This window comes from Lichenostomus cassidix, chromosome Z (assembly GCF_008360975.1).
Source record: "Lichenostomus cassidix isolate B80296 chromosome Z, HeHo_3.0, whole genome shotgun sequence".
Taxonomy (NCBI): domain Eukaryota; kingdom Metazoa; phylum Chordata; class Aves; order Passeriformes; family Meliphagidae; genus Lichenostomus; species Lichenostomus cassidix.
In genome coordinates, this window is record NC_139511.1 from 65,151,939 (window position 1) to 65,359,711 (window position 207,773).

A 207,773-nucleotide genomic window follows, 5' to 3' on the forward strand; every position below is an offset into this window, starting at 1 on the left:
AATAAATAAAGTATTTCAACTTTCACAATTTCCCACTTTTTCAAGTTACAAAAGGATGGCTGGAACAAAGAGGTAAGAAGCATAACATCCTTTCCCCAGTTTTTAGTCCTTCTTCACCTTGTCCCCTGCTCTTTGCCACCCAAACATAACTTGGTGCTGCTGTGACTATGCCACTGTTTTCTTAGCACCCCCTTTCCCTGCACTAAAACATGCTTTGCTGGGTGCTCTACCATCCTCTTTCAGGATGTAATACCTATTTATCTTATGGCTGATCTTATGGTTCCCTGGCATTTCTTTAACTCTTTTTTTCCCCTGGTTTTCCTCTGCTTCTTCCTCTCTTTTTTTTTTTTTTTTTTTTTGCACTTTCTCTGTCTTCCTTCCTGTCCCAGACCTGCTGTCAGTGAATCACTTCTGGGAGCTTTTGCATTCACTCCCAACCTTTGCTCTGCCTGTTTATTCCTTGCTTCACGCAGCCTTTTATGGACCAGATCTGTTGGTCATGTAGATGTTAGGAAGAAATTCCACCTCTGTGTAGAGAGAGATATATAATTATTGAGGATTTTTTTTCTCTCTCTATTATCTGATTCTGGCTTTTTTTCCGTGAGAGGGGACACTGCTCTAGGTGTCTGCTGGAGTTGCTATGCCATGGGAAATCTTTACACTGCCCAAGCCTGGGTGAGTGTTTGCAGCTGAGCTTGGACTGGGCAATATTCTTTGAAAGTGGAGGTCTGGATCTGGACTTCCAGGTTCAGTTTGGGCATTCACCTGGAAGGGAGCCTCATCCATGAATGACCAACATGAGGCCTTTTAAATTATCTGCCCAAGATGTTCTTGAAAATCTCTGTTTTCTGTTTGTTTACAGCATCCGAGCATGTCAAAGCTGACAGCTGGAGACCTGGCACTCGATGCAAACACAATGCTATAGTGGTATTAAGAGTATTTACAATAACTGGTTACTTGCTTTATGTTTGAAGCAGATGGAAAATACACCAGTGAAAATGTAATTTGTAAATGGATTAAGAATAATCACAGTGCATACTTCTGAAGACTGAAGTGAAATATCTAAAAAACCAATCAACCAACTAACCAAAAAATCCCAGAACCCACCTCCTCCCACCCTTCCTCCCCAAACATCATGGTCATAGCTCTTTTAAAGGTGGAAATAGGAAGGAGGAAAAATAATCTTCTATGTTTAGGATCAATATTAAACTTCCAAATCCCCTGTATGCATTTTTAGTGAGCCTAATACAACTGCTCTGGTGGAGGTCAGTGGGTAATAGATATTTAATAGCTGCTCAAGATCTTCATGCATGCAAACAACTTCAGTGTATTTCTAAAGAGTCAGGGGTGCTCTGAACAGCTTTCTCCTTGTGTTCTGAGGCTGTGCCTTTCCACTACAGAAAGAGCCTCTTTGGAGGCAGTGATCAAGGCTTACTTCTAGGCTATTCCAGTTACTACCAATATCCAGAAAAGAAACTTGAATTTGTATTGCTAATTCAACCACATCATTATGAATGAACTGCAGGAAACAATGCATCTTCTTCCTATGTAAACAGTATAAATAAAACTTCTGATAAGCACTTTACTATATTGAATTCCTCATTCTTTTCTTTGAGAGCGTTCCAAAGTTTAGTGTGCAGCTTAATCAACTTCATACGTGCTTGAGTTGGGCAAGTCAAAACTAACATGACCCCGCACAAGGAAAAGCATCCCTCGCACGAGAAATCCCATTCTGCTTATTTACTATATATGAAAACAGCCCCAGCCATTCTTTCCCTGAGGCAACAGGAACTTTTCCATGTTTCCTTAACCACCGTCACCCTTCAACACTTTTCAGGACGAAAGCCTTGTTCTCAGGATGACCCTGGCTGCATGGTCATTAAAGCTGAGATGGAGCTGATGAAGCAAAATGACCAAACCTACAACTTTAATGTATTCAGCTGCAACATACTTACCAACTGCAAAATATATTTAACCTGTTTAGCCTCTCTTTTCCATCAACTATTGTTCACACTGAAATTGTTTTGCTTATTAAACTTTGGGCCCTGCTTTGGGAAAGAGCTGAGTACAGGATTAGCTTCACCTGCAGGTTACAATTTTTAAATTAGCAAGTCTGTTAGCATGGGTTAAATAAATACATATGTAAGTTAATATAATATTTTTTAATTACAAAGATAGCAGTATGTTGATACAGTGCTATGTGGGTGGCAAGCATTAAAGAAAAAGCAGGAAGATGAGTTAAGTAATTCAGGTAGTGAATCAGATCTGCACTGAGTGGCAAATACTATGGGAAATAAACACCCTTTTGGAAGCATACTTATGCCAGGCCTATATACAGGCCTTTTAAAATCAAAGTCCTTCTACATTCATGACACTTGGGTCTGGGCTGAAAATCGTGCAAAGGATTTTGGCTCTGTGTTCTGGTATGATTCAATCTCTTTTTAAAAAAAGGCGCTTTTGGGGAGGGACTGTGACCACTTCTGGAATGTGTTAAATTAAATCCTTTGTTATCTATAGACAGACATCACAGGGGTTACAGCAGCGCAAACCTCTCTTCATTTCAGACCTTGTCACTGGATACGTTCTGCTTGGAGCGGGAGGGTAAGGAACGATGTGGAGACAGGTGTCTCCTGAGCCCTTGGGTCCCAGCACCCAGGTCCTGCTTTTGTTCCCATTATCTCCAGATCAGGAGAGGTTGTCTGGGAGAGGCTTAGCCCTGTGAGAAAGACTCACAGCTTTCTCTGGCATCAAGACAGCAAGTCCTGCCTTTGCTTACTTATTATTTGTATAAAGGAAAAAGAGGTAATTATGACAGAATAAACATCTGAACATCCTCTTGAGAGCAAAAGCCAAAACAAGTGGGGAAAAAAATCTGCCTTGCAGCACTCCTTTGCTTAACTGAGCACGAGAATAGAGATAATGTGCAGTGTTGCCCGGACGAGAGAAATATCTTGAAGTTGGCAGTTCACAGCACGAGCAGCAGAAAATGGTGACACGGGATGCTGTGTAAGTCAGGGAAAACTTCTGAAAAATCCCAGAGTCTCCCAGTTCATGTATCATTAGCCTTTTTGAGGGTACTGGACAACATACCAAAGGGATTAACAGCTTAATCATAGTTGATTCATATATGGGGATCTGCATTGTTTATTTATTTATTTTGCTATCAGTAACTTCCTCTTAGAGACGTGGGAAACTGAGGCACAGAATGGTGAAATTACTTGTTTAAATATTGCCTGTGGGAAGGGTAAAAATAGAAGTGTGTTGCTCAAATCTTACACCCCTTTATTACTCCCGTACTGGTCTAACAGAGGAGTTACAGTTTGTTACCTGCATATCCCTGGCTTTTCTGGCTGCAATGATATACAAGTACAATCTGTTGCTCACATTTCCTTGATATTCCTGACTGCCAAAACAAGGTCATTTATACTGCAGGTGAAAGTGCTAGAAAGGGTGATTTGCACACCCTCACATCCCTGGAGCTTTTAGTACTTGTAGGAAGCTATGTGGTGATCAAAGCCAATGCATCTGCTGAACACTTTGCAAAGGCACGGTCGCTTTGCAGGTTTGCTCCCCTGGTCCCAAGCAGTTTAACCGTGAAAACAGGATATGGTACAACGGCCAGACCTGATGCGCTGCTTTATCAGAGTCTGCTGTCATCAATCTCGGTCTTTATGAATGGTGGGGAAGTGGCAGCTGTACACAAGGATAAACAGCCGTCGCAGCAGAGATGCTTTGAACTGCTCTGTTCCTCTGGGGAAGAGATTTGAGATAAAGCCGAATCTGGAAAGCATCAGTGATGGTGCACCGAGAGCCGCTGATCACCTCGGCCGCTTAGGACTTTTCCACCACTTTCCGGCCCCTTCACTCTGGGTCGGGCACCCTCCTCCCCCTCTTTCCCGTGCTGTCCGCAGCCGGGGGGCTCGGGAGTGGAGCGTGGCTTGGGGGGGCTGTGTGTTGATGCCCACTTGCTCCCACCGCACATGTGCCGCGACCCTGCCACATCTGGACGCCGCCCCGCCGCGGGGCAGCATCTGCCGGCACATCTGGGCTCGCGCGGCCCCTCCCCGCGGGCACATCTGTCGGCGGCGGGGGGCGGCCCCGCGGCGGGGCGGGAGGAGCGCGGGTCGGCGCAGCCCCGCCGCCGGCCGGGGCGGGCAGAGCCGGCGCGGCGCGGAGGGGAGCGGCGGCCCGATGGGGCGGCCGGCCGGCAGCCTGGCCCCGCTCCTGCTGCTGCTGCTCCTGGCGCTGGGACATGCCTGGACCTACCGGGAGGAGCCGCAGGACGGCGACAGGTGGGTGTTGCGATAGCGAGGCTGCTTCTGTGCGTTTCCTCCCCATCCACTACCTTCTTTCTCTTTTTCCTACCTTATGGTTTTTTCCCTAATACTCCGACTCCCCTCCTTGCAGGGAGGTTTGCTCCGAGAACAAAATCGCCACCACCCGCTACCCCTGCCTGAAACCCACGGGCGAGCTCACCACCTGCTTCAGGTGAGCGCCGCGGCCGCGGAGGACAGGGGAAGAGGGGGCGCGGGGCACACGCGTGTCCGCGGCTGGGGGCTCGCTGCCCGCGGGGAAGGCAGCGGCGGACACACGCGTGTTGGTGTCAGGCGCAGGGACGACAGCTGTGGCAGCTGTTTGTCTCCCCCCGCTCTGTGCAAGCCCACCCCGGCATGCCGACTGCAGGTAACTTGGTCACATCCCTCCCGCGTTCGGCATCTCCCCTGGCAAGTCCTGCAGTTGTCCCAGGGAAGGGTTTCAGCAACTCGCTGCAAACGTCATCTCCGAGACATCGCTGGAGAGGGTGCGTGTGGTTCTCGTTGCGATATCCTAGCCACCGACAGTTTTTGACACGGCGAGAAAGGCTTCCTCTGACCTGGGTGTCCAGGAGTACATTGGAGCTACAGCTGCATCAGTTGCAGGATAATCAGTGAGATGGACCGGATTTATGCCACACAAAAGACATCTTAACTTAGGTAGATGAATCATACCCTCAGAGTGACTAACTTCTTCAGCAACCAGCTCTGGGGGACAAATTTGGCAGAGGCCTCTCAAATTAAGTAAGATGAATCTAATAATGAGTTTTCATTTCTCAGCTGTGTGTTTGAGAAACATCATCTGTTTCAATGATGACAGCTGTCCAGAACAGTTGACAGTGGATGTGCTTTTTTGAAGAGCTGTACACAAAGTGCGAGCACACACGTATCCCTGTCCTGATGCCCTTGGGTTAGCCCCATCCCCACAAACAAGATGTTTCATGGATGAAAGCTGTTTCTTGTGAGAGGTTGCATTGTGGAGGCAACTGTGCTCTGCCTGTGTGTGTATGCTTGCATGTGGCAGGGAGCCACTTATGTATACCAAAAATACGATAACGCATGTAGAAAGTGTTACAGAGATTGTCCGTTTCTTCTCTTCTATTTGGCATGAGTTCCAAAGAGCTGCAGACACACGGTGCAGCAGTGTTGTCCCTCTCCCATGCTGTCAGGGCTGCCCTCCAGCAGCCACAGGCACCTGGGACAGTGTCCTGCCCAGTTCTTGGCAGCATTAACTTCGTCGCCGTCTCTGGGAAGTGCTCTGCAGGGAATGGAGACCACCCTTTCCTACTTCCCTTATCTTCTCTCTGTCCCTGTCCCTGTGAAGTTGAGGCAAAGCCCTCCTACAAGCAGCTCTGTATCACCCAGTGGCAACACCTTTTGGAGAGGGACAGTTTTGCAGGGGAGGTGTTGCAGGTACTTGGTTGAACCTGCAGCATTTCTGTGGTTTGAGAGCAGAGCACTGGGGTGGACAAGGTTGTGTTGAGTGGAGAGCTACTGAATGAAGAAGCTGGAGTGGGAGCACATAAAGTAGCACACACATGGCCATCCTGCTCCATAGTGCATGTCCCAAAATCCATCTGAGGAAAGTGGTTCTGCTTTGTGTGTGATGGAAGAGGACTACATAAGCTCCACTGTCTGCTGTGGACTGCTGTGCAAAGAAAGGGGGACTCTGTCCAGCTGCCAAGTCCCACTTGTGTTTTCTTTCATCCTCCCTGAGGTATTTCTGACCTTTGGGCTCTGGCTGTGATGAACCTCCCTCCCTCCCCAGCTTTCCCTCTGCACAGCCCCAAGTGATATTTACTGTCCCAAACCACCACAGTCTGTGTGAATGAGCATTTCCAAATTACTCCATTGCACTCTTGGCTATTTTACTTCAAACCTTTTCTGTATCTATGACTGCTAGGTATGCCTTGCTTTAGAAAAGAAAATATTCCATTTCTTTGTAATCACATATTTTCAAGGTTGAACCTTTAAGGTCGAGCAAGGGTTCCATTCCCCACCCCGTGAGGTCTGTTTTGTGATGTCCACGTGCCCAAGAGCGCGGTAGCATCTCTGAGGGGGAGATGTGTGGCTCAGCAGGGCAGCACTGCACAGAGCACAAACGTGTGCTGCAGTTGCTGGCAGTCCTGCCCCTCTGAGCTGTGCCACACTCTGGCACAGACCAGCAGCATCAGCCACCTGAGGTGCTGAACCCCAGGAGCAGAGCAGCATCCCCACTGCTCCTGGTGGCAAGGTGTGCTCCCAGCAGGCAGGTGGGATTACCCTTGGCAGAACACATTTTAATGTAAGATTCATTAATATTTTGAGGTTGAGGTTGTTAACAAGACGACAGGAAACTTGCAAGTGTTGACTAATCCCGTGGTGCCTCAAGGCAGATTTTGCTTCATAGGACATTCATGAGCTTAAGGATTCAGTTTTCATCTCTGGAATGACAACCAGCACTTAAAGAACTTCAGCTTTCTGGAAACTCAGCTGTGGCTTTAAGGAGCTTTCACTCCAGGTTTCAGATGACCTTGATTGTGATGTTCTAGAATTTATTCTTACCACACTTCATTTTTTATCTTCTTAGACATCTTTTTTCACAGCATTTCTTAATGACAATAATTATGTAATTTATATGCATTGTTAGAGGTAGATAAAGGGATAGTTAATGTCAGCTTCTATTTACTCTTAGCAGGCACACCTAACTTCTTTTCTAGGTTAAAGTACCTTTTGTGTAGAAATTATACAAACTGACACAAAATTTATCTTATGTCATAACACATCAGGCGTAAGGCAGCATGCACCACTACTGATGATCTGTTGTGCAATCAGTTGAATAAAAAAAGGAATACATATGAAGTTAGACATCAAAATTCCTGACAAAATTCTTGATGAAAAGGATTTAATCCTTTTATTCCTCCTGCTGGAATTTGTAATGAAAATCAGCATGTTTTCAAGCGCTTCAATAAAAATAGCATCTTTTCATCACAAAAAACATTTCTTGATTTTCTGTTTTTTTAACCAGATTTACTCATGATTAAAGATGATCCAAGTGAAGGGCCAAGCCAGAAGTGGGGCCAAGCACAGAGAATATACTGGCATTTTTCCCCGTGGTCATAGCAACCACATACACAATCAGATGTATTTTCTTCTTTTGAATGTGTGCAGTCTGGCCCTTGGTTTAGTTTGATTTGTATTTTTTTTTCTACATATCCTCTGTATTTGTTTTCATAAGAGTACAGAGGAACAGATGCAAAAAGCAGAGGGAGCTTATACAAAACCTTTTCTGTGGAAATCTCACTTAAACTCTTGTATATAAATGCACAAAGTACCCAGTACTAATGTCCCCATCAGGTAGGTATGGAGAAGAATTTCTGCAGATATGTTGATGTGGCATGGTCCAGTAAGACTTTGAATTCCTACTGTATGCAAAACTTCATCAAATTTTAAGAAATTTGGGCAGCATGAGAATATGAAGCCCCAGTCTCTTTTTACTGTCGTCTGCTATTTGGATATGATGTTAACTTGTTTCACTCTCAGACAGACTTCTAAGCACTCTGTTGACATGAAAAATTACACGAATGTTGCAGTTTTCTCCAGTGCCTGTGACAATTCATTTTTGTGCATCCTTGCAGCAGTCCTTTTTATTATAGTCCTCCCTTCATTTTCTTTTCAAACAGTGCTACTGTACATTGTTGCTCTGGTCCAGGAGGAAAAGCAGCATCTGGAACAGGCATCCCCTTGCTTCATCCTGATTGTGTAGCTGCATTCCCGTAAGGGAGTAGTAGTGATGTCACTTCCAAATTCAGGAGGATCAGTGTCTAATCTGGTACAGTTTATTAATTGAAGCTGCTCCCTTTTTTTTTAAACCAGCAAACTTGATCATCTCAGTAACTGTTGTATGTATTTAGGAGAGCTAAATATTTTATTCAATTAGAATGCAGAGAGTGTAGTGAAAATTATTTAGAAAGGCAACATACAGACTCGACATTAGAAACATTTGCTAGTGGGAACTGTTACAAGTTGTAGGAACATTCAAGCATGAAACATAGGAAAATGAGAATATTTTTATCCCCAGACTGTGCCCATCTCTTTGCCTATTAGACACTTAAATATTGCTGTAAGTTGATGTGAAAGAAATTTTGCTACTACTCAGAAAATTTTTATAAGTTAAATTAAGTTAAATTAAGGAAACCAGAATTAATAAATCAGGCAGATTAAAATTTGGACCTGGATCTGCATAGTCTGGAAGAACATTTTAATATTTGCCTTAATGGGCTAAGGGAAGGTTTGGGTTTGTTCTTTTTTTATTCAGATGAAACTGTTAGTCTAAATTCATCAACAAAACAGATTTTTTTAAACTAATAGACTATTGACATGATAAGAGAAATTATCCATCTTTCTCTGACATCACCGTAAGTATTGTCCTGCAATTTTTTGCTGAAAATTAAGCATGCAAGGGCATGTTATACCCTAATCTTTTGTGTATAAGGATGGAGACTGCTCCTGGTCCTTCCTACTGAGGGACCAGTGAAGAGTAAGAAGTTTAGAATTAGGGTGCTGAGCAGAGCAATCCTAGCTAATGGTGGTCAAATCTTGGTAAAGATAAACCAATCTTTAGGTATATCTCCAAATAAGCCCCATGTTGTGGCCCTTAAGTCTTGGCTTAGAATTTAATCTGTAACTTTTTCTTTTAGTATTTTGCAAGCAAAAGGTCTATTAAATAGGGTGAACACATTTCAGTGTAGGTTGCCAGCTTCTTCATATGATAACTAGCAGCTACAGGTATTTTGTATTTTGCATAGGCCCTCCCAGCATTCCAGATTTCTATAATTCTACTGTAAAAAGTTGTTCTACACTTCATAACAAAAAGACAATTCAAATGCATTGTGAAAGAGAATGCCTGTATATTTATACCCCACTTAGTTCTGATGCTAAACAGAGATCACATGCCTGAAAAAGCATTTCTTTTTACCCTCTTGAATGCTGATACTGCTGGTGAAGCCTACTATTTTTATAGATTGTATCATTTTGCACATCCTTAAAAGATAAAAGTAATTGCAAATAAGTTGGATTGTGGCTGTTTCACAAAGAGCAGCACTTTCACTAATATGCCCTTGGGGACCATATGCAATTCCTGGTTCCCAGATACTCTGCAAGCTTGTAGCAGAGCTTTCCAACATGAGAAAAAAATTGCTGTATGTTGTTTTGGAGCTTTCAGCTGAAGTAAGTAGGGATAACATTCAGTCGTCTTATCTTCTAACTTTACTTTTCATAAATTTCTTTTTTATAGTTGCTATTGCATTTCCTCTCTGAAGTTTTGCTGACTCTTCCATATCATTGAAAGAGCCCCAGCTGATATATTATAATATAATAGCTAAACAAGAAACTATTCTGATTAGAGCAAAGTACTGCCTAATCTCCAGTTATCTTGCAGGGAAATGCACTCCATGGTGGAATTTTGCTGAAAATTTAAAAGAGAACGTGATTTCAAATTTTGTTTCAGTTTTCGAAAACTAAGCCTAGAGAATATACATATATATATACATTTTTTAAAAAAATCTTCCAGTGAATTGCCATCATGGGTAGAATTTTGTACATATTTGTAAATACAATTTTCTTCAATACACTACACTTTTACAAAGCAGTGTATGCTACAATGGTGTCAAGACATTTTCTTAGCTTTTGTAGGGTTTTTTTGTCACTATGGCTTTGGAAGCAGCACCTTCAAGTTCTTGTGATTCTGACTGCGTTCAGTCCTGAGTTTCATTCACTTTCCTTTGCTGTTATTGCCAAAGGAACGGATTGCTCACAGCTACTGAGACACATTGTGAAATATCTGCTGGTTAAGGGTAGCACCAACACCACACAATTGTCTGTAGGCTTCCATAGCACATTTGGGTGGCCATGACTTTCTGTGTCACTTTTCTGTCTCAGGTGCTAAGGACAAGAAACTTAATTTTGGATTTTGGTGATGTTAGGGATACCTAAGATCCCAGCAGATGTGGATGCCCCTGGCTGCAGCAGAGACTCCTGCAGCAAAACTTGGTGTTCCCGTGGGTTTCCTCTGCAGTGTCTCCTCTGAACAGCGAGTTCCCTCCAAAATGAAACAATTTAATTAATGGTCTTTAAGAATGTTGCATAATTACTGTGAGTGGTGCTCTCAGGTAGGATGTGCTAATTAAAGGATGAGGTCAGGCAAGTGGTCGTTCACGTAGTCCAGGAGTTTTTGATGTTCACATCAAAGCAGTTTGGAGAATTTTAGAACTAGCAAGCTGAGAGCTTTATGATAAGTGCCCTGCTTGGTGGTTTGATTGATAATGAAACCCAGGTGCTTTGCATTATGGTTTTCATCTACAGAATATAGGGTTAAATATGAACTGACTTTCCTGGCCGTGTCGTCTAGCTCAGAGACTCCAGACTAACAAAATAGTAGCCCCAGGGCCTCCCATGGCTGATACGAAATAGGTAATAAAAATAGGCCGCCAAAGGGAACATGACGTTTGTAATTATCCTAAGTATTGTATATGCTCCCTAAGGTCAGGCTGTTTTGTCCTTAAAAAAGTGATTGTAGTCTCTCCTGCTAACAGCAGGATGTTATTAATACTTGTATTACTGCTCCCATTGTGGTAGACACCCATTGAGCTGAGTTGTGCTGTACTGATTGCAGACAAAATAGGCAAGAGAGAAAAGGCAGGAATGGAAGGATAAAGATATGGAGCAGCAATGAGGAGAAAGGACAGAATCACCCGGGGCATGGAGCAAGCAGAAAAAAGAATTGATAGAGCCATAAAAAGAGAAAAATTCCATCTTGGTGGTGGTTTGTGTGACAGATACATGTGTGACAGATACATGTGTGACAGAACGGAGGTAATCGCTCCCCAAAGAAGTATAATTTAAATGCTTCCAGGCTTCTATTTAAGTTGAAACCATGAAAACAAAGCATCAGCCAAAATCAGAGAAAAACCCACACACATGCACCCCAGGGAGGATTCCTGTTCTCCCAACTACACTTGGAGCTAAACTACAAGTGCTGATGCATCTTCCCTTGACAGCCTCTCCCCTTCCTTCCTTCCTCAGTCTGGAAAATCTCTCTCCCTCTCTGTCCCTCTCTGTAAAGTGTGTCTCTGTGCAAGGGCAGGAGGGACAACTTACAGGCAGATATTTCAATTTCCCTTACAGTCTAGCTCAGTTCAGATTGCCTGTGCTCCTTGTCACAACAAAGAGTTGTTGGGAAGTAGCTGAGCATGAAATAGTTAAACTATTATTGGGAAAGTAGATCAGGCTTGCTAAAGATCCCAGGTAATATGGGATTGCCTGTATTCTGCTGTGAAAACCATTGCCCTGAATGAAGAACATATGAGCAACAGGTTTTTGAGACCTCTGCTGTGCTGGTATGTTCTTCTGTCGCTGTGTGTTTGGAAGGGAACTTACTGTGTGTGAGGAACCAGGTCACACAAAAGAGGTATGTGGGAGATGCCTCATGCTGATTTACAGATAAGCAGTTGCCCTGTACCTGGGATATATCTCATTTCAGATTGCACTTACTCTTGTGCCATGCTGGTCATTTGGGGCATGTGGGTCATTTGGGTTTTATTGAGATTGTGCTGAATGCTCACCATCTTGAGTTTAATCTTTTCATTTTGCCTCTACTGCAGTGCCCTGAGTCCTGAGATGGTTTTTGGTTTTTTGAGTGTTCAGTACCCCCATGTTACTCCAGCTGTAGCTGCTGGGGATGGCACAGGGCTTTGTCATGAGTCAGTGACAGAGACATCTTCTCTGGAGACCTTGTTTTGCTTACATCTCATACAGACCCACATGGGTCACTCCAGGGTTCCTCTTTTTAATTGTGCCTACCATCCCAAACAAGTTGAGCTGACTTTGATTTGCAGTAAAATAAAGCTTTCCCCAAAGCCTGCTCAGATTTTTTTTTCTCTGTGTTGTCTATTTTGTTGTTGTAAACTAACAGTAGCAAATGTCACTCTGCTGCTCAACTTTGCCATTTCTTCTATGTGGTTCCAATTGTAAGAAACAATGGAAAGCAGAATCCATACAGTGCTGACTTAATTTCTTCTTGGCCTAGTAAAAGAAAGCAATTTGTTTGCATCTCCTCAAGAGTAGCTCTATTTAACAGCTGAGGAGAAAAACAATTTCAGTTTTAGACAGTAATCTCAGAGCTTAGTATTGGAAAATCCTTCTCCCTTAAAGAGTGTTTTCTATTGTGTTGTGTTGATTTCATTGTTGATCCTGGTTCAAAAAATTTAGGGCAAGACCATCAAGCATTTAGCATACATCCAGCTATTAAAAATAAGTTCTTCTGAGTTTCTCTGTTAGTTTCAAGTTCTAACCACATTCTTTTTCATTGTTGATCTATTCAGTAATTGAAATTAGGTGAAATACACAGGGTTTGTATTAACTGTATTAATTTTAGCGGCCACTCTGTAGTAAGCACGCATTAAACAGAATTTTTCTCCATCCTTTTTGAATGGGCTGGGAGACAAAGTGGTGCATACACAGTGTTTTAAGTGGGAAAGAGAGGCAAAATCTAAGCTATAATACGAGCTTTTAAATGGATTGTTCTTGGAAAATGAATAAGCTTGTTATAGGTCAGAGGCAAGTTATTGTAGAGTGTGAGTTTGGAGAAATACAAGACAGTATTCATAGGGCTAGCAAGTGTATTATTTCTCTTTCTATGGAGAAATTACTGGTGCACAGCTTCCAGTGTAAAACTGCAGTGTTCATGATGGCTTCATCGTCTTATTATCAGCCCTTGAGGACGGAGGTTGACCACCCAATTCTCTGTAACAAGGTGTGCAAGTCAAAGAAGTTACATTGTTCAATCTTCAAAATGGGTGAAGAAACACATTAAGTATTATCATAATATTTCATGAGAAATAGATAAATGCTCAAAAAGTGAAAGTACCCCCAGAAAAAAGTGGGCTCAGAATCTTTTTATTAAGAGAGAGCAAATAACTTTATTGGATACATGTTTTCATTGTAAATAACTTCTTGCCCAGAGCTCCAATGTCTCTGTGGAATGTGAATATTTCTGTGATCACATTGAATACATTTAATGTATGTTGTAAATTGGACATCTTGCCTATTCAATCAATTGTTATTATCATACTCAATTTTCACTAAAGAGTTTATTATCATAGCTGCACCAAAATAGTGGTGTTGTTTCCTAAACATTGCTCCCTGGAATTGTGACAAAACCCCTTAGTTTAGAGATTATTGCCTTGGAGAGTTGAAACAAAAATAGCCAAAGGGAAAATTATTTAATCTTTAAAACAGCATCTGTGGGAAGAGGAAAAAAAACAGGTGAAAACAGGGTTGAGGGTCTTTGGTAGTTCTAAGTGGTTGAGAAGTGGAGAGTGAGAAAGAGCCTTGAGGGACCAGGACTAAAGCTACTGTCTGGTAAATGCTTAATCTTACTGGGAATATGTGCTTTTAAATGCAGCTTCCAAAGGCAGGAGTAAGGAGAAGTCGCTGACAGACAATCCTGGCAGTCTGGGTTGATCTCTGGCTGCTGCTTGCAGCTCTGTAGCATGACCAACCCAGGTTTTGATCTGCACAGTGGCCTGGATAGTCTACAGACAGGTAGTGCCTCAGACTGACTCTTGTGGTGTCTCAGATGTTGACTTCTTGATATGTTACTGTCAGGGTTTGACCCTGACTAAATGCCAGGCACCCCTACCACAGACATGCAGGAGAAGGGAAAGAAAAAAACTGTTAAACACACACTGGATTCATGAGATGAGATAGGACACTGATGGCAGGATGCACAGAAAAAGGGAAAACAGGCTCCAAACTTAAAATTGCAAAGTGATTTAATTACCTAACAGAGTCGGAGGATAAATGAGAAGTAAAAGTAAGCTTTTCAGGCACCATTTGTTCACTCACCCCTCTCCATCTTAAGATACCATTTTTCTACTCACCCCCCTCCCTCCTTCCAACCAACAGCTCAGGTAGGGGGCAGGATGTGGGGTATTTTCTTAGTCTATAAATCAATTCATCACTACAATTCTTCTACTACAAACACTGTTCCTCTGCTCATCCCCTCCCTCTTTCCAAATCAACAACACAGGCAAGAGGCAAGGTAAGGGGTTTGTTCTCTGGTCAGTCCATCAGGGAGAGAGGTCCTTTATTTAGCCACGGAGTCCCTCCCACGAGAGACAGTCCTCTGGGAACTTCTGTGTTGTGGGTCCAATCTCATGAGCAACATCCTGCCCGAATTCTGCTGCAACATGAGTTTTTGTCCATAAGGTGCTGTGCAGACTCTCCTGAGCCGAGGCCAGGCTGCTTCCATCCCAGGAGCAAGGAAAAGGCCTTTCTCTCCCTTGCAAGGCCTTTGCAGCTTTAACTCTTTCAATGAGACTCCAACTGGTTTACAGCTTCCTCCAGGCATTCACCTGCTCCTCTAGTGTGGGCTGTGGGTGAATTTCTGCACTCCTGTGGACTCCATGGGCTGCAGGGGGACCTCCTGCTCCCCTTATGGTCTTTACCACAGCTAGCAGAGGGTTTTCAGCTCCGAGGCCTGGAGCACCTCCTTCCCTATCTTCTTCACTGACCTTGGTGTCTCCATGTTGTTTTCCCTTCACATATTTTTACCACCTCTTCCTCCTCCAGCTAAAAAGAAGTGCGTGACTACTTTGTTTTTTCTTAAATATGTTTTCACAGAGGCATAACTAACATCTCTAATTGGCCCAGGTTTGGCCAGCAGCATGTCCATTACCTTCAGAGCCATCAGAGATTGGCTCTGCTGGACTTGATGTAAAAACTTCCAGAACTTTCACTCAGGACACACAGGAGCCATCTTTGTGCCACTCCCCACCCCTCAGACACTTCCTCAGGCCTACTGAAACGGCTTCTGAGGGGTTTAAATTTCTCTTAGATGTTAAAGATACCTTGCTGATGTTCTGAGCTAAGCAAAACCACCACAGTTATTTAATGGGCTGCTTGTGTGCAAAATAATATGTTTACTTAGACAGATGTATAAAGGTTGTTTGGATGCATATTTGGATTTTAAAAGCTTATCAGGTTTTTTTGTTTGTTTTGTTTTCCCTGAGGAAAGTATATGTCTACTCCACTAGGCTTCCTTGGAGGCCTGGAGAGATAAGGAGCCTATAGCAAATAGATTTTTGTTTGTTTTGTTTGTTCTTTTTTGTTTATTTGGGGTTGGGGTTTTTTGTTTTGGTTTTTTTCTTGCTTTTTTTTTTGCGTTTTCATGGGAAAATTTTCATTTCAAACTATTCTGATTTTAAAATTAAGAAACATAACATGGCATGTGGAATGTGTTTAGAAATAGAGAACATGGGATTCATTTTTATTCTGCGTTATCCTGCTCTGCTTCTAGCTTGTCTAATAGCAAAGCAGAAGATACTGAACATGCTACTTCTAAGAGTGTTGCCCTGCTCAGTGTCACACTTCAGTTCCTTACATTTCTAACTTCCCTCAGTGCGCAGTAAATTAGGGATGACAGAGGGAAATGGGACAATCTGACATTTCCCAGTTTTCAGACATTTCTATTTGGAGTCTGCTTTAGGAGTCCAGGCTCTGATTCTTTTCTCTACATATGGTCAATGAGGAGAAAGGGAAAGAGTTACCCTTCATAGCAAGCCAATATATTTCCTCTTAGTTTTAAAACTTCTTAAAGAGAAATGGAAATTTTGCTGTCATATAACCTCATCAAAGAGCTTTACCCACGATGTTTTTTAAGGACGGATCTGCATTCCTGGATCTCCCCTGGGTTTGAAGTAAGATCAAAGTGCAGTCAAACCTTCTCCTTGTATTTGATCTTACATTAGGTCCTTTTCCTGCAGAAATTTCTCTCTGTGGCGCAGGAACTTAAGAGCACCTCCTGAATGTGTTTGCAGGACTGGTCTCTTTTTGACTTTTCTTAGAAGCTCACCTCTGTTAAAGGATGTCTCTCTTGGTCCCTGCATGTGCACTAAAGAGGCCGTATGAAAAGATTTGCAGAGGTTTGCATTTCCATAGCTCTACTAACTTCCCTGGACCTACACCAAAGTGCGTCAGTTGGGGAATTCTTCATAATTATTCTTAGCATTCCACGAAAAGAAAAAGAATGCAGAAAGATGTTAAAGCAGATTGAATGCATCTTACCAACAAAGCGAGTTCTCTGCCCCGTTTTCCAAACTGAGATTCTTGGCCAGAGTCTTGTTTGTGCTGTTTGTTGTCCTCGCACTGACCCATACTTGAATTTGCTGTTTTATTGACCGTGCCTGGAAGGGTCCTTGACGGTGCCCCTCTGGATTTACATCAGCGGGAGCACTGTGATCCAGGGAGGCAGTGGGTTTTAACCTTAGGAGTGACTTGCCAGGAGTCCAGTTCTAGGTTCTGGGCTTAATTTCTCCGCTCATCAAGGAGATGTATCATGCCAAATTCTGTTTTCAGTTACCCACTAAGGTTTTCTAGAACATGTCAGTATTATCTAATTCTCCAGATATAAAATGGAGGGAAAAGCCTAATTCATGCCTTGGAACTTGAAATCTAATGCTGAAGATGTAGCGTTCCTACTACAGCAAAAAAGATTGCTGTTAATCAAATGTTCAAATAGCTTGGTAGACTTTGTTTACTTTGGTGATTTGCTGTCATTCCACTTCAACAAAATACTACTGTTTGAGATAAGAAGAAAAAACGCTTGTTTTCAAAAGTATATTTTTTCATATTCACCCAGAGACAAATTAGATTTTTGAGTTGTTTTCTTATGTTTCAAAAGTATCCAGAGTATTTCCACAGTGGGAGTAAGCTAATGGTACATCACTGGAAATACTCCAGTGAAAATAACTGTGGCAGAGTGAGAAGCACAGTAGAAAACAAGCAGTTGGGAACAACAATGGCAAACATACACGTATATTTATTTATACATCCTTGTTTGCAATATAGACCTCTGGATATTTTTAAGTACCAATAGAAGTAGACTTCAAACATTTTCGTTGACCTTGCAGCCATTACAGTTACAAGTAGTTCCAATGAAAAGAAAACTCTTCCAAGGAATTTTCGTCAAGGACTTGACGAAGATTTAATACAGGACAAATATATCTTCAGGATGGAATTAGAGGGGAAAATTTCCTGAGTTCAGATTCCTCTTAATTGTGTACTAGGTCTGAAGATGCTGGCTGTATTCCATATTGTTCCATTTGTTACTTGCCTCTGTAAGGCTTCTCTTTTGGAAGAAAGAACTAAACAAATCTAGCAACCCTTTTATTAAATGCCATCTTGACCTTGCTTCTTGGAAATACAATGGCCCAAAGGTTGAAAAATTACAGCAAGTGTTTATTACTGAAATCTAGTCTCAGTTGTGAGAAGATTAAGTGTTTCAAAAGATTTAATATCCTGTCTGCTTCGATGGGATGCATGTGGAAAAGAGCTGCAAAGCAGCAGAGAACTGGAAATGGCTGTGTGATGTCTTGCTCTGTAGGCATGTGGTTGATATTCGTGGAAAATGCTTGAGAATACAAGTTTTAGAAGTGATCCTAATCAAATCCCTGATTTTCCTGTTAGGCTGCTGGACCATGTACCTTTACATCACCCCAACCTATCTGATGATAATAGCAGAGAGAAGCAGAGACTCCCAAAACACAGGTTTAGAAGTCAAGTGTCAAATTGTGTTCTCACCTGGGTATCAACATCTGAATGAAAAGCTACTTTAACCTTGATTCTTTGTAGGAAAGCTGTAGTTCCTAAGCCCATTTGTATGCATGAAAAACATTTGTTTATGATGAAGATTTATTTGGAGAAGCAGGTTCTTGAAAAATACAGAAGTTGATGCTCGCTACTATTAGAAGTAAGTTTTCTTTTTGAAATGGCTAAACTGTAGACTTTAAATAAGTCCAAGTTTTCCCTCATTCCTGGAGACAAAATGAAGTTGTTTGTCTCTGGAGATGCTTTTTCATCTTTTACTGCATAGCAGGAAAACATTCCCCATTTGAAAGATTCCCTGAAACTTTTCATTATACCTTTATGAAATGTAACTTAGTTTCTTGGGCAGAACATTTTTTTGCAGGCTTTCTTACTGAAATACAAGTTTTACAAGTAGATGCAAGATATTTTTCATTATTTGGTACCAGAAACATAGAGCACAGCAGATTATCTGCCTGCTAAAGGCAGATCATCTCAGACTAAATGCATTTCTTTGAAGGACTTGGACAGGCACAAACACCTGCTGCTTTTTGTTTGCATTTTTTCATACTGATTTTCATACAACTTTTGTTTTAAAAATTTCCTTCTTAAGGAGTAAATTTTCCACAATGTATTTTCCTGTTGACTGCTCTGAGGTAATTCACTGGCTACATTTGGAGGGTCCATCGTTCCCTTTGTAAAGTCAATGTTTAGATGGAGGATTAGCCATCCTGAGGTTTTCCTTTTACAGCATATAGCTGAAAATCATAACAAAATGAAATTGTTTATAAACTTGCCATCTCAGCTGTTGAAGTTAGAAAGGTTCTGACAATTTCTTAGCTGTCTGTAATGGCAAAACATGGATTCTCTTAGAAGAAATTTAGGCTGAGATATGACAACATATGCACATAAAAATGCCACGTAAATAATTGTCTCATCCAAGACAAGAAGAATATCTTGTGTTTGGTTTTAGTGCCTGTGAACAAAAAAACTAGCTGGAGTCAAAACCTGTTTTGCACCACCAGTGCAAATTGGATATACCTCTATCGGCTTTGATTGAACTTCTCTAGGTTTATGCTGCTTTAATTGATGGTGAAAATAAGATTTAGTCTGTGAAATTCAACTTTTGTGAGGTCTCCCAGTTCCCATCAGGATGAAGTAATTTGATTGTATTTTACAGTGAATCATCTAACTCAGCAATTTTTGTGTATGAGCAATTAGGTTCTGTTTTTTCAGGACTCTTCTGTCTCACCATAGATTTTTAAATTTATTTTTGATTGTCGGTTATGCAAGATTAAAGGAAAAAAAACAGAAAAAAAACCCCCAAAACAATAAAAACCCAACAAAACCCAGCTTTCTTGCATAATTTGTTCCGCTAGTCAGCACTTCTGGGCTGCTTCTAAATAAATAAATAAATAAAACATGCAATTTTAAAAAACTTGGAAATTTCAATGAACTGGTGTATCTTTACTAAAGACTATGAGACTTTGTGTTTTTAGCTCTGTCATGTCAAGATCAGCATAAGTTTATTCTCAGCCCTGTGATGCCCTAGCAGATGGATAATCAAGCCATTTGGATGCTTCAAGCCATTGAGTTTGGTAGGAGTCCAATGCCTATGTATTATTTGAGGACCTGTGCTCTGGTAGAGGGCATATGGAATAAAAAGATTAGGAAGTATTGGTTAATTCTGGTATATGGTAGAACTTTGTAACTCACTGATGTGAAAAACAAAACAAAACAGGTCTCAAATATAATTTCAGAATATCATCAAGTCTGTGTTCAATATCTTTGTCAAGTCGCCTAGGGTGATGCTCTGTATTCCCACACCTTCACTTCACTTTCTCAGTTCTCTGAATTCTCCTGTATTTATCAGCATCCCTGAACTTCAGAGAGCAGAAAAGATGCTTAATTTTAAGGCTGTGTCTGTTCCTTCCATGTGTCAAGGCAGAACATACTCTCTCTTTTCCCTTGTTAATTATCCAGGAGTCTCATCAGTGGTTTTTATGAGAGGTCTGCATTCTTCCCCTCCTCAATGTGTCACTTTAACTCATGAAGTTTGTGCATAGCCGTGCAAAGTTGCCTCAATATTTTCTTTTTTATTTGCTTGCAAGTATCTTAACTTGGCTAAAACAGTGCTGCAAGTAAGTGGAGAGATGGAAAACACTTCAGCCTTATCAGGAGTTTGTGGGGAGTGTGTAAGTCTGCCAAAGCAGGAATTGGATATGCCCCGGAGGGGAAGCCCCGCCAGCATCGGGACATGGCAGGATTCCACTGTCCTTGTTCCATGCTGTGTGACATGGTACCATGGAGTGAGTCTTAGAGGAAATTAAAGACATGGATCTGATCACAAATGTAAAAATGCATTTGTGATTTTGATTTTGAACAGAAAACTAATCGTGGATCATTTTTATTGGACACGTAGAGTTGGAAATGTAGAGATGCAGGACAATCATCCCTGAAACCACTAGTCTGTCGTGGTAATGAAGAGGAAAAAGCCCATTAACTTGATTAAATAAAGGGAGAATTATGTCTTTGCAAACTCTGGACTTCTTGTTAGAATTCAGAGAAAAACAGAGGCAGTGTTTCCCCTGGGGTGCCCAGAACTGTGAGGAGGTGGTGTGAAGTGCTCCTTGTTCTGTCATCTGAGAAGAGCCTGTGCATCTCACGGGACAAAACTGCATGCTCTGTCTACTTTAGAGATGTCACTCCAGTCAGACTTTCTCCAGTGTTTTCCTAGAGGAATATATGCAAACGCTGGAATGTTTGTGCTTTTCTAACACTCTTGCTTGGTGGATCATCACCTCTGGTACTTAAATGTCTGGAAATGAGAGAAAATAAATAGTGGTCTCAACTTGGCAGGAATTTATCCCCAACAGGCATTACCTAAACCATTTGCTCTTCCATGTATCCTTTAAATAGGCAATTTGTTGTAGGTAAAATAAATTTATCTGGCCTAGTCAGAGTGTTGGCGCAATTGTCTCTTTCAGGAGATAACACTTCAAGTGAGAAGTTTATCAGCTGTGCAAGGCACAGGAGGAAAGGTTTGGTTACTGGGCAACCAGAACTGGAAATGAGAAAGTCAAGTGTGGTGCCACAGTCTAAGTGGGGAAGTATTTTCAGTAGTGGTGAGAAATTTTTAATATTACTGTGCAAACCCTTGACGAGACCTCAGCTGGCAGAGCCTGAGTGGTCCTGGTTGTTAACTTTCAATGATGAGAAGGCACATCTGGGACAAGGTTCTCAGAAACAGGTACAGCCCATGGGATGGGAAGAGGGAAGTGGTTTAGAGATGGAAAGATGCAATATGCCTCTTGGAACCGTAGAAGGCAGTCCTAGTTAACACATTATGTAGCTATTTGAATGATGATGAGTAGCAAGTTTTAAGACATCGGTCTTAGATATGGTCCCAAATTCATGTGAAAATCATCATCCGGGTTTGGAATTGGTTTGCACTGGGAATTCTGGACATGGTGTTGGCACCTTGCAGGCATCTTGATGCAAGTACCCAGCTTGGAGGGTGTTCAGGACACGAGCTCAACCTCTCACACTTGCACCACTGCCTGTGGTTCTACCACTGATTACTTCAGCAGGATGGAAATCCTCAGGCTCACACAGTCGTGATCTGGTCCCTTAAAATCATGGGCTCCTTCCTTTTCACTGGGCTTTTAGCCTTGTTATTGAATGTGGTGAATGTGGGAAATCTTATCTCTTGTCTGAGTGACTTCCATGGCTGTGCTCAACATCCTGTGATGGTGCTGTCTCTTTATGAATGTCTCCCTTGTCATTGTTAGCAGGGAACAAATATCCTGGAAATAAACAAAGCAAGGAAATATAGAAAATATTTGCTATAAACCAGAGTTCTGTTTAAATTTAAGGTTTTCCCAAGGAGCTTACTAATACACATTTAGAGGAGAGCATTCTTTGTCTAGTTCTGAATGCTGATTTTTCCATTTGAATCTCAGTAGGATAACATGGGGTGTTTGAAATGTCAGGATTTCTTTCTTGCATCTAAATCATGACAAGTCTTTTGTACAGAATGATTTAAAACCTGAAATGAAGTTAGAGCTTTAATGTCATGATTGTGCACAAACTCTTGAAAAATTACATCTTAATTAGTTTACAGTATGGTATTGTACTGATTTTTGAGGGTGGGGAGAAGTGTTTGAGTCTGCTTTTCTCAGTACCTGATCCACAGATTTTAACATCAATCACAGTGTCTACAGGGACACAGTTTTGGGTAACAGCCATGGTGTTGTTTGAAGAACAGAACTTTTGCTCTTTATGTGGTCGTTCCAAGTGGCAGTTTTGGGATTAAATGTCTCAAGACACATGTGAAAAGAGAATTTTTTGTATGCATGCTGCCTGCTCAAATCCAGCCTGGAGGCTGCTGGTACACAAGCTGGGAGAATTTGGCTTTGCTGTCTTCTATTCGGAAACTGAAGAAGTGGGTTGTCTTGTTTAGGTGGTTTTCAGAGGTGCTCTTTACCAGATAGTAAGAAAGCAAAAACTTAATCTGGAGGTTGACTCTCCAGTGACCCATAAAGCTGGAATAACCGAGAAAGCAGCAGTTGCACCAGTAAAAGCTGAGAATTAGCTGAGGGCTAAGAAAAGGGAGATTGTTGCTGTAAGAAGAACTGAACCGATGCCAGCGGAAAGCTGATACAGCAGCGACATGAGCGATATTATCTCCCCAACAGTTGTGACTGTGTTCCAGAGGCTGCAGGGTCACACCCTGGGTTTGCTTAAGGCCACATGAAGACAAAATACATCCATTCTATTCTACTGTAAACAGGGATCTGAAACAGGATAATTAGCATTATTAGAATGAGCTCTCTGCTTTTTTGAACTTCTCAGTGTGTTTCTCATCCAAGGAGGACAGAAGAGTCTCTGAAAAAATAATTTCCACCAAGTTTAAATGACTCAGTGGCCAGAAAGAGAGACGCTATGGCTCTGTTTTCTGCCATTTGAAGAAATTGCTCCATCTAGTTGATTTTTACCATGAGTATGATTTTACTGTGGAATGAGGATTTACAGGATGAAGTCAAGGCAAACAAATCCCAGCCATCCACTCAACTTCCAACCCAGCATTTGGAGCTCTGTTCTCCCAGCCTTCTGTATTTAAGGGTCATTATCACAAATATTGGGGCAGATTCTGCTCTTTTTATTATTTTTCAGGTCCTCGGGGTGTGAATGAAAGACAGCTCAATCATGAGTCATGGCAGCAGACCACCACCAAAGGCATTATGATCACTTAACAAAAAGAAGCCCAAGCTTGCCAAATAATTGCAAGTTATGGCACATTTAGTCCTAGGCAGAGACATGGCTAAGTCTTTAGAAATAGCCACCACATGATGTGGTAACTAATTGCCAGGAGGACTCAGGGTACTGGAAGATACTGGAAAAGTAAGGCAGCCTCACAGGTGCTTGGTTTTGTCACATGCCAGGTGGTGACAGTCCTGTAACTTCATATATAAAACAAACAGAATGGAAGAAATGCAAGTAAACAAACAACACTAAAGGGGTTTTTTTTCAGATCCTGATGAAATTGTTAAGTGAAATGTAATATTCTATGTCAATTTAACAACCTGACAGGTCTGAGACCAGGAGGTAAAATGAGCTAAATAAAAAATTTCACAGAAATTAAAGCCATGGACTTCAGCTCGTGGGGTGTTTTTTGTTGTTGTTCTTTTTGTGTTTACTTTTCAAGAAAATAAGGATGCTCACACGATGAAGTTACTTGTTGCGGGTCAGTGTGTTCCCAAATGCAGTGTTGAACTAAAACAAATTCCATGCCTAAAATCCCTGAGTCTGGACAGACACTGCCCCTGGAACTTGTGGGAATATCAGCAAGCAGCAGCTGACACCTCAGTGCCACTGAGGAACCAAGTCACCTTTTCAGATGGATCAGGTGGCTGGAAATGCTTCCCACAATTGTATCCTGTTTCATTCTCCAATTTTACTTTTGCTGTTTGATTTTTTTGTTGTTTCCCAGTACAGAGTTGTTAGGTCTTTTGGTTTTGGAGGTTTTTTTGTGGCACCTAGCAAAGGGTGTCAGAAATAAGGCAAATATTTTTTCTGCAATTAGTTGTTAAAAGTTAACAACAGTTACTGTGTCTAGTTCAGGATCTGAAAATATGGTTCCAGTTCTAAAGCCAATAGCTGTATCTCATGCTGTTATTTTGGCAGGGATTTCCAGAGGGGGTACAGTTTAGCAAAAATGGGTGGAGATCTCAAGAAGTATTAATGTTCTTGGAAAAGTCTAAAATGACCAAATATTATGGGAGAGATTGGAAGAAAATACCTCTCTGGAGAGGTATCAGTAATAAGGTTTTCTCAGACAATATATGATCTCTTGTATTTATCAATTGAAATGAAAATCCAAAGGTAAAATCAGGGCTGGAAAGCACTTTGTAGGCTCTGACACCCTCTGTTATCAGTAATTTATACCTGGGTTACAGGCAAATGTGAAACAGTATTTCAAGCTGTGACAGCTGTAAGCTTGCTATAATTTTTAAGAAAAGGCAAAGCTAGCAAAGAGCCATAATTTAATAGGTTTTAGGATCTCTGTTCACTTGTCTTGAATATTATCTCAATTCATGCTGCAGAGTGAAATGAGCACAGAAAACTCTGTTTTTTAAGTAGAAACTAGGTACATTTCCTTATATCTTCAAGCCATGCAAGATTTTGGGGGGCAAAGAGACGACTGTTGCTAACGGGTATAAAAATTGCTTTTTTCTCCTATATAGATTACTATTTACCACCTCCCATACAGAAGATTTTTAGACACTCAGATGGCATTTCATTTATTGGGTCGGTTTGTGGTTTGGGGTTTTTCTCCCACACTAGGCTGGTGTTTTTAATTTCTGTTACATAGCACTGATGAGATAAATGAAGCACCACAGGGGCCCTGAGGATACAACTGGTGTTTCATATGCGGGGGAAACTGGGGGAGCTGTAAATCCTCTGAGAAGGATGCTGCGAACACAGTAACTTGTGAGGAAAATAGTCCTGAGCCTTCATCACCCCCACATCCCAGCATCCTTCTGGATGGGGAGGGAAAGGGAAGGAGCTGTGGGCTGTTCATGTGGGTGCACAGTGGGGATGGGACACATCCCGCTGAGGACACTCTCAAGAAACAAGTCCAAACCGTATCTGTGCCTAATAAAAGGAGCAAGCTCCTGCCAATATCAGCATCTCCCATCTGCTGGCACCAAAACTCACTGGGAGGGGAAGGGGTAGGAGGTTCCACGAAGTGCCCATGAAGCTCCAACTGTGATCTGTTTTTGGGAACAATGTGATACTGACTGTGGGATAGAAACTTAAATTGCTTGCATTTTCACTGATATTTTGCCAGTGATGTCTAAGAGCTCAAGACCACACAAGGAAAATGGTGTTCCAGGATATATTGCCTTCTTAAGGAGAGGCTGTGAGACTATGACCTAATGTTTATAATTGTAAGAGTTATTGAGAGTCAATTGAACACACAAAATACCCAAGTGACTGCATTTATCACTTGTGTGATTAGCACGCTTGTGGAGTATAAACAGACTAACAGATCCAAATGGTTGATGAAGTTCATCAAGAGAAAGAAAATTTAATAAATGTCAGATATTGCTGAAAATGTAGGTAAGGCAGGATTTTAACCCCTGCTAAGAAAGAGGATGATCAAAGGGCTTTTTAGTAGGCTTTTCATTATTGCTGATCCTCATAAATGTTCAGTTGGAAACTGATAGGAATATTGATAGCATCAGTGTACTTGGCGGGACTTTACACATTCAGATGTGAAAGCTTGCATTATTAATTACTCCCAAGGAGGTTTGGTTTTCACAAAATGCTCCTAAGACAAGCTTTACTTTTAGTATAAATATATCAAAATATGCTAAAATATATAGCATCATCTTTCTTATGTTCATAATAAACTTTATATAATACATATATAATCTTAAATATTTATGGGTTTGTATATATATTATTTATATATATATAACACTAAAATCTCTCTATCATTCCCTAAGGCATCATTTCATGCATTGTATTTGTATAAGTGTAGCAAAGGTTTCTTTCAGTGAGATTGCAGTTGGAAGTCTGCAGCTCTTTAAAAATTACTTTTTAATTGGGATTTCAGTGTAGGTAGTTGAAATCATCATGTCTTAGATGACAGAAGGTCAGATATTTAGTACTAGTCTGTAAAACCCAGAAGTCCTGTTTTGTTGAAGATGAAACACATCGATCTTTTAATTCTAGTTGTATCTCATTTTTACTTTTTTGTTGGCTCAAGAAAGAACATGAAATTATTTTTATTTTTGTTGAGCTTCCTCTCAAGAAGATTTATTATTTTGCTTTGGCTTAGGTTGAAGTTAGGGATTTTTCTCAGCTTACTCCATTTCAATATGCCTGCATCCTGTAGAGGGAATCTGGGAAAAGGGGAGAAACTAAAAGAACAATTACTGAAAGTACAAAAGTGCAGTTACTGAAAGTACAAAACCTGAAAATTGAAGATAACTTTCATTGACTTTGAAACAACTTTTATTTTGCGTTCTTTTACCCCTTCTGTTTATAGGGCTTTTTTAAGGCATGCCAGTGATCGTTTAAAAACAAAAGTCTTTTTTCTCTCTTTTTTTTAAATCACAAGGTAAACAGAGACATTCTTTTTTTAAAGTGTTCATCTGAAGAATACTTTGAAAATTGTATTATTGGCGGTAACTATGGCCAAAGTTATTTTCCATGCTGCTATGACAATGTATTCACAAGCAATACCTTCTATATCTTTGTTCATCTGTTAAGGTAAATTCTGCTGATCAAAAATCTGCAGAGACCTCCACAAGAAAATCCAGTCTGGAAGGTGTTTGTTGAGGGGACAGCTTCAAAACAGATTTATGTAGCTTTCAGTTTGCGTGCAGATGGAGTTTGCTGAGAGGTTGGAAACACTGTTTTTATTGGTTTTGTTCTGCTTTTTCTTTTGGCCGACTTTGCCCGTCTTTTTTCAGTCAGCCCCAGGAGCGTGCTGTGGTTGGGACCTTGCACTTAATTCACATCAGCAGTTACAGTAAACACTTAATTAAAAAAAAAAAAAAAAAGTCCTGGGATGCATTTCTTAAACAGATTTTACACCTGTATTATTGACATTTTTAACAAACACCGTATGCCCCCGACCATAATCCAAGAATAGACATGGGTTGATTTTGGAGAAATAAACACTTGCAGACCGAAGGGACCTTTTCCATCTGCTCTCTTCTGCTGAGCATCAGATCTGGCCATTGGCATTGCTTATGTTTTGGATGACTTAGCCATAAAACCTGGGGTGACAGGGAGTCAAATGCCGCGTCTGTGCATGCAATGTCAAATTTCTGTGGTGGTGGTGGCTTGAGGTGTGGGGGCTGCCTCTAAAATGACTGTCTTCTAGCAGCCAGGTGTCTCAGCTGGGCTCTACAAATGTGGTGGTTTTCTCAGTAAGGCCCATGACTCACATTTTCTCTGCTTAGTTTATGATTTGTTTGTTAAAATGGCCGTAACGCACATTTCTTGTAAATGGCCCGTAGCCTCGTGAGAGAGGCTTGGCTCATCTGCTGTGGCTTTTGAAATCCTAATGACCATTTAATCGAGTAAATGTGAGATAAGCTGTGAGCTAGGGTTGGTTTCATGGCTCTGCTTGCATTTAACAGTGTCATGGTCTTCAAACAATACATGTCCTAAGCCATGAAACCATGCCAGGCGTTGATGGCATTAAGCTATTTTCCATACCCACAGCCTAGCTGTGTGTCTGCGACTCAGTGTGGATTGCCCCACAGCTGGGGAAGTCACAAATACCCATGTACACTGTCTTTCATTACACAGCTTAATGAGATTTCCACATCCCCGGGGAAACCAGCATGTCCCGCCGATGGGTGGTATCCACATTAGCTTTTTCTACAGCCAACACATCCCTGGACTCCTGAGATCCTCTCCAAAGGAAAGGCATGCTTAAGCATAACAGATTGTAAAAAAGGAAGTTAAAACAAATGCCAGTATTTCAACTTCATATTGTTAGAATGTATTTTAAACAACGGAGGGAAGGAATATATTACAATTTTGGGTTTTTTAATTTGTTTCTCTATGAATCTCCAGGTAATGTTGAGAGGCTGGTTTGTAGCTTTTGTGTTCCTGGCAGATACCCAGCAGGAGATAATTATCTTTCAAGAGTCCCTGGCTTCTTTTTTAGTAATTTAAAATTACTGGCCAGCAGAGAATAAATTGTTCCAAAGTTTCATGCTTGGAAAGAGATTTCCCAAACTACGAAGTTTTATCAAGAACAAATGAGATAGTAAACGGATGTGCAGGCAACCGTTTAAGATCTGACTAAAGGAAAATTCTGCTCCAAACAACACAAAACTACAGGAATGTGTTTTGTCAAAGTCACAATTCATTGAATTAAAATTTGTCAGAGCTTACTGCTCTCCCCGTCTCTTCGAGCACAAACACAGAACATATTTTTCCATTTTCAAACCCTCTGGGTCTGGAGTTGACACAGCCATCAGAGAGACAGGAGCTTGGTGAAGTAGCTGTGTTGGGGAATATAAAAGGTCAATGAAACTTGCATGTGCATTATGAAATATGTATGTTAATTTACATGTGCATTATGAAAAATGTTGGAATATCAAATTAGATAGAAATGAACATCAACCACGTCACAGAAATTACAAGTGACTTTTGTATTGATATTTGCGAGGAGGTGTGAATAGATCCTTCTACAGTCATCAGGCTGCAGTCTGTATTTTATCAGTCTTAACAGAGCTCTTTCTACTTGATTGCTTGTAATGCTGATATAATATTTTATACTTTGTATTTTATATAATCTCTCTTCAGTAGTGTTCCAAAAACGCTACTGAAAAAACCCTCAAATAAACCTTTGTTAAAGTTACTAAAAAACCTCAAGTAAACCATAGAAATGTAAATGTCATTAAACTCACTAAAGATTAAAAAATTGTACTCTTAAATACACTTTTCCATGTTTGATTGATAAGAAAACACAGCCTACTTAACACTAAAATCATCATCTGAAGTTACGTAATTTCCAAGTATTTTAAAATGAAGAAACATTTAGAGTAATTTCCTGTTTCCACAAGATGCCATGCCCAGAAGCAGAGGAGAAAATCTGTTTCTCTGCTTGCATCATGCATGTCCAAAGGACGTCCCCAGCCAGCCAAGCACTGTTCTGGGCTGTAACTGAAAGAAGACTGAGATCCAACATGGGTCTAATGTATTGATTGTGTTTCAAGTGTCAGTAATGAAACCAGATTTTCTTCAGATTGGGAATGTGCCTTGCTATATGTGAGATTTTCTATGGAATTGGGTTTTTTTGAAGGTGAGAGCCCAATGTTTTTACAGTCTGCATGATGCTTTGAATATGGCTGAATAAAGGGTATGTGATTAGATTATTCATCTCTGCCTAAGCGCAGCTGGTGTTTTGAAACACCTGGTTTTGGGTTTGTGGTGATAAATGAATGCCTGACAGACACATGCTACTGGAAATGCAGTCATGCCCCAGACAAGACAGGACATCCTCTCCTTGGGCTTAACCAAGGGTCTGATCTTTTCCCAGTAATGCTGAATTAATACAGGGAAAGTTCTTGTCTAAATTTCTGTATGTGCAAGAACTTTGTGGTTTTAAGTATAGCCACAGGAAATGGAGTAATCGTTAATGAATTTAGAGTAGATGAGCTGGCAAACTGAAAATGAAGAGAACTCTCTGCATTGAAATGTTAGCCAACACCGGGTAAAAAACCCTTTTTTGTGAGATCTTCAGCCATAGTGAGTGTTGCAACATTGATTTTTGGTGGTTGTTTTGTTACCAAAGGATTTGCTAGTACCACACAATTAACTGAGGCTGCAAACAGATCCATAATCCTCCGAACAGAAGTGCTGCTTTTTAAAATTTTGCCTCCTGTGAATACTGTTAGCCTTTCCAGTTTTGGACAAGACTATGTCCGTGACACAGTCTATAAATATTTTTCCTATGGCAGGCGAATCCTCAAAAACCAGTGATCTCTTGGGTGTTAATTCTTGTGCAAATTCAGATTGCAAATTTAAAGAGATTTTTAGTCTTTGATTCTGATGGTGCTTGGTAAAATGACACTGCAGCAAGGAATACAACCCATTCAGTGCCTCCTCTAAAACTGCAGAGATACCTATAAGTAATTTTCTTACATACTTTTCTTGCCTATGGCCTGTCTTTGGTCTATGAGTTAATTGATCCAGGATCTTCTGACATAATTGTCTTAAGCTCTTGACAATTCCCTTAAGAAAGCAGTTGAGCATGTAGCTAAAAAATAAACTCCATATGCTTTCATCACACTTGCAATTAGGCTGCAGTACTGATGGTTGGCTTATCAGGAACAACAGTGGGGTTTTTTCCTTCTGTAATTGAGGATGAGGCTGTGCCTTGATGACTGACCACCTGGGACTTCAAAGCTCTAGGAAAGGGACCTCAACTATTATCCATGCTGTGATCATTTGGTGTTTCTTAGTGATGGCAAAAGAAAACAATGGCATCCCCAAATTTAACTAGTTCCTCTAGGTTTTATGTGATGCTGAGAGAAAGGCTTATAATGAAGTTTGAACGAGAACTTTAACTTGCTTGGTGGGACAGAACTGAGTCTTTGACCTCAGCAAGTTTTAGTGTCTTTTTCTTGTTGATTTACCATAGGGCTGCATATTTGGCATTGTCAAAGTGCATGTTGAAGTCTGCTTTCAGAAGAGAATTGCAAGTGCATCATCCTCCCTGGTGTGGGGTTTTTTTTGCACATTCAATGTAAATAAAATGCATGAAAAAAACCAGTAAATCAATAATTGCTATAAAGTAGAAACTTCACTTTGGTTATGTATTAGTAGTGGTATTTGCACCAAAGGCTTTTCTTAGCCTTTAGTGGCAGTGGGGATAGCCATCAGAGTATAATTTAACTCCATTTAGAGGGTTTAATTTGTCCTTTGGTGCTGAGGGAGTCATTCCAAAGCTTAGAGTTATAAAGGGGATTTAATCACAAAAGATTAAATAAATCCCAGTTACATTTGACAACCATTTCACTCTTCTTTAAATCATATGATCCATAATTATTCCACTAAAGCCTAATTAGCTCTGTTCCTTATTTAAATCATATCTCTTCCACAAGACACTTCTGGAGTGGCTCGATCTTGCCTTTTTGATGCATGTTTTACTAATCGGGCTTTTCATCCATCCAGTTAATCAGCCCTTCCCTGCCGTGAAGCCCGGCTGCTGTACTCCCTCCCAGCTCACCAAGATGCTTTAGATGTCTCATAACCCAGCCTCAGAAAGCTTGTGTGGCCAAGTGCCCCGGGGCAGATGATAGCAGGAGTCAAAGGCCAGAGTGATAGAGAGCAGTGTGATTTAAACCTGTCTCAAGAAACCTCTGAAGAGATTTTTTGCTGGAGGCTTTCATTCCACCTATGACCTCCTCTGCCAGGACAGACACCCACTTTATCCTCTTCATGGAAATTTTTATTTTCTTCATTTTAAACAATACTGTTTCTCTCTATCTTTCATGTTCTTTTTCCATGGGCAGGAAAAACTTGCAGCATTTTGCCACCAAGTGAATAGACTTTTGATATCATATTAAGCATGTGTCATTCTGCCAGTGTACATACTTGCCTCAGAAAAAAAAATAAAATAAAATCTTCTACCTAATCAAAAATTCCTCAGACAGAGTGCATGAACTTTTCCAAATACTTGGAATCATTAATAGAGATGGCCTCTGAAGTGTAATAGCAAACCTGTATGTTTCTGCAAGCAAATATGTAATCTGTTCCCATCTGTATAGTGCCGGGGAGCATTTGTCAAGGTTCATTTGGCTACAGTTATCCCTTTTTTTTCCCCTTTAAAACTCAGTTGCAGAATTTCCAAAGTGCTTTCTGTTGAACAATAACAAAGAAATGAATGAGCTCCCATGCATACTAATAGCTTGCTTGTTTCCCCTGCAATCTTTAGTGGGCAGCTGCTCTGTGCACGCACTGTTTCCTCTGCACCAAGACCTGGTTAGGATCTGGACACCAGATCTCTCGAGAGTGGTGTAACACTGCCATATTTTCTATGGCTAAATTCCTTAAAAGGAGGGTCAAACTTTCCCATCTGTGAGTGTTTATCACTGAGCTAAGTGACCAGATTGCTTGGGAGCTCAAGTGTGTAAACCCTGACACAAGGCTTTACACAGCTCTGCAAGGTGTCAGAGCAATGCCTTGCAAATACATCTTGAGTCTACAAAGCAATCATGTGCCCTGATGAGTATTATTATTGAGTTTAATTTTAGTTTATGGTGCTTCAACTGGATAGCCAAATATGTAGATGGCTACAAAATCAACCCAAACACTGCTGTTGGGAGGAGGAGAGCTAAATACAGAAGGAATTGATTTGTTGGTACTGGACAACTTTTTTTCCATGTTGTTTGATAAGATCACCCATCAAGGCCCAGCAAAAGCCCAGGTGAGATGTACAGTCCTGTCCATGCTCACACAGTGGTGCAGCCTGTCCCTCTCTGCTGATGTGTGAGCTCAGAAGGGAATTAAGGAGCTGTGCTTAAGGGAGGCAGCAGGGTTTTGGTTCAGATTCCACCATCTCCACACTAGAGATCATGAGATATCCGCCACCAGCAGCCACTTTGGGGTTTATTACACCACCAGAGCTGGTGCTGATGCAGACACAGGGTCTCTGGCCTGGCTGGAGCTCTGTGCAAATCTCCAAGGGTAAGAGCAGCCCCGTGAGATGGTGTCACGGTCCACTCATGAGCAGACGCGTGATGGTTCATACCAGCTACGATCTCAGAGTGCAAAAAGGAAAAGAAAACACAAAATGCAACAAGTCAAGGGAGTTAAATTTGAATCCAAGGGGGAACTTTATTAATTTGGCCTGTAAAGCGGCCTGCGATAGAGAGAGAAAGAGAGAAAATTGGGAAAAGATGGGGAGGAAAGGGAAGGAAAGGGGCTATAGCTACCACCACGGGTCCACAGACGTCCGGCGTCCCTGGAGTCCCGTCCAGTCGGCGTTCCTTGGCCTCTGCAAAGATCGATGTGATCTTTCGGTGGGGAAGATCTTCGGAGTTCAGCCACTCCAAAGCTGTCTTTTATGATAGTCCATACACCTGGTCCCTCCTTGCCAGCCGCCTTTGCCCCCCCTTAATTCTCGTGGAGATTTGCCAATCTCCACTTGGCAGGGTCAGGGGAGGAGTGTCCGAGGCATGGTCGGCAGGTTTTTCACAATGGGTGTCAGGGCAACGGGTGCAAAGCCTTCGTCACATACCCGCATTGGCAGGCACAAGGCCTTTGTTCTGTATCAGCTCAGGCAGGTGCAAAGTCTTCGTTCTGTACCACCTTAGGCAGGCACGAAGCATTCGCTCCGCACCAGCCTTAGGCAAGTACACAGCATTCTCTGCATAAGTCCTGCACCTGTAATTTCTGATGAGAAATGTTGAGACAGAACTCGATTCTTGGATCGACCCTTACAGTTGGCAATCACCATGGTTAGGAACAAGGAAGATAAAGGTTATTAGCAAAGCCCAGGGCAGAAGGACACCCTGGCAGCAGTGATTTGGCAATTCATAGCTGCCCTGTGCGTGGCCAGCAGATCAACTCCTGATGTTTCTGTCCCAGCTTCTTCCAAGTGACATAAACTCTGCCAGCAAAAATCTCAGTGTGCACCAAATCATTCAACACTTGAAAAATTCCTTAAAGTCAGCTTGTGCTCTCAGACTTTTACACAGAGAGATTTCCCTAGTGGTCAAAGCAGATGTCAGATGTTCTGCTTCTAGCATCTTCCCAGCTTCGCCCTTCCTTAAAACAGAGGGACACACTGAGATACTTCTTAAGTTACAGTCCATACAAGAGGGGAATTACTTTGCTGTGTTTCTGCAGCCAGAATGTTTTCCTGTAAATGTATGATATGAAATCAGTTTTAGATTTAAGGAAAGGTAAAAATTTAGAAATGAGAGGGTCTGATTTCTGAGCCTGAAACAGTCAGTCATGTGGACTTTTTTATTCTCCTTACTCAGGCTTTCCTTGTTATCTTGGGGACATCCTGTGGAGTTGGGTCTGAAAACAAGTTGTGTGGCCAGAGCTGAAAATGAGCTGTGTCACTGAAGAAAAAAGAACCTAGGCTAATTTACATGAGCATGACTTACTATAGGCTTTTCTAACATCAGCTTTAAGCACCTGAATTAAAATTTAGAACACAATTGGAATTTTCAAAGGGGTTAAAAAAAAAAAAAAAGGAAAAGGAAAACAGTGCCCAAGGAAACATTCTGTGTTTATAAAAACCCACACTACTGCAGAGTGCACCTCTTGTTGTGCCAGGTCCACTTCCCTTGGCACAGGTGAGGAGAAATGCCATTGGCATTGACTTCTCAACTGTCCTGCAGGCTGGGACATTCTGTGTCACTGCTATCAGGCCCTCTCCCTCTGGCTCATGGATTCCATCCCTCCTTCTCCTGCATCCTGAGCTGTCAGCAGTACCCAGCAATGAGAAATCTCTTATCCAGCCTAAATTAATGCAGTCTGAGTCAACTTCTTTCCCACTCAGCCCACAATCCCACTATTGACTTGTGTCAATAGCACTGACACTATTGTATGTGTGCCAGGATCATGCAATTCAGGTACAGCCTTACAAAGGAGGATGGAGAAGAAGAGGGACAGAGTGTAAGGAATGAGGACAGCAAGGAGCTTGAGAGACAGAGAACTGGTAGAAAAATGTACAAATTCACAGCTTTGTAGAGGCATCCCCTTGAGAGGCACTTTGCTCCCTCACACAGTGTACCTTTGCAGCTGCAGTTTAGTCCCAAATGGTGGATGAAACTGTTAAGAAACTTGAGGCCATTCCAAGATTTCAGAGTGGCTTTATAAATGCACCAAAGCCTTTGTTTGACCTTTCCCTGTAATCCCATGAGTGCAGCATTGTTTAATCAAAAATAATCATATCATTATTTTGTGAATAGTTATAATAATAATAATAATTGGTATGTGATTTCTTTTTCACAATTTTTAAACCAGCAGTCATTTACCAAAAATAGCTGAGGTGTTTATTTAATTGAGAGCTTTTAAAAAGGCATTGTCTACATTGTCCTGGTCCATTCAAATATTGAATAAATCCTGCACCAGAGAAAGTTACAGGATGTTTGAAGTTGTTTATGAGGGTAAAAGGAGATGAATCTTACTGGCTTTAGAGAAGCCAACATTTTCAAAGGCAAATTAAGTCTGTTTACTTATTTTTTGGGTTAGGAGCCTGGCTCTTCTGGGATGGACTGGGGAATATTTTGAAACCCAAACCAATGGAGCCAGGACACAAAGATGTCTCAGTTCCTCAGCCAAATTCTTTACCCAAGAGGTGAAGAGCTGGCCAGGTTCTGGACACTCTGAGGGTCAGTTTTCCTGCTCCATCAGGCACAGATGATGGGTTTATTGGTGACCATGTGGGTTGGCTTTCCACTCACCATCAGGGCAGTTTAGGGTGCTTTAGGCAGACAGGCATGCATCTCCCTGGGGAGCAATGCTGGTCCTGAGCACTGCATGCAGATGCTGCACCTCAGACTGGAGCAGATTCTGCTGCAACTCTATGAGTTTTGCCACCTTAAAACACCCACATGGCAAAAACTCAGCTCTGTTGGTTCTGGCTGTCAAACTCCACGTTGTGTGTGCCACCTCCTTGGGATGCCACCTCTTTATTGCTGGGGCAGGGATGCAGGAGGAAAACCACATCATGCTTGGTTTTTAATACTCTTTCCCTAAGCTATTGCTTAAGACAGTGCTGGGATAGATGGACTTTTGTTCTGACCTACCTATAGCAGTTTTGTGGTCTTATCATCACTGGTTATTTATGCTGCTCTTTTATGTAATAATTTCCAAAATAATCTTGGTTTACAGTGTTTCATCTTCCAGAGTACTTAGAGAACACATGCATGTACTTAGTGAGGTGATGGGCTGATTTAGTTTCTCAGTAACTTGAAAATAAAATATGTCTCTTAAAAAGCTATGAAAGATTTGAAGAGCCAAAATGCTACATTCAAAAATGACAAAACACACTGAAATTTGTTTTAACAATTTGGACGCACTAATACATTCCTTTTATCTCTCCTAAACTTCTTGGCTTACTAAAGAGATTCCTATCCAGATTGTCTCTAACAAATTCATCCTACACATGGGTTTCACAACTAAAACCAATCTTAATTGTTCATTCTTAGGCTTTCAGTGGTATTATCAAATTCTGGATTGATTGTTGTTTTCTGATCTTAATTATAGTGTCATTTCAAGTGCACAGAGGAGCTTTAAAAATAATTTGAGCTGGGAAAATGCCAAAAGCTGCATCTGGATTCCTGGAGGATGAGGGAAGCTTTGAATCAAACATCTGGCAACTTTGCTGGATAGAGAAAGGCCAGCACAGTACTCTCAACCTGTGCAGTTATCAATGGGAACTCTTGGCTGCTGTGGCAGAGTTGCTCAGTCTTTCAGTTTCATTGGGAATCTTGTGTCCAAGGTCTTGCTTAACACCTGAGCTCGTGATTCCTGGCTGTCCTGAGAGAAAGCTATGCTTAGGGGATGAAGGGATGGATTTCTTGTTGCCAGTGGTTATATTTAAGCTGTTTTCTGTAGAGGGATTCCAGAACATAAACTCCCCTAAAAAAGTGAAAAACATCAAGTGAAGTGCCCCCAAGCTGTGCAGTATCCCTGTGCCTGCTGCAAACTGCCTTCCTTGACACTTTACACTGGTGGGATCCCACTCTTGTGGTCACCATCCCTATGAGCCCAGGTCAATCCTTGCAGCTTTAGGGTCCAAGGAACAGTTGTGGTTGAAGATCACTTCCCTCTCTGTAGCTCTTGTTGGACCTCCTTGATGTGACATACAGAATGGCCTGACTTTGGTGCTGGAAAAAACAGAGATAGCATCTGCCTGAGTGTCCCACTGGAAATGCTGTTTGCTGTTCTGGTGTTTTTCAAGCAGAGCTCCATCTGGAGTTCCATGGTGCAGAGTCCCTGCTGGCACTGCAGGTTTCTGCTGTCTCCCCATCCCCTGGTGTTTGTCCCTTCATTGCTCTGCCTGCACAGCAGTGTCAGGCTGACACCAAGAGTGTTCACAGGAAAACCTGTGCTTCCAAACCCACCTGCAAATGCTGTTTTTTGTTTGTGAATAGCCAGACTGTTTGCCGGCTGCAACAGCAAAAAGTCACTGCTTACAACCAAGTCCTGAAGCTTTGTGAATTTTCCCCTAAATGGTGCATGTTCAATTCTGAAGTGAACACCGTGAGACAACTGAATTAATTTCAATTATTAGCATGGGGGTTAATATTATCTTGCAAGAGCATCAAGGTTACTTGTGTTTTGTGTTTGTACATTTAGAACATTTTATGCTAATGCCAGAAGGTATTCTGGAAGCTGAGTAATATTGGTGCTATTCATGTCACCAAACTTAATACAAAGGAGTATCGTCTCTTAACTCCAAATAGCAGAAGTGTCTATTTAACTATTTTGTTTTTATCATCAGAAGCAAAATTAAATTCAAATTTCTGATTTGTGAAGTTGGATTTGAAATGCTTTCTAAGATTAAGAAATCATTTTGATGTCTAGAAATAGGAAGAAAAATAGCTTGTGTCCAACGATGCTTATTTATAAAGACTCTAAAAGGGGGGAAAAGAAGAAACAATGTAGTTTTTGTGACCTGAGCCTTTGGCACCCACCCAAACCCGTTTGCATGCTGAGTTTGTCCATTACACACTTTGTCAAATCTTTCATATAATCCCACTGTCTCTGCTCTTAATCTTAAAAAAATATCCCTTTGTTTTGTATATGACTCTGGAGGATAAAGTATAGGAGACTGTCTGCAGTGTTGTCAAACCTGGGTGGGCATTTTAATGTGTCTTATGCATTTTTCTATTGTGTGAGGGCATTTTGCCCCGTGTGCGCAAGTCCGCTGGGTGTCCATTGTTTATATCCTCTGCTGGTGTTATCTCCAAATTCCTCCCCTTCTCCAAGGGAGTAGATTTCTCCACAACAACTTCTTTTCCAGGCTCAGAAAAGCTGTCTTTGTGGGGCCACTGGCAAGGCACACAGCTCTGTTCATGGGCTGCTGGAGGGGTGAGTGCTCCTGCAGGGAGAAAGCCTATATTAAGATTTTTTTTTTTTTTTTTGAGAAATAATAGGAAAATTGCAATACCTCAGGAGGCAGGGGAATGCCTCGCTGCTCTGCCAAGGGCAGACCATGCATGCCAGGATGTGCAATTGGGAACCAAATCTCTGAACAGACTGAAATCTGCAGCTTCCGTTTCCACTATGATTTCAACCTATGCTTCATGATTTTCCATGTTTTCTGTGAAGGAGCACTTTGGTTGCAGACACTGTGTGCAGCTGTTTATTGCTTAGTGTTGATGCAATTGGTGATGTCAAGTCCCAGTCTGTATCTTTGCATCTCTCAGGAGAGCCAGACACATTCAGCTGTCAAAATACAACATTCTGGTGAGAAGGGAAAGGAAGGCAACTTTAAGTTTTGGATTTATTGAAACTGTCACCTATCCCCTCCATTTTAGCTCATGGTCTCAACAGCTTCCCCATGCTCCCCTTGCTGCTGAAAAAGTGCAAGATCTTAGACGCTCTGTTACTTTAAGATTAAAACAATATTAAACTCATCCACATTAGGTAATGAAGAGTTGCATTTAGTAGCTTAGTGAGTTTTTATACCATTAACATTTTTTCAGCTAACTATGTTCTTCTTGCTTTTGCCAAATGTCCATAGCTCCAGGGTTAATATCTGCTGATACCCTATAACATGTCTAAGGGAAATATTTGGCATTGTGGTTGGATTGATATGGGAGTGATAAAAGGATGGGTTCCTCTGTGGGAGCATCTGTCTGGAAAAGCAAAAGATATCAGTTGGTTGCTTGCAAGTCTCTTTTCAACTCATTTTACATTTATTTTTTACATAATGTATTTTCTGTTTTTTTCCCCAATAATGCTATTTTCATTGTGCCAGTTGAACTTCTTTTATACCTGCCGGTGCAACTGGTCTCTGGGATCATTGGAGGGCCTTTGTTTAACAACCTCCCTGTACTTTGGTCATGCAATGCTGACATTTTGGTCCCATGCCCATGTTTTTTCCAGGGATGCATGTTAGAGGATGGTTTCCCTTTTGTGAGCCAGCTGATGAAACAAAACAGAACTGCAGCACAAACCATTGCCAAAAAGTATGTGAATATTGAGACTTAAGCCACAAGAAAGCCAGTCCTTTTCAAGCTGCAGCAGTGGAGGCTCTTTGTCTTCCACCCCACGAGGGCAGCTGAGGTGACACCAACAAGAGTGGACAAAATCACCTGGTGTGGACATTGACTTCAGCTGTGGGATCTGTGCTAACATGGTGTTGGGGTAAAGGTGTTCTCACTTGTGTAACTGGAGCAGGTTCTTTGGTTCCTGTGCACAAAAATGGCCTGAGCCTGGTTTTTGGTGGATCCTCCCCACTCCTGTGTGATGTGATTGATCAGGGCACTGGGGTGAGCAGGCTGCAGATGCTCCCCACAGCCCTGTGCAATGGCAATACTTTAAAACTCAATATTTCTGGCACCTGCTGTCCACCAAGCTGCAATGTCACAGCCTAAAGTGCTGCCTAAAAACACCACTATCATTGAGCTAGGTGATGCTGATAGTCCACCAGTCCCAATACATCACTTTCTTCAGCATCCAGAGCCATTTTCCTCAATACTGTGCTTTCATTTTCTGTAATTTTCCCCTAGTTTTCAACCATTTTCAATTCAGGGACTCACAGAGCGGGAGACATTTTCTATAAATTCAGTTATATTTAGTCAAAATAATGGATTACTCTTGTGTGACTTAATTCAATTTCCCCTTTGACTGAAGAAAGGTTTATCATCCCTTGCAAATAGCTCCACTGTTCAAAGAGCCACTGTGTGTGTAAAACTTATGTTTATTTCATTTGTACCTGATTCTTACTAGTTTCATCTGATGCCCCCTGTTTCCTGGAGTGTGGCAGTGATTTAGCATCAGATGGGACAATTCAATCACACATTTTGAGACTTTTCAGCGTGGCAGGCTCCAGAATACTTTACAGGCATTTATTTGGTAAAAGTTATTCAAGCACAAAAGTTCCTCCTATAAAGTCTTTGTTTCTAATCCCTCATATTTCTTAAATCTGATTTCTGGGACAAACATCTCTTAAAATATATTTTCCATTAAGTAAAATGTTTCTCATTTGTAGTCAATTAGGAAAGAAATTATTGAGGGATGCACTTCCATTGAGATTTTCTGCAGAAGCATGGAGGAATTGTGGCCAGATTTAGCACAGGCAGGTTGGCACCTACAAAGCTTGGGGCTGTTTCTGCTGGCACAGGTTTGGTTGACCACTCATTTAGTTCCCCGAAACTTCCTTAGCTGACTGCTATGGCATTGTTACGGATTTCTGGCAGATTTCTAGGCTTACCCTGGCTACCTTGAACCACTGAGGTGATGCTTTTCTTTCCTACATCTGGTCCTCCAGCCCTGTAACTGGTTTCTGTGCAAGGGCTGTAACCCGTTCTTGATCTCAGTGCCTCACCTGCTTTGGGCTGGTGTGTGAAGGGCCAACAGTGCCAACAGCCCAGCTCCAGGGATTGATCTCCAACACTGCCATGTGGTCATGACTAGGGCCAGTTCCCTGCATGGGTTTAACCCTGAATGTCCTGACCAGGCCCTTACCAAAGACAAATTCATCATCATTTTTGCCCAAAACGTGTCCGACAGGTAACCTGCAGGTTGTTTGGTTCTCATCTCCACTGGTGGGTCTGATATTGCTGACACTGAGCAGCAGCTCTTCAGTCACCCATGCTTAGGCTGGTGTATCACCATGCTGAGGCCAGTAGGGAACGTGGGGAATTCTTCTTTGTCAGCTTCCCATGGAGATAGGAACCTACCAAAGCAGCAGCTGGTCCAGCATCCATCTGGGCTGGGTGTGCAATGACCATCCCTGGGACAGATGCATGTGGAGGTTAGGAAAGAGGAGGTGAGCCTGCCCTTAACTCTCCAGAGATGTGTGCTTTGCCACAGGCATTTTCCATAGGTGACTTATTTACACAGAACAGGGATCATGGGATTTACTGATAAACTGTAGAAAAAGGGAGAGCTGGTGAATTGAAGGCTTCTTATCTCTGCATGATGTGGCATGCAACCCAGGATATAAATTACAGTTTTCACCAAGTACTACTGGAAAGGCCATTCCTGAAAAGCAGAGGTAAAGCCCGTGAAGCGTGCTAAGCAGCTGTGAGCTTTTTAACTAAATTCAGGATAAGTGGCTCCTCAGATAACTGTTTAGCTTGAGTATCTGACAGCTGTGGGTGTCATTTGGGTGGGAGACATTGGAGGCTGAGAAAAGGGCTTATTTCTGTACTTTCTGGGATGTCCTCAGGGTGGCTGTGAGAGGCTGGATGCTAATGAGTTCAGCAGCTGCTGGGAGTGACATTATTTTCCCACTGTCAGCACGGACGCTGTGTTACCAGACTGGGTGTCTTTAAAATAAAAGATGGCTGTGATGGATACCAAAACTCCTCCAGTCTTTGTGGGCTTTTTTTCTTTGTCTCTTGTAAGATTTAAACCAGCTATGCTCTTACCATCCCTTTTAATTTTGTATGGGTATTTGACATCACAAGCTGCATATTTTTTAAGCTCTTGGAAGCATTTCTTGAGTTCTGCTAATGTTCACTATTTATTTTGCCAGTTGGTTGTTATCCCGAGTGCCATATACACAGGCTGGTTCCAACAGGCTTCTGCAGAGCGATTCTCCCTGCTCAAAGGTCTCTCTCTCACGTGGTCATCCTCTCTTGTGATTACAAAGCATAAATAACCATAATAGATCAGGTTTTCTGAGAGGTTCAGAGTCAGGTTGAATTATGTTTTCCCTTAAACAAGAGTTAGCTTTTATTATTTCTAGAGATTCAAGCCTATTGCTAGAATATTAATGCTACTAGTTTATCTTTCTTGAGGCAATGTAATATTTTCTTGGCTATGTAACTTGTCTTCCTGTGCAGCGAACAGATGTTCTCACTGGATTCCTCACATCTCTGAGGTCTCTTTCCTGGATGTTTCACATTCAGTTAAAATTTATGAATGTGTAGAAGTTCCTTCTGGGATGTGCTGTGTTTCTTTCCAGTGAGTTTCCCAGGGCTCTGGGATGTCTGTTGGCTTTCTGGTGTCTCTTGGATTTGTATGAATGCAGCTTTCCAGATTGCTTTGTCTGCCAAGGATCTTCCTACCTTATGCAGCTGATAATTAACTGCCATTAATTATTTTTAATAGCAAGGGCAGGTTATTATCCTACTATTTCACTTAGTGTTGGAAACTGCCAGCATTTTCATTCTGAATGTTTCTTTCTATTTTTTAACTTCTTGGCCCATAGCAGTATCAGTAGTATCAATAATGACAATGAATCATTAGTTTGCACATCTTCTACATAATGAGGAGTGGTGGTTTAAAGCTACTCTTTAATCTTCCAGCTTCGATATGCCAAGCTTTTTTCCAGGTGTAAATATATGGCTGTAGCTCTGGGTCAGTTTTGGGTTTCTACACTTTATTTGAAGGTGCAGCATTTTGAAGATGAGCATCTGCCATCTGTACTACAACAGGCCTGACATGCCTGCACTGCTCCATGAGTAACAGTAAGTACAGCTAATCCATGCCATTCCTCATACAGTTTTCCAGTTGGACATACGCAAACAATTTGAGCAGAAACTTCAGCTTGGCAGTGTTTGGGTAACAGTTCTGTGCAGGGGACAAAGCAGTCTTCTGCTATGGGATTACCTCATGGGAGAAGTCCTTCATTTCATTCCAGTTTGGCCCTCGAAATACGTTTTGGTTTAGTTGGTGAATTTCTAAAAATGAAGTTCAGACTAGTAGGGCAATGGTTTAGACAAATGAGCTAAAACAGTTATAGCTGTTGTGTGCAACTTCTTCATTATTGTAGCTATGGAATAAAAAAAATCCAACCATTTTACGTTTGTTTTGGGGTTTTTTTACAGCATATGCCCAGAACTAATTCTCAAACTTACTGATTTAAAATAAATGTTAAATGTGTTTACAATCAAATTAATCTTTTTAAAGTGTGTGTGGGTTGACTATCTTTCCTGTCATTTTTTTCTTTTAATTTATTTTCTTTTTCTTTTTGCCTACCCTCAAGCTATCTGGAGAAGAGTGTGATATGGTTGAGAGTGTAATGGAGATCATTTATCTGCTCTAAGATATTAAGGAAACTTGGCAAAGGGAGTAATGAGTTGCCTGCACTGACTGCACACAGAGGATGTGCATTGGGCTGTGCTCTATCTCCCATATTTTATCTCCCCTGGTTGTGCTGTGCTAGCCCCCATCTATCAGATCATGAGTTTTAAAGCCATCAGCTTGGTGCTTTTTCAGGCTCAGACTTTGCATTTCAGTTTTCAAAACTTCTTAGCACTCCTAAATCCCTGTTTGGAATCAGAGAGAGATGTGTGTGCTCAGTGCTGAGAAGATAGGATGCATCTGCGTCTTGTTCAGGAAAATGCTGCATACATCTTTAGAAAGGAGACTGATTGGTTCAGGAGTGGGTCTTCCAATAATGTTTGACCATCTTGAATCCTTCTAGACTTAACTACAGCTGCTGGGTGTCATTAGGCATGTTGCTTTGGGCTAATCCCAAAGGGATTTTGGTATTGCAGTGGCTGACTTCTAGGCGCTTGGTTACCTAATGAATTCCAGATCCCAAGTCAGACATCCAGACACATCCAGGGAAAACAAAGGACCTGAATGAAGGAGCACCATGAAAGCCCATGAGATTGTGATGCTGCCTGAGCAAGCCAGTGGAGAATTTTATGTTAAGATGTTTCTCAATTCTGCACTGCCTGCCTGGAGTCCTTTCCTGCAGCTTCAGCATTCTTCAGGATTGCAGGCACCTTTTTTAATGGGGAAAGTGGAAAGATGCTTGTGATGAGCCCTGTGTGACAGTGGGAGCTTTAATTCTGGTGTTGGGTGCATGGGGGCTTGGTGATGGCAGGAACATAATGCTGGTGCCCTTCTGCTGCATGGCCCTGGGGGCAAACAGCAGGGCTGCCAACATCACAATTGGCACAGGACTTGCACCCTTAATCCTTAAATGTATCTCAGCTTCAGTGGGAAGATTTGTCCAAATGTTTTTCAAAGGACTGCGCTGGATGGAAAAAAAAGTCTCATGGAAGCTGGATGTCAGTAAGTCAACATTTGGGTACTTGGCCTGTGAAGCTGTTTTAACGTAGCCATCCCTAGCGCGTAACACAGTCCATCAGTTCGCAAGGCTGAAATACCTCTGCAAATAAAAAGCAGTCATGCTGGCAAACAGTCTTCAAAGGTAGCGAAATAATCCCTAAGGGGAGATCTGCTTTTGTGTGGAATTCCCCAGCAGACGGCTGGGAGATCTTAACAAACAAGTCCTTTTAAAATGCCATGTACTTTGAAGCCTGAGTGAGCATTCATTCATTCAGCACAAAAAGCAACAGTAAAGAGGGGGGACAAGAGGTGGAAGGGCTTAGTCAAGGTGAAAATGAAGTTGGGTCTTTCCCCAAAGCCACTGTGGGTACAAATGGATTGCTTCACTGGACGTAATAAAAGATATGTTATCCCACATTTAATAAAAAGCAACAGTGAAAATACAAAGGGCTCATTTCAGGCTTCAGTTATCTGATGTTTATTGCACAGAGGCCTTTCTCCAGGACAGAGACCCAAGAAGTGTATTGCCCTTTGAAGTGTGGGCTGTGTGGCCACTTGCCCATTCTCTGGTTTATGGCTAAATCCCCTTGATATGATCCACTTTCATCTTTCCAGGGGTGGCAGGGGGCTCAGCAGAGGAGAGGAGGCAAGCAGAGTTCTGGATGTGCCCTGGGGATGGGGCAAACTGGGGAGTGCTTCACCCTGGAGTGCAGGTAGGAAGGAGGATGCAGCATGAAACAGGCTTGGCTTGGGGAGAGGCAGAGCACACACAGCTTTGAGCAGAAGTGGGCTGCTTGGCAGAACTGTGGGGACCACAGGCTTTGCAGTGAAAGGTGCTGAGCAGTACTATGATGGAGTGAGTCTCTGTTCCATTTGACTAGGAATAGCACAAATTGGTCCCGGTTTTTGCTTACCCTGCTAGTATTTTCAAGTCTCATTTGAAAACATTGAGTTATTTCTAGTGGTTAGATCACAGTATTTGGAAAAACAAGTTTCCTGATGGTGCATTTCCTGCTAACTAAGATACTAAACTCTGTGTAAGAATCCCCAGTAACATCAACAAGCTTTGGACTGGGGCCATAGTCCACTTCCAGGCAGTAATAAGCCCTGCACATTTTTTGTATTGAAAGGAATTGTTCTACAGATGAGCTGCAATAAACTGTCTGAGAAGTTTACCGTTGTAGTAACATATAGGAAAAAAACATCAGTGGACTTGAATCACTGTCATTTTTAAGTTTTCTTCTATGAAAACATTACTTACTTTTAAGCCTTATCTTACTTTTCCTTATGCTATAACTTTTTGCACCAGTCTCATGTTTGCAAGCAAGCCCAAAAATTTCCAGCAAATGGAGTGGATTAAGATAGTCTTTTTCCAAGGAATTGTGTTATGAACATTCCTAAAATAACATCTTTCTTTCCTCGCAAAATAGATTGGTGTGCTGTGATATCATTGTGTAGTCATGACTTTAAGAAACAAACTTATTTATATTAATGAAAAATATTTCAGTTGAAAGCGCTGTCAAAACAATCTCCAGGAAAGTCATTGTTGTGGACTGGAAAGAATGCTACTTCACATGTGTTTAATTATTGGGGGAAAAAAATGAATCTTGCCTTGCATCACAAAAATCAATCTGCAATAACAGGAAATCCTGAGCCATTTATGTAGAGGTTCCTCTTTCATTGTAACTGGCAATTGGTTCCAGCTTCTAAAACCTGTTTAATTCTCAACTGCTACAAAAGTACTGCTTCAGCTGGATTATACACAGCAAAGCTTTGACTGTGAGTCTGTTTTAATGCTGAAAATTAAAAACCCCAGCCAACAATGGAAACGACTCACTGGTATGCAGGGATGCTCTGCTGCTTTTTGCTTATGGACACATAGGTCAGTGGAAATAGTAAAGTGACCAAATCCATGAGCAATTCCCTTCCTCAGCCTGTGCACGCCCATGTTTACACAAGCTAAGGAAGTGAAAATGAGGTCTGGATTGCTGTTATTTGTGCCATCCCAGAGCTCTTCGTTCCCAGCTCCGGCAGAGGATACCTGCATAACACAGAGCAGGAGGAACAGCCCCTTTGCCAAATGTTGTGCCTTTTGGGGCAGAAAGACACAAGATGAGGATAAAGAACACTGGGATAAAGGAGCCAGGCAAGATTGTTGGTGGCATGTCACCAGGGAGACCTTCCAAAGTTTTTGGTACACACAACAGCAAAGGGATCAGCCAAGGGGCTACACAGCAGCTGCTGCTTCCCAAATGCAAGACACAGGCATTTAAGCCAAGACTGTGCAGGTCTCCCTGCTACTGAGTATCATCAACCCCCTCATCTGTGAGAGCCACTGATGTCTCTAAGACACCCTATTTGTTATTAATTTATGAAATGCCTGTATGACACTTTATTGTCATCTCTGTAAGTCACTTAAGTAGGAGTTACTTTCACCAGCTCCTGTGTGGTGCTCAGTGGTTCTTCTGCATACCATGGAAATCTAACATTGATGCATGTGTCTTGGCATCAATACTTTCAATATTGTCAGTGGACTTATGGTATTCTTCTTGCATTCTTCTGTATGTTCCTTGGTTTTCACTTTCTGATCTCTATAAAATGTGGGGGTTTCTTGTCATTGATTTTTCCACCTGTCACACACACACACACACACACATATACAATGCTTGCTTTAAAAAGTTCCCAAAACTGAATTACTGGGATGTTGGCATAGCGTAAAGCTTGCTCAGGTAATCAAACCTCTCAAATAGAACATTTGAGTCTTGCCCAAAAGCTGGCAGGAGGCACGATTGCAGAGTCCCTGCAGTAGGATGAGGTGAGAATCACCAATCTGCTGTGCTGCTCAGTTCACTCAGTCCTTCTGGCCCTGCTCCAGTGCATGTCCATTGCCACCAATTACCTTAAAACTACTCCTCGCTACCATAAAAATAGAAAAAAGACCCTTCTTCGTGACCATTTCCACATCTTCAAGTGCAATTCCTACTGTCTATTTGTCCGTGTTTTTCCTGAATTCAGCTTTGGCTGCATTGGGGAGCCTTTGGGACAACCAGATTCTCCACCCTGATGTTAATCAGCACACTGAACCATGCAGATAGGGGCTGTCAGCTGGTCTATGCAGAGTAGGTACAGCCTGGGGAAATGTCTGAATTGTCCGAAATCTCCTCCTGGAGACCCTTAGCAGCAGCAAAATGCTGTGCTGTGAAGCCAGCTAGCATGTGGGTCAGGCCCCAGGTCTCCTTCTGGGCTTTTGCCCCACCATGCAGAAATATCCTGGGGAGAACCTGGACAACCCTGGAAAGTAATGGCTAAGCAAGGTGGGTGTGCAGACAGGCACAGCCCCAATGCTCATCTGTACCACAGCAGCAGCTAAAGGACAATCTTGAATTTTATCCTTGTATCAGAACGATAACCTAATTTCCTTAGATCTTAACCACCTGCTTTCTGCAGCCTCTTGAAAGGCAAGCACTGGCTGCTGTCTTCCAGAGCTAAGGCAGATGTCTACTTTATCACTGTTTGATTGCCAGCTGAAAATTAGAAGAGAAAGTAAAATCATTCCCATAGGTACTTGAAGAAGCTACAGGAGAAGATGATCTTGGACTGTTTTCCGATTCCTTTTGAAAGGCTTGCACACTGCAAGCCAAAGACACACTGCTGTGTGCTCTTCCACACTCCGTAAAATTCATGCTCTGTGTCAGCTGTCATTCCAATCACGAAGGATAATTTTCCAGGCTGTTCCATGACTCACGTGTGCTTTGTCCTTCCTTTGCTTGACCCAATTCCTCAAACTCAGTGTTTACTATTCATTTCCTCTGATGATACTTGTCCTGTGTATTTAGAGAAGGATATAACTGTCTCTTCTCTGTCTACATGTGAAGGCATGCTCCTCCTGCAAGGATTTCATGAGGAGCAATCTTCTTCTTACAGGGACATCTTCTCTTCCTACACTTTGCCAAGGAGTTGATAGACTGATGTGCAAATGCTGTCATGCAGCTCCAGCATCAGAAACCACCACATCTCCAGGCAGATCAAACCACTGACTGGCATGACTTGGAAAGTTGGACTGAAGCTATAACGAGATCACGGCAGGACTTGCCTGATGTCTTTACTCATTATTAAACTACAGATCCCCCTTTCTAATATTTGCATTCTGAGCCTGTTTACCCAGGGATTTATTGGTTTATCTGCACTGTGAGTCACTGCCCTCTGTTTGGAAAGCAGATGTGTGATGCTGCCCTGTGGTGTGCTCAGAGCTGGACAATGGGGTGGCTCCACACTGAGCTGCACTGGTGGCACTCAGCTGTTTAATGCTTTTTTAATGCAAATATTCACACAACTGCTTCACCTCAGGTCTCAAATTGCACACGTGATATCTGTCTATATTTACATATTATGTACAAAGGCATGGGGTGGCCTGGACTGTTGCCATACAAACTTACAAGATGAAATTGTCCTTTCATAAGCTAGATTGAAAGCTGACAGAATTTCAGTGTCAGCAGTTGTCTAGTTGATGTCCTTAATGAGTGGCATTTTGGGGGTTTTAGAGCAGGGCAGAACAGCAACAGTTCTGCCACGTTTGAAAACCAAACCAGGAGAAAAATTACTGGCTGCAGTGTGTAAATGAAGCATTGCTAGATCAAAAATAACCCATGGAAACACGACACTGTTATTTGCAGTGCATGAAAAAGTAAATCACAGCAAACAAACTGGCCCAAATCAGTGCAGGGTGGTTTCTCTGCTGAAATCAGTGAGCAAGCTCACGGGTAAATTACAGGCACTGTGAGTAGCAGGAAAACAGGCTTTTAAGCAGGAAAACAGGCTTTTGTTTGTAGGGGAAAAAAAAAATCTCACCTTATTCAGATACTTCTTGCAAAGATACCCATTTTCAAAAGTAAAGATTTGACATTCAAGCATAAATTAATCTCTTAGCCATTGCCACCAAAGCTACCTGAGTTATTTGGCAGCACCACGAGCGTGGCTGTGGTTGGTAGCACTTGCCCATTCTCAGTCCTTTGGAGAGCAAGACTTGTCTTTTGTCCTGCTGGGAGCTGTCAGCTGGTCTATGCAGAGTAGGTACAGCCTGGGGAAATGTCTGAATTGTCCGAAATCTCCTCCTGGAGACCCTTAGCAGCAGCAAAATTCTGTGCTGTGAAGCCAGCTAGCATGTGGGTCAGGCCCCAGGTCTCCTTCTGGGCTTTTGCCCATTTTTGCCCATTGACTTTTGCCCAAAAGCTGGCAGGAGGCACGATTGCAGAGTCCCTGCAGTAGGATGAGGTGAGAATCACCAATCACCAAGGGATCTGGGATTGGTTGAGCACCACAAGTTGGGAAGAGAGGCTAATTGTATTAGAGAGTTTACAAACAAATGTGTCAGAAAAAGCAAGTAACAATATTTGGGGCATGCTATCTCTTGATTTAAGGGCTAAAATAAGAAGTTTGAGGTATTTTGTTGCCTAACCTATTTCTGTGTAAGAAAACTTGTAATGCCCTTTGAATTATCTGTTTCCTGTTGAAAATGTTATCAAAATTGACACAGTCATAGGAAGCCCTTGAATTGTGATTAATCAGCATTTTCCTGTACTGGATGGGTCTGCCTGGAGTTTTTGACCAGGTCTGTTCAAGTCAGAGACAAGCCACTTAGGAGGGAGCTCCTGAGAAATAGCTGAAAAAATAGGATTTTATTTTCAAATAATGTAGTTTACATGTGACGCTGCAAAAGCAAAATTCATCGGATAAGTTGTTCACAGTTAATAATTTATCAATTTCAATAGATCTACATGTATATAGATTTATTTATACAACACTGGGATCAGATTAGTTTGAAAATTGGTAGAGCTGAATTAATTTGCTTTATGTTATAGCACAGAATAAAATCTCACTTCCTTGTGGAGCACAATTACAGCAAATATTTCAAGCAACCCCATTCCTTTCAGTTATGGTCTGTGAGCCCTCTCATGACATGAGAGCACAGGCGCTGTTTGTTTAGTGGGAAATAACCATGTTGGGATCGAGTAAGAGAGAACATGATGGTGAGGGGAGGCTCTGGAAGATGGCAGGAAGGGATAGTTTGGAATAAACAAGTTGCACAGCACCGCTGCAAAGCTGTTAGGCAGGAGCCTGTGAATGCACCCTGCCTGCCCTGCAGAGCAAAATCCACCATCTCAGCGTCAACAAAATGCTATTAATAATTTTCCTGGGAGCCTGGAACACACCATTGTTGTACATAAAGAAAGGAAAAGTAAGTAAAATAACTCCTATTGTAGCTATTTTAAAATGCTCAATCTGGAATGCTGATCTTTAAAAATACTCTGGTTTGGAATTCTGCCTGCATGTGAACTGATTCCAGCACTTTTCTAGTCGGTGCTGTTCAATCAAAAATATGGGAAGGTAACAGGGGTAATTACCTTCCCCACTGTAACTCCACTGGTAATAATATACTTATGTCAAGGATATGTTTTAATTATTGCATAGTAAATGAGGCATTAATAAGACCTGAACATCTTGCTGGATTGTGCACTTCCACAGTGCAGGTAAGGGTTTTCTTTTTCACTCTTTTTTAGTGGTAATACATGTTTGGAAGCAGTAGTGATTCTGACACCTGTGTCAAGAATTCTTCAGATGAGATAGGGAGGTATATTAAAAATGCACCCTACAGTCTTTGAAAACAAAAATTGTCCACAGCATCACTGACCTGTATCACATTTCTTTGAGGCGTATCTGAAACTCTGGATGGGTGGCAGCTACAGAGGCACAATAAAGAAGCACTTTTGGCAACCTCCAACGTGATTGAAACAGCCTGTGTGTTCACGAGAAGTCCAATCCTTTTTTATTTACTATTTTTCCTCTGTTATTTATAAACATTGCAGCAACATAAATATCCTACATGAAAAGCTTATTGCATCCTGTTTAAAATAGTTATTTTGTTGTGTACAAGCTGTATTTCCTGGATACTTAAAACCAAATTTGCCGGCCAGATTTGCCCTAGTGCTTACAGGAAGATTTACACTGACAAATGCAGATAAATGCATGTCTCTGGAGTGCCTGCAGTGCTTGACCCTGGGCTGTAAAGCACCTTTGCTGGGGGTTCCTGCAGGGATGCTGCTGTATGGGGCTTCTGATTGATGCTGCTGAGTTGTACAAAATTGAAGCATCTCCATCACAAGTGGTGCAGTAAAGCTGCCACAGAACACGAGATATTAAATGGATTACCAAAAAGCCTTTATGCTGGCCACGGTGCTCGCCTGCCTACCTCCTGGAAACAAGCACAAGAACATGTTTTTGCGAAGGGAACAGAGTGTTTCCAGTGAAGTATCATAATTTGTCCCCTAAGGGTTCATTGAAGAATTTTCTTTAGAATAATTATTTTTCATTTGGATAAGAAAGGCTGTAGAATTTTAGATGTTGTGTGGGTTCTGGAAAAACCCCAGCTAGCGAACAAACTTTCTTTTCTCTTTGTGGTAAAAGCTTATTATTCACACCAAAGAATTCAGCCTGACAAGAAGCTCAGCTCTGACTTCCATTTTAATAGCCCTCCTCCTCCTCCTGCCCTCTGCTCTAATCTGGCAGACTTTTGTGTTTCTTGCAAAGGTTTTCATTTTACCACAAGGGTAATTTCAAGATGCAATGACATTGTTCTCTTTATTGGGTTGGTTTTGGTTGTTGCTTAGCTAGTAACCCAGGCTGGCACTCCTGCTCCGTGATGTGACTCACCTCGGAGGAATGCCCCGGCCGAGGATTTGCCCCAGGCCAGCAGTGGCTTTCCAGCCTTTCCGGGTCAATGCAAGGTGTGTTTTTGTCCTTTGCATCCCCTCTGCTGCCGCCCTGGTTTGGCTTTCACTGAAAAAGGGACAACAGGAGAAAAATACCGCCAGTGCTAGAGGGACACCTAACCCTTTGAACCAGCAAGTGAGGTAGAAATGAAGGTGAAAAATATCCTTTTGTCCTGGATTTCCACGGGCACGGTGTAAGCCAAGGTGAAGCGGGCAACCTGACAGCGCCGGAATGCTGAGTATCCAAAGGACGGGCGAGTGCCCTTGCCTTCCCTCCAGCTCCCATCACTCCTCTCCCACCGGAGCAGCTCTGGCTGTCTCCATCCCTGCACAAACAAGCCTTGCTGCCGTGTCACCCTCAATTCTGGCCACACAGCCGATGGTCTGCGCTCATTAATCATCGCGGGGAGGAATGCTGGGGAGGCAGCTGTGCAGTTCGCTCTCTCGTGTCCTTGCTGATACAAGGTCTTCTCACATTCTGGTATTAAAAACATGACTCCCTCTTTATCACTGTCTGCAGACAGGGCACAGCTGTGGCCAGCAGCACCAGCCATCCTGAGGTTCAGACAGGCACAGCCTTTCACTACCCCTGTTCCATGTCTATGGGTGCAGAGGACAACCCAGGTGGAGATGTGTTTCCTACACCAGAGCAGTCACAGGCATCCCAGCCAGTGGGACAGGCACAGAGAAAGCCAAGGTGAAAGCTTCGAAGAAGATGCAGCTTTCTGCGACTTAATAAAAACAAGCAGAAGTGAGCTCTGTGCAGGTCCCCAAAGATGGGTGAACACCAGTGTGTCCCCTCCACCCCACCAAGGCTTGAGACACTCAGCTCCCTGCAAGATTAGTCCCTGCAGTTAGTAAACACAGACAATAAGTCTTGGGTTTTCCCCCTCCTTCCTCTAGTGTTTTCACTGCCAAGCCCGAACTTTATGTGTAACAGATGGAGCCAGTCTGCAAACTCATAGTGCCTGCTCATCTCCCAGGCTTGACCTTTGCATGTAGAAAATGGCAGGGAATTCATATGAGCTATTTTAGCAATCTCTGGCAGCTTGATTGATTTTTAAGTGCTGAAAAACATGTTTTGCATTTAAAACAGAGTTCATTAGAATAGCTGGGGTTGCTAAGGATTGCAGTGATGTGTTTGAAAAGAAAACTAAAGAGAAACCTAATAGTATAGCTGGCTTTCTGGCTTTGCCAGAGAGTTGAGAAACATGAAATTAAATAATATTTCAGCATAGAGTCAACTACGGGAACTTATTTAAATTCATTTTGCAGTAGTGGCTGTGTTATTGAGCTTTTAAAGTAAAAAAACCCCACAGGTAGCTGTTACCTTGCAATATTATCAATGTGAGAAGTTTCTGTCCTATGGTTTATGTTTCTCCTATTGTCCAACAGCATGAAGGCAAAGGACGTGGAGAGCAATACCTGACAATATTGTGTGTGCAAGTGTGTGAAGAACGGAGGGAGAAAAGACACCCCCAAATCCTCTGCAATATTCCAGGGGTAGCCAGTGCTGCAGACCCCACACATGATGGTTGCACAGGAAAGTTCTTTGTGGAGGTTGTCCAGGGATGAGGCCATGCATCCCTCCCCATCCCTCCTCTCAAAGACAAGACCAAGACGTTTTTTCTTTACAATCCTTTGCTTCTTGGAATGCTGGAGGAGAATGTGTTAAAAAAGAAAAAAGCAAGGGCTACAGAAGGCAAAGCCTTGGGACATCTGGAGCTCGCCTTCCAGTCCTTTCTGGTGCAAAAAAAGTTTTAACCCGTTTTCTCAGGCGACACCTAGCTTGGGACTTTGGTTTGCATTTACAGTAGAGGAGAGCACTCACAGCTAGACCCAGAGTCAGTGGGAACCCAGAGTCAGGCTTCAGACAGAGAATGGTGCAAAAACTGGAGAAGCAGCCTCTTGCGAGCACAAATTGCTCCAGTAAGTGGAGATTTTTTGGTGTGTGTCTGTGTCAATTTCCATGTGTTTCAGCTCTCTACCAGTCAGAGAAAGTAGGAAATTGTCCATCAGCTTCACAGAACCTGCTTATTTCTGCACGCATATAGAAGAGTGTGTGCCTAGCTCACTACATAAAATTTGCTATATGAAATGAAATGTTAGAAAACAGCTCTTGGGCAACACATTCATCTTTTCAAACTGATAGAATCCTGATTCTGACTGAGCAGTCATGTTTTGACTTTTGCGCTCAATACAGGGTTTTTAATCCTGTAATCTTTCCTCTTGGCTGCAGCTGCTGATCTCCAATCTGAATCCTATAAAATGTTTTTTGGAAATGTATATACACTAGTAAATTTTCTTTATCTCTCATAACAATAATAGTTTCAAAAAATGCCATAGCACAGATAAGCACGTGCTGCACATGAATCTGTCCTCAGCTGACATGTGGGTTTGAAGTGTTTTCTTAGCCCCTTGGTAAGATTACTTCCAGTGTTTCCTTTGCATCTCTTTGTGCTTGCCTCAGTCAAGAATTTATTGCGAAAGGTGAAATGTCCTTCCAAAAATACAAAACCACAGGTCTCCAGTCACATGCTGCAGAGAAATCTGCAAGTACCAGCAGATCATATAACTGAAGAAGTGAGTGAATCATTTGAGCTCAGTGAATGCATTTTCTGGTCACTCCTGGGGTCCTTCTCATCTGGATAGGGTTATTTCTTATGAGTTCTTCCCATCTCCTTTCTGATTCTGTTGTTGTCACAAATGTCCAGCAGTGAGGCAGCTGCCTGGCTGAGCACCCAGCATCGACTTGCAGCACTCTTACCTCCCTCTTTCCTCCTGCAGATCAGTCCTGTGTTGTTTGTCCTCATCCTGTCTGAGCTTTACTTTCATCTTGCAGAGCACACAGAACAATCTTGCAAGATATTTTCGACTTCAAGCAAAATCCAGCAGTGCTTCTGTCCCTGTCCTGTGCAGCACTTTCAGTGTGCATTGCGTTATGGATGTCTCCTGCAAACTGCTAGGATCTCTGAAGATTCTCTAACCCCTTGGAAAAAGAGAAATAACAAACACCACCTGGAACTAGAAACACGCTAGTTGCGACACGGCTGCTACCTGTGGGGTTAAGGTTTTTTATCTGTTGTTTCATCTGCATGAAGGACAGCCTCAGAGCAGCACTGTTTTCTTTGGCTGCCATGCTATTGCAGAGCTGTGCTTCTCACCAGTGTTCCCCCCCAGCCTGTTCCTCTTCTGGGTCTAATGCTTTTGTCAAATTGTTTTTCACTGCTGATATTTATGTGGGGCAGAATGTGCTTAGGAGAGGCCCACCGAGATTTATATCCTATCATCTAAAGCATATTTTTGGAAATAATGGCATAATTGACAAAGAAAACAACTCCCTTCTGCAAAAAGCCAGCCAGTCATAATGGTTAGCACAGTGACCAGTGGCCACTGGTGAAATTTCAGCTCTTGAAAAATGACTGCTGTATTTTTGATGTATTTTGAAAGCTTGAGATGTGCCTCCACTCAATCAGGAGAAATATTTTGGGGCATAACCAGTGCTTAGTTAGAAAAGGGTGTCAGTACAGCCATTAGTTCCTTGAATTATTTGCTTTTGGGTGATGCTTTAAGGATTATTTCTTGATTTTGGTTTCTGAGTGTGATAATGCTAAAAATATCAGCAGTTTTCTTCGAATTTGCAGCATGTTGAGTTCTCAAGTGAAAGCTGAAAGTTGCAAATTACTTGGGTAAAACAGCAGTAGCTTGGGGATCTGAGCTGACTGGGGCCTGGGGTTGGGCAAGCACGGGTTGCAGTGGTTTTTCAGGCACTTTAATGTGAGCATTTGCCACACGAAGTGCTGGTCAGGGAGAATGCTGTGAATTGCAGGCACTGCTGCCTCTGTCTCCACCGCAGTGCTCAGCAGTGGTTAGTGACTTGCTGGGCTGTGCTGTTTCCCCATGCACCAAGAACAGTGGCTGTGGGTGTCAGGAGGGGATGGCTGTGCTTGAGGGCAAAGACTTTGTGCAAGCGCCTGCTTTTTTTGCGTGCGGTGATCTGGAGTAGGGGAGGTCCCTGCTGATGTGAGGGCTTTGCACTGAGCCCTTTCATCGTGCCCACCATGTGAAAACCCGTGAGAGTCGTGTTGCAGGGCTGTGCAACAGGATGCTTAATTCTGTGGCTACAAGAGTGTTTGTCTCCTGAGTTTTCCCAAGGAGAACAAGGGCTTGCCTGTTTTCTAACACATTTAACTATTCCTCTGACAGAATGTCCTGTGTCATGCACACTGCTGTCTTCTTTTCAGAGCTGATGATAAGGGCCTTCTAACCCAGACCTTGGTTTTGGTCTTTAGAGGCTGTCTCTCATTCCCTCTTGGCATTACTCAGTGTGGCAAAGCCAGTACCCCATAATATTTTTTCAGCTGCGTTGCCACTCCTGGCTGGTTTTTAGACTTTCTGCCAGCCCTACATTTCTATGGGTGCCATGTCAGAGGCAGATGGGGGTTTGGAGGCGCTCAGCCCTGGAGTTGTTCTGCATTCCAATGGCCAGAATGGAGGTTCAGAACCCCCTGGATGAAATCTCTGTAGTTCTAAGGCATTAAGAGCCGTGGTGTAAAAACTTTTTGCTTTAAACTCCTTCTTGCACAGTCCTTCAGAGCAAATCCAAGCCTAACCTAACGTTCAGCTGGGATGAAGTACAAACTGAAGTGCAGGGTGTGCATGGAACATCTGCTGGTAGAATAAATACTGCAACAGCCCCCTAAATCCACACTTACTTAGCACCTATAGGTTGAATTATGAAACACAGTGAATCCCATCACATACTTCACACATTTCCTGTTGACAGTGAAATGGTGGAAGCAGGCTGGTATCCATCCCCGCTGGAAATGCTCATGTCAGGGTTTCATTCCAGGAAAATCATTTGGGTTGTTCTGTAAACTTCACTGAGCTGATCTGTAACCTTTTGTCCAGCTGTGCCAGGGACATGTAACGCAGCTGGGGGGGAGGCCTGATCCCCTCCCCACACTTCAGAGCACTCTCCAGGTCAGGTATGATCCAGGAATGCGGTTGTAATCCTCATTTGGTCAGAGAAGACCATTTAGCTTGCTGTGTGACACTGTAATTACTGCTCCTTTCACAAGAGAGAGATTATGGCCATGTGGTTTTCCTTTCAGATTTGGGTCTTGGTTTCCATTTACAAGGGGGTCTTATAAACAGAGTCTCTCTGCTTCATTTTTGCTGAAAAGCTTCTTGTCATAACACTCAGGGGGCTGCTTTATCTTGCTTTCAAACTAGCCCAGGTAGCTGGGTAGGCTAAGAGTGAGCTGCTCTTCCTCAGCATTCCCATTTCCAGCAAGAGCTTCAAAGGTTAGCACCAAAGGAAATGGCCTCAAGCTGCACAAGGGAGGATTAGTTTGGATATTAGGAAAAATTTCTTCAACAAAAGGGTTTTCAAGCCCTGGAACACACTGCCCAGGGAAGTGGTGGAGTCATCATCCCTGAAGGTGTTTAAAAGACATGTAGATGTGGCACTCAGAGACATGGTTTTGTGGTGGGTTTGGCAGTACTGGGTTAATGGTTGGACTTGATGATCTTAGAGGGTGATTTAGTGTGAGCTTAGATAAAATGGTGGCAGGTGACAGCACAAAAGCAGCACAAGGCAGGATTGATGCTGTGCCTACCAACCCTCTGCAGCTGGCAGTATCTCTGTGCCTGTCTGTGGCATTGGGGATAGGCAGGCTTGTGCCTGTGGTGCTTACCTAGAGCCCTTCCTCATGGATTTGTCTGAGTCCTGTGTGAACCTCCTTAATCCTCTAGCCTCCAACTCACCCCAAATATTGCAGCTTAGTGTTGCATGCAAAAGTACTTGTTATCTGGTTTATTTAATTCTGCTGTCTCATAATTTCCTTGGGTTATCTTTGGACTTTATGAAGTGAGACGCAGCACAGCAGTACTCCTTATCTGCCTGCTCTCTCCATTCTGTAGTTCCAGCCCATTGTTCCACCTCCCTTTCACCGTCTTTTTCTTTTTTTTTAAACACTGAAAACTTCTTTCCTTTTTTACAAAGTTTTCTTTGCAGTACTGTTCCATGTTTTTGAACATCCCTGTCCATTTTCTCCAGGCATTTGAAGATCTGTCCTCCGCTCTAGGATCTGCCTGTATGATTGTCCTCTGGTGATCTCTTTGGGAGTTGGGGATCCAATTCACTACATTTGTGCAGTCACTTTCAGGTGTTTTGTCCCAGACCTGTAGATCCTGGGAGCACCTTTCACCAGCTGGCAAGCTGGTGGGCTAGAGACTGACAACCCCATAGTCTGTTTAGGGGCTGCAGTGGAGAGAGGGCTGCTGGAGCCTTGGTTTCCTGGGTGATGCTGTGTACAGGACAAGAGGTGAGGAAGGAGAACCCAGGATTAGCCCATCTCTTTTAGTATCCCCATGCAATGGCTCTCTGTGTTGGCTGGGAGAAAACTGCTGGCTCCAAATGCCTTGGTGGCAGGGGAAGCATGTCCCTGCAAGGAGGGAGCAGCTCTGTGGTGTCACCCCAGCCACAGGACTGCCTCATTGCTGTCCTGCTTTCATAAGACAGTGCCATGCCTTTCTAGGTACTTTGGAAACACTGAAGTGAAGGAAGTAGGTTATTGCCTTTCAGGGCTCCTTTGCGGTCTTGCAGCAGGGAGATGCTGAATTTCCCTACAAATTAAAACCTGCCTTTGCAGTTCATCCTGCATATGTTATCTGGCTTTCAGTGCACCAGGAAACTTAAATGTTGCCTTTTTTTAATATTATTTCCCCCTTGCCAGACCTCATTTCTCCGCTTTCCTTTCTTCCTGCTGGCCTGCAGGGACAAATCCAGGTGGGCTGAGGTGGGGAAGGAAGACAGGACCATGCAGCATGTCCTCATCTTGGTGCAGTTGCAAAGCTCTCCCTGCATGTCCAGAGCACATTGGCTAACCCAGGCTCTGTGGATGCAGTGGAATTCTGGCCATGATTCCTCATCTATGTAAATAGCCCAGATTTTTGTACGCCCTGCTGCGTCCAGGACAGGCAGGTCTCCAGGGCACCGTGGATACAGAGCAGTCCAGCACCACAGTGATGGTTTTGTTTATAACCACACTGACGATCCCATTGTGTTATATAAGTGTTTTGGCCATCTCTATGTGCTTGCATGTGAAATGGTGCCATTCTCTTGGCTCCCTTCTCTGAACTAGACATGCCTACATCAAAATCTGATTGCTGAGTGAGAAGTCATTAGCCTTTCCAGAGATGATCCTCAGTGCATTGCTGGCTGATGCATTTGTTCTCTTCTCCTGTGTTTCTAAGTAGCAAAGAATGTATAAGTAAATAATGATTTGGGGGAGAGAAATTGGTAATGGAAAAAGTAACTTGAGCAAGATTTGATAAAAATGCACTGTTTTGGTTCAAACTCATTGGTTACAAGCATTTCCTGCAGGGCAGTGGGAATTGGAAGACTGTCTTTGTGGGTCTTTGAAATCTTAGACATTTCAAAAGTGAGATAATCTTTGTGCCTGTTAGAAAAACATCAGACAGCAATTAAGTTATGCTTTATCAAACAGCTCTTCTAGGTAGCACAAGCAGCAGAACAAAATCCACCCCCCAGCTTACAGACAGGCCACAGCATGAGTATAATTTCTTTTAACCTGCCATGGCATTGAGTAGGTTAATACATTTTTAACTTGTTGACTTTGAACCCATACAGGGATTACTGTGATCTCTTAATAAGCCATGTTGACTAGAGGAGATTAACCCCAATTATTGGAAGTTGAGCTAAATCTCTGGTGAAGGCAACAAGATGAACCAAAAATCTGTGCCACTGGCAAAGTATATGGCTAACTCCCTAACTGGCAAAATGCTTCATCTTGCTGTATTTAAAACAGACCTGCTCTGAGAAGGGGAACCCTATCAATCCTGTTTTGCTCTCACTGGTTGAATGATGGACTACATCTTCCAGGTCCAGGAGCCACAGTGTGATGGGATGAGGGGGATGAGCTGGGCAACACTAGGTGTAAGCCCCCAGCCCCAGCATCTGAGCAAGCTTGGTCCATGCAGATGAGGATGATGTGAGCATCACTGGGTGCTCCTGCCTGAACTCTGAGCTTGCTTAGCCCAGCTGGGCCTGCCATCATCACAGGGATGAGATTGAATTAGCAACAAACAGGTTCAAAGGCTGAACTGAACTGCAAAGAAACTCCAAACAATGCAAATTTGGCGTCCCCCAAAACACTTGTACTTGGCGGTTTGGAGTTTCCTTTTTGTCTTTGTGAAGCAGGCGATCAAGTCAGATCTGCAAATACAACTTCTTGGTGAAGAACTGGAACACTTTGGCCCTTGGGTCCATCTTATATTTTTCTTAGAATCAATCAGTCGTTTCCTGAAACAGCACTGTAATTTGGTTTCCCCCCTGCCCTCCAGTGCACTGTTTGTCATCCCAATATAAAGAAGAAATTCACCAGCTCAAAGCCCCAGTGTCCTTGAGGCCAGATGAGGAGTCATGAGGCTTGCTGTAGCTCTTCAGCCTGGAGGATGCACTCACAGATCCACTGGGTCCAGCCTGGCACTTCCAGTCATGCTTAGTTGCTAATTAGCTCCTCCAGCCCTTTCTCTGGGAATCACGATAATGAACATAAAGAACTGTTTATTCTAAATGAGACTTCCCAAGGGTAACAGCCTCCTCAGTGGCTGTAGAAATGGAAGGCAAGCTTGAGGAAACACCAGGGTGCTGTAGCTTTTGGCAGCAGTTGATAAACATTTCTTTGTGGATTGAGCAGAGCATGTAATTTACTGCCCAGCTCTAATAGGAGCAGATTTGGCCATTTTGCTGTTCTTTTCCATTGCTGTCAAAACCCAACAGCTAAATCCCAGTGAGAAACTTTTCAGTTGACGTTTTTGTAGGTAGCAGCATAAAACTTACTGGATTCTCAGTGGGGAGTGAATTCATCATTTTTATAAGATCTTGTATGTTCTCTTAACTGCTTTATCACTCGTGGAGGGACAGACCAGTCCTGCTCCTCCTTCTTTAGTGGACAGTTTTGGTGGAATCAGGCAGCATCTAAACAGTTGTGCAGCTTTTCAGGGGCAGGAGGCTTCTACTGAACTCTGTGCTGGTTTTGCATTGCACAGGTAAAAAAAAGGGGATGATCTAAAACCACTGATCTTGCTCCTCAAGCAAAACCATTAGCAATTTTTTTCAATCCCCAGCAGCCTTTACTCCAACTCCTACCTTGGCAGGAACTGATCAGAGTGGCTACTTTGCTGTGATTGTGGTGATGTCAGTAGAAGTGCAATAAAAGTCCTGTTGTCTCTGTTTTGTCCCCAGAGCCATAGAACAAGGAAATATATCAACACAGAGCAATGCCTGGGCAGAGCAATGGATTCATGCAGCTGTCCAACTTCCAGGCCCACACTGGCATGTTCAAAACTGCCTTGGACACCTTTGAGCACTGCTGCACTACACTGCCGGTGAACAGTGAAATAATGCATGAAAATTCAGAGATTTGAGCTGTGTGCCAGGGAGGCCAGTGCCTATGTTATCAGGTAGTGAACGTGGGCAGTGCTTGAGGCTTCCTGGCACAAGCTGTTGGAGAAGAGTCAGGCTAGTCTGTGTCTGTGCTCAGTCATGGGGCACCTCAGCTGGTTCCTCAAGGAGGTTCCTCATGGACCCTGACATAGGTATAAGCACTCCACACTGGGATAGAAAACATCCAGACATAAAGCCTGGAGTGCCCATTCCCATGATTTTTCACCCCAGCCTGTGATTTATGGTTGTCCCCTCTTAGACATGCACCAGCACTCGTGGATGGTGCAGAGTCCCTGGGCTGGCACTGAGCTGCTGTGGCAGACCATGGTGTCTCTCTGTGGTGCTCTGGCCCCATCTGTGCAGGACTGCATCATTAAAACATTCTGGCAGATGAAGTATTAAAGTTGGATATTAGCTGAAAAAGTGCAGGGTGACAAGCATGGTCTGTGATGGCTTCAAGGAGCACTGAAAGGGAAATTGGTATGCTGGGAACAGTTATCAAATAAAGTCCCCAGTGCCCACAACAGTGACCTTGTGAACATGCAAAGGTCTTTGGCACTCACAAATTAGGGAAAGCCAGCGTTAACCACATGGCAGCACAATTTTCGCTGGACTTCTGTGGTTCTCTGTTGTGATTCAGCATGTAATTACATGATTGCAGTCTGGAGTTTTTTTCAAGTTCCATTTTTGGAAGGGTTTCCTCAGAGGTCCAAATGCAATCATGTTTTAGTATTGCACTCTCCCTGGCTTATGAAACAGCTCTGATCCACTGGGAGAGTCAGAGAAGCTGTGCAACTGAGGGGGTGGCTACCCTTGTCTCCAGCTCTGCAAACAGAGTTCCCCTCAGAGCTACCTCAAGGCTGAGCCCTCTCTGGAGGAGCTCTGGGTTCACAATGCTTGGCTGTCAAAGCACAGCCACACATCCAGCCTCCCACACTGGGTGATGCATTTGTGCATGGGGTGCTCCTCCTCCTCCTCTTGGTTTTGGTGCAAATCTCATCATTTCATGGCTTTTGACCACCTCCCTTAGGATTGAAGCTCTGAAAGAGTTTAAAAAAATTGGATAGCTCTGCTGAAAATTTGGGCATTCAAGCCCAGGTTTTCTCTTTACGTGTCCCAAGGCACTGGGTTTAGGAGTTTTGCCATGCTACTGCCAGGCTGAGATGCTCTCCAGAATCATCTCCCCCTCCCTGTGAAAGACAGAGGCACCTGTACTTTGCCACATCCGTGTGCACACTGACATGGTAATTTTGATATGAAATTCAGCTACTTCACAGAAAATTGTGTACAGTTCTAATAAGGAATGCAATGGCATTGATTTTCCTGCGCCCACCATGTGCTAACATGGAGAACTCCATCCAGGTTCTTGCATTCTGTCACAGCTGAAAATATATTCAGTCAGGAATTGTTCTGGTCAGGGTGTGCCTAAGATTTGGGACTCTGGTCCATGACAGGCACATTTTGATGTCAATCTAGCATAAGCACCAAGACTTTTGTTCTGTGAAAGATAAAGAGTGGTGTGTGTATGGCAGCAAAACTAAGGAATTAGAATCACAGAATTATTCAAGTGGGAAGAAAAAGAAATCTAAGTAAGGAACTATCAATTTTCTTTATGTTGAACTTAGTTTCTATTTGCAGCATTCATACCCTAGTGGTTAACATCATGGCAGTAAAACATATTATTACTACTACCAGTTCTAATTAAGAGTGTGGAAAGGTCCAGAAATCCAAGTCAGAGCAAAATATGTAACCCAACACGTTTCTAAATGAACATGTACTTTTTATTTCAAGTGGGGTATTTTGTGCCAGCAAACACCACACAAGTTCTCAGTAGAAGCTTCAAGCTCTGTGTGCAAACAGGAGAGTGTGATGCTGTTTTCAGTTTATGAACCCCTCTGCACATGATGACCATCATTACTGCTGAGCACCAGTATAGTGAATTTTGCTGGATCCTTAAAAGACTTGACAGAGCTATGATCTTCGGGTTGCCTAATGTACTGGCATTGAATTGTTTCTCAGTGTCGTGGACTGCTTCAGGATCTGTATGTTACTAAAGGCTGCACATTTTTCTCCTGCTTGCAATGGAATCCAAAACTTCATCCATAATGATGCACTCTGCTTAATATCCTGCCTTACCTTTCATTTGATTTTTATTGTTGCACTTTAGGAGATTCATCTATGGAAGTGTCTATGTGGGCAACAATAAAAAGCTCAAGTTAAATTTATTCTGAGTTATTATCTGCAATTGTGACAGATAATAGATACTGGATTTCTGTTAGTATTGTGATTCATTTAAATAAAAACCATATGTCTGAAGTCAGCGCCTTGGAGATAAGTCAGACATCTGGCTGAGATTCCACATTTGGGAATGTAAATGATGCAGATGGTGAGATTGTAATACGCACTGTGCCCGTCGGGTTGTAACACTGATGAACAAGCACTTCATTAGTAGAAAAGGTGGGAAAAAAATCCAAACTGAGATGAAATTTCTTGAGGAATGCACATACTATTGATTTCAGTTTGCTGCTTGCACTCATGAGTTTGGGGGAGTCTGCTTTCAACCACATGCCAAACCTTTATTCCAGATATATTAAGAGTTGGCCAGTTATATTATAGTATAGACTATACTATATTATATGAAATATACGATATAATACAGTTATATTTCAAACAACTTTGCAGAATCAGATTGATATCTCAGCCTGTAAAAATGTTGCGTTTTCTTCCTTGGAGTGTCCCGGAAATGAAAACCAACTTGTGAACAGAGTAGGAAAGAAAACAACTAGTTTATTTTATTCTGCATAAAATATTACCCCTACAAAAGTATTTTGGTGTGACCAGTGCACTCAAGGACAATGCACAAGCATTAAATGTAAGTAATTTGGTGGCCATGTTGAAGTAGTACAAAGTGACACAAAATGCACATTCTGAGAGGAATAGAAACACAAAATGCATGTTCTGAGGCATGAATCTTACAATTATAATCTTGTTTTTATTAATACTGATTTAGCCTCAGGTCTAAATTTACCATTGTCTCTACAGGCTAGCACAGATACCTTGGGTATACAGTTTGTTTATCTGCAAGATCACTTTTTGGACACAACACGCACTTTCCAGAAAGAGCTAAAATTAGCTCGTGGAGAGCCAAAGTGACTGTCACCCACAGTCACACCAGTCATGATAAGCCAGTCAGAAAAAAATACACTGCTCCTTTATCTTCTACACTTCCTTAGTAGTGATTCTGTATTTACTAATTTAAGTGCAACACCAGCTTGAAAATTTCTGAAAGTTTAGTAATGACACAGCATGAAACATATTAGAAGAGGGTAAGTTAATAGCAAGAAATCACCCAAAGTTTCCCCAGTGGTTGCTTTAGATGAAGGTGGTGACTCTTGCCTGTGGCCATCATCATGGCTTTTGCTGGGCCTCCTCTGAGCCATGACTGCTGTGACATGGAAAAGATGTTTAAATACAGTACAAAGGATAAAGCTTTAGCAGAGATGAAGACACATATTTTAGCAGTTGTTTAACCTTTGTGTGAACAACGCCAAATTTGTCAGGTTTATGGTGCCATTCCAGTGAGGGCTGTGCAAATAGGTTCAGGTAGGTCCTTCCACAAGGACCATCCTTTCACATATTTCCTAGGTATGAAGAGTCAGTATGGTAGCAATATATTTATGCTGTAATACCTTAAATATGCTAATGGCAAAGGGAGAACCAAAAACATGGAGCTAAGCATTGTCAAGAAACAGCAGCCTGACCCAAAATTAGCCAACAAAGAAGTGATATTGTGAGAGAAATACCAAAAGCCCATGGCAGAGTGATGGGGAGAGACAGGTTCCCACAGGCAAACAAGAATATGACCAGCAGTAAGCACATCTTAAAACTGACACCCAGCAGGATGTTTACTCTCATTGTGGGTCACGGAAATGAGGCAGACAAAGCAAAGTCCCATCACTAGAAGAAAACAAACATTTGCAAGTGAGTTGAAAAGACCCTGCAGTCACAGACAAAACCACTGAATGTCACAACTAGGCTGGTGCACAAGGCAGTTGTCCAGGATGATCTGCATGGAGGAGAAACCTAATGAAATGAGCCCAAATGTTGAGCCCAATTTGATGCTTCAAACACCAGAGTCACTCCGGTGCTTGCAGCTCTGAATTCCTGCCTGGATCTGGAACTGCTACACCAGCTCCAGCAGAGTCATCTGCTGTGTGCATTGGTTTTAGGAAAGGGTGCAGTAATACGAATTTGGTGTATGCCTGCAGACACTAGTAACTGAAAACACAGCCCCATTTCAATGTGAGGTGTAATTAACACAAGGGTAATTGCACAATACTGCAGGCCAACAGCTTTCTTTCAGAAGTCATCATGCTTGAGGATCTCCATACCTTCATCACAGGTCACCCTCACCAGCTCAGGACCACATCTTCACTGGCCACCTGAGGATGGGAGGGTCCAGGTTTGGGTTTGTGACCTTTCCTCTCAGCTCCCACATGCATCCCAGAAGTTTTTGCCTTAAGGGCTCTGACCTGGCAGCAAGGGTTTTCCCCACAGCAGATCCACTTCACTTTTGGCTCGTTTCTACCTTTTTGCTCTCAGTGTTTCATAGCTGTCCAAAGCAAAGTGCTTCTTTGTCCTGCCTCAGGCTGCCCAGGTGCCATGCCTGGTAGCAGACCTCATCCCTATTTTTGGAGCAGTGGGTTAGAGGGGTCTGGGGGCAAGGATAGTCTTTCTCTCAACTAGAACATGGCTGTAAATATCAAGTATACAGAGTAAAATGGGTGTGAGTTGTCTCGATAGCATTTCGGCATCTCATAAAAGTATTGTGCTCAACCTCAGTAGGTTATTCAGAGCTAAAACCATATTCCAGCAGCAGGGTGAGAAAGAAGAGCAGCAGCCAATGCCAGTTCCATTAAATTAGGCAATAAAAACTGGGAGTGGGGCTGAGGTTTGATCAGTTAGGGCATGGTGTGGTCGCTCCTGCAATTAGTGCTTGGCTAGCAGGCAACTGACTCCAATTTCTGGCTCTGGCTGGATTGAAAGCTGAGCCCTGTGTTGGACACATTGTGATGGGGAAATGGGGGTAAGTTTCTGAAAACAGCTTTGGTTTTTATTTTTAAAACTGTCATCGTGCCACCCACTTGCTTATAAAGAGCAGGATGCCCTGGCTTTGAGAGGGCACCACACTCCGTGCCAAAATCCCTGCAGCCCATGCTTTGGCTGCATGGCATTCGTGCTGCTGACACTTTGAACAGAGGAGCTGAGTGCCATATCAAAAAGCTGCCTAGTGAGCTTCCCTCATGTCTGCTGACTGCAGCATAAGCTACCCAAGTAGGTTCCAAGTGCCACATCCCAGATCCCAGGCCTTTCAGTGACACTGTATAAACAACTGCTCATTCCAGCAGTGCTTCCCTACTTAGCAAATCGTTTAAGGATTCACTCCATCCACTCCATCCTGCAACAAATAACCTGCAGATGTGTGGCTCTGAAAATAAACCTTGGCAGTGGGTCCGTGGTACAGCATCACTACATAATTCAACAAACTTCCATACTGCGTTGTCTTAGAAATTAATCTTTTCTGTATGCTGGAAGTGGTTCACGGAGACAGACTCTGTCCTAACAGAGACTACTCTGTGCATAGAGAGTATTTTGCTATCATCTCTCTTGACAATAAACATGGGTCTGACTTGTGAACATGTTATGTTAAGAATTATTTCTTTCCTTGCCCAATTCATTAAGTCTGTGTACTTAATAAGCAGTTTCAGCATTTATAAGGTCTTCTCTGGGAACAATAAAACAGAGGGGAAAAAGAGAGAAACATCTGGATCAGTGGAACACTCTTGAAATATTATCTTTTTAGTGTCTTTATAGATATTTCCAAGGGCTTACACTAAGAACTTAATTCCATTGCTGCTATTGATGTTGAAATTATATTACAAAAACAATTTTAAGTTCTTGTTGCTTAGATAGTGGTCATAACTGGCCAACCCTTCTGTTTGAAAATACTTTAATGAAAAAATTGCATTTTTTGTATTTCATTCAAGTTTCACTACTTTTTTGTTTTAACGTTTTTCTCATTTTAAACTTCTATTGTGGAAATAAAGTGGAAAGACGAAATAGGGGACCAAAGCTGCCATTCCACTGCAATTTAGCAGGTCACCTTTTTTGGTTTTTTAAGTTTTTTGTCTGTTTGTATCTATTTTCTTTGGTGTTTTAAAAGAATTTCTGCTAGTGTTACTTTCTTATTTGGTTACATACAGTTTCATACACTCACCAATAAACTGGAGTGAAGTTGCTCAGGGGCTGGAGCACACTGTATTGAAGGGCAGCCCAAGGGATCTGTGTTTGTCCAGTCTGGAGAGGAGGGAGCTGAGGGGCAGATTTAATTGGTGTCTCCCACAAACCAGTGGAGAGTTACAAGGAAGACATGGTGGGATATAGAGAAGACGAAGCAAGACCTTCATCAGAGGTGCACTGCAAAATGTCATGAGACAAGAGCCACGGGTTCCAGCAGGGATGTTTTAAGCAGATGTGAAGAGGGGAATGGGCAGTGAAGTGGTTAAGCACTTGGAAGAGGGTCCCAGAGAAGTGAGGCAATCTCTGTCCCTGAAGACATTCAACACTCATCTGGGCAAGTCTCTGAGCAGTTCTCTGCTGTCAGGTGCACTTGGACCACAAGCTTTCCAAAGGTCCCTTGCAACTGAAATTATGCTGTGAATTTATTTTTCTAAAATTATGGGGGTTTTGTTTCTGTTGCTTGGCTGAAACCTTGCCTTGAAAAATCCCCTCGGCTGTGCTGAAGCAGGGTCATGCCCCAGTGACTCTAAGCCAGTTCTGGAAGGATAAAGATCCTTAGGCATAAGCAGCTGTTAAGCAGCCTTATGCGATTCCCAATGTATGAAATTAGATTGCTATGCCTTTTGCACAATGTGTGCTCTGAAGAAAGGAGCCATCACACAACCCTTGCCTGTATATGGCATAGAGAGTGACTACTGTGATTTTCATATTGTCCCAGTGATCAGTGACATCTACTAAACCTCCATGCCCTGTGTGCCTCTTGTCCTTTCACCACGAGCTTTCCACAGACAGGCAGATTATCCAAACACAGACATTGTCCTCGTGCAGTCAGTTTCCAGCCAAGTGCTGGAAACCACAGTGTCATCTGGACATCATGGGTAGCCAGTGTGGAAAGTAAGGGGCTCAAAGATGTGTCTTTCTTCAAGCATTTTTCCATGCTATTTGACTTACTTGAAAGCTGAAGTCTTTGTGCTTGGCTCTCCCCACTTCTAGACTATTTAAGTTGGAAGTGTTAGTCTGGCTGGACTTATTTACTTACCTTTTTCCTGGAGCAGAATTTCAAAAACCATTCAAAAAACAAATTGAAAGATCTATTAAATGTCTGGGTCTGTGTCTAGGGTGTAGGTGTATGGTTTAAGGTATAAATGGATGTTGTGCCCACGGGGGGAGTACAGGAGCCATGGTACATGTCAAATCCCAAATCCGTCAAAACCAGGAAGAGTTTTGCAACCATTTCTAATGACAAGTGTCAGCAAGACTCGATTAAGTTTGTGTTGGAGTGATTTTCTGGAACTATTCTTCCAAGATGTCCAGTTGAAGTCCATATTCAGTGCTGAGCATGTCCTCACCCACATCCTGAGTCTTGGTCCAAGCCTGGTCCCAATCTGACACATGTTCCTGGCAAAGCTGCCAGGGATTGCAGGAGAACCAGGATCAGTCCCTTTAATATCAGCACAGCAGTAAGTAAATGTAGACGGAGTGACTATCTTGTCTCTGAAGGTTAATTGGGATTTATGTCCTGTTTGGAGATCCAGCTTTTGGGATCTGACTTCCTGGCACAGTTTGTGTGATGTGGTTTTCTGTGCATGCGTGTGTAAAAGGCGCTTGCCTTTTGTTGTTTATCGAAAGGAGTTTATTAGACACTGCTTATGCAGCGTTTTTGTGATCTTGTTGATGAAAGATGCTATATAAACAGGGTTGCATTGGACTGGATTCAGTAAGCCTGAGAGCTTGCCAGCAATTTATTGCTGTTTGACTCCAGTGACCGAGCACCAGCACAGCAGCCAGCCCATGAGTGCTGCGCCTCGCAGCACTGCTCTGGCTCTGCCTTCCCTCCTGAAATGGAATTTATTACTCTCTATCTCACATGGATACTTGGTAGGGAATTGGAGCTACGAAATGAAGAGTCATGGAAGTTTAAAAAAATCCAAGAGACAGGACAGATGTGCTGTGATTAGTCCTGTACTCTGGCTCACCTTGGGTTAGATAAATAATTGAATGTGTGCCATCAGCAAAACATACTACTTACAGACTTGGAAGGAAATTTGGCTTGCAGTCCTCTAATTGGAAGTCAGCTTTGGTAGAAAAAGAGAGTTTTGCTCAATTCTCGTACTTTAAATCTCAAAGCAGTGAGTTATTTTAAAACACAGGCTTAATCTTGGATCATTTGAATTGGGATTTAGAAGGCTACTTGTTCATAGAAATGACAATATATTTATGAGGATGCATTATATCTTGCCAGTTCATTAGACCTTTTATTAAATGCAAACAGTGCTATCACTGTATAAAATTCCTTTTCTTCTTCCCCTCAGATTTCATACCTGTCAAACATTGACTTGACTCTGCAGAATCCATACCAACTTCACCTGCAAAACTAAACAAAATCATTTTCTTGGTACAATGCCAGAAAAAAAAAATTGTAAGAAAAGAGAGCAAGACAAAGCTGACAGCATGTATATAAAGCTGAGTCTAAGCAGATGAAAACAGTCAAAAGCCTTTTATTTAATCATTCTTCTATTTTTGACATGTTGTCTAGTGATAAACCACATGAGCATTCCCTCATGTAAAGAAAAAGAAACAACAATGAAATAAAAATCCAAGAAAGAAGGGAAGAAAGTACAGTGCAGCACTGAAGGAATCTTACATGTGATTTTGAGGATGATGCATGTAAAATATCCGACAAATGGCTTTTCCAGTGACAACCGAGGTCATTACCTTTTTGAAGTTGCATAACATTTTCCTGCCGAGAGTTTCCTTCTTTGTTTAGGGAACATTCACATGCAGATCTTTATTTAGTCATTTTTGGACATTGGTATGCTAAGTGAGACTCAGGCCCTGATGGTTACCAGTGCTGGCAGTTGGTCTGTGCTGTAGAAAAGGTGCTGATCAGCTTGTGCTTGGTCAGTGTGTCTGCAGCCCCGAGGCTCTGGGTGGGCCAGGGACTGACGAGGGAAAACATCGGTTCTGGTCTTGTTGCACAGTGTCATGGGTTCCCCGAAAATGGGGGACCTTGGTGGTGTGGCACATATGGAAATCCCAACAGGATCTTTTTGTTTCACTACACATTGAAAGGGAGGATCACAGGAGACGTTTCCGAAGGTCTTTTTTTCCGCCCAAAAGAGAGACAGAAAGCTGAGGTTTAGTTGCCACTTCTTTCTGCAGCGAACAGAAACTCATCAGAATTTTTTTCTGGTGTGGTTGCCTGCAGGATTTTTCACACTAACCCCTTTCTCTGCACCCTGAAGCCCCAAAAAAGTCCAAAAGAGATGGTCTTGAAGTGCTGATCTGGTGACACAGGGGGATGTGTTGGGGGAATGGTCTGCCTGCCCAGAGGTTGTTTGAAATTTCTACTGAACACCACACCCCATCTCATTTACTTAGGCAAAACCACAAACCCCACCATGGAGAGGTGTCCTGCACTGTGCCCATAGAGAGCAGAGGCCTGGGGTGTTCTACAAAAACAACAGACTTTTTTTTTTTGTTGGCTAAATTTGCCAGACCTGTGAGTTTTTGCTTTTTGTGCATCTCTCAGTTTCCTGCAGGTCAGCACCTCCAAGCCCCACTGATACTCATGTGGGTACCAGGGGGCTTCTTCTTTGAGGGGTGCCTCAAAATATTTTTATTCCCTTTATAGAGGAATGAGCTTCACACACTCACAAATACAGTGCTCTTCAGGGGCTGTAAACCATCATATTGGTTTGGAAGGTTTCTCCTGAGAAGAAGGAACCACAGTTTATGCTTCACCACCATAAAAATTTCCCTTTGACCATAAAAAGATGACATGAAACAGCACTTTGAGGCAGGGAGGAGTCAGTTAACAGTGAGGAACAGCCAAGGAGCATGTCTGAAAGCTTTCAAGAGCATCAGTCAGGGTCTCCCAGGGTAAGAACTGGCACAGTTCCTTGGAGTCAAGAGAGGTATGTGGCTTTTGCCAGGGGAGAATCAGGTCCCTGGCTTGCGTTCACACAAGAGGAGTCCAGAAACTGTGAATCTTATCAAAACTTTCCCATTAGCAATGACTGGAATGTGATTTCATTTCTGGTATCTGTCTTAATAGCCAGAGTTGAGCAAAAATGCAGATAGCACTTTTTTCTTTTTTTTCTTTTTTTTCTTTTTTTCTTTTTTTCTTTTTTTTTTTTTTCTTCTAAGAGAAAGAAAACCATTATATGTGGGCAAAATTATTTGATTTAAGTAGCTAAGAAAAAACAAGTCTTAGGTGCAGGCAATGCTTTAACCACTGAAAATTTGACTTCCACAAAAATCAGCTGGTAGGTTGCAGTGATTTGCTCTCAGAGGTCTGAGTTCTACAGGGCTTCTCAAGGCAATCCCTGCTCTGATCACTGAATTAAGAGAAATAAAGAAGCTCACAGCAGTCATAGGTGCTGCAGCACTGGAAGACTTGCTCCCAGCTGGGACAGTGACTGGAAGGGCTTGGGCTGGCCTTGGACTTTGTATTACACCCAATGTGAGCATAAATTATCTCTTTACAAAACTGTGAAAAAGGACTAAGTCTGGAAATCGTGGCAAAGTGTATGCTGAGCAAGTGTCTGCAGGGAGGCCATCCCCTCTTACTCAAGATTTCGGTATGTGTTCCACGGAAAGGCAAACAAAAATAAAGTGCATTGCTTCAGTTTTACACCATGTTGACATAAATCTTCTCTCCATGTGAATTACGGCGAAACTGTGCACAGCTACTGAGCTGTTGCACTTGTGTTGTATGTGGGTTTTGTCTGTGCGTGCTTTGGCAGACAAACCTGTCCCATTTGGATTTTATATGGGAGAAAAGTAAGTTTGGGGGTTGTTTTGGTTAGGTTTGATTTTTAGTGTACCTAGTTGGCTTGCATTTATAGCTGTCTAATTATTTCCTGTACGTTCACTTCTGTACTTTATATCTGCATTTTTGCTACACTGTGTATTTCTCAAGGCCAGGGTGATCAAAAAAGAAACACTGGGCAGGCACTATAAGGAGAGGGGTCTAACAAAGACCCTTTTGTGCAATTAAAAACACCATGCCACGGCCTTTGCCAACTCAGATCTTCAGAACACAGCACAAGTTCTTCTGAGTTAAAGTTATGATTTAGGCTGAAGAAGTCTGGTATTTTAAAAAAAAAAAAAAAGTTCTCTCTTTTCCCAATGAGAAATTGGGGTTTTTTATTAAAGACATTTTTTGAGTGCATTATCATTGCTTTCTACCACCACTGACTTGGAAGAACAGTGCTGATATATTTAAATCTGTATAAAATCTTAAGCATTTGTTTTGCCCCCTTAACTGGAGCTGATCTGACTGATATTCATAGGTCAGAAAGAGCATTTTGGAGGGGAGGGATTTGACCTGTCTGACCACCTGTGGAGTTTCTGTATCTTCCAGTGATGGGACCTCAGACCTCAGCTGAGCTCTAGAAACTGTCCATGTGTGCTCTCCCAGCCCCAGTGAATGGGAGGTAAACTGCCTCTGCTTGAACTACCTCTGTCTGGGAGGAGTCAGCCTGGAAGCTGATTGCCTGTCAGCATTGAAGGGATAAGTAAGGGCTATATTTTATCCTAAGAACTCATTTTCGATCTCAGCATTGAGATTTCTGTGTCTGCTTTGCTCCTAGGAGGCAAATATTTCTTAGAGCAGACTCTTTCTACTTTTGACATATTTAGCAATAGCTTCCTTAACATATTATGTTTAGTCTGAAACCAGAATAAAACTTGTCTTTTTCTTCTTCCCTTTGCATCTCCCCTCTGCCTTGCCTTTTTTCAATCACTAAACAATCATCAGTATCTTTTTCAACATGACCCATGGCAGAGTCTTAGAGCTGCCTCTCCAAAACCACAGTAAATGCACCGAGCAGCTGTTGTTACAGCCCAAGTCACTGCCATGTTACTGCAGACAGATGCAGGTTAATTATAATTTTAAATGTTTACCCTGTTATTGTTTGCATTTCTGAAGATTTGCAGCAGCTGTAGGACCCTGAGTGACTCCTTCCCCTCTCACACAGTGTATTTATTTTCTGGGTTCAGCACGCCCTGGTCGGTGTCTCCAGCATCGCTGCGGTGTCCCGTGCAGAGCAGGAGGTGGGCTGGGGTGACGGCAGCTCTGCCAGGTGGAAGCAATTATGGGAAAAAAAACATGGTCCTTGCTGGATGAGTTACTGCTGATAGCTGCCAGATAAGCTAACTTAATAAAGCAGTGGCTTAATTAAGCCACATTCCTCCCATCTTGCCTCTCATCCAGCCTGTCTGAGACGATGCTATCAAGCAGCTACTGCTTTGCAGGATGGGGCAGGGGTGCTGTGCTGGTGAACCCCTGTGTGTTGGGTGCTCTGGGGGGGCTGCAGGTGATGGGACATGGGAGCCCCTAGAAAGCTGAGCTCCTCTCTCAACTGGCAAAATAATGGGCCACTAAAGCCTAAAAAAAGATGCCAATCTGCCACTTGTCTAGTCATTGATATATTTGTTGGTATCAAAATTTGATCCTAAATCCCATCTTCTGGCATTTAATGATCCAGGAGCATCTTGGCCTTCAGAGCAGAGGGGAGGATGTCAATATTTCCATGCTTCTCCAGCAGCAATCTGCCAGAAAAAAAAAAAAGGTGACTTGGTTTTGGGGTGTGCCTATCACTATGAATTTTCTTACAGGCAAACACAAAAGCTGGGTGTTGCAGTGACCGAAATCATGGTGTCCAAAACTCTCTGCCAGTTTGGGTTTGTGCCTATTACTGAGTAAAGATTGCATGAGAATCAAAAGTTGCCATGTTTTTAATTCCTGAAGTACCCCATTAAATGCTGTATCAGATGAAAGTCTGCCAGAAGCTTCCTATTTTGTAAACCAGATTTAAAGTTAATGAATCTACTTGATTTCCCCAGAGACTTAGGTTTTAGTGATGGAGCTTCTTACACAGCCGTGTTTTTGTGTTTCATGCATGGTCACATGTACAGCTGCATAGCAACCACCTTGCTGAAAGTTATCCAGTAGCTAAAATTATCAGCAGGAGCCCCCTCTTACCTCTCATTATGTACAACGAGATTGCTGCTGTGCAACGTTGATTAGGCATGTCAGCCTGGGCCTGGACGTCTGAAAATGAGTGTTGCTATTAAAATGCCTTTGCTAATGCTCATGTGTCCATCATCTTGACAGATTTCACTTTAAGAATGTAGAAAGCTAAAGCACGCAGGAATCCCAGAGTTGCAATGTAATGTTCAGAGGAACAGGTATTGTATTGTGTTTCCTTTGCATTAACCCTAAAGCAGCAGTTTCCCTGGCAAAATCATGCTGATGGCTCAAGGCTGTTGTTGAGTACAGGCTGCACTAATGAAGAGATCTGTAACTTTCAGCTGGGAAGAAATTATCATGGGAAATTTGTTTCTGGAATGTGGTCTGAACACAGGGCATCCCTTTTCTAAAACACTTCCTTAAGTATTATTTTAAACTTTCACAATGCAGAAAAATCTTCATGTATTTAGAGAAAATATTTCAAAATCTCCTTACCACTAAGCCCTGGGAAAATTCAAACAAAAAATTGAGATGAAGACTGAAAACAAGGTTTCTCAAAACCATCCCATCCCACTGTGGAACTTACTACTGCAAGAAGTTGCTGAAGAGGGAGATTTCAGCAAATGTTTGGATATTGGCCAGGAGAACAATTTTCTAGTTGTTTTAAGCGAAAGCTACGCAAGCCCGTGCTTGCTTTTGGGCAATATCAGGGTGCCAGGGCAGCATTTAGTGGCTGTATTTTGGCATGTGGTGGGTTCTCAATGTGTGTCTGTGGGAAGGGTTTGATCAAGGCAAGTGGTTTGGCTTTTGGGAGAGCCCAGTCAGGTAGGTAAAACTTCACTTCAACCACAAGAAAGCCAACAAGTCCAGCCAAAAGTCATCACCAGAGAAGCTGAGAGAGGCAGCCTCTGCAAGGTTCCCAGCAGGTGAGCCCTGACCCAGAAGGAGGCTGTCACATCATCTGCTGCCACAAGCCACTCCCAGGCTGTGACTCTTAAGGGTCCTAAGACTGAAAATCGAGTAGGAATTCCATGGAAAAGGTACAAGTTATGGAAGCTGCTGCTCCCTATTTATTGTTAGTTGTTAGTTGTGACTGGCACAACCCCAGAGGTCAGCATCCCATGGCAGGGATGTCATCCTCTCCTTGCTCATCTCACAGCCCTCTCAAGCTGGGCTGGATCTTCCTCTGAAGAGCAGCTACAAGCAAGCCTCTCTTCTTCTGCAGACAGGAAGAGATGAATGTGCACTTGGAAAGCCATCAGCATGGCTTGCAGCATGTGAATAGCCTCCCCAATCCACCTTTGAACTCATTCCTCCTGCATTTGTTTGTCTTGCAGATAAAACTTCACAGCAGTGTTTGGAGAGAAGTCTAATGAGGCACCACTGTTTGCATAACAAAGCAAGGCTTCCTCTTCAGATGTTCAACACTCATTAAGAATAATTTATATTCCAGCTAATCTTTGGAAGAGGGTAAAATATGGAGCCAGAGTTTGTTTTTACATTGTTTGGAGTAATGCATTGTTTGTTTTAAACCGTCAGTTGCAACTGATAGTTGATTTAAATTCAACATAATGATGATTTGTGATGGCTACATGTTGTCCAGGGGAGTGTCGTGTCATTGACTGACGTGGCTTTAGCACTCTTCTGCATATATTATTGAATTAAAAGAAAAGACCAAATGGACAGTTTCCCAGTTTTGGAGATATTTCAGTATGTCCACAAGGCATGAAGAACTGTGAATTTGTAAAATACTAGGGGTTTCCCCCTCAGATTTATGTATACTTTATGTGATAGTGCACTGAGCAGCAGTTTTTTCTTTTGAAGCAGTCCTGGTAGTTCCCAACATAGGACCCTTTGAAGGTCACCAGGTCCCTGCAGTGAGACACTCTCAGGGTGATAAGGGACACAGCCATTTGAAAAGGCTCCTGAGTGCTGCTTGCAGTTCAGGTGACTTAATGTGATTTTCTGCCTAGAGACAATACCAGCTGGTTTAGCCAGATGCCTAAATGTCATCACAGGCCAGTGTGTCAGAAACAGTAATTTCTCAGCATTCAGATTTCGTTCATATCATAGGTACATAAAAAATGTCTGATCCTATTGACTAAACACTGCAGTTTTGTCCCTCAGACTATATAAGATATTATCCCTTGCTCTGGTTGAAATACCCAATATATTTAATTTACCTCTTCCAGGTTTATTAGAAGATGAGAAATGGCTAACAACATTTATCCTCTGTGCACTCCTCACTGAGATTTACCTCTTTCTGCAGGTTTGCATTGTAATGACAGCTGTATGAAAACACCCTTCACTGTCCCATGAAAATGATGACCCTAATTGTGTATTTGGACAGCACTGAGTGTGCTGTATCTGGTCAACACCAGAGAGCAGGATTTTTGGAAATTACTTGGGATATTGGATGGGTCAGTGTTGGGCTACTCAGCCCCAGGTTCCTGAGGTGGCTGGACATGTTGCCATGTAAAATGCCTCCTGACCCAGGTGGTGTATTTCCCTGTTGTGTTCTGTAATGCTGAGAGACCTCCAGTTGCAGTGCTCAGGATCCTCATCTTGTTTGGTTCATCACATCCACAATCCACCTATGGCTGTTTTTAAAGGCAGCACCAATCTATAGAGAATACACTTATTTATTCATTTATTTATTTTATTGTTTTTCAGGAAAAAATGCTGTAAGGGTTATAAGTTTGTTCTTGGACAGTGCATCCCTGAAGGTATGTGATTTCAGTGTTCTTACCCATCATGTCCCCATGCATTTGCCTTTCCCCATCTGCCCTGTTCTCCACATTGTCTGTTTGGAAGAGCAACCTGATATAAGCACAGGCTTGGCCATAGCTCATGTATCAGTGTGGGGAGGAACTGTTTCCAAGAAATTATTGGGAAAACAAGGAGATCAACAACTTCCAAAAATTTTGCTTAGGATTCCAAGCCTTGGTCCTCCCCCCAGTACACGTGGCTGCACAGATCTTGTGCCACAACCTGCTGCACTGCAAATAGAGGAAAGTGTTCTGCCCTTGGCTGGGTAGGTGGGAGCACTCTCTGCACCCAGAAGAGCACCTTTCCTGGGTGATGGCTTTCCCCTTTTATCCTTTGGATCTGGTACAGCTGACTTGACCTCCCTGTGCATAGGGAGATGGTGAGTAGGTGAGTTAGTCCTGCCTTTAGTTTCCCATGGGCATTGTTACCAGGGGCCAAGGAAGATGCAGGTTTAGTCAGGGTAGTTCATGCAGTAGTAAAAATGGATCTGATTTGGATGAATCTGGCTCTGAAGTTATAGGACTACAGGAGCTGCCAGGCAGCAGCAAATGCCCAGAGACAACATGCCACTAAACTTTGTCTGCTCCAAAAAAGCAGGTTAAAAATTGGCCTGTGGCAACACATTCTTCTATTTGATGACATATGGAAAGCCTTGATTTGATCTGAGAATTTTCCTAGTTTGTGGTGGTGATGTTTTGAAAAAAAAGTGACAAATTAGCATACTGGAGAGTCAGCTGGTTTTGAGTTACAGTCTCCAGCCAACAGCGATTATAACTCAAACTCTAAATCTGGTGGTTTGTTGTGGGTTTGTTGTTGTTGCTGTTGTTGTTTTTGATTTGTGTCTTCTTGCTGCTGGCTAGAAACATTAAAACAATTGTTGGGGTGGTGGGGGAGGAAAGAGAGAAACAGCTGATGATGACCCTGAGCCCAGAGGAGCTGGGTAGGGTTTGGGTGAAACTGATGTACACACAGAGTTCCTCATCCCATGGTTTTGCAGTGAGTTTTGTCTCAACATGTGTGATACAGGGTGACAGCTTCAGTATGAGACAGACACTTGGAGAAGGCAGTTGTGTGTGTTGGAGGCAGAAGACCTGAATCCTTTCAGGATGGAAAGAAGCCAGGACTCTACAGTCTGGCCTCCAGCTTTCCTATGGATTTAAGAATTTTATATACTGGCTATTTGCTGAATACAATGAATACAGCAGGAGAACTAATAGGAGCAAAGATAAAATGAGAGCTATATATTATTTTGGCTTCTAATTTTCATCTCTTGAGATTTTAGGTGATTATGAAAGCAGCTTTTATTATGTGCCCACTGCCTTTGCCTAATCCTGTCTATTAACTGCATCTCAGTAACCTGAGAGTTTCTACCCCTAATTCAATTCTCTGCTGGCTGCAGCTTCTCTCCTTTTGTTTATCTATTCCCCTTTTTCAGCTTTATCTGTATTTTGCCTGGAACTTCAGAGGCCACAGCGATTGCTGTAACATCCGAGACAATCACAGGCCCTTGGTAAAGGGATGAGAAACATGATTCACTGAAGTATTCGTTTCACTTACTCTGTTACAAGACATCACTTGGCTCTTCACACATTGTTTTGGCATAATCTTGACAGAGTAGCTGTATGAAATCCATATCTCAACACAGCCACATAAATGCATTACAGATGTGAGTTCATTAGAGCACATCTGCACCTTTTAATCCAGTCCTGGCACACTGAAACTGTGAGAAGTAATTCCAGCCCTGTCTTCTCTGTGATTTAGCAGTGGCTGCAGGGAGGAGAGTTGACAGAGGTATAGATCCTCCCTTGTCCACCCTTTTATAGCTGCCTTGGGGAGACACCAATCTCCTTCTGGGACAGCTGTTCCTTAAATAGACTCTTTCTCAAAGGCTTGTGTCTTTGTCCATGTCTATTACTGGTTTCTGTCCTGTTATTTCTCATCTGCCCTTGAAAAGGAACAGAAATCAGAACAGTCCAGTATGTGTCTATGCCTCCAGGTTTTGCATTTCATTTTTTGTGTACTTAACTTCTCACCCTGCCTTTCACCTGCAGGACCGGGCAGCAATGAACCTCAGGAAACACTGAGTGGAGTTACTTCTGTGTGTCTGATTCTCTCTGTAGCATCTCTTCCTGCTCCACCTGTTCAGCAAGGCAGGTCAAAAGCCAGCTCCTCACCTTTTTCTCCTGTATGATCTCCTTTTTCTTTGCTTTGGAGACTCACAGCTCCAGCCAAGTCCAGTCTTGGGTCCTATCACATGGCATCACAGAGTAAAGAAGGGACAGATAGTACAAAACAGCTTATTTTGGAGACCACCCTTCCTGCCACTGGTTTGTTACTTGAGTTTCTGTGGAAGAATTCAGAGTAAAATTCTTTATTACAGGCGAGCTGTAGTCAGGTCTGCTCTTTTCTTACTAACATTTCAAAAATTTTCCTTGGTACAACTTTCCGTGCTGCATTGTCATTTTTGAGTTCATTGAAACACATGTAGGGACATTTGTTATTCTGCTTTGGCTTTTGCATTTTCCTGAAGTCTGGAACAGCCTGATCCTCATGGTATGGTTTTGATTCATCCTCAAACCACATTTCTAAGGCTGAGCTGGTAAAAAAGGGGTTTGAATACAGGAGGGAATGTGCATCCCGAGCTCTGCAGAGCACGCACAGGTGGTGCAGCAGCTTTTGCCTAATTTCATCCCAGTTGTGAGAACTGTTTCTAGGGAAGTCATGCTGCCTGGGACCAAAGCCCTGGGGACACAGCTCTGGGACCTACCTACAACTATTGTGTGATCTGGGTTGACTGTGTGGGACCACCAGCAGGGATATTGGCACCTCCTGAACCCTTCCTGAGCTTTGTATGAAAGTAGATGAGGCAATGGACATGATGGAGCTGTGCTGAGGTGGACATGAAAACCATGTTTAAAGACTGGTTACATTAAATATGGTGACAGACAGATAAAAAGAACTGGCATTGTTTAGTCTAGAGAAAAGGAAGCTGAGGGGATATGTGATAAGTTTTTAGGTATGTGAAAACTTGCTGCAAGGGGGAAAGTAAGATGCTCTTTATGGTCAAGGAGAAGAGGACAAAAATAATGGGCCTAAGTGGCTGTAAGGGGAGTTTGGATTAGATATGAGTAAAAAGCTTTCTGTCTGCATGGATATTTCATCTTGGAACTGGACTACATGGTGGGCCATATCCATCCCTCAGGGAAAAGGAAAACTAGGAAAAGTTTATGCCTAGCTAATCCTGCTTGTGATGGGAGATGGTCCCTTCCAGCACTGTTATTTTCTTGTTGTAAGGGTACATCTATTCATGGAAGCACAAGGAAGCCAAAGCTTGTTTTACCTCCACTCTGCATAGCTGAACACAGCACAGGCCAATTCCCACACCTGAGTGGGCACTCTGGCTAAGGAGCAGCATGTTCACCTCCATGCTGGGCACACCATCCTGTTCTCACGCTGATTTTATTTCAGTGGAAAACGAAAATTGCAACCATGCCCAGCAAAAACACAAGCAATACTTTATAGTTGGGACTATTTAGTAGTGCCAAATGTAACAGGAGTTTACAGCCCCAGCATCACCTAGAGAGTCCAAACTACCCCCAGACTGAACAGTTCGAAGGCAAGAGCTATGTTTTCCTGTCATGGCTCTGTGCTGTTTCACCCTGGTTACTGCTGGGCGTCCTAGCACTGCCATTCACTGCCACAGCACTGCAGGCAGACTTCAAGTTGTGAAGCAAGAAGAAAAGAAAGGATTCCTGTTATTCAAAAGGTGACAAGGAGAGTGCTTGGCACTATTACAGTAGTATGACTATTACAATAGCATGTTTTTGTCTAAGGAGCTCTTGTGTGAGATACAGCATCTTGTTAAGTCTCATTTTGTGCTTTTCTGTACTTTGGCACACTGTCACTTTTAACATCAGTGCTATGCATGTGGTCTATGTACTTCGTACTGAAAATGTGGTTTCATTTGCTTTACCATCTCTTAGCTCATTTTAATTGTTTGGAACAATCACTGTACCCAGAGGTATCTGCTAGTCATTAGGGTGAGTCAATAATGAGATTGGGTTTTAATTATGTATATGGAAACAGTGCTTTGCTGGGAATTCGCATGAACCACTTAGATTTTGTATGGATGTGTTTGGTTTGGAGCATGGATGAGGTATTTCTGCAGTGGCCCTCATTACCCAGTCACTGGATTGTCACAGCCACCTGGATGTTCTCTGCAGGGTGATGTTTTCTGAAATGGTCACAGAAACTGCCACTTGCTTTGGTGTAAAACCCGGCCTTGGGCAGGGTGTGCCCGAGCTAGTTTTGAGACCAGATGCCCCTTCAGCTCCCAGTGTCTCCTGGCAGATGTTTCCCATAGTGCTGCAAAACCCTCACACCCATGGCTGGGAGCTGTTCTTCTCCTCCCAGCCCTGCTACCAGCACCATGCCAGGGGCCAAATCCAGCCCCTGGCAGGACAGGGATGTGGGTCAGACCCTGTTGTTCTCTGGTCCATTCCCCAGACTTCAGCTCTGTTGCTACAGAGCACTGAAATTAGAAACAGATTTTCCCTCCATTGGGTTTCAAACAGGGACTTCAGTCTTTTGGGATTTCACTGGCATACCCTAATCTGAACACTGCTTTTATAAAGAGAGATGATGGTTTTGTAACAATGCATTCTTTGCAAGAAGGGTTATATCTTGTGATGTAATTAATGTGATGTAATTAACTTTTCCTGGTGATATACGTTCTGTCTGGCTTTGGCAGTTAGCCTCATGTTTTTTCACAGTATTCTGCATAGGAAATGTTGCTATCAGACTTAAAAATCTGTGGAAGAAAACAACCAAAATGTTCTAGGTAATTCAATATTTCTGTGAAAAGAATTGTTAAATTCTGCCAACTGCAAAAGTGACCCTTAAAATCCAACTTAAAGAAATAGTCTAACTACTGTAAAGATGTGAGTAGCAATTGCAATTTTAATATAATTCTTTGCTTATGGCTCATGAATGTTTTCTATCTAGGTTCCTTCATTCCTTAAAACAATGTAACTCAACTTTATATTACTTAGCAGAGAAGTGAAATATTTGCTGTCTAAGTATCATCCAGCTACTGCTGTTAGTATTTTTCCTAACCATGCTTTTCTCTCCCTTAGATTACGATGTCTGTGCTGAAGCTCCCTGTGAACAGCAGTGCACAGATAATTTTGGGCGAGTCTTATGCACTTGCTATCCTGGATACCGATATGATCGGGAGAGGCACAGGAACAGAGAGAAGCCTTACTGCCTGGGTGGGTAAATGTGTGTTGTTGAGCTCATCCCTGATTAATGAGGCATCATGCACCCTTGAGTCTTTTAGGATTCAGTTTGGATCTGAAACCTTTCTTATTCTCAATATTATTACAGAAGAAATATGGGGATTAACTACGTTAAGAACTGAGAGATCTAGATTCCCCTGAAATTATTAGGAGGTATAACCTACAGCAAGACATACACACCCAATCACTTTGAAGTGTTGGACTGATGTAATTTTTCCTTTAATTACTCCTGCAGGTTGTGAGCCATATTTGCTGAATATTGAAGCATTATCACCAGGCCTAATTATGAAAACTAGTCCCTGGGGCTTGATTCAGACGGCCAGTATCTAATTCAGGATTGATCATTTACATGTGGTCCTGTGGTGTCTAGTCCTGCCCTGCCCTGCATGTTTTGCCATGCCAGGGAGCCAAGGTTTGCAGGATTGAGCTTTGCATGTGAGCTTTTCAATGTAAGGAGGCTGTCAAGCAATGTTAACTGATAAAATGCTAGGCATATGAATAATAAATAGTGCAGCTTGCACAGAGCTCCAGTGAGACCAAAGGCTCCAGCAGTGCTGCAATTACTTGCAATTACTTGTTTATTTAACAACAAAAATCCCTTTTTACTTCTAAAGCAAGTTTTTTATTGTATTTGAGGTCTGAAACCTCCAGCTACATGGCATTTTTAACTTTTGCTTCTCCTCAGATATCGACGAGTGTGCCACAAGCAACGGGACACTGTGCTCTCAGATCTGTGTCAACACCATGGGCAGCTACAGGTGTGAGTGTCACGAAGGCTATGTCCGGGAGGAGGATGGCAGGACTTGCACCAAAGGAGATAAAGGCAGGTGCTAGTGCAGGTTAAATGTCCTGGTTGTCTAAATGGTTGTCTACAGGGTTGGTCTGTCATGAAGAGTGCTACATTTGGAGCTGAGGGTCTGAAGCTTGGATGTAGTTGATGCTCCTGGGGCAGCCAAGGCTGTTCGCTGTGCACCTGAGCACCTGTGGAGCAGCCCTGCCACATTCTCTCCTCCAGTGCACCAGGACATTGGGGGATGTGGAAAGCATCTTCCCCTAGGTAGGCAGAACAGCTGAGTAGTGAACTTTACCATTACAGCTTCAGTTAGACAATTTCTGCTGGATCCAGTTGCTAAACGCCATTGTTTGCTCCAACACTAACCTGGATTATATCTTTTTTGTGGTCCAGACCTAAGGAAATGTAGGAAAAAATGTTACCAGATGATGAGCTTTAAAAAAATTCATTAATTCCACCTGTTAATTAACTGATTTCAGTAACTTTAATTTGTATTTACGTGCTCACATCTGAGATTAGCAAACAGCCCTGGGTGGCATGGCTAGTGCCCCTTGGTCCCTGGACGCTCAGAAAATATGTGCCTGGGAGTCCAACACATTTTTCAACCATTGCCTAAATCCATTTCTAAATTACATTGAACAAGACTGAATGCTGCTGACCAGCAGTTAGTTTGTGTGTCCCGTGGCTGGGGTCAGATTTTTTTTCTTTCTTCTTTTTATTATTTTTTGAAAATGAAATGTGATGGGAAAGGGGTAAATGTAAGGGCTTGTTCTTGCATTTCACTGATGGTTCAAAGTGTATACATGTGCTGTGTATGAATGAGTTTAAAGGTTTTGACATCATCCCAGTTTTTAAATTACAGCATTTAGAATACTTAGATTAAATACTGATATGAAAATTTAAAAAGAAAGGAGGAAGAGAACAGTGCTCAGAAAAAAACCCCAACAACTTTTGATGAATGGTGACTAAACACAGGTTCATCAATTTATGCCTGACTGTGGTATCACAGGGTGATCCAAATCCCACTGGATAGCCAGAGCAATTTATAATTTTGATTTTCATCTGAAAATGTGTAACTGGAGCCACTCCATTAACTTTAACTGTTTCTTGTAGTTTCCAAATATATTTTTTCCTTGTGTGTGTATGTGTGTATGATAAAGGAAAGAGATATAACATAGATAATCCCCTTACAAATAGGGGGAATTTGTTAACTTTTCCTCTGGGTAGTTCGACTTTCTTGATACAGTAATGTCCAAAGCATTCAGGATAATCAACCATTCAAAATATTCAAGGCTGTGGAAATAATTCTACTGTTTGAAAACCACCGTTTTTACACGGAATATACATGGCACACAAAAACATCAGTTACAGCAGATAATCTGGAATGAAATACCCACCATCTCCCCATATAACTCCAAAATCAGCAGTGCGAAGCAAAGAAGGATGCTTTCTGCTCAGTTACCCCACAATACTCCATGTAAATGCTACGAATTTTGACCTGTGGTGAAAATGAGAGGAGTTGTGTCCGTGACTCATTCCAAGGAAAAGGGTTGTGCAAGGAACCAGCTGTAGTGACACTCCACCCCGCGGCCAACCTCAGCCCTGCACTGCATCCGTGCTGGAGCAGCTTCCTAATAAACAGATCATTTGCTTTTCATGGTAGCCAGAACACTTATATTTTATTTTAAAATTTAGTGTGAGAGGCAAAAACACGTGTACCCCTCTCCATCTCTAATGGAGATCTCTCATCTCTAATGAGGTTGCATGCCTTCTGGGAGATACAGACATGTTTGCATTGTTCTGTGCCTGAAGGATGCAATGTGGTCAATTTTTTTGGCTCTGTAAGTGGCTTGACAGAGAGCTTTGGGTTGGCTAGTGGACACAAGAATAGGGAGCATAATTTCCCGCATCCAGTCATGTTTGATAGAGACAATGCAGCTACCCATGCAGTAGGCAGATGAAACCATCTCAGCAGGCTGAGCCCAGATAATACAACACAGATGATCCATGCAAGGACCTCCAGCAGCAGAGCTCCCGCAGAGCTCTCCCCTGCCAGCATCTCCTCCTCCTCCAGCATCAGCAAGGCACAGCCTCCGAGCCCATACACAAAGAAGACACATCATTCCCCCAAGCAGATCTCTTAGCAAGAAGTGCCACAGGGCTCACCAGCGTCTCACCAAGATTAAAGGACCCCCATCAGGACAGCAACATCATGTGTGAGCTAGACTTTGTGTTTCAGGAAGCCTTTGTAAAATGGGGCTGGTTTAAGCCCTGTTCAAGATAATTTCAGTCTTGTGAAGCTCTGTGCAATGGAAACAGGTTATGTAAGTGCCTTGCTCAGTGCTGGCCCAGCTGACCCTGGTAGGTGACCTCAGTTTCTGCACCATGTGTGGGTGGCTCCATCTAATGGCATTTTGCCCCCTCTGGCCTGTCCTAGGTGGCTTCTGGCTTTATCCATGCTTTATTCTGGCTTTACTTGTAGTTTGGTCCTGATACAGGGTTGGATGGGGGAAGAGCAAATGTTTGATGGATGACTCCTTCCCTGGGCAAATCATCACCTCTGTCTGGTATGAGTTAGGGGGATTCCACCTCTCTCCTGGGATGCAGCTCATGCTTGCTTATAAAGGATGTTGGACTTCTTCCTCCAACAAGTCAATCCAACCGGATTTGCAGAAATCTCCCTGGTATGACATTCCCCAAACATTAGCTGATCCCCCCAGCATTCATCTCCGTGGATTGTTACAGCCCTGTTTTCATCTGTACTTGTCAGCCCCGTGTGCCACATACTTCTGGAAGATAAACTGGATTTTATAATGAAACATGAAGCCAAATTCGCCGCTTCTTAATCTGCATATAATTCCACTGATTCTGGTGGGATTGCATTAGGTTTCCAATAGCAGAGAGTCTGGCAGTTTCTCCCTATGACTGTATGTTGCTTTCAGCAACATTTCTTAACACAATGATAGAACTCATTTGGTGAGATAGCTATTAAAAAATTTTTTTGTTAAGACTAGCACAAAATCCAGACTTTATTGATGTTTGAAAAAGGGGGGAGAAAAAAAAAAGGTTTTTTTTCTAATGGCTCTATGTATATGCATCTATAACTCCTACACAGGTCCAAAAATGGGCATGTCAAGACACTGGGGTTTTTTTACAGGAAGATGAAGAATTGGAGAGGGAGGAAGAATGCCAAAAAACTGACTTGTGGTCAAGAGAAAATTAATTTTATAGAAATGTCAAGAGTTGTCTTCATTACAGCACACCAGTTCCCTCTTAAGGAAAAAAAAGCCCTGTATGGTGCAGATTATTTCATCTACCAAAGAAAGGCTTATGGGCAAAGAGGCTTTGTAGGGATTCAAAGGCAGAATTATTAGCATTAAGAATACAGGAGAGAAGAAGGAAAGCAGCGAATGCTGTGTATTCAGGTATCTTCACAAAAATCTTGGAATTCCTTGGAGAATCTTGTGGCCAAATAGTCTTGGATCCAGCATGGCTGAAATTTGGTGAAATTCTGTTCTATGCTGTGAGTCCACTGGAAAACACCAAGCAGTACCTTCTGGCCTTAAATCTTCGCACCATCTGAACACTGCACAGAAAGCTGGTCAGGTACCAAGCCTGTGCTTTCAGAAAGGGCTGGGAAGCTCAAAGAGCAGTGTATGCTTGCTGCCATAAAAATGGTAAATAATATGTGTAAGGCTCTAATATCGTAAGGCTGTTGGAGTCCAGCCATGGGAACAGGCAGTAGGAAAGATATCCTGGCCTTCATGTCCCAATTTTCTGATCAGTTCAGTACTAATACCAGTCTTAATCCTCTTTGTTATTCCAGCATCTTGCCCTTACAACCCTCTCCTAACTGAATGATAAGTGAGATAAATTTTTGTCTTCTAAAAGCAAGCATATGCTATATGTCATTATATCCAATGGACTAAACATACTGAAAATCAGTTTTTCATAAATATGTGCATAGGTGGTCCATAGATGGCCATCAGATGGATGCAATCTTCCTGCAAATATTTAAGTTAAGAAACACATAATATTTTCAGTATTGGAGACTTCAGGGTTCATTTAAAAAGATGCAGATGTTTCAAAACCAATACACATTTCTGAAAAGATGAAGGCTGTTTAAGGGTGTGTCCAAGTGAGAAGTGTAACACAATAGCTCCGTGCGTTGCAGTTGATCCTTTTGGAAGATTTTGAAGATTCCCTGGCTTGAACCAGGAGCAGAGTTTTTCCATGGTGGGGCATGCTCTGAAAGGTCAGTGCTCAAACGTGCCCAGCAACCCTCCCAGGTAACATTGTACAAAGCCACACATCATATGCAGAAACTCAATACACTTGATATTTCTCAGCACTGTTGAAGTGAGAAAAACCTCACCTAGAGTTTGCCAGTATGTGTCACCCTGTGGTTTGGAAACCAGATTTGTCTTTAAGCAGACATCTGTTACAACAATTCTTGTTTGCTTGCAATGCAGAACTGCTTGACTGTGTATGGTACTGGGAAAAGGACAAAAATAACATTTGCAATATCTCTTGCAGTTTGAATAATTTAATGGATTCTTGAAAAGATCCCATTCATGCATAGTATCAACAGATGTGACCCTTCCTCTTGTGTGGATTTAAATCCCTGATATTAATCTCAATCCCCATCTCTGCTCAGGCTGATTCCATCACATGGAGAATAACCCGTGATGATAAAGAGCAGTTTGTGCAAAATGACCGAAACAAACGTATTGTGAGGGATTTTACTATAATTTATAGCATATGAAAATTTGCCCTTCAGGGGATTGTAAATCAGTTCAGATCTATGGGGTTAGTCTACCCTAAACAAAAAGATAAAAGAAAGGGTGTGAACTTTTCCAGGTATTAAAAAAAAAGAATTCTTTGAGCACTCTTAACTGGAAACAGCTGTTTTAAAAATGTGCTCAGAGATGTGCCTGCAAAGATTCTCAGCCTTACGCAGAAATTCTCAGTCAAAGACTTAATAATGGCAAGATTCTCTTCTTTTTTTCACAGACTGGGGAAATGTAACAACCTTCAAGTTGCTTTGGCCATCACTTTATGAATTTCTCTCCTTTGGATCTTTATCTTTATAGTGGAAACTGCTTTCTTTCAGCTGGGCTTCCTGAGAAATCTGAAAATGTGGCAAAACCGGGGACATGCTGTGCCTCTTGTAAGGAATTCCATCAAATAAAGCAGACAGTTTTACAGCTGAAGCAAAAGGTATGAACACTGATCAGTCATGTCTTTACCAGACCTACATGTTTTACCACAACTGAGGCTAATTTCAATGTTTGAAGCTGTCACTGACATGTGGTTCTTGTGCATATAAAGAGAATGGCAATATATTTTAAAATAATGTAAGAATTGCATCTCTCCATCATGCTGCTGTATGACTTGTAAGCAGATTGCTCCCAAGTCCATGGAGCTGCGTTACCAAGCTCATGGTAACAAAATCTGGCAAGCACCCATCCCAGGCTGAGCTCAGGTTTCTTGGCAATCTGTGCTGGCTTGAGGTTTTCATTCACTCTGAATGCACAGGATTTTGCACATGATCCACCTTCAGAGTAAGCAAATCCAAGACATTTCATAGATGCCTGAACATGATTTTGCATTAATAGGGTGCCGATACAGGATTCTTGCCAAATATGTGTGGGGCTAAACAAAAACATCACTAGATTTAAATATGACTTTCCTCAGTCACAAAACTTTTTTGTCTTCCCATTTCCGTGCAAGTAGAGAATAGTGCACCTAGAAATTTCCCCTGGGCTTTAATTGCTCCTACATGTAGCTTTCTTTTGCACTTTAGTAGGACTGAAATAATGCAAAGACCCAGCCTCAGATCTGGAGAGCCAAATGCAGGGTTGCAAGTGTAACGGCTTTTCTGGCGACATCTCCTTTGAACATGGAGGTTTTCCCAAATTGAAACAATCTGTAGGAATATTCCCAGCAATTCATGCTGACAGGCTGTAATTATTTCACCCAGGGTACTCATTTAATTTCATTCCATTGTGTCAAAATACAATTTGGTGCATTCACTCATTGCATTTGATGTTATTAATTTGATACTAGGAAGAAAGAAATCTGCTTCATTAAAATGAAATTCAGTGAGGTTAGAGATAGTCTTTATCTCCAAAATCTGAAAACATCATGTGTTCCTTCTAAATCAGCATGAGCCCAAATGTGGAAGTGACAGAATCTCATGTGTGATGGAAATTCTGTTTCTCAAAAAAATGGTAGCAGAGAGGTTGAAAAAGGGTCCATGTTTTTGAGTGGCTCTTTCTCCAGCTGTTGTCCGTGATGGTGAACAGGCTCACAGTGACCTCCAGGGAGGGATCTGGGGGTCACATTGTTGGCCACCCTGTTTGCTGCAAGGATTTATTGATGCAGGGAATTTATGGAAAGTTTTCTGTGTCTAACTTCTGCTGTTGGATACCTCTGTTCAAAACTCATTCCAGGAAAACTCAGACCGCTGAAACCTGTCACTGTGGGCATTTGTACAGTAGCTGTGGACAAATTAAGCAGCTCACTCTTGCTTCATATCTAAGTCCTGTCATAGCTTAATTTTTCCCCCAGTATCTTCCTAGTGAGACTTGATCTATATGGCATCCTCAGAGGGAGCCCACTGTGTTGTGCTCCACACAGAAAGAGCTGGAAGGGTTCCCGATACCCTCAGCAACTTTTACCCCACAGAGAGGAGAGCTTTTGTCTATGCTTAGTGAAGGTCAGACCTCATGGTGCTTCTCTGCCCAGGGAGACATCAACCTTCATGTTTCACCAGCCACTCCCCGTGGCCAAGTTCTTCTGGGGATGATGTCTCTCAATAGCTGTGGTTAAAGCTGTTCTGTTTTGCATAGAAAAGTTCATTTCTGTCTGTCAGGGAGACAGTTTATTGAAAGAGTCTTCAGTCTTGTTGTTAAGGCTTTCAGATTTTATGAACTTTATTCAAAATTGTGGTTAGCAGAAAAGCCTGTTATCCAATGAGATGCACTGTCCTGATAGACTAGAGGTCTGTGGCACTCCTTGGCTGATCTAAGACCTTGATGAAAGGAAGAAAAGTGGAAAGCTGAAAAAGTGGAAGAAAGATATCTGACATGTGGACACACAGCCAACAATTTAAAAAAAAACAAAACCAAAAACCCAAGTAAGTTTGATCCTATTGCACAGATATGTTTAAACATATTAATTAGAAAGCCATGTTCCACATCACTCCTGACAAGCACTGCCTATTTTCTAAACCACAGACCTCCTAGAAACTACACAAAACTCCAAATGCAGCATGCAACACAGCACATAGAAGTCTTGTCTCTAGAACAGTCTTTCTTTAAAATTTACCCTTGCTAATATTTGCATGCACATGGAAAAAAACCCGAAAACCTGTTATTTTCCAAAGGCCAATAAGATTTGGAGCTGTAGATGGAGAAAGCCAAGGTCACCCTGGACCAGAATCCTGGTTCAGTTAAAAGGTGAACAGAAATTAGTCCAGTGAGTATACAGTGAGTGCAGCCAATACCTAAGAAGATGTGAGTCAACATCAAAAACACATGGTTTGGCCCAGTGCATGTAACAACCATTTTCTGGCCAAAAGAACAGTGAGCTAGACCAGAACCTGGGTATTTTGGCACTCCTAGTGTACGCTTCAAGTCCGGCTGAGTCAGTGGGGAAGCATGCATAGATGCTTTCACAGCAGCTATGTGATTTCTTTTCTAACTTACTCAGTTGTTACAACAGCCTTGCTGGCAGGAACAAGTAAATATTTAAGCATCAGAAAAGAATACACTTCCAAATCCTCTTCATGATGGGTCTTTGCCATTAAATGCACCTTTTTACTCCAGCCTGACCATTTGCAGTATAACCTCAAGAGTATTCATGCCTGGATCTATGTACTAAGTGACATTTATCAGCTGATGCAGCAATAGATCCTGAGAATGAGATATGTTGAGAAATGTACATACAAGCTAAAAAGAGGACTTCAATTAATCTGTCACTCAGTTGTGGCCACCCCTCAGGAGAAGCACTCACTGATGACACTGATAATATTCTCCCAAAAGCTACCTGAAAAGTAGAATACTCTCAGGCAGCCACAGGATTTGACTTTGTGTCTCGGTTTTAGCATGGCAGCACTGCAGAATCCTTGGTTGATTTGTGTCACGTAGTGGATGTTTTGCAGCATGGTGGTCCTTGCAAGCCTTTCCTTTGTATCCAGCCAGGAACCTGCTCTGGACAGGGTAGACACACCTCCAGGAAACAGAATTTGCTGACCAGAGCCAGCCAGTAGACCTTGCCATGCTGGTCTCTGGCCAGTGTGGCTGTGAGAGCCCCCAGCTACTGAATTTTCCTCCTCAGCCTGAGGGGTAGGGTGCTGTGACCCACAGTGAAGCCCTTTATCTTCAATAGCCCCACAGTTTGCTCTGTGCTGCAATGGCTGGGAAGTTGGCTGAGAAAGCTGCAGGGTCACTGGTAAACAAAGTAGATTTTTTCCTTTGAAAAAGCAGAGATGACAGCTCATCCAAGAGCTCATCCGAGAGCCATAGATGTGCTGAATCCTCATTTTTTTGTGCAAGCACATTCATGGGAGTTAGCATATAAGAAACATCCTTTGGGATTTCTGTGAAAATATGACCTCATCCAGCCACTGATTTCTGCAGAGGTGGAGTGAATCTACCAAATTCTTGTAAAGGTTACATCCTGATGCTTAATTTGCCTGTAGTGCAGTCATTTTGTCTTTGGAACTGCAATGCTCTCCAAAACCTAACTCCCAAATGGCTGATAAATCCTTGTGTTCCTGTCATCACATTTTGTGTTCCAGTCACAAAAATCAAACTGGTGCTTCGGAAATGCCACCAGGAACTATCTCAGCATTTCCAACTTTTTTTTTTCCTGACTTTTTTTTTCTTCAGAATTGTTCTGTGCATTAAACCCCAAACTACAAGCAGCACTGGCTGCCTTTAAATTGTATTCCTTAAGCAATAGCTTTGCCAAAGGAAATTTGCCCAAGTAGGTACTGCAGGTGCATAACATTGTTTTGGTTTTTTCCCCTGTGCTTTACAAGCATTAGGTTTCCAGTAATGTCAGAAGAATGTATGTCAAATAATTACAGAAACAGGTAGGAGTCTTGTGAACAGCCCAGCTCAGAATTCCATTTAGCTGATGAAAAGATTTGTCAGATAGCAGGAGTCATCATCTCTATGATTCAGTGCAGCTCTCCCAGGCAAATGTTGCAGAATTCAGCATGAAATTATCCAATGAGCCAAATTCATTCAAGAAGCAGCAAAGCTCACCCAGGGGTAGGTCTGCACTGGTATTGCTGAAATGGTTTTTCAGTTCAATTTGGCAGAGCAAAATCCGTAAATCTACATGCAGCTACTCACCACTAATAAACTTCTTTCCTCACTGCAGACCAGCCTCCTGGCTTGTTAACTCCCTACAGCTGCCTCTGGAGAGACTAAGCATTTGCAGAATATTTCTAAATATGTTTAATTATTAAATATATTCAGCTGGACAGACTGATGTTTCATGGATAATTGAACATGTAATAGATAATGACACTTTAAACTGTAGTGTGAAATTCTCTTTACATTCTCACTTACTTTATCTTTGTGTCTCTGTGCAGAGCAGATCCAGACATCTGTTGGGTTAAATAGTGTGGTTATTTTCTAGGCCCAGATTTGCAAAGGATTTGGAGTTCTCATTAAAACCTATGGAAAATTAGTGGCTTGTGCAGCAATTCAGACCTTAAATATCTGAGCAAATGTTACCCTGAGAAAAGGCAGTTAATGGGTAGACGAAACTTCAAATAAGGAAAAATAAGTTTCCTGAGAAGTAGTAACAAGACTCAAGTTTTTCAGAACTTGTTGCGTATCTCTCCTGAATTTCCTGTCCTCTGTCAGATTGGCTTGCAGTTATTTCCACAGTGACTTGAAAAGTGAACAGACTCACAAAATAAGAATGTTTTTCTGATTATATCAATGAAGGATATGAATAAACAGTTTATATTTTTCCTGAAATATTTATATAGCTCTTTGTTCAGATGAAAGCTTAAATTTGAAAGTGATTTATCTGGCAGAACAATGAAGGTCTTACATAGATTTTTTTTTTTGTTTTGGCAGGTTGCTTTGCTGCCAAATAATGCTGCTGATCTTAGCAAGCAAATCACTGGTGAAAAAGTGCTTGCATCTAATGCATATATCCCTGGCCCCCCAGGCCAGCCTGGCCAACCAGGCCCTCCAGGTAAGGCCAGAGGGATGTGAATGTGCAATAGTGCTAGGACGAAAAAAAGTAAACTTCAGTCTTCCCGTGTGTTATGATTTCATATGTTTCATATTTTGATTGATATATTTTGTTTGTAATTGTGCTGAATTAAAAAAAACAAACAAAAACAAAACAAAGCAAAACTTTATGGTTTTTATGGTAAGCCTCTGCCAATTGTCTAACATAATCCATTGTGACTCCATGTGTTTCTTGGTGTGCAAGCTGTGTTTGTTCTGTATGTGTTAAATTTCTTCCTCTCCCTGGGATATCTCACCTGCTTCAGTTGTCATTTCCTGTGCTTTAACCATGCCTTAAAGCATTCTCCATTTCATTTCAAGAATATCTATTGCTTTAGCTCTCTATCAGTAGTAGAGGAGAAAATGTGCTTTCAGTTTGTGAGAGTTTGTGCCAACTCTTTTATTTTTCCTTGTCTGATTCGCAAGGATTCATCTGTTGGTTTTATGTTGTACTCCAGATTTGAAGGAATCTGAAAGCAAAAGTATAACTCCACTCACGCCTTCTTTACTAAGTTATAGATGAAAACAATGTGAAAAACAGAGAGCTCCTAAGGCTCAAAATTAATCCAGACACCTTGCACCTGGCAGCTAGTAATACTCAAAATTTTGCAAATTCTGTTGAATGCAGATGTAATTTTGGGTTAGCAACAAATCCAAGAAATTTTAGCATTGTGCTGGATTTCAGAAGGATTCTTACAGAGTATTTGCAAATACTCCTTACAAGGATTGATTTACTCCCTCCTGAGCTGCACCCCACCTTGCCAGTTATACCCCCTTTTGCAGTCTTGCTTTGTTTTCTGAATCTTTATCCCATTTTCCTGGAGGATGAGTATCTTCAGTTTATTGTCAGTGCAAGGACAGTATGTTTAGAGGTTCTGCAACAGGCTCTGAGGGGTACAGTGGGTTGCTTTACAATCCCTCCAAGGTATGCCTGACCCTGCAGGTCTCCCACCCACTGGGTTTCCCCATGACTGAGCTGTCCGAGGTACTGTACAATTCTGCTGCCACTAAAACCATCCCTGCTCCCCTCCTCTGCTACCCCCCCAGGAAGAGTCACAGGGAATCACCACTGAATTTAAGTTGTCTCCTTTTGAAAATCCTAACTACATATTCAGTCCTGCTGAATCTTTTCTACTCTCTGCCTTTCATTCTCTATGTCTTTTGTGGGCCCTCAGTATGAGGAGAAATGTTTACCCCTCAGCCCATGAAGTGTTTCAGCTAGTGACACTTTAATGGTTTTTCTTTTCTGCAAATGTTGTTTCAGGTGCCTGATTTTCTGGTCTACATTTCCTAGTGGCTCTCTTGAGCTAAACATATGTTTTGTTGCCTGACTGCTTCCTAAAAAGTAACATGCTCTGCCGAATGAGCAGAAGCTGAAAACAATATCAAGCAAAATGGAAAAACAGAGCCTCTTTTGCCCCTAATAGATTGGCTATTGCATTGGGCAAAAGAGATGTGCAGGTCACCACTGGAAAGAGTTTGCTTGCGTCAGTCATGTAGATGTCCTTGACCCAAAATTCCCATGAGTTTTCCATGACTTTCTTTTTATGAGATGTTCCTCAAATATGATTTGTTCTTCTTTGTGTGAAAATGAGGCATTTCTGCTTTTCTTTCCATTCCCAGTCTGCATCCCTAAGCACATGGCAGTGGCAGACCTGGATTCTTGTTATACATGAGATTTAATTGTTTGGAGATAATCTCTTGTAGCTACTGTGACAAGGGGTAGTGTTGTCTCAGAAGGCTACTGATGTGCAGATGCAGACATATTGGTTTTATTGTTGGGTGTGTTAAAGTAACCAGGCCTTTGGATCTTTAAAAAAAACAGTCATTTCCCACTTGTTGCACTGATCAGGTGTCCTGAAGGCTTTCCCTTGCAGGTAATTTTTGCTTTTGATTTCAGGGGCTCCAGGACCTAAAGGGAGTCAAGGAGCTCCTGGATTACCTGGACCTCCTGGACAGCCAGGTCCTCGCGGATCCATGGGACCCATGGGCCCATCTCCAGACATATCACACATTAAGCAGGGCAGACGGGGCCCCGTGGTCAGTATCCTTGTCTCCTGCCATGCTCTGCACAATTGCCCTTAGGTCCACAACTTCCCACACGCTTGTGAACACTTTCTTTTCTCTTGCAGGGCCCACCTGGAGCCCCAGGGAGAGATGGTAGCAAGGTGAGGAGAGGTACTAATTTCCATGAGATGGGCACATACACATGTGAACTGCAGGCTTGTTAGAGAGAGTCTTTACACACTTTTACCATCTCATTTCCTTAGCTAAGACAGATACGTCCTGTTGTACCACTCCTTCATGTCATCCTTCTGCTATTCTGTGTTCACCATTCCTAAAGTCTTGCTAATAGTCCTTCCGGGCTGTAGGTCACACAGCATTCTTTTCTTTCTCTGCATCTCTTTTGGCTTTTCCATGAAGAAACATTGATGCTTTAGCCCTTTTCATTCATTGTGAATTCCTCCTGTTTATTGACTCACTTGTTACTGTCTGGGAGAAATATCAGAAATGCCCCACTCTGCTCCCACTACAATCAGCAGCAATTTCCTTGCATTCCTCCTTCACTTTGTTTTCTTTTTCCAGAAAGCATCAGCTGATGATTCTTGATATGGGGACTGTAAGTAAGGGAGGCTGCAGAGGCAAACAGTGACTTTTTAATTTTCTTTAGTCACAGCCAACTAACTGAGGTGGTATTGATTACAGGGGGAACGAGGAGCACCAGGACCAAAGGGGATACCTGTAAGTATACCACACAGGAGGAATTTCCACAACAGAGTGATGTTGACTACTAACTACAGGTCAGCCAAAAGTTACAGAAAAAAACTCCTGTGCCAAGAGAACAGATATTTTACATATACAGAGAATACTATTGGGAACAATATAATTAACTGTTTTCATCGAAGTGTTTTTCCCTACAACCCTCTTCCCTTGCTGGGTGTGTAACCAAAGGCAGTAGGTGCACTTCTGCCCCACAACAGTGCTGGGACACCCTTAGAAGGCAGCACCATGCAGAGTGCTAGTTAGTAGAGTTCAACCTCTGATCCCAATGGGAATTTGATCCCTGGAACCTTTTACAATCCTGTCCCTCATCTCTTGGATTTGGGAAACTATAGGTTTTGAGTTCAGAAGAAGGAATGAGTAATGACAATCTGTTTTCAGGTGAAATCCCCAGCACAGGCAGGACATTGACCTGTTGGAGCGAGTCCAGAGGAGGGCACCAAGTTCATTAGAGGGATGTCAACCAAGTTGATTAGATGTCTCCTCTGAGGAAAGGCTGAGAGAGTTAGGATTGTTCAGCCTGGAGAAGAGAAGGCATCAGGGTGACCTAACTGGGGCTTTCCAGTACCTGAAGTGAACCCACAAGGAAGATGGAGAGAGACTTTTTACAAGGGCATGTAGTGACAGGGCAAGGGGGAATGACTTCAAACTGCAAGAGAGCAGGTTTAGATTGGAAATGAGGAACAAATGCTTTACTGTGAGGGTGGTGAGGCACTGGCAAAAGTGAGGCACCAGAAAAGCTGTGGATAACCCATCCCTGGCAGTGCTCAAGGCCAGGCTGGATGGGACTTTGAGGAACCTGGTCTGGTGAAAAGTGTCCCTGCCCATGGTCTTTAAGGTCCCTTCCAGCCCAAATCATTCCATGATTCTACAAGTTTACTTACAGTATTTTCTCATTGGTGGAGTTGATTTTTAAGAGTATGCCCAGCAGGGTGTGCTCAGTATTAAACAGTTTATTTTACTGTGTGAAGTCAGCTAAAAAGAAATAAGGATTTTGTAAAATCAGGTACTCCCTGTGTTGTAATTACCAATATATTTAGTAAGTAATGAACAGCAGCAATGTTACCATACTTAAAAGACACTTGCCAAAAGAACTTTTTGATTAATCATTCTAAGGATGTAATTTCTGCCAGTTTAATAAGCAAGAAGACAAGGAACCAAGATTTATCTCCTGTATTCCCACGAGGTGTAAAGATACTCTTATGAAGCAAAGGAATTGTTAAGTGACAAAAGGGTTGAGCGTCTTTTAAATGTAGGCTCTGTCTGCATAAACGTTTGATTTTTTTTAAAATTGTTTCCTAAGCAAAGTTGGTTAAAAACCAGACCATTAGCTTTTGGCAATTGATACAAAGCAGTATTTTACTGAACAACCCCTGCAGGAGTAATTCTTATCAGCCAGTTTGGAAACCATAAGAGCAAGGCGGATTGTTATTAATGACAGTGCCTTGTGACTGCAGGGCCCACCGGGTTCATTTGATTTCCTATTGCTGATGATGGCAGACATCAGAAATGACATCGCTGAGCTGCAAGAGAGAGTGTTTGGACACAGGACTCATTCATCAACAGAGGAGTTTCCATTACCTCAGGAATTCACAAACTATCATGACACAGTGGATTTTGGATCCGGAGAAGACTACAAACCACGGGCAACATCCAGAAATGCCAGGATACAGAAGGCACACCATCCTTAGCTATGCCTGCTGAAAAACAAAGTCTCTTTAGAATTCTTCAATGTAAAAAAAATGCACTGACAATGTAATATATATATATGTACTGTAGCTTTCCTGGTTCATGGTAGCCTCCTTGCAGAAATTCCATACCGCCAAGCCTGCACTGTGCATTTTACCTAGCTATCAAAAAAAACTTCTTAGCATATAATATGATTAAGGCATGCTCTAGCTAATGACACAGACCACAGCATTCCATCTGCCTACCTTGCATTCTATGTCCAAATGATCCAGTACCCAAATTTTGCCAGGGACAGAGGGATAGCTGAACATCACCCTTGAATGATGTCAATAATGAGCACCTTGGTCCACAATTACTTAATGAATGCAAATATATTGTACCACTGAACTCAAGTGTCCAGCTACTGCCTCCAGGCTTAGGAGAGTGTGAGAAGTGGATCCCTGTTCCACAGCAGAGGCCAGCTGTAAGTGAGATGTGTCCTCTATTATGCCTCATCATGGCAAAAATGCAGAAAAAAAAAGTTGAACGGTTAAACAAGGGTGCTGCTGCTTGATCTGGAAATTATTTGGCTTTGTGTTGCTAGAGTATCATTCAAAGACAGTCAAAAGATGTTTGTCCTAAACTAATACTAATTTTTCTTTAGCATTGTTCCACTGCTCAGTGTGAAGGCCAGTTTCCTTTCTCAACAGATTTAATATTGGATACATTACACAAAGATTAGCAAGATAAAGGGGATGTTTAAAGCAGGAAACCAAATCAAAAGTGAATCAAGCAGGTTTATTGGCAAGCACAAAATATATCCCAGCCTTGCAGAAAGAGTCAGATTCTGACCTCCTGCAGGTGCATATCTTCCTTGGTGAAATTCAGAAGTCTGAGTGAAATCAACACCAGAGAGAGGCCTCATGTTTGCAAAGAGCTTTCACCTGCATGAGACCAACCTAAATGGCTTTCACCGAACTGTAACACAGAGTGGCAGCGTGTTTGGCTGGGTGTATGAGAAGTGTGAGTCGGTGCAGGAGTGCACATGATAAAACATTTCAACTGGTACGAGGATGGCTAAGGTGAGGTACTGCACAAGGGATCCTATACTTGTGAATGGGGATAAAAGGGAATGCCCTTTATTTACACTGGAAAATTGGATGCACAAGTTATACCATACCTCATGGATGATGTATGTTGCCATTTCTTTTTGACTGCCACAGCTGCTGAGGACTTTGCCATGCTTAGATTATAAAGGAGTATATTAAGCACAAAATTTCAATGTTGTGTCTGTGTAGCTGCTATTTCTCCAGTATGTTTAGTGTTCAGTAGTGTCCATGTTAAAAATGCAAAGAAAAAGTTGTTACTTTGCCATGTTTTTCAGGGCTTGCATACTCTAGTAGAATGAATACAGGTAAAAATATAAGAAGGGCCTTTTCAGATAATATGTATAGGTTTGGATTCCCTTCCATATTCTCTGGGCCAAAAGGTAGTTGGTGTAATCCTGACACCATCAGTGCAGGTCATGCTGTATAAACAGCTGGCTGTCTAGACTTTTCTATAACTTCTGTACTGTCTTAAGAGGATGTGTTCATTCCTGTAGCCGTTTCCCAACTTCTCACTGCCACTAAGCCACAAGTAAGGGCATTAGCTTTTAAGAATATGAGTGTTCTGTATTTCTTTTCATGTTATCATGTATCAGTATTTACAAAGCAATGCCTAAGTTGTGAGGATAGCTGAAAAAAAATTAGTGATCTCACCCTGTGGTCCTTGGGCTTCTCCTTTGTCTGGGAGGAGCTCTGCCAGCAGCTGCAGATCCAAGTAATCTTGTGAATCACGTAATAATGGGACTTGAGGAAGGAACCTGTGGCCAAAAGAGGGACAGTCTTATATGCAGCAGGCTGGAAAAAAACTCAAAGACAGCAAGAACTGAGGCATTTATGTCTCATCTTCTTACTTTCAAGCAGGCAACTGAGTACAAATTTATGTATATGCAATTTTAATTAAATTTGTTAAGTGTCAAATATCATGTTTTTAAATCTAGAAAATTATGGAACTCTTGCATATGTTTACTACTGCACCCTGCTGGTTCAGGCTGGTTCTCACTAGAGAATTAGTAGGTTTTTGGCCATTAGATACTGAATGATCTAACTTAGTTTTGATTAATCACTTCCAACATATCAACTAAATTCTATTGCCCTCTGCCCACAAGGTAAGGTATTCTAAAAAAGGCACTTATTTTAGTTTTAAGTTCTGCTTTTCCAAGTAGAGACACATACCAAACAAGAAGTCCCCACAATTTGACCATCAAATTCAGGGAGAGGTGACAACTGCCCTGCTGTGTAAAAGTATCTGGGGAAGGGTTATTCTAAGACTGGACCAGAAAAGCAGATAAAATACATATTTTACTGTAAGTGCAGAAAGTTGTCCTAGAGATTCATGAATACAAACATAGCATGAGTTTACATGCCTTTCTGAATGGAAACCTCAGTGACTTCCCTTTCTGGAGCTGGCATCATTGGCTTTCAGTGTGTTCCCTGGGTTTGGGTTTGTCCTTGTCCTTACCCTCCTCTGTCCAGACTTCCTGCTCCAAAACTGTTCAAGTCCCAGCAGCAAGGAGGGGACAATATGGCAAAGACAAGTCCACCCAACATGACATAGGAATTCCTGCAGCAGGGAGAGTCCCTCTGGCTGGGAAGAGTCAGCCTTCAGTCTGCATTCAGCTGAGATCTTTGCATAGAACTTTCTCATTTCTGATTAACTGTATGATAACTCATAATACATTGTATCAGCAACATTTCATTAGGATTTTGGGGTAAACACACATAGACTCAGAAAAGTGTCATTTTGTTCAGCATACCAAATGTTTCATAAAGCCAGAACAGAGGAATCATTTCCAATCTTAAGTTTTGTTACCAGTAGCCAGAGAAGTCATTATGTTGCAAATTATTTATTATTCTGTGGCTCAAAAATAACAAACTCTCCCAAGAACCCAAAATAAGAAAGTAGAAACTTCTACACTCATGGCTACTCTCATTACTAGGCTCATGCACATGACAACTTTGTTTCATATAAATGCTGTGTATAATTTTATAGAAAGAAATATTATTTTGATGTTAAGACATCAAGTTATAAGCAGAAGGATAATAAAGAATTTGTTATTTTATTAATATTAGAAATATATTTAATGGAAACATTTGCAAGAGTGTGTAGTGCTGGGAAAATTCTGATTGTTAATGGGTTTAACAAAATAATGAATCTTGAAAAATGTTTTCTTTCAATACTGCCTCATACATAAAGGTTTAGTCTTTCTTGCAAAGCTGTAGTTCTGATACAGAAGAATTCCTATATAGTCAGGCTAAACTAAAAAAAGGAGAGGAAAATCGATTGTAAATGGAATTAGGATAATCCCCAGAGTTATTGTTGCCATCACAGCTTGCATACCCTTCTGCCTACAAGTATTTCAGAGTTAATGTACCAAGTCCCAGAGCAGCAACAAAAGATGGAGGTGGGGTCCAATTTTCTGTTAATTTCACAGTAAAGAGAGTCCATATGTTTGTTCCTTTTACACATTCCAATAACTATATTGTTCACTTTATTTATATATGAAATACTAAAATGTGTATAAGATGACTGTGATTTTATGATGTATTCATAATAACAAAGATATTTTTTCTTACACTGTTGGTAGCTGCTTTTTTGTTACACATTGCTCTTTCTCTGAAACACCAATGTTGGCTGGAAGGAAGAGACGGCAGGAAACATATTACACTGCCTTTCAGCATTTTTCTTGGACCTGAACTATACAGTCATAGGTCTTGGACTCTAGGACATGAGCTCTTGCAAGCTGGTTGGGGGAGGGACGGGGGGGGAGTTGGAATAGTCATAGAACAATTCTCTTGGATTTCAGAAAGTAGATAGTGCAAGCAAAATGTTAAAGACAAAAAAATCTGTAGTTAGCAGATCTAAGAATTAAAAGGCAGACAAAGGAGTTCCCAGCTGTATTGGGAATCCTGATAATATTATTGTTCCGTGACTGTATGATAGTAACAGAACAGAAATGTCAAGAATTCATGAAAAGCAGAATCTGTTAGCTGATGTCTGCAATTGGGGAAAGCCAGATGGCAGTCATATGACATAACGATGCAGTCCTTTTAATTTTAACCAGTCACACAGCAGCGTATGAAAGTTAGACGTTTTTTAATCTGCCTGTTTAGATTCAAAATCTGTGAGCTAATATAAGGGCTCACATCCTATAGTTTTAAAAGAACTAACAGAGGACAGCCGGGACATTGGATTGGCGCGGCGCGGCTGCTTCGCCCCCGCAGCACCTTCCCGCTCCGCCGGTGTGTCCCGGAGCCCTGTCCCGGAGCCCTGTCCCGGTCAGAGCTCCCGGTACGCGGCTGCGGGCTGGGCTGCATGAGAAGCGCAGTGCCAGCAGGTCGAGGGAGGAGATCGTGTCACTCTACTCAGCATGGAGCGCTGTCTCCAGTTCTGGGCTCCTCACCGCAAGAGAGACATGGGAGAAGGTCCAGGTGACGGTGACAAAAGTAATTGAGGGACTGGAGTATGGCTTATGAGAAAAGGCTGATGGAGCTGGGCATGTTCAGCCTAAAGAAGACACGGCTGAGAGGGGACCTCATCAATGCCTGTCAGTATCTGCAGGGGGGTGTGAAGGGATGCACCAGGCTCGGCTCGGTGGTGCAACGGGAAACACGAAGCAACAGCCAGAGCTGATGCACAGGAAGTTCACCTGAACACGAGGAAGAATTTGCTTACTGTTCGAGCTGACAGAGTACTGGAACAGATTTCCCGGAGAGGCTGTGGAGTCTCCCTCATCGGAGAGAACCGCATGAACGCACTCCTGTGCCGTGTGCCCTAGGACGCCTCTGTTTGAACAGAGAGGTTGGACCAGGGGTCCATTTCCAACCCGACCCGTTCCGGGATTGCGCGGCCGTGACTACAGTTCCCAGCGAGCTGCGCGGCGCCCGGGCGCTGCCGGGAAGCGGCGGCGGTCGGGGCTGTCGGTCGGTCGGTCGGTCGGTCGGTCGGCGGGATGAGGCTGTCGCTGGCGGCCGCCATCTCGCATGGCCGCGTGTACCGGCGGTTCGGGCTCAGCCCGCGGTCGCGCCTGGACCTGCTGCGGAACCTGGTGACGGCGCTGGTGCGGCATGAGCGCATCGAGACGCCCTGGGCGCGGGCCGACGAGATGCGCGGCTACGCCGAGCGGGTGAGCGGCGGCACCGCGGCGGGCCGGGCGGGACCGGGGGGCGGCGGGTGGCCGAGGCACCTTGACCCACCGCCTCACAACTGACCCGCCGCCCCCTGCCTGACCCGCCGCCTCCTTCCTCCCCGCAGCTCATCGACTACGCCAAGCGGGGCGACACTGACGAGCGCGCCATGCGCATGGCGGATTTCTGGCTGACCGTAAGTACCCCCCAGCCCCACACGGGTCCCGGCCCGCCGCGGTGCCGGGGCTGAGCGTGCCGCCCCGCAGGAGAAGGACCTCATCCCCAAGCTGTTCAAAGTGCTGGCGCCGCGCTTCCAGCCGCACCCGGGCAGCTACACGCGGCTGCTGCAGATCCCCAACCGGGACGGGCTGGACCGCGCTAAGATGGCGGTGATCGAGCTGAAGGGGAACGCGCTCCCGCCGCTCGTCCGCCCGCGCCGCGACTCCGACAAGACGCTGCTGAACCAGCTGCTCAAGGGATACCGGCAGGACGCGCAGCGGGCGGCAGCCCACCGGGGCACCCCTGTCTAGGGTCCCCTGTGCCCCGAGCGGGGTCCCGGTGAGCTGCCCGCGCACCTGGGCGCTGTCCTGGGGCACGGGGAGGTGTGACAGGAGGGCTGGAGGGTGATGGAGGTTGCTGTGGTGTGGGCTGAGTTTACTGGCTTCTTCCAGTGGTTTGAATAGAGACTCAGCAGGAGAGGGAAGTCAGGCTCGGAGCCCTGATGGTTGATATGCTCTGTGTAAATAAACTTTGTTCAGAAAGTCGGTTTGCTTGTATTTGAATTGTGTTCGGAGAATTACAGAATCATTTAGGTCGGAGGAGACCTCTGAGGTTATGTCCAGCCTCTGATCGGATACCACCATGTCAACCAGACTGTGGCACTGAGTGCCAAATCCAGTCTTTCTTTTAACACCTCCAGGGATGGTGACCACCATCACCTGAGCAGCCCATTCATGTCTTTTCACCCTTTCTGTGAAGAAATTCTTCCTAATGTCCAACATAAACCTACCCTGGCACACCGTAATTCCTGTGCTTTTAATTCCGTAAAAATGGGTTTGTTACAGTTTCTGGTCCCACATCCCTGCTCTGGAGCATCACCACTTCACTGTGTCAGAGCTGCAGTGTGTTGTAGGAGCCAGTGTTCAGCATTTCAGGGTGGGAAGTTTGGTGAAAAATAAGACACTTCTGCTGTTTCAGAAGCACTGAATGCAGATAGGATGCTAACACTAAGGTAAGTCTTATAAAAAGAGACTGCCAGAGGAACTTGTCTTAAGGTAGTAACGTAGGCAGGAGACCCAGTAATCTCTAGCAAGGGCTTGACAGCTCCAAAAGCCCCAGCTTCAAATGCAGAATTGCAAGAAGTCTCGGTATTACTCTGTAACAAAAAGGGGGAGTAGCTGAACTTTTTCTGAGTGATGTAACTACTGAGCAATAAGAATCTTAAATTGTTAGCTTTGTCTTTGATTTCAAGCATGACTAGTACTTGACAGTCATAGCTATAACTTTGAAATTAAAAAAACCTAAAACAAAACCAACCCAAACATAAAACCACAGGACAAAATACCAGGTTGGAAGGGACTTGAATACCTGGTCCAACCTTTCTTGGCAAAAAATGGTGGAACCAGTGTGGCTTCCAAAACCCTGTTGCGTTTTTTTCTCACAAGTTTCACAAACCTAAGACATTTAAATGAATGAACCTGTATAGCAAGTCAATTGTATGTAAAGACAAGAAAAAGGTAATTCTCTCCTCAGGACATTTACCCACACAGTACCAATCCTGTTTTAATAAACCCCAGTGAGAAATTTAAGATGGGTGGTACTGCTTAAGGAAGAAAGAAAAACAGTTGAACTCCTGAAAGGTCAGTGTTCAGACATATCTTCATGTATCTAATAACCTTGAAATTGCCCTCTTTGCAGTTGGCCATATTGAGATGTTTTCTGAACCAAACTACTGCAAAACTCCCACATTATTAAAAGTCCACGCTGAGGCATTAACAAAATACAAAAATACCTTTTAAAAATATTTAATGAGGGAAAACAAGTCACACTTTCATCTGCTTGACTTTAAGTTAATAGTCTGAGTTTACTAAAGTGCAGAAAAGCTAGAAGTTTGTAAGCTAAATTGAGGAAAATCCTTGATGCAGATTTTTTTTTTAATTTACAAATGCATTTTTTGCAGTATCTGCATGAACATCAGGGTAGCTGACAAAGCATTTGTCCTCTCATAAGCAGAGTGTGTAGTCCCTGTCAATTCAGTGCTACTGTATGTCCCTGAACATTTTCTAAAATTGTGGAAGTTACTGCCATGAGGGTGGTTGTCCTGCCAGTCTGTCTTGTGCTTGGGTGGGTCAGGTTTTCAGCTTCCTGTATAGGAAAACAAAGGGGAAGCTCACAGTTAATGTGGGAAATCTGTCCTTACTATTCCCTTGTATCATGGTTGCCAGTGTCAGGCCTTCTCCATCACCCTTATAACCATACACAGGTCCATATTGTGACTTTTATGTCCTGTCCCCTTCCCTCAGCCCCTTCCACTTCTGGAAAATAGATTCCTACCTGACTGCAGCTGTGAGACTCCGATACCAGTCATTGATTTCTTGTTGGTTGCTGGACATCAGCAGCAGTGTCTTGTGTGGAAAGGAAAGCTGAAAGGCAAACAGAATCTGTGGAATTCCTTGCCAAGGCAGTACTCTGGTAAAAGGAAAGTCATCACCACTGAATTTAACTCAATCCCTGCATGCTGATATTCACCCTTTTCCTTCCCAGATTGAAAAAATTAGCCTTAGTGCTGGGAGAAGCTAGAGGCTGAACAGTAGGGCAAGTGCCAGTCTTGTCCATTCTTTCCAGCCACACCTGAATGTGCAATTTGACTTCATTGTTTGGAGGTGAGCAATTACAGTTCTCAACAGCTCTTTATCCAGTTTTCTACCATATTCCAAGCTGTCCCTAGGGGTCCTTCCACTACAGTCATCTACAGGTCACAGCTCACTCAAAGAGTTCTTTGTCATAGCTCACAAGAAAAGAGCCGACACAGTCCCAGGTGCAACCTTGGAAGAACTGACCTTGAAACTCCTACAGAAGACTGGTCCCCGTTGAGGACACTGCAGTCCTCAGGGAGTTAGGTGCACAAGCTGTTGTGATAACACCCACATTTTTCATTCTCTTTTTCTACAAGTTCAGTCCACAGTCAGTGTAATGCCACATATTCACTGTCACTTGACTGTGGGCTGTCCCCCCAAACTTGTGGCTCTGATGAGGGCATGTCAGAGTCCTAGTGGAGCCTCCCTGCCTGAGCTAAGTGAAGCAACCAGCAGCCTGTAAGCCCAGAGTGTGCAGGAGGGCCTACACCGTGAAAGGAAAAGCACCTACATCACTCAAGAAGAGAAGGGTTGCCCTAACTCAGACCCATCCACTGCATTTTGTCCCCATTCTTATCATGTCAATCCTGCTGCTGCTGCTGCTGCTGACACAGCTGGAGAAATGCTTCCAGCTCTGACTCTGCTGGTGCTCCTGCCAGGCACAGGTGGGAAGACTTACACTGAGCAGTCCTCCCTGGCTCCGCGTGTGGCCAAACACTTTATCCACTGAGCACTGCTGGAGTGGGTAGACAGCCTGGCAGGACAGTTTGTTCGAGTTCAGTGGGTGCAGTGGGTGGCAGGGCTTTGCTGCAATGAGGATATCAGAGAACAGGAAGAACATCCTGCGCTTCAGTTCTTCTCCCTTGGAAGGCACCACCAAAAGCCAGCCTTCCCGGATATACCAGCGCCCTGGGCATGTGGGGGAAACAGACAGCTGTGAGATCTGGGGGAAGGCAGGCAGGAAAAAAAGTAAAGGATGTAATGAGACAAACAGGAATACAGTGTGAGCCACCCTTGTAGGTTACTGTGTTCTGCATCAATTCCAACCACTAGAAGGCACTGGATGTCAGCTGGGTGCAGCCCACCAGCACGGATAACACCTGAGCAAAAGCAGTAACCAGCCCAAAACGCTTAGCAAATGAGGAGCAGCTGAAGTTGTTATAAACCTGCTGTGTTAATTAGGGGTATATAATCATACACACATCTGTATAAAGTGATCAGAGCAAAAAAGTTTGAAAATGGTATACATACCTTTAAATTAACATAAGCCTTCAGAAAACACACTATGAACTATCTTAAATTGTGTTGCCCAGTTGTTTGTCATTAGTGGTGAAACAGAAGCTAGCTTAAGTTTTGAGAATTTATTATTTTTCCCTTATTTTTTTGTTTGGGTGTGCCAATTAAATACATACAATCAAACCACCCCAAAAACAAAACAAAACCAAGTTTCACAGGTCATCTAACTATATAAAACCCTCCAGTAGCTAAGAGATTACAGAATACAGACTGCTGTTCTAAAGAGAAGACATCAAAGGAGATGGAAAATGAGGAAGGTCCAAATGGGCAACCTTGTCAACCTCTCTTGCAGAACAGAGTCCAGTGTCATCCAACTATGAAATGAAATGTGATAAAATAAGAGGAAAAGAAAGCAGCAGGAAAATAATCAAAACAAGTTGATAAACCTTGCTGTAAACAGCAATTTTAAAAAATGAATAATGAAGTAAATGAAATAATCTTACTAGGATTATTGTGCAAGATAGCCATCAACTCATGGGAATTATGAAGACACCTGCCAGTAATATTATTTATAAAAGTGTAAATCCATAACAAGGTATTGCCACCTGGTCTTGTCTAGGAAACATCTGCCATGGAATTTCAGCCACTCTTTCACACCTTAACTCCTGCATGAGTTATTAAGTACCTTCTAAAAAAACCCAACTTTGTTTTAATTGTGGATTGTGTCTTGTTAATATGCCACAGTCTCAAAACAAAGAGGAGAGTGTATTCCTGCTTAGCTTACTCCACAGGAACCACTCTTATCTGAAGAAGAAACTGAAGAAGAGAAGGATGAGGTGCAGGAATTCATCCAGGTTTAAAAAAACAGATGGAAGGAAAATGTCAGCATCATGGGGCTGGACTGGGAGCTGTTTACCTCAGGCTGTGCTGTGATCAGACTCACAGGCATACAATCTGATCCAGACTGTACTGGAAGTTTTGGAATATAGATCCACATCCAGGATTCCCAGGTGTAAAAGTTCTAGGAAATTGTTGTGAAAGAAGGGCAAGAAAATATCCCTAGGGAAGCTCTGGATGACAGAACAAAGTGCTCATTTAGGGAGGCAGTTCCAGTTGATACAGTATTTGTCCTAAATATGGAAGGCAGCAAGAAAAGCAGGGTCTCCTCACTGGGAGCAGTACATCTCAGAGACACTGGCAGATGTGAGACACACATGTCCAACACCCCGCTTTGGTAAGAATCTGCAGCATTTTGTTTTGTGTCCTGCATCCTGCTGGCAACGGGACACAATCTTAACTGTTCTGCAAAAGCTATCTTGTTTCTGGAAAGCTGGCCCAAAACTAGCAAGCCCCAGCTGCCTCTTATGTTTCTGCTTCTCATATCTAATAGTAACTATGTAACTCCAGCCGACGGAAAACATGACTGCAAGAATTCTCTGTCCTAGATAATGGAAATGCCTTTACTGACCCTCAACACTCATCCTACTACGTCTCAGAATTTTCAGAGATCACAAAAAATCAGTGGACCAAACACTTTCAAACAATGGCCATCTCTGGTCTAGTTATACTGTTTTCGGGTGTTTTGGAGAATAAGCTTTGATAAGTAACCTTTGTTCTACCTGTGCTGGTTTGGCTGGGATAGAGTTAACTTTTTCCATAGTAGCTGGCAGGTGGCTGTTTTGGATTTGCACTGAAAACAACATTGACAACACAGGCATCTTTTATCTATTGCTGTGTAAGGACTGCTCAGTATCAAGGTCTTTTCTGCTCCACATCCCACAAGTGAGGAGGCTGGGAGTGCACATGAATTTGGGAAGGTCACAGCTGGGACAGCTGATCCAAACTCCCCAAAGGGATGATATCAGCTGTATCATATAGCATCATGTTCAGCCTATTTTTCTGGGGAAAGAAGGAGGAAAGGGGGGAGTTTTGAAGTGATGCCACTTGTCTTGCCAGATAACCACTATCTGTGGTAGCGACCTGCTTTCCCAGGAATAGCTGAACACCTGCCTGCCCATGGGAAGTAGTGGATGAATTCCTTGCATGGCTTTGCTTGCATGAACAGCTTTTGCTTTACTTGCTAAGCTGTTTTTATCTCATCCCACAAGCTTTCTCAGTTTTACCATTCTGAGTCTTTCCCTGTCCCACTAGGGAAGATTTGTTTCAGCCAAAGAGCCACATGTATGAATCACAACCACATTCATAAAAACCTGGAGGTACAGCAGAGTTTAGTAAGGGTACAAATGAAGCCACAAGTGACCATTTCAAAATTGCCCAGATTGGGCACACTTCTTACAATATTTCATACATAGCTTGGAGTGTGGTCTGAGCATTGAGAGCATACAGTCACATGAGAAACCTATTATCCATTTAGATGTTCTTACATGCCAGTGACTGTGGCTTTATGTATCTCAGCTATCAACACTGATACACTCATTTCTGGTACAGTTTAACCATGCAGATAAAAGAAAATTCTTCATATGTAGGGTCTGAGCAGAATTCCATGAATCTTGTAGCTTAATGTAAACAACAATACAATTCTTGTGCCCTTGACACTCAGAAATCTATGGTTCCTGCAATGGCGTAGGGACAATGCCACTACTTACACTCTGCCAAAAGAATTTAGTGTCTCTCTTTCATTCCCAGCCAGGACTTACACTCCTGACCTGCTTGGGTTCCTAACTTCTAACTACATGTCATCAGCTTCTCCCATCTGAATGTCAAGCAATTAAACTCTTCCTTATCCTTACCCAAAAATTCTTTAAAAAAAAAAAAAAGATGCTTGAATTAGTCATATTCCTTTACCCCTTATCTGTGGAATCTGAAGGATAGAAAGGGAAAAACTGGTCAATATGAGTTGAGTTGCAGATGAAGGAGAACATATCTCCATGCATCTCAGCATGGCAGAAGACAAATAGAGATGTCAGTAAGACCCACCTGGAGCCAAAACCTGAGTCTTCTGTCCTTTTAGCAGTTTCTGAACCCGAAGTAGCTGCAGTGAGTTCTCTCTCTTATCAAAGATGTCTTGGACCCACTGAGATACCTCACAAACAGACTTCACAGCCTCTGAAATTATAGCAGCACAGTGTGAGGTTATCGCAAATGGTTGTGTATTTCACCTTATACACCTTACTAAGAAAAGATAATATGAAATTAAGATGCAAAGTTTTAAACCAAGTACCAACAGGAATTTTAGCAAGAGGTTGGACTAGATCACCTCCAAAGGCCTCTCTCCAGCCAACAGTTCTGCAGTTCTAGAAAACATTTGCCAATGAAACATTAGAGAGAGGAATAATTTCCTAGATTTGGATGCAAAAACAGGGAAAAATGCCCTACAAGTGGTGTAAACTGCATGTAAAAAACACAGAATCATTTAGGTTGGAAAAGACTGCTGAGATCACCAAGTTCAACCTTTGACTGAACACTATCTTGCCAAGTAGACCATGGCATCGAGTGTAATTTCTCAAACATTTTCAGGGATGGTGACTCTACCACTTCCCTGGGCAGTCCATTCCAATGTTGAACAACCCTTTCCACGAAGAAATGCCTCCCAATGTCCATCCTGAACTTTCCCTGGCACAGCTTGCGGCCATTTCTTCTCATCCTGTTGCTTATTACCTGGGAGAAGAGGCTGACCCCAAATGCCCACAACCTTTCAGATACTTGTAGGGAGTGATCAGGAGCCCCTTTTCTCCAGGATAAACACCTCCAGCTCCCTCAGCCACATCTCACAGGACTTGTGCTCCAGACCATTCCCCAGCTCCACTGCCTTTCTCTGGACTTGCTCCAGCACCCCAATGTCAATCCTGCAGTGAAGGGCTCAAAACTAGACATGGGATTTGAGTTGTGGCCTCACCAATGCTGAGTACAGAGGAACAATCACTTCCCTGGTCCTGCTGGACACACTGTTGGTGATACCAGAATTCCATTAGCCTTCTGGCCACCTGGACACACTGCTGATCAGCACCCCCAGGTCCTTTCCCCTTGGGCAGCTGTCCTGCCACTCTGCCCCAGCCTGGAGCTGCCTGAAGTTGCTGTGACCCCAGGGCAGGACCAGCACTTGGCCTGGTTGAACCTCACACAATTGGCCTTGGCCCATGGATGCAGCCTGTGCAGATCCCTCTGCAGAGGCTTCCTCCCACCCAGCCTGGGGTTATCTGCAAACTGACTGAGGGTGCTCTTGATTCCCTCATCCAGATCATCAGTAAAGGACTGACGCTAGTACTGAGTCCTGGAGGACACCTCTAGTGACCAGATATAGCATGAAGGACATGCCTAGTAAATTGAGGCATGTGACCAAGAGAATCAGAGAATGGTTTGGATTGGAAGGGACCTTAAAGATCATCTCTTTCTAAACTGCTTATCATGGGCAGAGACACCTTCAAATACCTCACATCGCTCAGACCACATTCAACCTGACCTGGAGCACTTCCAGGAACAGCACATCAACAAATTCCTTGAGCTACCTGTTCCAGGGCCCCACAACCATCAAAGTTAAAAAAAATTAAAAAAAAAATTTAAAGAAAGAGCTGCCATTTCTCCACCCTTACTATTAGGCCATTTTCACAGGCAGTTACTCTATATTTTTTTCCTAATGTGTTCTCAGGGACATCTTGATCAAGATGGAGAAGGAAAATAGTAATCCACTAGAACCCCAGAGGGAGAGGAAGATTTTTCTTCCTGTGGAAGAAGGCAGGAGGTGGGAGTCAAAATATTATCAGGAAGGAGTCTGTCATTGATCAAAGGGCCAGCATTACAGGTGAAATCATACTTGCAAGTTTCTGGTACTCAGCAGTGTCTGGGCTGGTGTTCTCCAGCAGGTCTCTGAAGAAATGCTTGTACCTAAGTTGGAGAGAGCAGGTTTAATTCATCAGATACCAGGAACAGCAGCAGCACCTCCTGTTAGTGACAGCATGACAAACAACACTCCACCAGGAGACAGAGTAACCCTAACCAAGCAGTTTTGGTCACACTTCAGACACATTCATTTTATGGTCAAATGTGTCAACTAAATTAACCCAAGTATTTTATACATCTGCAAACCTTTGCCTTTTTCTGGGGATCCAATTAAATCAACCTCTCAAATCACTTAAACTCATGAGGATCTCTCAGAATTCACATAAAAATGCCTTCAATAAGAGAGAAATTTCTCTTTGAACTATTTATTTTTAATAGTGTCTGAATGGTGGCATTCAGACCATGTCTCCTGCCCACACAAGAAAATAAAGGCATTTCTATAAGAACTAGGATCTTCCTTTTTTTTCTTTTTTCCTTTCCAGTCTTTACTGGAAAGGATAATATCTCTGCAAATGCTTTTTCCTAATAAAGTCAAACAGAAGGAATTTACCAGATTCACAAACTGGCAGAACTCATATGACCTAGTGGATATGGTAAAAGAGTTTTGAAGAAACTTGAACATGATAGAGCTGGTTAATGAAAAAGAATTTCTGTTTAAAAGCTCACATTTTCCCAGACAATTGGACATCAACAAATATACTGCTGTTTTGCAAATTTCAAGGACGCAACCAAAGAATTATAGGAAAAAACCACCAATCAGCTTAATGTTTACTTCTGCCTAGCTGATTAAAAACATTACATAAAGCTACATGAAAGACTGTGGTATGATGCCTCCAAGTTATTTTCAAAGATATGAAGTGCTCAATCTCTCATGTTTGCTTTAGTATATACTAAAACAGCCTGAAAAACAGCCACTTGATCTACAGCAGCAGCCACTGGGTTTCCAGAAAACCACTTTTATTACCCACACACTGTCCCCAAGAAAGGGCTGCCTGTGAGAGCATGCAGCACTCTCCTCATGCTGCCAGTTTGCAAAAAGGACATGATCCTAGAATATCCTGAGGTGGAAGGGATCCACCAGGATCATCATGTCCAATTCATGCTTCCGCACAGGACAATCCTAAAAATCACACCATGTGTCCAAGGGTGTTTTCTAAACCCTTCTTGAAATCTGGAAGTCTTGGTGCCTCAAGAGGCAGATGCAGTGATCCAGAGTGGATCTGTCCAGGCTCAGACAAATGTGGTAGGCATCAAATCTGAGGAAAGCATATGGCCCTAATGACCAGAGAGGAAAGAGAAGCTCTCCTGTGTTCATTAATCTCATTTTTCTCCAAAAGGAGCCATCTATAAGAGTCACAATGCTCCAGGTCAGCAGCCTGCACAAAAAGTGGAGCAAGAGCATCCTTGGCAGAGACCACCACATCTGCAGCACTTCAATCAGGTTTCTTTCATGCAGGGCCAAACTTCAGTAGCTTACTGAGATGGTAGAAAGCCTCCAATTCTACCCAAAATCTAGAGAAAGGGCATAGAAGCCAGGGCTAAACACAACTACCTTCCTGCATCATCTCCCATCCATGTACACTGATTCCACTTCACAGGCACATCTTCAGGTCTGTTTCATTGCTGTCTATATGCTCTGATTTTGAGACATTAGGCAACTTTACCTTTAATAGCAACCAAGACAGTGGAATGTTCCTTTTTCCCTTCTCATGGTAACCCCTTAAGGACTCACAGTTGCTTACTTACTGGTGCAGCCTCTGCAGGGGCAAAGGAAGCAGATCCTCTAGCTCCCTCCCTTGAAACTGAGGTCGAGTCTCCTGGAGTTTCTTAAACCGCCGGAATGACTTATTTTTCTTCAACTGCTCCTGGGTGCAGCAGAAAAGAGATACAGCTTTGATAATACAAACTATGTGCTCTAGTCTGCACCAGAGCTTGGAACTCTACCCCTTAGAGTTTAGGACTCCAGCCCTAACCACAAGCATCAACTTCTTTTTTGGCCATGACAAGCCATTCCCTTTCTCCTGACCATCCATTCCAGTGGGTAATGGAAGCAATATCCCCCCGTTCATACATGCACAGCAAATGGAAATAAAGAAAAAGAGAAGTTTGATCCAGTTTGGAAAACAAGGAGTGCACCTGTGGATTTGTGCCATGCCTTTCAAGACAAAGAAATGCAGCTCTGTACTCTGTACATATAAGCATGAATAAAAACTGGAAGTTGGGTGGTTTAAATTCCAGATACAGCTGTCAGGACTTTGGAATAAATATGTATCCTGACAAAATTCCTTGAAGACAGGTTGTATTTGGAGCTGTAAGTGGGAAGAAAAAGATTTTCTTCAATCACAGAAAGAAAAAAAACCTGTGAAGGAAAAGGAAATCCTACTGCTATGATGCAGTTGGTAGCAGTGGGAAAGACTAGGAGACCTGACAATTCCTAGAAAGAGATCACTGTATCCTAGTGAAAGCCTGGAAACTCTCTAGGCTTGCCATCCAGGAAGGAGTGGGAGTAAATACAGAACTCTGTTTGAGAAAGCTGTGCTCAGCATATGCACATACATATACAAACTCCTGAAATAAGAAATTTGAAGCTCTAAATAATTTTCACCATTTTATTATGGAAGAAAACCTGAATTTCATCAGCCCAGAAAAGGTAAGAACACTCCAGGAATAGATGATAAATGAAAGGATGTGGCAGTTTCACAGAATGGAAAAAGAGAAACAATATGAAGACTATAGTAGATATTTACCTTCAAGGTTTTATTTGCCTGCTCCAAATTCTCAGCATAGTGGCCATAAAGATCCAGATTCTGACAAAAATTTTCCAGTCCTGATCCCAAATGCCCTTTCTCCAGGTGAAGTGACAGAACACTGTCCACAAGGAGCAAAGATGGTTTGTGAGGGATACATTACTCATGGCATTTTCACAGGTCCCTCTGGTTCATTCCTAGGCTGACATTTCTTTGCCATTCTCCATCTCACATCCAGTTACTGTGCCAAATATGTGCTTAGAGGTCAGAGAGTAAGTCAAAAAACAGATAGTGGGATAGAATTCAGTAACTGCATACCCAGATAGGTGAAATAGATCAGGACTTCCCAGCAACACCTCCAAGTGCCACCAAGGCTAGCAGTGCTAGGAGTGAATGCCTGTTTTACGAGGTGTTAGCCTTATTTCCCCAAATCTTACTTTCTCATCAACACAGAAAGTAATGTAATACAGGATAATGTATATATAATGTAATACAATATAATATAATACTCCTAATATATAATGTAATATAATATAATGTAATACTCCCAATATAATTACAGGAATTGCATCTGTGTGTCCACTTACTGGCTGGCTGAATATAAGGATTCCAGGGGTCCAAATATAGTTTCCAACACAGCAGGTTTTAGTGTCCCTTTGGCCTTTAAAATCGTCACGAAGTACTAAGTAGGAAAAAAAAAAGATTTTCAAACAGACAGAATTCATAGATCGTCATGGAATCACTGAATGGTTTGGGTTGGAAAGGATCTTAAAGACCATCTAGTTCCAGCCTGGTCAGGATCACCATCCAAGTCCCATCCAACCTGGCCTATCACTTTCAGGGATGTGGCATCCACAGCTTCTCTGGGCAACCTGTGCCAGTGCCTAACCACCCTCACAGCAAACAAATTCTTCCTAACATCTAATCTAAACCAGTTTTAAACCATTCCCCCTTGTCCTATCACTATATGTGTAAAATGTCTCTCTTCCTCTTTTTCATAAGCCTGCTTCAAGTACCAGAAGGCTGCAAAGGTTATTAAAGTCCGAGGTCATTCAAAGGCTACATGTGGCACACAGCAGAAGCCAGAAGTTGCAGCCTGAGCACTCTTTGGCTTGGAAGAATATAAAATATTGTGAATGTCTACCTGAGACATCCATCATCAGATATAAGCTTTATTTGTAACTCTTACCACAGCTGTAAACAGGTGAAACAGTACTAAAGCACTGATAAAAGTCTCTTTCAGCATCCTCAGATGCATCTGTTTTTCACTATCTTGTCCATGATTTTTGTGTTGTCTGTGACTCTATAGTTTGTAAATCTCAGGCATATTAAGGTGAGCCCCCTGGTCAATCAAAACTTAAAAGATTTATGTCTGTGTACAGAACAAAGCCAAAAGGCCAAACCCAGGAGCTACTGAATATTAAAGAGGAGGTAAAAGAAAACAAGAAAAAAACCCCTTTCATCCACAGCAGGTGTCCCAGGCATTAGGGATGTAACAAAGCCTTGCTCTTGACCCTTCCCCATGACAACACGAGTAAGTATGTGCTGTCTGAAGATACTCACATATCAGAAGGGGCAGAAATACTCACTGTGAGCACCAAATCCAGCTGCTCAAGGTATTTGTGTTCCGTTTCCAGCAGCTCCTTGGCTGTCCGGGTGCGCTTTCTCTCCCACCGAGCCCTCTGGTCTTCCACAGTGTTTGCTCCAACCACAAATGGCAGGGATGAGACATTCATGGCAGACTCAGGATTGGTATACACAGAGGTAAAGGATCCTGAAGAGCCAAACAAAATGGACACACAACAAAAGAATAATGTATGTTGCAGGGTAGGATTCTGAGCTAAAAACTCTACACTTTCCTATGAAATAAGGGAAGTCTGTTGCCAGCAACCATTATTAACAGTTTCCTTCTGCATTCCCTCCCGTGGGCCTGAGGGCCCTGCATCAACCAGAAGAACAGCATTAGAGAGAACAAGTTGTGAAAGAAAGAGCACTACATGATGATACATCTGTAAGCAAATCTCAGTGCCCAATCCCACTTGCAAACCACTGCTTCCTGTGCTTTGCCCACCCCATTCTTTGTGTGAAATTCTCTTTAAACTCAAGCAAATTAATGGGTGGAAGAGATACTGTGGACAGGAGTAGAAAACAGCCATAAGATTTGTCTTGTGGGGGGAAACAGAAGAGAAAGAGAGAACTCTTGCTTGTTTTCCCACGGAGGCTACTAACGAGCAAGAAATTTGCTTTGCCATTTTTTAACAGTAGTTTGTGCTTTTAGAGGTAAGAGAGGCATAGCAGCTGCTGTGAATAGGTGAGCACTGCTTTGCTCCTGCTCTGCATTTCTGGTATAATATCATGAGTTTGTTACACAGAAAAATGTTCCCTCCTTTATCTCACACTCTCTCAGCAAAAGAGGCATGTTTTAGCAGAACGCCAGTTAAATGTTGTTCTTTTCATGAAAAGGCAGTGCAGGCTGTTGAGCACTTGCCCCAGCATTTAGTCTGCAGTTTTGCTGGAAGCTGACTTACCTCTGAAAAGTTCTGGTTCCCACATGGACAAGATACATTAATACAGAAAGATGTGTCATCACAGAGAAGGAGATTTGTAAAACACCATCTTCCAGGGACATTTCAGATATGTAAACCAATGTCTGAAGCAAACGTTTCACAAACCACTGAACACCCTCTGTTACTGTTAACTACTTTGTCATGCACCATTAGCAGTATCCCCTTCAACATTTTTAAATTTTTTTAATACCCTCAAAAAATCTCCTGTTATTATTGCAGCACAGCCTCTCTTGATGTCTCAGGAGTGTAGCCACATGGTGGGTCAGCTCCAAGGGCCACATGGCCCCACATCTCACACTGTGAGGTAAGGGGAAGAGGAAGGAAAAGGGAGAAGCCCTGGGGCCCACAGCCAGCCCTCAGCCACCCTGAGGAGTAAAGGAGTAAATATTGCACGAGTTAATACTGTAGGTAAACTATGCACCTGTCCTTGCTTTAATTCCCCTGCACTGCAGTGTATCGAAGGTGTGTTTTGCATCAGTCAAAACCAAGAGTATTATATTTTTTCAGCAGATGAGAAAAGTTACATCAAAACTCTTGCGGGATTGAACAGAACATTTTTCTTGGCCCAAAACGAGGCATTTCACTCATTATCGGGGTTTGGTTTTTTTTTTAATCAAATGAAATACATTTTAAAGAAATATTTATTTCCAGTAAAAATGAGCGCACTGAAAAGCATTAACTAAACGTTAACCAAATGTTTTTCTCTGACTGTGGGATGGATTCAGGAAATACTTGGTGGAATCAGGGACTAATTTAGCCAAAAGGATCTTTAGGGGTCCTCCAGTTGAGCCCCGTGCCCAGAGCGGGGCTACCACCAAAGCTGGGCTGGGCTGCTCAGGGTCTCGTCCTGCCCAGGACCTTTCCGCGGGTGGAGATCGGGACACAACCACAACACCAACACTCCCAAACACAAACAAACACCAACACAAACACCAACAGCGGCCCCACGCCGCTCCCGCCGCCCGTTACCTGCCGCTGCCGCCGCCGCGCGTTCAAACGGCGCTCCGCCCCACCGGGCGGACCCGGGGCGGAGCGGGGCGGAGCGGGGCGGAGCGGGGCGGAGCGCGGCGGGGCCGAGCCGGGCCGGGCCGGGCAGGGCGGCGGCGGGTAGCGATGGTGTCGCTGGGGGAGCCTGGCCCCCTGCCCGGCGTGGCCGGGGACCTGGCGGCGCTGGCGGAGCTGGACGAGGCGGCGCTGCTGGCCGGGCTGCGGGAGCGCTTCTTGCAGCAGCACATCTACGTGAGTGCCGGGAATGGGGCGGGGGGCGGCGGGAAGGGCGCTCGGCTGACCGGCTGTCCCGCTCCCGCAGACCGACATCGGGGACATCCTCGTGGCCATGAACCCCTTCCAGCCGCTGCCGCTCTACGGGAAAGAGGTGAGCTCCGCGCCCCCCTCCGCGTCCCCGCCGCCCCCCGGCTGCTCACTCTCCTCCGCCGCTCCCCGCAGGTCTCCGAGCAGTACCGGCGCCTCCAGACCGACACGCTGCCGCCCCACATCTTCGCCGTGGCCAGCCGAGCCTACCACGCCATGCTGGGCCGCGGGGGCGGCGGGCCCCGCAACCAGTGCATCGTCATCAGGTGAGCGGCGGTCCCGGGGCTGGCGGGGCGCCGGGGCAGCCCGAGCCCTCGCTGGCATCTCCCCGCTCCGCGTTCAGGTGAAGTTCATCTCCAGTGCTGTTGGTGAGTCAAAATCCATCTGCGCTGGCAGCACATCCCTCATCCCGACCGCTTTCCAGACAGGAGAGTGGGCAGGTCGTGAGGAGGTGTGGGCAGACAAAACTGGCTTTCGTGGAGCAGCTGGCCGGCAATCTTTGCGACAATAAAGATGTCAGGTTCGCTTCTGGGGATCTCTGCCATCGGGAAGATTTACCCAGCTCTGGGAAAAGCCATAGGGTGCTCTTATTTGGCAACACAACTACCATGGTAAAAGCTGTAGTAGAAGTTGGAAGGATGATAATGGAAGGAACCAGTTTTCACAAAGTGGAGTTTCCCATGTGTAACCAAAGAACAGGAGGAATTAAAACATGGGATTTTGCTCTAAGACCTTTGGGAATCTGTTCAGGGAGGATCTCATTGTCATGGGCAGTTTTGTGCATTAGAAGTGGGAAAAGAAGGACTCTTTTAACCAAGGAGCATGCCAGTATTACAAACATGTCACTCCATGGTGTCACTCTTGTTCTGCTGGAACTCTGCAGGGCAGCAGGTAGCATCATTTAGCAGAGAACACCTCAAACAACATCAGCTCCCAGAGAATGCACCAAGGAGGAGAAAGCCTGGAAACATTAACTGCCTCTTCTCTACAGCTGGGTGTTGCAGAGAACAGTTTAAATGTCATCCCAGTCAAAATGCTAATTGCAGCTTGTTTGATTTAATACTCCTCAATATTTGCCTTCCAATCATTTTAACGATATTTTCAGTCTACGTGGTTTGGAAGTGCATTGCTGAATTACTGCTGTTTTGGTAGGACTGGGAGCTGACTTTGAGGATCACTTGAGCCCCACTCATATCTCTAGCCTCCAGTCCAGAAAAGTGGCTGTGCTTACACAAAGTGCTCTGAGGAAGTGGTGGCTTTGGAGTCAGTATGTGCAAGAGGCACTGCTGGTAGGGCTCTGGGAGAGAGAGGGCAGTCATTGTATTTGTCTTGAGAGGTGAAAGACAAGAAACCTGTGAGATTTGACAAGAGATCAGTAGTCTGGTTGCTTTCTGACAGCACTTCAGAGATGAGCCTGATCCTGTTCATCTTGCAACCTTTTACCTGGTCTGTGTGTTGCTATCACAGGAAGTTTGTGGTTTTCCTCTCTATGAAAAACTGAAGCAGTAATTGACAGGTTTCCCTAACATGAGCATAATTGGCGTGAATGGGGAGGATGAGGTCACTCCTGTTAGACCACAGTTAACCACAACAGCACAGGGACACACCAGAATCTGCTGTCCTTTGTGGTCTCTTTAGTGTCCCCATCCGAGTCTGGGAGGTCTGGATAGCGTGCTTCAGAGGTTGATGTTGGATGAAGCAGCTGCTGCCAGGTGATAAGAGTTCATTGCTACCAAATTGTCCTGAGCTAAAAATTCCCTTGGCACCTCTTACCTTCCCAGTCCCAAAGGACATTAGTCATTGCCTGGGTGTGCTGTGGTACAGCACTTGGGTCACCTGAAGATGACTTTGCATTTCTTCACAGCTAGGGCCAGTTACACACCTGCTCTGCTTGCAGGACCTTGTGAAGGTGCTGTGCTTGTTGGAGGGTCTAAGGACAAGCTTGAACCATGGAATTTCACTTTGATCAGTTTTTTGTGGAGGACGGAAGTTACTGAAAAATAAAAATTAACCTGACATACTGAGCAGGGACATTGGGTGGCATGTTCTCAACTGGCAAAATGGTCTTATTTTGTTTGTGTATATTTGTTTGGTGCTGGTCTGACCTGTGCCTGAGACCTGCTGTAGTATTTGAGATTCTTAACCACCTATGTCACATGCTTGATACCTAGTGCAGAGCAACTGGGAGCTACAAAGCAGTAAAGCCACACCACATGCTCAAAGGTCGGCTTAAAGGAAACAGAGACCTGCCCTCAAGTATACCTCCAGCATTTCCTGCATTCTTTTTCCCCTATGCATATACTGAAGTTCTCAGCCAGTGTGATGTTGTCATTCAAGGATGTTTTGTCTCACTGATCATAAATTCCACCCCCCCAGGACAGGGGAAACTATATTTTCCAAGTGCTGGTTGTTTGACTTGGAGGTGGAGGCACCATGGATGTGTGACAGCAGAGTGACGTGGATATGTGACAACACGGTGACGTGCACTGCTGGCACTGTGGGAGTGTGGGCAGCTCTGCACCCACGTTCCTTGCCAGCTGAGGCACATGGATGTGTGAAACACCTGAGATCTGAGACTGCCACAGCATCTCATGATCAGTATCCAGTTGTGGATGTGATGTGGATAGGGCAAATCTCTCTGGAAAAAGAGGAAGCTGTTCACTCCAGCATATGTGAGGGAGTTGATGTACCAGATGACTTTTGAAGCAGAGCAAATGGTCTGGTACATCTCATCCAGAAGTGACAGCATGGGGTATATCTGTACACCTTGCAGATGGGGAAAAGTTCCCTGATGAAGGACCAGAACCTCATGGGTCACCCTGCATAAAGCTGTGGGGTGTGTGTTTATACTCACACCTGCGATTTTGCTGAAGAAGTTGTGAAACTCTTGTAGAACACTCTCAAGTGATGGAGCACTTGAACCATAATGGGCACAACAACTGTTCTTTAAGGCTGATGGAATTTATTTTGCTTTCTCTTGGCAGTGGAGAGAGTGGTGCAGGGAAAACAGAGAGCACGAAGCTGTTGTTGCAGCACATAATGAACCTGTGCAAAGGCAACTCGCAGCTGGAGCAGCAGATCCTTCAGGTAAGTCATTGCAGGATGGTGCTTGAAGGTGCAGAAGCAACACTGCTGTAATTAGGCTTAGGAAGCCTGCTGGTGAATCACCACTGGAAATCAGGGAGACACACGTAAGACACAAGAGAAAATAGTGGGTAAGAATGGTGAGATAGTTGACCACAAACTAGAAGGGTTAGTAGGTTGGTTATTTTGTTAGTTGAAGATGATTGTTAAATTATAGAAAACTATTGCAATCATTTGTAATGTTCCCAGTTACAAGAGATTGCTGGCATTTCTCTAAAGAATTTCCTGTTTGAGGTAGAACAAGGATTTTCATTAGAAAAATGAAATCTTGATTTAATGGTACACTGAAATGGAGAATTCACACAGCCTTTAGTAACCATTCCTTGGTTGCTTATACTGCCAGGCACATACCTGCTAGCTGGCTAACTGCCATCCATGCTCTTTTCATATATCTTTGACAGCTCATTTTGAAACATATTTGTGTCATTGGTCTGAAATATTTCCTCTTGAATTTCTCCCCAGGGAGTTGTGAGGTTTTTTTAAACAAATCATACTTTAAACCTTCTGTGTGATAGATTAAGAAGAGTGAGTTCTTGGACTACTTCACTTTAAAGTCTGTCTTCTCATATTTCCTGTAGAAACATAGAAGTCTTTCTCTGTGTGGTGGGTTAACTTTAACCAGTGCCCACCAAGCCACTCTATCACTCCCCCTCCTTAACTGGACGGGGGTAGAAAAATATGACAAAATCCTTGTGGGTTGAGATAAGAACTGTGAAGTCACTCAACAGCTACCATCACAGGCAAAACAGACTCAATTTAGAGAAAACTAATTTAATTTCTTGTCAGTTAATATCAGAGTAGGATAATGATAAATGAGAACAAATCTTGAAACAGCTTCCGCAACTCCTCCCTTCTTCCTAGACTAAACTTGACTCCCAGTTTCTCTGCCTTCTTCCCTCCAGCAGTGCAGGCAGATAGAGAATGGGTGTTTAGGTCATTTCATCACAGATTATCTGTGCTACTGTCTTCTTCCTCACGTTCTTCCCCTCCTCCAGCATGGGGTCCCACAGGAGACAGTCCTTCAGGAACAGTCTGTTCCAGCACGGGTGCCTAGACATGATGTGGTCCTTCAGAAACAGGTTGCTCCAGTGTCAGTACCCTCCATGGGATACTGTCCTTCAGGAGCAGACTGCTCCAGTTTGGGTCCTTCCACAGGGTGCAGTCCTTCAGGAATAGGGTGCTCCAGTGTGGAACCCCCAGGGTCATGAGTCCTATCAGCAAACCTGCTCCAGTGTGGGCTCGTCTCCACAGGCCACAGGTCCTGCCAGCAGGGCTTCCTCTGGGGTCACAGCCTCCTTCAGGCACACCCCCTGCTCTGCTGTGGGCTCCTCCAGGGGCTGCAGGTGGATCTCTGCTCCCCATGGACCTCCGTGGGCTGCAGGGGCACAGCTGCTCCACCAAGGGCTGCACCAGGGGCTGCAGGGGAATCTCAGCTCTGGCAGCTGGAGCAGCTCCTGACCCTCCTCTTTCACTGACCTTGTGCTGCAGAGCTGCTCCTCTCACACATTCTCACTCCTCTCTCTCTTCTGTGGGTGTGCCACAGGTTTTATCTGAGAGGCACTGCCTCTGTCACTGACGGGCTTGGCCTTGCTCGGTGTAGGTCTGTCTTGGAGCTGGCTGGCATTGGCTCTTTTGGACATGGGGAACGTGTCTGCCATCTCCTCACTGAAGCCACCTCTAGCTCCTCCTACAACCAAAATATTGATGGGTAAACCCAATGTCCCATGCTGTGCTTTGGGTTCTGGAATGGTGTATTATTTCAGTGTGGTATCATTCATGATGGATCCAGGGTGAATGCCTGTGCTCTCTTGTGGCAACATGACATTAATACACCTGCTCTCTCTGCTTAAAGCTGGCTTGGGCCACACTACCAGGCTGCTTCTGACCTGAGCAGGTTCCACAAGCAGGAGAGCTGTGTTTGTGCAGCATAGTGCCTAAGGCCAGCCTGCAGTTCCTTCACTGGAAGTAACACTTCCTTTAGCTCAGATGACTTGCCCTTGGAAAGCCTAGAGGTGATGGTGAAGAAATAAATATGCATCTTATTTGGTTCCTGTAGAAATATCCAAGGACTAAGTTAGTGTTTTGTGGGATTACAGTGTCATACCTAAAAGCTGTGTCCAACAGGCTGCCCAGTGTCTATCCTGAGGCATTATTCTTCCAGTGGATAGACATTGTTTGCTCAGACACAGAAGATTTGTCATTTTGCCACCTTTGCATCCATCTTAGCAAGCTGGTCTGATTGCCCTGCTGATTTCTTTATAATTCACTGAGCTTATGTCTACAAATTTCAGTAGCTAAGCTGTCATATTAACTGAGTGCCATGTTGACCTTGTTTATTGCTGTAGTATAGCACTCAAATTATCTAGTGACAACAGATACTGTGTTGAAATCAGTTATATCAACCTTATCTTTTAACAAATGACTCAGTGAGAGTCTGGGATCCCATCATTTGATTGTACTGATTGTCATTAATCTCATGCTACTTAGTCTTTGTGATTTTTGCCTTTTTGGATTTCTTTATCCAGGCAAAGATAAAATAGGTCCTCTTCCATATTCATAGAGTGGTTAATTTTCCAGCTGAATGCTGAATAGCAAATGCTAAAGATAATTTTTTTCCGAGTTAGATGGGATCACTTAATCTGAAGAATGATTGTTCTGCTTCCTCACTTGTTTTAGGTGAATCCATTGCTTGAAGCTTTTGGCAATGCCCAGACTGTGATGAATGACAACAGCAGCCGCTTTGGAAAATATATACAGCTGCGTTTCCAGAAAAATACAGGTGAAGTCAAGGGCAATTACTAGCCTGGGGAGTGGTTAGGAACTGGAGGGAGTGGACTGCATAACCAAAACTTGTGGAGGGTAAAATTTTGGCATGTGGCTCCCTGTGGGATGGGTGTGCAATTAAGTAAAATCTCTCAGCAGCCACTGTTGAATAGGACCTGAACAGAATTAGGCCTGGGTTTGGACAGAGTGGGAGTACAGGAAGGATATGGGGGTGAGAGTGCAGGGTAAATATCAGTAGTACTTTGCTGTGCTAGAAACCTTAGTTTCTGCTGGAAGAGGTGAACAGAAATCTGTAAGACCACAGGAAGCATGGAGAGGTCCATTTCCAGTGTACTGGGCAACCTGGAGGGTGTGCACACAATAAAGTTAATTTAGGCAATTCAGTACTTCTATCAGCAAAGAAGAGATGAGGGACAGCTCATGCAGCTCCTTGGCCCCCAGAGTGAAGTTCCCCACCCTGTTACCTTTTTGTGTGCAGTGCAAGGTGCAAAGCTGAGTGAGTACCTGCTAGAGAAGTCACGGGTGGTGCAACAAGATATTGGGGAGAGGAATTTCCACATCTTCTACTACATGTTTGCTGGACTGTCTTCAGAGCAGAAGGAGATGTATGGGTTATTGGATCCTTCACTCTACAGGTATGTCAAAGGCAGACCCTAGTTTAGCCTTTGTGGTGGGTGGTAAAGAGGAAAACAGCGTAATGGAGATTTTGCCTCTGCCCTGGGGTTTTATCTCTGGGTCAGTGGAAGTTGGAGTGGGATCTGAACAGAGCTACATGAAGAGATATTATGGATCATCATGGAAGCTGGGAGGTCTGGGATCTCTGCTGCATTACGTTGGAAAAGATCCTTTCCCTTTCATGTCTCAGGTGCTGGTGATCTGCTTTGTTCCTGTGGGGTAGGACTGAGTTACAGTGCTGATTGTGTGAAAGTTTTATATGGGATGTGCACTTTCTCAGGTACATAGGTGGACGGTTTGGTACACAGGAAGTAGCTGAACGCTGGAAGCACAAATACCAAGAGGTTTGCAATGCCCTTGACATGGTGGGCTTCCAAGAGCAGGTTAGTCCTGGGGTTGTTTCATTTCCATCTGTGCTTCCTGCAAGCATAGGGTTTCTTTCTAGCTGTTCCTTCGAAGCTCAGTCCTATTTCTTTCTCTAGATTTTCCATGTTACTTTCAGACCACCTGAGTCTGCCAGACTTGTGGAGAGCTTTTTCCCACAGGTTGCCTGTGCCTCTTCCCTTAACCTCTCCAACTTCTGGGTCCTCTGTGTTGTACGTTCCTCATGCTGATAAGTTTTTTCGGTCACCTTTCTTTTGTGTTTTAGGAGCAAGTGGACATGCAGGCTATCTTGGCCGGTGTGTTGTCTCTGGGCAATGTGACCTTTGAGCCTGAGGAGAGCATTTGGTCTGTAAAAGTCAGTGAAGCCTCACGGGGATGGCTGAAGGCTGCAGCGGTGAGTCACAAGAAATGTTGACAGAAACCTTATGGGTATGATGCTCTTCCCCACAGGCTGTGTGACTGCAGGAGCTGTTCCTGCCAGAGATGGCAGAGGATGTTTCTGCCTCAGAGTGTGAAGGCTCCTAAAGAGCAAGGGGTTTTTTTGAAACGTACAGTTTGACCCTATGACTGCATTTGTGTTCTCTACTGTTCATGCCCTGAGAGACACGTCTCAGCTTCTATTTCTTGTGTGTCAAGAACCAATGTCTTACATAATCAACATATGCCTTCCTGACTTCATGCAATACGGGCTTTTAAAAATTAAATGTTTTATGTTACTGAGTGTGACAATGCCTTGGAGAAATTCAGGTGTGCAGTATCTATACATCAGTTCTGTGTTTTCATCGGATTTTGTTTAAGGGTTAGACTCTAAATGCTATCATTTTTTGTTGGTTGTCTTGAATTAAGCTTTCTTCTATTTTGCACGAAATTATCACAAATTAAGGGTGTATTTCCTGGGACCATTCAGTTTTTGTTATATGGGATGGCTACATTATCCTGTTTTGTTAACAGCACAGAATAGAAGAAAGTAACATATTTCTCCCCTTTCTGTTTCTTTTTATTTTGACCTGTTTGAAATCCCAGCACCCTTGCTCTTTGGTTTCCCTCCCATCTCTTTGACTGTTTCCCTCCTACACCATACCTGAAACAACCACCTATGTCTGTTCGGCAGCCAACTTCTTTTTATCTTACTTCTGAAAGCCTGCTCCTCATTTTTTTGCCCACAGGAGGGGAATTCCTGTTAAACCACTGAGGGGCTCAGTGTGTCTGAGTTTGCTTTCTTCCCCTGTCCCTCGTGTGGGTTGGTGTGACTCTGAAGCTCAGATGCTTTGGCACCTGCACAGTCACCTCCATGTGGTGCTGTTCAATAAGTCATTAAACTGCTCAGCAGGGACTGGCGTGGCTCCCAAAGAAGCTGAAAGGTGGCAGCACTGGCAGAGCGAAACAAAAAGTGTTTCAGAGAGAGTGTGTGAGGTTGGTCACTGCGGGGATGGAGCAGATCAGAGCCTACATCTGACTCCAGTGCCAGCAGCAGCACTTGCCTTACAGTGGGGCTCAAAGGCCTGAGCCTGAATCATGACCCATTGCACGCAGCAGATACAGTCCCCATGAGCAGAGTAAGGGTTTACAACTGTCTGTCCTCCTCTATTTCCTGTTTCCCAGGGTCAGTTTGGAGTCCAGGAAGATGAGCTATTAAAATGCCTGATTTGTACGACGTCAGTGACCCGAGGCGAGCAGATCCAGCGTTTTCACACCCAGCAGCAGGCAGAAGGTAGGAAACACAATGAATTGCAGATGTGCTGGCTAGAAAAACTGGTTTTTGATGGAAGGGTATCCCCACACATGTGCAGCTCATTGGGAACAAAGATGTCCTTCTGTGCCCCTTCATTCCTCTCACACAGAGGCAAGTATGTCAGTGTTTTTTTGTTTAGTCTCTCACTGACATGTAGGGCCATGAATGCTGCTTTTGTTTGATCTCCAGGAGACTGCAGAGATTAAATGAGAAACCAAGGAATTATCTTTGCTTGTTCCCTCAGTCCATCCCAGAAGGAAACTCTAGGCATTTGTACAAAAGAGGATAAGGATCCTGTTGCAGAGTGCTGGCAGTGTGCAGAGCTTTAGGTAATAGACGGAGAATCAACAAAAACAATGAGATAGCACAGTATCAGGAATGGAGTGAAAAGAATAAATAGCAAGCACAAGGTGTTATTTTCCCCTTCAATAAAACAAGAATATAATCTAAGGTAATCTGTACCAAAAGTTTCAGTTAAAATATTTTTTATTTCAATATTCTAAAAACTAATTCAAAAGAGAGATTATTGCTTAAAATAAATGAAAAAAGAAAATTAAATGGGATTAGCTAGTTCTGTTTTACAGAGTTCTCTAGACAATAAAATATACGTCTCTTACCATATCATAGGTCATTTTAATTCAGTCTCCTTTCTAGACTGTCAGCAAGCTTTCCATCAATTGCATCCTCTTCTTGCCTCCAGCATTTCAACTCTTAGCAGCTGTGGTCTAGGAGGAGAAGAACCATATGATTTTCCATGTAAAATTTGGAGCTTCTCCTTTGGTTTAGCAGTGAGGGGATCCATACTTAGATCTTCAGAGGGGAACACAAGTCTCTGGATATTCTAAAAAGTGGCACGACTCAAAAATGCCCTGGTATGCCATTTGTGATCTTGTAGAAAGATTGTGAAGATTTTGGAATTAAAGAGCTGGTTTTGCATTTACTAAGGATAGGGACAATCAGGTCTCTAATGTTTATGTTATCTTTAAAGTAACTTTATACGGACATTGCTAGAGGTGGATGTATTGAGCCAGCCTGTGTGTCCCTTCCTGTCCTGTGAGCTCTTCAGTGAGCTGCTGTTCCCTCTGTGCAGATGCTCGGGACTCCATCGCAAAGGTGGCCTATAGCCGAGTGTTTGGCTGGATTGTTTGCAAGATCAATGACCTGCTGGCTGAGAATGTGGATCCTGAGGTGGAGCTGAGGGAGATAGGTGAGTTCTGCCTGCCTTTCTACTGTTCTGCTCTAAATGTGCATGCCTCAGCCACAGCGAAGGACAGGCACAGCATGAGGTTTCACAGAGCTTGCATGCTGGGATGCATTATCAGAGCCATGATCCTGCTGGAGATAAGAGTCAGCAGCATGAGCTCTGCAGGGCCTTGTTCAGCTTCGAGCAGTGAGTTGATCTGAAGCAATTGTGAAGCTGTAGAGCTCTTCCATAGCTTCCAGCAGTGTCTCTCTTGCCTGCCTTTTCCCTGTGCCAAAAGAACTGGGTGATAGGCGATTTAGTTTTGTGTTGGTGTATATAGTAATCTTCAAGGATGGTCTGCAGCCTCCATAATGTGCTCTTCTTCCCTTTTTTTAGGCATCTTGGATATTTTTGGGTTTGAAAACTTTGCAGTGAATCGTTTTGAGCAGCTTTGCATAAACTTGGCCAATGAGCAGCTACAGCATTTCTTCAACCATGTAAGTCTGCTGAGAGTGACCTCACCTTGTGTTGCAGAGGAAGCGGAGCACTGCTCTACCTGGCAAAGAGAGCTTGGAGAGAAACAGATCCATTGCCTGGAAAGACAGATATAGTGATTAGTGAAGGAGAATAGAGAGTAGCAACCTTGCCTGCTGGGGCAGGGGAGCCACTGGGACAGGAAAGGAAGAGGTAGAAGGATCAAGCAGTAGCCAAAGTCGTAGGAGCAGGGACGCTTGCACTCTGAGAAGTATTCCTGCTTTATGCACCAGCACCAGTGAGTGCCAGGGTTACAGAGAGCCACGGAGAACAGCAGTTTTATCTTTCATCTTGGACATCTCATGCTGTGACTAAGAGTGCCAGCACCTCTGTCCTCTGTTTGGGGCAGGAAGGAAGATGTTCAGGGTTGTCTAGCCAAGTCTGCTGGCTGCTTCAACCTCCTTTTTCTTTATTTCAGCACATTTTCCAGCTGGAGCAGGTTGCCTATAAGGTAGAAGGGCTGCCCTGGGAGACCATCACATTCAACAATAATGAACCTATTCTGGTGAGTGAGAGGTCTGACAGAATATAATTGCTCTATCTAGCCAAGGGAGAAGTCTTACTCTTTCTATCATGGGGAGGAGATATACTAGGGAAGAAAATCTGCAAAGGGTGGTGAGGGTGAGAGGGGATGCCCTGCACTGCTTCAGACATGTGTCATGTGTCTCCTTTCCTGCAGAATCTGCTCCTGGCCAAGCCGTTTGGGCTGCTGTCTCTTCTGGATGAGCAGTGTGCATTCCCTCAGGTATGCATAAGAGAGGAGGCAGAGATAATGCTCTGGGGGCTAGTATATCAATGAATATCTGGGCTGCAGAGAGAGCTCTTAGGTTGGAGTGCAGGACAAGCAGAGATGTCCCCATGTGTGATTTAAAGGACAGGACATCCAGATCAGGGGCAGCCTAGAGGCATTGGCATCCCTGTGAAGAGTTAGAGAGAGAAAGTACAGCGGCAGATTATTGGACAGCCAAGGATACTTCCAACACTTTGGTTTGATTCCATGTGTCCTCATTAGGTCTCTGTTGCAGCTTATAAAATCTGCTCTCTTGCAGGCAACTGATAAGACTTTTGTGGATAAACTAAAGAGCAGCTTTAAGGGGAATTTACACTTCCAGCCAGTCCGAGACCGTATTTTGGGCTTCAGCATCGTTCACTATGCTGGGAAAGTATGTACTGTTTGCAGGAAGAATGCTGTTGTAGTGTGTGTTGGATGGGGTGGACGTGTTGGCTTTGATGTTAACGAATGTGTGGTCTGAGGATGACACTAACACAAGTGATGTGTTCCAGCAGATTGCCTCCTAGGATTCCCTGGGATTTATTTAAGAGGTACAGGAAGAGAAGACCCCTGAGGAAAGTGAGGCTCTGGGGCATGTAGGGCATTAGAAGAAACTGCTGTTCTTCTAATAATCATTCTATTAGATGATTTTTTTAGGACTACTAGTCCTAAAATCGTACTTTATAAATAAAAGCCCTGTTGTGTCCACTATGCAGCACCAAAGGACAGGCTAAAGGCTTTTGCTGTACCTATGGGGTTCCAGAGCATGGCAAGTAACTATTTTATTGCAAACACCTGGGAACACTCTGTAAACAGCCAGGTAATTAATGTTTTGAAAGTGGAGGCAGTTATTTATACATTCAATGGTATCTAAGCAGCTTGAGATTTAGGACTATCACGTGTAACTTTACTGCCACCAATTTTGAAAGCATTGGTCCACACAAATTGAATTGATTTGAGATAAGTTTTGGAACAGAAGCAGATATGACAACTCAGGTCATTGGATTATGCAATTTAGTAATCTAATCTCGGCATTGGTGACTAAGTTACTATTTGTGATATTAATTATTACAAAAGCTAACATTTAACGTCTAAAAGGTGGATGCCTCAGTGTTATGCTGCACTCCCGTGGTTCTGATGCCTGTGCCATGTGCATGGTTTTGTTCCTCAGGGTTGGCACTGAATGGGGTGCATGTATGTTTAAAGAATTCATGTGCAAGCCAGAGTACATTCAGTTTAACACATGATCAGCTCCTGGCAGGCTGTGGAGGTGACTTTCACAGCCAGCCTGTGAGCACTGCTCTCCTCAGTGACTTGCTGCCCTTTTCCCAGGTACAATACGATGCTGAGGGCTTTCTAGAGAAGAACAGAGACACTTTGCCAGCCAACATCCGTGGGCTCTTCATCAACAGTGTCACCCCCTTGCTCAGTGTGCTGTTCACAGGCAAGTCCCTCTGCACATCCATCATGAGCCAAAACCCACCTTGGCAAGAGTTAAGCGTGGGCATGAGGCTCATGTGTTTCACCTCTGGCAGCCCCAGAGAGGCTCTGGGAATGCTGGAGCCTGGATTGGGGCTGCTGGCAAATACTGAGCTGTCAGAGCTGTTTATTCCCTGCCATGGAAAGCAGGGCAGGTTGTATCCCCTTCCAGAGAATTAGCCACTGCTCAGATGTCATCCCATCTTCTCCAAGGCCAGTACAGGACTGTCTCCACTAGTTCATTCTATACACTCTGTTCTTGTCTAGAAATGAAACTGGTCAAGATCATTGCTTCTTAAAATGGAACTTCACAACTTGTTGAAAAAACTCTGAGGTCATGCATTATTTTTCTCCTACACTCCCTTTTTCCAGTTACCAATAAGCCTTCAGATTCTCCAGGGCTTCTAATTAAATTAAAAATTTAGGGAAAGGTCAGGTGGATGCTTCCTTGGAAACTGGCTGGCTGAACACAGCGCTTCTGGTATAGAAATTTTGTAATTTTTTTTTTTGTCCCATGCACTCCATGGCACTTTCTGGGATTTACAAGAAACTGATGAATTTAATTTCTATTTTCCCCTGTGTTTTTCAACTTCTGCTCAGGAATATCTTTCTTCATTACCACTTCTGCACGGTTACTGAAGCTACTTAGCATAGTCCTTACTCTTTCAAAGTTAATAAACATCAGGCATAACCTGTTCTCAGGTTGGTTGTCCAGTCCTGGGCAATGGCTCTAGCTGCTGAGCAAAGCATTTGGCTCAGATGACCTCCAAAGATGACACTCCCAACATCATTCTGGAATTTTATGGTCCACATGAACCCATTGCATCAATGGTGAACAAGGTTGTTACCAGATCCTTTAGTAAATTAAACCTCCCTGATTTTCTCATCCTGTCATTGAGTTACTATTAAGCTATCTGGCTTTAAATAACCTCCTGAGTGCTGTAGGTGTGCTTCCCATTTGCTGCCTGTACTGTTTTTCCTGCACAGTTAGATTCCCATTGATGATATTTCTATTGAAAGTCATTTAGATTTATTTAATAACCTGACTTCCATGTCTCTTCAGTGGCAGAAAATAATATTGCCTGCCTTGTGTGCTTCATACATTTGCATTTTCTTCTTCCTTTTTTTAGCTCTTTCCTTGTAGCTCCACATGGCAAAACCTAACACCCTGTCTGTGACTCAATATTTGTAAGGAGGCTTGTGTGTGAAGTGGGGTTTGAATGTTTAGCCCTGGTTGATTGCAAGTAAAGGTAGAAAATGAAATAATTGTCTCTGTTCTTCCAGCCACTGTCTCCAGGACAGGGACCCTGATGCCTCATGTGAAAGCCAAGGTATTGCACTTCAGGTCCACATGACAGTGATAAATGTTATCTGATGATTATTATTTGAGAAACTGGCTAAAAAAGAGCAGAGAAATTGGTTTCAAATAAGAGCAGACGGCAAACAGCTTTCAACAGTTTCTCCTTTGTTTTTTAGCATGTTTTCTGCTTGCTTCTGCCATTATGTTTAACTTGTCTTCCCTTCCATTAAATACATTTTCCTGTATTTTTTGCCATCTGCCTTCCAGCAGTGCTCTTTGGCTGTCAATCAAGCACTCCTTCAAGAGTTGATCCTTTGTTTTGGTCTGGTTTCAGGTCATACCAGGAGCAGATGACAAGTTCAACAGTACACGGAAACAGTCTGCTGGAGCTCAGTTCCGGGTACGGTGTTGCTGCCCTAAGGTGCCCTGTGAGATGAAAGCAGTGATAATTTTACCACTGCAAATATCACTGTACTGCTTCCAGAGTGGTTAAAACAGACATTATGTAGATGGGGATTTTCCTGGTTGCCCAGCAGGGTTGATCATGGTGGGACTGACCCACTTGTTTCCAGAACACAGGAATTTGCTGTGCAGTGAGAAAACAGTTCTTGCTGCAGAAATACTGCATATCTGGCAGTGCTTTGGCTTGATGGAGTGTTGATCTTCCTCTGCCCTTGCCAGCATTCCCTGATGGTGCTCATGGAGAGGATGTATTCTGCCAACCCACACTTTGTGCGCTGCATAAAGCCCAATTGGCAGAAGGAGCCAGGTGTGCTGGACAACCAGGTGGTGCTGCTGCAGGTGAGGAAAAGCAGTGTCCTTCTGCTACATCCCAGTAGGAGGACAGATTCCACCAAAAGGCTGTGGAAGCTGACTCGCTTGAGTCTCCACTCGCAAGAAAAAGAGTGGCCACACTTTATATATGTGTAAAGATTCTGGATACTTGGTTGTTTTTATGACATAGACTGCTAGGTCCAGATTTTGTAATCTTAGTTCTCTCTCGTTTTTTTTTCATGACTTGCAATGAGACCTGCTTGTCAGGCACTAGGATTCATCTTTGCATCTCCCCCTGGATGGGGACTGGTACAGACAGTACTCTGGAAAAATTGCTTCCCAGAGGAGACTGTTCTCACCCATCAGCCAGGGCAACGCTGAATAGAAACCAAGATGGGATTACTTTGATAGGATCTGAAAGGCACTGATATGACTGTATTTGGATATTCTGTCAGGTCTGAGGTCCAGATGCTTTAAAGAATACTGAAAATGATTAGAAGACTTCAGAAAACTCAGTGGCCTCTTTAATGTATATAAGAAAGGATAGGATTAAGAGGAAGTTCATCCATGCCTCAGAGTACTTCTGTGTCCAGATTTGGAAATAGAAAGCTATCCTCTAAGGGACAGAGGCAAAGCAGTACCCATGGCTGGAAGGTGAAGTTATTTCAGTCATTGGTTTTTATGGTTTCCAACTTCTAACTCAGAGTGGTTAATCAGAATTACAGGATGTGGTAAATTCAGTCCTTAACCAAAGAAACATTTTCAGAAAAAGACTTTTTCATTTTGAACTGGAGAAGTTTAGGGCTGAGTGAAGTAATTTCTGGCTGCAAAGGAGCAAACTGATGTCGTAATGACCTGTTTCTCTTTGTTTTTGTGATCCTCTTTGTGGTGCCATTTCAGCTCCGGTACAATGGGCTTCTGGAGACAATCCGTATCCGAAGAGACGGTTTCTCCTGGAGACCCTCCTTTGAGGAATTTGCTAAAAGGTCTGTTAAAACATCTCAATATTCCTTGTTAGATATTATTAGGGAACCAACCCTCATAACCAGATATAGGGAAGGAGTAAAACAGCCTCTTCAGAGTTCATACAGTCTGAGGTCATGGGGTTATTTGCTGTGGGAGGCTGAGTGGGAAAGGTAGTGACTTACTGTTGTTTGCTGTCAGGGTGATAGGGATCAGCTCAGCCCATCAAGGATGTGGCTTTTACATGTTTGTATTGGTTTGTTTTCCACAGATATGGAATTCTTCTAGTTAAACCTGGTGTTCCCCTCACAAAAGAAAGGTAGGAACACTTACTTTGTTGTGTGCAGTCTGGTTTGTTCTTCAGAGGCTTTTACTCTGAGCACCATAGCAAACCAAGTAAAGGGGATAGACAAAAAGAGGATGGGATTTTGTGGTGATGAGGAACATGGATGCCAGGCAAGGATATTTAATGTTTAAAAAGCATTCAGTACAGTGCTGAATTCTTTCTTGAATTGTTGTGTAGCAATTAAATTCAATTACTATAAGGTCTTATTGTGCTGTGAAATGAAAACTGACCAATGTACTCAGTTTAGGGAGTAACAATAATGGTCAAGGGTGTCCACTGAGCTCATCATGGCATGGGCTCAAGTACAGTTGTCAGGTGCCTCTCCAGGCTTTTTCCTGTTGGCACCTGGGAGAAGAAGATAAAAACAATGCTGAACAAGCAGCCAGCACTGAATGTCTCCCAGGCTAGAGATGTTTCTAATCCAAGAATTTTGTCTCTGTAAAGGCAAAATATACCATCAGCACTTTCAGAACCTGACTGCTACACATATAAATGTTCTTCCAGCTCTGCAGAAAGACACAGTTTTACCCTGCCAGCTTTTTCCTTCCTACATCTAGGGCACTAGTTCCCCACCTCCTCTTCTACACTTTCCCAGCCTCTTCTTCCTGCCAGTGTCAGCTGTGATTGATAGTGAGAATGAATCATGTAAGGAAGCCAGCTGAAGGGTTTTTTTAGTCATTTAAGAAAAGGATTTGAATGATCTCCTGGAACAATTCTCTCCTGGCAGCAGCTCCTCCTGCCTTCACAGTGCTTTCTTGAGCTTCCTGATGCTTCTGAATAGTACGAATGGCAAACCCAAGTGAAGTCACAAGACAATCTCACAGATGGGGAAAGATGATTGTAAACAGGCAGCATGGTGTGTTTTGGGACACAAAAATCATAGGATGCATTTGAGAAAAAAAGTGCTCTGGATATGGATTGTGGCACTGTGGAAGTTGGCTGAGACAGAAGGAAAAACACTTCTACTTTCCTGTGTGAGATATTAGCAAAAGGTGCCACTATGATTTCACAGCCTGGAGGAGAGGGAGGAAGCTCTCTGTGTGTTGCAGCTAGAGCTGCTTTCAGTTCCAAGTGTCAGGGAATCTTTCCGAGTGACCCAAATTTTATCACTGGAGTCTGCAAAATGAAACTGGAATTGGAAAACAGACTTTCTCCCGGAAGTCTTGCTGTGCTGACCTCGCAACTTGTGTCCTCCAAAGGGCTTGGAAACAAAATGGTGAAAAACACTTCTAAGAATAAAATAGGCTCTACAGAATTGCCTCCCAGGGAGTTGAAGTCTGCCTCTGGGAACCCCTTTGCTGATGTTCTTTCCAATGTGATCTTAGCTGTACCTCAAGGAGCATTGCAGACTGACAGCCAGTTACTGACTATTGGGAATTGCTGAGGCACTTTCTGCCTCTTTATGCGTCTAAAAATTGTGGGGTTTGCTTTGGGTGAAAAATTATTTATTTCACTTTTTTCCTCTCTTTCAGCTGCTTGGAGATACTGCAAAGTACAGAGCTGAAAGGCTGGATTTGTGGGTAGGTGTGGATTACTGTTGTTGGGAATGGGAAGCCTAAACTGCAGAGGTTTTATACATGTAATCTGTTACCTGGCTCTCTTCAGGGAGAACTTTGTGTCTGTAGGAATGGCCTCTTCAAAGGATGACGGATGCAAGTTTAGACAAACAATATTTCTCACTGTATCTTTCTCTTCCCAACTTCACAGAAAGTCACGACTTTTCTTTAAATATTGGCATCAGGAGCAGCTGGCAAAGTATGTGGAGCGACTAGAAAGAGCAGCAGTTGTCATACAGAAAGGTGAGCCCTGGGACAGGAGCATCCCTCAGTGATGATCTCAGACCAGAGGAAGGAAAACCTTTCCTGCAGTCCCTGTTCCTCCTTTGCAGAGGACATAGGGTAGGGCAGGTGTCATCTCTGTGTCAAAGCCTTGTGGAGTCAAAGTGCTTATTGCAAATGTCCACATCCCCAGTGCTCATCCTGAATCAAGGAGAGCCCTCAGACAGGGTGAGCCTTGGAAAGGGAAAGCATGTGTTCAGGAGAGCTGGGCTGAGCAGGGCAGGCATGTGATTTGGCTGTGTCCTGCGATCTGGCTCCCTGTCCTCTGGAGTAAGGATTGTTTGTGAGTTGTGTTGAACTGAGGAGAGGCAAATGAGTGAAGCAGATCTCATTCCTGCTTTCAGAGACAGGCAAAAGGGGGTGAAGTTTTGTTCTGGTTTTTTTCTTTCCTTTCCATGTAGCATCTGCTCTAGCAGCCTGTTTCTACAAAGTGGCTGTGAGCAGATTGGTACTTCCCTTTGCACAGGCTACATGAGGACTGTGCAACCAGGAGGAGGAGGAGGAGGAGGAGGAGGAGGAGAATGTCACCCTGCCTAGTCCCTCTCTGTTGCACTTTTCTTCTGTATGGGTTGTTGCACTGCTGGAACATCTGAGCAGCTTCCAGCTTCCATACAGTGTGACAAACATCAGACTGTCACAAGCTGTGCATTGTTGTCTTCCATGGGGAAGTGTGGGTAGTAGGAAATGAGAGGGTGCAGCTTTCAGTTCATGTGCTTTAATAAGTGATAGAGTAGGTGGGATCATGTAGTGTCTGTAATGCTCCTGGTGAACCCTGTGATGGCTGCTTATGGGAAATGTTTTCCTGTGGGCTGGCATCAAGGAAATCTTGTCTCCTTCATGGTGGCAGAGAGATAGATGGTTAACAGACCCTTCTGTGAGGCTGTCTTTTTTTGGGTGTTTAGTGCCCTGGTATTAGAGATGAGAGCTTAGATCTGTAATTTGATTTCTATAAATCCATGATCTGGCAGTGTAGAGAGTAGAAGACAGTTGTCACAGGGTTTTGGCTGCCTGCTCATAGTAGAGTTTCCATTGCTCTTTATTAACTTGATTCAAGTGTCAAGGGCTTTGTACTGGATGAGGGACTATCACCCTCATTCAGTGTTCTTCCCTGAGAGAATGGCGAAGACATGAACAGCACTTTTTTTCCTAACCACAGCTTTTCTCTGAACAGTTTTTAGGGGATTCAGATGCAAGAAGAGTTACCTAAAACTGGTGGCTGAGCTGAGAGCTGAAGCCCAGCGGCTACAGGAGGAGGCAGAGAGAGAAAGAATTCGGCAGCTGGCACTGGCAGCAGAGGCCCAGGGTGAGCTGCTCCCACTCACACTGCCCCTGTGTGTGTCCACTGGTGTGATGATCACCCTGAAGTGCTGTAAGCTCCAGGTGATGATGGCCTGCCCTGGCTCTCCTGTGCTGGGAGCTCCGTCAGTGTGGTGGGCAGGGAGCTGATGATGTTTCTGCTCTTTGGAAGTGTGGCTTTGTCTGTGGGGGAGCAGGAGCAGCATGGTGAAGGTTGGTTGCCTGTTTGTGCTGGAAGGAGGGCCAAGCTGTGTTTTCCCCACATATTTCATGCAGCAGAGCCTGTCGCTGTCCTGGGCATGTGGAGGATGGATCTCATGGATCTTGGATGCTAGATTTCACCTCCTTATTTCTTCTTGTTGCAGAAAAAAACTCCCTTCCAGTCCCCATGCCACGAAAGAGGCGCCCTCAGCCTGGTCCTCATCCTTCTGATAAGTCACAGCAGCCACCGGTGCCACGGCCACGCAGCAAACTAACAGAGGTAGCAATACTGGCTCTGCTGGGGACCCCTTAGCCAGATGTGCTGGTTCCCTGCTCCATCCACCTCCTGCATGCCCATGTCCTCCTGCATGTGGCCCCAAGAGAGCATTGTCATTGTTATGAGAAGTGTGAGTCCTTTCCTAGTGTAGTTAGTTAAAAAGTCAGGCCCTTTGAGGAACTGAAAGCAGCATTTTGTATTGGCAACTGGTGTGGTCTTAAGAGATTCAGAAATGGGGCCACCTGCCAAAGTGATCTCTTCAAATGTCCCCTGCCTTTGACTTCACTTTCATGCTGACTTTCCCTCTCTCCTTGCTTTTAGTTCACTCCTTTTGATAATTTCTTGAACCCTTCTATGCCTCGTCCTGTCCTGGGAACTGAGGAACAGACTGGGGAAGAAGCAAAAATGAGGCAACTCAAGAGAGGAGCAACTCTCCGCTGGTTCAAAGAGACACAGGCCCAGAAGGTCGTGCAGGATGATGGGGCCTTTCCAAGCTGGCTGCATGGGATGATCAGTCGGAGGTGAGAACTCTGGACACAGTGGCCACGGGCAGAAACCACTGTGTCCTTAGGAGAACTGTGTAGGTTGGATTGGCCAGGCTTTACTTCCTTAAGGAATGGGAGTGATCTGCATAAGTTTTCCCTTTTAATCCCTTAAACCTTTAGGGGGGAACTTAAAAGTCCTTGTCATTCGGCTGTAAATGCTGTGTAGGTCCATTGAAAGATTATGGAAACTCATGGTAAAAAAGTCCACTGTAAGCCCCTAAATACAGATCCCATGTAGGGAAGGGAGGCTTGTAAAGTAATCAGAATGGAAATATACACGTGCATTTGCCCTGTTGTGGACCATTTGCAGAGACATGAAGATAAACTTTTGGGTTAATTCGTTATGACTGGTTTTCGTATTTCAGTTTAGGTCAGGAGGAGACCCCAGTTTACAGCACAAGAATACAGAATTCAGCTTACTTTTATTTTAAAAAGTATTAAGAGGGTCTTTAGTGACTACCCAGTGGCAAAATTCCACCAAAGTCCCCTGATACAGGAAAAGGAAGGGTTTTTGTTTATGCCTCTGGCCGTCTAAGGAGGGTGCAGCATGGGTGGCATTTATTTCTTAGGTGGCATTTACTTCCCAGGCTGGGAGAGACATGCACTAAGCCTTTCTTTCTTATGGAGTTGTTCACAAGACTTTGTTTAAATGCTTGAAGTTTTTCTACCAGGTCTGCCTCACACTGCACTCTCTTGGCTGGGCTAAGCACTGCTTTCCAAGCAGTGTGAATACCAGTGAAATGCTGATTATGCCAGTGATCAGATACGAGCAGGATGGTGTTATAGTCTCACCTCTGTGCAAACTGATCTGTGGTGCTCCACACCTTTTTAATTGCCGATATCCCATAATTGGTGGGATTTCTGTGTCAATGTTGCTAGCATTTGACCACCCTCATAATCTTGCTCCAGTTTCTAATATTTTTCTGTTCAAACTGCAATTTTCCTTCAGTCTTATTAGATCAGAGGTTCGTAAATTTTGTCAGGTTATCAGCATGAACATTATTCAGAGATTGCACAGCACACTAGCTTAGTAAAGGACACTACAATAGTTTACAAATCCCTGGTAGCTGCATTTCTTTTTAATTTTTTTAAGATAATTATCAAGGCCTTGACCTGTATTAATGCTTTTGTCTACATATCAAAACATGCAGGAGAGGAACTAGTGCCTGGAAGACAAAACTGTCTAAATTCAAATATAGACTAGCCATGAGCACTACACAATGAAGGATATGACAGATCCTTCTCAAAAATACTGGTGCTTAAACAGAGACTTAAGTCTCCATACAGCAGTGTGAACTCAGCTTCATGAAATGGAGCAGCCAGAGCAATCCCAAATTGCTCTGGTGATTTGCAGTCACCTTTAGCCTGGAGCAAGGCACATGACAAGCACAAAGCAGAGCTTTGTCTCTTGGGCAGAGAGGGGGAAGACCTCCTTCCAGCAGGAAGTTTAGAAAGCCAGAGTGGTGTAATCCAAGTTGGTGTTTTTCCAGGCTCTGGGCTTACCCAGTGCCCCACAGCACCCTGACTTCTTCATCCCTGGACCATAGGAAGTGCACACATTCACAGATTCCTCATCTCAGTGATTGGGACATGCTTGGTGCATGCTTTGTCCCATGATTTGGGACATGCTTGGTGCTGGAAGCAGTGGTTGCTGTTGCACTAGTCAGACTGCTGGAGCAGGTTTGGAGCAGCCCTGTTTGGAGGGGCTTTGACTGAGAGTTCTGTTCTCCCTCAGCCCATTCATGCCTCCTACACCACCAGCCTGGACTCAGGAGACCTGTAGCTAAGAGCACATGGGGCAGATGCTGGGCTCCCTGTGACACTGCTGTGGTGGCACATGAGATAGGGTGAGAATCTCTGCTGTGTGGCAAGGCAGCTGCTCACTCTATGTTGAAAAACTCTTTCCTGATTCCAGGGAAGCTGAAAACTTGCTGATTGACAAGCCTTTGGGTTGCTTCCTTGTTCGGATCAGCCAGAGCCGACCAGGCTACATCTTGACATACCGGTAGGTAATGAGCAGAGGAAGCTCAGGGGAGACATTATTGCTCTCTACAGCTGCTGACAGGAGGTTGTAGCTAGGTGGGGGTCAGCCTTTTCTTCCAGGCAACTGGCAACAGGACAAGACGACACAGCCTCAAGCTGTGCCAGGGTAGGTTCAGGCTGAATGTCAGGAGGAATTTCTTCACAGAACAGGGTGTCAAGCACTGGAACAGGCTGCCCAGGGCAGTGGTGGAGTCATCAGCCCTGGAGGTATTTAAAAGATGTGTAGATGTGGCATTTGGGGACATGGTTTAATGGTGGACTTGGCAGTGCTGGGTTAAGGGTTGAACTCAAGACTCTTAAAAGCTTTTCCAGCCTAAGTGATTCTGTGAAACTGAGCACTGCATGAAATTCTATGACCCTAGAATTCTAGAGTCGCAGAATTCTTGAATTCTGTGATTCTATAAAATTGCTTGACTGGAGCAGATGACCTGCTCCACAGAGGAGTCCAGTGAGGATGGTGCTCAGCTTCTCCTGCTGTGGGTGCCTCGGAGAGTTTGTAGTAGCAGATGGGACACTGCAGAATCTGTCTCTTGCTGAAAAAATGGACCTGTTTGTGGGTGGGGTGATGTGGCTCCAAGAGTAGAAGTCCTATTTAGGCTGTACTCTATGGCTGAGTGGACAAACCACATTGGAAAGAACACTGAGTCCTGTGAGCACAGCGTGTCAGTGTGCAGCGCATCTCCTGTCTCTGTGTGGTACTCGTTACTGAGGATCCTGATCACAACTGGCCTCTGGAGACCACAAGTGTAGGAAGCAGGAACCAGGTTCTGACATGCTGAGGCCCCATGCCATGACTATTTCTGCCTGTCCCCAGGGGTGAAGGCCGCTGCAGGCACTACATGATCCAGATGCAGCCCAACGCACGCTATGTCATCCTGGGGGAGGACAGGGCTCACACCTCACTCACCGAGCTGGTTCAGTACCACCAGACTGTGGGCATCCAGCCCTTTATGGAGATGCTGACTGTTCCCTGTGGGCAGGTAAATATCAAGGATCTGCGGTGGGAAAAGAGGATGGGGCATGGACTGTGCTTTGAGTGGTTAAAGTCACAGCAGGATCTCTTTTCCTGTGGGGGGGTGTCCCATTCTGGCCAAGCAGCTTGGCTGCTTCTGCATGCACTGGGAAATGCTACTAGCTGGGGAGTCCTGGGGTGGGGGAGAGACACTGGCAGGTGGATGACACCCCCCTGCCTCCTGAATGTCAGCAGTGGACAAAGCTGAGTATTTCTCTTAGTTGTGCTATTCAGTGTGTGTGAAGGGTCTGTAAATCACTGCTGAATCCACTCCTTCTTTCTCCAGAAAAGTAGTGAGAGTTTGAATTATGAAAATCTGGAGTGCCTCACACTGAGTTCACCAGCAAACAAGGGGGAGACCCCTCCAGAGAAGCAGTCCTGCCGCTCCAAGCCTTCCACTGGCAAACCTGTTCTGCAGTGGTTCAGCAGGACCAGCAGTTTCCAAAACCAACAAATCCCAGACAAGAGCAGAACAAAGCCTAGCTCTGAAGAGAGCAGCCAACGAGCATTCCCTCGCCTCCGCTCTTCCATACGCCTGGCAATGCAGGAAATCCAGCAGGTGAGCTGGGGCATATCCTCTGCCAAGCCACAGCCCCTCTGGGACAAATGGAGTTTCCCTGCTCGGGGGCAGGAGAGGGGAGGCTTCCACAAGTAGCACTTGGTTTCTTAGCACCTGGTCCCTATGTTTTATTTGGTGGTCTTGGCATCAAGACTGAATTCCTTGGAATACTTCTTGCCAGCCTGTGCTCCCCCCTAATGCTGTTTCTCTGCTTCTCACTGCAGTTCGCTTCCACTCCCGTGAACATGTCTAAACAGAGGAGCTCTCTGCAGTGAGGATGTGCAGCCTGAGTGATACGGTAAGAGGAGGAAAAACAGCAATCACAGCTTCCTGGGAAATGGAGGAGCAAAGGAACTTTTTCCTTGGTGTTCCAGCTGTCGCCTCTCTTGGCCACAAGCTGACAGAGCAGGAAAAACAGAGGGCAGCAGCCAGCTTCCATTGCAGGGCTACAGAAGGGAAAACCAGGGAAAATGAGCTTAGGTTTGGGTTCCCAGCAGCTGTGGTGCACAGAGTGCTTGCAGTACAATGGCGAGGCTGCTGGAGGGAGCTCACAGTTTGTTGGAGGCCTGGGGCTGGAAGGACGAGGACTATCAGAATGCACACCACGGTAGTCAGCAGCAGTGGCTCAGTGGGGTGGAGGTGCTGGGCAGGGAGCCCTGCGGGGTGGCAGAGGCTGAAGGTGAGGCTCAGAACTTAAGAAAAGGCAGCAACTTTGTTGCTGTTAAGAGGACTTTCAACAAAGTCTCAGCAGTGGAAATACAGCTGGTTACTGAGACTGTGATACAGTGAATGAAATGCGGGAGTCTGGAAAGGGCCAGAAGAGGCTTTTAGACTGACTCTGCCTTATCTGAAGTATCTGGTGGATGAGCAGCTGCCCTGTCCCACTCAGCTGCTGAAGGCAGGTGGGAGCTATAGTGGTGCTGTTGTACACCTCTGGAAGGATGTGGGTACATGTCAGCTGAGAGTGGAGAGGGATCAGAGGACCACGATTTTGGCTGCTGACCCACTGCAGGGCTTCCAGCCACGCCCCATGATTGCCAAGTTTTGGGAGTGTGGTTCTGCTCCCATGTTGGGATTCACGCTGGAGCAAAGCTTTTCAAGCTGGGGCCTGTTTTGTCTTTCTCTTCGTAGTTGAGAAAGACAGGATCTATTTGATAGCTGAGGAAATCCTCTCCCTGAAGTGTTTGACTTAATTGCTTCATTCCCATGTGTACCATTAATTGATGTACCCTGAGGATGCTCCCTGTGTCTGAGGTTAGGCAGAAGAAAGAAAAAACACATGGGATCTGCACAGATGACTGCAAGCTTGTTGTACTGGGATAGCTGAATGATGTCCTTCAATGAGCTGTGTTTCTTTACTGTCTTGCAGGTCTAAGTGGCTCAGACCTGTCCTCCTCCAGTGCTGTTGGGCCTTGCCTAACAGTGAACATATCCAGACATACAGCAGCCTTCTTCTTTTTTCTTTTTTTTTTTTCTTTCCTACAATGAGCTGGCCCTGTGCTTTTAGGTAAGGCTGATGCAGAAGTTAACCTTCCTCAGCACTGAGCTGTGCTGCTGCTGCAGTATCTGGACCAGTCTGATCCTGGCAGAGGAGAGAGGATGGGAACAGTCATACCCTGCACAGACCCACAGTGCATGACAGTCTGTGTGTCAATACTTCAATGTTCCTGGAGACTCCTCACCTAGCACTGTGAATAGTCGCAAACTGGATATCTTCCAACTGCCTGTTCTGTCACAAATACCTAATTACCTACCTCTTTCTCTTCAAATATTCTCTGTTTTGGTCTGATGTATCTCCTGTTCTGGGAGCTAAAGGGCGATTGGCTTGGGCAGTAAGAAAAAAATCTGAAGTGTCCTTTTTGTTGAGTGCAGGAGCACTTGAACAGAAGCTGACACAAGGTCAAGAAGATCTTTCTTGTAGAGGGGATTCACTGCCCTTGCATCAGTGTGCTGGCACACTGCTCCACAGTCCTTAACCAGAGCTGCAGTCAGGGAGCCATTGGTGAAACCCTCTGATTCATCCTGGCTGGAATCACTACAAGTCTGGGCTGGACAACATGCTTTGCACTGAGGGTAGAGGGCTTGGAACATAAAGATCAGACCACTTGTACTGTCTTTCCTACCATTTAAAATAAATCTTCTATTCCTATAAAGAGAAGCTCACCATTTTCTTTGTTGCTGTTACCTGCAGTCAGTTCAGCCAGAGACTGCAAGTCAAATAGAGCAGCTAACACCTCTGAGGGTAGACACAGGACCATGTGCAGTGTCTCAGTGGAGAAGCTGAACACTCATGGGGCACTAACCCTGGCATACAACTGCTGCCCGGAACAGCCGCTCCTGTACTTCCTTACTGCTGAAGTACTTCTGGAGTACTCCTTACTCCACCTGTAACAGTTTCATCCTGTGCCAGCCTCATCTCCCTGTGCATGCACTGAGTTCCTTCTGGCTCAGTGTTTCCCTGGCTCTGCTTGGAAGGACAGCCTTGCTTCCCTCCCTGCCTGCCCTGTCCCTGGAAGGCACAAACACAGCTGAGTCCAGGCTGGAGCTGTTATCAATGTGATACAGGGTGTGAGTGGCAATGTCTCAGCACTGCCTTTAGTCACGGGGCTGTTTCTCCTCCCTCCCTGTGTTCTGGTGCTGAGCTGTGCTGGATCACAAGGCAGCACTGCTGGCTGCAAGACAGGGAAGCAGTGGCTGTTCCTGGCTCTCCCCAACACTACCTTGCAGTGTCAAACACACCTTTTCCTTATGTTGGATTTTGGCAGCTGCTCTGAAGCTGTTCAGGACAGAACCAGTCCAGGCAGCCAAAGGCTGCTATTTGCAGATCCTTCCTGGCTGAGCCCAGGGGCATTCTACTGGGCAGCCTTGGCCTCTTTTCCAGTGTTCTCCTTGGTTTACTCCAGTGCTGGGCCACTGGGAAGCCTGCCTTCTGGCTAGCACACAGAACCACTTCATGATCAAAATATTTCTAGGAACTCGTGCGCAGAGCTGAGACATGTATGAGGAACGCATGTCAGTAATTAAGTCCTTCAGTAACTCTTTCCTAGTTCCTGTGCCAAAGAGCGTGGTGCAAGCCCAGGGCTAAGATCCAGCTGCAGAACACTGTTTGCTCCTGTAGCCTGGCAGGGATCATGCTGCACCAAGAGTTTGGTGAAAAGCTCTTCCCCAGCAGTTTTCCCAGTATCGCCTGGGTTTGCTGCAGGCACAGCTCACAAGTGACACTGAGGGGAACGACATGAGAGGAGGGTCAGGACAAATGCCTGCTAGGCCTGCATGGCACATCTGGTAAGCTTCCCCAGACTAGGGCAGATCAATCACAGATTTATTTCGCCCCTGTTGCAATCGGTGGGAAGTGGAATCACGATGTGTGCAGCCAGGAGCTTGGCACAGACCCAGGCAGCACACCTGTGCTGGCAGGTCAAGTTTCTTGCACATCTGTTATTTCTGCTCTGTGACAAGGCAGGAGGGAGCCAAGGGAAGAGAGGGTGAGAGCTGCTAGTCAGGGGAGGTTATGCAACATGGGAGGCATTGGCATAATTTCTGCAAGGCTCTGGTTTGCAGAGTCATTAGCAAACAGTCAGTGCCCTGCCTACACACAAAGTCTAGCCAAGCTTCTGGAGAGCAGTGTGGCTGGTGTTGGACTGTCATGGACACAAATGTATGCCAGCAGTTGGGAAAAACTGAAAGCAGAGCTAGGAGTGCAATGGGCTGCTGAAGAATAAAATGCAGATTTGATATGTCTATGGTGGTCTTTGCCTGTGTGCCACCAGCTCATGGCCAATCAGCATTGTGTGAAAGCTTAGGATTTATTTCATCTTCTCACTGATGATGATCCGTCCTATAAAGATAAGCTGTGTGGGTCGTGATTGTTCAGTCTGGAAAAGAGGAGGGTCTGGGGAGACTTTATAGCATCTTCCAATACATAAATGGACTACAAGAGAGCTGGAGAAGGACATTTTACAAGTGGCTGTATTGGTAGAACAAGGAGCAATGTCTTCAAACTGACAGAGGGCAGGTTTAGATCAGATATCAGGAGGAAATTATTTGCTCTGACGGTGGTTGAGATGCTGGAACAGGTTTCCCAGAGAGGGTCTAGATGCCCTATCCCCTGGAAGTGTTCAAGGCCAGACTACATGGTTAACCTGGTCTAGTTGGAGGTGTCCCAGCCCATGGCAGGGAGTTGGAATGAGATGACCTTTAAAGTCTGTTCCAACCCCAGCCTTCCTGTGACTCTATGATCCAATTATCCACTAAAGAGGAGCAGGTACACGAGCAGCCCTACCCCATTTCCTACATCAGCAGCTTTCCTTGTGGCCCTTGGAAAGTTATGTCTCAAAAAAAAGCAAAGAATAAATCATGTAGGCCAGAGTGGGAAGACCTCTCATGATACATCATGTTATAATTCAGCTGGTGTATGATGAACTGCATGGGATGAGGATGCCCTCACAGGGAGGGCATCAGCCTGTGCTGGGTTGAGTGAGCCAAGACAGCACCCAGAACAGGGTTAGGCAGCCTGTGGATCCCCTGAGCACTGCACTTCATGCCCCATGGGATTTAAGCTGATCTCTGAGAGAAGGATAGCTGTGGAAAGCTGGGCACAGCCAACACACAGGAAGGTGGGAAGAGCAGCAAGAAGGATTTGCAATCCACAGCAGTGAGAACTGGAAGTGCTCCTCTGGGCATGAAGGCTTGGGAGGAATTTTACTTCATAACCTGAGCCTTCATAGTCATCCTCCTCCACTCCATCTCTACAACTGGTGCTTCACAGCATCCTTTAGAGACTTTCCCTAACCTGCTTAAGTGTTTTCAAAGGGTTTTGTGCCCTTTTGTTACCTCCCTCTGTCCTTTACCTTTGAATGATCTTGGCTGCAGACTTTTTAGCCAATCACCTCAGGACTAAGACCTACTTCAGGTTAGTTAAGTTCTGTCCAAACTAAAACTCTGTCTTGCCTTTGGCCCTTGAGGTAACTAGCTAGCAACTCCCCATCAGGCTGGCTAAAACAAATTTTCACTCCTTCCATTCTTAACCTTTTTTGTTCTGCTTTTTCACAGTTCTGTTTTTTCTTCTCCTCTCCTCAGTCTGGCCATCATCTTTGGTGTACACTTGAGCTTTAGGAATGCAAACCTGAAACCCAAGCACCAGTATGGCACTTACACCCTTATCACAAAACTGGCAGCCTTCATGTTATTCGCTTTCTTCCTGGGCAACTTTATAGTGTATGTTGTCATGTTTCCTTCCCCAAATGTATCTTAAAGACTTCTTTGGCCCTCATGCCGGACAAGGGCTACTCCACACGGCTCTCAGCCTCACTCCAGCTTGTGTCAAGTGGCCTTGTAGTGTTGTGACAGAATCTTTGAGGTACAGTCTTTCCTATCTTCTAGTTAACTTTATTGTCCATGCCAAGTGCTCATATGGTGTGACTTGGCTTTGCAGCAACATTTAGGAATGGCTACTCAACGAGGGCTTTGCATATCAGCTTGCTCCTCCTGGTGCCTTACAAGAGCATAGAAAATACTGTGGGATTTAGGGGACAAACTGACACCAGATTCTGGTTACAAGTATGGCCAGTGGGGTATGCTTGCAGCAGATGGAAGAGCAGTGTAGGCATAAGGTCATGCTCCCTCTGCCACGTATTTTCAGCAATTCTCTGTTTAATCTTATTCTGACCAAAGTACCACTTTGTCTAGCAGTTCTTGCTGGGTTGCTCTTTTGTAAGAGCACCTGATTATTTTTAATCCATTCTGGATCATTTTGTGTCCTAGAAATCCTAATTAATTAATTCCTCAGACTCAGAGAATCAGAGAATGGGCAAGGACAGAACAGACCACTTTTAGTCCAACCTCCCTGCTCAAGCAGTGTCATCCTAGAGCCCATTGCAGAGGATTGAGTCCAGATGGTTCTTGAATATCCCCAGTGAGAGAGACTCCACAATGCATAGTGACAAAGTACAAAGTACTTAAATGGGCTTAACCTGCTACGTCATTGCTTAATATGCTTTTGTTCCTATACTTTAAAACATAACAAGTAATTATTTCGAAATTACCTTAGTCACTGCAAGTGGTTTTCAATACATCAATTTGTCTCCCTTGCCTGTCTTCTTTATCCTATGCATTTGATTTTCCCTTTCCTCTTTTTTTGCTTCTTTTTACTTCCACTGTACTTCCTCTGAGAAGGAACGGAGAAAACCTTTAACTGTCCCCCAGGCTGCTTTCCCAGCTGGGGATAACTGGTCTGAACTCTTTATGCAGAGCTTCTCCTTGTAAATTACACATTCCAACACTTTGTCATTTTATCACCTAGCTCTTCATTCTGAGATCTTGCTTGTTTTCACTTCACTGCATTCTTCAGCCTCACCATCAAACTCTTCCCCATCACTGCCCATACATAGACCATTTATGAATACATCAAAAATCTCAATCCCTAGAAGATCCTGACAGGACACACTGGTTTGTTCCATTTAAAATACTGACCGTTTTCCATTCATTATCTTCTGCCTTGCTATTAACCATGGGAGTAAGTATGTTGTGGAGGAGAGTAATTAAGGACATTTGGTGTGGGATCTTGCTGAAAGTGTTTTGGGCATTCAGTAACACCCATCTGTCCAGCCACATCCATTAAACTGGGTTCCTCGCTGTTTTAAAGGGTGAGACATGATTTCTTCTGCTATGGCGGGACTGTTTCTTCCCCTTTAATCCCATTTCTCTATGTGCCTGTAGATGTTATTCCATAGCACTCTGTTGGAATCCCTACAGAGCTATTGGTTAAATGCTGTTTATATAATTTACCCTTTGTGTTATCAATTTGGGTTTAAACATACCCTGCTAACTGCTTTCACTTGAAATGTCTGTCCCTGAAAAATGACGTGCAGGATAGGAATTTCTCTTCATTCCTTGCTGGTGTGGATTACTCATTATGTTTTTCTGCTGGGCTTCTACCTTCTCTGAATGGTCTTTCACACCTCTGTTATATTATTTATGGCACGCTTCCAGGGTGAAAATGTTTCTTTCATTTGGAATGATTTGGTGGTTTGGATTTTTGGGTTTGGGGTTTTTTCTGGGTTTTTTTGGTTTTTTTTAGTTTTTCAGCTTATCATTCTAACAGACTCTCTTATGGTTTTCCATTTAATTTGCTGTGGTTACTCTTCTTCAGAGAATTGCTGGAGGTGTTGAAATATTCTCAAAAGAGTGAGTTGTCTCTTCTGATACTTCTCATTTTCCCTTTTGCACACTAATTTCATTTTCCACAATTTGGCATTTCCTGGAAACTCATTAGAAAATCCCATCCTGTCAGCCACCATTTCCCCCTGCAGCCAGCTTTAAAAAACACTTCAGATTTCAGCAGTTTCACGTTGACCTCTTTCAGAGGCCCTTTGGAGGAGTTTGGAACGTGGAAATCTTTTTACAAGGGCATGTAGTGATAGGACAAGGGGAAATGGCCTTTGGAGAAAAGAGCATAAATTTAGACTAGGTATTAGGAAGAAATTCTTCCCTGTGAGGGTGGTGAGGCCGTGGCACAGGTGGCCCAGAGAAGCTGTGGATGCCCCATCCCTGGCAGTGCTCAGGGCAGGGCTGGGTGGGGCTTCGTGCAACCTGGCAGAGTGGAAAGTGTCCCTGACCATGGCAAGGGGTTGGAAATAGATGATCTTAAGGTCTGCATCTTGGGAATGCTGCATGTTTGCAGCAGAATCTCTGGAGGAAGTACAGTGCTTGTTTCTGAGGCTCACATCTGCTCTGGCCAGGGCAGGCCAGTCTAAAAGATTTTCAGCCTGTGTTTTGGTCTGTGCATGGAATTTGCTTACTGTGTCTGGTGTCAGCTCCTTGTACCACAGGTTCTGGCAGCTGACAGCCAGGGGAACCCCCAGTGTACCACAGATTTTGTTCCCAAAGCTGTGCTTGGCTTCCAGTCAAGTAAAAACATTTGGCAAATTAGGATGTTGGAAAATTAGTAAGAAACACCACATTGTCAGGAGACCTGGGAGAGAGTTTCAAAGTGTTTCTCCTGCTGCTTTTGTGCTTTGGAGGTGTCTGCCAGCAACTGAGCCCTGCTGTGGCTGGTCTGGCAGGCATCAGCTCAGCTGCTCAGTCCCTGCCAGAGACATCGTCTCACCAAATATTGGCTGGAATGACAGCAGCAGCACAGCTGAGAGCCTGCTGAGCTGAGACTGCACCAGCCTCCCCACACTGCATGCTCTGTGCTAGGAGGAGAGGAGAGGAGAGGAGAGGGACAGTCACAGGTACTCCAGAAGCTCTGCACAGCCCAGGGAAAATGTGGCTGTAAGGGAGAGCTAGTGTCTTTGTATGCCTACAAGTTTGCTGTTATCCTGGATGAAGACTGAGGGGGAACAGACTGCAATCCTGGTGAGTTAGGCAATGGAAATTATTTGCCAGCGCAAGACACAGAAATGCTTCTGTAGAAGCCAGCCTGGATCCAGCATGGTCACTGCTGATCCACAGCTCAATATTCCTAACACAGACCATTCCCTCAGAGCTGGTTGAAGGTGCCCACTGTGCTCACTGATGTTGGAGCTGGGGCAGGGGGTTGTTATCACGGGTGCTGCTCCAGCTCCAAGCCAGCTCTGCACCACACTGCTCACATCAGCCATGAGCTGCCTCTGTGTCTTCACATCCACAGCAAGGTTAATTTACAAACTGTCCTCAAACAAGGGAGAGTTGGAGTTTCACAGGGGACTTTGTATTTGAGATAGGGCTGAAAAAAACATAACCCTGTGCTCTAGCCAGCAACATACAGCAACACTTGCCTTTAGCTTTCAACTACAGTTCTCTTCTGGTTTCACCAAAATTTAGGTGCACCTGCTCTAGTTCTCAGTAGCTAAACTCAGGACTTCCATCTCTAGTTCCACTTCTCCATAACTAAATTTTCCATAACCTGTCTCAGAGAAAGAAGAAAGGGAGCTTCTCCAGAATCATCGGATTTCTTTGAGGGAGCTTCACAGGACACAGGGAGTGGCATGTTTGTGCTGAGGGCTCCAAGAAGAGATGCCATTTTTCCTCAAGAACAGTGCGATCAGCCTGTCTAGCACACGCTTGCTCTAAATCTGGGTAGCTCCTGCAACCTGCTGCAAACACAGGCCATTATTCTGGTTCTGGGGTGAAGAAAGCCTGGCTGCTTTTCAGCCAGCTGGCTAATGGCTGGGGCAGGGAATGGCGCTGCTAACACTGCATCAAAGGCTTAATGAATTCCAAAATCATGTGCTCCACGTGACAGCACTAATGCTTCCCTTCAGCAGCTCATTTGGGATTTGGTTAAAAACACATTTGTCTGACAAGTTCCCAGAGCTCGTTACTGCTCTTTTGATCCTGTTATCCCCTCGTGGTCCTGCTGCAGCAGAGTGAGAGGTGGAGGCTGAGTTTCCACAGGGCTGGGCCCTCCATGGGCCCCACAGCAGTCCCCAGGCATTAGCCTTGCCATGGGCATCAGAGCAAGGAGAGCAGCACATCAAATCACAGGGGACATGGAACTCCAGACTCTGTGGTGGGGGTTCCTCCTTTTTTGCTGGGTTTTGCCAAGTACAGCATTTCTCAGACACTTTTTTTTGGTCTGTAGAAGATACAGTTTGAGAAAGAGGTTGCTTTGCAGTTTAATAATAAATGGCCCAGGTTCCCCTGCAGCATGTGTGGATGACTTTGCAGTTCTCCAGGTTTTGTAATGAACACTTGATGTTTGCTGCCTGCACTGGTCAAACTCGGTGTGATGTGAAGCTTTTCTACTTCCTCTTCTCATACATATACATATATGTATATGTTTTTAAAAAATATATAGTTCTGTGTTCTTTCAAAATTTCAGTGGTTAACATCTTGGTTCAACATTATCTTCCCACCGGTTCACTTCACACTGGCTTAATATACTCTGTGAATTGTCAATTTGTACTTGAATGAGTCCTCCCCTGCCTCTCTCAACCCAAAACTGCCCACTTGCTCTTCTTTTACCTCCTTTATGTAAACTCTATCCCTTTCTGTAGGGACTGCTGCCCAAGGAGATGACTGATCTAGTCAGACTTGAGTAGGAGAGGAGAATCTACTGTTTGCAGAGAGCTTTTCTTCGGTAGCTGGGTACTGTTTTACTCGAGAATTTCTAGCATGAACTTTGACTTGGCAGAGTCATATCTATGTCATCCTCATAGGAGGTGAAACAGCTTCTTGGAAGGAACAACGTCAGTCCAGATCAAACACAAAGAATCTTCATTGCTCTTGAGTCCTTATAACATCCATCAGCAACAGGAGTAAAATGGCACTGGGAAGTTTTTCTGTAGGAAGAGGAAGATAAATTGGGGCATTAAGTCACAGCCCTGTGATTGTCTGACTTAATGATTCTTAATTTGTTGTTGCTAAGTGTTTTGCTGATCCTTTTTCCCCTTTATGAAAATGGGATCTTATGTGTCAGACAAATAATATGCTGCAAGACTGTGGGATGAGGAAATTATCCATGGCTGATGGAACTAAGACTGTATTCTCTGCATTCCTGCTGTAATTATACCTGTTAGAGAAGAGTCTCTGCGTAACAAGAAGGTCTAATTAAACTGCAACCAGGAAAGAACTTGTCGGTTCATGGTGTACTAGGTCCGTAAGACACCACAGGATCACCTGGCCAGAAGTCTGTGGTGGCCCAGGGGAAGGCTTTCAAGCAGTCCTCACATCATGCAAGGCCTCCTTCCAGCAAGACTCTGGGAGTGTGTTGGCTTTGCTACTAACACTTGGCTTATCCCACCTCATTTTCTGTCTTCTTCTGACAAGGCAGTCCACTTGAGATTTTGGTGGTGCATCAGCCTCTGCTAAGTGTCCTGGGCCACTTCCTCACACAGAGACACTCTCCTTTCCTGGTGGCTGTGGCCTGTCCTGAGATCACTTGAGCAGCAGTGGTTGCTCCTTCCTGCACCCTGTGGAACATCTGCCCTCCTCCTGCTCCCTGGGCAGCTGAGTTCCTACCAGCAGTGCCTGCCTGCTGGTACCATTCAGGCATCTCTCTCCTGGGAGCTCACTGCTACCAGGACCTGCACAGACTTGAGGCCTGGCTGCTTTGGGCTTTTCCACTTTCCTGGCGGGTCAGGGCAGATGGACACTGGTGTCATGCAGAGCTAGGGGCTTTCTCATGCTGCCTCTGACTCCCTTGGTCTTGCCCTCCTGCCCGAGGCAGCAGTGATGGCTGCACTACATGCTGTGTTGCAGCATGCTCTGAGCCCAACCCACATCATGTCAGCAGGAGCTCATAGAATCACTCAATAGTTTAAGCTGAAAAGGACATAATCAAGGCCACCTCTGCCATGGGCAGGGATGCCTTCTGCTAGACCAGGTTGCTCAAATCCCCATCCAGCTTGGCCTTGAACACTGCCAGGGGTGTGGCAGCCACAATGTCTCTGGGTGACCTGTGCCACAGCCTCACCACCCTCATTATTAATAACTTTTTCCTTGTATCTAATTTGTATTGATAGTTTTTCAGTTTAACACCCCTGCCCCCTGCTCTATTGCAACAGGCCCTGCTAAAAGATTTCACCCTATCAGATCCAGCAGTCCCTCTAGCAGTGACAAATGATCCCAGGAGAGCCTGGTGCCTTCTGTTAGCTTCTGAGCCAAGGGTTGCCTGGTTTGGAGCACGTCGGCAGCAAAACTGATGCTAAAAAAAGCCCTAAGAGGTTATGAAGAGTTTCAGGCAAGAAAGTACTGGAAGAATACTGTGCAGAAAGCTGCGTGGGGTCAGGTCCTCAGCTGCTAGTCGAGCATCTTGGGAACACTCCTGCTGCATTTTGCTGCCTGCATCATCTTCCTCAGGCATCACACGTGTCAGGAGAAAATGTGACTGAAGAGGAGATTCAGGAACAGCTGGGTCAAAGACCTGCAATTGCATTGGTGAGCTGTTGGGGCTGTAGAAAGATTTGTTAGGGAATCCTCTAAGAGGAAAAAATTATAGTTGTAACACCACTGTGGAGTGCAGGTAAGTGTTCCCAAACAGAGCTACTTGGCACTGAGACACCCCAACGCCCTCAGGCTCCAGGAGTGCTTCCTGCAACTCAGGGTCAGTGCTGCTGAGTTACACCCCTTCTGCCTTGTGCCATTGCCAGCCAAAAGGCACGGATTAGGGTAGTGAAGGAAGCTGGTGCACGTGATCCCAAGGCCCTGCCAAGAAACCCAGGGAACAAAATTATTTTGCCAGCGCACCTCGTTCAGGCAATGTTCCCCTCATATATCAGAACTAAATGCAGAGCTTAAGCTCAGGAAAACCAAGACAGGAGCACACAGGGAGAGTCAGAACTAGCTTTGGAAAAACAGCTGTTAAGTAATAGATGCTGTGGTGAATTGAGACATCCTTGCCTCCTTTTCACAGTGTTCTCCCAGGAGTCATCAGCACCATCCCCCTCGCATGGCTGTGAGTAGGAGTGACACAAGGCTCACACATGTCCCCACTGCCTCACACCCGTGTCCTGCTCCAGCTGTTATCCAAATTCTGGGCAGCCCCTTCTCCCTCTTTGAGGAAGGACAACTGGCAGCAGTTGTGTAAGGGCCTCCCCAGGACCTGGCAGCAGCACATTTCTATAGGCTTTCCCCAGGCTCTTCGCCATCTCCGCTCAGACTGTGCTGCAGATCACGTCCACCCCAACACCCCGCTGGCAGAGCTATCTGTGGGTTTTATCGCCCAACAATGCGTGCAATGTTATTGTGCTAAAAGGAAAACAAAGCCTAATCCATTTTAAATTAAAACAGTGCCCCAGTGTCATGCAACTGATGCAGACACGGTCTGCCGGCTCCCCAAGGGCTTCACCCAAGAGGTGCTGGGCTGCTCACTCTGCTCCCAGAAGACATCAGTCACAGCCTTCAGGCTGGGGGGGCTGCTTTTCCCAGGCCCCTCTGGTCTGAAGCCTCTGGGCTCCCCTGTCTCCTAAAATGCTGTGTCACTTAGAAGTGGAGCATTGCCATGTATAGGAATTCAGCAGCAGACAGAAAACAGGGAAGACAGAACTGGGATCTTCCTGTGGAAGGAAAGGTTGATAAGACAAGAGGAAATGGCTTCAAGTTGCACTATGGAAGGTTTAGATTGGATTTTGGAAAAAAATTTCTTTATTGAAAGGGTGGTCAAGCATTGGAAAAGAATGCCCAGGGTAGTAGTGGAATCACTGTCCCCAGAAGTGTGGAAAAAACATGTAGATATTGGCCCTTCAGAAGTGATTCAGTGGTGGATCCATCAGTGTTAGGTTAATAGCTAGACTCAATGATCTTAAAACTCTTTTCCAGCCTAAATAATTTTATGATTCTGTAGTCCCGTAAGGCTACAATAGAGGCTTTGCCAGGTCTCACTTGGGGTTTATAAAGTCTCAAATGGACTGAACAGGGGATGAGCATGGATATGGTGTTCACAAAGCGGGGAACTGGTCCTTTCAGCCCAAGAGACCATTTTTTGGCTATACTGCTCCTGTTCCAAGAAATTCGTTTCTGTGAAGGTCCCTCACAGCTGTGTTTTTCACCCAGCAGCACCAGACTCTTCTCAGGAGGCAGTGCTGGCCCTGGGGATGCTGCCCAGCCAGAGCTGTTACCCAGCCCTTCTCCATGGTGATTTTGTTTCCAGCTGATGTGTGCATGGACACTGATGTACAGAGCAGACCCATGATGCCCACACTGGGTTGCATGGTAGAAAGCAATGCTTTGTGGTTGTGACAAGCAGCCTCACCTCCACATTCTCTTCATCCTTGGGTCTGGCAAGATGAACCAAGTTTCATCCCATTGTGATGAGGGACATGCTGCACCCTGCTGTGCAGGGCTGTTTGGCTTGTTTGGTATATAGGTCTTTGATGTTTGCACTATTGTGCAGCTGTCACGGGTGTGAGCTTCGCTCTGTAGGCATCACGTGGCAGCAAGTCTTGCCAGCAGGAGCTCTGCCTGCATGTCCCTTCTGAGATCCCTGCCTGTCCCTCTTCTGCTGCTTGTCACATCTAGGAGAGCCTGGTCCCTGTGTATGGCTGCACAAGTTAAGGGCTGGCACCTGCTGAGGAGACTTAAGACCTATTAGCTTTTCATAAGCCAAGTGGCCATGAGTAAAACCCCTTTTGTTTGTGTGCTGAATCTCTCTACCCCTGACCAGTGCCCTTCTGTGAAAGGTGCAGCCCCTGCTCCGTGGTTGTGTGTGCAGCTGTCACCAAGGCACAGAAAGGTGCTGGCAGGCTGCAGCGTCCCCAGGGGATGATCTGGGCTGTGCCAGGCTGTACTGCCTTGGAGGGGTCTCTTCGGCATATGTTGGAGCTTCATGATTTCTGTGTGTCTTTTTGGCTCTCCCCTCCTGTGTCACAACCCTGCAGTCGTCATTTGTGATTCTGACTTCCTTTTCTTTAGACTATTTTGTCATCTCTGATGAGGATGGTTCTTAAGAACAGAAGTGAAAGAGTGCACTGATCTCTCTTGACCCCGGGATACCCTGACCTGCTACGTGTTAAAGAGACAATTTGCTGTCCGTGGGCTTCCACACAGGCAGAACCAGAGATGCTCAGGGCATGTGAGCTCCACAGCTCAGCTTCTGAAGATGTTTGGCATCAGTGCTGTTCTCTCCCATTGCTAAACAACCTGTTGGAATGGCTGTCAGGGGTTCTGCAGAAACTGGCTCTGGCTGGGGGTAATCTTTGGTTTGGAGGTTGATACAAGGACCCTCTAGCAAAATCCAGGCTGTCCTCAAAGACTGGCAAAGTGAGGATTTACTTTGAAGCCTGAGTGACCTTGATTGTTTCAAAGTCATGGCACGTGAAAGCCAAACATGAGGGTGGGGAGAAAGGCAGGGTTAGGAAATAAAGGGTTTTTCCATGGAAATCCAGATGTTAGAAAATAGAATTGAGTACAAAGCAGAATGGTATGAATTCCTATCAGTATACTGTGCCAGAAGGAGCTAATGCCTTTCCAGACAAGGATAAATTACAATGAATCACAAAATGGTTTCGATTGGAAGGGACCTCAAAGATCATCTTGTTCCAATCTTCCTGCCCTGGGCAAGAACATCTTCCAGCCTGGATCTTGGATTAACATGTGGTAACAGGGAAGGGATTCCTCCTCCATGAGCAGTTTTGGTGAGGCTGTGGCTCATATTAAGTGTCCTGTTCTGGTTCACATCTTTGAAACAACTTGGATGGAAAATTGGAGAAGTGACAGGAGAAATTATAGACCACTCTTTGGCTGGAAAAGTGTCCTCCAGAAATGAATTTAAAAGGTTTTATTTTATTAAATTATCAAGGTGGCTACTGGGAGGTACTTCAAGTAGAGTATGGGAAAATACCATACCAGAATCCTGGACTGGCCACACAGCAGAATGAGAAGCAGCAGCATGGTGTTACAATCAGACTAATGAAAAACAAATACAATGTCTGTCATTTCAACATCCACTGGAGGAGAGTTCTAAGAAAAATCCTAAGTCCCGTGAAGGTTTATGAGCTCCAGCTATGTGTTTCCCAGAAGTGAACACTGGATCATGTGCAAGCTGCCAGGCTGGGTGCCAGGGCCATTGGGCAAGGTGATGCCTGGTAGAATGGCCTGGCGGGTCTTTTTGCAGCTCTAACCTGCCACAGGGCTACCCATCTTACATTCCTTCTATTTTGTTTTAACTGCTTTAGGCCAACAGGACACTGAGACAATAGTTCAGGGTGATTATTTTTAACCTGCTCTTCCATGAATTCCCCTTTCTTTGTATATTTCTCTTGTAGTCTTATGGCCCCAACAGAGGCTTTGCTACTCTGTTCCCTTTTCAGAGAAGCTCTTACAGAAGAAAAAGCCATCATGCAGTACACCACACAGTCATCCACAATGCCAGTGGTCTGTCTGAGTAGTCCTAACCACCACCAAGTACCTCCTAAGCAGTGAAAACATGTTTGGTTTCTATGGTATAGAGCCTGCGGTGCTGAGGAAATTTCACCAGGAAGCATTTCACAATTTTTCTGTAAATTACAGGCAAGATCCTCAACTCTGCTAATTTCTTATTCATTGAGACATTGTTTCTCTTTCTCTAATGCCAGTTTACAACGAGGGAGTAGCTTGGCAGTTTCCTGTGACTATAACACGACTCAGAGTTTGCTCTGAAGCTGCTTACACCAGCCACAGCTTGCTCAATTTGAACATCCAGGGAACTAGCCTGAGTCGTTGGTCATTAACATTGTTTCTTAGGAGTGTGGAAATCGTTGTATTCTGGCTGGTTACAGAAAATAACCTTATATCCACTGATAAAAGTTTAATTACAGCAAGTGAAAGGTTACAAGTGTTTACAATCATGATACTTAATTTCAAGGACAGAAGTTAGAGCAATAAATTACAGGAACTAGTTAATTAAATCACCTGAGCTGAGAAGCACGAGGACTTGGCGTGGAACAAAGAGTGGCTTGGAATTTTTTAGTTCCCTCAGTACAAAAAACATTTGAAACCTGTGTCCAGAATAATGTGTAAATATTTTAGGCGGGGACTCCAGCCATCTGTAGTTGTATACCTATGGTGAATGATACTGAGAATGAACTAAGAATCTGTGTAATAATAAATAGTGGTCAACCAGCAAGGAATGTTCTTACTTGGAGGTCAAGTTGTGCATGGGAAACCTAGGGGTTGTTCCCATTTGAGAACCTGCAAAGAAAACTCTAAAGCTCCACAAAAAGGTCTTTGGTAGTATTTGAAGGAGACTGGGAGAGCAGCAGAGAGGAGGGGAACCTGTGTAAAGATTAAAAATCAGGTGTGACTCCTCAATTGGACAAGCATCCACCTGCATGTTGTGAGACAGGGGAACAGAAAAAGAGAACAAAGCAAAAAGCAAGGCCATCTCAGCATGGCCACCTCATCCAGAAAGAAGTCTGGAGATTAAGGTATTGAAAGGGCTTGAAAACTGAAATCTGAGACCTGAAAGAAGCAATGGTTGGCCTACAGTATGGTGTCCAGCTGGAGATGGTGCCACAGGAGAGACTAATAAAGGTACCTCACTTTGGAGAAGTGGAGAAGTGGAGAAAAGGAATCTGGATGTCTTTGGAAGAAGGAAAGTTATGGAACAATCATAAGCATATATGGAATAAGGAAGGATAAAAAAATGAATACTAATTTGCCACAATGGCTTTTTAGTGTATTAATCTAGATTCTCTCTGGACAAAGGAAATATTCTGGGTTCCTTTACCAGGATTTCAACACATTTTTAAAATAATTTCAAATGTGAGTATAAATTAGAGTCAAGGTGATAAGAAATACAAAGATACAATTTTTAAAAAGGAAAAATAATGGACCATCTTAAGAGGAGCTGCACAGTAAAGATTGTATTAGTGAAATGAATTGAAGTGGGTTTTAGAACCCACATTCATAAATACTGTCATTAGAGATCTTCACAAGAAGGGGGAAGAACATGTCAATGACATGAACTGGGAAAAGCTGCTGAGCAGCTGAAATCAAGCTATTGCATCAGGGATGTGAAGACTGCCTGTCATGGAACCTTGTGTTCCTGAATGCTAACAAGTTGCTAATCAGAATTCCTGGTAAAAAATGCTGTAGGAAAACAATAAAAGAAGAGCATGCAAACCACCTGATTGTATGCTTACTCAGAGTGGTTTCACACATGGCAGGAGAAGGATTTTCTATGTAGGTTAAATATATAATTTAGCAGGTGTAATTCAGAAAAGATTAATGCCTTGAAGAGGCACAGAAGGTTAATGGGACCTAGAGTAGAAGGGGTACTTATTCTCTGACAAGATAAACTCTTTTAAACTTCAGTCTAAACTTTCAAAACACAGTTTTAGACAGGATAGAGTTGCTGCCTATAAATACATTAGGGAATAAATGCTGCCAAAAGGGCAGCCTTCATATAGAAGCAAACAAATTCACTCTAAAGAAAAATTCAAAGAAGATTCATAAACTCTGAGGTTTTATACCAGGACCAAGAAAGCACAGGACAGCAGGAGAACCACTGCTTTCCACATGTAGATTCACCGGGTCATGAAGGAGGTCATGAAACTTTTTTTTAAAAAGGGGGAATCTAACTCAGTGCCTAGGCAAGCATTGTCAATCCTAATTTGGACATAGCTGCAGGTAAACTCTTGTTCTGTTTGCTACAATTAAAAAGATTGATGTATTCACTGCTAAAGAGAGATCGTGACTCCCCTCTGTGCTCTTGGAAGTGCTTGCCAGCTCCAAATAGCCACATTTTTGTCCTGCTGGGACAACACTATAACTGCTGCTTGCCAGCAGCTTCTGGGCAGGTTGCTTTCCTATCTGGAACATAATCACATAAGGATCTAGAGGTTCCTATGTAGATTTAGCCTGTAGTCAGATTTTTTAGTTTACAGAAATTATGATATTTTGAGGCTCAGATCTGGAAGCAAGTCTTTTAAAGTTAAAACAAAATTCTGTTTCCCATTATTCAAGTTGTTTTTACCAATAGGCAACAATGTGTGTGTAAATATTATACATGATAATTTTGTAGAGAAACACTAAAATGTATATCTTAAACCCATCCCTACTACAGCTGCTAGAATTCATAGTTTTAAAGCAGCTCCCATGCCTCGGGCTTGCCCAGGTGCAGGAGCTCCCGGGACGGTTGGCTCCCCTGGCTACCTGCTTCCTACAGTTTGGCAACAGAGAGGAGCAGACCAGGATATCGACTGGGTCTAGAGCCCCACAGCACAGGTGCTGGGGTTACTCTGAAATTAGGAACTATTGCCCTAGATATTCAAGGGAAAGCAACAAGCTAACAAGCAACAAGCTAATTAACACTCTTGCCTCAAAATAGCCCTTGTCATCCTACCCTCAGTCACTGAAAGCTGGTTATTTGCTGGAGACAAGCACTCTGTTGATGTAGGGCTTGGGCAGCTGATGGCACCAGTGCAACAGAGTGTACGGATGTGGAGATGAAAATAAAAATAACAATAACTGGGAGGAGACATTTCTGCAACTTTTGCAATTATGAAACAGGCTAATATCACCTCAAAGAAAAGATTGTTATTTAGGCAGTTCTACTCAAATCTCAGTAATGAAATACAAATCGCAGGTGCCAGCGCTGGAGATTCACCTCGGTGAGTGACATAGATCAGCCTAATTTTGCTTGGAAATCATCCAGGGAACTTAACTCTAAATTGTGAATAGGCACAGAAGCAGCCCTCATAAAGTAGCGTCTGCTGTTCTTACGTTAAAAGACAAAAAGCCCTCAACAAGCTCCAGAACTCGCTAGTATATCCCGTGGGAAGGGATTACTGGTACAATTTTGAATCAGACTCAAAATGCCAAAATCCTTCTAGACATCCAGGCCTTTCATTAACATGAGTTAATTTTCCAGGGAATGACAGTTTTACTGAGAATAAACCCTTTTACAAGCATTTAGAGGTCGTCCCTCCCTACAGCATTGGAGCTAAAACAAGACCAGCCAGTGTTTCCAGAAGTACACCCACTCTATCTCAGGCTGGTGCATCTTGTGCTGTGCAGGATTGGAGAAGCTCCCTGGTATGCCAGTTCTTTGTGCCTCGGGCTGGATCCGTGCTGAGCTGAGCAAAAGTAGTTTGGTGCTGCGTGTTTCCAGATATCTCACAGCAAAGAGCAAAGTGCTGGGCTATTTGCAGGGGCCTGAATCCCTCTGATCAAATCTCCTCTGGTGTAATTCTACCAGGGAATCCCAGGTGACAGCTTTTTGGTGAGGATATAGCACTGGTGTGAATCTTGTACAGCATGACAAACCCATTGTGCTCTTCTCTGCCTGGCCTGCAAGGCTCATGGAGTGTGGCTGTTATCTACAAACCCCAGCATTCCCAGGAGGCACCATCCAGACCAAGTGCCCTGATGATGGAGTCACCTTTCATTCTAAGTGTCCACAGCTGCCAAGTGTCACCTTCACAAAAGAACTGACAAAGTATAAGAGATCATAGGTGGAAAGAAGACACGCGCGGTTACAGCAGCCGTGATATGATATGCTCATCCCTGAAGAGAGATAGAGAGGAGGGATATTGAAACCTAAGAAAGCCAGAGCAGCAAGGAGAATGCTTGGCAACCTCCCTGGAGAAGTAAGCAGAATTGATAGACTCAGGTGTGAGGTGGGAATTGCACGAGGCTTGTCCTGAAATAAGGGTAGACTGAGTCTGTCATTCCTCTGCTGTATAAAACTACCTTCTTCATTTCCCTTCCGAATGAAGATGGTTTAGACAAACCACAGGAACATGAGCAGGAGAGGGCATTGGAATTGCAGTTTATGGTTTGTTTTCCCCTCACAGCCCTGTTTCCTTAAGCCTTGGTAAATGAATGTCTCCTTATCCGATGGTTCGGTTTATCTGGTGTTGGAAGGAACAAAGTGAATCGGGATAATTGCATTGATCCTACCTACAGGTCACCCCCGAAGGCACAGCTCTCTGGCAAGGCCAGGAGTTAGGGACCATCTCTGGCACAGCACATGGCAGAAGCCCACGGTGCCAGGTTGCCAATGGCTAGCAGCCTGTGTTCCAATCTGCCAGCTTTTTGGCACAAGTTCCTCTTGCTCAGCACAAAATCCAGCCCCAGCCAGATCTTCTGCACCGCTTGATGGATCTTGAGCCCTCTTGCAGTGATGACAAACCTGTGGATATGGATGTATTCACACAGCTATGCTGAGCACATTCATAAAGGGACATGTGGGGATAACCAGTGATTTGGGCTGGGAAAGAGCTGGGAAAACTGGTTTAGCAGAGGAGTGGAGCCTATGGGGCATGGCGGAGAGCTGGGACTCTGGCAGTGCCACGGAGCAAGGCACAATGTCCCATTAACTTGTCCAGTGCCTTTTTGTGTGTGCACAAATCACATATTGAGGGAAAGGATTTTCCCCATTTTCCCATTTTCTGTACTACATGAAAAAGCAATTTGCTGGTTGGACTCAAACTTCCCACTGGATGATTTTAGTTGATTGTGCCATAAATCCACTATCCCAAGAGAGTGAGTGCTTGTTCCCTGATTTCCAACACCATACAAGCCAGGATGCTATGGGCACAGAGTTCACCAGGCTGGGTAGCCATGCCTGCTTTGTTCCTCCTTTACATGGAAACCACCCTCACCCTCAAACAGCCCTGTGGCACTGTGCATGCTGTTTCTGTTCCTGACCCTTTTGTGATGGGAAAACAAAACCATGGGCAAAAAAATGAGAGGAGGTTTCACCCAAGATTTATTCAACAGCAAGATCGGGTGGGTTTTTCTGTTTTGGTATGGCTTTTGTTTCTTTCTTGGTAATGCCTGGTGTTTACTTCACTTTTTTCTTAGCAAGTGGTGAGCTGACATCACCATGACCCTCTGGTCTCTTCTGTGAGCTTCATTAGCTGATTAAATCCCACCCTTGTGTTGTGAGTCCTTGATTACACCAGATATGCAGCACTTTGCATCTACCAACCTGGACCCCAGTCTGTTATCAATATGCCTGGTCACATTTGGTGCAGAACCCTATTCAGAGCTTTTCAGTATCCAGGTATACTCATATACATCCACTGAGCAGCTCCCACATGCTTCCTGCCACCTCTGAGGAGCAGGAGAAAGACTTCTGCAAAGTAGAGTTGTGTTACCCTCTTGCCTCAAAGAAATGCTTTACTGAACTGTACATCAGTGAGAAGAGGGGACGTTCACTACTGAAGAGTCCCTCACCCACTGCTGAGGGGAGGGGACAGGCATGGCTGAGGGGTCTGCACCTCAATACAGCAGGGTCCTTCACCCATTGCTGAGGACAGTGGACACCCACCACTGAGAGGCCATGGTCTCAGGGGTCCCAACACCACTGCTGAGGAGAGGGAACAGCTGCTGTCAAAGGATTCTCTACCCATCTCTGAGGAGAGAGGACACCTATGATGGAGAGGTGCCTCACCCACCACTGAAGAGAGGGGACAGTCACGGCCGAGGGGTGCTAACCCTGTTGCTGAGCAGAGTGGAAACCTATGGCTGACTGATCCCAAACTCATCACTGAGGAGAGGGGATACCCACTGCTGAGTGATCCAAACCACAACACTGAGGAGAGAGGACACCCATGGCTGAGAGTCACTTCACTCATCACTGAGGAGAGGGGAGACCCATGGCTCAGGGGTCTTTCACCCACTGCTGGGGAGAGGGACCCCCACACTTGAGGGCTCCTTGACCCACCACTGAGGAGAGAGGACACTCATGGCTGAGGCACAGAGGAGCCAATTGGGCTTTCCCGCCCCCGGCTCCACCGCATGTCCCGGGGAGGCACTGGGGTGGGGTAGGGGCACCCCCGGGGGGAGTCCTGGGTTCGAGTCCCGCGTCGGGCGGCTCACCTGGCCGCACCATGCGGCGACAGACTTTGCCTCCAGCCCCTATAAAAGGTAACGGAGGCGTGAGTCAGAGCCACCGCCTCCTCCCCGCCCGCTCTCAACTTACGTGCGGCCGGGCGGGCGGGCAGGCACGGAGCCGCCGTCCCGCACCCGCGCACTTGCCGGAGATGAACCGCGCCGCGCTGCGGGTCTGGCTCCTACTCCCGCTCCTGCTCCTGCCCTCCCTGAGCCGTGCCGGCTCCGACAGCGAGAGCGACCAGGAACACGGCGGCGAAGAGCACCCGCACTCCGCGGGGGAAGGTAAGCGGGGGTCCCTCGGTGCGCGGGGCTCCATGAGGCGTGGGGCACCCCCCTGCTGAATTTGGGGTCCCCGTGCACGAAGCGTCCTGGAGCTTAGTTTGGGATCACCAGTGCCTGAGCACACTGATGCGTGCAGCACCCCAATACTGAGTTTGGGGTCTCTGATACGTGGGGTGCCGTGATGTGCAGGGTTCCCTCCCTTGCTGGGTTTGGGATCCTTGATGAGTGGAGAGCCTTAGTGCAAGGGCTGCTAGATTTGGGATGTCTGATGCTTTGTGGAAGGGTGTCCCCAACGCCAGGGAGTTCTCCCCTTGCTTGGTTTGGGGGCGAGGGGGCTGCTGTACCTCCTGCTGCATCCTTGTTAGGACTCCAGGTGCGCCCCAGGATGAGGTGCCCCTGCGGAGATGTGTGCCCCCAGCATCGCCCAGCTGCGGGCTGTGCACCCCCCAGCACGTCCCTGCCTTTGTCCCTGCTCCCGCCAACTCCCGTGCGGCTCGACTGGCCCGACCCCTGCCCAGGGGCTGGGCCCTCGCTTTGTCCGCAGCCCTTTTCCCTCACTAAGCCCCGCTTGCATCAGACTGAGGGGCTCAGGGCTTCCTGGGATGGGGGTACAAGAGTTGTGCACCAAGCAGTCCCCGCTTGTTCCCTGGGGCCGCCCGGAGGTTCCAAGCCTGGACCCCGGCGTGGTGAGCGGTGGCCGGTCCCCTTTGTCCTGTAGCGTGTCTGCTGGACTGCCCTGCATCCACCTTGTCCCCCCGCAGCCCACCAGGAACGGCGTCTGGCCCTGCTGAGGAGTTAGAGCTGGGCTGCCCCATGGCTGACGATGGGGGACGGGGGACGTGACAGAACGCAGGGCTGCAGGGTTGTGTGTGTGCGCCCCTCCTCCTCCCCGTGAGATGTCTTGCTTGTGGTGTGGGGGCTTTCAGAGTTATAGGTTCAGGGGGAAAGTCCTGGGGCTTTGGTCTTGGTCCCTTTCCTGGTTGGAGGCTGTGGTACTGCCAGTGCTCTGCAGGGATTTTGGGGGAGTGCTGTGGATTTGCTCGCCTGGGGATGAGGGCTGCTCTGGGACATTGCCGTCCCTGGTTACGCTCCTTGTCCCCACTTTGCCCGCAGGTTTGTTTCTCAGGCTCAGCCTCATAACGTGTCCTCGGTTTTGCCTCTGGTAAGGAGCTGTCCTGACCTGTGCCAGGACAGCTGCCCTGTGGTAAGGACCGGGATTTGTTTGGTGCCAGGAGCTGCTTTTGTTATTGAAATGAATCACTTTTCTGACCAGAGCCGCTCTTGCCGGGCTGAGCACCGGGCAGGGATGGGGATGCAGACGGTTTTTGCCACAGAAATTAAGTAACCCAGGCCACAGGATGGGAGGGCGTCGGGCGTTCAGCATACCGGTGTGCTGCGCTGGCCAAGGGGCTGGACACTGCATGAGGTTTAGCAAGGGTGGGTGGGGAGGCTGGGAGGGAGAAGGGGAAAGGAGGTGGCCAGGAGGTAGGTAGGGCACAGACAAGTTAGCCCGTGATATACCAGTGTTAGAGGCTAAAGGTCTGGATGGAGTCCCGTGAGAAGCAGGTCATGGCTGGAATCCTCCAAGACTCCTGCCAGGTGCCAGAACCTGCAAGTCTCAGCACCTCTACGGGATGATGAGCTGGATCCCTCTTCCTCAAGGCTTGTGCATGAGGTAGGGCTGGTAGCCCCCCAGCACTGGGCATTCAGTGCATCCTCAGGAATTTGCCATCGGGTTTTTTCCCTGAGAAGACTGGCTTGCCCAGAGATTTGAGTCCTGTGTTAAGTGTGTCTTTGGGAACCAGCAACTCCCTTTCCCTGTTTCCTCTCCCTTCTATTCAGATGTGTCTTGCTCTCAGTGTCCTCTTCTTGCTCATCCTTCAATGTCTTTTTCTTCCAGGTGAACATATTTTTGTTGCTTAATACTCTTTATTCATCTCTTGCCTCAGCTCCAAGCACTGATCTGTCCTCTGGGATTTCCCCATTTTTATCCCTTTTGTTGGGATGGCCCTTTCTCTGCAGTGCTCTGATTGTTTCCTGTTTCCTCCAGCATTTGCTGGGTTCAGAAAGAGCAGGAACATGTCCTGGAGTAAAGCCTGCCCTATGCCTTCCTCCAGCCAAACCCTTGCCTGGCTCAGGGGGAGCTGGCACAGTCCTGGGCTCTACAGCCCAAGCAGTCCTTCCCCAGGAGAACAAAGAACAATCCCTGCAGCGACCTGTGCTACCAGTGAGAGATTAAAGGCTGATTCCAAAGTCTTGCAGTGGGTCAGAGTTTATAACACAAAGGGGCTTTAATGCAGCCAGGCTTGGGAGGGATCAGTGCCCCCATGGGCAGCACATGGGGTGATGTCCTGGGCTGAAAGTACATGGGTGCTGCTGCACGGGGTGTGTCTGGATGGAGAAACCGTGGTGGAGGTGGGGCTGGGATGGTACAGCCCTCCCATAGAGAGACTTCCTGTGGGGCTTGGCAAGAGGATGCTCAGGTTATGCAACCCCCTGCCGGGACCCTGTGCCTGTGCCATGTTTGCCACAGACTGGAGAGCTGACTTTGGGCACCATGAGCACAGTGGTAGAGTCCAAGAACCACGTTCAGGATATTGCTTTCAAAGGAGATGGTATTTAGATGTGTTTTGTAAGCTGGTACCCAGCTGCTGTGGCTCATCCCTACTTTGGGACTTGCATTCTGCTCATCTCTGTGTATCCTGGTACCTCCTGGCTTACTGATTCTCAGGAACAACACCCTGCATACCCTCTTTTTGGGGGTATGAGCCCCACTGATCCCCCCAAAGCCTGGCGCTGGTCCATAGACAGGGCACAACAAGCGGGTCCTGGCCTGGCATCTGCAAGCTCTCCGTGTGGCCAGCACTCCCTGTGGCTGAGCACAGGGCACCGTGTGCCCAGCTGATAAGAGAGCAGGATGGAAGAGCTAGAAGCAAGCCTGCTGCTCTGCCTGCCGCACACAAGCCATCAAACTTCTGGAGTTCCAGGAGAGCAGGCAGCACCAGTGGCTGTGCTGCTGTCAGGCAGCATCCACGCTGTGAACAGCACATGTGTTTCAGTGTTGTCAGGTGCCCTGAAGCAGCCTCAGACCGCATAGCCCCTAAAATACAAAAAAACTCAGGATGGGAGGTGCAGAGCTACACGGCAAACCCTCTGGTCTCCTTCCTTATTGTCTGGCTTTGCTGAGGGTTGCCCCTTGTTCTGTGCAAATGATCCTGAGTCCTTTGGGTGCACAGTCCATCCCTGCGTGTCCTTGGTGAGGTCTCCCGGGAGCAGCTTGCTGCATCAGTGCCTTTCCCATGTGTGATTCGCAGCAGCCAGTGGTTGAGCTGGCTCCTCACCCTGCCAAAAGCTGCTCCTACCCTTCCTCCCGGGCTGCAGGACATGCGGAGCAGCACGCTGGTAATGGCAGCGTCTGCCTGAACTCAGCAGGAAAGTGTTGTTGGATGGTGTTGGATGTCAAGGAGGGAAGGGAGCTGGCACTTGCAGCAAAGCCTGTATCCCAGAATGGGAGGGCTGAGTGGGAGCAAGGAACAGCAGGAGAAAGCACAAAGGGAGGGCGTGAAGGGGGGAAACTCGTGGGAAACTTGGCTGGATCGCGAGCTGCTGGGGAATAGGCGGGTGGCAGGCAGTGCTCAGGTGAAGCGGGGGGCTCTGCACGGTTGAGCACGGAGGCATTCTCGCCTGCAAGGGCAGGCAGCTCCTGCCAGCACCCTACTGTGTTTTCCGGCTGGAACCCCTGCAAGGAGCCCTCTCACTGCACCTTAGCTCCCGGTGTGCGTATCGCATCCCCCCGGTTGTTTCCCCCTACGTTTTTGGGAGTGCTTTGAAGTCCCTGCCGGTGCAGCGGGTGCTCAGAGTAAGGCAGAACATGCAAAGGGCTGCAGCACCGGCTGCCGAGGTGCAGCCACATATTTCGTGGTGAGTGGCAGCAGTTCAGCAGGAGGGAGACCTGGCATCACACGGCTTTTCGGAGGAGAATACGTGCTCCGGCGGGAAGTGTGGGAGGCAGACTGAAATTATGCAAAACAACACTTGGGCAGGGCAGTGGGTTAATGTTCATGGCAAAGGGCTGCGAGACTGCAAGTGCCCCCAGTCCCTTCCAAGTGGAAGGGATCAGAGTGGTAAGTGCAGGGCTCCTCCGAGCCGTGCCGATCCGAGCCGTGCCGATCCGAGCCGTGCCGAGGCAGGGGCTGATGCTGAGAGCCTGAGCCAGCGCCCGGGCTGGGCTCGCCTCGCCTCGGTGCTCTCCTGCAGCGCTCGGTGAGTGTGCCTAGGGGGCCCAGATCAGCACAGCTGTGCCTGAGAGATGCCTGCCCAAGGGGGTGGCCTCTCTGTGTCATCACTGCACCCAGATCCACAGGATGGGAAAACACACTCGAGGAGGTTTCAGTGGATGGATAAGAGCTCATGGTTTTGATGCCAAGACATCCCTGAGGAAGCCTGTTTTGTTGGGGTTGATTGAACTGGCTCCTGGGTGCAGCTGCAGCCTTCAGGGTGTCCAAAGCTGCTGAGCTGAGCTGGCAGGAGACTGCAAGGATGGTCCAGAGACCCCTTGGCTGTGGGAATGGATGAGTGCTGGGAGATGTGGGAGCCTGGGGTAGGTGGCACAGCCCTGACAAAGCAGGGCAAGTGTCAGCACGGTGCTATTGCTCAATCTGTGATGTGATGTGATGTTTGAGCTGCTTTGAGTCAAGGCAGAGTCCCTGGAGGTGAGAGAAAAGTGGGGTGTCAGAGCAGGCTATGCCAGTTGAGGCATGAATCAAGGAACCATGTGCCAGCTCTGGGGTGCTCTGCCTTTCCTGTGCCAGGACTGCCCCAGTGTGAGCATCCCTTTGTGCAGATAGTGCCAGAAGAGTGGGAGCAGAGTTGGAGAAGATGTCGGGTGTTTCCAGAGGAAGGTCCATGTTCTCTGGGTTAGGGTGCACAGTCAGTGTCTGGGTTGCAGGTAACCCTTATGTGAGAAAGGTGGGCTGGGTAAATTAATTCAGCTTGCTTGCACAGCTGAGTGCATCCCAGGGCAGTGCCATGAAAGCAGACATGGAGAGATCACTGCAGTCTGTCCCAGGGCACACATGTCCTGGTGCATTCAGCTGTGGCTTGCCCAGTCCTCTGCTTGCTGGTCCTTCTTCCTATGCCTTTGGGAATACCCAAGAGATTCCTGAACATTGCTCCTGAGCATCAGAAATGCAACAGAGGTGAATCAGTGGTCATGCCGGAGGGAACCCTGAGATCTGTTCCCATCTCTGCAACACACACTGCCCCCAAACAACCTCCAGCCCTCCCCAGCCCAGTCTGGCCGTGGTCATCCACTGTCCTGAGCAGCAGATGCACCAAGACCCCCAGCAGTGCCCATGCTTGGATCCTTGCTGAGTGGAGGGCAGGATCCTGCTGGGTTTAGGGCCTTGCATGGGACATCTGGGCCTGGGAAAGCTTGCCTATTCTTTTCTCACCCCCGAGCTGGAATCCACTCCTATTAATAGCAAGTGGGTGTCGATAGCTCTTGTCAGCAGCAGGGATAGGGGCCGAAGCAGCTCTTGCTGAGACCCTCCTGCATCCTGGCAAGGCTGGCAGGCAAAGGCCCCCACCAAGGGACAGAGATGATACTGGGGACTCAGCTGCGCCTCTTAAATGCTCCCACATGTCATTGCTGCTGTATGAATGCCCCCTCTGCCCCAAACCTGTCCCAGCCTGGCACTCTCTGCTCCTGCACTCATGGGCTGGGAAGTGCCAAGAGCCTGTCTGCAGCGACAAACAGTAAGAACAAGTCAGAGGAGGAGCCCATGAATTACCTGTTGTGCCAGTCAGAGCAGGCACATAATCCTTTTGGGATATTTCCCTGCTCGGGGCAAATCTGAGCCCCATATCCCTTTGCCTGGAGCTGTTTGTTCAGAAGGGCTGGTGATAGCCAAGGTGTTTGGTCGGGGCATTTGAGAAAAGGCTCTGGTGCACTTCTAAGACCAGCTCCAGTGATGTGCCAGGAATCCAGGCATTGCCAGCAGCTCTGGAGGAGAGTGACCATGTGAGGGCCAGCCTGTTTAGTACTGGATACTCTCAGGACCTTCCCAGGAATGCTTTGTCCCCTCTAGATCTGCACAGTGGACACACCACCAGCTGTGGGAAGCTCAGGTACCATCTTGCTTTGCTGTGGTCTCTATGTGACCCATGGGTGACACAAGAAATGCAGAGGTCCTGGCACAGGATCCCCCATCCTCCCTCCTGCTTTTCCTAAGGAAAGGGTAGGACCCTTTTGCAGCTCTGTGTGGACATTTGGGTGGTCACATGAGTTACGACAGGGGGCTGCTGGGACAAGAGTTGAGTGTTTGGCCTGGCACATTTTCCTGTGAAAACCCATCCCTACCGTAGGGGCAGTCACTGGTGTAAAGAGAAGGTTTTGATGCTCGTTTTCTGCCTCTGCTGTCTGTCCCAGGGCAGCTTTCCCTGGTGGGAGGAGGGTGTCTGCATGCTGCAGTGCATCTTGCTGCCCAAACTCCCTGCAGGGTGTGGAAGCTGCACTTATGAAGTGCCTTGTCTTGAGGCAACGGGAGGTTTTGGCTGCTCTGGAGTAGCTGCCAGAGTGCTGGTACAGCTGCTCAGTGATGGAAACCAATATCTCTGATTTTTCCTTTATAAGGATGATGACAAAATGTCAGCCCTGTGGTTTTCCCTCTGTCTGACAACTGCAGGGGACCTGGCCCTGCTCCAAGGAGGCAGTACCCTCTAGGAACCTGCCCTTTGCTGGGACAGAGGGAGAAGTGGGGAAGCAAAGGCGGGGAGGGGGATTGAAGGCAGGAGGAGCCCGGAGACCTGCTGCCTGGCAGAGGTGTGTTTGCTGACAACCTTTCCCTTCCATTCATGTGGTTTTTCTCTTTTCTTTTTTTTTTTAAGGCCAGAGCCACTGGAGCTATGAAGGTAAATACCCTGCAGATACTTCTGCTTTTTTCCTACTACCCAGCAGATCCTGGCCCTGAGCCAGCCAGGGTTAATGATTACAGAGCTTCTGTGCACACTCCAAGACTCACCCTTCCCTGCTGCCTGACCCTGACACAGTGCCCGCACTCAGGCATGGATGGGCTGAAGAGCCAGGGCTTGTTCTGATTTCAGCAGGAAGCAGCAGCTCCAAGAAGAGGTTTCCCAGCCCCGTGGGTGTGGGAGGATGCCCCTCAGGGAAGAGATCCTCCCTGAATGGGAGCTCCCCTGACCCTCTGCCAAGTGGGGAAAAGGCTGTACTCCCCGGGCTGGACTTGCAGTCCATGCTGGGACTTTGACCAGCCCAGGGATTACCTTGTCTGCACCTCTGCCCTCTGTCACCCTGCCTCCCCATCCTGCCCCCCTGCCCTCCCTGGTTTGGGGGGCTTCTCCACAGCACTCATGATGGGCATCACCACAGTGCTATGGCAGATGCACCCCTTACTGCTGCACCATTGCTCTAGGTTTTTGGCTCAGCTACTAATGCTCAGCTCCATATTTACAGAAGTCCTGCAAGGAGCTGGCCTGGGGGCAAGCCCAGGTTTGCATTGGCCCACAACACTCCGGTAGCAGCCCTCTGCAGTACAAAGGGAGGTTTCTGGGGCATCAGCCGTCCTTATCCCAGCTGTGGCACTGGGAAGAGGTGGCCATTTCAGCAGCCACATGAGTTGTCCCTTCACCACAGAGCCCAGCAGCACCATGGTACCTTGTTCAAGCAGCAGTGGGAGTGATACCTGCCAGAGGCCAGGCTGTGTAAGGCAGCAAGAGTGTGATGAGCTGCAGGGCAGCAGCTCCTTGGCTTGCCAAGTCCACTTGTAAATGATCTTCTTGCACTCTTCCTAAACACCCCAAAAATAGACTTTCCTGGCAGCTCACCATGCTCCGAGACCTTTCCTGGTACAGCTGCATTCAGTCACATGGCAGCATAAAGCTGCTCCAAAGCTAACTTCATGGAAGCTAACCTTATGTGCATGGCTAATGCCCTGGCCAGTGCCTGTCCCCTTCCCCAACACCCCCAAACCTTCTTTCTGGAGCTCTCCTCACCCTGGTGATCTCACTGACAGTCTCTCCATTCCTTCTTGCACCAGATGTGAAGCACTGGAGTACGGACTACGTGGACTGTGGGGGCACCAAGCAGTCACCCATCAATGTTGACACAGCTCAGGCCATCTTCCGCCCTGACCTGCGGCCGATCCAACTCTCTGGCTACAGCCTGCCTGCCAGCAAGCTGCTCAAGCTGAAGAACAATGGGCACACAGGTGGGGGCAAAGGCACCTGCAGGGCCTGGAGCACAAGCAGAGGACGCTCAGACTCTCCCAGCAGGTCTGGGCTTTTCTGATGCCCTTCCCTTGGGCTCTGGGAAGGAGATTGTCTTGCAGGCTGCAGCCCTGTTGCCCTTACGGCCAAAAAGAAAGCATCAGGCTGTAGAACCTTTACAGGTCCATGTATTTTCCTGGACTAGGTAAGAAGCCTGGAGTTGTCCAAAGCCTGTCCAAACCAGAAATGTATTAACTCCACATCTTCTCTAAAAATGTGCCCCTGGTATTTCTGATGCAGGTTTTCAGTTGCTGGTTCTTCCCCTGCATTTCACTTTCAAAGGACTCATCACGCTCTGGATGTGACTTAGCCTTTAAGTTACCTACATCAGTCTTTTAGGGCACAACTTTGACCACCTTACTCTAAGTTTGAACTTAAGTATTCTGTCTCAAGATCTCAAGATATTTTAAAGGTCTTTTGTTTCCTTTCTCCATTATTAGAATGGGTTTTGTAAAGTTCTTGACACAACTTATTAATGTTATTTTAGTATCAGCCTCAGTATGCAAAATACGGAGGAAAAGCACATCTTTCCACAGCTGAGGATGGTTGGACCTGGTTGCTACCAGCTTTTTCTTGGAGGAAGCAGAACTTTTTGTGCACACTGGTGTCTGCCAGCCCCCAAGCTAAGAAAAGGTTATGGAGAAAAGGACATAGGAATTTGCTGACCGTGTGATAAGGCACCTCCTTGCCCTGGTAGCCAACGAGATGGAGCTGACCTGTGTATACAGCAAACTTGACAGGTCAGACATGCTGTGTATGGTCAGATCAGCTGCATAGTGCATGCACAGAGCTCAATATTGTGGCCTCCTGCCCTAATGTGCCTGCAGAGTTAAACTAGTTGAGCTCAGTAGTTGCTATTTTAGACACCCTGGCATCTGGTGTTGCTTGGTGTTTAGGAAAGCAGTGAGAGCATTTTCGCTGGGGAGGGGGAAAGTACATGCTTTTAAGATGCCTTTTTTTATTGTGGCAACAACTGGTCTGCTTTATGAAAAGCCATAAATAAATAAAAAGTTACTAGTCCAGAAAGATATTTGTACAGTTACTCATTTTGGTAACAAAGTATATATGCTATGTAAGTTTTTTTTGTAGGCCTGAAAATGACTCAGGTATTTAGGAGAAGGAATACAATGGTTTAGCTATACAAAAGAAGTGTAAAAGCAGATAAATTCATAGGGAGGGAACAGTTTCTCACTTCCTGTATTTGAGTTTTCTATCTCTGAACCCAGTGGCAAGGAATTCTAGATGGCCAATGACTCATCACAGCCCTGTTACGTGGTTAATCCCAAATCTGTGCCCTGGCTTGGTGATGTGACTATGGGGTACTTCATCTAAAATGGAAAAAGGAAAAGAATTTACCTTGAAAACTAGGAAAATGGGCTTAAAAGGATAGGACAGCCTTTCTCAGGGTCCAAGGATGCTCCTGATATTTTTGCCACAAGTCCAGGTAGCTCAGTTTTAGATTTGCCACATTGCTGCGTAAATCCAAAATAGCTGGGAAAACCACATTAAAGTACAGGAAAACAACATATCAATTTATGGTGTCCAAACAGGGAAAAAATTTAGCTCTAAGTGCTTTCAAAATATTTAATGCTTCTGTGCCACCAGCTCCAGTGCTGTCAGACACTTGCAGGCTGATTTATTTGAAAGGTCCCTGCTCGCCAAGAGTTGCAGCTCTCTGTCCAAATGCCCTGCTATCGTAGATATTCACCACTCTGCCAGTACCTTTCTCTATGAATTTTGTCCATGGTCTCTTTATATTATTCTCACTTACTGAATAAATTGTTAGATAACATTTGGCTTGGAGCTGGCCCCAGGAGTCTTTGCAGAGGGGCTCTTCACTTTCCAGCATTTTCATAGCAGCTATTTTTGAACCTGACGTATTTACTGCAGTATCCTACAACCTTAAGTCAGAAGCTGAACCCTGACACATTGGCAGGCTTGCCCACAGCCTCATGACAGAGGGAAAGCAAGGTTTTCTGTTATGACCAGTTTGTAGAAGCCCAAGGTGCCTGTTTCCCTTGAGACATCTCCTCTGTGTATGTGGGGAATGGACTGGGCTTTATGTTGTACTACTGACCTCTTCCTTCTGTCTCTGCAGTTATGCTTGAGCTGCCCGAGTCCCTGGCCCTCACTGGTGGCTATGCCCAGCAGTACCGAGCTTCACAGCTGCATCTGCACTGGGGATCCCCTTCGGGACCCGGATCGGAGCACACGGTAAATGGGCGACGCTTTGGTGCTGAGGTAAGGAGCCCTCGTGGTGCTGGGCAGGGAGAGCACTGGAATGCTGTCATGCTTTTCACTCATGGCTCTGGTTGTCACTGGATGTAGGCTGTAACCCCTGGCCAGGATCCTGGGCAGCTCTGCAGCTGTGGAGTTAAGTGTAGGAGGCTACACTTTGGTGCTGAGCCAAATTCATGCTGAAGCCTGGTCCTGGGCTGTTGCAGCAGGAGCTGTGGCAGTCCCCAGCCTGTGGAAGCCAGCTTCCCCTGAGGCTGTGAGCCTGCTTAGGGAGCTACAGGAACTGTTTACTCTGTATACACCGTCCTCTTGCTCTGCCAGCTCCCATCTAGTTTTATCCCTCCTTCTCTATCTGCTGTCCTCAAACAGGGCCCAGCTCTGCAGTACGAGCCCCTGGTATACAGGACAGAGTGCTGGTTTGCTGTTCCTGACCAGGGACATCCCTGCAAGCAGACCTTCATCCTGGCTGCTTTGCAGCAGCTGATTTTCTTGGTCCCATCAGAATTTCCCCTTCCCTGAGGTGATACTCATCACATGTGCATGTCTCTCAGAGCACTCGCATCAGCAGGCTGTAGATCTGTGGGAGTGAGCATCTCCCAGTAGTGCCCATCCTGCATTGCGATTGAATGTTTCCCTTCCAGATCCATGTGGTCCACTACAACACCAAGTATGACAGCATTGCAGAGGCAATGGTTGAGCCAGATGGCCTGGCTGTGCTGGGGGCCTTTCTGGAGGTGAGTTCCACAGATCAGCAGGGGGAGGATGGGACTAGGGTGGGCAGAGTTGGACACAGTTCAGGGTACTGGCAGAGGTGCAAATGCACCTTGGAATAACAGGAGAAAGGGCAGAGCAGCGCCAGTGGAATGGAGGGATCACTGGGATGTGGTGTCTTTCTCAAGCAGTGATACTTTTCTAGCACTGCTATCGCTGGCTGGGCTCCATTTGGTCCCTGTCCTTGACATTACTGTGGGGTCTTTGTGTTGCAGGTTGGGCATGGGGAGAACCAATACTACCATGAAATACTTAAGCATCTGCACAAAATCCCGGAAGCAGGTAAGGCCCTGTCCCACCTAATGCTTTGTCTCAGGGGTTGCAGCCCAGCGGAGAAACCTGCTGCTGAGCAGAGTGAGGCTGCAGCAGGCAGCCCACATGCTTCCCCCTGTCTCCAGGGCAAACCAATCACTCTTCCTCTGGTGGCTGCAAGGGGCACATGCAGAGGCAAACTGCTCATGATATTCATGATGTCCTCCAAGGAGTTTGTACAAGTCTCACTCCCATGATGTTTCCTCCCCCAGGACAGGAAACATTGGTGCCCGGATTCAACATTGCAGGTCTACTGCCGGCCAACCTGAAATCCTACTTCCACTATAATGGCTCTCTGACCACCCCTCCCTGCTATCAGACCGTCAAATGGACAATCTTCAACCAGACCATGCTGCTCTCTCATCACCAGGTTTGTCAGAGCTCTGCAATGGGTCTTTCCCAGCCTCTCTCTGTAAGCTGGTGCAGGTGCTCTGTGCCAGCGATCTGCAGCTCATCTGGCTCCCAAAGGTGGGATGGATGCTACTCTGTTCACACTGCTCTCCTTCCAGATGTCAGTGCTGGTTTCAAGCCTGAGAAATGATGATGGCAAGATTCTGCAGAACAATTACCGGCCAGTGCAGAACCTGCATGGGCGACGGGTGCTGGCGAGTTTCCAGACCACCCTCTCTTCAGTGAAGTACTCTCCCGCTGGTAAGAAGTGTGTGAGTGTGCTCAGGCTGCTCTCAGCTGCAGGGATGTGGTGATTGGACAAGCAGCAGGAGTCAGTGCTTTGTGTCTCTTATGGAAATGCAGCATCTGCATGGGTTAGACCTGCCTGGCAAGTGACATGGCAGCACTGATCTTGGGGTCCTGCTCTCTCCCATTTCTGCGCTTCTTTCACCCTGCCTGGGGAAGATCAGTTTCTAGAATTTTTTTTTTTCCTCAGTCTTGCAGACATAACAGTCACAGGACTAGGGGATTACATGGTCAAGAGCAAACAGCCAGGTCCTAGCTAGCTACTTCAATCCCAAATGCAATAGATAAATCCAGTAGGAGCTGCCAGATGTACAAGCTTACAGTGAACACACCTCCTCCAAATCCTGCAGGAAGGGCAGTGCTGGGGACCCCTCCTGAAGGCTGCACTCTGGCAGTGGGGCCTCACAGCCATCCTGGCCAGGCACACAGTCCCCTGTCTGAGGGATCCCTGTCTGCCCACCCTCTATTTCTCCTTGAAGGCCTTTCTTGCACTGGTGATTTCCAGGCATGGGTAGAAATCCCTATTAATCCTCAGGTGTGACTATCGCTCCACATCACTGAATTTTTGCCCATTGCTGCTCCCTGAGGTCACTAGGGTTTTTCTGTTCAACATCCTGCTCCTTTTCTGTTCTGATGGCATTTCCTACACCTTTTGTGAAGGTGACTAATAGGAACAGCACACAGGCTTGGTCCCAGGCCACTGGGCAATGCCTCAATAACCACACACTGCAGTGCAAGGCACTTCCCTCACCGTCCCACCTGCAGCCAGCTTGCTAATGGCTGTAGGCTTTTAATCACTGTGGTCTTCAGCCTGGGTAGCAGTTTCCCATGTGGCACTGCATCAAATGCTTCACTGAAGCTGGGAGAGATAAAATCTACCGCATTTTCTTTGTCTGGAATATTACTTATCAAAGAAGGATATCGGGTTAGGCTGGCATGCTCTATCTTTGGTAAACCTGTTAGATACTTTATCATATTTTCCATTTACCTCCAAGCCTTTCTTTTACCACTTTCTTGCAGAAGCTCTTGCAAAGCCTCCCAATGCTGGGGCAAGGGGGGACTTGCCCAGCTCTAACTTTTTTTTAATTATTTCCTATTTCTATACAAAGATTCCCACTGTAACAAAGCCACAAAGCCCTTGCTCCTGAAGTGCCAAGACAATGTCCCAGTACTCCTGGATGAAGTTACTGGTCCCCTGCCTTGTGTGCACAGCATTGTTGGAGGTTTCTCCCCACGTCAGTGCTAACTGCCTGCTTTACCCCTGGGGCTGCTGAGCACTGAGATGGAGTGCTGTGGGGTCACATCTCATTTTGCCTGCAGCTGCACCTTCTGCACCCACACTTGTTGATCTTTTTCCCAGTCACCCCCAGTTCGGGACAACTGGTCCTGTCCCCAGCTGCTGGGTGGAGGTGGTGGCTTTCCTACAGCAGCCATGTAGCTGGATACAGCCCACAGATAGTGCCACTCTGTGCACAATACCCGAGCCATGTACAGATGATAAGGCAGCCCTTTAAAAGCCAGCTTTTGTGCTGGGCAAACATTTGCCCAGCACAGCTCCCTCCCAGCATGCAGGGCCACCAAGCCATCCCCATGCCAGGTACCCTACTCACAATGGGTGGCTGCCTCCTCCCTGGGAGCTGCTGACCATTTCACTGAAGACAACTGTCCACCTGGCTGCTGCCTGCTGGGCTCAGCCCACGTCCCTCTCTGTGGTCTCCTGTGAGGTCTGGTGGAGTCATGGAGCACTGCAGTGCTCAGCATCCTGCCTGTTTCCTAGGCAGTGGCAACAGCAATGGGGGGAGCTTCTGGCTGGGCTCAGCAAGATTCAGGTGTCGGCTGGAACTCAGGGATCCCTTTTTCCTTTTTCCTCATGCTTCTGCTAGGGTGTCAGGTCTGGGCTTCTTGCAACAAGGTGTTGCAAGCTTTTGGAACATCTCTCCTCTCATGGGTGATAGGGAGTCTTGCGAGCAGTCCTGCTTTGGAGTGGGGCCTGAAGGCCTGCAGGCTTGACACTTCCCTCCCCAAATACCCCAGGCAACCTCCTGACTGCACCCTCTCTCTTTACAGGCAGTGATGACTCAGCAACAGCAGGTAGGTTATGGGCTGGCACAAAGGAGGGGAAGGCAGATGGCGGTGTAACTGCCTGGGAATTGGCATCTTGGGAGGCAGGCAGCCACTGTGGGTTTGCAGGGCTGCTCTAGCATCTATGCCACTGGTTCTCATCCTCTGGTCTTTGTCTCCTTTGCAGGACACTCCAGCTCATTTCATCCAGGTAAGCATGCTCAGCTGAGGCTGCTCCTCTGTGTCCCCTCTGCCCCTGGGCTACCAGCCTGCTCCTTGCCTCATCTTATTCAGCCAGTAGCCACAGGAGAACACCCCTAGTGTAACACGCCTGTGCTTGACTTGCAGGAGACGTGCTGGCTGTGCTCTTCGGGGTGCTCTTTGCTGTCACAGCACTGGCCTTCCTGCTGTACATCTACAAGCACCGCAGCCAGAATGCACGGTGAGTGATGGGGAGACACAGGACAGGGCCTGGGGGCAGGATGGGTCCAGGGCTTGAGAACTGGGCTTAAGGATGGTCTCAGGCAACAAGATCCCTTGCTTGGTCTAACACTCCCCCACTCTTTCTTTCCCCACCAGGCTAGACTCGCCAAGCAAATCCAAGGTCATCTACACAGCAGCCAGCACTGAGAACACCGCGTAAACTCAATGCTTCCATGGCAGTCCCAGCCCCACTGGCTCAGCCTGCCACTCCACCTCCCCTCACTCCCACCCCAGGTCAAGGAAGAGCCAGTGCTCCAGCATCCCTTGGCTGCCCACATGGACTGTTTGTCTGGGGGCAGCATTTGACCCCAACAGATATTTTTTTTATAAAAAGTGGTAAAAATTAAAAAAAAAATAAAAAAAATAAAAGCCTCCCATGGTACCAGCTGTCTCTGCTGTTTTTGTGAGAAGCCGTGGGGCAGGAAAGTGCACTCTGGTGCAGCTGGACTCACAGCTGAGAGAGGTGTGCAAGGACCCCTTCCCAACCAGCAAAGACAGCATCAGCCTCTGTGCACTGGGAAGAGCTCCAGAGTAAGCAGCACAAAGCTTCTTGAACAGTCCAGCCCTGCCCTCCATCACTCTGGGACTTCTTCCTCTTCTTATTTGTGCAAAGCACTGGAAAAACATAGCTGCAGCTTGGTAGAGCTGAAGAGAGGCAGAGCTGAAGGTGGCAGAGCCCCTGTGTATTTGCTGGCCAGCCCCCACCCAGCTCACCTCCAGCTTTATGACAGCTAGATTAGCCAGAACAACCCCTAGATCCACGGCTACCTCCAATTTTTTGTGGTGCCTCCAGTGGAGCTGGAGCCAAGCCCCAGGGAGCTTCATAGCCATTAGCAAAACCAAGAGAAACTGGCCCTGCGGGAGACGAAAGGAACCTGCAGGTCTCCAGCCTCAGCAGCCTCCACCTCAAAGCAGTAAAACTAGAGCTCAGCCACTGTTAGGATGGGCAGAGCAGGAGCAAGGCCAGCAGGCAAATGGGGTCTGCAACTGCCAGACCATCCCGCTCCAGTCACACCAGCACAGGCCACTGTCACCACTGCTTGCATTCTCCCCCCAAGGGCAGTGCCAATGGCCACACACAGCCCCACTTGTCTGTGGTACTTAATTTTATTGGTATAAAAGCCCACTGTGGATAAAACTGCCTTCTCAGCCCGATGGCAGTTTCTCCCTCCCAGCCCTGTGGCACAGAACCAGGGCTGGTACCCGCCTGAAAATCCCCAAGAACAGGAGAGGGCAATGATCCATTGGAATGGTCCCTTGAACCCCCTCCCAAATCTGTGCCGGCAACAGCTGTGGCATTGCATCTCCTCCCAAGCCCTCCACCACCCTCCATGTCCACTGGGTCCTTTGGATACTGTCTTTCTCCCTCCCCTCCTCCCATCCTGCATGCTGTGGGTTAACCTGTGGGTCCCCCAGCACTATCCTGCTGCACCAGGATGCTGACTCTCTGCGCTACTGCAGGTCAGCGCCGGGGCCGTGGCTCCTGGGGCAGCAGGACTGGGCAGAGAGGTAAAAGTAAGGAGCACTACAGTAGCCAGCCAGGACCCAGGGCACGGCAGCACTTTGCAAAGCCCCTTCCTCCATCCTGCAGTGAGGAGGCAATGCGGGCCCCCCGCCCTGGCACAGGGGGCAGCACATCTGTGGCAGCGGGGGGAGAAGCAATGGGTTTCTTTGGGCTCAAGCCTCCGGCAGTCACAGGCAGGCTAACTGGGGCTGAGCTCACAGCAGGGCCAGCAAAGTCGGGTCCCCCAAAACTGAGATGTTTTACGGGGACTCTCAAAGGGACATTGGAGTGAGCCAGTCTCAGCCACACCAGTAGGCTGGCTGCCACAGCTGAACCCCAGCGCCTGCCCTGCCAGTGCTGGCCGGGGTCCCCCAGTCCAGGAGAAAAGATATTGCAAAGAAGGTGATGGCTGATCCTGCCGCCAGGATAGGAGGGGAGGGTAGGGGTGGATGGGGACTGGAACATCCTGCAGGGCCTCAGGATCCTGGTTGGGGGCTGGCTCCGCTCCGTAAACCTGCAGGAACCAAGAAGAGAAGCAGTGAGTTTTCACCAAACTCTTTATCTCACTCCACCCAGGAGAGGCAACAACCCAACCATGTCCCCAAAAACTACATGGTCCTCCAGTCTGGGAGACAAGGCGATGATGCCCTTGTTTGAGCCACAGGGAAAACCTCTTGACATCCCAGCACCAGTCCTGATACCCCACATGACCTGAAGTGTCCCCCACCCCCTTTATGGAGGAGCACTTACAGAGCAGGAAGCGCCGCAGGTTCTGCGCAGATCCCCCCGAGAGAACGTAAGCCCAGGCAGCAGCAGCAGCCATCAGCAGGTAGGAGGGCACCAGGCTGCCCACGTAGAGGGGGTTGCAAAATGACTGTGGAGAGAGGTAGGAGAAGTGTGAGCAGGCAGGAGAGGACAGGGACAGGATGTGTGGCAATGTCACCACCTCAGTGAATAGAATGGGACAGGGGACACCAACTCCAGGATTTGGTTTGTGCAGGGCCAGCTGCTTTGCTAGTGCCAAAGGCTGTTTCACCCCAGCACAGGGATCAGTACTCCAAATATAGGTGCAGGTGCAGAGCCCTACTCCCATTTACTCACCGACCCCGAAACAGTGAGATGCATGATAACGACTGCTGCGATCTCCCACCAGCGCCGGTGCTCGCAGCCATGAAAGAAGAGGATCCCCCAGAAGGTGTGAAGGAAAATCAGCACCATGGTCATAAAAGCTGCAGGGAGAAGCAGTGAGATGTCACCAGGGAATTACCTACCTGACCTGGCCTGCAGGCTTGGGGAAGGGATGGAGATGAGTCAGTAAATGGGGGTAGAGAAACAGCTTGGCTGGACTGGGTGGTGCGGGGTCAGACCTCGAGAGTGGGAGACATGAAAAGAAGAACAGGGAGGGTCACAAGGGACAGCAAGAAGGGTTTGGCACAGAGATGTGGTAGGGGGTCAGGCGGGTGTGGATGCAGCATGGACAGACAACCCAAGAGGGAAAACTGTTGCCTCTGCGTTGGTGCAGACATGTGAGCGAAGGGTGCCAATTACTCACCTGAGGTCAGGAAATACAGCTGTGAATCCCCATGGATGCCCACAGTGCCAGGCCCTAACGCGTCTGCCAGGAGATTGATCATGGAGAAGGCGCCACTCATGAGACCAAAGCCCACTCCAGCCACTGCCAGGACAAGGATACTGTTAAGCTGTGAGCCTCCCAAGGGCCACCCCACGCACCTCTCAGCCAGCTTTGGCATGAGAAATCTCCCTTTGCTCCCAGCACCATGCTCCGTCCTGCCCAGCCTCGCTCCCTGCCCTGCTATGCACAACACTCACCATATGCCATTTGCTGGATGGAAATGGGGGAGCAGCCGTCCTCACTGAGGGCCACCAGCCCCTCGATGGCCTTCCTGTGGGGTGAAAGCACACTGAAGTCCAGCAAAGCTAAGCCACCCCTCGAAGCATGGTGCAGTATTCACTCTGTGCCATGCCACCCTCCTGGCAACCTCCCCCTCCCCAAGCAACACCCACCATGGAGATCGTCTCTGTGACTGTACCACCAGACAAACCAGGCATGTGAAAATCACATGAAGCCACACAGAAAGATTTTCCACAGAGGAATGTGGGTGCCAGCCAGGCCAGCTGAGCAGGGCTGGTGTGAGCAGGACATTGGGTGTAAGGCAAGCAGCACCCCCGCATGGAAAGAGGCCCCACTGCAGGCATGGGAGGCTGTACATGATCTCTGCACTTATACTAAGAAGATGTTGACAAACAACGGAGGAGGTGCAGGGAAGAGCTCAAAGAGCTTTTTGGGGAGAGAAACTGGGAGAGGAGAGGCTTCATAATTTGTACCAGCTAGAGGTGTGACACGTGAGGAGGATGCCAGACAGCTCCTCAGCCCGAGGAGGACAGCAGCACTTGGGACCGGAGATCCGCAAGGCCAAGGAAACACAGTGGTTTATGTCAGAGGCTGCTCCGTGGAGCTCTGCTACCCTCTGCCTGGCCGCCTCTGGCAGTGCCCTGCCGCCGGGAGCAGCATGAGCCTGCAGACAGGGCTCCCCCCCAGCCTTCTCCCAGCTCCCATCTGGGAAGGCTAAGGGGTATGAAGGACACCTTCCCGTGCCTGCCTGCCCAGCCCCAGTGTAGTGTCCGTCCATACACTGGACAGGGGGCAGCACATGCTCCCCCAGCAGCACAAATCCCCATGCTCCAAGATAATGGTATGAGCAAGGCCAGGAGCTGCTGAGGCTGCACTGAGACTGTCTCCCAAGTTGGTCAGGGCACTAGATCCTCCATACCTTAGGGCTGTGCTGCTCCACCACCTGAGACCCAGTAAGGTCAACACACCGAAACAGGTGCCACCCATGTGCTCCCAGTAAGCACTGAGGCAGCTTGGTACCACACTTGACACTCCCCCTAACCCAGCAGCTCACAGACAAAATCTGGCACCACCATGGCCAGGAAGACTGTCCAGCAGCGCTGGCACAGCAGGGGAGATGTCGTTACCTGAGGAGCTTGTAGTAAAGGAAGCGAAAGGCCTCCTGCAGCAGCACAGAGAACATCACCCCAAAAATCAGGAGCCCCTTCTGCAGCCGCTCATCCTGGGGGTCGCTGGCTTTCACTGCGATAAACCAGATGAGGGAGGAGAGCAGCAGTGACACCAGCCAGAAGAAAGCCCTGTAAGAGACAGAGCTTGCTGGCACCAGTGCTGTGCCAGAGCCCCTGCTGTGGTGGGACTGGCACTGGCAGCTGTGCCCTGGCCTTGCCCACTCTCCTACCAGAACCAGTGCCATTCTGGTACCAGTGCTGGGCAGGTAGTGCCTGCATGCCTGACCCACTAGTCACTAGAAGTGGTACCAGTGGCCCTGTTGTGCCCACAGAAGTACCAGCACCTGCGCCAGGCTCATACCCACATCAGCACCAGTTACAGTACCACATCTTTCTTGTCCCACAGTGGTACTGCTTCCAGTTTCCCAGCTGCACACATGCACCAGTACCATCACCAATCCTCCAGTGGTACTGTATGAGTGCTGGTGTCCACGATGTGGCAATGGCTGCGACAGTAACAGAAACAATACTGGTGCTCCTGTCATGCAAGCAGTAGCACCGGTAGGTGTACTGGTGACTCCAGTGAGCCCACAACAGCACCACAAGGTGTACTGGTGACTCCAGTGAGCCCACAACAGCACCACAAGGTGTACTGGTGACTCCAATGAGCCCACAACAGCACCAGTAAGTGTACTGGTGACTCCAGTGAGCCCACAACAGCACCAGTATGTGTACTGGTGACTCCAGTGAGCCCACAACAGCACCAGTAGGTTTACTGGTGACTCCAATGAGCCCACAGCAGCACCACAAGGTGTACTGGTGACTCCAATGAGCCCACAACAGCACCAGTCTGAGTACTGGTGTGCCCATTGCATGCACGATGCTGCCTCAGCCACTACCAGTCACATGGCTATCACACCCCTGATGCCACCACCACCTTGTCACACCCATACTAGTACCAGCACCCTGTAACACCCACACCGCGCCGGCAGCGCCACTGGTGCCAGCGCCCCTGTCACGGCTACAGCGGCCGCGCACGGCACCGGACCAGCACCCCATCACACCCACACCGGCACCAGCACCAGCACCAGCAGCAGAATCAGTGCCCCCATCGCGATCGTCCCGGTAGCAGCACCGGCGCTGGTTCCAGCGCCCCGGCACGCCCGCAGCGCTCCCGGAGCCCATCCTGGCCCCACCCCGCGGCAGCACCGGAGCCCCCGCCGCTGACTGACCCGGCGATGAGGATGATGATGCGGAGCGGGTCGCGGGCGATGGTGAAGATGAAGAGGCCGAACGCGGGCCCGAAGGCGATGAAGGTGCACCCGAAGAAGACGGCGAGCGTCATTTCGGCGGGAGCGGGGACACGGGACCGGGCTCGGACCCGGAGCTCGGACCGGACGGGCCCCGCGGCCCCTTCCCCCTCCGCCGCCCTTCCGGGGCCGATGACGTCACACGTGCGCGCGCCGCCGCCGCCGGAAGCGGCGTCCCGGGGCGGGACGGGGGGCGGGGCCAGGCCTGTCAATCACGGGGCGCGGGGCTGGATGGCGGGAAAGGCCTGTCCGGAGCGGGTCGGGCGCTGGGACGGGCGCCTCAGGGAACGGGGGACAGAGCCAGCTTGGCGGAGCTCACCAAGCGTCTGGACAGTGCTCCCAGGCACATGGTGTGACTCTTGGGGTGTGCTGTGCAGGGCCAGGAGCTGGAGTCGATGATTCGTGTGGATGGCTCCCAGCTCGGGATGTCCTGTGATCCTGAGGGGACACAGCCTGCGCCCAGGCCAGCTTGGCGTTGTCCCCACGGGCACGCCGTGAGTGAGGCCCCCAGGAGTAGGGGCTGAGTGGGGTGTGCAGGCTGCCCCACCCTCAGTGGTGCTGTGCTCCCTCCGCTCGGCGCCTGGAGCCTCCCACCTCAACGGGATCGACACGGAAATCCGGGAGTGCACTTGAGGGCACTTTCCACACGCTGACACCCACACCCCAACACACACCCTTTCCACCTCCAGAAGACTTTGGACAGGTGCACTGGGTGTAGAGCTCTGCACATGCTGAATTGGCAGAAACGCAGCGCCCGTGCCAATCTTGGCACACATGCAGCAAGGTCAGAGAAGGCTTGTGAGGGGTCTGGGTCTCATTCACTCGTGGAACACAGGCCCTGATTCTAATAGGCACAATTCACAGCAGAGCACTCCCACTTGGGGTACAGAGGGCTCTCCCGAACCAGGGGAATCCCAGGGGAGCAGCAAGATGTGGGTCCCAAAATATCCCCTCCAGCTCATGGGATTGCCCTTGGAGACAGCAAGTTGATAGCTGGAAATGGGAACCACATTTTTTTTCCACTTCCTCCAGACATGTTTGGAGGAAGTGGAATGACTGATGTTTGCTTGATCACCAGGGTTTACAGGGCCAAGTCATGCCCCAGCACAAGGGATCCCAAAGAAGGAGAGAGGGCAGTAGTTTTGTCTCTGCCTAAGGTTTTGTGGCTTCTTTGCAAAGCAGCTCGATCAGATCATCTGGCCCAGAGAAAGTCACATCTCACTCTGTAAGCCGGGGACATCCACTTAGAGACCCTGTGTTCCTTTCAGTGATGGCTCTGGGAGATCTGCCTGCTTGATCAAGAGAGTTTCCTGGGTGAGGATACCCAGGACCCACTGAGGGGTGGAGATGAAGGCTGGGGCTTGCCAGCTGGGAGATGTGGCTCTGGTGGCTGCAACATCGGGGAGGATGGGTCACAACAGGAGGTGTCACAAGGGACATGACCAGGCAGCCCCAGCTTCACTGCAGCTGAATTCTGGTGACCAGTGAGTGTGCATGCAGAGGAATGCCAGACTGGATAGGGACAGGGGCAGGTTCCCAGGGGGTTTCTAATGAGAAGAGACATGAGCCCCTCAGGGCAGGACAGGGCACAGAACTGCACTTGGGGCTGAAAGAAGAGCTTAGGGCTCTCAGTGGTGGCAGGTGCCCAGTGAGGCTTTGGGGACGTGCTGGGTGTCTCCAGGCCCTTGCTCCCTGCCACCCAGACCTGATGAGCTCCCTTTCTGTCCACCAGGCCTTAGCTCCAACACTGATGTTCTTCCTGGCTCTGCTGACCATCCAGCCCAGACTGCTGCGCCATGACCAGACCCAAATGGACACAGCCAAATAGATGGAAGAGTGTGAGGAATATCTGCATCATGAGATGACTTGGCTGCTGCAGCTGGTTGAGGGGAAAAGGGGCACGCACCATGGAAGCCCCAACTCCTTTCTGCAGTGCAGCAGCAGTGGCTGTTTTGTGGTGCTGCAGCAGCCCTGGTCCTGGTCACTGTGGGCTGCTGTCTGGACAGGTGAAGGAAGCATGCCTCTGCCAGCTGCAGGCAGCAGGAGAGTTCCACCAACAAGGAGGACAAAGGCCAGGAGAAGTTCAAAGGTGCCCATAGTGGTGTCAGATCTTGGTGACCACCCTATCCATCACCAATGGAAACATTCAAGCTAAGGCTGGATGAGGCTGTTGAGAATGCCCCTGCTCATTGTGGCAATGGTCTTTAGAGATCCCTTCTGACCCCAACTATTCTGTGATTCCAAAGCAGGACCTGCCCAGCACATGAGCCAGTGTGATAAAATCAAGAACAGTGATTTTATCATCTCCAAAGGCTATGAAGTTCACCTAAATGATGATCCTAGCCCAGTCCACAGAGACAGCAAACATCAATATAGGGAAGATATCCTGCAAGAAAGGCATGGCATAACAGAACCCTGAGAACAAGTACTTTTAATTTATTTTCTTTTGCTCTGAAAGGCAATGAATCAACCTTGTGAGCAGCAACCACTAAACCAATGCAATGAATGGTCCCCAAAGGTCCCTTGCTGCCTGTCACGCTGTCATAGGCCTGTCTTGCAGCAGAGATGCTGCAGTGCTGGTCCCACATCCCCTGAGCAAGTGGAGCAGGGGCCCCACATCCTCCTGTACTGCACGCTGCACCCTCACAGACAGAACAGCCTCAAGCACTGCATATGGAGCATGCTCATACAAAAATGAGACAGCACCATGTACTCACAGCTATCTGTGCTTCCCTCCAGCTGCCTCTATTGGCATTGACAAGTCAGAAATACCAGTTTTGGGGCTGGGAGATTTGTGTGGCACTTGTCTTTAGGGGGTCTGACCTGTTTTCAAATCCCCCAGAGCCTTGCAAAACCCTCACAACTTGGCAACACAGTTTTCCTGGCCCTCACCCCGATGTTTCAAGCTGTAGATGCAGGGAGGGACTGAGGGGTGGCAGTAGTCTGTGCCTGGCTCTGCACAGCTCGACAAGTCTCATCAAAATATCTCAGATGCTCTTTGTGTGGTCCTCCCCCTCCAGCATGTAGTTCAAGGGCATTGAGCAGGAAGGGTTCAGAGATGAAATGAGGCACTGGAGAGATGAGAGAACTGGAGCAGAGAGCAGGGGTGAAAGGCTGCCGAAGGTTAATGTGCTGGTATATCAATGGGGTGGCAGCCCACGGCATAGCTGAAAGCTCTTTGGGGAGATCTTCAGTCTGCCAGGCCAAGGTAAACAAATCCAAAGGTTGAAATTCAATGGGAGAGGTGCAGAGAGAGGAAGGGAGGAGCACACAAACACCTCGGTCACCAGTGTGGGTCTGTGACACCTGTGGGGAGACATGCTCCCATGCCAACAGTTCCACAGTGCCCAGGCTCCCAGAGCTTTTCCTGGCCTGCATGTTTCTCTGTGGGGCCACAGTGGAAAGGAGATGGGTGGGAGAATGGAGGAAATGCGAAGCTTTGCTGAGCCATGACATTGCTCATGTCTTTCCCAGGCTGAGCATCACCTGGGAACAGCAGTCAGGATCTCACTGCCAGATTACAGGCAGTTCAAAGGAATAAAAAAGTCCTTGCAGCAAGCTGTAAATAGTTAAGTCAAGAGAACTGGTCCAAACCAGGAGGCAGCAGCAGCTAATGGGTAAAAAACAGTGGGTGTGAAAGGGCTCTTTGTCCCAGCAGGAAGGCGAAGGACTCCCAGAGGCTGGGCACTGGGACGCACCCTGACCGGGGCACAGGGCAGACTTGTTTGCAGTGCAGGGTGCAGGCTTCCAGGGAAGAGGTGCTTTTACACTCTGGTTCTTTTTGAAGCCAGACAACCCCCTGCCTAGGAGGTGCTTAGACTAAACAACAGAATGGCTCGGCTGATGCATTGCAGAAAAGGAAGGCACAAGGGCCCAAGGAGGAGCTCCAGCCCTTGTGCAGGGACAGCTCAGCAGTCCAAAACACCATGTACTGTCCTCCCCTCCAGCTCCTCCAGGCCAGGGTGGGAGGCTGCAGCTCGCAGCAGACCTTGCAGCCTTGGAAGGACAAACTGAAAATGAGCACCCCACGCACGAGGAGCTTTTTTCCCTGTTGGAGAAGGCATTAGAACCACAAAACAGAACTGCTGGGCCAGGGAGAGGGCAGGAGGCCAGCAGCACCTGGACAGGAAAGAGATGCAATCTCAACACTCTCCTTTCCTGACCCGAGAGGCACAGCAAATAAAGAAAAGCAGATAACAAAAGCTATCCCTGCCGGTCTCTTGCTGGGTCTGGCTCAACAAGGGGTCAGCGTGAATTGTGTTTCCTGGCAGTAGGTGGATGTGCTTTTAGAGGAATATCCGCTGGGTAGTGTGGGACAGCAGGGCTTGGTGCACATCATAGAGGGGCCCAAAATGAAGGGCAGAACTAGATCATGACTTTGAGCATCCCCAGGAAATCCAGCCCATTCTGGTGGCAGCAATGAGACACATCCGGCTGCTCTTCAGTTTATGTTGGAGAATATACAGCAAGACAGGAAGAAACTTCCTGAACACTTTGTCTGCTGCATTAATATTTGCTAGCTTATACAGCTGTTCCTCAGGCTGGCATTCAGTCACTGGGAGTAGAAAATGCAACTAGTACAAAGGGTGAGCAGCTAATCCTAGATTTGGTGAAGATCCTGACAACTATGTGTGCATGCATGATCACATGCTTGTATGTTTTCTGTGTTGTAAATATGAACTCTCCATGGAGAGCTCAAAGACCTTGTGGCTTCCCCAGGTGCCAAGCCAGCAATATGCAGACTGTGGAAGGGAACACACCAGTGATGTGGTTTATCACTGTGTATTTGAAGAGGATGGTGAGTTTGGACTGAGCTTGAGGTTTCCTCTGGATTCCAAGGAAGTGATGGAGATGAGGGAACACAGTCCAAGCTACATGGTTATTGTTCCAAGCCCACCACAGCCACAGAGGTCCTGCAGACCCTCCTTGCATGAACTGGGGAGAGAGACCCACACATCCTCTCCTAAAGCCTGTGCCCACCCAAAAGACCACACACAGTCATCCATCTTGTCAAACTGCTTTAATATTTGGACATGAAGACAGGACAGAGCCAGTTAGGCTGTGCACAAACAATATCCCCTTGAACAACAGTGCAAGGCTGCAGAGCTTCCCTTCTCAATGGATGTGTGGATTTGGCCAAGATGCAGTTCAGCTGATGACATCCTGAGCATGCCAGTGGGGTGCACGTGTTGGGTAGGAAACAGGGATAGGGGCTCGCCAGGGCAGCTCAGAGGTTGTTCAGCTCCAGTAAGGTCTGGTCCAGGACCTGGTGTATCCCCACATTCTCCTCTTTGGCACTGGCCAGGCTCTCTGTGAATAAAAGGGACACCCAGCCACGCACACAGACACAGCCCAAAGGTACCCAGGTGCAGCAGGACCCACACACATCACACCAGGCACAGACACACACACACGGATGGACATTTCAGTATGGCAATGGCCTCCAGTCAAACGGGGCGGCCCCTGTGGAGCACAGTCCACAAAAGTAGCCCCATTTCTGGCAGGGATGAGTCCAGCCACCCTGGGACCTGCCACAGAAGCCTGGCCAGTCAGGCTGCTCACTGTGGCAGGCAGTTACCACACATCAGCATTTCCATCTTCCTTCCCATGGTGCCCCACTGCCCATGGCTGAGCGCTCCACAGCGCAAGTGCTGTGGCAAGTACCATTATTTGGCCAGACACCAGGGCATCACCACTGGCCAGCTATGGGCACATGCAGAAACCCTTGGCCAGTGGAAGCGGAGAACCAGTGCCTGCTGCATGACCCAGCAGTGCTCCGTGAAGAAAAGGAGTGAGAAAACAGCCCATAAACAGCCCAGGAGAGTGGGCAGAGGACAAGAGAGATAAGGAGCAGAGCTAACAAGGCTACAAGGATAAGCTGTGCTAGGCAGCCTGCTGCCAAGGCAGCCTCCCTCTGGTGTTCACTTCCAAATGGTATCCTCCTTCCCCCAGAGATGGGGATGGAGTAGAATTGCTGTCCACCCAGCCCCATCTCCCAGTATGCCATGGTAGGCTCTTCCCTCTCCCAGGTTTGGGGCAGTGGGTGCTGCTGGGTCCCCAGCTCCTATCCCAGCCTTCCCAGCACCCTGCAACCTTTCTAAGGAGATCCTCCCTGCACTGTTTGGGGTGACCAGAGTGAGTCAGAAGAGGCTACCCAGTGACTCCTGGGACAAGGGGAGGAAGGCTGCAATACAAACCATCACATCCCTCCCCAACAGAGCCAGGATGATGCCAGAGGACAGCCATCACTACATGGGCATCCCAGGACATCACAAACCCCCTCATATCTCTCCCACAAAAACCTGATCAACTCCAGAGGGGCTCCCAGTCCTGCCCAAGCAGGGTAGTTACCCCTATGAGGATAAGGCAAGGCTTCACACCCTGCCTCACCCCAGTGGGGAGCAGAAAGGGGCTCCCAGCCCTGAGCCAGCCTGGCCAAAATGGGGCAGGGAGGCTGGGCTGGGGCCAGGAGCCCTGGGCAGCTCAGTTGTTAAGTTCAGTAAGGATGACCCGCAGCTCGTTAGTGAGAATACGGTTTTTCTCGGCCTCCTGCTGAGAGCGCTCTAGAGAAAATGAAGACATCAACGCAGCACAGGAAAGAGAGAGAAAAAAGTGAGTTAGTTAAAAGAGACAGCATTTCTGAAAGCCTTTGCTGGAAACACCAAAAGCCACCCAGCCAGTGGTGGAATACAGCTGGACTCACGGGAGGAGGCAGCCAGTCTTGGTGGGACAAGGCTGTGGGTCCATCAATTTGGAGACTGGGTTCTGGGACGTGGTAGGGTGGTGAGGAAGGACAAGGGGGATCAGGACCAATTTAGGGATCACAAGAGATCACTGCTGAAGGGTAGCATCAGCCCCTTCACCAAGACAAGGTGATGCAGGAGCCATGAAGAGGCTGAGATTGCTGCTTGTAGGCAATGTCTGGGAGTGAGGTCAGGGAATGGACAGTACCAGGTCTAACCCTGCTATTTCATGCCAAAAGACTGATGGAGAAGACAGCATGAGATGAGGAAAGCTGTGTACAAGGGTCAGAGGGTGGCTGGGGTCAGCACAATAGCCCCGTCCCACTCAATCTAGCAGCACAGAAGCCTCTTGGGTCTCAGCCACGGTCACCCTAGGGACCCGTGGCTGTGAGCTGCCTGCAACCACCTCCTACCACGCTGCTGACAGTACCCACATGAGACAGGCAGGAGATGAGGGATAGAGTGGCATGAAGAAAACAAAGGAGAAACCAATGTTAAACTTTTATTGATATCAACTCATTAATCCAGAGGGACAGAACACAAAAGAAAAGTCGTGAGATGCAAACTGAAGAGCAATGTGCAAAGGACAGAAGGGTGAGGGAGGAGAGGGGGTTGCCTGCCTGCCAGGGAACAGGGTGTCTGCACAGCTGGATCCAACCCTCTATCCCCCAGGCCTGAGCTTTGGCAGTGGAGGTGCCGCTTCCCCAGTGCAGGTCATCCCCATGCTGGGGCCAGCAAGCAGCACCGGGGGACTTTGCTGGAAGTATATGGGGGTAATTTGGCCCCCCAGCCCCGGAACTGCAGGGTCCCCAGTGCTTCTGCTGCTGGGGAGCCAAGGAGGGAGCTGCTGGAACAAAGGGCTTCTGGGCACAGTCCTGATCCCCAGGGCAATGCTGTGGCATGGGCCTACAACTACACTGTCCAGTCAGTATGTGGGGCTGCTCTCCTGCCCTGAACAAACAGCTCTAAGCACCTACTTCTTGTCTCCCCAAAGAGGGGTACAGCGGGAACACCCCAGGTCAGCTCCTGTCCCAAAGGAGCTGATGGACAGGCACAGGCTAGGTAGGACAGAGGAGGACAGAGAGGGTAGGGAGAGAGGTGGGGTGGCCAGGCAGGCAAACAGCCGAGCTGGGGAGGGGAGAGACAGGCAGGGTGCGGGTGCAGTGCTGGTGCCCAGCGTGGGGCTCAGAGGGAGGTGATGTCGTTAAGTGCATTGTCCAGCTCCTCGCTGATGGCTTTGTACTTCATCTTCTGCGCATACACTTCATCTGCAGGTGGGGGCAGGTGGGGAGCAGATGGTGAAATAAGAGTGGAGGGCACAAGGTGAAGAGAGAGAGTGGATGTGAGCGGCAGGCTGAGGGCAGCAGGAGTGTGCAGGCACAGGCAGCATGGATGTGACCCTATTCCCCACCCAAGGGCAGAGCCCAGACCCCAGGAGCTCTGCACTCCTGCACCAGACACCACAGCATCCAGCCTCCCTGCTCCCAGAACTCCTGCCCATCCCCTCCCTCTGGCCAAGCACTGTCCAGTCCCTCCGGGGGCATGGTGTGTCCAGTGCTGCCCCTGGAAAAAGGGACACAGGGCTAGTGGGGTCATTTTACCTTCTAGGTCATCAATGGTTTTCTCCAGCTTCGCCACAGACCTCTCTGCAAATTCAGCACGGGTCTCAGCCTGTGGGAAGCACAGTGGGGAGAGTGAGCTGCAGGACAGAACAGAGGTGGAGCAGGCTGCACTGCACTCCCTATCTGCTCCATTTGCATCTCTGATACCCTTTGCCAAAAGCCCTCCTGTGGGAAAGGCAAGAGACAAGAAGTGCCTAGGGCTCCACGGAGCCTCGCACCCTAAACCAGAACAGACTAGTGAACATCATCCCAGACCCAGGTACCTGCTATGCTGCTGAGCTGCAATTTAGGAGACTGTGAGAGGACATGGGCACAATGGGGTCAAAACCCATTCAGGATGGCAAGCTCATGCCAAGCTACAACCCTTACCTCCTTCAGTTTTTCGCCTAGAAGCTTGATTTCCTCCTCGTACTTATCCTCCTTGGTGGAATACTGCAGAGACAGAGACAAGCACCTGTGAGTCTCAAGGGATACTTCTGGCCATCCTTCACCCCAGCAAGAGACCGCAGCACTCCCAGACCCCATGCACTCTTCCCAGCCCCAGCAGCCTCATTGGGTCCTACCTTGTCAGCCTGGGCCTCCAGGGACTTCAAGTTGTTGGTGACAATTTTCAGCTCCTCCTCTAGGTCACCACATTTACTACATCCCAAGCAGAGCCGGCAGGAGGGGGGGAGTGGGGCCAGAGGGCAGGAGAGAGGCAGGAGCAGAAAGAACAGGCACGGTGAAGCAGGAAAGAAAGAAAGAAAACAAGTTGAGAGAGGAGAAAACTCAGTGCAGGTGGACAAGGAGCAGAGCCGCTGCGAGCAGGAGCTGCCGGGACGCATCTGTTCATCCATTCCTTGTGCTTCCTTGCACAGATACCTCGTGCATCACCACCAGCCAGGCTCTCACCACTGGCTCTCACCACTGGCCCCGCCAAGGGAAGCAGGGATGGACGGATGGAGGAGCGTGCCCGGCCTGCACCTACTGGAGAGGGAGGCAAGGGGAGGCTGGTGGTGGAGGCAGTGGTGCAGAAAGGAGAGAGGTGGCTTGCATGGTTTGAGAGACAGCGACAGAGAGAGGGGGCTGCTGCACATCGCCCCGTGCCCCTGCCCCAGTACCTCTTCCTCTGAGGCAATGAGGGATTTGAGAGACTGGTCCATGGTCCGCAGCTCTTCTTCCAACTGTCTCATTCGGCTGGGGTGAAAGAGGGGCACCCCGGGAAGGGGACAGCAGAGAACAGGGTCAAAGATGTGATGCCACTGGGTTGGCACCCCCCTACCCCCAGCCTCCAATCCCAAGGACCACCCCAATGACAGACTCTGCTGCTTCCAGAGAAGGACATCCCCATCCCCATGTCTCCCAGGGATCTGGGGCAAGGGCTGTGTGGGACCCTGCATGCTGCCCACCGGGAGCCCCGCTCACCTCTCTGCCACCTCTGCTCTCTCCTCTGAGCGCTCCAGCTCTCCCTCAAGGACGACCAGCTTGCGGGCAACCTGTTGATGGCAGCAAGAGGCCCATGTTTGCCCTGTGCTTGCCCCAGTGGGGGACACAGGGCTGCAAGGAGATGTCTCTGAGTGCTTCTGGGGGGTCCGGACTGGGGATGGGGGTACACACCTCCTCATATTTGCGGTCAGCCTCCTCTGCTATGTGCTTCGCCTCCTTCAGCTGCATTTCCTGGAGTTCCATCTTCTCCTCATCTTTCATGGCCCTGTTTTCAATGACCTTCATGCCTCTGAGGAAAGATCATGCCAGAAAATATTAGTATGGGTCAAGGAGGCATCTGTACATCCTGTACCCTAACAACAACATCCTCCAGCTTCAGAGACGCAGGACATTGCTCAGGGAGGATGGCACTTGCTGGTCACCCCATGCAGTAGAGTCACACCAGCAGTACCCCAAAAATGCTCCTGTGAAGAATTACAGTGGAGCTGGCCCCAGGGCTATGTTACAGAGTGAGGTATGACTATGGTGCCACTCAATCAGTTAAGTCCTGAACCCATGTTTGAGAGGGAAAAAGTGTGCAGTTCAGGATGAACCAGCCACAACCTCCACAAAAACAGCCTGACAGCCCTTAACAAATACTGGAAAACATCCTGTGGCAAAGGCTTTCTCATCTGGGGTGGTGCTCAAAAACAGGGAGTTACCAAAACCCTGCAAATCCCCACAGAATAAAGTCCTGCAGACTGCTCTCCTCTCACTCAGATGCTGTTGCTCAAACTGGTCTTTGCCAACGGAGGGAAGAGCTCATGTAGCTCATGTAACTGTCATGAATGCTGTGACATGTCTGGGCACTCCCAAACTACCTGAGTGCCCTTGCCTGCACAGCTCCAGTCTGGGAAACCTGCTTGCCGTGAAGATGGGGCAACATATGCTTGGTAGAACTCCTTTTGATTGAGGCTGTCTTGTTCTCAAATCTAACCTTGAGTTACCAGCACAGAGGTTCCCTCCTGGGCTGTTGTTGTGTCTGTGAGCATAGAAAGCTGCTCTGGGGAAGAGAACATGCTCATATATTCCTCTGGCTTTGATTACAGTCTGGTGCTTTTATAAATAACAGATAAAATTTCTCATGATTTTATGTGTGCTCTGTGTAAGAATGTCTGTATCTGGGGAACTTCTTTGCATTGTGGCTTTGCTCTCTCCCTTTGAAGTCTGCAGGAAAATCAACATAAACCCCAATAAGGTCACTTCAGAGGGACCCCACTGCAAAACTAAAGGGACTGTCTGCAATGGTGACCTGCAACCACTCCCACTGTCCCTTTCCATCCCACCTCTCGCTCTCATCAGCTGCCTTCTCAGCTTCCTCCAGCTTCTGCAGGGCAGTGGCCAGGCGCTCCTGGGCTCTGTCCAGCTCTTCCTCTACCAGCTGGATACGGCGGTTGAGGGAAGCCACTTCAGCCTCAGCCTGGGGGAACAGAAACCTCTCAGTCACCCCATGTCTCATACATACATTGAAAAAAGCACTTTCACTGGTTACTTCTACATTTACCATCCAGGACACCCCTTGGCACTGTGCAACAAGTCCATGCTCATTGGAATGGCATGTCTGACCATGCACCCTCTTGCTTCCTAAAGGGACAAGAAGATTATCTCCATCCCTAGGGCCTGTTTGATGCTGGCTTCTCCCAGCCTTCCAACCCCAGCTAGGCATGTGCAGCTGCACCATGTCCTCGCACCTCCAGCTCCTGCCCTGGAGGGAGACAGGGCACGTTCACTGGGGTAGGGTGGCCATAGCAGCCGTGCCGTCACAGGGATGGTATTTGGGGTTTGCAGAGCAGTGAGTAAAGGGGGAGGAATGCCCTGTGCAGCTTCGCTCCCGAAAAGGAGATCGGAGCTGCCTGTGGATTTCCTGTTTACAGAGGCGGTGGAGTGAGCTGGGAGCTTCTCCTGCAGGAACCCCCAGGGCCCTGTGCAACAGGGCAGCCTGAAGCCAAGCACGGAGCCCCCCTAGCTGATGTACAGCACAGTGCCGGGGGCAGTGGAGCGAGTCGCCCTCGGCAGGCTGGCGCCTGGCCAAGATGCGGCTGGCAGGACCAGAGCCCTCCCTTTCCCAGGCTCCCCACGCACAGGGCTGGGAGCTGGGGCTGGCCAGGAGCAGTGGCCCTGGCCCTCCGCCAGCCTGTTGACGCCTGGCCTTGCACTCTTTCCATTTGGTAAAGGCCTCCTGCTCCATCGCCACAGTCGGGAAACGCTGCCTCAGCAGCTCTCAGCTTCCCAACAGGGGGGTGCAATGAAGACAAACCTCTGGATATCAAGGGATGGGTGGCACTAAGACCTCCCTGTGGGGAGCAGCCCCATGCACCAACCCAGGAGATAATGTCTCCTGCTTATTCACAGGCTGCAGCAGGACTGGCTGGCTGCAGTGCCTGGACACATCCAGCCTCATGCTCCAGCACTGAGAATGCTCCAGGGAATATTCGCTAAGCACAGGAACTATGGGAGCAGCAAGGGGCTGTCACCCTGCATGGCCCCACTGAGCACCCACAATCCCCTGTGGAGGGGTTGGCAGGGTGGGGACAGGCACAGGCACCTCTCTGAGAGGGCTGCCAGCCCCACAGCTCCCAGCCCCACTGCCGCCTCCACCCCATGAACATCTTTTCACAGACTCTCTGAGAGCTTGTCCCTTGCCAGACCACCCAACGGGGAACTGAAGCTGGCCCCCACATGACAACGCTCTGCCTGCAACATCAGCCTTATCACATCGGTAGATTTTTTTTCCCTGGGAATCACCCCCAAAGTGGGTCGGAGCTGCCCGGATGGACACTTGGGAACATGAGCTTTCCCGGCAGCTCCCAGTGACCGGGAACCCGATCTGACGCTGCAGGAAGGGGCCATTTCCTCCACACACAGCCCGAGTGACAACAACCCGGGTACCGCACCCAGCTCTGCCGCTCCTGATATGGTGAGAATGTTGAATGAGTGGGCATAGGAAACAGAAAGCTCCAGCAACTAAAAAGACAAACCAGGAAAAAGCTGCAGCTTGGGAATGCCATCCCACTGCCAGAATGGAAATTTTGGCCTCAGGCAGTGTGAAGGGGTGGCTTGTCCCCATGAAGGGACAGGCTGGAGAGCTAAAGCTCGGCGGCCCGGACCGCAGAGTCCTCTGGAAGCCAGACAAGAGCTTGGGCGTGGGATTCTGAGCTGTGCACGCCGGCCTCCGAGGGAGGCGATCCTTTCCCAAGGCAGGGCTTGCCGCTGCCCGCTCCCAGCGCCCGGCCAGCCGGGAAGCCCTGGGGAGCCGCGCCGCAAGCATCTTCTCTCTCAAGACCCACGGAGGAGGAAGGCGGCTAGCGGAGGTTGCCCGCAGGCGGGGACTGCCCCGGGGGCTCTCGCCAGCTGAGTGGTAGCTCCCCGCGGTTCCCCGGGACCTCCCGGCGCTCCTCCGCCCCGGGGACAGCCAGCCCGGCTACCGGGGCTCGAGGGGGCCGGGGCCGGCCTGCCAAAAGGGATGCCGGCAGCGGGGCTGGAGCCGGCGAGGCATCCCGCGGAGCTGCCGGGGTGTCCCCCGCCCTCCTCTTCCCATCCCAGCGGCCCTTACCCGCTCCCGGGCCTGCCGCTCGGCATCGGCCTCCCGCTGCAGGTGCTCGGCGCGCTCCTCCGCCTCGTCGGCCACCTGCTGCAGGCTCTGGATCTTCTTCTTGACGGCATCGATAGAGCTGGCGCTGGCCATGGCGTGGGCTGCCGGCGGGGAGGCCACACCGCCGAGCCCTTTGTGGGATCCGCCCGGCTCGGGCAGGAAGCGCTCAGGCAGCGGCCGCTCCCGCCGCCCGCCCTGCCTCCATCCCTTCCTGCTCCTCCTCCTCCTCCTCCTCCTCCCGCTGCTGCTGCTGCTGCCTCCGACCGACCTGCTCTGCCGCTCCCCCGGGCAAGGCGTGCGGTGCTCACCCACGGCAAGAGAGAGTTCCCACGCCGGGAGGGATGCACAGTGCCCCTCATCCCAAACAGGACAGAGGGTGCCCCTGGGCAGGATGCATAGTCCTCTCCAGGCAGAGGTCACTGTCTCTACATTCCTGCCAAAGCTTGATGCAGAGCGGCTTCTGGGCAGAGCACACTGTCTCCCCAGTCCGGGTCAGCACGCATTCCCCCGGGCAGATGCATGGATCCCACGGAAACGGTGCATGGCACCCCCAGAGTGGGCACAGAGTGGCCTCAAGGCAGGACATCCACTTCTCTCTGTGCCCAGCATGCATGCTGCCCCGCAGGCAGGGGTGCACAGTCACACTGAAATCCTCCAGAGCAATGGAGAGGACCCCAGGGAAACGGACTCATTGCCAGGAGTCCATGGAGTCTGTGATTGCTGGAGCCTGTCCTGTGTGAGCCCCCATGGCCACAGGAGCAATGTACCCATAGGTACTCCCCAGGCACTGCCCTCCACAGCCCTTGCTGCAGAGCTAAGGAGAGTTGTGGACTTTTTCCTAATGGGAAGTCAGTAAGAGTCATGAGCAGAGCCCACTCCTGGGCATCCTCTGGGGGTGCCTGGGCAGCAGCCAGGTCCCCAGCATCCATCATGTTAAGTCCCTTGGTATCTGCTCCCCTACATGAGGACCTGTCCAGCAGCCCCACAGAGACTCATGGGGATCATGGAGATCCTGGTACCTCCTGCCCTGGTGGGTGCCCTGTGGGGGTGGCCAGACCTCCAGCTCCTGGCTCTCTGTCCTGGCTGGGGCACATGTCTTGATCCATCAGAAGAAGCTGGGGTTGCTGGCACTCAGTCCTCCCTTAAGAAGCACTTACAGCTATCTGGCTGCACTTCACACCTGCCTCCAGGAATGCTAGTTCCCAGGCTGACCTCACCAGCTGGCATCAGCTCCAGGCCCAGGGGTCCTGGGGCTGACTCAGCCACACTGCTATCTGCACCCTGTAGATCCATGTCCCCTTGCCAAGAGGCAGCGGAAGAGGTGATACTGTGGGTCCCCTGGGAGCACACAGCCTTGGGCTTGGCCTTGGGCCCAGCTGGTACTGCCCCACTCCCAGTCCCAGGATTGGATGTTAGTAGTGCTCCCAAATCAGGAAACAGGGGCCCAGAGCAGAGACAAGGGTTCCTGGGAGCAGTGGGGCAGGGATGAGCCAGCTGCGGACAGGCGAGGGACAGGCTGGGGGCAGCCACCCTGGTCCTGCAGTAGCCAGGCTAGGTGCCTCCTGCTGTGGCCCCACCCCGAGATGCAGTCACTTCCCAGCAGAGTCCCGTTCCCTCCCACCAGCTCAGGGAATTGCCAAATAAGAGCAAAGTCTTGGCTGGGAAGAGCAGCTGGGGCGGGAACATGGGTGAAGCTTTTGGGATCGTGGCCTGGGAATGGCGGCGTTTCCCTAAGGCCCCTCTGGAGTGGCTGGGGACAGGCCACCGCTGGGGATGTGGGACTATGGAGGGGGCTGTTCTGGCTAAACCTGCTGTCCCAGCTGCACTATTTCCAGCAGCCCTTGCCCACGTCCTGACCTGGGCACCTTGGGCTGTCCCTCCTGGGGACAAGAGGTGCTGGGACCTCGGTGGGCTCGCAGAGCTGCTGGGAAGCTCTGTGGAATTGTTGATCAGGAGTTAGGCACTGCCTGCTCTGTGCCACTATCTGACACCTTTCCAAGTGTCTGGAGTATCATATTTGCACTCTTTAGTACAGTCCCCATAGTGTTTGTGCCCCACCATCCAGGGCCAGCAGCAGGGCATCCGGGGCCATACTGAGGTGGATGTTTATTCTTTTAAGGCATTGACATTTTTGCCAAGAGCAGGAGGCTGCCTGGATCACTGGTATAAGCCTGACCCATCTGAGGAATGGGTACACTCTGTGCTCTCAGGCACCCACTGTCCTGGCAGTCAGAGAGGACACGGGGGTGCCTGGGGTGGGTGTGCTCTGGTGGTCTACCTGACGTTTCCTCTGCTGGATACAGGAGCTGTGCTGTGCCTTGCACCAGGGAGGAGGTGACAGCAGGCCTGGCACTTAGAGCTGTCAGCACATTCAGGTCCCTGGCGCCAAGGGGCGACTCCCAGAGCCCCGCACATGGTGCAGCCTGTCCAGGCTTTGGCATGAATCTGGGAGGGCTGTGTTGGTGATGGAGCCCCAGTCCTGCTGCCCCCCAACCTGCAGCCTGACGTTGCTCCTTTGCCATGGCTCCTGCTCTGACCCTTCCCTGACTCCCATCCACTGTATCTTCTGGTATGGGGCTCTCTGTGCTGAAGCCCACAGACTTGCCAAACTGCTGTGGGCCAAGAGCAGGGAAACACCATCCCTGCCCAGGATGGCATCGCACAGCCCACTGCCAGCAGCAAACCACTCCACACCCCACAGCCAACACCTGCCCAGTACCCCTGTTTGCCCCTTCCTCTGAGCCCTGCACTGGGAATCCACTCTCAACCACACTGAGTTTGCCCTGTCCCACACCAGCACGGAACCAATTAGTGTGAACCCCACTACAGAGAGCAGCCACCCTGCGCCGCCTGACATGCCTGTCCCATGCCAGGTTGAATGTGTCCTTCCAGAGGATTCTCTTTTAGAGGAGAGTCATCTGTAGGATCAGCAAAGAGGTCTGAGGAGACCCCTGGCTGCAGCCCAGGAGCTCTGGGCTGCCACAGGACTGGTGTTGCCGTTGCTCGTCCTTGTCCGCTCACCCCTGTCCTTGGCGGCGGCCTCAGAGATTTGACGCATCTCCCCCATTTAGCTCCATAAACCAGCTGGGATTGAATTTTTTGTTCTCAATCCTAAAAAGCCTAGCCATGCCCTGCTGGCTGTTCTCCAGACAGCTCTCCTTTAGCTTCTCCTCCAGTTTCCAGGGTTGGTTTTCATCAAAGAGGGACTGGCTATCAAAAGGAGGATTTATTTATAGGGTGTCAAATACCCTGTGTGGCACCGCAGGTCGTTATACCCCATTCCCAAGCTACCCCGTGGCCGCACACAGCTGTTCCACCCTTCATCCTGGCCAGGCACAAGCCAATTTCAACACCTTCCTAACATCTCCCCAGAGGGATCTATTTCCCAGGAGAAACATCAGTCATGGCACTAAATAAAACTCTTCCTGGCCTTGTCCTTCTCAGGGTACAAAGCAGTGCACTGGACCCCAAATCCACCCAAGTCCCTTTCCACACACCCCAAATATTCTTCCTTGCAGCCAGCACTCAGCAGCTAACCACAGCAAGAGATTTTTCCGTTTCCCTGCTCTACCACAGTTTAGCAAGCACCACAGTTTTTCCTGCGAGCATTGAGGAGGTGCATGCCTGGGGGACTTGTGACACAGTTTGGGACACTTGTCCTCATTAGATTTGGGGAGCCAGGCTGGAGGCTGCCCAAAAAGCTCCAGACAAGACTGGCACCCCCAGCACTGCTCACCACAGCCAGCCTGGCCCCCACACCCTACACAGGACCCATCAGCCCAGTTCAGTGTCAACATCGAAGGAATGGGATCCTGACAGTCTTCCCCTCGGACACTTGCCATATAAGGGCCCCCTCTTCCTTTACCCCCCCCTCCGAGAGCCAGAGCCTGTGCAGGGGAGGAGCTGCTGGCATGCCTACTTACATCTGTAGCTTTCTTCTCTGCCTGCTCAAGCTTCTCCTGGGCCTCCTTGACAGACTCGGAGTACTTCTCCACCTCATCCTCGGTGCCCTTCAGCTTCTTCTGCAGGCCCTGCTGTTCCTCCTCCAGCTGGGGAAAGGACAAAGGGTGGGGATCAGGGGAGATGGTGGTGTCTGCAAGGCTGAAAGTGGATCTGTCCTCACATCCTCCTGAGGACACCTATTCTCCTCCTGGGGACACCCAGGCTGTGGGGACACAGCAGGAGAACATGGACATGTCCTCTCTAACAGCTTTGGTTCTACACATCCTTGCGGGGCTCTTTGTGTAGAGCAGTCCCCAGGACCCCCATCATCCCTGTGAAGTCTAAAACAGGTATCTGAAAGAGAGGACTAGACCAAATTAGGAGTACAAAAAGCAGACAAATTTATTCAAGGCCTTCAAGGTACATCCAGGCAAGCAAAGTCCCCCTTGGCAGAGTACACCCAAAAAAATGGATGCTGGTCATGAGCCCTTCACCTTTTATAAGTTCTGTCCTGTTAGCAATGTCCTGTTCTGTCCAATGCCCCTAATTCTCCAATCACACCCTTAGGTGATGATGTTAACCACCCCAGACCTGCTCTCCTCATTTCACCGTTGTTTACATATTTTCAGGCCGTAGGGCAACGAATGTGTCCTTGGATTTTCTATTCAGGGAGGGATTGTTTTGGCTAAGGGTGTTGGGAACAGAGGTTTTTAGCATTTTTTTAGAAACACTGAACTACACCATGTTACAGATACACGAAGAGTGAAAACTAGAAATAGTTAAGGCATCACCTGAGCCTGGTGGAGGCAAGGGGTTGGTGGTCTCGCTTCCTCTATAGGGGACTGGGAAGTTCCTGACTTGAGGATACAGCTCTGAGGGACACCAGTCTGTGTTCCGATCTGTGTGTGGTTGTGGTGGGGGGATGCAGTCCCCAGGGTTCTCTCTGGCACAGGGACAGGGAGGTGGCACCAGGGTGTCCCACTGAGATAAGACATGTTTGAGGGGACCAGCATAAGGGGTAAAGAAAAAGACTGAAGCCTTGGTGCTTGGGGACAGACCCATATGGGGTGAGATCCCTGGGGATGCGGTCCCAGTGAGGTCAGGTCTCAAGAGCTGTCAAGCCCTAGATCTGGCATCCACAAGCAGGACACCCAGTGGGGCAAGGTCCTTGGGCCAGGACATCCTTAGGAGAGGAGACTCCAGGCTAGACAACCAGAACGGGGAGATCAGTGTGGGGACTGGGTGATCCTAGAGAGTGCAGTGTCCCCAGTCTGGACCATCAGTGGGATGGAATCCCCAGGGTTGGGCGCGCAGAGGAACAGGGTTTCCAGGGCCGGATAACCCTATGGTGGAGGGTGTCCAGGCTGGACTTCCAGCAGAGTGGGGTGTCGGGGCTGGACACCCCTAGAGCGGAGGGTACCCAGTGCCGGGGAAGCCCGTGGGACACCTACCTGCTTGCAGCGGTCCTCCGCCTGCTTCTTGTCAGCCTCCGCTTGCTCTGCGCGGTCGATGGCATTCTCCTTGTCCAGTTTCAGCATCTGCATCTTCTTCTTGATGGCCTCCATGGTGGCGGAGTATCGGCGTCGGGGCGCGGGACGGCAGAGGGACGCGGAGCACCGGGAGCGGCGGGAGCACCGGGAGCGGCGGGAGCACCGGCACTGCGCTCCCCGCCCCGCGGCGCTGCCTAAAAGCTGGGGAGGGGCCGCGCCGGGCGGGGGCTGCCCCGGTACCTCCCCCGCCGCCCGCCAGCACCTTTTAGGGACTGGCTCGCCACCGGCCCTCGGACCGAGCGGGACGGGGGGGCGGCCCCCCCGGTGGGCATCGCCGCAGCCCCGGCACCCACCGGGGCACGGGGCGAGGGACACCCCGGGTCACTGCGCTAGGGACAGCCCCATGGTAATTTGCAAGAGACACCCCAGAACGCTGTGTTATGGGTACCCTGGTGGCACTGGGCGTTGGACACCCCGGGGAAAATGCTCTGCTGGTACCCTGGTGACACGGGGTGAGGGACACTCCGTAGCACTGTGCTAGGGGTGCCCCAGTGGCGGCGGGCAAGGGACAGCCGGGGCACTGAGTAGGGGTACCCAATGGCACTGGCTCCGGTCAGAGCTGTCCTCATGCTAGACGACATTGCACAGCTGGCAGTGCCCTAGGTACACCACATGCTCTGTCACCGCACCCTGGGGCCTGAGGGACCCTGCTTGCTGGCACTGGCTTGGGGACACCTCAAGGGCTGGCATGGCACTTGGGAACACCAGTGGGCTGGCCCTGAAATGGTGGGGGCACACTCAGGCTGTGATTGCCCTGAGGGACATGTTTGGCTGGCATTGCCCACATGGGGAAAATCTCCCAGGAGAGAAGTGAGCAGAGCCCCTGACATCCCCACCCAGCTGCTGGTGGGGCAGGAGAGACCCAGCTCTGTGCAGACTTCTTGACACCCACCGCCCCCCTGCCCTGCATCTTGGTGCCACTGTCCCTGGCACCCACAGGGACACCTGGCACATGCACAGCCCATAGGGTGGCATTTCAGGGTGACACAGGGCATACAGGCAGCTCACTGCCCCTCTTCGTCTTTCTGCTCTAAATAAACTGTATTCCACAGCAACAAAACTGTATTCCACAGGCAAAAAAATGCAAACCCTTCAAATCCCAGCTCCTCCAAAAATAACCTGTACTTTAATAACGATCGTAAATGCTTCTGGCACATTCCCAGCTGCAGGGTGGGCTGTGGGTCGGGGGGGCTGGAAGGAGCTGGTGGAGGGGCCAAGGGAGCCGTGTGGCACGTGTGGAAGGCTGGGATGGGATGGGGACATGTGGGTTGCACAGGATCCCCCAGCCCATTGCCCATGGGCTGCAGCCAGCCCTTGCTTGACGCAGCTTCTCGGCACCAGCGCTCCAAGCAGAGAGGAACAAAAAGTTTTTGACAGCTGGAGAAAGTGCCTTTGTAGGAGCCCCCAGGCCCGGATGGTGGAGGGCATAGGAGGGGTGGGAGCAGCCAAGGACCAAGGAGCTTCTGGCTCCGTGAGGAAAACAGAGCCACTGCTGGACTCTGGAGAGCAGCTATTAGTACTGATGAATTAGGCACATATTTGGACAAGAAGAGTCTGTAACTGCCAGCATGTGGCTTCTGAGGGGAGGGGGAAGATCCATCTCCCATCATTCCTGGGAGAGAATAATTGTTTTTCTGCGAGACGTTCCAGCCTGGAGCAACTTCATGGGCTTGAGCAACTTCATGAGCTTGGTGCATGGGGCAGAGATAATGATGGGCATGGTGCAAGCAGCCAGGAAATCACCCCAGAGCCAGGCCAGCCCTCAAATGGGCCCCTAAAGGATGCAGTTTTCCCTCTCTGCCCCCTCCCCGTTTCTCCAGGTGTCATAACCATGTCTGATGGACACTGCTGGAATCAGCAGGTACTGAGGTCCATAAGTCTGCCCTTAAGCCCATCCTCTGGGGTAACCTGTGAGACAAGGGGTGCAGAGGTGTGCATGCACATCCCTTCTGTTGCTGCTTCATGCCCACACTTGGGCTGAGGTCTCCAAGGATGGCAATCTCCTCCATGTTTCACTCTGGGGGTCAGACCTTACTTCCAAGGAAAGACTTGTCCTCACAACTAGTGGAATCTTCCCAGGTGCTATCTATGCTGCAGCCTATTGTCCCATCCCTGGTCTCACCAAGAAGCTGGGACACAGATTCCCTGCTAACCTCCAACTTAGCTGAATTTGGATCCCTGCAGAGGATCCCAGCTCCAAACTTCTGTATGTGCTCTCCTGAATGTGCCTGCTAAAATAATCCCTTGAGTGGTGTGTGAAATAGAGAGGCGCTGGTTAATCACACCCCCATGTCCCTCCCTAGTGTTTGTGCCACCACTTCTTTCTTGTACTCAAGCTGGATGTGCTTGCAGCCCTGTGCAGGGGCTGCTGGAACTCCCTTGTCCCCAGGATGCCAGGAGGCCAGGGCTGCTGCCATGCTGTGCCCGCTCACTGTCCTTGCCGGACACTCTGAAGGGCCCCATGCCCCAGCTGGTACCTGGGTGAGAGCCTGGTGCCGGGTCAGGCCAGCGCAGATTGTCAGGGGACAGCTGGGAGGACTGGGATGCCTGCGAGAGCCACAAATCCACCCTGGAGCCTGGCCAGGGGTGAGTGTCTCAGGAGAAACAGCTCCTCCACACCCCCAGGGACATGACCACAAGGGGACAGGGGTTGCTGTCTGGGATACTACGGGATGCTGCCCTTGCCACTGATGATGTTTGTTGCTCATGCTAACAGGAACAGCCCCAGAGGCAAGGGACACCTGCCAACCTGCCTGTGCCCCTGTTGCACCCTGCAATGTCCCTGTTACACCCCACATCACCCCT

At 46.4% G+C, this 207,773-nt stretch overlaps 7 protein-coding genes across 14 annotated transcripts; 4 read left to right on the forward strand and 3 right to left on the reverse strand.

Moving 5' to 3' along the window:
- Window positions 1–4,133: 4,133 nt before the first annotated feature.
- CCBE1 (collagen and calcium binding EGF domains 1) lies at window positions 4,134–101,919 on the forward strand. Its single transcript, XM_085043706.1, has 11 exons — window positions 4,134–4,292; window positions 4,408–4,488; window positions 77,341–77,393; window positions 82,572–82,706; window positions 83,419–83,556; window positions 88,640–88,746; window positions 93,633–93,753; window positions 95,692–95,831; window positions 95,924–95,959; window positions 96,498–96,533; window positions 98,030–101,919. Exons 1-11 carry the CDS (start codon window positions 4,192–4,194, stop codon window positions 98,261–98,263), a joined length of 1,182 nt encoding a protein of 393 aa, XP_084899832.1. The 5' UTR covers window positions 4,134–4,191; the 3' UTR covers window positions 98,264–101,919.
- A 1,316-nt stretch (window positions 101,920–103,235) lies between these two features.
- Window positions 103,236–104,235, forward strand: MRPL17 (mitochondrial ribosomal protein L17). The gene is made up of 3 exons (XM_085043708.1): window positions 103,236–103,470; window positions 103,599–103,667; window positions 103,738–104,235. The coding sequence occupies exons 1-3, from the start codon at window positions 103,297–103,299 to the stop codon at window positions 103,999–104,001; spliced, it is 507 nt and encodes a 168-aa protein (XP_084899834.1). The 5' UTR covers window positions 103,236–103,296; the 3' UTR covers window positions 104,002–104,235.
- A 1,004-nt stretch (window positions 104,236–105,239) lies between these two features.
- Window positions 105,240–116,877, reverse strand: ARHGEF39 (Rho guanine nucleotide exchange factor 39). The gene is made up of 9 exons (XM_085043707.1): window positions 116,696–116,877; window positions 115,694–115,788; window positions 115,107–115,227; window positions 114,106–114,224; window positions 112,334–112,404; window positions 110,500–110,628; window positions 107,006–107,235; window positions 106,025–106,113; window positions 105,240–105,835 (listed from the first exon to the last, which is right to left on the reverse strand). The coding sequence occupies exons 1-9, from the start codon at window positions 116,840–116,842 to the stop codon at window positions 105,820–105,822; spliced, it is 1,017 nt and encodes a 338-aa protein (XP_084899833.1). The 5' UTR covers window positions 116,843–116,877; the 3' UTR covers window positions 105,240–105,819.
- Window positions 116,878–118,723: 1,846 nt separating this feature from the next.
- LOC146425109 (myosin-IIIb-like) lies at window positions 118,724–144,983 on the forward strand. The gene is made up of 30 exons (XM_085042054.1): window positions 118,724–118,912; window positions 118,983–119,048; window positions 119,120–119,250; window positions 121,969–122,071; window positions 124,805–124,907; window positions 125,391–125,547; window positions 125,868–125,970; window positions 126,237–126,365; window positions 127,574–127,682; window positions 128,794–128,910; window positions 129,283–129,383; window positions 129,839–129,925; window positions 130,100–130,165; window positions 130,470–130,583; window positions 131,525–131,636; window positions 132,956–133,002; window positions 133,306–133,371; window positions 133,653–133,772; window positions 134,646–134,731; window positions 134,980–135,027; window positions 136,527–136,574; window positions 136,762–136,853; window positions 138,064–138,195; window positions 138,554–138,669; window positions 138,988–139,187; window positions 141,127–141,216; window positions 142,069–142,234; window positions 142,553–142,825; window positions 143,050–143,123; window positions 144,195–144,983. Exons 1-29 carry the CDS (start codon window positions 118,787–118,789, stop codon window positions 143,098–143,100), a joined length of 3,159 nt encoding a protein of 1,052 aa, XP_084898180.1. The 5' UTR covers window positions 118,724–118,786; the 3' UTR covers window positions 143,101–143,123; window positions 144,195–144,983.
- A 20,159-nt stretch (window positions 144,984–165,142) lies between these two features.
- LOC146425110 (carbonic anhydrase 9-like) lies at window positions 165,143–180,532 on the forward strand. The gene is made up of 12 exons (XM_085043710.1): window positions 165,143–165,352; window positions 172,241–172,264; window positions 173,410–173,580; window positions 175,737–175,879; window positions 176,518–176,610; window positions 176,863–176,929; window positions 177,172–177,329; window positions 177,469–177,610; window positions 179,723–179,746; window positions 179,904–179,927; window positions 180,065–180,158; window positions 180,296–180,532. The coding sequence occupies exons 1-12, from the start codon at window positions 165,220–165,222 to the stop codon at window positions 180,357–180,359; spliced, it is 1,137 nt and encodes a 378-aa protein (XP_084899836.1). The 5' UTR covers window positions 165,143–165,219; the 3' UTR covers window positions 180,360–180,532.
- A 755-nt stretch (window positions 180,533–181,287) lies between these two features.
- LOC146425111 (gamma-secretase subunit Aph-1b-like) lies at window positions 181,288–186,194 on the reverse strand. The gene is made up of 7 exons (XM_085043711.1): window positions 185,978–186,194; window positions 184,704–184,874; window positions 183,534–183,607; window positions 183,256–183,378; window positions 182,805–182,932; window positions 182,454–182,577; window positions 181,288–182,217 (listed from the first exon to the last, which is right to left on the reverse strand). Exons 1-7 carry the CDS (start codon window positions 186,088–186,090, stop codon window positions 182,180–182,182), a joined length of 771 nt encoding a protein of 256 aa, XP_084899837.1. The 5' UTR covers window positions 186,091–186,194; the 3' UTR covers window positions 181,288–182,179.
- A 4,866-nt stretch (window positions 186,195–191,060) lies between these two features.
- Window positions 191,061–205,091, reverse strand: TPM2 (tropomyosin 2). Of its 8 annotated transcripts, none has more exons than XM_085043506.1 (9): window positions 204,870–205,091; window positions 203,400–203,525; window positions 197,171–197,304; window positions 196,017–196,134; window positions 195,825–195,895; window positions 194,984–195,059; window positions 194,790–194,852; window positions 194,400–194,469; window positions 191,061–191,365 (listed from the first exon to the last, which is right to left on the reverse strand). In XM_085043506.1, exons 1-9 carry the CDS (start codon window positions 204,981–204,983, stop codon window positions 191,283–191,285), a joined length of 855 nt encoding a protein of 284 aa, XP_084899632.1. In that variant the 5' UTR covers window positions 204,984–205,091; the 3' UTR covers window positions 191,061–191,282. The 8 variants fall into 8 exon arrangements, with proteins under 8 accessions (XP_084899632.1, XP_084899635.1, XP_084899639.1 ...); XM_085043509.1 differs by lacking the exon at window positions 194,984–195,059 and adding an exon at window positions 195,521–195,596; XM_085043507.1 differs by lacking the exons at window positions 191,061–191,365; window positions 194,984–195,059 and adding exons at window positions 193,285–194,066; window positions 195,521–195,596.
- Window positions 205,092–207,773: the final 2,682 nt, after the last annotated feature.

Excerpts from the sequence above, each read along its gene's own strand:
- LOC146425109 (XM_085042054.1), top strand. The coding sequence starts at position 118,787 with ATGGTGTCGCTGGGGGAGCCTGGCCCCCTGCCCGGCGTGGCCGGGGAC. Across the intron at positions 130,584-131,524 it reads TCGTTCACTATGCTGGGAAA|GTACAATACGATGCTGAGGG; the intron begins GTATGTACTGTT and ends CCCTTTTCCCAG. Across the intron at positions 133,773-134,645 it reads ACCAGGTGGTGCTGCTGCAG|CTCCGGTACAATGGGCTTCT; the intron begins GTGAGGAAAAGC and ends GTGCCATTTCAG.
- LOC146425111 (XM_085043711.1), bottom strand. The coding sequence starts at position 186,090 with ATGACGCTCGCCGTCTTCTTCGGGTGCACCTTCATCGCCTTCGGGCCC. Across the intron at positions 183,608-184,703 it reads CTTTACTACAAGCTCCTCAG|GAAGGCCATCGAGGGGCTGG; the intron begins GTAACGACATCT and ends TTCACCCCACAG. Across the intron at positions 182,218-182,453 it reads CCTGCGGCGCTTCCTGCTCT|GTTTACGGAGCGGAGCCAGC; the intron begins GTAAGTGCTCCT and ends TGGTTCCTGCAG.
- ARHGEF39 (XM_085043707.1), bottom strand. The coding sequence starts at position 116,842 with ATGAATGTCTCATCCCTGCCATTTGTGGTTGGAGCAAACACTGTGGAA. Across the intron at positions 110,629-112,333 it reads TGAGTACCAGAAACTTGCAA|AGGCTGTGAAGTCTGTTTGT; the intron begins GTATGATTTCAC and ends CTATAATTTCAG. Across the intron at positions 106,114-107,005 it reads GCCAGGGAGGACTGCTCAGT|CTTTCCTTTCCACACAAGAC; the intron begins GTAAGTCTTCCC and ends TTTGCCTTTCAG.
- MRPL17 (XM_085043708.1), top strand. The coding sequence starts at position 103,297 with ATGAGGCTGTCGCTGGCGGCCGCCATCTCGCATGGCCGCGTGTACCGG. Across the intron at positions 103,471-103,598 it reads TGCGCGGCTACGCCGAGCGG|CTCATCGACTACGCCAAGCG; the intron begins GTGAGCGGCGGC and ends TCCTCCCCGCAG. Across the intron at positions 103,668-103,737 it reads TGGCGGATTTCTGGCTGACC|GAGAAGGACCTCATCCCCAA; the intron begins GTAAGTACCCCC and ends GCCGCCCCGCAG.
- TPM2 (XM_085043506.1), bottom strand. The coding sequence starts at position 204,983 with ATGGAGGCCATCAAGAAGAAGATGCAGATGCTGAAACTGGACAAGGAG. Across the intron at positions 197,305-203,399 it reads CAGAGAAGAAAGCTACAGAT|GCTGAGGCTGAAGTGGCTTC; the intron begins GTAAGTAGGCAT and ends CTGTTCCCCCAG. Across the intron at positions 195,060-195,824 it reads AGAGCAGAGGTGGCAGAGAG|TAAATGTGGTGACCTAGAGG; the intron begins GTGAGCGGGGCT and ends CTTGGGATGTAG.
- CCBE1 (XM_085043706.1), top strand. The coding sequence starts at position 4,192 with ATGGGGCGGCCGGCCGGCAGCCTGGCCCCGCTCCTGCTGCTGCTGCTC. Across the intron at positions 88,747-93,632 it reads TTTTACAGCTGAAGCAAAAG|GTTGCTTTGCTGCCAAATAA; the intron begins GTATGAACACTG and ends TTGTTTTGGCAG. Across the intron at positions 93,754-95,691 it reads TGGCCAACCAGGCCCTCCAG|GGGCTCCAGGACCTAAAGGG; the intron begins GTAAGGCCAGAG and ends TTTTGATTTCAG.
- LOC146425110 (XM_085043710.1), top strand. The coding sequence starts at position 165,220 with ATGAACCGCGCCGCGCTGCGGGTCTGGCTCCTACTCCCGCTCCTGCTC. Across the intron at positions 165,353-172,240 it reads CCCGCACTCCGCGGGGGAAG|GCCAGAGCCACTGGAGCTAT; the intron begins GTAAGCGGGGGT and ends TTTTTTTTTAAG. Across the intron at positions 176,930-177,171 it reads GCACAAAATCCCGGAAGCAG|GACAGGAAACATTGGTGCCC; the intron begins GTAAGGCCCTGT and ends TTCCTCCCCCAG.